Source organism: Cavia porcellus, unplaced genomic scaffold, assembly GCF_034190915.1.
Source record: "Cavia porcellus strain 051 isolate PalLab524CR breed Dunkin Hartley unplaced genomic scaffold, mCavPor4.1 scaffold_7, whole genome shotgun sequence".
NCBI classification, from domain to species: domain Eukaryota; kingdom Metazoa; phylum Chordata; class Mammalia; order Rodentia; family Caviidae; genus Cavia; species Cavia porcellus.
In genome coordinates, this window is record NW_026947490.1 from 64,903,936 (window position 1) to 65,192,293 (window position 288,358).

Sequence of the window (288,358 nt, forward strand, 5' to 3'; positions counted from 1 at the left end):
TTACTTGGTTCTTGCCTTTCAAGTGTGCTCTATGAGCTTTCAATCATTTTTTTGTCTTTCTCAGAAAATCTAAATGGAAACAGAAAGGGTATTCCTACTGAAAAGAAAGGAGAAAATGGCAGCTCGCCTAAACAGAAGAGTAAAGGAGGCCGTCAGGCAAAGACAGGGGTGGGGACTCCTTACCAGGGGCAGGCCAGCCTGGGGCGTGGATACTGACATGATTGTGACTGACACGGCACAGAACGATAGTGTCTTGTCAACTCTTGATAGCAAACTCCTGCAGAGGTTGCTCCTTTGCAGGGAACGGTGGGGCGTGTTAGGGAAGGAGCTGATGCAGTAAGTGGGTAGTGTGATAGCAGGCGCCCCCTCTCGCTTTTGTCTCTGGTCCTGCCCACGCTCCATCCTAGATGTACCACTGACCTGGCAACATGATAGACTTGCGGGTTCCCAGTGCCTGTCACTGGGTTCCATGGCAGCTGCTGGGCTCTCCTCCAGGTGATGGGTGGCTTCTGGTTTAGGTTCCAGGTCGTTCTAGACCCTGTGTGGGACAGTCCTCCAGATGTCTACGTGTTCAGGGCTGAGGGATGTAGTGAGTGTAGAATGCTTCTTTGTGTGAGCTCCATCTGGCTTTGATCCCCAGGACAGCCAGGATGTACCACACGAGTATTTGATGTGATCCTCTTTCTGCAGTTATCTGAGGAAACGATTGTGTTTCGTGATGAATGGGCAGCTATAATCTGTTTGCTGTACTGTTGCTAAGTTGCACAGGTAGGCCAGACTCTGGTTCTCCTGCCTCGGCCTCCCACAGTGTTGGGTGGGCAGCTGCACTCAGCTTCCCATCTTTGGTCCCTGGCGCTGGGCAGGTAAAGCTGAGCAGTGCCTCTGTATGGAGTAGTTCCTTTAGAAATGGCTTGCCAGTCACACTCCAGGGGCTCCTTGCTTTGAATGAAGAACTTAAAACGAGACAAACCAGAACTGTGCCGAAAGCTTATTTGAAGAGAAGGAGGGAGACACAAGCTCTGCTGAGCAAATGGACTGAATGAGGAAAAGAGAAGAGCAAAAAGCTAAAAGCACGCCTGGGCCTGGAGACACGTAAAGCGTAAAGGAGAGCAGCGGGCCCTTCCTGGCGTTGTGTCCGTGTACGCGGTCCACATCTCAGAGCCCGGAGAAGCAGACGGGTCCCGAGGCAGTGCAATGCAGACCTGGAGCCTGCTTCTTCCCCCAGTAATGCCTGTCATCCTCACGGCACCCCAGGGCCACGTCCTGCATGCCTGGTGTCTGGTCTGGCTGCCACCATGGACAGTCCAGCAAAGTTCCTCCCTGCTGTCCGCTGGATGCAGCCATACCCCCAGGAAGTCTGAACGCCAGGCTGGGAAAGGAGCACCCTTTCCATGCACGTTCCTCCTGGGGATTTGGCCTTGGCCTTGAGCACCCTGTAAGACCCCAGCTTCCCTTTGTGGGCAGTCCCCTTGGATGGGGGCTGATACCAAGTTTATATTCAGGACACCTTAAACCCTGTCCCTTTCTCCCTGTTTGACTGCAGTCGGGCAGCCAGGCTGCTGTAACAGGAAAGGAGAAGATTGTCCCATGAAAGGTAGCAGCTGACAGCAGGGTCTCCAAGGGAGCGGCACAGGGTCAGAAATGCCACCATCCGCACACCCTGTGCCAGCTGCTTCCTCTTGGCTTCTTCGGACAGCCAGGAATCACCAGGCCTGCAGGGACATGGAAGTGTGGGCTGACCAGGAGAACGGATTTCTCCATTAAACTGAAACGAGGAACACTCAGGAAGTAAAACAGGCATTAAATAAGAATAGAAATAACTCAGGGTTTGAGTTTGAGGAAATCACCCACAAAGCAGTACAAACAAGTATAAAATAGGAAACACCAGAACAAAAGTCCTAAGATCTGAGTGATAAATATCCCATAAGATATAGAAAATTATTAATAAAATAATTCAAGTAAAAATTTAAGGACATCTCTTTCTCTAGGTGAGGCTGAATTACACAGTGTGACACATGAAATGTACATCACTGATTTTTGGTACCAGGGATTGAACTCTCGGCCTCATGCTTGCCAGGCAGGGACTTGTGCCACTGAGCTAAATCCTTGACCATATCACTGAATTTCAGTACAAAGACCCTGAAGTAAAAATAACAAATACAGACTCCATACAGAGGACTGCATTCTGATTGTACCAGCATCACAAATTAGATGAAAAAGAGATCAATGCACTAAAAATTCTGAGAGAAATTATCTGCAACCTCCATTAGTCCAAGTAGGCAGAATAAAAAGTTGCTAGACACCCCAGTTCTTACTTTATTTCTTAGATATGCTTTACTGGGAAGCTATGGCTATGAGATTAAGATAAAGATAAGGCTCACCCAGAAAGGCCTGACAGAAAACGGGAATCCAGGGGGTAACTGCGTATAAAGCTGCCAATTCAAACCGGAGGAGGCTGCCTGGGCTTTGTTTCCAACGCCCAAGACAGAGCAGTTCATGTATGAACACAGCCAGAGGTTTCTGTAACTGGAGCGGTTCCAGGAATTCAGGGTGCACAAAATGGCACAGAGAACACAAAGCTGGAGCCATCGGGGCTCAGCTGTGCGGGCATCCCACTGGATTTCTATGTTCACAGCACAACTTGGTCATTTGTGTTGTGGTCTCGGGGCTGCAGGGGTCAAGAGAGCAGTCGCAGAGTCATGAAATAGTTACAGAGCTCGGCAGCTTCAAAGAGAACAGAAGTTGCCCGCTGAGTAAAGGGTTTCAAGATGAAGGGAAAAAGCGATTGCTTGGAGGACTGGGCAGGTGAAATGCGCCGGGGAGCAATCGTTTTGGAAACCTGTTTTCTAGGCCGTGCTGGGCTTTTAGCCTCACATCGAGTCTGTCATCAAACAGCCGTCCTTTGAACTCGATGTCGGGTCCTGGTCCAAGGCTCTTGGCATAACCGAGAATTGGACTTGCTCATTGGTGCTCACATGAACACCTCAGGATTTCTCCATGCTCTGAATTTATGACTCCATGAGAATCTTGTATAGGGTTAAAAATACAGCATCTGAAGGATTGGGTTTACGTGAAGACAAATCCAGGATCTCTCCAATAGCTACTAAAGTACTTTCTTTGTCAAATGAATGCTTTTTTTTTTTTAAATCGGTACAGGTATCGAACTCACGACCGCCTGCTTGCAAGGAAGGCAGGTACTTATGCCACTGAGCTAAATCCCCAGGCCCCTAAATGAATGCTTTCAAGTTTTGAAGATTTAAAGTATAAGTGGCTTTTTAAAACAGTGGGCATAACTTTCATATGAGATTTACCATCAAGGCTGGGGATTTAGCTCAGTGGCATAAGCACCTGCCTTGCAAGCCGGCGGTCATGACTTCAATCCCCGGTACTGATTTAAAAAGATAAAAAATAAAAAAAGAGATTTACCATCTAGAACTACTGATAGTGCATGGGTTCAGTAGTGATAGATGAGAGTGAGGTTTTAGAAAGAGAAGGCATGTAGAGATCACTTAGGCCTGACAGGGCTAAAGTCTTCTGTCTCATAATCCACACTGAAGTGCTTCTACCCTGGGTGCATATCAGCTTGCCAGGATAATATTAGCATTCCATTAAACTTTCAAATGTTTTCTCTAAGTAAAATTAGAACATATGACCACTATTTAAAATACTCAAGAAGAAATGAACGTATCTTTCTCCCACTTTGTTAGAAGCCATTTGAAATGAAAACAAGTCTAAGAGTCTAAGCAGTCCCAACACGGGTGCACTGTTTCTCCGGGAAGAGCAGGCGCGCACCAAGCCCACGCCAGAACGCCCGCACCAACATCTCGGACACATTATTTGGTCTTTGCACCAAAAGGCAAATAGCTGTTCTGCACAGTAACTGGAATTGTGCGCAAGCCTCCGCCCTACACTGCTCTGGAAATGAACAAAAGTCCTCGCACAGATGTAAGTGCATTAGAAGGAACAAAGGCCTGCATTTTCAGGCTGAGAACATTCAACCGACAGGGACAGAGGGATTTTTCTTTTGGTAGGCGGGTCCGCATAACTGTTTCATGGCTAGCAGATGAAGGCAGATCTGGAATCTTTAGGTCAGGTTCTGTTTTGAATGTAGTTGACCATGGCAAGTATTTTCATCTTGGTTTCTGTTTTGTGGTACTGAGGATCGAACCCAGGGCCTTTGTGCATCTTCAGCCCTTTTTAAATTTTCTTATTTATTTATTTGTTTGTTTGTTTATTTTGAGATAGGGTCTCGCAAAATCACCAAGTAGTTTTTTTTGATCCTTCTGCCTCAGCCTCCCAGAATGCTGGGATTACGGACATGTGCCACCGTGAGCCCTGCAGACCAGTACTTTTTGAATATTTCATCAGCATTCCTGGGATGCTCAGAAGTCAGAGCCTTGGTCTGGTCTCCTGTGGATGCGGATCTGTGAAGAAGACCTATTCTTCCAGGCTCTGGGCTGTTGTAGACCAGGCCAGGCACTGAGGACCAGGCTGCTGCGATCTGTGGGTTGGGCAGGAGCTGCACATCCAGGACGGAGCCCATCTCAGGGAGGCCTGGAAGATGCTGCTCAGGGAGCACGGCGAGGTTCCGGCCCCTGAGTCTAGCAGGCAGCACCAGAGGCCCTGCCTGACCCACCCCCCACACACTCCCCTAAGGCTACATCTGTGCTGCTGCTGGACAGCAGCTCCCCAAGGCTGGTCATCCAGATCCAGAACATTGATGTCCCCACTGCTCTTCCTGAAACGCATGCTTTCTGACGATAGCATATTTATCATAAATTTCTAATTCACAAATCCAACTACATGCAGTCACATCCACGCTGCAACTCAACATGTCTAAAAGTGATTCCAAAAAGACAGAAGTTACACCTGGACATAAATACCTGTGTCACGAAAGCCTTGAGGACAAAAGTGTTCTGGAATTTTGAACATCTCAGCATTTTGAGAAGGTGATACCCTGTATAAATACCTCCAGTGGGAGCTGGGCTAGTATATTATAATCAAACACACTTTTGTCTGCAAAATATACAGCTATTAACATGCAGTTGAATATAAAAAGGCTCAAAATAGAGGACAGGAGCACAGCTACAGTCCCAGCCCGCAGGAGACTGGCAGGAGGGTCTATAAGTCCAGGAGTTTGAGGTCATATGGTGAGACCTTGTCTCAAAAATAAATAAAAAATATATGCTGTAATCCCAGGACTTGGGAGGCTGAACCTGGAGGGTCACCATGAGTCTAGGCCAGAGTGGCTGCATAGGGAGACCCTGTCTATCAGTCAGTTAATCAAATAGCTTCATGTGTCAGTGCAGTCATGTTTCCCATTATAGTGAGTCTTTTTTTTTTTCTTTTATTTTCTTTCCTGAATTTACAGAAAAACTAACTTTCCAGAGAGTTTAGCCAATGGAATTGTGGATAAGTGATTACCACATGTGTGATAAAAGACTAAAATCCCTACACACATGTGATGCTAAGAATTAATAAGAAAGACAGGCTGGGGATTTAGCTCAGCTGCATAAGCACCTGCCTTGCAAGTAGGCGGTCATGAGTTCGATCCCTGGTACCAATAAAAAAAAAAAAAAAAGAAAGACAAAAACTGTGGGCAGAAAAATGGACCAAGGACAGAGGTAGACCATTGAAATACATTTTTTTAATGTTTAATCTCACTCCTACTCAAAGCAATGCAACCTGAAATCATAAGGCATCTCCTGCTTTGCAGAGCCGGGCTGAAGGAGTTAGCCAGCACAGCTGTGGCCACTGCTCTGAACTGTCCAGGGAGGGAAGTGAAGCACCCTCAGGGTGCGTGGGAGTGGGGTGCAGGGCACACCCAGACCGTACCTGACCCCTGGTCCAGGGGTCCTCTCCGAGGCTGAGCCCTGGCCCTGCTGCTGTTGCTTAGGAGACTCTGAGCCGAATAAATGTCCTGCCTTTCAATCCAGGCTGGAGTATTTATTTCCAGCTGGGGATTGCAAAGAAAAGAAAGAAAGGGAGGGGGAAGAGAAGGTGAAAAAAGAGAGGAAAGAAGAGGAAAGGGAAGGAGGGAGAAAGGGAAAGGGAAAAAAGGAAGGAAGGAAGGGAATGGGGCGTGGTGCCACATGTCTGTAACCCTGGGGTTCAAGCCCCAGTATCTGAAAGAAAAGGAAACATTACATGTGAGGTAACATATTTTCATGAAAAGTAGCAAAAGCATTTAGTGACAACACTAGTGTTGCTTTACATTTTTACAAATTATTGTGGTCTGTGTCTGGGTGTCCCCTGAAAGCCTCATGCAGTCATGGGGGCAGCTTCTAGAGTTTGTGACTGATTGATGGTCCAGTGCCAGGGTTGCAGGTGTGAGTGCTACCCCCCTCCTCAGGTGGATAGCCTGCATGTACGGGACAGAAAGAGTCTTCTCACGTCCCCCCCCCCCCCCGCTTTTTGCTCTTGTTGCTTTGGTGTCTTCTGCTGCCAGGAACAGGTTGCCCTTTAGCCAGTGCCACCCTGCCTTAGAGCCAGCTGATTATGGACTGAAACCTCCACAAACTGTAAGCTAAATAAACCTTTCCTTTCTTCATTTTGGGTGTTGGGATTTTGTCTGAGCAACAAGACAAAAGTAACTAAGGTAAAATCATGTCAATATTGGGCCTAATGCAGGCTGGCAAGACACTCCCAGACAGTCTGGCATTTAATCTGCTGCAGCCCTTTGCATCTAAAAAACAAAACTCAGCCTCCTTCAGAGGCACAGCTGAAAAGGGAGGAGCTCGCCCATACAAGGTCTCCCTGCATGGCTGTCCTCGCCTGTTTAGATTTTTCCCACTAACCACTTTGCAGGGGAGGGACCAGCTGAGCAGTGGCCCCAAGATCCTCACTACCCAGGTCGGCCAGGGATAGAGGGGGCTGCCTGGGCCCTTGCAGTTGCAGCCAGGGTGCTCGAGCTGCAGCCCTTGGACCTGGGCAGTGGTCCAGCTTCTGGCAGGCAGCACCACTGAAGCGCTAGAATAAGGCGAAGTATAAACACATAAAGTGGCACTTCCATCCCAGAGAATGAGGCCCCATGGTGGAAAGATGCCCAAGAGGCCCTTGTGCTGGACACAGGACTGGCACCATCTCAGCTTCCTCAGCTCTGCCTCTTGGTCCCTCGGGTTCAAGCTGCACTTCAGCACATGGCTTCACCATTTGGATCCCACCAACCCCTGCCCTTGGAAAGGAAGTCCACTGCCTACTGTTGCCCCTGCAGAGCCAGGCCAACCCCAGCTGGGCACTATAATCTTAGCGCTCAGGAGGCTGAGGCAGGAGGGTCTCTGTGAGTTCAAGTCTGGCTTGGACTATATAGTGAGACCCTGGCTCACAAAGACAGAACAACAAAAACAGTAATAATAACATTACATGCAAATGTCAATTGCATGCTTTATGTAAAATTGAGTGTACTTCCTAAACCCAAATTAGGAAGGGTATTGTTTTGTACTTTTGCATATCTCTTTAGTATTTGGTTTAACAGAAAGCTCAATTCTCCTCTGCTTCTGGATTAACCCATTGTGCTACCTTGTTTGGACTGAAGTGTAATGAAGATAATCTGGCCTCACAAAAATGTACAGCTGGAAAGGGAGTCCACTCTTTCTGATAACTGGGTATTCCTTGATACACACCCACACAGGATGAGTGATCATTTCTGAAGGGTTGCCTGCAAACCCTAATCTGCAGCCTCGGAATGAGTTCCACGTAGCTCGGATGTTAAAGTCCCTTCTTTGTACTCTGAGCGGATCTTTTGCCTGTCCATAACACTGGTCTTGCACCCGCTGGAGAGGCTGTAGGCCCCCAGGATCCATGAGCCGCGCTTGGAGGATTGCCGCTTTATCACGGTGCTGCTTGCTCGAGGCCGGCATCTCCCTGCAGACCGTGAGCTTCAAGGGAGCGGCAACCGTGTCCCTCTCGCCTCCCTGCAGTGGAGCAGCGTCCAGGAGAGGGTTCAGTGGTGTTGCACCGCATCCACAGAAGTGGTCAATGGATCTGTGTGACCTGGATCCTCTGTCAGTTTGTTGAGTAGGATTGAGAAGATCAATGTCACAAGAATAATTAATGCAAAACTAGCTCACTTTACAAGCCAGATTGAAAGCACACCTGTAATTCCAGCACTTGGAAGACTGAACCAAGAGGATCATGAGTTCAAGGTCAGCCTGGGCTACATGTCAGACCCTGTCTCAAATAAAACAAAACAAGTCGTTTTATGAAGCGTTTCCTCAAGTGTATAATGGAGAAAGAAGAATAAATGAGATCAGGCTAAAGAATATTATAAAAAAACAAAAGGTGAAACAAATTTAAAATTATGTGGCATCGAGAATATCCATAGTTTTCATATACACAGGTATAAATATTCTCATTTCAAAGTAATCTAAAGTAGCTGGGCATGGTGGTGCATGCTTGTAATCCCAGCACTCAGGAGGCTGAGGCAAGAGGATCGCTGTGAGTTTGAGACCAGCCTGGGCTACACAGTGAGATCGTGTCTCAAAAACAAGGAACAGCAACAGTAAAACTTTAGAAAGAAACAATCTAAAATATCTTCTTTTAAAGTGCTGGGTATCGAACCCAGGACCTCGTGTATGCTAGGCAGATGCTCTACATACTCAGCCCCTGTATTACATATCTTTTCTGAGGTTTTATTTTGTTTGAGACAGGATCTCACTATAAAATCCAGGCAGACTTTGAATTCCTGTCCTTCCTGTTTTACCTTTCTGAGTGCTCTACGGGTTCAGCCAACCCCAGCCCAAGGTATATTTCCAATAACCTCTTGCTGTTTTGAGACAGGTTCTGACCGTGTGGTTCAGTGTGGCCTGGAACCCACCACATAGTCCAGGCTGGCCTTGAACTCATTGTAATCCTCCTCAGCCTCCTGAGTGCTGGAGTTACAGGCGTGTGCCACTATACAAGAAAATTTGCATCCAACGAAATTAGACTCCATTTATCACCCTAGACCCTTGCTGTCTTGCCTGAGTGACTCTGTAACAGCTGGAAGCAGGAATGCAGATCTGCAGGCTTCCCTGCAGACCTCCTGCCTCGGACAGTGTTTCCCAAACACAGCCTCCACTGCATGTTCCACCCTTGTGCTCCACGTACCAAACAAGCCAGTGTTCCTCCATCGAGTGACAGTCTCAGTGCCCCTCACCCTTAAACCCTGAGACCGATGTGACCGCCTCCGGAAGAGAGAATTGTAGGAATGATGTTGGGTGACTGGTGAGGCCCACGTGGAAAACACTTTGCTTCCATCTTGGGTCATTGCTGGCACCCAGCCGCCATGCTGGAAGAGAGCCCAACCATCCATAGGGGAGCAGATGACTGACTTTATAAGAGCAGGGTGTCAGTCAACAGCCAGCAGGAACAACCGACCTATCCCCCCTGTGCCCGCCAGAATTACAGGTTTGTGAGCAAAATAAATGATTAATCATTTAATGGACCTAGTAAGCCACTATGTTTGGGGATCCCATATATCCCCAAAGAGATGAAAAACGCCAGCCCCAATCACCTTGCTTTACTACCATTAAGAGTCATCATGAAGGGCCAGGCATCATGGCAGACGCCTGTACTCTCAGCACTTGGGAGCAGCGCAGGGTGGTCACTGTGTGTCTGAGGCCAGCCTGAGCTCCATAATGAGACTCATCTCAAAAACAAACACCAGACGAAGGCTGGCCATGAGCTCACGGGGATCCTCCTGAGTACGAGGGCTTCACTGTCTTCATTTTAATAATATTCCCACGTGATTGGATGGGTGTTGAAATGTGTGAAGCATTGATTGGAAGCAAAATTGTGTAACATTTAATTTTCCTACTGCCCTTAACAACACTGCCCATCAATTATGAGAAGCTGCAGGCAGAGGGAAAATCACAGGGAAGTGTAATTATGTGCAGAAAGGGAGATGCTGATGCCTGTTTAAGGTGCTGTGTCCTTTAAGTGTTAGGACTTGTTTCAGCTGTGGGTCAAGCTCACATTCCATGGGCTTCTCCTCCAGGACTCTTGGAGAAAACCGAGCTGGGTGGGGCCTTAAGGCAAGCCTGGAGATTTTAGTAGCTGACACTCAAGAGATGTCATGGGAAAAAAAAGAAAAAGGAAAAACTCAGGGCTGGGGGTTTAGCTCAGCAGCATAAGTGCCTGCCTTGCAAGTGTGCAGTCGTGAGTTCGATCCCTGGTACTGATAAAAACGAAAAAGACAAAAAACAAAAAAAAAAAAGAAGAAGAAGAAAGAGAGATGTCATGAAGATAAGAACCGAGATACCTAGTGTTTCCTTGTATGCAAGGCAGAATCATTTAGGTAGCAGATGGCACAGAGAAAAGTTTTAAAACCAAGTGATGCCATTAAATGATGCCATGCTGCCAAAGTTAGGTGTGCACAAGTGTGTGGAGCCCATTGTTGTTAAAGAATATCACTTTTTATTTTATTTTAAAGAGAATATCACTTTTTGTTTTATTTTAAAGAGAATATCACTTTTTATTTTAAAGAGAATAAAACTCAACAAAACAAAATGGAGCAAAGCCAATCAAAATAAGGCAGTGAAGATGGCACAGACAAGATAAGAGGAAATCAACAGTGGCTACCATAGTGTCTCTTGTTAATTTCAAAATAGATGCCCATAGCATCAGACATGGTAAAATCAAACAAAACGAAACAGAATAAAATCAATCAAAACAGAACATTGAAAAAAAAAACAATAAATCAGAACAAAACAAAACAGTGAGGTCAATATTGGATTTCAAAAACAAGACACAGGCAATCCCCCATATTTGCTATATTGCTTACCGTCATCCTCCTAATAGAGGCTCAGATTCAGGGCTGCAAAGTCAATCAAACAACACAAGCATTTGTTGTTTCTGTACCTCAGTTGCTGTCAACTCAGCCCATCCCCAGACCACCGGCTGCTTACTGGGCTTTGTGGTGGGGGCTCTTGATTCCCAGCCCGTGTGCAGGTGGACCCACAGGGAGGGCAGTCTGATTTCTCTCTTCCACACCCTCCATGGTTTGTGTGGCTTATCCAAGCGTGAGCTGGCTTGGTGTGGTCCTCCCAGGTCCGCTTGCCACCTGCTGATCACAGGAAGGAGGATCTGGCCTCTCTCTTCCTGTAGTAGAATTTTTACAACAAATGGTTCTTATTCTTCTTTGTCTTCGTCTCCATCTTGAGTCAGGGTCTCACCCTGTAATCTTAGCACTGAGGAGGCTGAGGCAGGAGCATTGCAAGTTCAAGCCCAGCCTGGGCAACTTTGTGACTCCTGTCTCAAAATTAAAAAGTGAGATAAAATTTAAAAAGGAAGTGTTAAGCCCTTGGGCCCAGTCCTAAGCACTACACACACAATTTTAAAAAATAAAAAGTCCTGCCTGACGCATCCAGAGAGTCTGTGCCAGTGTACACTGACCCCAAAGCTCTTCAGAGCCCCTCCTTCCTGTGGCCCTGCCACACCTCTGGGAATTCCCTTCCTCTGAGAATCTCGGCCAAGGTAGGTGGTAGGAAAGGTGTGCACAGTAGCTTGGGTTTTGTTTTGAAGCAATAATTTTTAAATATTATGTTTATTTTTATAGAAAATTGATAATATGTATGTAAGTTGTATCTTTGCCAAATACTTCTAGAAAGAAACATCCTTACTATGTAGCTATGACACACACATGGATTGTTCATGGACACGCATATACATACAGATATGGCATGAAGGCCAGCTTTTATCCAGAAGGCTCATAAAAACATAGCAGTGTAAGACCAGACATAAGACTTCATTCACCATTTTCTTTCTTTGTAAATCATGTAAAATTTTTGCTTAGTTATATTGCATATACGAGTTTGTGTTCTTTCCATTTAATACTAGAGTATGAATTTGGGACACAAACCAGTAGTTTGGGTTTTAACCTGTGTTACCGGGCTTTCAGACTGCTCACAGCATGTCAGGAGAACATCAGCCGCTAGAGGGCGGCGTTGTCTGTTTTGTTCGCTGCCGTATTCCCAGCCCCTCGCCCAGTGCCTGGCACACAATAGTCTCTCAATCTGCGCTGGGTAGTAGAGTTCATAGGGAAGGTGCTAGGCCCCGAGGGCAACACTATATACAGGCGATTGCACCTTTTGTTCCCAACCTCTGATGCTTTAGCTGGGAAGAAGACACATCTACCCCTCTATGCGGCTGTTAGGAGTGGGACTGTGTGCCTCAGTTTCCCCAAGGTCTCCCCACACGAATTCTTTGTACAACAGTAACCTGTATCTTAAATCACCTCATTCCAAAAAGCTCTCCAAATGTTAAACATGTGCTCGGTTATTTTCCTGTCACATAGTCACAGAGTGAAACTGTCTTTGGGGTTTTGGTTCTGCAAGCCGGCTTCCTCCAGTTCCCGCTCCTCTAACAGAACACCCCTGACTGAGTCGTTTATCAGTGCTGAGTTTTATTGGTGGGCCAGGAGCTGGGGGTCCAGGAGGCAGGGCCCCCACCAGCTGAGGGCACTCTTGGGGTGTCGTGGACAGGGCAGAGGGTGAACAGAAGAGGAGCCCAGACTCGCTTTTGTAACAAACTGCCCCCTGATAACAGTGTTGACTCACGTGGGGCCGCAGCCCTGGAGACTCAGTGCTTCCCCTGCCCTAGCCCCGATGCCACGGCCCTGAGATCAAGTTTCCAGCACAGGAACTTCTAGGGGCGCATTCAAACCACAGCACAGGCCTCAAGACAGAGCTCAAACGTGTAATCCTCCTGCCTCAGCCTCCCAGAGTGCTGGGATTACAGGTGGCATTCCCCCACCACTTTAAGCTCTGTTCTGAAATTTAGCTCTGTAACTGTGTGCTTGTGACGTCAACACTTTCACAGAGATGTCCGGCTCCTGGATGAGGAAAGCATTCTGGATCTGGGCACAGACAGACACACACTGCCCGGCTGGCGTGATTTCAGTTCTGGCTGTGCTCAGCTTGGGGACACCCACCTCCCACCTGTCTGCGGCACCGATCTCCCTGGTATCAACAGGATTGCTGGGGTGCGGGCAGCCTGGCCTCTCGGGCCACCGTGTCACAGGGCGTCTGACCGCAGTGTGTTGGACGCTAGATCCTCCAAATGCTTTCACCCACCACCCTCGGTAAGGGAAGAAGAAACACAGACTCTGCTCTGTTCCCACTGCCTGGAAAGAACTCTGTGTAGAAACACTGGCCTGAACCTTTTGTTACATATTTTGCAAATGTCTTTCATTCTTTTCATTTGCGTTTTAGTTTTATTTGTGGTATTTTTAAAACTTACAGATGTTTCACCTTTTTTGGTAGCAAAATCGTTCGGTCTTCTCCGGCCGACTTTCCTTTTAGTTGTTATGCCTAGAAGTCTGTCTGCTGTGTGTGTTAGTGACACACATATTCACGGTTCTCAGTAACAGCACAGGCTGATTATCCTTGGGCATCAGCCCTGGATGGGCTGTGTGAGGGTCCAAACTCTACCCTCACTTGGCTCATCATGGGTGTGACCCTGAGGGAAGAGTCCTGCACCAGCCAGGCTTCCTTCTCCAGCTCGCCCACCGTCACAAACACCCTTCCTGCCCTTCCGGGCCAAGGACGCCAGCTTCCCAGCACCACGCAGGTATCTATGTCCACGAACACAGATTTCCTTCTTCAGTGGCTGACGACACAACCCAGGTAGTTTCATGCCAGTCCTCGAGAGTAGCAGAGACTGCCAGAAGGAAGGAAAAGAAAATGTAAAGCACAGCCGCGTGCAATGCACTGCAGCAGGGACTGTTCTGTGTGGTGAAAATCGCATGAGGTGAAGGAATCCGTGATGCACAACGAGCTGCCCGGCAGCACATGCTATGAATTCCCAGCTGCACAGAATGAATGCTGACCAGCGCGGAGTGAAGGGCCCTGCTCCCGACCTCGCGGGAACCCTGCAGCCTGGGAGGGTGGGAGGCGCACTGAAGGCTTCTATTTGGCTCCACGGAGCCGCTAATTTGATGTAGTTATACCCTGCAGCAGCTGAGCGCATCTTGCAGAGCCTCTGTGCCCTGTCATTACCGCAGGCGCCTGAGAGCCCGGCGGGGCAGCCTCTTGGCAGCACGGCAAGGTGTAGTCCCAGGGTGACTGAGAGAGGTGTGCTATGGGGTGGGATGCCGATCAGCTCCTAGTGCAAATGTGTGGAGATAGGAAGGCGGCCATCACTGGGACATCCCACAGCATGAAATAGTGAGTTTAAAACACTCCAGGGCATCTGCTGAGTTTTGAAACCAGCAGCAAGGTGTGAGACTTCGGTTAAGGCTAACCAAGTTTCTACTACCTACCCGCTTTTCAGAAGTTGGAACTTGATATTTTTAGGGAGTTCTGTCAGTTTGGTGATGTGACTTACAAATTTAAAAATAACTCTTACTAAATTGGACGTGGTGGCTCACACCTGTAATCCCAACACTCAGGAGGCTGAGGCAGGAGGATCTTGCGAGTTCAAGACCAGCCTGGGCTACAAACTGAGCCCAAAGCCAGCTTGAACTGCACAGAGAAACCTTGTCTCAAAAAAACAAAAACCCAACCTCTTACTTTACTGTGAAGTTGCTGTTGAAACAAATACAGGTTTTTAAAAAAACTGGCTTTGTTTGTTTGGATTTTGTTTTGAGACAGACTCTCCCCACGTGATTCAGGCTGACCTGGAGCCCACTGTGAAGCCCAGACTGGCCTCCGCCTCCTGCAGGCTGTAATTAACAGTATGTGCCTCCATGTCCAGCAGAAAATTGGCTTCAAGGAACATTCTTTTCAGTTAGACACAGCCTTCTTTCTTTTTTCCTTTGAAGGTAGTTTTAAACTTTTCAGCAAGGAAACATATGTAACCTACAACTGCGGGGACCTGAACAGACCTCAAAGACAAACTTACATTTTCCTTAGGTGGGCTTTGCTTCACGGTGATGCTGTTTAGATCTTTAAATGATTAGCCAAAGAAACTTGGTAAAATTATTCTTGCAAAAATTGAAAACCTCATTTAAACAAAACAGAAAAATTTTTTTAAATCCAGAGCACAACCTTGATGGTCCTCAGGTTCTGTGGTTCTGGGGTGCCTGCTCCCCCATCTTGGTCCTGGACTGGGCCGCTGTCCTGTCCCTGGCTGGCAGGTAATAGCGTGTGCACTTCCTGTTCCCAGAGGAGCCGCTGGGACCCTGTTTGTTTTGTTCATCTTCAAGGTGCAGGGCCAGGTCCCTGCCCTGCTCAGCAGGCGCTCTGCTGTCAGAAGCCTCCCTCAGGAACTGAAGACGGGGCTGAGCACGCAGGGCTCTCCTTACATCACAGGGTTGCAGAACCCAGACAACTCAGGCTCCTTCCGCTTCCCATCTTGGTCCTCAGGCCACCTTTGCTCCCTGTGAAGAAGCAGCCTCAGGATGAAACCAACACAGAACACAATGGAGCCGAAAGCCAGGAAGAAGGGACCCCTTCTCCTGATCCTGGGACCCCTTTGTCCTGAGCTAGACTCACCCCGCCACACACCAAGTAGTTAGTTTTGATTTTCATCACTTGCATCCAGAGTGGTTCTAACGATAACCAGGTGTCAGGAACGGATCCTCAAGCAGCAAAGCTTTCTCTAACACAGCGCGACTCCCAGGCAGAGTTCTCAATATGTTGAGCATATTTACATTTTCTGATCTTATTGGTTTAACACCTAAAACTAAATTCCTTGTATTTCCTATCACATGAACTACATCCTGAAATTTACTTTTCTCAAGAGTCAGAGAATGTTTTCTTGTTCCATCTCTGTTCCCAGATAGCAGAGAGAAGCGCAGTTTAACGGCGCCCTCCCCAACACGCAGCAAGACAGCACACGGCGATACTGAGGGCCGTGGCGACTGCTGAACCAAAGAACACGGAGGCTTTAAATGCCATTTAGATGAGTTTCCCTGAAGTTCAGCAACTTGTTTTGCTAGTATGAAGACCAAGTCAAGTATTTCCTTCCTGTTCACAAAGCCTGGTGCAAACTCCAGGTTAGTCCTTTACACCTGGGCTTTTCATAATTGGAAAATCTTATGGTCATTTCTCCTGCCCTCCTCCAAATAATTCGTGAAAACTGTGCTCAGGGAGTCACGCGGGGACGCCTACCTCCAAGAAGCCCCTGGCCCTAGAGCTACTGCGTCTTTAGACAACGTCAGTGCTTGACACCAGCCCCCGTGGCTGCGATGACTCAATTTTGGAACAATCTTTTGTGTGGAACTAACTCTGTGAAGGGCTTTTTGAAAATCTAAATCAGCTCCATTCACGAGCCTGCTCCATATGCACATGGTCCTCCTCCCAGGCCTCGGGAGGTCAGAGAGGCCCGGTTTCTTCTTCCCGAGACCACTGCCTTCCTTGGTTCACTCAGCCCCAGCCCAGGTGCCTTCCTGGGAGAAGAACGCAGCCCTGTCCTGCTCACCGGCTGCCACCGGGTCCTTGGTCCCTTTCAGCAATAGCAGACTAGTGCAGGGTTAAGATCGCTAAAATGACTGTCCTAAAAGAGACTAATAACTATGGTGAGGCTCGCATTCGGAGGTCAGGGAAATAGGGACTCAGGAGTGGGCAGGAAAAAAGACACAGAAGTAGCCAGGGCTGCTAACCCAGGATGGGGAGGGTTTCGGGTCCTCCAAGGATTTGCTCATCCTTACCGATTTTGCTTTAAATTCTCTCTTCCTTTGATTTCTTCCGCTTCGTTCTTTTGTCCTGTCTTGCTGGACATTCCTTCTCAAATTCTTTCTCTGATCCTTCTCTTTCTTCTTTTTATGTGTTTTTAATCCGGGGTCCATCTTTGGATTCTCTGTGTCCTCCACTGCCAGTTCCCTGCACCCCTATGGGTTTGGGTGGGGCCCACAGCTGGAGAGAACCGAAGTGTCCACTTGGGGTGTGGCCTGTTCTCAGAGCTTTGGAGATTTCTGCTCACCTGCCCGCTGGACATCCCACACTGATGTCCTCCTGAAGCGCTAAACCTAAAGCATCATCTTTGAAGATGTTACACCCTTTTCTATTCGTTTCATGTAATCTAAGAAGCCACAGCACCAGGGGACAGGCAGGCTTAGAAACAAGTGGCACTGTGACTGGAAACCTCACCGGTGTTGTACGTCTACAAATCATACGTCCACTTTTCTCGGCTGTGTCCGGTTCTTCTCCCTGCTGTTATAGACGGGTAACTTGTGTTTCTCAATCTCTGTGACAGAAGACGTAGACTCTCATGTTACTGCTTCAGTCACCCATGGCGAGACTAGCTGGAGTTCCTCTGGTCCTAAGTTCAAAGCCCAGGAAAGAAACTCACCGGCCAAACTAGGTTTGCACCCACAAACCAATCAGCTTTGCTTCAGGGTTACACTGTGTTTGGGTGTTTTGTCTGTCTTGTTTTGTTTTCTAGGACGGGGGACTGAGCCCAGAGTCCCACACTTGCTAGAGGAGCATGTCCCCAGAGGTCCATATGTGTTAAAGGTGTGGCCCCCAGAATGGCAGAACTGGGGGGTCTGGTCCTTTAAGAAGCAGGGCTTGGTGGGAGGCCCCAGGTCACTGGGAGCTGTCCTTGTAGCAAATGTCCAAACTGGTCTCAGGTCCTGTCCAGGCACCACGTGAGGAACCAGCCCACTAGTCCCCCCTTTCCCCCCACCCCAGGGCACTACTTGTAGGTCCCAGCCCAGCTGGTTTATTCCCCTAACCCAGAGCTACCCAGGATGAAAGGCACAACTGGGTTAGCATGTGCAGCCAGGGGCTTCTGCCTCTGGTGGGCAGAGGCGCCCTGAGGGTCTGGATGGCCTGCTTTTACTCCCTTGGACACAGGTTTAAGCTGTTAGAGGGCTTATTCACCTGCCTCCCATTATCTGTTAGCACACGATGCTGTCAGGCATTCACTTTCCCTGGGGCCTTCGGGGGGCCACCGTCCCAGCCTGTGGTCGAAGGAGCACAGCCTGCTCCAAGTGGACCTCGGTTCTCCTTCTCCGGGGTCCCCTTGGGCCCAGAGCGCTCTGCCGCCTGTCTCCTGGGCAGAGCGGAGCAATGGACCTACTAGCCGCTGCCTCCCGGCATCTTCACTGAGGTCCTTGGCGGTGGGGCTGCTTGGCTGGTGCCGTGCTGGACTCCCTGACTCTGCAAGCAACCTCAGACTGTTCCTCCCCGCCGCCCCGGCCTCAGGGAAGCACCGCGTGGTGGCTGGGACAGCTCTCTGGTACACAGCGCGTGCGCCTTGAAGCTGTCCCTCACTGACAGCTCTCCACTGTGCTTCTGACTTTCTGTATCCATTGTGGAGGGTTTTCTTCTTGTGTAGACTGTGACTTATTCAGTCTTCCTCTTTACACTCTGCATGCAGACTGCCTTCAGCTCTCCGCAGCACCTCCTACAGAAGGAACAGTTGGGTGGGACCGTTCAGCACTGGATCCGGCTCACTCTTGTTCTTCTTTTATGAAAAGATAAGCATGTTTTCATAACCAAATAAGAGAACAACAAGTTATTACTCTCTGTACTGTTTCTTCAAAAAGTTAGTGCAAAACATTAAAACAAATTAGCATATATATTGAAATATTTCAAAAATAATGAATATGTGATTTAAGGAAGTATTTGAACTTCTCCCTACTTGTTTCTCTTTTGTTTTGGGTAGTTTTTATTGCCACATATTCCATTTTATGGTTATTTCTTTTCTTTTTTGTTACACAAGGTCTCACTACGAAGTTCAGGCTGGCCTGAGACTCACAGTGACCCTCCTGCCTCAGCCTCCCGAGTGCTGGGACTTCGGCCATGTGTTGCCATGCCTGGCTATGATTCGTTGCTTCTGCCATGTCCAATCTTCTCACCACGCCACCTAGTAAAGTTTCCACCGAGGGTACTGTGCGTGTCATGTGTGGATGCGCAGTTTTCTTTATATTTTCCATTTCTTTTCTTCACATTTGCAGTCCTCCCTGTAGATTCTGAAACACATCAATTACAGTTAAAATAACTGTATTGATGTCTTTTCTACTAATTCCACTTTGTCTAATTTAATGTGTCCTTTCTGGGTTGTTTCCATTGATTGAATTTTCTCATTCTTGACTGTATTTTCCTGTCTGCTCACATGCCTACCAGTTCTTCTTTTTTTAAATTAAAAAAAGTATTTTTTATGTTAAAGAAAATAAAACCTAACAGAATAAAGCCAGTCCAAACAAGGCAGTGAAAGTGGCACAGAACTTCAAAACAGGATAATAGGAAATGAACAGTGGCTACCATAATGTATCTTGTTATCTTCACAATAGTTGTCCATTTCCCCATAGTAAAATCAAGAATACAACCAATCAAAACAGAACACTGAGTAAAACAGAACAATACATCAGAACAATAAAAAACAGTGAGACTAATACTGACAGAGACAAGACAGAAGGAAATCCCCCATATCTGCCACATTGCATACTGTCATCCTCCTAGTGGATGCTCAGACCACCAGCCCTAGGCCTGCAAAGTCAACCAAACAACACAAGCATTTAGTTGCTATCAACTTAGCCTGTCCTCTGAATCAGCCAGTTGCTTTTGAGGAGGGAGGGGAAGTGCAGGGGAACAGCCTCTTGATTCTCAGCCCACATGCTGGTCACTTATGGGAAGGGTGAACTGGCTTCTTTTTTCCTGGGCTTCGCATAAAACCAACTTTTCTATGGGGTGACAGACTTTGTGAATTTCACCTTGATATTTTTCTGTTCCTACAAATATTCCCTTTAGCTTTATTCTGGGAAGCAGAATAAAGCAGTTACTCAGAAACACTTGAGTCTCTCCAAGCTTTGTTAAAGCCTTGTTAGGCTTCCTGAGCTAACTTCTCAGGAGGCAAGGTCCTTTTGAAAACTTCCCTGAGGCCCCATGAATCACACTGATCATCAATCAAGAATCACTGTCTCTGCTCTGACTTGGTGGTTATCTCCCCAGCTCTGAGTAATTTCCCCACATGTGTGCACTGAACAGTAACTGAAGATGGGGCGGGGGCTTCTGATCTCCGGACCCTCTCTAGGTGCAGCTCTCTCCTCCAGTGGGATCTGCCCTCAGCCCACCAGGCATGCCAGCTTCCCAGGGCAGCCTGGACACCCCGGCCAGCAAGCCACACACTCAGGAAGCACTTCTGATCTTGGTACACAATGTCTGAGAACCACAGAGGTAGGATAGGGTAGAGGCAGAGGCAGAGGTAGAAGGCTCTTAGATGATAGAGATAGAAATGAGTTTTTTCATTTGTAAGGATTGGGGTTTTTTGTTTTTGTTTTTGTTTTTGGTACTGGGGATCTAACTCTTGACCTCGCACTTGCCAGGCTGAGCTAAATCCCTGGCCCCTTCCTTTTCATTTGTTTCAGATGGGAGAATAAATTCAGCCCTGTCATTCCATTCTGTCTAGGGGGAAGTCCCGTTCCATCACTGGGAAACATTTGCATGGATTTGAACTCTGGAGTCGTACAGTCTGTGCGCTTATATGACAGTTGGAGATGTCCTTCCCTTCCTCTGTGTCTGTCTGCGAGCCTTGTCTCCCCCAGACCTTCCCAGCCATGTTCCCCGCCAGTGCCTGGCTGGGCTCCCAACCCACACAAGGCAGAGCTCCGTCCCCCTCCTGAACTCCAGGTCCGGGCAGCACAGCCCCTGGCTCAGCGGGCTCTGTAGCTCCAGCCCCACGGAGCAGCTGAACTGTTACAGAAAAGCTCCTTGCTTTTCATTTTAAAGTGAAACACTGACCCCGTCCAGCAGTGCATGTCTGTAGTTCTAACTATTCCGAGGCTGAGGCAGGAGGACTGTCATAAATTTGAGGCCAACCTGAGCTACATAGTGAGCGTCTGTTTTAGACAAACTGATGGACAAACAAAACAACCAAAAACCTGGGTATCAAAGTGAGACCTGTCTCAAAAAAAAAAATTATCAGGTGAAACATTCTATAGAATAACACTCAAATCCTCAGCCAGTTCTGCCAGGAGCTGGGGTAGCGGCCGTTCCCCCCCGGCAGGGTCCAGGCCGTTCGGATGAGGTTTATGCAGTTTGCTTCAGCTTCCCAGGACAAGAAGGAAGTCTTTGTGGTTCTTTTCAGTGTGTTCTGGACTTTGAAACACGGCTGTGAGCCTGCAGTCACGCTGAGCGGATTTGAGCTGTCAAGTCCAGCATGACCCCATCCTTCTCTCTCCGTGCAATTTTAATCGCTGGTTCTGGGGAAATAGAAGCAAACTCACAGAGCCTGTGGGAGGCGGCTGGCGGGGTCCCTCTGCTCCACGGTGCACACTCAGCTCCGCAGTCTCCTGCGCTGCACCGGCCCGACCCCCACCTCCACCTCTGCAGCATTTGGGCTCTTGGCTCCAGAGCTTCAGCCCGAGTGAAACCGAGCAGCTTCCTTATGGCCTGAATTAAGGCTGCTACACGTGGTGGCTTGGGGTGTAGCTCAGCAGTAAAGTGTGTGCTTAGCAAACACTAGGCCCTGGGCTCGAGCCCCAGGATCAAAAAAAGAGTTAGAAATGTTACAGAGTATTCGCTGCAGGAGAAACATGCACGTGTGTGCGTGTGTGTGAACGAGTGAGTGATAAACCGCACCTGCATGACACCCTCGAGTGCCCCGAAACCTTTCAGCGTGCAGCTGCCTGGACAGCTCCTGCTATTTTATAAATCACAGCCTGCCTCTCCTGTCTCTGTCTTTCTGCTTTGTCATCCCCAAAGCAGTCAAATGTAAACTAAAAGCTTCCGGAAACTTTGTTTTCACTCCACTCCCTCCTGTACCCCTCGGGAATGCTGCACTGTAAGAGCGAGCTCTTGAAGACTCACGGCCTCGCCCAGGGGCCCCAGGTCAAGGCTGGGGTTTGAAGCACACAAAGAAAATGTCTTGGGGGCCTCTGAGCTCTGGTGCACGGTGAGAAGGTCAGGCTGCCAGATGCTGGGTGACACATGTCACGGGGCAAGGAGAGGCAGGCCTGGAAGGGACCACTGAGAAGTGTCCCAGTGCAGTGTCCCACGCATCAGATAACAGCTCCTGTGCTAACAGTAGAGACACCTGGGAACCTCCCTCCTAATGAAGGCCGGGGAGAACCTCAGGGCTTGACACCTTGGACATTTTCCAACAACTCGCTCAAGCTAATATTTAGGTCTTAAATCAATCAGCAATCAATCCCCCTCTTTTCAGTGAAAACACCGTACTCTGAAATAGCCTAGTTTGGGGTAGAAATTCATATTTCCGTCTCTTCAGGGCAGTATGGTAAGCTTCAGGTTACGGTAAGATGACACCGCCCTCCAGGGTCTACTCCCTTGCCTGGCAAAGGAGAGCGGTGAGGACCTGATCAGCAGCCACATGTCTGTGAGAAAAAGAGTCGGTGCTGGAGCCAGGCCTGGAGGTGCATGCCTGTGATCTCAGCTACGCAGGAAGCTGAGACAGGAGAACCACAGGCTCAAGGCGGCCTGGGCAATGTAGAAAGAATGTGTGCCAGAGATAAAAGGGGCTGAGGATATAGTTCGGTGGTAGAGTGCTTGCCTGTGTGTGGGAGGCCCTGGGCTCAAGCCCCAGTAACACACACACACACACACACACACACACACACACACACACCATGGCACTGTTAGGGCTGGTCCTGGGCACTGCTCGGTGTTTGGAAACTCCACTTCTCCTAACCTACCAGATGTGAGTAGTACCTCCAGCCCTCCCCAGCTGTGTCAGTAAAAATCATCTCCAAGCCAGGCACAGTGCTGCATGCTTTAATCCTAACTGCACGGGGAGCCAGGTAGGAGGATCATAACTTCAAGACCAGGCTAGGAAACCTAGTGAGACCGTGTTTTAAAAATAAATAGACTGCGCATGGAGGTGTAATTCTAGCACTTGGGATGCTGAGGTAGGAGGATCACTGCAAGTTTGAGGCCAGCCTGGGCTACATAGTTGAAAGGTTTTGGCCCAGGCAGGACACTGTAGCCAGGAAAGCCACAACCGGAAGCAGGAAGCCCCATCTTGCCCTGCCCCTAGGAAGTTACTTGTGACGCCATCTTCCCGCCCCTGGGAATTTACATATGGCGCCAAACCTAGGACCAATGGGCTACCTGTGCATCCCTAATGCCCGCCTTAGGTTCCACCCCAAACCGAGGCTATTTACAGGCCCCCATGCCTTGTGTCCGCTGGAGAGATTGCCGGACGCCAGCGGTGGGGTTGCCGGTCATCTCTCTCCGTGTTCTCAGAATAAAGGCCGCTTTTTATTTTATATTTCTCATCTTTTGTTAATATTTTTCATCTTTTGGAAATAACTCTATCATTTGGTGCCGTGACTCTATCGGCAGGCAACTGACTGTTGGGCCACATACCCAAAGTCTTCTAGCCGATAGCCAGATAACATCCTGGATTAATCCCGAGCTTTTTCCTCTCCCGAGACGTTCCTGTCGCCAGCCGCCTGCACTCCGCATCGGCCAGACTGATTTCAGGTGAGCACTCCCCGGGGAACTTTTCGCACTGGGCAGCCCCAGTGGAATGTTCTCCCCGTCTGCGTGGGTCTGTGCATTTTCACGTCCTTAGGACTGCCCAGGGCAGGGTTCTTTCTGGGCAAACCTGCGCCCACAAAATCTCTCACGTTCTTTGGGTTCGGATAGCCCAAAGCAGAGATTTTTGGGACCGCCCACACTGAAAGACCCTCACTTCCCTTAAAGCCTTGCGCTTTCACGGGCAAAACTGTTACTGATCCCACGTAGACTCCATTCGTAAATCTCTCAGTGACGACTGGAGTTTACGGTTTGGAACCTTAGCCGCCGCGTGGTACCACAAATAAGTGACGACTTTTTTCTGGACCTCCGGTTTTTTTTCTTGCCTGAATCAGTCATGGGGAACGTATTTTCTAACTCCCAAAAGACGCCTTTAAAATGCCTAATTTCCAATTTACGTACTCTAAAAATTAAAGGTACCATAAAAACTAAACAACTAACTTTTTACTGCCAGGAGGTCTGGCCAACCTACCCGCTTATCGGCAAGCCTTGGCCTCGGCAAGGAACATTTGACCCCTGCATTCTCAGGAACTTGTATGATTTTTGTCAAGCTGGCAACAAGTTATTAGAACTCCCTTATGTCCAAGCCTTTCTTATTCTGAGAACACGCCCATCTCTCATTAAGTCTTGTGCTCCCGCTGAGATACTTTTAGCTAACTCTACCGCGCCGCAAACTTTTCCGTCCTGCCCTCCAGTGTTTTTCCGGCCGCCGCCTGCCTACCACCAAACTCGTTCCCTGCTGTTACCTCCCGCCGGACCGCTCTCTCCTCCCCCTATGCCTGATTCTCTCAGCAGCTCTAATCCCTCTCCGTTGTTGCAGATACCTCCCGCGGTGCGATCGTCTCCCTCTCCACCTTCCAGGACCCATAACTCTCCCAGCAGCTCTAATCCCTCTGTGTCACAGTTATCTCCCTGTGTTCGATCCTCTCCCCCTCTGTCTCCGGGGACCCATATCTCTCCCAGTGGCTCTGATCCTTCTGTTAGCGCTTCCCCGCAGTCTCTGACTTCTTCTCCTGAGAATTCTGTATCCCCTACAGCATTCTCACCGCCCGCCCATACTAGGTCTCGGTCACTATGTCCTTCCAGCAGGTCGCGTGATTGTTCCAGCTTGCGCGGGGAACAGTCGCCATGTTGCAACCCTCTGCCACATGGCATGGCGCCGCCATGTTCCAGAGGGCCACATGGCGACAGGGCGCCGCCATGTTTCGGGCCACGTGACAGGGCGCCGCCATGTTTACAGGGCCCTCACTGTCAACAGGCGTCTCCTTGTGGCTCCTCTTGTGAACTACAACAGCCGCCCTGTTGCAGTGCACATGATGCTTCATTGTGCTGCCGACAGCAGTCCTCTAGCTGCAAGGCACACAGTGAGACGCCATCTGCTCGTGTTTCCCAGGGTGACCGGCAGCAGCTCTGTAGCCGCTCTACAGATGATTGCTCACATGCGCCTACCGGAAGGATGGCTGCTCAGTGGCCCTCTGCTCCAGAAACTCCTCAGGCTCTGCTACCGCTTCGGGAGCAAGCTGGCCCCGAGGGACTTGTTAACATCCATGTGCCTTTTTCCCTTTCTGATCTATCTCAGATTACCCATAAATTAGGTAGCTTTTCTGTTGACCCACAGAATTATATCAGGCGATTTAAATTCATTACTAATTGTTATGATTTACATTTTAAGGACGTTTATAATGACTCTGGGCCTATAGCTGTGCCAGAGCAGGTCAAACATACTAACTATAACAAACTTTTAAAACAGGTCCAGGAGGCTAATCAAAACCCAGCTGTGTTCCTAAATTGGCTTTCTAATCCTTGCGCCCTGCAAGCAGTTCCAGCTTCGCGCGCTATGTTGGGCCGCCTCCCAGCCCCTCCCTCCCCTGTGCGCCGTCGTCGCCGCCGCTGCCATCTTACACGTTTCCGGGGGCAGTCTGAGCCCGCTCCTGCGCGCTACATCCCAGTGCTTGCCCCACCCATTGGGTGTGCTCTGCCGGAGCTCCGCGAAACAGCAGCTCAGCGGCTCTGCTCAGGCATGCTTTTTTTACAATTTGGCTCCACTCAAAAGATGCTTTTTTATTACAATTCTCAAACCATTTAATCAAGGTTTTTGGCCACCTGATAATTTTACCAGCCTTGTTTATCAATCAAAGCCTTCACCAATCTCCTGTTTAACAACTAAGGTAATAAATTCCTTTTTGCTGGGAACCACTAGCTGTATTTCAAGACAAGGGTTTTCTTCAAAGTTTTATTTTATTTGTCTTGGTTCATACTACTGCAAATAACAACTTTAAAAGTAAATGTGTTCAGAATTTGACAGTATTAGATCAGTTTTGATAGATTTATTCATAAGATTGCTAAACCTTTACTGCAAAACGTTTCCATTAAAGCCTTGTTTGGCAGACTAAAGCTTTGTTAATTCTACGTGTCACCCTATAAAAAAAAGCGGTGTGCCATCCAGATAAAGCCTGCTCTCTAATCCAAAATGCCAATATTAAATTCCTGCATACTTACTTAATTCTACTATAGTCCAAATCCCAAACAAAAAGGCAAAACTTGACCTTCAAACCTTAGAGAGATCTTAATATGGTTTTTTATATTTTTAACACTTGTGACACTTGGAGTTCTGAGACAGGTAAACCTACACAAGGTGGAGCTGCCTGCCCCCTCCATGGACCACGCTCAAATGCAGCAGAAGATACTGGGCAAGAAAATGCCCCATCCTGGCATTCTTTGAGACCTTACTCCAGGGCTACTGGACTGTCCTAGCCACCAGAGAGTGGGTAAGCCATCCTAAGTTCTAGCCCTCATAGGAAATGTCGACACTGCCAGATTCGTCACCGACAGAAAATCCGCTGCTGAAGACTGAGGAAGTTCAGGGCAACAACAGCCCCCTTTAAGGTGTCCGTCTCAGATTCCAAGTCGCACAAAACTCTCAGGTAAGACATTCTCTATATTTGTGGACATAGAGGCCATATATACAGAGTTCTTCCTGAGTATTCAGGCTGCTATATTAAGTCCTCAATCTCTATGATGGGGTATTGATGGTCAACCTATGCCATTTACAAACAGGGCCTATTTTGTGCAGGTCCCAGTCCTAAATCTTAAAATGCCTTTTATACAGGCTGACTTAGACACACTGAGGCCTCAACAGCTACTACCTGTTGTTGCTGGTGGACCCTTCCTCAGTGATATAGACCACCTCCTTCCTTTCTTATTCACCAATTTCTCAGGTAACCCTAGTCAAGACACAGATGCATTTTTGTCTTCTCACTTGGTTTATACTTTTTCAGGATACATAAAAGCCTTTCTCATACTTGCTAAAGTTCTGTTACAGCAAATCATTCCAAGGACTACAACCAGGTTACAGTGACCCATGCCTAAATCAAAGTTGCTGGACTGCCACCCTGGTTTCACATCACTCAGGCTAAGAGGTGCCCTCCCAGCCCTAAATCTGATCATTCTGAGTGCTCATCTCATCTTCTGTCGCCTACCCGTCTCTATCTCACAAAGGCCTCGCAGCCACATTTAACAGGCTAAGTCATGTTTTGTTATCCACTTTGGCTCCTAATTTCTTACATTCTATTAATGATCATTTTTACAGCAGGACTCCACTCCTCCTAACCCCACGTTTAATTTTCAGAATTCTGCCTTACCATGGAAATGTTTCTACCTCAACATGGTCCTGATAAAATGATATGTCTAAATCAAAGGCACCTTTCCCTCTACCTCACCTGGGTCCTTAAATATGACAGTGCCATGTCTCCTCATAACATTTTGTCTCTTTGTTTTTCCAGTCTGACATACGTGCATTCACCAGTGAAGTTGTCCTGGCTAAAACACCTGGCAGCAGCATCTACCTGGGCATCAACCTTCATCCCGTCGACTCCCCTAGGCTCCAGTACAGCGCCCTTTGCCAGCAGGAAGTAGTTAAAGAGAGAAATCTTCGCCCCTTTTCATAATAATAACCATAAGACGGGATATGAAAGGTTTTGGCCCAGGCAGGACACTGTAGCCAGGAAAGCCACAACCGGAAGCAGGAAGCCCCATCTTGCCCTGCCCCTAGGAAGTTACTTGTGACGCCATCTTCCCGCCCCTGGGAATTTACATATGGCGCCAAACCTAGGACCAATGGGCTACCTGTGCATCCCTAATGCCCGCCTTAGGTTCCACCCCAAACCGAGGCTATTTACAGGCCCCCATGCCGCGTGTCCGCTGGAGAGATTGCCGGACGCCAGCGGTGGGGTTGCCGGTCATCTCTCTCCGTGTTCTCAGAATAAAGGCCGCTTTTTATTTTATATTTCTCATCTTTTGTTAATATTTTTCATCTTTTGGAAATAACTCTATCAATAGTGAGATGCTGTCTTCAAAAAAAAAAAAATGCACCACAAAGGTTGGCATCACCTAGGACACCGAAGTACCGCGCTCAGGCGCCAGAGGGAGCAAGAGATTTCATACTCGCAATAGGCAGATGGGAAATGACGCAAACACCACCCCAAGAAAAAGGTGCAGAGGTACAGAGACTCCAGGGCGTGTTAGTGAGCTCGAGCCCTCTGTGAAGTCAGCCTAAGGATATAAACAGTTGTTCTTCCAAGTGCCCAAGTCTCACCAAAGAGCACAGGCATAGAGAGAACTAGGGGAACGTGAGCAGGTGTGGTGGCACACACGGGTAGTCCCAGGACTGAGGGAGGCTGATGCAGTAGGGTGGCAGGTTTGCATTCCACTAGGGCAACTTGGTGAGGTCTTCAGAGAGGGAGAGAGAGAGAAAGACAGAGACAGAAAGAGGAGACAGAGACAAACAGCCAGAATATCAAAGAAAAATCTCCAAAAGGCAATCCTGAGAAAATGGGATCTATGAATTATCCAACAAAGAATTAAAAATGATCATCTTAAAGATACTCAATGAGCTAGAGGAAAACACAGACAATTAAGTGAAGCCTAGAGAATGATTCATGAACAAAATTGTAATATCAACAGAAAGAAATATTAAAACAACAACAACAACAAAACCAAAAAGAAATTCTGGACCCGAAGACTACACAAGTGAATGGAAAATCTCATTCTAGAGAGGAAACAGCAGATTTATCAAGCAGAAGAAGAGGGCGGTGAACTTGCAGGCGGGTTGTCTGAATTCATGAATCAGATGAGCAAAAGCAACGGATTGGAGTGGAGCCCACCTTCGGGCGATTGTCAGGCTGACCCGTGGGTGCATGATGGAGATCCCAGCAAGAAGAGGAAGAGACAGGCAGAGAGTTTGTATGGGGGGATTATGACCAACACCTCCTGGGTTTTGAAAATAGAAATGAACGTGTAAGTTCAGGAAGTTCAATGAATCCAAGAAGACTCAAGAGAGTGAAACTGTTGAAAAAGGAAGCTGAGGCAGCAGGGCTGCATAAATTTGAGCCTCTCCTGGGTTATATAGTGAGGTCAAGGCCAGCCTGAATTACAGAGCGAGAGAGAGAGAGAGAGAGAGAGAGAGAGAGAGAGAGAGAGAGAGAGAGGAAAAGCCATAGAGAAAATATTTGTAAAACACAATCTGATATATGACTGTCATTAAAAATATACAAAAATGCTTAAAACTCAAACAATAAGGAAATGAACAACTTGATTTTTAAATGGGCCAAAAACTTTAACAAACATTTTAGTAAAAAGGTATGCAAGCTGGGTGTGGTGGCGCACACCTGGAATCCTAGCACTCAGGAGGCAGAAGCAGGAGGACTGCTGTGAGTCCCGGGCCAGCCTGAACCACCACACCCCAAAGACACACATGCAGCATAAGAAGCAGCATATGAAAAGACGGGGCCATCGTGTGTCATCGGGAAACTGCAAACAACACCGCAAGAGTCAACAGCACACCTGGTGAGTTGCAAAATCCAGGTCACGGGCGGCACCAAGGCTGGTGATAACACAGGGTAAGGAATTCTCCCCTCCCCGCCGCGCTGGAGGACACATGAGAGGCCTGGCAGTTTCTCACAAGGGGCAACGTCCCTCCCCACTGTACGCGGCCCATGTGGACCCCTGTGGCAGAGTTCTGCCCATGAGGCAGCTCACAACAACAGGGTGCATGTCCTGAAGTTCTGGAGGCTGGAGTGTCCAGGTCTCATAGATAGCTGTCCTCTTCTTACCCCCTCCATTTCTTTTTCGAGACAGCATCTTGTTACGAATGTCAAGCTGGCCTCGAACTTGCAGGGATCCTCTGCCTCAGCCTCTGGGGTGCTGGGATCACAGGGGTGTGGCACCATGCCCCATCACAAGTTTTTGTGTTTGGTACAACAGCAAGAGTGACTCCTGAGGTAATCTGTGCTCTGTGGGTGGGAACTGGGTGTCAGTGTTGTATTGGTTTTGAGACAGTCACCGTCCTCTCAGGATGCCGATGGTAAGAGAGACCATGTGTGCATCCGCAAGGCATGCGAAAATCTCTCTCTTTCTATTAAACTGGAGCCTAAACTGTCCTCAAAATAATATTTACTTAAAAAACAAGAAATCTAAAGCAAAGAAACAGGGGCTGGGGATTTAGCTCAGCGGCATAAGCACCTGCCTTGCAAGCAGGCAGTCGTGAGTTCGATCCCCGGTAAAGAAAAAAAGAAAAAAAAATAAAGCAAAGAAACAGATCCTTCAAAAATAACAACAAAAAACAACATGTATGAACAGAGACAGTGAGAAGGGAATCAAAGTATGCCACTATAAAAAAATCAATGAACACTGTCAAATTTTATTTTTAAAAATTTTTATTTCTGTCTGAAAAACCAAAAATAAATAAATAAATTTTACTGATACACATTTACAGTGCACAACAATTACATTTCTGGTGGGAAGTTTTTACATGTTCATAACAGATCGTAATTCCTTTTCTGTCTCCTCTCCTCCCTCCCCCTCCTCCAATTTCTTGGTTCCCTTCCCTTTTCTGCCTCCCTGCTTCCTATTATTTTTTATTTTGCTCTTTATTTATAATTTGGACTTTTCATGTAAGAGAAACCATGTGACATGTAAGCTCGTGTGCCTAATTTATCTCACTTAATATTATGGTCTCAAGGTGCATTCATTTTCCTACAGATGACTCTGGTTTACCTTTCTTCATGGCAGAGTAGTGCTCCACTGCATGTAATTTTCATTACTCATCTGCTAATCGGCATACAGGCTGCTTCCAAGATTTGGCTACTGTGAATTGTGCTTCTATAAACATGGATTTGCATGTTTCACTGTAATATGTCTTCGGACCCTTTGCAGGAAGAAATCTAGTAGGGGAAGAGCTGGGTTGAATGAAATTTCAATTTCTGCTTTTTGAATACCGAATACTGATTTCCATAGTAGTTGCACCGGTTTACACTCCCTCCTGCAATGCAGAAGGGTGGGTCCCTTTCCCCCTATGGCCTCTTGAGCATTTGTTACCATTTGATTCTTGATCATAGCCATTCTTTCTGGAGTAAGGTGGAATCTCGGTGTTTTAATTTGCATTTTTCTAATGGTCAGAGATATTGAACTTTTTTGTGTAATATTTGGCTATTTTTATTTCCTCTAAGAAATATCTATTCATTTCTGTTGCCCATTTTTTATTTGGTCTTCGTTTGGGGTTAATTTTTTAAAAACTCTTTATATACTCTAGATATTAGTGCTCTGCCCCAGGACTGGATGGCAAAACGTTTTCTTGATGCTCCTGTGAAAGGTATCGGTTTGCTGATCTCTCTCTCAGTGAGTTCATTACTGGTGTACAGGACTGCCACTGATTTTCGTGTTGACTTTGTATCCTACTATGTTACTGAATTTGGTTATTAATTCTAAAAGCCTTTTAATGGGTCTTGTATGCACATAGAGAATCATGCCATGGTAATTTGATTTCTTCCTTCCCTATACATATACAAATCCCTTTTGTTTAATTCTTTTGCCTGACTGCTCTGGTAAATGTTTTGGCTGCTACGTTGAACATGAGTAGACGAGTGGCCTTGTCTTTTTCCTGACTTTAGAGGGGAAGCTTTCAGCTCCTCCCCATTTAATCTGATGCTGACCATTAATCTGTCACAAATAGCTTTCATCGTGTTGAGAGAAGGTCCTTATACCTATTTTCTCAGGATTGTTATCATGAGTAGATGCTGGATTTTATCAAAGGTTTTTCTGTGTCTATGGAGATATATTTTTTCCTTGATTCTGTTTGTGTGGTGTGGTATATTATTGACTTGTGTATATTGAATCAACCCTGCACCCCTGGGATGCTCTTTTGATGACTTACTTCATTCATTCTATTTGCCAGTATCTTGTTGAGGATTTATTTGTCTATATTCATTAATTTTGATTGGATCCTTGTCTGATTTTGGAATCAAGGTAATTCTAACTTCCAGAAAGGTCTCTTTTCTTTTAAATTTCACCAAAGAGTTTAATATTTGCATTAGGTCTTCCTTATGCAAATTACTGTAGAAATCAGGAGTGAATCCTTATTATTTTTGTTTTTAATTTAATTTATTGACTTATTTTGTTTGTTTGTTTCTGAGATAGAGTCTCACTATGCAGTCTAGGCTGGACTTGAACTCGCTGTGTAGCCCCATCCGGACTCAAAGGCATGGTGATCCTCCTGTCTCAGTCTCCCGAGCACCAGGATTACAGGTGTGCACCACCACGCCCATCCGGGCTTCCCATAATTGGTGGGGTTTTTTTTCAATATTGCTTCAATTTCAGTGCCTGTTGTTAGACTATTCGGAGTTTTCACATCTTCTTGGTTCACTTTTGGCAATTTATATGTATATAGGCGTCTATCTGCTTCTTCTAGTCTGTCTAATTTATTGTAGTACAGGCTCTCACAGTAGTTACTAATAATTTTCTCGATTTTGACAGAGTCTGCTGTGATATTGCCTCTTTATTTTCTAACTGTGTTGATTTGGGTCTTTCTTTTTGGTTTATCTATTTTACTTATTCTTTCAAAGAATCAGTTCCTCAATGATTGGTTGTTTTGTCTCAATTTCATTCATTTCTGCTCTGGTCTTTATAATTTTCTTTCTTGCACTAACTTTGGATTCACGTTGTTCTTGTTTTTTGGACCTTGAGGTGCATCTCGACATATCTGGACTTGTTCTGTTCTTCTGATGCAGACATTCACAGCTACAAACTTCTCTCTCAGGAGTGTTTTCATTGTGTGCCATAAATTTCATTATGTGCCGCTGTACTGGAATATTGTTGAATTCTAGGAGCTATCTACTTTCTTCTGCGACCCACTGATTATTCAGGAGACTTTTGTTTACTTTCTATGCATTTGCATAATTTCTGTGGTGTCTTTCGTCTTTAACTTCCAGTTTCATTGCACTATGAGCTGATAACATACATGGCACAGCTTTGATTCTTTGGTACTTACTTAAAGGATGCTGTATAGGGTAGTATGTAGTCATTTTTAGAGATAGTTGCATGAGCTGTTGTTAGGTGAATCATAGTCGTGTTGATTTTTCATCCATTAGATCTATTTGGGACAGTGGGGTACTACATGGCCTCACTGATGTTTACCTGATCTTTTATGTCCTGTGGTGTTTGCTTTATGCAGTTGGGCATATTTGGGGCCTATAGGTTTAGAATTGTGATCTGTTCCTATTTAGTGGTTCATTTAACCAATGTGTAGTGGCCCTCTTTGCCTCTTCTGATCAGAGACACAACAGAAAAGGGACATGTATAGGAAACAGTGAAGTCAACTTATAAGTGGTTCATGTTTTTCTCTAACACTTTTTAAGGTTCTTTGTTCTGGACTCCAAAGAATTTTGACTATGATGTGTCTTGGGAAAGCTCTTTTCTGATATTGGCTATTTGGGATTCCACAAATTGCATTTATATGTATATTAAATTATTTCCTTATAGCTGGAAAGTTCTCTGCTATTACACCTGTAAACAGATTTTTTATGCCCCTCTGCTGTCTTCTGATTTTTCACAAATTCCCGTAAGTCTTCATCTTTACATTACCTTTCAGCTATTGGGTCCATTTTACATCCTTTTGTTGCTTTCAAAATATCTCTGAAATGGGTCACTGATCTCAGCCCTATCTTCTATTCTGACTCCCTGAACTCACATCAGTCACTTTTAAAATTGAATTAATTAATTAATTTGCTTGAGACTCTGAATTCCCATTGGTCTCATTTAAATTTTATTTATTGGCCATTCTCAGACTGCAGGGAAAGAGAACTAGAGGTCCCCAAGAAGGGAACCCTTTCTGCAAATGAGCACCGTGGCAGGCTGCGGGAGAGAGAGCCAGATGCCAGCCTCTTCTGGATGTGGGCTGGGAAACAAGAAGAGACTCCTCCGTCCCACTGTGCTGAGTGACCGGCTGATCCGCAGAAACACAGGCTATGATGATGCCCTTTGAGGTAAAATACAACTTAGTGGTTGTAGTGTTTAGTGTTTCACTAACTTTGTGGGTCTAAAGCTGGTGGTCTGATTATCTATTCAGAGCATAACAATATGCAGCGTAGCATCTATGGGGCAACTCCTTCTGAAAATGGTGGCCACTGTGTATTCCCTATTATCTTGTTTTGAAGTCTTGTATCATTTTTATTGTTCTGCTGGGTTGGGTTTTATTCTGTTTTGTTTTGTTTGATCATATATAATATGATGCATTGGCATGGATTTTTGATTCCTATTGTTAAGGACTCAAAGTCCTGTGTCACTTACACTGGTTTGTTTAATCAGCTTTATTCTGTTTTATTTTGCTTGGTTTTATTCTCTTTAAAATACAAAATACATTTTATTTATTTATCTATTTTTTACGTATTTATTTATGTGAGACAGGGTCTTGCTATGTAGCGTAGGATGGCCTTGACCTTACTATGTAGCCCAGGCTGGCCTTGAACTCGTGGGAATGAATCCTCCTGCCTCAGCTTCCCCAGTGCTTTGCCATGTGCACCACCACATCTAGCACACTCGTCACTTCTATGCTCATACGTTCAATAGTTCTTAATTTCTTTGATTTAGGATTCCATGGAATCAAAATCTTTGCTAAATTAGTCATTCATGTTTTGTATTATTTTGCTTTAGCTCATCTAGCTTTTGGTGCCCTATAAACTTGTTGACTGGCTTTTGTTTTCTTTTGTTTGCGACACGGTCTCACTATGTACTTCAGCCTGGCCTTGAACTCAGTAGCTACCTCAGGCTGGCCTCAGACTTGTGGCAATCCTCCTGCCGCAGCCTCCCAAGCTGCTGGGATCACAGCCAGGTGCCACCGTGCCAGCTGTTTTACTCATGAAGTCCACTATCTGTTTAGTTATGTCTCCTTTGAGCTTGCCAAGCAAATTATTGACCTATTTTTTAATCTCATCTTTTATCACTTTGACTAATTCAGCTGTGTGGCTTTTTATTTCCTCCTTCTCAATGCCCTAAAAATCAGGTTTGGGAGTCAGGAGTTTTTCAGGCATTCTGGTGCCTCCTTTTTTCCTGTTCCTTTTGTTACTGATGTGCTCATGTGTGCAGGTGCTTTCAATGGGAAGACTCTGTACTCAGTAGAAGGATTTTTTACTTAGTGCGTGCTTTTCAGCGATACACTTTGGGTCTGGCTAACGACAAGCCTTTGCCTCTGTCCCAAAACTCAGTCACTTCCATTAAATTGGGGAGGGAACGCTGCAGTGTAATCATCCCAGAGCCCAGTTCTCTGGGAATGGATCACAGTATTGCTAATGATGTGCAGACAATCTGGATATTTTAAAAACCTATTATAGCAACAACTGTGCCTCCCTGGTAATAACAAATCACCAACAAGACAGCATCGGACTGGATATTGAGATAGCACAAAAATCAATAACGCATCACCTTTAATGATAGACAAGAGATCTGTAATTACAGTTTAGACACTAAGATAAACTGGAATCGACACTCAAAGCAATAAATTGACTTCCGCTAGTGATATAAAATAGCTCAACCGTAATAGACTGGATAACTGAGATTAGATTTACAAAGCTTCACAGTTATAATAGTAAAGATGGGGTGCAGAAAGGGAGGATGAAGGAGGAAAAACGTGAAAAATTAGGCAATGGAAGATGAAAACGAAGAGATAAAAGTGAGATAAAGGATTCTATTAAGGAATAAAAGGGACTTAGAATTAGATAAAGGTCACAGAAAAAGAGCAAATAAGAAAAAGAAGAAAAACAGGCATAAAAATGAAAGAGAGCTGGAAATGTAACTGAGTGGCGGAGCATTTGCCTAGCATACGTGAGGTCCTGGCTTCAATTCCTAACTGCCCCCAAAATAAATAATAAATGCAAAAAAGGATAAAAATTTGAACGCCATGAAACCAATGAAGAAGAAAGAGGAAAAATGATAGAAACAAAGGAATGAGTCAATACTTTTCTCTGAGCTGGGGATTTAGCTCAGCAGCATAAATGCCTGCCTTGCAAGCATGTGGTTGTGAGTTTGATCCCCGCTACAAAAAAAAGATGAAAAACATACTTTTCTCTGTATTTTTGAATGAGTGGTTTGTTTTCAGGATCTGCAGTTTTGGAGTCCAGCAAGCTGTGATTTTCTCTGCCTAGAGTTACGGCCTGTGATCTGTGGGGTGACACACCCTGTCCAAAGGCCCCTCTGTCCATTCGCCACAGCCTCTGGCAACTGTCACAGCAGAAGCATGTCTGTCTTCAGGTCGGTAGATGGGAAAAGCAATCAGACTCCTGACCTGTGAATGGTGCCCGACCTACACTCTCTGGCAGTATCACAGGTGAGGTGCTGGTTTTTTCCACCTCTGCCTGCCATGTAGAAAGAGTCAATCTTGGAGTAAAACTCCGCATGCTTTTGTAGCTTACAATAGCCGTGCGCGAAAATTTCTTGGGGCTGCTGTTATTGGGCTGCTCTGCTGTTTCTCCAGGAGCTCCCAACCTCGGGGCCTTACCCTGCATCTACAGAGACCAGTTCCCCTCCCTAGGAGCCAGAGTGAGCTTCCAGACTGGTTTTTTTCTTTTCTTTGCCTGTGCTTCAATTCTCCAGCTTCTCTGTAGTTCCTAATTTTCCTGTGAGTTCCCTTCCAACTTTCAGTTGCCTACTTTTTTTCTCTACATCAAGTTGTTATTTTCCAGATGTCCAAATTTCAGGTCCTGGAAAAGCTGTATTTTGCTGTTGATCACTACTCTGCCATTTTGGCCTCCCCTTATTTTGGTACACAGAAATTAAATACAAAAATATTTATAACATGCACATTTATGGTTATATAATATGTAAAAAATATAATTCAGAACATAGATAACGTGAGTAGATATTTAGCAGTAAAGGGGTAGAGTTTTGTTTTGTTTTGTACTGTTTTGGAGATAGGGTCTCACTGTATAGTCCAGGCTGGACTTGAATTCTTGATCTTCCTGTCTCAGTCCTCCACTTGGTATGAGTTTTTATATGGAGTCCAAAGTGTTATTGATTACAAATTTAATGTTATAGCCAGGCATGGTGGCACATGCCTATAATTCTAGCACTCAGGAGGCTGAGGCAGGAGAACTGTTATGAGTTTGAGGCCACCCTGGGCTAAATAGTGAGTTCAATGCCATTCTCAACTACATAGTGATTCCCTGGTTCAAAAAACCAAAAATAAAATAAAATAAAATTTAATATTGTAACCTCAAGACATTTTCTGTTTCTATTGGAAACCAAAAGAAAAACTATATAGAATGTACCAAAAAGAAATAAGAAGGGAATCGAGGTATTTTACTATAAATAAAGAACAAAACCCAAAGTAAGGCAGTAAGAGGAAAGGATGAACTAAAAAAGCTACAAGACATATAGAAAGCAGTGAACTGGCAATGCCAAGCCTTTTTCTAATCAGTAATTAATTAAGTACAAATGAATTAAACTTCAAAATCAAAAGACATACATTGGCTGAGGAGACCACAGCAGAAGGGTCTTGTCAGGGGCAGTGGCAGAGCCAGCTGCACCTCAGGCTGGGTCCCAAGCACGGAGAGAACCAGCAAAGGCCACAGCAGTGGGTCCCATCTTTAGGGGAGGAGGAAAGGAAGATCCAGTCGAAGCACAATTCCTAAAATAAGAGATACAGTACATTATTTAGAGATGTTACCATCACCTACAAAACAGAGAAGATGGAACAAACCATGGGCTCCACATGAGCTCCTAAAGCTCTCTATTGCTCGCCTGTGGCTAAAAGTATGATGACCCTGCTGATCACCTCTCCGGGACCAGGAAGACCAGCACAAGAGCAGGATTCCAGACAAATAAAGACTGCAACCCAAGGAGGGTAGGCCTGCAGCACCTCCGAAGAAACTGTCACCAAGACGAGAGCAGACACAAGGGAAACACAGCAGTGGTCAAAATCCAGCTCTCTAGCAAGAAATAAAGGCAAGGTTAGCTGACGGAAAGGACTACAAAAAACTGCTGAAATTGTAAGTTTGTCCCGAGTCAGCATAAGCCTGCTCAGCAGAGCTCACTGAAGCATCCAGGCCCTGAGATGTTTACACTGAAAACATTCGCACACCAAGGGCGGTACAGAGGCGGGTGTGTGATGTTGTCCAGAACAACAGTAACTAACATGGTTGCTGATCATAGTAAGCAAACTTTGTCTTTCTCCACCAGCCTGATGTTATGGAAATAAATGTTAACCCAGGTGACCATCACCCATAGACACAGCTGGACAACCAATCTGCAAACTTGAAGTTCACTTCACCTGCCTTCAGGAGGACTGAGACAGGAGGATCAAGAATTCAAGTCCAGCCTGGACTATGCAGTGAGACCCTATCTCCAAAATATTGGGTCTTTGGCTTGGTATAAAAACAGGTGACTATAGAAACCAGGTGTGGTGATGCACACCTGTAATCCCAGCATAGGGAGGCTGAGGCAGGAGGATTGTTGCCAAATTTGAGACCAACCTGGACTATTAAGTGAGCTCAAGGTCAGCCTGAACAGCCTGAACTGCATAGTGAGATGCTGTGTCAAAACAAACAAACAAACAAACAAACAAACAGGTGGCTGTAGTGGGTGTGGTGGCTCACACCTGTAACATCAGCACTCAGGAGGCTGAGGCAGGAGGACTGCTGTGAAGTGGATTCAAGGCCAGGCTGAAGTACGTAGTGAGACCCTGTCTCAAAAACCAAACCAAACCAAACCAAATGAAACACAGCAAAATAAAGCAAAACAAAAAACCAGGTGAACATAACTAAGCTCTTCTTGGGTCTGGGGTGACTGCATGTACCACTGGGAGGCACTTGGGTCCTCCTAAAAAAAAGGTTGTGCACATGTTCCTGAAAATAGTCACACTGTGACCATCATCCCTTCCAAACCCAGATTCCTGCTGTGTTTGGACATAGGATTAGTTCTGCTCCCAACTGGTTTCAACGTCTTCCTGCTACCTGGAAAAGCATTCTATTCAGTTTGCTTGCCTGGTAACAGGGCTCCTCACAGCTGGCTCTTTGTACTACTGGTGCAGAGCTTGACTGCATTTTACATTTTGGGACTGCGGGACAGGGTGGATAAAACTGGAAGGTGTCGTGGCAGGTAGCACATGCTTCTGAAGTGCTCACTGTACGTCCCACAACTCTTCCCAAGTCAAGGGGACACTGTAGGTAGGCAGGGACCACAGTGTCCCGACAAGTATTTGCTAATGGACACTGGGACTGGACAAACTCAGGTGTCTACCGAAGCTGCCTCCCTGCCCACACGCTACCTCAGCTTCTCCTCGGAATGCTGACCACGTAACACTGCAAAGCAGGTAATGACGTGGCCGGTGTGCAGTGTGATCTGTAAACCCCGCCCTGTGTGCTGGGTATAGAGGAGTCTTGCAGCCCTGCTGGCTTCCGCTGGACACTGGGAACACCTGGCCAGTCAGGTCCAACCAGGGTGCAGACTCCTGAGTGGTGCTGTCACTGGACACAACCCCTGCGGCTGCTGCTCCGCAGAGCTGGTGTTGAGTCCACACCCCATGTGGAGAGCTGTGGACACCTCTGTGCTGCTTCTGGACCCTTCCTCATTCATAAGCATGGTTCACCTGGCTTTCTATTACGACCTTAATAAGCCTTTTCTCAATCAAAAGAACCAGAGAGCTTAAAATAAAGAGTATAAAACATGATCCATGAAAATTGTAACCAAAGAAAATGGCAATTGATAATATCAGGCAAAGGCAGATTTTAAGCCAAACAATGTACAAGAAACAGGGCAGTCTATTAAGTCAGATGAGAGTCTGGTCATAGGAAAATGTAGCTTCCAATAGGCCAAAGATAAATCATTAAAAAAAAAATATTTTGAGTAGATGAAAATGTAACATGCCAAAATTCATGGGAAGCAGCATGAAGGGTACAAAGAGAGAAGTTTACAGTTGTAAGTGCTACTTTTTAAAAAAGAAGAGAGCCCTAGCAACAGAAGGAGGAAGAGGAAGAAAAAGAAGGAGGAGGAGGAAAAAGGCATCTCGCATCAGCAAAACCAAATTTACATCTAATGGAAAGAGAAAAAGAACTAAACCCAAAATCATAGGAAGAAAGAAATAATAAAGTTTCTACTGTAGCACAGATAATGAATACCGTCACTAGGAAAACAATAGAAAAAAGTCAACAAAACTGAGTTTTCCCCCAAGATCAAAAGATTGACTATCACTTAGCTAGATAAACTAAGGAAAAAGAAAAAGGGGACTCCTATAACTAAAATCAGAAAAGGGAGAATTTCACAATTGATACCATAGAAATAAAAATGATCTAAACAACTGGTATAAACAATTATCACCAACAAATAGGATAAATAATATTGAAGGGGGGTAAGGATATAGTTCAGCAGCACAGCGTCTGCCTGGCCAGCACGAGGTCCTGAATTCAAATCCTGGTGAGAGAGAGAGAGAGAGAGAGAGAGAGAGAGAGAGAGAGAGAGAGAGAGAGAGACAGACAGACAGAGAGAGAGAGACAGAGAGAGAGAGAGAGAGAAATAGGTACATTCCTGGAGCCATACAGCTCTTCACATGCTACAGTTCATGAGATGCCGAATTTTGTGACTTTTATATCCTTCTGTGCTGAACTTTAAAAAAAATTCCTACAACATTTTGAGCTTTGTCCTACCTCACGGTTAAGTAACTCTGAAATCATTTCATCTTTTCAAGATTTCCTTTTAAACTTTGTCAGTTGAGGCCAAAGCAGTTGGTAGCCAGTGCTAATTTGGTCCCTATAAATGGCAATGTTCTTCTAAGAACTTACTACGATTTACACCTGGCTGTACCCCAAAGCCTTATTGCTCATAGCGGGGCTTTGAGGAAGTGATGGGTCATGATACTCAGTGAGTTTACAGCTCACTGTGATTTGGGAAGCGAAGCCTGGTTGGCGGAGGAGGGCCACTGGGGGCATGATTTAAAGAATTTATCTCCTTCCCTGCCTCTCTTGATCCCTTTCTTGCCCTGCCTGCCATGCCATGGCTGCTTCTCTTCTGCCATACTGCCCTGTCTTGCAGCCAGACCACAATAGGCTGAAACTTCTCAAAACCATGAGCATAACAAAGTTTTCCTCCTTAAGAGCTGTGGGCTGGGTATGGTGTCCCAGTAACCCGAGAGCAACTGAGACTCCACGTCTCATAGTGTAGCATCCTGTTCTCTGGGAGTGGGAACACGAATTATCCCTGACCAAGTGTGACCTCCGTGGGTTACTCCACTTGGTCCCTCCTGGTGCTACTTTCTCTGGCCTCAGTGGACTTCCTCACCAGGATATCTGAGCAGCACACATCAGGAGCCCTGAGGCGACCCCTCCGCAGTCTGTGAAGCTGCCTTTGGGGCAGGTCTTTCCTCTCTGGGGTTGAAAGTTCTAGCCACCTTCACCTTAATTCTGTCATTTCCAGCCCAGGGGCCCAGCACCCTTGGGCACAAACTGAGGCTGGGGCAGGGCTCATCTCCTGTGCTCGCCCACTCTCAGGGAGCTCGTCCTAAACTTCCTGTTGTCCAGCGTGTAGAAACCCGTGTTGCATATGTGTTGTTCGGTTTTTGGTTAATGTGGGAGGGCAAATCCAGTTCCTGCTGCTCTGTGATGGCCGGAAGCAGAAACCACTTAATGCTTTTGATCCTCCTCAGTGTGACCTTACTCAGAGGCTGGCAGGTCTATAATTAGAGCGTGAACTGGGGCAATTACCCATCACACATCGGTGACTTTGTTTTGTTTTGTTTTTGGTGTGCAGGACTGAACCCAGGACTGTACATGGTGAGCATGCGCTCTCCCATTGCATTACCAGCCAGCACAAACCCAAATCTTTTTTAAAATAATATTACATTGCTGGTGTGGTGGTACACGCCTACAATCCCAGCACTCAGGAGACTGAGGCAGGAGGTTTGCCATGAGTTTGAGGGCAGCGTGAGCTACACAGTGAGTTCATGGGCAGCCTCAACTACCTACATATTGATCCTGTCTCAAAAATACAAACAAAAAAAGAAGGATGAAGAGAAAGAAAGGAAGCCAGGGATGATTTGTGTTCCCACCAATCAGATTAACAGAATGCCACAACTGAGGAGAAGGAGAAAGATGAAACAAGTGAGGGAGAGGAGGAGGAAAAAGAGGAGGAGGAGAGGAGGAATCCTCACGGCACTAAATCTGCTGGCAGACTGATCTTGGGACTTCTGGGTCTCCCAACTGTGAGAATTAATTTCTGTTGTTTATAAGATACTCAGGTACTTGTGCCTCCATGCTGAGGATTGAACCCAGGGCCTTTGCAGTGAGCAACATATCCAGACCTTTTACAAATATTCTTATTTTGAGACAGAGTCTTGAGAAGTTGCCCAGGCAGGGTTTGAACTTGTGGTACGCCTGCCTTGGCCTAACAGAGTGCTGGGATTACAAACGTGGCCTACAGCACCTATGATTTTTTTTTATTTTTTAAATAGCAGCCTGAACAGGCCCAGGAAAACAAAACCAAAAACCCTGTGTGTCTGTGTGTGTGTGTGTGTGTGTGTGTGTGTGTGCGCGCGCGTGCGCGCGGCGTTACTGGGGATCGAAGCCAGGCCTCCACACATACTAGGCAAACACACTGAGCTAAGCTACTTGTGTGTTTCTTTGGTAGTAGGCAGCAGATTTAGGGCCTGCACAGGGGGTTACACCCCCAACTCTTTTTATTTTGAGATAGGGCCTCACTACATTACTGAATTAGCCTCAGCCTTCCAAGTAGCTGGAATTGCTGGTTTGCACCTCCAAATTTGTCCCCCATAATACAGATAGCCTTTACAAAGCCGAGGCCTGTTATATTGTTTATTTTCAAACTTAATCGTGATCGGACTATTAAGTTTCGCGACAGTTTAGGAAAGAGAAACACCTCATTATTTTGGACTCACACTCATCCTGTCACTTGGAAGGCGATGCAATGTTCTAAATATGAACCGGCCTTGTTCTACGAACCAGCACCTTAAATTGCCAGGGACTCAAAGGCTCGGCTCCAGACCGCACAAGTCGGAAACACCTGCTGCTGCGTTTTTCCCCCTGTAAAGAGCAGCTCTGTCTTGCGCTGCCCCTCTGGTTTCAGGATCAGGGTACTCAGGAACCGGGCCAGTCGCTGCTGGGTCGCACGCTCAGCGGTGCCGTGTGCCCGCTCCCGCGTGGGGTGGGTGGGAACCGCTCGGCCGAGAACCCCACGCCTGTGTGAGCTCAACGAATACATTTTCCCCGGGAGGAAACCGCCCTCGTTTACCTCCGGAAGCTTCTGATCCACCGTCTGGTCGTCAACTGTGTCTTTCCACCAGATGGCAACAACCGGGAAGGTGCGGGGTGGCGGGGCGGGGCGTGGGGATGGGTCCGAGCTGGGGCGGGGGCACGCGTGCCACCGGGCCCTGCGCGAGGCCGGCGCGTGTCTTGCGTTCATCGGTGCCCACGCGAGGGGCAGAAAGGGTTGCACTGGGCGCTACTTTCTGGCTTTTGTTTTCGGAAGCACATGTTACAGAACAGCTGAGGAGAGGGGGCAGCTCATTGAGATTCATGTAGAATTAATCAGATTCAGTTCCCAAAAGGTATTTTATGTTCCGAACAGACGCTGGCAATTCGGAGTATTTTAGGGCAAACGAAGAGGGAAAAAGCCTGAGGAGCTGCTGGTGGAACACGTGGGCCTTCACTTCCCCTCCACCTGTACATCCACTCTGACTTTAGGTATGTAATGCAGATTCGGCCTGTGCCGTCTTGCACAAATAATTTTCAGTGTGCTGTGGGTCATCTTTACTGCATAGATAGATCTCTTACATGATAGGTTTTATGTACAAAGACTTTCTTCCATAAAATAGCCATCATTCTCTCTTGCTCTGGGTTCTATTTTCTAGGAACTATAAATTCCTCTGGGAGTGGCACAGGCCCGTAATCCTAGCACTTAGGGAGGCTGAGGCAGGAGGATCGCAAATTGAAGACCAGCCTGGGCAATTTAGCCGTGCAAGACTCTGTCTCAAAAGAAAAAATAGGGACGTAGATTAGTGGGAAAGTCCTGGATCCAATCCTCTGAACCAGAAAAAAAATTATCTGATAAAGGCCAAGATATTCCTATTGAAAACTAAACAGTATCAAATTTTATCACATTTCTTTTTTTGAAAAAATCATTTTTTAAATTGTTTTTTGTGCCAGAGTCTTTCGAGGCAACCCAAATCATAGCCATCCTCCTGCCTCAGCCTACCAAGCGCTGGGATTACAGGTGTGCACCCACATGCTCAGTTTAATGACTTTCTCTTTGAAGAATAGCAATAGGGCCACAATTAAAATTTTAAAAAGAAGTTCTAATTTGTCAGATAAAGTCTTGAATTTTAAATAGAGTTCTGAGTAAATTAAAGTATCTAAACAAGTTTGTTTATGAGAGCACATTGCTATAAAAGTCCTGAGAAAACTGTCAGAGCATCTCCTTATGCTTTGATGAGACTGATTACTTCACACAGGTAAAGATATACATAAAACAAAAAGATGAGAACAGTGACAAGAGGTAAAACAGACTTTGTTCTCTCCTTTAGAGAACAAATATGTTACATTTCCTCGCCTCTTCCTCTGTCTGAATAATTTTGTCTTCATTGTAAAATGATCAATATAAAAATACCGAAAGTTATGGAAAAGTAAAAGAGTTCCGATGTGAAGATGACTATTAATATTTCAGTGCAATCTCTTCCATGCTCTTTGATATAAAACTGGTTTTTTTCTCCACCTTTTATAGAACCTGTTCATTTTCATGATTGTTTCATGGTTTTTCATTAGCTGGTTTCTCACACTGCATGATAACATATGCATTCTCCTATGTGATTAGAAACACTTCACAAAATAGTTTTAGAGCTGGGAATGGTGGCGCCCACCTGTAATCCTAGCACTTGGGAGGCTGAGGCCAGAGGATTGCCATGAGTTCAGGGCCAGTCTGAATTGCATAGTGAAACCCTGTCCTAAACAAACAAGCAAACAAACAAGCAGAAAAGGTAATTTCTATACAATGTGTTGGTAGGCTGAGCCATGTTACACATATAAATACATTATTTTAATGTGTTTCTAGACATTCATTTAGTTCCTCCTTTTGCTGTTACAAACAGCACTGTGATGAACTTTTTAGACAAAATACCTTTCTTATTTAAACTTAGAATGGAACCCCAGGTATGAAATTATTAGCTCAAAAAGTACAAAGTATTTGTTTTAAATCTGCTTTGTGTCATTTTCAACTTCCTTTTTAGCAGGGCACAATCTACTTCTAAGACTCCCTGCTACGTGCAGGAAAGCAAGCCTTCTCTGGAAGCAGAAGCTGCAGTTGGGTCCCGGCTCTCATTAGTGTGTTAATTTGCATAGCTTTGATTACTAGCGCGATGGAACCTTTCCCACTATTTGTTAAACAACTAAGTTTCCTCCTTCGTGAATTTCCCCTTTGTCCTTTGTCTGTTCATCTCTCTGGGGTTTTTGTCATCCCTATTTACATAGAAGAAGGCACCAGCTTTGCCCAGAGAAAGGCCTTCTGTGTGCAGCTCGGTGGAGCGCGTCCCCTGCTGAGTTATGACAGACTCAGAATTCAGAGAGAATAGGCTAGGAAGGGGAAACCAGAAAAACAAGAAGGATAAAGGCCATATGTTTCTCTGCTGTGGGTGAAACAGAAGGTCATATTATTGCAGTAAAGTGGCTCTGTACCATAACCTAACTCGAACTTACTTCTTAACGCCGGTACTGTAGATGTTGGCCATTCTTCCAGTACTCCATGCATGTTGTGTAATACCAGGACGCTTCTTCCGGTAAGTCACCATGTGGAAGCCTGGATAGTTCCGCAGAAGGTTGCCATGCCAGGCTCAGCTTTTGAAATGATTTAATTAGATGTAGGCTGTCAGCCCTTATTACCTAGCTGCTTCCTGAAAGGTGAGCACATCTGTATGTAATCTTTCTCCTGGATACAATGACAGCGCGTACAGGGAGACACATAAACGCAGACTCCCTGGCTTTGGAGTGGGGTGGGTCGGCTGAAGGGTTCCCAGCTCACACCTACCTCCCCCTGCTCAGGCCAAGTGCAGGACCAGCAGATAGGACCCAAAGGCTGGGAAGGACTCTGCAACTACCTTTGTCCCTTTTCACCAGGTAAGTAATTTTCCCGTTTATCCATCAAAAAACAATACAAAAAGAGAAAAACAATTCTTCCTACCTAAGAGATAGTTTAAAGCTTATGTAATAGTGTTGGGGTCTACAGCTCAGTAGCAGACAGAGTACATGCTTAACATGGGTGAGGCCTTAGGTTCAATGTATAGCATCTTAAAAAAATTATAGCAGAAAGAAAAGACTTAAATAGTACTGCATACAGTAGATGATAATGATGATGATGATTATTGGATTTTTTTTTTTGAGGCAAGGTCTTGCTGTGTAGTTTGCAAGTACTTACTGTGTAGCCCAGCCTGGCCTGGAACTCAAAGCAATCCTCCTGCCTCAGCCTCTTGAGTGCTGGGCTTACAGACATGTGTTACTACAACCAGCTATTATTGGAGCTTTGAGACAAGGTCTTGCTATGTAGTTTGCGCTGGGTTTGAGCTCACTGTGTAATCTGGGCAGGCTTTGAACACCTGATGATCCTCCTGCTTCAGCCTCCAAAGTGCTTGGATTACAGTTGTGCACCACCACTCCCAGTTTACAGTAGATATCATTTAAAATAGAAGTCAAGAACTGAAACATGGCTTCCCTTGCCATGAGACCATAGAGAAAAATCAGTGACTACTAGGGTTGAATGGGACCTTAGAATTATCCCAGCCAGTAACCCTGTCTTTTGACCAAGGAGGACGCTAGGCCACGAGAGCTTATGCCCTGGATGACTTGCCCCCAGTTGGAACTGCCAGGTAATGACAGAGCTGTGAAGGTCATATGCAGGCCACAACCTCTCCAGGCTATGGGACAGCTCAGCAGCACAGAACCTGCCTGGTTTGTCTGGGGTTCTGGGTTTAATCCATTGCACTGCAAAAACTGTTTTCTTCCTGCTGCCTTCTTTCTCATATACAGTAGATAAAAAAGTTATCCAGCACTGTTAAATAAAAAATTCCATATTTCATTATCACCTTAATAGACGCTGTTTTCAGCAACTCTCACTCCTTTATCCCCTGGTCATAGTCAAACAACTACTACTTTAGGCTACAAAATATGTACAGAAAGTTTTGTGGTAACACAAGGTGAATTTATGGAAGCTTTAAAAACTACATGTCTGCAAGTTTGAGAAATAAGAGTCAAAGAGCAGACTGGCATGTAGCCAGAGGCTCTTTGGGGAGCCATTCTTGTGAAGCAGGAGTATCAGTCTCCATCAGCAGAGCACACTGCAAACACAGGACGAAGGTCGCTGAAATGAAGTGGAACCAGTTTGACAGAGTGTGCAATCTTGTTTCAACAGATTGATTAATATGAGAAAAAATAAAATTGTTAGCCATAAGGGAGACAAGGCTCTGGAATCTGGGTGATTTAAGAGAACCACATCGCCTGGGCAAATCTGCCCTTCTTTTCAGTTAACTATTTAAGTGCAGTGCGTGGGGCTCTGCAGAAATAGCTGGGCTACAAACCCCGGCTTCACCAGCAGCACATCAGAAGGTCTTGCTCAGAGGAGCTGGGGAAAGCAGGCAGTGAGCTGGCTTATTCATGTGCAGCTATGGGAAACTGTTGGTGGATACTTTCACACGGTCAAGAGTTCAAAAATATGGGCCTGGGGATTTAGCTCAGCGGATAAGCACCTGCCTCACAAGCAGGCAGTCGTGAGTTTGATCCCCGGTACTGATAAAAAGATTTTAAAAAAATGAAAAAAAAAAAGAGTTCAAAAATACAATTTTTATTATTTGTGATCCTGGGGATTGAATTCAGGGCCTTGACACTGAACCACATCGCCAGACCCTTTTTTATTTTGAGATAGGGTCTCACTAAGTAGGAAAATTGCCCAGGCTGGCTTGAACTTGGGATCTTCTTGCCTCAGCCTCCTAGAGTATTGGAGTTACAGGTATGATTCCTGACTCAAAAATGTAATTATTGAAAGGATTTTGCCTTAAATGGGATGCTGCAGTGGTGGGAGGCTGGGAGGTGGAACCAAGGGGCTCTATCTTGAGGTCACCTTCGTGCCCCTAGGCAATTTACCTGTGGCGTGAAATGAATTTCAATGGGCTACTTGTGCATCAGTAATGGCCCTTAGGCACCACCCCAAACCTAAGCTATATGTGTGCACCCGGTAGAGAGAAAAGCCAGACCTCAGTGGTGGTGGTGGGGGTTCTCTCTCCACATTCTTAAAATAAAGTCCACTTTTCATATTTCTATCTTTTTAGCCTTGCCAAAAATTCTATCAATTATAAATTGTGTTAGTGACAGAGCTGGAGACATGCAATCCCATCCTAGCATTCAGGAGGCTGAGGTAGGAGGATTGCCTCAAGTTCGAGGCCAGATTGGGCTACCTGGTGAGACTTGGTCTCAAAAGCTGAAAGTGAATGGGTGAATGAATGAGGTCTCAGTGGAGCTACATGCCCTGGCGGGAGGTGACACACAAGTGTGAAAATCAAGGGTGATGGTTTTTCTTTTTCTTCCCAGTTTCTCTATTACACAACTTCTGTTTTCTTGCATGTTATTTTCCCTGAACTTAAACAGGATTTAATATATACTTAGATATGCAAACAAATTTCTCTTTTCCTGCACAGGCACATTGAATAATATTTTTAAAAAGTGTTAAACTGAAAAATGGAGTGAAAGTTCTATGTAGCAAAAATTCTCTGGTGTTTTCTTAGAGAAGTGATATTATTTGTCTGTTTTAGTCTTTTCATTGAAATACATCTTCTGAACTTAGCACACTGGATACTCAGTAGGTGATTGAGTGGAAAGATGGTTCAGTTTGCTTTCTCAGATCTTACAGTGTTTGCAAAGCACAGGAACTTCACTGCAGCTCTAGATTTGAACATGTGAAAATCCTGACCATCCTGGTTTCTGTGATGGCCACCAGGGAATGGACCCTAGGATATCTAATGTTAGTCATTAATTGTGCTCTCCCACGGACCTTCAGACAAAAGCAGAAGACAAAACAAAGAACCATTCAAAGCCTCACTTTTCCCCTGTCTTTCCTGTCTCGAAGATAAAAGTGAAGAAAATGTTGTGATTTTATTTACAAGACAAACAGCCGGGTGTGGCGGTGCACACTTATAGCTCCAGCATTCTGGGTGGCTGAAGCAGGAGGAGCATGAGTTCAAGCCCAGCCGGGTTGATTTAGGGGCTCTGCAAGCCTTGCCTCAAAAAAAGGAAAAAGGCTGCAGATGCAGCTCAGAGCAAAGGCCCTGGACCCCACTCACACTGTGCACCCATGAAAAACGATAACAGTGAAACAAACAGTAGACACAAAGGAAAACTTTTCTCAAAATTGATGAATCTTATAGGATTACTTACCAGAGCCAGCCCTTAGCTCTTGTGGAAACTGTCAGGGTCACGCAGTGGCTGTGTTTCATGTGTCATCCGACGGTGCCAGTAGCCAGGCCGAGCGAGGTGTGTGCCCTGAGTCACAGGGCCAGGGCGCCCGCCTGCCCGCTGAGTCACCCTCCTCGCCTGCTGGGGTGCCTAGTGTTCCAAGGCACTAATGGAGGATTAAATTAAGGTTGCCATGGCAGTCACCTAATGCCGTCAGGATAATATCAACAAATGTCACACAATGCAGCCTGCAAGTTGATTTTTTTCCAATAATTTTAAAATTTCTTCAATAACTAAGCAAATTGATTTAAAGAATGGCAAAGTCCCTTTGTTTTTTTCTGTCCTCTTCTTTTTTGTTTTTTCCCCAGCCCTGGGAAATGAAAGCAGGGCCTCTGCGCTCAGCTAATCCCCAGGCCTTTTTTATTTTTATTTTTATTTTCAGACAGAATCTCGAGCTAAGTCATAAAATTCCCCAGGCTGGGCTCAGTTTAAGACCCTCCTGTCTTAGCCTCCCACATTCCCAGGATTACAGGTGTGTGCCACCACATCTGGCCTTTTTCCCCCCTCCTTAACTAGATGGGTTACTCTATTACAATACGACTTACCTGCTTACATAAAATTGATTCTTTCTAGTGAATAGTGATTGAGCTAGGACGTTGCTTATTATATTGCCAGAAATTGAATAATATCAAAGTTGGAAAAAAATGAAAAGTTTTAACAAGTTTTTTACTTTTAATATTAGAAGTGTAAGTTTGAGGAAACAGATCTGAGTACCTTAAGTTTCAGCCAGCGTCTTGTGGTAAAGATTGACTTTGTGGGTGCAGTGTTTGTGCCACCTACTTCCTGTACTTGCAGCTGATGCTGAGGCCTCTCCCCGTCCTCCCTGTGTCCTGGTGGCTACAGCCATCAGGGAGGGCAGAGGCAGTGTGACAGGCACCTAGCAAACCTCCTGTCATTTAAAAAGTCTCACTTTGGGGAGGTTGGCAGTATTTTTAGAAGGATTACCCTAAAGCCTCAATTAGATGAGTCATCAGAATGAACTTAAAAATCCAGTGACCTTAGGTCATTAAAGTGCCTTTGCCTAACAGGGTGTGGTGGCATACAGCTGCAAATTCCTGCAGAAAGGAAACCAGGCTAGGCAGCGCCTCTGGCTCTCCACCTGGTTCTGTGACGGAAGGGTAGGATCAGGACGCTGTAACTGCTAAGTCTCTGGACCTGGAGAACTTGAGTTGCCCATTCCTTTGATTTCCCTACTGGGGGAACTGGGAAGCCGTGCGCCACTGATTCAAGAAAGAATAGTCAACCACGATTACTTTGGTAGATGTGAACAAACTTTTCAACAGAACTCTTGGAATTGAATGAGGAGACCTCTAATGCTGTCTTTATGGGGAGACTTCTGAGGCTCTCAGTATCCTACTGAATCACGATTGCCACTGGGCAGAGAAACATTCCTCAGGAGCAGCCTCCCTGCTGACCAATGATCCTAGAAAGAGATAACAGCCATTTGAGCCTCAAATTGCAAATGGACTTTCCGTTTAAAAATGGGGTGTGGGGGACACCTCAACTGTGCCTACATGTCACCGTCAAAAGGCCTGCTTTTCACTAAGCATTCAGGCCATTTCAAAAAAACTAATCTACAAATGCTGTTTACAATTAAATTCTGACAAGGGTACTACACCATTTCCCTCCAAACAAAACTATGGGTGCTTTCAGGGGATACTCCCCCTACTTAAAATCAATCAATGAGGGGAATTAGGTATTAACATTAGGAATGCACTAATCAGAGCTTTGGCTGATGGGGAGCTACTCTGTCTGCCCTGAGTCACAGGGGTCCTTAAATCTCTCACAATTTCAGTGTACACTCTCTGGAGCTCTGAACTGATCCAAACTGTGATAGTTCCCAGATCTCTACTCACCTCTTTCCAATTAGGCCCTTTCGTGGAAAGTGTCGGTTTCTTCCTCTGTCAGTCTCCATACATCCTTTGTTGAATTTTCTGGAAGCATATCAGGCCTATATCATTTTTCTCCCCAAAAGGTGAGAATGATGCTAGAGTTAATTCTACTGGAAGACTGACTTACAGGATTAGCCCCTACCCAGGGACACCTCCACCCTGCCAACCTCAGTAACCCATGAATCCTGTCCTCCAGGAAACGCCTGAGAACCCCTACGCGTAGCCCAACACTGATGTTGGCCTTTTTCATTCAGCATCTCTGGTTAAAATTCATAAATCATAATAGTTCTTTCTCCAGGAACAAGCAAGCCTCCCTCCCTCAAATTCTGAGGACTCAGCTGGCTTAAAACTTACAATGGACAACTTTATACTTAAGAACTTTGTCTTAACTCTGCATCAACCTTGCACTACTCCTATCCTGTCTGTCCACAAACTACCGGAAGAGTGCAGAGACTGGATCATACCTTGCTGTGCAGTGTTCTCCCCAAGAGCTAGTGCTCTTCAGCTGTTGATTTCTGTAGCACTTTTTTCAGTAAACCAGCACACCCCGACCAACAACCTCTCTGCTTTTACCTGGAATGGTAAACAATACACCTAGAAAGTTCTTTCCCAAGTGTGCACTTGTTACGGTTTGCATCAAGATGGTCCCTCACAAAGTCTCATGCACCTGTATGTGGAGCTTTGGGAGGTGACTGGCTCATGAGTGTGAGTTAGGAGGCCAGTAAGGTTATGGCTGAGTGTGATGTTGGAGGGGAAACCTGGTGGGAAGAGATGGGTCACCGTGGGTGTGGCCTGGAAGATACATCTCCCTTCTCCTCCCTTGGTCTGTGTTTCTGCTTCTCACCACCCTGCCATAAGCAAATCACCTCTGCCATGTCCCCTTGCTTTGGAGCCAGCCAGCTGTATACTGAAACCTCTACAAACTGTGAGCCAAATAGACCTTTCCTCCTCTAAATGGTGGGTGTCAGGTATTGCATCTCACCAATGAGGAAACTAAGGCAAAACTGAAAGCCCTACCCTTTAGTCTCACATTCTTTGGATTTTAGCTGACAGCTCCTTCCAATATGGTTCACCTTCTTTGATATGTAGATGACTTGTTTTTATGTCCCCCAGCCCCAGACTTGGCAGGATCTACTTGCTCTACGGTCTGTCCTCTACTGAGCATAATAAAGTGTCAAAAGAAACACTTCTGTCAGACTTACATCAAATTCCTGAGTCATCTCTGAATACCAGAGGTTTGATTTGGACCCTTCCTCACTTCAAAGCATTTGAGATTTTCCTCTTCCTCACAATAAAAGACAGCTCTAAGTGTTTTTATGACTTGGAGGTTACTGCTGGAGCTGTCTACCAAATTTTTCTTTTATGTCCCAGCCCTTTGACAAATTACTAAAAAATTCCTCTCCTTGAGCCAGGGGTTTAGCTCAGTGGCACAAGTGCCTGCCTGGCAAGCGCGAGGTCAAAAGTTTGATCCTCAGTACCATAAAACAAAACACAAACAAACAAACAAACATTCCCTCCTGATGCTATTCCACAGAAAACAATTCTTTGAGGATAAAACAACCAAATGACCTCAGCCTCCACTTTGGGACACCCCAATTACAAGCTCCCTTTCTATTTATTCGCGAATGGGAAGGAACTGATTCAGGTGTCCTACTGTAACCCCATGGAGGACAGAATGGGCCAGCAGGGGACCAGAACCAGCAATCAGCCCCAGTGTTCCAAGGATCACCTCCGTCTTCTTCTGAAGACAGTTACTACCTCCTCTGTTCTCGCTAAAGCTACTGAAAAGATTGCTGTGAGTTCCTTTTCCCACCATCTGCGTCCCTAACTCCACAATGCCCAATACTCTCTGCTAGTTGCCTGATGATGAGATCCCCTTCTCTCCTTATTTTAACTCACGGGCACCTGTTGTATTCTGCTCAACTCTGCTACTCTGCTTCCTTTCTCAGATGATGACTTCCCATGTGACTGTAGAACCTTGACTGGTCTATTTCTCACCTCCTAATGTGGTCTATAAGAAACCCCATTGTCTAACACAGACTAAAATTGTTTTGCAGATTGTGTTAGTCAGATTTTCATTGCTGTGACAAAAATACCTCAGATAAGCAATTTAAAAGAAAGGAAGGTTTATTTTGACTCACAGTTTCAGTAGTTTTAGCCCATAATCATTTGGTCCTGTTGCTCTGGGCTTGTGGTAGCACAGGACATTGTGATGGGAGTGCATGGTGGGGAAGGGCTGTTCATTTCATGGCAGCCAGAAAGCAAAGAGAAGAAGAAGAGGTCAGGTTCTCAGAATTCCCTTCAAAGGCAGGCTTCCAGTGACCTAACTTCTTCCCACTGCATCTGACTGCCTAAAGGTTCCCCTATTCCCAGTAATAACACAAGCCAGGGACCAAGCCTTCGGCAGACATTGAATATCTAAACCATAATATTGTTCAACTCAGCCACTCTGCTTCCTCTTCCAGATGATGATCTTCCTTACAGCTGAACTGCTTTCCCTCATCAATTCTTCACCCCCTTGGCTAGACCTACTAGAACGCTCCTTGTCTGCCAGGCTACAACTGCTTCACACGAGAATCTTGTCTTAGACAATCTGGCAGTCAGGAGCAAGCTGGAGGTGCTGCAGTCTCTCTCCATGACATGATGGGGTCTGGGTCCCCTCCTGATGCCAGCTGTGTACTTCATGCCTTCATGAGAGTCAGCCTTCATGCAGCCTGTGTGTCTTTGGGGGAATTTGGTGTGCTCCGAAAGCAGAGAACATTTTTAACTTCCTTGGAACAATAATTAAAAATGAAAAAAACTATGTCCTTTTCTTTGGATATTCTTCAGCTCCACAGGCTGTAGTTCTCTCTCTCTCTCTCTCTCTGTCTGATATCAGAAGTCCAAATCAAACTCAGGACCTTGTGCTTGCTAGGCAGGTGCCGTGCCACTGAGCTATATCCCCAGCCCTGTAGTTATCTTTAAAATGCTAATAAAGCCCCAAACTACTTCCATGGCTCAAAGGAGACTTCGGAGAAACAAGACCATTCGTTTTATAAAAGAATGTATTTGGGTGGGCCCAAATTGGTATTGGTCCTCTCAACAAGTCTGCAAAAGGAAAGATTATCCTTTGGGGGGAGGAAGAGGGCATTTTTGGCTTTTATTAGACTAACTCACTGGAAGACTGACAAGATAGCCCAACAGGGAGAGCAATATTATTGGAGACACTTACTCACCGCTGTTCATCCAGTGTACTGACTCTCAAAAATATGCACCCAGTGTGACTCTAGGAATTGCCCTGATGCCTCGCAAGGATATTAATACATTTTGGTCAACATTGGGTTGGAGTTCTCCTCTTGCTGCAGGCAAGGTCATAACAGAAAAAATGATAGCAAGCCGAGGAGTTTCCCCAAGAACTTCATAGTGATAGAGGGACTTATTTTGTAGGGCAAATTGTTCAAAGCATTTGTTAAACCTGGCCAACGTGTATTGGTATTTCCACTGTCTGTCATCCCAGTTCTCTAAGCTATTAGAACAAACCCCGGATTCCATGAAAATTCAGCTGGCAAAAATGTGCACACCATTTAGTTCTCATAGGCCCACGCCCTTCCCTTAGTTGCTCTCAATCTTTGTTTCACTTCCGCGGGAAAATGTAAGTCACACTCTTTTGAGATCCTTACTGACCTGATGTGCCAGGAGAGAGGACTTCCCCAGTGTGTGCTCGTGAAGGAAGCCTGCTTTAATTTGGACTGGTAATGCCCTGCAAAGACCTGTGTGCTACAGGTGTGCTGCGGCACTATTGAGAGATGACAGAATCATCAGGCGATGGGACCTGACAGAAGGAAGTTAGGTCCCTGTGGCCTGCCCTTGGGAGGACACTGGACCTGGCCCTTGGCCTTTTTCTTCTCGGTTTCTGCCTCCCATGAGGTGAGCGCCATTGTTCTACCATGTGCTCTTAGCATGATGCTTTGCCTTGTCCAGATCCAAAAGCAATGAAGTCAACCGAACACAGACTGAAACCTCTGAAACTGTGAGCCCAAATAAACCTTTCCTCTTTTTAAATTGATTAATATCAGGCATTTGTTACAGCAATGGAAAGCTGACTAATACAGACAGTACAAGCAGCTCATCAACATCCTATAACATAACACTAGCTTTGCGAAAGGCCCCTTCAGCAGCAGGGAGATAAAGGTCATCCCCATAAAGCTCTGAGGTTGTTGGACAAGATACTAGCTCAAAGACTTTTAGTGGACTGCAGGGACCTCAGTGGGCATCCTTAACTATCCCATGTTAAGTTAAACCAAAGGGCACAGACTTGTAGATTCATATTTCTCTTTATAAAAAAAAAAAGAAGCAGCAGCTCTTGACTTACCTGCTCAAGTGGACTTCTTACTCTGTCTCTGATTCTTGATCAAGTTCATCAGAATCAGACAACCAGGACCAGAAAGAGATGACTACAGAGATGCACAGTACACCCAAGTACCTGGACCAGGCCAATGAAATGACCCCCACTTCTTGTGCTCCCCTTTTTAGACTTCTCTGATCCTAACCACACAAGCCTCAATTCATGGAGGATCAACATTGTCATTCTATTAGCAGCCCTGCCAATTGCTGGCTCTGCCATGCCTTGTTTTAAATTCTTTCTCCAGGGATGGTGATGCAATCCTTATACCAACCACTAATTTCTCCTCACTGTCTTCCTTTTATATACCTCAGATTTTATCTACTGACTTTGTCTATATCCTCCTCACACCAAATGTGCCCTGTTTTTCTTTTCTTTTCTTTTTTTCTTCTGTCTTTTTTTCGGTGCTGGGGATCAAACTCATGACTGCCTGCTTGCAAGGCAGGTGCTTATGCCACTGAGCTAAATCCCCAGCCCCCTCCTGTTTTTATTTTCTTACCCCATCTAAAGAATCACCCTGTAGTCCAGGGCTTTAGCACAGTAGTGTAAGTGCTTCCCTGGCAAGTGCGAGGTAGTGAGTTTGATCCTCAGCACAGACTCAAAAAAATCATGCTGTAATGCTTTTATCCCTAAATGCAACAACCCCATGGCCACAATGTAAAAAAAAAAAAAAATCATAAGACTGAGTAACAGTCAAAGCACTAACATTTGCCTGCTCAACATTATACACCTACTATCTGGGTGTGGTGGTACATGCATGTAATCCCAGCCTTCAGGAGGCTGAAGCAGAAGGATCACCACAAGGTTGAGGCCAGCCTGAGCTAATAATGAGTTCAAGACCAACCTGGACTATACAGTGACACTTTGTCTCAAAAAAGCAAGCAAACAAACAAACAAATAAAACACTACCTATGCCTTAGTCCAGATTCACTGAACCCTTATAAAAGACTTGGTCTAATAAGAAAGATCCATTATGCCAAATCCTCTTGGGTACAACTAGGTGAGATTCTTCTACTCTTTAACGCTGATATTCCTTTAACTTAGCCTGTCTAATTTTACCCTACCCCTTTGTGTTATCCTAATAGGATTCTTTGGTTTCACAATCTCACCAAGCTTCTGTCCAAAAGGAAGGCTGTACCAAGCAGTGCCCTCCTGTGAGCCAGTGGCAGTCGTGAGCTGGGAGGAGAACCAAGAAGCCAACTCATGCCTTCCTGTGAGCCAGCCGGTGCACAGCTGGGAGACAAGAAGCAACCAGCTGATTCAGGGGAACTCAGCCCAAGATGATAGCAACTGAAGTAAAAAACACTTAATGTGTATATTGTTTGTTTGACTTTGCAGGTCTTAAGTATCTACTTAGAGGACAATAATATGCATCTAGAAACTATGGGGGATTTCCTTCTGTTTTGTTTCGGAATCCAATATTGTTCTCACTGTTCTGTTTTATTTTTACTGGTTTGTTTTATTCCCTTTAAAATAAAAAAGTGGCAAAAAAAAGCAAGGCTGTAAACTTCCAGAATATGTCCCTATTAGTATGTCCTCCTCTGCTTCGGTGTTTGTCTGTGGCTACAAGTGAGGGTGAGGGCTGTTAGGCACCTGACTGCCTAACTTCCTGGAAAGTGGGTGGACACTGCTGACTGAGGCTTTGACTTATCTCCTGTCATTCTGCAGTTAATAACCCAAATGTACCCCATTACAATCCTCACCCTTGTCAAGGGAGGGTTTCATGCATAAATTATTGCCCTCAGGACAGTTCCTCAGATTCTGAGAATGATAGCCATATACATCCCCAAGGATGTGTTTTAGCTAGAGGGGTCAGTTCTGGTGGAACAGCTAACTTTGGTGATGTTTCATTTTGTTGAGACTGAGGTCTTGCTATGCACTCCAGGCTGGTCTTAGACTCACTATGTAGCTCAGGCTGGCTTCAAAATTGTGGTGATCTCCCTGCCTCAGCCTCTTGAGTGCTGAGATTACAGGTGTGGCCCAACACACCAGACTCAGGATGGGCTAGATTTGGAAAAGTGTTGGAATCCTGGATGGGAAGTGGCATAGTCTAGAGTGAGCTCATGACTGGAAACCTTTCCTGCACTGTTCAGAGACTCATTCATTCCACCACTCAGGCCCCTGGAGCCCCAGTGGGTCTGGGGTCCCATAACTGTGTGGGCCTGGCTAACTGCAGCACATCTGAACAGGGTGATGGCTGTGCTGTCGCAGCACCTTGTGTACCTGGATAAACACTACTATGATCCCAGTTGAATTGGAAACTCCAGAATCTTAAAGTTTACTAAGTCTCCATGGAAAGCACTTTCAAAAGGTCCTCTCAGCTTGGTCCAGTCCCCAATTCTCAGATACTTCCAGTTGGCTGTCCTTGGCATTAGTTTTGTCCTGTGTTCTGTGTTATGCCCTAAAGTTCCTCACAATCCTTCTCATCCTAGGATGAAACATTTGGGCCCTCTGGATCATTCTAGTCTATTTTAGCAAGAGACTTCTACCTGAATCACATTAATACCTCGAAAGACTCTGGACTCCCTTGAGACAGAAACTGGAACCAACTTAACTCAGAAGAAGATTAGATTCAGCTCTAACAGGTATGTGGGTGCCTCTCATTAGTCCCCAGGTGCAGCAGGTCCTGCCCTGCAGCAGACACCAGCTGCTCTGGTTCTGTGATGGGCATCCCTGCCTTTGAGGGTCACCCCTGCTGTCCGCTAGGGTTGTAGATTGTATCTAGATGTCCCCTCAAAGCCTCATTCAGTTATAGGCTGGGCTTTTTCAGAGTGGCTGGGGTGAGGCATGGGGAGGCACCAGTAGAGTTGGGAGCCCTATATACCCCAGGCCTCCAGGGGGAAGAGGACCAGAGCCACAGAGTCCAGCGGGAGCAGGCATCATGTGGAGGGCATAGCGGGAGACTCTGACCGCAGAGGCAAGCAGAGCTCAGACAGGCGGGGAGAGAGGACTGAACAGTATTCCAATTGGCATCCACTTGTTGATCCTGTCTGTGCCCCAAATCAGAAGCCACAGAGCAAGGCAGCCCACTGGACCAAGTGCTAGGAATGAGCCTCAGGGCATAAGGAAGGGCCCAAGTGCACAGAGTAGAGCAGATCTTGGAAGGGCAGTGGGCAAACTAAGTGGCAGTTTTGGGCATCCACTGCATTCCAGCTGAATGCCAACAGCGCCCCTGCCCACAACCCCGCGCAATGCTTCTGAGGCTAAGCTATTTAGATCATCTGTACAGTGCCACATATCTGTCTGACTTGGAGTTGATCTCAGTTTTGGAGTTATTTGGACTGACACTAGGAAATGACAGGTTATGCTTTATATACCCATAAAGGCGGCAGCGTACATTTTAAAACTCTGACATTATGTTGTTTTGTTTGTTTGGAGACAGGGGCTGACCAAGGAGCCCAAGCTGGTCTCAGCCTTTCCACTGCTGGGACCACAGGCGTGGGTGACCAGCCCAGCTTCTCCAACCCATTTTATTCAGTTCTCAGGATGTACTGGCAACACCTACATGGAGTGCAACAGAAGGCTCATAAGTGGAAGTTAAATGTGGCCTAAGGCCCCTGCCACTGTGGAGCTGGAGGAATCATTCGACAGTTCTAGAAAAGTACAATTAAGGTGCTGGCTCTACGTTGCACGTATATGTAAAAATCCTGCAAAGTCAATGTGTATTTGGGCTTTGTGCTACCAAATTTTACTTGAAAACAGAAGAGAGGTTGTTACCAACCTGCTCCCAGGACATCCCTAGGGGTTTACATGCTGGTGGCCCGCGAGGGGATCGCACCCTCCTTCCTGCCCACTCCCACTGCCGCTGCTTTCTTTAGGTGCGTTTCTTGCATTCCAGTGCTTGTCTGGAGGAACTCAGAAAGAGTGGCTCCCCTCCCTGCATGAATCTGTAAAGGCCTACCTCCCCCTACTTTCTACCAAAATGTCCTTTTGCTAAAAACTGAAAAAAATCTCCAACTTTATCATTTTCTGACCACCTGCCATTTGCTAGGTTTGCTTCTGGCACTATTTTAGCTGCGGCTTCTCAGATTATCTCCCATCTATTCCCCCTTGTGATCTTTTTTTAAGCTAAATCAAGGACACACTAAAAAAAGGAAGCTATCCCTTGATGAGAACATGCTAGAATACGTCCTTTCATCCATTCTGAGAGCAGTAGCACTCATGGATTTTATTTTGTTTTTTTGAGGCAGGGCCTCCCTATGTAGTGCAGGCTGGCTTTGAACTCACTGTATGGCCCAGGCTGGCCTCAAACTCAGTGTTCTTTCTGCCTCAGCTTCTTAAATGTTGGGATTACAGATGTGTGCCATCACACCTGGGTAATATATTTAAATAATGAATTATCATTACTGCTTAGTCCCTATATCTGAGGTAAACATAAAATTAAAGGAAGTATATTTTCAATTTAAAGAATATAAGTAGAACAAATTATTAATTAAAATATGTATGAATTATTAATTGACTAATTTCATAGTTAAAAGTTGAAGGCCAATTACTAACTTTCTTTCATTAGGCAGCTCAGGTTATATAATTTTGGAAAAAACCTCCAGTTGGCAATTTACAAAGCTGATCATCTGAATTTATATTGTAGGAATCAAGCTTCATAAAAAAATAGAAATAATCTTTAAAGAGATGGTGTCCTGTAAACTTGATTACTATTGTAGTCATAATCATAATTTCCTTTGAGATTTATGGAAATCAAGTACACAATAAATATGATCAAATCTTGAAATTATTTGGCAAAATAACTTACATGGTGTCTGTGTAACCCATGGCTACAGGAAGCAGGTGACAGTACAAAGTGGCGAACAGAGACACATGCCTTTAGTGTTTTTCTTAAAATACATTTTTCTTGACCTTAGTTAGTAGACAGATGCACAGAAGTGTAATTTTGTTGCTTAAGACAGAGGGTCAGGGATGTGTGTATGGTGTGATCCCACCACTCAGGAGGCTGAGGCAGGAGAATCAATGTGATTTTGAGACTGGCTTGGGCTACAAGCAAGTTCAACACTAGCTTAACCTTGTCTCAAGACAAGACAAAACAAAACACAAAGACAAAAACTAAATTTTTAAAAAGTTTGCCTGATAGGTGAACTATATCAATGTTTCTTCTACTTTTATAAAACAGATGAAGTTTAAATGTTTTAAAATAACAGTAGCAGAAGTTTCAAATTAAACACCTTATTTCCCCCCTCCCCCCCCCCCGTGATGTTTTTGAGACACCATCTTGCTATGTAGTTTAGGCAGCCTTGAACTAAAGGTGATCTTCCTGCTTCAGCCTCCCCACGCTGAGATTACAGGTGTGCCCCACTATGCCTGGCAAATATCCTTTTTGAAATATATTCTTATGGTTCAAATATCCAGAAGTTTAAATATTCATAGTGAAAAGTCTGTCTGCCTTCTTTACTGAGTTTTCACACCGAGTATGTTCTCTTTTTAACACAGACGTAAATTAACGCCTTGTTCTGCACCATTTTGTATCTGGAAAATCTTTTAAAAAATTTTCCCTTTGGTGGAACTGGGAATTGAATCCAGTGCCTTCCCATTGAGCTACTTCCCCAGTCCTCCTCCATTTTTATTTTTCATTCTGTGACAGGGTCTCCTTAGGTTGATAAATTGCTCAGGCTATTCTTGAATTTTCCAGATCCCTATTTCAGCCTCCCAGAGGGGTAAGATTATAGGTGCACACCACCCTTCTCAGTCTAGGAAATCTTAATTTTTTTTGAGGAAGGGTCTCACTAAGTGTTCCAGACTGGCCTTAAAGTCACTTATGTAGACCAGGTTGGACTCGAACTCATAGTAATCCTCCTGCCTCAGCATCCTAAGTGCTGGGATGACAGACATGCACCACCATGCCTGATCAGAAATCTTAATATTGAATCATAAAAAATCTTTCTTTTTGGTTTAGCAGCTGTATAATGTTCAAATGCATAGACACATCATAATTAGTATCTTGATAGATATTTATATTATTCCCAGTCTTTTGCAAGTCTTTTTTTTTTCCTGTACTATTGATTAAACCCAGGGGCTTCCAAATGAGCTACAAAAGTTCTTCAGGCTCCAATTTGCAGTCATCCTGCCTCAGCTTCTTAGAGTGCTGGGATTAGAGGCCTGTGCCATCAAAACTGGTTATTCTTGACAACCTTGTATATGTTAGTATAACAAAATGCCTGAGATAATTAACATATAAAACATTTATTTTGACTCACAGTTTTTGCGGGGCAGGGGTGGGGTTGTGTTCCAGACCATGACCAGCTCAAGGCCAGCCTGACCTACATAGCAAGTCCAAGTCTCAGAAAAGTCAAGAACACAAACAAAATACTTTATCATTTCTTTTAATTAGAAACACATCTCTGGAATAAATCCCTAGAAGTAAAACTGGAGGTTTGGAGTATTATGCATTTGTAATTTTGATAGATATTGCCAAATTCGTGATCCCTTATAGCCTAACTAAAGCAGGGATGCCAGACAGAAATTAATGTGCTTTCATTTAGAAATATACAATGAAAAGTAGGTTACCTATTAAAGAATTAGGAGGAAAGTAGGACAATTTTATTCAGAAACTTACAAAGTTCATTTTCACTCAAAAATACATTCAGCAGAAATTTCTCCCGAATCTAATCTATGCCAAGAGCTTTTAGGAACTAGGACTACCACACAAACAAATCGACTCTCAACTCTGCCGCGGGTGGAGTTTACATCTGAGTTCACTTTTTGGAACTCTCTGCTACTTTATGAGAAGCCAGTTAAATGTCAAAATCCCGAAAACGATCTGTTGAGATCCTGAGCACAGGCTCCAGACATATGCTACCCATGCTATTTCAAAACCAAAGGAGGCAATGTTGCCGCTGACTTCTCCTTCTCCATGAGGTTCTTTTAAAACATACACTAGAGAGAGAGCTCTTTTTATCTGACTCCATCTGCTGTTGGTGATCATCAGCATACTGTGGGCATTGTGGTATCATCTGAGATTGGGTTGTGAAATAGGAAGTGGTGCTCCAAGCAGATTTGCAAGTGTATGCAAACTGTCCTCTGTCTCTGGCTGAAACTCAGAGTGCCCGGCAGGTTTAGGGAAGATGAAAGATAAGGCTATCAGCACATCGGGGCATGGTTTCCTTTTTGCAGTCTGTTCTCCTTTTGGAACAAAACATCACAAGGGAAGTCTACGGCATATAGTTTCAGACACATACAGCAGTAATACTTCGTGTACCGAACAAAGGGACAGGAAACGGAGCAAGTTAGAAGCCAGACAGAGAAGACAGAGAAGGTAAATGCCATTGGGAAGGGAGAAGCAAGTGGAAAGATAGTTTCACAGTTGTGCAAAATTCCTTTTAAAGGGACACTCCTTGATTTTGAGGCGACCCTCCTGCCTCAGCCTCCCTCAGCAATCCAAGTGCTGGGATCACAGGCATGCACCACTGCGCCTATTTTGACACAAAAGCAACCCTAAATTGCCCAGGCTGGCTTACAATTTGTGATACTTCTGCATAGGGCTCTGGTTAGTCGATTATAGGTGTGTACCACCATGCCTAACATTTAAGCGTTTTTCTAAGACAGTATTTTAAAATGTTACCCTCATTACATTTAATTTAAGAAAATTGTAAGCTACGGTTGTTAAAGTCTCGACAACAGCCCAGTGGAGTTTTGCATTCTTTAAAGCACAACTGGGAGTTCAGAGTGTGATACGGAAATCTGACACTGATGTGTCTTCACGTATGAAGACAGCACACAGTGAACTCCAGTGTGGCTGGAGAACGATGCGCCGCTTTCCTTATTTTCTTTCTGATCTGTATCATTAAATTCATCCTGGTACCATCCGAGGCAGACTCTACAAGTGGTTAATGAATGAGATGCTGCTCGGCTACTTTCCTCAGACACTGCAGAAAGAAGTCTCCCTCAATAGGCTCTCTGGCAGCGGAGGCACGCGGGTGAAGCAGCAGCTCGGGTGTCCTCCGTCCGCATGCGTGCAGTTCTGGCCACGCGCTCCTACCCTACCCTCGACGTCCGCCCGGCTCTCTGGCCTGCACTGCCACCGGGGCCCGACGCTGTGGCCCCGGCGGCTGAAGCCCGAGCTGGCCTTGAGGAGCACAGGCCCAGGGGGCCCCGCCCTCCGGCCAGAGACCCCGGCGAGGGTGGCTCCGCGCGCCCCGGCGGTGGGCCTGAGGTCGCCGGGGTCCCTGCTGCCCTCCGAGTCTCCCGCGGCACTTCCGGCCCGCTGGGAAGGCCGGGCGGGGGCTCCTGCGCTCTTCCCGCCATCCGCACTTCGCGCGCTTCCCGCTCAGACTCGCCTCGCCAGCATTTTCCCCACACTTCCCACTCTGTGTTTACAAAGTGTGGACGCCCACTCGGCAGCCGCTTCCCCGCCGCCCCGCCCCCCGAACGCTCCCCCGCCCCCGCCCCCGCTCCGGTCCCCGCCCCCCTCCCCTTCCAGAGCCCGTCCTAGGAGCTGCGGCCGACCCGCTCCACTCCGCCCGCTCGCCCGACCACGTGACCCGCCCCACCCGTCACGTGACCCCACCCGCCGCCCCGCCCCCGCGCCGGCGCGCTCCGACGTGCCCTGGAACTTGCCCTCCCTCAGAGACCAGCCTGCGGGGACGCGCGCCCGCGGCGGCCGCCCGGGGAGCGCAGTGCTCGCGCGCCGGGGTCTTCGGCCGCCGCGCTCGCCGAGGCAAGAGCTGCCCGCCGCGAAGCTTCGGTAAGGTGGCCGGGTACGGGTCCCCGCGGACGGAGGGCAGGTCTGCGAGGCGCCGCACAAAGGCGCGCGGGGCGCGGGCTATGCCCGCCGAGGACGGCGGAGTCGGGGGCGGGCCGGGGTCCCAGCCGCGGGCTGAGGTGGCCGACAGGGTTCGAGCGGTATGGAGCTGTACTCCCTCGTCCCCCGGGCGTCCCGACTTCCTGTGCCGAGGGCAGTGCCCGCCGCCCCGCCCCCGGCTGGGTGAGTGTGAGTGAGTGTGAGTGTGTGAGTGCGAGAGTGTGAAAGGCGGGGGGCCTCCCGTCGCGCGCAGAGCTGCTCCTTGACTGTCCCAGGGTGGGCGCCTGGCTGACCCCAGGAATCTACCAGGGGTCCCCTTGGGGACTCCTGACCTCCACCAGGGCACTTGCTCCCTGCAGTCGCCTGGGCTGCCCCGCCCCTGGCGGTGGATGTTTGCCCCCTCTGGCGGCCTCTTCCCTGTCCTGGGTGAAAAAGCCCTTCTCCAGGCAGCCGCCCCTCGCCCAGCCTCCGGTGGATACTCCCCTGCCTGGTGCCGCTGACCTTTACTTGTGGTGTCTTCAGTTGCCGCAGACCCGCTGGGAAGCAATGGCCACAAGGTCGTCATCGAGAGACTGGCACGGCCTTGGGTTTAGGGGCGTGCGATGTTTTGTTGGTGCCTGCGGCGGCAGCTTACAATGCATTGGCAGAGGCTCCAGCTCCATGGTTAAGGTACACCTTTATGGAAAGTTCTCAGGTCATTTCAAGTGAAGTAGCGTTACGGGTCAAGGCTTCCAAGACTGATGCACAGTCCCTTGTGACTTGCTTCGTTGATGGGTTTTTTTATTGACCATTCATGCTCACAGTCCTGAAAGGGAGGGAACATGGATGAGGAGTCATTTGGGTTTTGGTTCAGATTTTGTTACCCAGTTTCTAGAGGTAAGGCCTTGGGTGACTTCGGATATTATATTCAGAAAATTTCAGAAAGTATGTAGTCCCTGACAATGCCTCTTTCACAGTTGCCCAGAGATGGTTTTATTTGTCCGTAGCTGGTTTTCCTTATCTAATGTATAGGAAGTGTATCATAGAGCGGGCTATGTTTCCGATCCTCATTCCTCATCCGATCTGAATAGACTGTCTGGGTAGTCGTGCAGTATTTTTCTCTTTGTTTTAAAGTTGTTTTGGGAAAGACTCAGAGCAAGGTTTCTGGATCCCAGAGCAGTGCCTGAGAGCACGCAGTGTGACCAGGGGCCAAAGCCCTTGAGGAGCGGGGCAGGCTGGGCACGGATGTCCAGTTCTCTGGAGGTGTTTCCCTGTTGGGGACAAGTGAAGCGGGCTAAAATCGGTGCTCTTGTGTGTATGTATGTATATTTTTGCCCGAGTGTTTATTAATAGACATCTGTTTTTTTAGTTTATGAACCACAAAGCTGGAGAAGATTGCTTATTGATTCTTGTTATAGTGCCATCTGTATATGTTAGTTGTGCTTATGTAATCATTAGTACTTTATTAGTATTTGTAAGCTTTTTTTCCTTTACTTAAAACATTACTTGTGAGGCAGCACTGTATTGAAAACACCATATTATTTGTAGTTAATCATTTGGCTTTTCCTTAATTAGAACGTGTCTGCACAGTGGTTTTAAAAATACCCCAATGAAAAGTGAACTTTACAGATTTATGTTAAGTTATGCACGTGACATTACTGAGGATAATAAGGGTAATTTAAGATTGACTAAAATAAAACAGTGAATAGTGGTGATCTGTAAAGTCATTAGTAGCACTAATATGTAACTGAGAAAATGAGCATTACAATTTTATAATAAACCGTGGGAGAGAAAAGGGAAGTAAACCTTTATCTTACACTGTTTTTAACAATTTTGGTTATGGCATAAATATCCATTATATTGTAGAATGAATCAAATGTGAGTTGCCATGCTGTCACATAGCATTGTGGTACTTCACTTTATCCTCACTGGAGCCCTTTGGGCCACCATCCCAGTGACCTGACTTTTCTTTGGTTAATTTGTCTGGTTGTGCCAGAACCTCATTGGTGGCTGGCTTTACTGTAATTCAGCCATTTTCCTATTGTTTTCAGGCTTTATAGTTAAACTGAACTGCTAAATGCTGACATTTGTCAACCACTCATCCTGTTGATAATGCAGGGCTTTTCAAATTTTAAGGTATGTAAGAGTCGCCCGCAGGCCTCGAAGTCCAGTGGATGCTGTTCTGCCCAGACTGCAAATCCCCGCTGTGCCATAGAAATATAATGTACTGCCATTAAAATTTCTGGCTTTTACTGGACTTGCTGGGGAAAGTTTGTAATCCTAGCCCTCTGGAGGCTAAGGCAGTTCAAGGTCAGCTTTGGCTACATAGTGAGTTCATGGCTAGCCTGGAATGCATAGTGAGATTCTGTATCAAAAAACCCAATAAAACAACATCCCCCCTCAAAAAATCCAAAACAAACAAAAATAGCTTTTCTAAAGTAGATTTATTTTTTTAAAAAGATCTGCTAGCCAGATGTGGTTCCTATGCCTGTAATTCCAGCACTAGGAAGGCTGAGGCAGGGGGATCGAAATGAATTTGAGGCTGTCTGAGCTACATATGGTTCTGGTAGCATTAAAATAATAGTAGTATTTTGGGGGAGGGAGCTAAAACTTACAAAGCCTTATTAAGTGTTGGAGGTATCCTTACACATTCTCCTGATATGTGGCTGTATACTACTATTGAATTCCATTCTGCAGATGTGTAAAAGTGAGGCTCTCAGAGGTTTAAATGACTTCTTAGGTCACACAGGTAAAAGGCAGAGCCAGGAGGTTTGAGGAGGGACTACTTTTGAAAGTTAATCAGTGTATGTATTTGTTTTGTTTTTGTTTTTAAGACAGTGTGTCTTATCACTATGTAGTGCAGGCTGGCATTCACTTCATTTCTGTAGCCCAGACTCACCTTGAACTCAGCAATTCTGCTCAGCCTCCTGAGTGCTGAGATTACAGATGTGCACCACTATGCCTGGCTTATCAGTGTATTTATGAATATTTTTCTAGTCACATATTTTGCTTTGAGTACACAGTGAATAATATGACCACTCTGTCATGCCTGATAATTTACAAAATTCTTTTTGAGTATTTTTTTTTTTTTTTTTAAGACAGCATCTTGCTGTTTTCCAGGCTGCTCTGAATTCACTGGGTTGCCCAGGCTGACCTCTACTAATGGTGATTCCCCTACCTCAGCCTCCTGAGTATTGGGATTACAGGTGTGCACCACCACACTCTGCTCATAAGGATCTTTTGAGATTTACTTGTTTTGTTTTATTTATTTTTTGAGGTAGGGCCTCACTAGGTAGTCCAAGTTGGCCTTGAACTTGTGGAGGTACTCCTACCTTAGCCTTCGTAGTGCTGAGATTACAGGCATGCACCACCATGCCTGGCTTCCTTCAATTTATTAATAAGGTATATAAGTTGCTGAGAGCTTTTAAGCGGTCAAAACCTAGCTTTAAATTTCAGGCCTCAGTTCTTGAGTTCTGTGCTTCTTTCCTTGTACCACAACAGAATTCAGTGTATGAGTTTAGAGTTTTGTATTTAAAAAGTGGTTAAGCTGGATGTGTTGGTACACACTTGTGATCCCAGCTCTCAGGAGGTTGAGGCAGGAAGATCGCCACGAATTTGAGGCATCTTGCACTAAATGGTGAGATCCTGTCTCAGGGAAAAAAAAAAAAAACCCAGAAACCCCAAAACAGAGCAAGCCCCCCAGCTCAAAAACCCAAAAAAGTTGACTGAAAACTATTTATTTTGCTCTATATGATTGAGTTTACAATATTGTAGTTTACCGGGGTGTTGTATATGAAGTGTGATAAAAGGTTTTAGATCTGTTACAGTAAAAGACACGTTGCCGTTAATCTCCCTCAAAGTAACTTCTTGTTTCAAACACACTTATCCCATTGCTTTTGCCACTTTCTGAAGCAATTCTAGAAGTCAGGTTTTGTATTTCCAGTTGTGCTGTTGTGGTGGCCTCAGTGTCTTGATTTGATCCAAAATTCTACCTTTTATGATCATTTTCACATTGGAAGAGAAATCGCACGGAGCCAGATCCTTTGAACCAGGTGGCTGAGGACAATACAAGCCTGCCTTTGTGTGATGGCACTTGGTAGCAGCAGTCACTGTGTTTTGATCACAGCTTGTAAAGACACTCATGAAAGAGGACTTGTAGAACTGCTTCAGAAAATGGCAAGAACAAGGTACTAAGTCTGTTTTGAGGAGGTTAGTGCATGTGTACTTGTCGTTGTAATTTTTAGAAATTTTAGCATTCAGGTCACACATGCCTGTAACCCCAGCATTCTGGGAGGCTGAGGCAAGACAATTGCAAGTTCAAATGCAGCTTGCCCAGTTTAGTGGTTTAGTAAAATTCTGTCTCAAAATTAAGTAAGTAAGAAAATTTAAACATTCATTGTATTTTTCAGTCACTCTTTGTACATACTCTTAAGATATACCTGCACTAAACAATGAGAAGGGATGAATTGTAGTTGCATGCTACATAAATGACTCTAAAATGCTGATTTTAGGTGAAACAGGGCAGCTGTGTTACTTGTATCTTTGTCACTTTTGCTTCCTTGAGTAAGTGGTGATCCCTCCAGCTTTATAACTTGCTACTTTTTTCACATTTTCTCCTTGCAGTCTCTGAAGAATCTTGAAATTTGTATTGTTTCTCTTTTTATGGAAGGGTGCCCCACACTTTAAGGTATTCATTGGTTGATGGACCTTTGAATTGTTTTAACTTTCTGGCTATTGTGAATGTTCACAGAAGGACTTTTTATGGACTTAAATTTCCCTATGTTTTGGGTAAATACCTAGAAAAAGGATTGAAAGTCATAATGCCATATTAAACTGCCTATATTAAACTGTATTAGTAGCCGCTGAATTGTTTTTCAAGAATGGTGGAACCATTTGCCATTTGCATTCCCACCAGCAATTAATGAGAACTCCTGGGCTGACCTGACATTCTTACCAGGTTAGTTCTTAAGAGGGAGTTGTTACAAAACAGCAAGCCTGGCCTTTCTCTGTCATACTTGTAGCTACCTAGCTTTTTTTAAAAGTCAGGTCTTGCTTTGTAATTCAGGCTAGCTTTGAACTCGCTTTGTAGCCCAGGCTGACCTCAGACTTGTGATTCTCATGCCTCAGCCTGCCTAGTGCTGGAATTATAGATACACACCACCATGTCTGACCCAGCTTCCTCTATTTGTGATGCCATCTGATAGAAGGTCCTTACAGAGCCTAGCCAGTGCCTTTGAACTTCCAGAACTGAGAGCTAAATGAACTATTTTCTTTAAATGAACTCAGTCTGTGGTACTTTGTTACAGTGATGAAAAATAGACAGATAAGATACTATCACTATAATCAAGCTGCTTCCCCCAAATTTCCATGAGTTCCTTTGTAATTTGTTTCCCTCATTCCCTAGCATCTACTGCTTTGTTCCCCAGCATTATAAAGTAGTTTGCATTTTCTAGAATTTTATGAAGAGTGAGTGACTCATATAGCATAGACTCTTTACTGGATTTTTTTCTTTCACTAAACAAAGTTAGTTTGGAACTCAATTGGTGTGCATGTCAGTAGTCCATTTTTAATGCTGGTTAGTACTCCGCCGGGTGGATATAGCACTATTAATTTATTTATTCATTTGTTGATTGCATCTGGGTTATTTCCAGTCACTACAGATAAAGCTGTGTGGAGATATGCTTTTTTCCCCCCCTGGGGTAAATACTTAAGAGAATTCCTGGGTTCTATGGTAGATGCACTTTTAAATTTTTATCATCTGCTAATTAACTCTAAGTGATTGTATCACGTTGTATTGCTATTGGTGGTGCGTGCAAGTTCCCACTGTTCCACACGCTTAGCAACCTGGTAGTTAGTCTTAACCATCCAGGGGATGTGTTATGGTATTTCTTTGTTTTATTTTCCTCTCTTGGTGATTAAAGACACGCATCTTTTCATGAGCTTCTTTACCATCTGTAGAACTTCTTGAATAAGTCAGTGTAAATCTTTTGCCTGGTTTTTAATAAATCATTTGTCATCTCATTCTTGTTTGCTTGTTTTTGAGGCAGGGTTTTGCTATGTAGCACAGGCTGGCCTCACCTCACTTCAGTCTTCCTGCCTCAGCCTCTCAAGTACTGGGATTACAGGTGTGTGCTTCCACACCCAGCTCTCATTTTACAATTGTTTTGTAAATTCTTTATGTATTCTGCTTTGCTTTATTTTTTGTCTTTTTTGAGGTACCGGGGATTGAACTCATGACCTTGCGCTTGCCAGGCAGGCCCTTATGCTGCTGAGCTAAATCCCCAGCCCTAATTTTTTGTCTTTTTTTGAGATGAGGTTTCACTATACAGTTCAGGCTGGCTTGTACTCATTTTGTAGACCAGGCTGGCCTCGAACTCACAATGATCCCCTTGCCTCAGCCTTCCACATGCTGAGATTACAGGTGTGTTCCGTCAGTGCCTGGTCTCCTTGTATTGTAGACAAGAGTTCTTTGTTAAAATGTTTGCAGATGCTTTATCCAAGTCTACAGATTGTCTAGTAAGTTCCCTTTTTTCTGGGAGATAGGATCTTGCTCTATAGTCCAGACTGGCTTTGAATTCACTATGTAGTCTAGGCTGGCCTTCAGTTGTAATGCTGTTGACTCAGCATTTGGTTTGGTGGGATTCCAGGCATTTGTTACCTTGCATATTTATTTATTTATTGTTGATATTGGGATTCTATTCAGGGTCTTCATATCCCTGGTCCTTTTTTTTTTTTTTTGCACTTGAAAAATTATTAGTACCTTTTTGTTTTCTTTAAAATTAGATTTTATTGGTACATTTTAGATATACATGATGATAACCTTCATCATCGGGAATTTGGACCTGTACATGATATGTTGTCTTTTTTTTTTTCCCCAATTCTCCTTCCCTCCCTTCAATCCCTTATCCATTTCTTTTTATTTTTGAGACAAAGTTTTTTTTTTTCATTTTTTTTTTTATATCCACTTTTTTTTTTTTTTGTAGTTTTTTTATCGGTACCGGGGATTGAACTCACGACCGCCTGCTTGCAAGGCAGGTGCTTATGCTGCTGAGCTAAATCCCCAGCCCCGAGACAAAGTCTTTTGAAGGCCTTAACTTTCCCATGATAGGCATGATCTTATGATCCTCCTGACAGCCTCCCAAAGTGATTACAGGCATATCCCATAACCTCTGGTTTATTTAATTTCTTATTGATGTCTCCTAAAACAAAACTTAAATTTTACCAAAAAAAAGGGGAGGGGCTGGAGGTTTAGCTCAGCGGCATAAGTGCCTGCCTTGGAAGCAGGCAGTCGTGAGTTTGATCCCCGGTACCGATAAAAAGGAAAAAGACCAAAAAAAAACCAATTAAATTTTGGTGAAATCTATTAATCTTTTCATGTTGTTTGAGTTCTTAGTCTATTTTTCCCTATGTCTGCTTGTAGAAGTTACATAGTTTTAGGTCTTAGATTTATTTGTGATTCATTTGGAATATGGCACGATATAATAAAGTCACTTTCTCCCATGTGATTATATAGTTTACAATTTGTTGAAAAGATTATCCTTGCCCAGTTGAACTGCTTGTTAATGTTTATTGAAAATTAGATGAATACATATGCATGGGCCTATTTCTGGGGTTTTTTTTTATGTGTATGTTTGCCAGTTTCTGGAGTCTTACAACAATTTTTAGTGTCAAGTAGCTTTCCAACTTCCAACTGTTACTCTTAATTTAGAAAGTTGCTTTGGTAATGCCAGATTCCTTGCTTTTTTACAATATAAATGTTTTGAATCACCTTGTCAGTTTCTTTGGGATGTTGAATTGGATTACAGTGTTTCTATATAAATTGTGGGAGAACTGGAGCACACTTGAGTCTTTTACTCCATGATCACCATGAATATTCTCATTTAAAGATCTTTAACAATATTACCAGTGTTTTTAGGTTTTTCAGTACGGAGGTCTTGTGTGTCTTTTACCCTTTTTATCATATTTGATACAGGTGTTATGTTTGACTTTGATTGATTGTGTGTTTGTTTATACAAACTCAACAAAGGTAAAACTCCCATCATCGACAGGGTAGAAAACCTAACAGTGTGATGATGGCACTTATGAATGCAGGACTTTACCAGAACCGAGAGGACCACTCAACTCATTTCAAAGGAGGGAACAAAAGGAAAAGAAGGCCTTGTGGCCTCATTTATTCTACTTCTCAGTCATAGGGTAGAGTAGATTGGTGAATTACATGAGCTCATGCTGGAGTTTACTCTCCTGAGTGCACAGGCTGGAGGCTGACTTATAAAATTATGAGAAAAAGATAAAGTTTCTAGAGAGGAAAATTGGATGCAAAATGTTCTTCCACCACCATAATTTACATTTATCCATAGCATGGTCCTGACTTCTGATGCACACCGTGGGCTCTTGTTTAAATGTGGCTTTAAACAGAAAGCCGCCTGCTTGTCTTGTCTGGGCACATTGTGTCAGTGGAGTACCGGTTAAGTTCTCTCCCGCCTGGAGGAAACCAGGAAGGTTGGCAGTCTCAGAACAATAAAATGTGATATGCGTTTAAAGTTTATATAGATAACCTTTAAATACTTTGTACAAAAATAGTTCGGTATAATGTGCGATGTAACAAAAACCAGTATTTGGTATTTAAAGATTTTATTTATATTTTGGTATTTTAAAATTTCAGTTTCTAATATCTTATACTTACAATATATAAATACACTTGATTTTTATGTTTAACTGCATGAAACAACTTACTAGTTCTAGCAGCTCTTTTGTAGATTTCTTAAGACATTTATGTAAATGATACTGTTATCTACAAAAAAAAATGTTTACTTATACTTTATTCTGTGTATGCCCACACACTCCTCTTTTTTTACCATTTTGTACTGGCCAGCATGTCCAGTCCTGTGTGAAACGAGTGGGGATCACTGACCCCTTTGCTTCTTTCAGGTCTTGGGAAAGCATTCAGTTTTTCACTACCATGTGTGATGTCAGTTCTAGGTTTTTTGGTAGATGACCTTTTGTCAGGTTGAGAAAATTCCCATCTAATTCTTATTGTTTGATTATTTTTAATCACTTGATTTTATAAATCAAGTTGATGGTAGAGCTATCTAAAAACATCTGTTAATATGATGAATTATATGGCTTGGTTTTTGAAAAGACTTTGCTTTTCCTGAGCAGTTTTAAGTTCATAGCAGAAGTTTTATTAGCCATGTTGATTCTCAAAGAAAGAGAAAGTTAACCTGTTGACTCAAGAAGAAAATTGTTTTGGTTTTTTAGACTTTTTACTAAATGAATTTTTTTTACATCATGTCAGCTGTCTTAGCATGTGCAAATAGATCTGAAGGAATAAAAATTTAGTGCAAGTCCTTAAAATCTAGGTAGCTGACTCTTTAGAGATTTTGGCCTAGAAGGATTTGGTCAGGGCTTGTTGAATTCATGTTTGTTGTTTTTTTTGAGATAGGGTCTCATTATGTATTTTAGGCTACCCTTGATCTCATCATGTGGCCCAGGCTGCCTCTTTGTGGCTATCCTCTTGCCTCATCTTCCCAAATGCAGGGATTACAGGTGTATACTGCCATAATCAGTCTTATTTTTTATTGACATAAAAAGAATCAGTGGTTCACTATGAAACAAACCTTCACTTACGGTTTTATTTATTCATTTATCTTTTTGTGATAGGGTCTTGCTGTGCGGTTCAGGCTGGCCTTGAGCTCACCTTATAGCCCAGGCTAGTCTAGAACTCTCAATAATCCTGCCTCAGCCTCCCAAGTGTGGGGATTACAGGTATATGCAACCAGCTGTGCGCTCACTATAGGGTTTTAATATTTCTTCTTTTTAAAAAATTTTATTTAAGAAGGAAAAAAAAAACAGAAAAAGGGTACAAGTTATATAGAATTTCAGAAAAAATAAGCAATAGGAAATCACTAGTTAATAGATTACATATTGTCATCTTAGAAGTAGTTGTTCAAGTTACAAAATTAAAGCATATAAAGTGGACATTCAAACAGTGAGACTGCAAACAGTTGTGTTCAATGATCCAACAAAACTCAGTAATATGGTTATCTATCGTTACACTTAAATATACATGCAGGTACATCCTTTAGAGCACTTTCTTTTCCTCTCTTTTGTACAATGACAGTTACACATTTTGGGTTTTATTACTCCCACAATTCTTATTACTTTTTTTGAAGAGAATAAAGCCAAATGTGACGTAACAAAACAGAATCAGTCAAATCAAAAGGATGGACATAATACATACTGTAAAAACAAAATACAAGGTGATCAACAATGGTTACCATAATGCCTCTTGCTATCTTAAAAAGAATTGCCTATATCATCAGTTATAATAAAATTGAACAAAACAGTAAAGAGCAAAACCAGTAAAACCAAAACATTGGAGACATTACAGGATTTCAAAAGAAGATGATAGTCAAACCAAGATGGACGACATAATGAATCTTATTGTCTTCACAGTTGTTGCCTATACTCTCGAACTTGGTACTATCAAGCAAAACAGAATAGAGGAAAATCAGTCAAAACAAGATGGTGAGAGCAATACAGGGTTTCAATTCAAGTTAATAGGAAATCAAAGTGGGTTACTATAATATATCCTGCTATTTTTTATTTATTTTCCCTTAATTAAAAAGATAAAAATAAAAAAGTAAATAATAAAACAAGGAGATTTAGATAAAAGAGGACATAACAACAAAACAGCACAGGTCAAAACATATCCATTTAAGCAAAATAGTGTTTCACCACAAGATATCCCGACATAAAAGTAGTTACCATAGTGTCTCTTTCCTTGAAATCTTTGAGTATAACTTCGTATACTGTACCATCAAACATATCAAGATGTAAAATCATTCAAGAGAATGACAGTATTACAGGGTATTTAGAATCAACTAACAGAAAATGAACAATTGTTTCTGTGTAATCTCCTTGTCTATAAAAGTTGTTTATATTATCACATATAATAAAATCCAATAAGATACAACATGTTAAGACCAGTGGAGACAGAAGAACAAAAGCTTGATGGGACTTCAAAACAAGATGATGTTAAATCAGCACTAGCTATTATGATATCTTGTTTTCTCCAAAATAGCTGTTCTTACCATCCAACCTTCTCTGCCTCATTTCTGTTGAGCTCTTTTTCTGTCGTTTGTTGTCAGTTTGTCTTCTTCATTTTGCTTTCTGCTCCATTCATTGTGGCCTCTCTGCCACTATTTCTGGAATCTTGGTATTTTTCTTTTTTAGAATGTCCTGCAGTACTCTCTGTAGAGTTAAATTGGTGGTTGCAAATTCCCCTAGTTCCTCTTTATCCTGGAAGCACCTTGTTTTTCTATCAATTTCCAGTGAAAGTTGTGCAGGATATATCAGTCTTGGCTGGAGATTATTATCTTTCAAAGCTTGAATTATTTCCCCCGACGCTCTTTGTGATTTGATGGTTTGTGCCGAGAAGTCTGTAATTCTGATGGGTGTTCCCTTGTAAGTGATCTGTTTCTTGTCTCTGGTTTTAGTATTCTGTTCTTATATTAGATTTCTGGAATTTTGATTATTATATGCCTGGGTGTAGTTCTGTTGGGTTGTAGGTGGCTGGAGTCCTGTATGCCTCATCTGAGTATCTTTACCTTTTGCTAAATTAGGGAAATTCTCCTGGATTATTTCTGTGAATAGCCTTTGTAGTTCATTTGTTTGTGTCCCTACTTCTTTTACGTTCTTAATTCTTAAATTATAGATCCTCTTTTTTTTTTTTTTTTTTTGTCTTTCTCTTTTTTACTGGTAGCAGGGGTTGAACTCATGACCACACACTTGCAAGGCAGGTGTTTATGCTGCTGAGCTAAATCCCCAGCCCCTTATAGATCCTCTTATCATCTTCTAGCCTTTGTATTATTGCTGTTTGTTTCCTTGTTCTTTTTTAAGAAGTTTTTCATTTCATGCTCCCACATTACAAATCTGTCCTCCAGTTCAGATAATCTGTCCTTAGTTTCTTTCAAGCTGTTATGCCAGCTTTCAATAGAGTTTTTAGTTTCCTGGTAATCTCTTTGAACCTGCTTCACGTATTCTATGTTTTCTCTATTTTCTCCATCAAGCAATTCTCCCCTTTTTTTCTGTTCTTCCATTCCACCATCTGTTTTGTCTTGGGCAGTGCTTAGCATTTCTCTAACTATTCTACTTACGTCTTGCTTTACTTCGTTAAATACTTCACTTTTGAACTTGTCTATGAGGCTCCGGAGATAGTGCTTTATGTCTATTGGTGCTGTGTCTGATATTGCATGTTTTCTGTCCTCATTCTCCTTTGCATTTACCTTTCCTGGATCAGTGTTCTCAGGATTGGGGGCTGAGGACCCTTTCTTGTTTCTCCCTCTTCCCATACTTTTTGTTCTTTCCATATAGGCATATATAGGAGGCCCAGTTTCTTTCTTTGTCGGTTTTTGTTTGAATCGCACTGGCTAGATGTTCCCGCCCACTGCAGTGTACTAGGGAGACACAGACCTGGGCTGCCTCTGCTGGGCCCACCCCTCCAGGTCAACCTACTGAAGGCTTCACTGCTAGGGTGCACTGCCAGGCGCTGGGACCTGGTTTAGGCTAGCCTACTGGGTCTTAGTCTGCGGGTCACCCAGGCCAAGCGCTCCCCACCAATCCTGCTTGAGAGGGGAATATGCGACTAAATTCACTGCAGCATCCTGTTCTGGCTAGTCTGTCTGGTCCCAGAATGTCTCGGTTGGAGCCTCCTAGTCTATGGAAGGGTCCCCGTTCCTCTCACTTACTGCAGGTCGATGCAGGGCTCCCCGCCAGTTCTGCTCTCAACTCAGTTCTCCGATTCCCACTCTCAGAGCTTTCGCGTTTCTGTCTCTGCTGTGCCAATTCAGACGCAGCAGCGGTGGCAAGAAATTCAAATTACTGTTTCCAGAGGTGCGGGTTCCAGCTTCAGCGCTGAGATTTTATCTGTTCTGGTTATAGCACCAGGATTACATTTCTAGTTGGTTTCTCTCAGCTTAGTTTGTTCCTGGGTCAGCAGGGTATATCTCCCCTTGCTTAGGACTCCTCACACCCCACCATTCCTGGATTCTAAGCTGGCTATCTCAGAGAGCCTCCATAGCTGCTGTTATCTATCTGCCATGTTCTCCTGGAAGTCCGGCTTTTAATACTTCTGTAATGCTGCCCATCAAAATCATTTAGTATAGCTTTGTTTCATACTGGCTTTACTTTGACACAGGGTCTTGCTGAGTTTCCCAGGCTGACCTTAAACTTGGGAACCTTCTGCCTCAATCTCCTGAGTAGCTGGGGTTACAGATGTGTTCCTTTGCGCCTGAGTGGCTTTTACTTTTTCTAGATTGAAATAAATATCATATATATTTTTAGTGCACCATGTGGTTTCAGTATGTATATATTCATTGTGTCGTGATCAAAAAGGTAAGCATATCTGCTGAAATATTTATCATTTGTGATAAAAGCATTTGAAATTCTTTTTTCTGGGCTTTTGAAATACACAGTGCATTATTACCATCTTTGGTCACCCTACCATGCAGTGGAATACAGGAATTCACTTCTTAAGATGTGATGGTGGCTGGCTACCCACTGACCAACCTGTCCCCAATGCTCTTTTCTGCTCTACTTTACCCAGACTCTGGTATCTGTCATTTTACTCTTAACTTTTTTTTTTTTTAGCCTGCTTTAAATAGCTTCCTTTTCCTTCTTATGTTTTCTTTCTTTATTATTATTTTTTTTTCTGAGACAAAGTCTTGCCATGTAGTTCAGGTAGATCTTGAACTCACTTTGTCACCCAGGCTGGCCTTGAACTCCTAGTGATCCTTTGGCTTCAGCCTCCCAAGTACTGGGATTATAGGTACACCACCACACCATTTTTAAAAAAAAGTTTTAAATGCTATGTGTGATAGTATATTACTATAATTGTGGCGTTTTATTGTTACTGATCCTTCACTGAGCCCAGTTTATAAGTTAAACTTGATCACATGTGTATTTAGGAAAGCACAGTGTGTATCAGCTCTGCTGTTTATGGCTTCAGGGATCCCCTGGGGTCTTAGAATGTCTCCGGGACAGGGGACTGCTGTACCCTGCAGGAGTGTCCCTAGCCTGCCTCTGGCCACTGCCCCCAGCCAGTTTCTATCTCCAGATAACAGTTATGTGTGTGAAAGTCTTCTGAAAGCCTCCTTCCCTTGTGTTGTTTATGTGGGGAAGTACTCGGGCTAGAGCCCTGGGCTTTATGCCTATGAGCTAGGTGTTCTGCCTTGGAGCTGCTGGCCAGCGCTCTGTTACTTTCTGATATCCTATTTCTGCAGCTCTGTGAAGACCAAGCCTTCATTTCTCTGTGAACATTTACCCTAGTGAAAGGACCTGCTGTTGATAATGTCCTGGGTGAGTTTGTAAAAGGAGACCTACCAGGCCTGCAGGACCTTCCAGGGCTCCTGTGTGCCTGGCACTAGATCTATGCACTTGTCCTCCGAGGCTCACTCAGGCCTCACTCCTGGCACCCACTCTGACCCATTATTTGTGCATCCTTGCAGTCATCCCAGAACACCAGGAAACAAACCACCCAAGCTGCTCTGAGAGTGTCCACAGAGCATGGTGCTAGGGAAGTGTCAGTCACGGCCCTGCAAGGGCTCTGTATACCCCACAGAAGGGAGGTGGCCTGTGCCAGCTTGGTCAGAGGACTAGCAGACTGACCAAGCGGGGACTTCTGGTTGGTCGGGAGCCTCGGGTCATCTGTCTAGCTTCTGTCTAAGGCTGGAGGAGGGAGGCACAGACTAAACTGTGCCCCAGGTCCCAAACCTGTAACCTGTAAGGAGGGCCTGGTGTCAGTACAGGCCATGGAACCTGCTGGATTAGTAATTTCAAATGAGTACCTTAAACTATGTAAAGGGTTTAATGCCAAGAATCAGTGCTTAACCTGTGGTGTTTTAAAGTTGTGTTATATTCACACACTAGAGGCATGCTAATATTAACAGTATTAGGATTATTGAATGGGCTTTAAATACGTTGGTTTTGAATTGTGGACTTGTTAATTATGGATTCATCTGCTGTATTTATCTTAACATTTTGTTTACATGATTCCTTTTTTGGCTATTTCTAGTAAGGTATAGTTGATTAAGACATGTTTTGGGGGAGGCAGATAACATTTGCTGAGCTTATCAATTGTGATTTCTTAGTTTAGGTGGGGAAGACAGTTTTTAAAAATTGGCAGATGAAAATAAGAGGCTATTGGATTATAAAATAGCATAATAGAGTGTTCTAAATCCAATTTGGGGCAGAGAAGTTTTAAAAGTAAGCAGGTGTGGGGGAGGTGTGCGTATATGTTCTTGAGACACAAGAAGTGAATGGAATAGGGGGAACGATACCAGCAGAGGCATGGAAAGCCTCTGGATATTTTTGAAACTGCTAAGAAAAGCACGGTTGTCCTGGGCAGTAGAGAGTGAGAGCGTTGTGTATGTTGTTGATTGAGTGTTTTGTAGTTGTTAAGTGTGTGGGATGAATGTGGACAGAAGAGGACAGTGATAAGCACAGAATTGATTTCAATTATTGAGGTAAGCATGGTGGTGGGAGAGCATTGCAGCTGAATAAGCAAGAACCAGAGCAAAACGCTGTAAAAAGTAAGATACCAAGGTAAACAGTACTCACAGAGCTGAAGAGAAGAATGCACAAAGCTGGGTGTGGTGGTGCAGGTCTGTAATCCTGCACCTGGAGAGTGAGGCCGGAGGATAGGGAGTTCGAGCTCAGCATGGGCAGCTGAGCAATGTGGTGAGACTTGGACTCAAAATTAAAAATAGAGAAGGTCGGGGAATGTAGTTCAGTGTCAAGGCCCTGGATTCAAGCACCAGTGCTGCCAAAAAAAAGAGCAGTCCACGGATTGAGAGCACAATCCACAGGTTGAGGAAATTGTGGTAGAAATAATCAAATCAAAATTAATACAGCTTGTGCGTTAAAATAGAAAATAAAATAAATTATTCATATATTTGTGATTAATGTATAATGTTCACTTAGATCTAATTTTTAGTGCTACTCCATAATTATTCTAATTCTATTTGAGTCCATAATTTAAGCCTTTATAATTTAAGCCATAATATAAGCCTTTTTCATTTTTATCTAACTGCTCCTAGACCTGTGGTTGTTATATGCAATTCCTGCTCTGTGGCTTTCTAGATGTTTTAATAATTTTTCTTAGAGATTGTCCAGCCTCATGCCCCATGCCTAACCCTGCTTTCAACTAGTAGTCTTTCTAAGCTTCTGTTCTGTTATCCCAGTGTGTATGCCCTGGCTCATTCCCTCGGCCTGGGTACCTTCCTGCCTTTTCTATGCATGGTAGCAGTCTTTTGAGTCTTTGCCCTGTTTCTTGTTACCTTTAAGCAAAACTGTAGACTGGATATCTCTTGCTGACTTCCTTGTTTCTCCCTATTCTTATCTCTTTCCCTAACTCCTCCTCCATACTTATCTCAGTTGTCACTAGGGAAGCTATAATCATAAAGCCTGGTGGGAAATGAGATTGAACACAGACCAGCCTCTAACCCATGTTGTTTCCCAGCCTTGAAAATTTAGGTTAAAGGAATAAAGTACAGAGTGACTAATGTCCTGGTAACCCAGAAAGTAAAGGCTGAACATTTAGAAGATTAGAGTTTCTGTTTACTGTAATGGGGAAAACCTATTAGGGTAACAGATTTGGCAGGACTGAGCCAGGTTAGAGATAGGAAGTAGATTTTGAATTGGTACATTTTAGATACTTATAGGCCACCAGATACATTTGGCTGTTAATGTGTCAATAGTCTGCTTTCATCTGAGGAATCTCCTTTTCTTTATCATTTTTAATGGCATTAACTCTTTCAAAGACCTCAGGTCTGTTACCTAGAATATCTCACTTTAAAAATTCATCTGCTAATGACTGCTGAAGGTGAAATATGCTTTTGACAAAAGAACATGACATACATGACATTGTATACATTTTATTGCATGGCAGTAAGAAGAATATATTACTGGATGTTACACTGTTGTATTGCTAATTTAAAGAATTACTTATTTTTTGGAGATTAAACCCAGGATCTCACCTGTGCGGGGCAAGTTGTCTGCCATTGTGCTACATTCCCTTTTAGTTTTTTTGTTTTTACTTCTTTATGTAATTAAAATTTTTTTTATTAGTACACGTTTGCAGTAATTGACTACATGAATTTTAAGGATGTACTGGTAAATTTAATCGTTTGATTGAGTTTAGAACTCTGCACTGTAAAAGCATATTTTGTGATTTGTAACTACTAGATAAAGTAGGGAACTACTACTTTATCCATAATTATTTGTAACTACTAGATAAAGTAGGCACAGGGTTGGGGTGTGGGAGGCTCCAAATGACTTTGAATATGGTTTAAGTTCTCTTTGTCCATACATTTCTGTAAACTTAAAACCAGTTCTATCATTTTAATCATTTTACGAAGTTGTTTTTCATATAATCAGAAATTTCAAAAGGTAACCCTACAGAATTGGAATCGGAGTAGGTGGGGCTCCTTGGCTCTTAGGGATTGTTTGTCCATGTTCAAAGGATGCCAGACGCAACCCAAGACAGAAGACAGTCCTGTGGGCCTTAGCTTAGTCTAGAAATTTTACGCTTCTAAAATGTAAAGAACTTTATATTCTTAGCCTTCTTCAAGGAATCTTATTTACTATTAATTAGCTTTTTTTTTTTTTTTGGTCTTTTTTCTTTTTATTGATACCAGGGATTGAACTCACGACTGCCTGCTTGCAAGGCAGGCGCTTTATGCCGCTGAGCTAAATCCCCAGCCCCAGCTTTTTTTATTTTATAGATTTAAATGTAACACTGGATATTGATATCTTTCTAAGGTAAGTTTTTAATTTCTATTTTGCAAACAACATTATTGTATTAAATATTATTCAAGTAGTTTGCCTAGAAAGTAGATTTTACGGAATTGCATCAGTAATCAATCCTGGGCTCAAGACTTGGGTGCTGGGGCATACTGGTAGGTTGTCATGGACTCTTGGGTTTATATATTTTTTGGGAAGTCTCAGTTTGCTTTAAAATTGGCATCCTTGAGCACTTGGTTTAGTGTATTAGTTTCTGAGGGATGATGTAACGAAGTACAGGTTGAGCATCCCTTTTCTGAAATGCTTGGGACCAGATTGATTTTTTTTTTTCAGATTTTAGAATATTTGCATATATGTGAGATATCTTCGGAAAAGGACCCAAATCTGAGTGTTAGATTCATTTGTCCTTCATGTACACTTGTACACATAATCTAAAGGTAATTTTATATGGTATTTTTAGTGTGCCTGTGTTTTGACTGACCCATCATATAAGGTCATAGGTGGAATTTTCCTCTAGCATCAAATCAGTGCTCAAAAAGTTTCAGATTGTGGAGCAATTTGGAATTTTTTTCTCTTCTTTTTCTTTTTCCTTTTCCTTTTCCTTTTCTTTTTCTTTCTTTTCTTGTACCAGAAATCAAACTCACAGCCTTGCACTTGGCAGGCAGATGCTGTGTGATTGAGCCATATCTCTGGCCCACAATTTGGATTTTTGCTAAATAGGATGGCTTCAAACTGCAGAAATTCCTTCTCTCAAAGTTCTGTAGCCTGGGGGTCCAAAAAGTGTGGCAAAGTGTACTGCTGAGGACTTTAGGAGATACCCCTTCCTTGATTGTTCCTAGCTTCTGGATTTTGCTGATAGTAGTTGGCGTTTATTCTCAGTTTCTACCTCTGTCTTCATATGATCTTTCTCCTTGTACCATTTGTCTCCAGATCTCTTTCTCTAATAGACACCAGTCATTGGGTTTGGGGGGCCTAGTCAAATATGATCTGAAAACCCCTATTTCAGATAAGAGCACATTCACAGGTCTTGGGCTTAGTACTTGAGCATATCTTGGGGATGAATTTGAGATATGTATATATTTATATGGTTTTTTTCTGTTGTTCTTTTTTGGTGTTGTTTTTTGAGACAGGGTCTTGCTATGTAGTTCAGGCTGGCTTTGAACTCACTGTCTCACTTTATATAATACAGGCTGGTCTCAAACTCAGGGCAATCCTTATGCCTCAGCTTCCAGAGTGCTGTGATTGCAGGCATGCAAACTATGCCTAGCCTAGTTATTTTTAAAATGTTTATAATACAGAAGACTAGTTATACGTTGGCATTTGTGAGATTCATTCCAAAAAAGAAGTAGAGGTAACAGAAAAACTTAGTAAGCTTATTTTTTCTTTTAATCCTGTGTATGTTTTGCCTTGTAATAATAATGCTGGCTTTAAAAAATTTTACATTAATAAATTAGTTTAATTGGGTAATTTAGGGTTTTATGCTTACTGATGTTTTCACTCTTTTGGAAAATAGAATAAAATATTAACATAAGAGCTTTGAAGTTCAGCTCCAACTTCAGAAGTTGTCTTAGGTGATACACCTTGTAAAACTAGCTGAATGCCTGGCTTTTGGTTAGTAGCTGGTATTAATAATGATTATTATTGAGCCTTTATGAGATTTTGAAGATGACTGTAAAAATTAGAGAATTTGTCTCAATTCTTATCTTTATTCTTTTATTAATATGTGTTTATTAGTGTGATACTTAAGATATTCATCTTGGGGAGCTGGTATATGCACATATGGCATTTTGATCCTTTTTACTTGCCCTTCTTCCTATCTCTCTCTTTGATTAGTATATTGGTTAATTACTGAGTTTACTACCCCAGACATAAGGTTTGGTTAGATCATAAATACAGAAAAATATAGATAAGATGGGAATGTTTTTAATTTTGGGTAATACACATGATATTAGTTAGAGTTTAACTTTTTAGGCTTGAGATTTGAAGTTATTTTTCTGTAAATGGGCTGTGTTATATAATGTTTGTCTGTGAATAAATATCAGATCTAGATTGCATTAACTTTTCCTTTATTCTTTTTCTCCATTTAAATAATCTAGCTGTGTTAATGCGACAAGCCATAAAGCCATAATGTGGCATACCATTCTTTCTGAGAGGTGAATATTACGGAATAAAGATGGCGGACAAAAGTGGGAAGATTGTTCCAGGACAAGTATATATTGAAGTGGAATATGATTATGAATATGAAGCAAAGGACAGAAAGGTCGTGATAAAACAAGGGGAGCGGTATATCTTGGTGAAAAAAACCAACGATGACTGGTGGCAAGTCAAACTGGATGAGAATTCCAAAGCATTTTATGTACCAGCCCAGTATGTTAAGGAAGTCACCCGCAAAGCTCTAATGCCACCTGTTAAGCAGGCAGTTGGACTACCAAATAATTCTATGAAAATGATCCAGAGTCTGCATCTTCAGAGATCAACAGAAAATGTGAACAAATTGCCTGAACTTTCAAGTTTTGGAAAGCCCTCCTTGTCTGTTCAAGGAACAAGTCTTATTCGTGATGCCAATCAGAATTTTGGATCCAACTGTCATCCAGGTCAAACTCTCAATCTAAGCCTGGACCTGACCCATAATAATGGAAAGTTTAACAGTGACTCACATTCTCCTAAAGTTTCCAGCCAGAATAGGACACGCTTATTTGGTCACTTTCCCGGTCAGGAGTTCTTGGACATAGAGAAAACTAGCTTCTCCCAGGAGCAGTCTTGTGATTCAGGAGAAAGCTTGGAGAGAGTACATCAAGATTCCGAATCTGGAGATGAGCTCAGCAGCAGCTCCACAGAACAGATAAGGGTAAGAAGAAAAATTAGACTGAAGAAGCATTTCTACTACCTTAATAGCAATTTATTACATGCTTTCTTTTAATTAAAGTCCTTGTAAGAGTTAAAATTGGTTTTGCTTTATATTTTCAGAATACATGGACTCTGACCTGCCTTAAAGAGCTAGACAATATGTGAAATAATTTGAGAATTTTATAAAGGGTTACTTTGGTTTTTGTAATCGTTGTTCATTTATAGGAGTAGAACTACTTTAAATGTGGAAGTTAGTTTTTATCTCAGTTGGTTATGTATAAAACAGTTTAATTTGCCCAATGATATTTGTTCTAACAAAAACTTTACTGTTCTCTAGCGTTTTTACTTTTTTATTCTTTCCATTAATAATGGATATCTGAGGAAAGATGTCACTGGAATTTTAACTTCTGCTCAGTGCAACTTTTTTGTTAACCTTGAATACCAAAATGAGAGAGCATATCTATTAACATGTTTTTGTGTCTTAAGTAAGTATCTGTTCTTCAGTGATTGCCATGACTTTTAGCATAGAAAAACTTATGTGGTTTGTTCCCCCACTTCATTTTCTTCTGCAATTGTCTGTGCCAGTTTATTTCTCAGGGGAAGTAAAGTCATCCTAAAAGTGCATGCATAGGGGCTTTTTTCTGCAGTGCTGGAGGTTGAATACATTGTCTCACAATTACCAGGAAAGTGCTGTAGCACTGAGCTGTGTCTAAGCCTGGGAAAATTACTTAACCTCCTTGTGTTGTAGCTAGGTTCACGCCAAAATAGGGATCCCAGAGTTGTTGAGGTACATACTTAAGTGGATTAAGTATCCATATCTGTTTTTTCCTGAATTTCTGGAGATTGAACCCAAGACTTTCAGACTGAGCTACATTCTCAGTGCTTTTTAATTTCGACAGAGTCTTCTTAAATTTCCCAGGCTGGATTCAGACTTGCAGTCTTTCTGCCTCGGCCTCCCAGAGTGCTGGAATTGCAAACATGCACCAGTGTGTCTGGCACTACTCTCAATTTAGTGTCTTGAAACAGTAAACAGTTACCTCTCAGGTTCCCTGGGTCAGTAAATCAGCACCTTAGCTGGTTGTTCTGAGGGCTTGGGGTCTGTTGAGGTTGCACTCTGTTTCTAAAGATGGTTCCCTTGCATGATGCTGGCTGGACCTCTTTATGAGTGCTGGAGAGCTGTGACTAGTTAGTAGTTTCCCCAGAGGAAACAGTCAAGGAGCTAACACAGTAGAAGCGCGGTCTTTTATTGCATAGTCTTGGAAGTCTCACAGTCATTCCCTATTGATTGTACATCTCAGTCCTCTTCTCACAGTAAGTGTTCTGTAAAATATAGCTGTCATTATTGCTGTTGTTATTATTCTGTTCCACCATCAAATCTGTAAGTACACCTGTATCCACAGTCGCCTCTCCTTAGGTACAGTGTAAGAATTGCCTGTTCTATCAAAGGACTGTCTCTTCATATTTGCTCTTCGCATCTTTTCATGAACTTTGTGCTGGATATTACAGTATTTTGTTCATTTGGTTTTAGACTCATCATTGGCTACGTTTTTTCCATCGCCATTTAAATTTGCTCATATTTTTCACATCTTAGTAAAGTTCTTCAAATCTGCGTGTGTCAGAGTGTCACTTTATTGTCTTGGCCCTTTGTTGGTGTCTTTTGAAAAGAGTTGTCCATATTTGTTTTTCTGTACATTCTCATATCCTACTTACTCTGTAATTGTTTAGTATGGTTTCTGACTCCACATGCCCACCCAAACTTTACAGTCATAGTTTTACTGTTGATGCACCAGTAATTAAAAAAATAAGTTAAGATTAATAATCTTTTTAAAAATAAACTTCACTAGATTAGCATATTGTCTGAAGTTACCATCTTTGTCAAAAGTCAATGCAAAGCTTCCAGTGTAGTCGATAATCAAAGTCAGCACCTTATGGCATCTAAGATGGCCTTTCACTAGCCATGCAGCCTTCCTGAAATGGTCCTAGTGGCTGATTCATCTTTTATCCCAGTGATTATTATTTTAGATGTTTACATTCCTTGTATGTATGTATGTATAATGTTTACATTCCTTGTATGAAGTTGTTGCATATACAGACCACATCCTGATTCTTTGTTTTTTTCATTTCTACCGTTTCTCTCATTCTTCCTCCCTCCATCTGTTGATCTCTTTTCCTTTTGAGAATGATGTCTCTCTACTTCCTGTTAAGTGTTTTTTATTTTACTCTGTATTTTTACTCTGGGTTTCTCAGATTAGAGAAAGTATGATATTTAAGCTTGTGTATCTGACTTATTTCACTTAACGTTATCCATTTTCCTATAAATGATTCAGGCTCATCTTTATGGCAGAGTAGTACTCCATGGCCGGAAGCACCACATTTTCTTTAGCTGTTCATATGTGGATGGACACACAGTGTGAACCACTTACAAGATTTAGGTATTATACCACAATATATGTTGCTTTTTTATATCTGCACTTTGTTCCACCTTATCTTTTCTTAACTCTGGCCACTACTAATTTATTTGTCATTTCTATTTTTGTCACATTTCAAAAAATGAGATTGTGTTAGCGGGCAAAGAACCTGACACCCACAGCTTAAAGAAGGAGAGGTTTATTTGGCTCAAGTTTCAGAGAATTCAGTCCACGGTTGGATGGCTCCAAGGTAGAACATCAAAAGGGCATGGTGAGCAAAGCTTATAGTTCATAGGGGCCAGGAAACAGATCAGTGCCAGAGAGAAAGGGTCAGGGACTGTTATGTTAGAGTCCCCAAGGCCACACCTCCACAAGCACCCATACACACCCAGACGTGTGCATCATTCATTCCCTGAGCCGCTCACCGGTTGAGTTGGCAGTCTGCCTTAACGGGCACAGGAATCACTTCGCCTTTGATGTGTGCTTGCTTCTTCATTCACCATAATTCTTTAAAGGTTAACCCTGGGTGCTTTGTACATCACCAGTTTGTTCTTTTTGTTGTTGATAGTATTTAATGTATGGATATACCATTGTTTTAACTGTTTACTTACTAAACATCTAAGTTGTTTCCAGTTGTTGGCAGTTTTAATCAAAGCTGTTATAAACATTTCTGTACAGATTTTTCCCCCATTTTGATTTTGTTTTTTTGTGACAGCTCTTCATTTCTGTGGGGTACGCGGCCATGAATATAATTGCTGGTTGTAAAGTAGATGCCTATTTAGTTGTGTAGGAACCTGCTGAACTGTTTTGTAGCATGCCTCTGCCGTTTTACATTCTACCAGCAGTGTCTGAGAGTGATCCAGTGTTGCTAGCATGCCCACCAGCATTTCGTGGTGTAAGTTTTAAAAAAAATTTTTAGTCATTCTGGTAGGTCTGTAATGATACCTCCTTGTGATTTTAGTTGCATTTTCCTGTTGATGTTTAATTTTGGGGGATGTACTTGGGATTGGACCCGGTCTTGCATGTGCTAAGCATGTAAGCTACTGTGGAGCTGTACCACTGACCCCGAACTTCTTTTCATGTGCTCATGTGCCATCAGAGTATCCTTTTTGCGGAAGTATGTCTTCATGTCTTTTTCATATTTTCTAATTGAATTTTTATTCAGTTTTAGGAGTTTTAGGCTTTTGTTCTATAGTCTGGATAATAGTTACTTTGCAGATTTACGGTTTGCAAATTTTTTATACCAGTGTATAGCTTGTATTTTCATCCTTAGTCTTTTTTTTTTTTTGTAGCAGGGATTGAACACATGACCTTGCACTTGTCAGGCAGGCATTTATATATGTGTGTATGTGTGTGTGTGTGTGTGTGTGTATTTTTTTTTTTTGCCTTTTTCCTTTTTATCGGTACCGGGGATCGAGCTCACGACTGCCTGCTTACAAGGCAGGCGCTTAAGCCGCTGAGCTAAATCTCCAGCCCCTCCGGGAGGCATTTTTGCCGCTGAGCTAAATTCCCAGCCCTCATCCTTAGTCTTTTGCAGAGTAGCTTTCTAGTTTGATGAATTGCCTACTTAATCAGTTTTTTTCTTTTATGAATTATGCTTTTATTTCAAGTCTAAGAAAACATTACATAGCTGTTTTAGACTTCTTTAGAAAAATAGAACCAGGGAGAGAGTGCATATACATGGGAAGAAAATTACTCTTAAGTATTTACTTCATAGACATATAGAGGCTTACCAGATCAGGGTCAGTAGAGGAAGGCTAGAGGCCCAGAGAAGACTGTTTGCTGGCAGGGTTGCCCCTCACTTGAGGGAAGTCAGGTCTTTCATTCATGCCTACCCATATTTTGGAGAGCAATCTGCTTTATTCAGAAACTCCTTTTTTATTGAAACAGGGTCTTACTATATAGTCCAAGCTGGCCTGGTGATCTTCCTGCCTCAGCTTCCTCAGTGCTGGGATTCACTTTTTCCAAATGTTAATCTCATACAGAAACATTTAGAATAGTGTTGGACCAAGTATCTGTGGCTACTTCAGATTGACTCTAGATTTTGAATGTTTCTATTTTTTCCCCCTTTGGAAGTGTTGTGTAGCTTCATAACTTACATTTGAATTTGTGGTCCATTTTATTTTAATTTTTGGATGAGGCTTGAGACTTAGGGTTTTTTTTTTTTCCTTTCTGGTCTTGGTATGCAGTTGTGTCATTTGTTGAAAAGGCTTTCTTCAATAAATTATTCTTGTATTTTTGTTAAAAATCAAGTGGACGTGTTCATGTGGGTCTATTTCTGGTCCTTTGTTTTATTCACTTATGTCCCTTCTTTAGGACCATACAGCCTTAAATGACTAATAGCTGTGGAATACATCTTGGATTGGGTAACCTGTGCTTTAGTACTTGTATGATGATTATATCCCCAGTTTTACTTTTCTTATTGCTGAGACAAAGTACTTGGGCGCCCAGAGTTAAAGGAGGAAAGGTCTATTTGGCTCACAGTTTGTTGTGGCTCAGTTGACAGCCTGGCAGAGGGCATCAAGAAGGAGAAAGAGCAGGAGAAAGTAGTAAGCAGGCAGGCAAGAGCATGGCAGCCCTTCTTCGGGCCCGTACATTTTTAAGCAGGCTACCCTAGGGTGGATGTAGCCCTCAAACATTTAATCCTAGCCAGTTGATGGGCTGATTTAGTAATCACACATCCTGAGCCCAGCACCATACACTCTAGGTCCAGGCATCTCTGAAAAGCCCCCAGGAGGCTTTGGGGGACATCTAGACGCAAAGCATAACATCCACCCAAGATGATGGTCCTGATTCTTGGAATCTGTACCTATTACCTCACTTCAAAAAGAGATCTTTGCAGGTCTGATTGAGGATCACAGGTGTCCCATATGAAAGAGGCAGAAAGTGTACATAGAAGGTGACACAAAGCCAGAGAGACCTTTGAAGCTGCTGACCTTGAACAAGCATGATGGCAAGTGAAGAAATGCTATCAGCCACAGAAAGCTGGAAGAAACGAAGGAGAGGATGCTTTTCTTGAGCTTCTGGTATGCATATATATAAGACTGTCAGAATTGTGCCACTACAGGGAGCGACTTCATCCAGTGGATTCAATTCTTGCACGCTGTTATGTTTTTAATTTTCAGGGCTGCGCTGATTTTGTCAGCTATTAGTCAGAGTGCCATAAACGAACATGTGTGGGCTTTCGTGTGCTTGTAGTTTAAAATCATTGGTATATACCTGGAAGCACAATTCCTGCATAGTATAAGACTTGCCTTTCAGAGAGCTGCCAAACTGTCTCTCAAAGTGGCTTGACTGTTTTGCATTCCCATCAGCATTGAATGAGAGTATCTGTTGCTGCATATCTTTGCCAGTATTTGATATTGCCAGATATTTTTGGATTTTAGCCATTCAGGTAGGTATATAGTATATTATAGTTTTAATTGTTTCCTAATGACCAATGATGTTAAGTATCTTTTCTTCTGCTTATTTGCCATCTTTTTTTCTTCTTTGATTGTCTTTTCAGAGCTTTTGCTCAATTTTTTTTCTCAGTACCAGGGATTGAATTTACAACCCTGCATTTGCAAAGTAGGCCCTTACACTGCTGAGCTAAACCTGGTCTTTTTTTTTTTTTTTTTTTTTTTTTTTGGTACTGGGGATCAAACTCATGACCTCACGTTTACCAGGTAATCACTTATGCTACTGAGCTGAATCCCCAGCCCTTTCACTCAATTTTAATGAGATTGCTTTCATATTGTGTTTTAAGAGTTCCTTGCATATTTGGATACAGATCAGATATGTGTTTTGTAAATATTTTCTCTCAATTTATGTGTTACCTTTTCCTTAACAGTGTCTTTTGTAGCAAAGTTTCTAATTTTAATAGAAGTTTGAAGCTTAACAATTATTTCTGTCATGGATCATATTTTTATTGTTATGGTTAAAAACTCATTGTCAAAATACAAGGTCATCTAGATTTTTGTTTCAATTCTGGAATCTTTAGTTTTGCATTGAGACCTATCATACTGTGTTTTGTTTTGTGACAGAATCTCACTGTGTAGCTCAGGCTGGCCTGGAACTTAACAGTGATCCTTCTGTCTCAGTTCTCCTGAATGCTGGGATGATAGGGGCGCACCAACACATCCAGCTGGGCATTTCTAGTTTTTTTTTTTCTCTCCCATATACCATACATGTTCAGTTGTTCCACTGCTATTTGTTGAAAATATTTTTTCTCCCTGAAATTGCCTTTATTACTTTGTTGATGTGTTTGGGTCTATTCCTTAATTTTTTTTCTATTCTACTGTAATATGTGTCCTTTGTTTGCTATATCCATACTCTGGATTAAGGTAATTTTAATGTTATTTTCATGCTGTCTGAATTATGGTCGTTTTGTTGTAAATTCCATCCTGTCTGGGTTAAGGTAGCTTTATAAAAAGTGATGAGATCAGATAAGCTGCATGTATCAACTGTATTCTACTCCAGGATAACATTGACTGTTCTGGGTCTTTTGCCTTTCCTTACTAAGTTTAGATTTCCTTGCTGAGTTGATCCTTTTTTGTTTGTTTGTTTTTTTGAGATAAGTTCTCACTGAATAGGCTGGTCTCAAACTCATGATGATCCTCCTACCTTACCCTCAATGAATACTGGGGACCCAACTTTTTTTTTGTTGTTGTAGTTTTGAGATGGCTAGCCTTGAACTCACTTATATAGCCCAGACTGGCCTCGAATTTGTGGTGCTTCTCCTACCTCAGCCTTCCAAGTACTGGCAATATAGGCATACATCACCATGCTTGGCTAATGTGTCCATTTATACAAAATAATTTATTGGATTTGGGTTGAATCTGCAGGTCATTTGGAGCAATTGACATCTTAACTTTATTGACTCTTACCATCCATAGACAGTGTGTTGTTTAGTGTTCCCTCAGTCTGCATCAAATAACTGACACCCAGAAATTAAAGGAAGAGAGTCTTAATTTTGTTCCCCGGTTGTAGAGGTTTCAGTCCGTGATTTGTTGGCTCCAAGGCAGACACATCATAGGTGGATGGCAAGCGGGAGAGAGCCGCTTACCTCATGGCAGCCGAGATGGAGAAGAGGGAGGATAAACCCTCCAGAGGTGTACCTCCAGTGACGCCCCTCCTCCAGCTGCACCCTGCTTCCTAGCAGCACATTCAGCTATGAACTCATCATTGGGTCAATCCCCGGAGGAGCAGTCGTCTTTGAGAAGCCCCACTTCTGAACATATGAGCCTTTGGGTATCATTTTTGATCTAAAATTTGACAAAAACTAGGTCCTCATTAATTTAGATTTGTTTTGATTATTTTCCTGAGAACTTTGTACTTTCCTGTTTTAACTGTTATACCATTATCTATTTACCGTCCCCAGTTCTGAGCAATCATTAATCTGCTTCCTGTCTGGACAGATTTTGCTATGCTGGAATGTTTGTTTCTGTAGAATTATGATATGTATTCTTTTGTGACTTATTTTGCTAGCTCAATAACATTCAGGATCATTCATGTTATAATATCAGCACTATTAACAGCTAACAGCTGCTCAGCTTCATACTGCCTTTTGGTAGAAAGGAAAAGGGTTTTATTCAAGGCTAGCTCCAGAGGAGATACAAGGATCTTCTGTTGTTTCAAGTCTCTCTTTCACCTTGTGCAGGCCAGGGCTTTTATTGCAAGGAAGAAAGGGGAGGAAAACAGTGAGATTGTAGACAAGGAAATTTCTAGCTCTTTTCATCTTTCAGCCATTCTTAGCCCTTTCCTTGCTCTGTGGAAACTAGTGGGGAGGTGACCTCCTGGGGTCAGTGTCTGCGTATTCCTTTTAGTAGTAGACAAGTTAGTTTTCAGGTCATCTGAACTGAGGAGAAGGGGCATTTGCAATTTGTACTATCAGCATGAGGGAGTTGGAGAGGCAGTCTCTCTCTAAAAGAAAAGAAAAATCCTGATTTTAAAAATTCTATTTTTACCATAGTGGTTATAGTACTTCTTTCCCGTTTATAGTGGAATATTCTTTTTATCCATGCAGCATCACTTGTTGAACATTTTAGTGGTTTCTACCTTTTAGTTAATGTGAGTAATACTATCATAAACATTTATATACTTGCGGACATGTGTTTTTATTTCTCTTAGGAATTACCATGTCATGGAGTAAAGTTACCTTTAACTTTGAGGAACTATTAGGACTGCTTTGCATTGTGGCTGTACCATTTTATGTTCCTCTGTTTACTTGGTATGGGAGGTTGTAGTGTATTTGGCCCAGTTTCTACTTCTCCTAAAATGGGCCACAGTATTGTTAATGATGCTGAGGTTATCCAGATATATTGGCACACAGAGAAAACTAATAATAGCAACAAGTATGTCACCTTGGCTTAGTAATAAAAGTCATTATCAGTTATATCATCACATATAAACTGAATATGGACTAACTCTAAGGACCAATAACGTACCACTTCTAACCATAAAACAGAGACCTACGGTGAGTATTTAGTAAGTGGAACAACTTGACCTCTATTAAGGAAAGAACAGTTTCAGCAGCAATAGTGTAACATTCAATAGCTGTCTAAAGATTCGTAAAGTCTAATAATTATACTAATAAAGGTAGAGGGGGAAACTGGAGAATGAAGAAGTCGTATTTGAACAGTTATTCAATGGGCTATGAGAATGAAGAGAGAAGGGAGATGAGGGGCTTCTGTTTGAGTCAGAGAAAACACTTGGCTGGGGATCCAGCTCAGCTGTACAAGTACCTGCCTAGCAAGTACAAGGTCCTGAGTTCAATACCTGCCCCCCCCCCCCAAAAAAAAAAAGAGATCTTGCTGTGTTTTTGAATGACTGGTTTCTTTTCAAGATTGGCAGTCTTGGGACCCAGGCAGTCACAATGTTCCCTACCTGTTTTAGGGCACATGGGTGCCCTTCTACTCTGGGGCCCGCTGTCTGTTCACCTAGACTGTGGTCACTGGGCCAACCAAGGTGTGTGCTTGCACGCCATGATTGATGGAAAATAGCATCTTCCCTCTGGGCTCTGCTGGATGTGGGCCCCGGGGTGGGGTTCAAGGGAACTGCAAGACTCAGTGTCCAAGTGGCGAGGTCTGTTTCCTCCCTTCTCTTCCTGGGTACTGTCCTCATGCAGGATCAGCCTGGTTGCTTAGTCCTTGCCTCTGCTGCCCTGTGCCACGTGCAAGCACCTGTAGAGCTGGCTTGGGGTTGATAGATAGTGGTGCCCTTGTGTCAGAGGTGAAGGTGTATGTGCAATCGGGAACAGTCCAGCTGGCTTGCGTCCAAGGGCACTGCATGGTCTAGTGGCGGCTTGCTCCCTCAGTGGGGTTGCCCTACTTGGCCCTGCACAGCCTGCTTACTTGTGTCAGGGTGAGGGCGCCACATGGTCAGGTGCAGTCCTGTTTGTTGACTTTGTGGGGGTAGGAGCATGGGGCCATGTGGTCCGAATTCAGTGTTTTGAGATCTTTTTTGAGCCTAGGTCTCACTGTGTAGCTCAGGCTGGCCTTGATCTCACTACGTAGCCCAGGTGGGCCTTGAACTCATCATGGTCCTCCTGCCTCAGCCTCCCGAATGCTGGAATTCTAGGCAAATGTGATCATGCCAGGCTCTTATTTTTTTATAATGGTATTTAGAAACTCATACTCAAGTTAGGGCAAGATAGTTACGGAGTAAAGAGACAAAAACTTTAAGAAAATTTGGGCATAAATGACTAGGTAAGGTAGAAGAAAATTTGAGATAGAAGGTGAGCCAGCTTGAAATACATTCGTACCAAACTTGACAGTAAACTGATTGAGACCCTCTAGAATGAGTTATCTTACTTCCTTGGGCTTGTCTCCTACTCCACAAGAAAAGAACACATAATTACAGTGACTGAGGGTCTTTTTTTAGTAACTGCTGATATTAGAAAGTACGTAGTTTATTTTAAGTAGTGTTCTGCTGAAACAGTGAGCCCTAGTGTAGACCTGTTCATCAGGCTTGTTTCTTAGTGGTTACTTGGCTGTGACCCTTGAGGATCTATTGCAAGCATAAACTGTCATTTTAAGAGAGTGCTTTATGTGTGTACACGCAAATAACTACCCTGGCTCACAGTCCACATGGAAGCCCTCTTATTATTCACCCACCTTTTACCTCTTCACCAAATGAGATCAAAAGTCCTTCCTTACAGGGTCCAGTGGCGTGCTCCTAGAGTCCCAGCACACAGGAGGTTGAAGCAAGATTGGGAGTTTAAGGCAGGCCTGGGCTGTGTTCAGCGTTCAAGGCTAGCCTTTACCTACCTCGTAAGATTGTCTCAAAAAACACATAAATCCCCACTTTGACTCTTTCCTCACCCTTTTTAAAACAAGTTGCTACCTCTCCCTCTGTCTCTGTGTCTGTGTGTCTGTCTGTCTAAACCCTACCTGGTCTTTTATGTTCTGGTTTCTAGATGCGTTTGGTTTAATCCTTATGCATTAGTCAGAACTCTTTGGTGTAAGTGTTAGAAACCACGTGGTGAGTAGCTTAGACTAAAGAATTTCCTGGCTTCTGAAACCAAACTACAGGATGAGTTCATTCATTTGGGCTTCAGGACTGATTAGAAGAAGGGCCTGCTCACTGTCAGGATTCTTTTTAATCTCTTTGCACTCTCTTCTCTGAATTGTTCTGTGTCCTTGGTTACGTTATTCTTCCAAATGACTATAGACAAATAGCTGGCAACTAACAGGGTTATACCCTTAGTTTTTGTGTGGCAATAACTGTTTCTCTTCTCTTAGTTCTAATTGAAAAACTCTTGGAGAAGGAATTTGCCTCCATTTCAGTTGGTACACATGCTGTCATTGGACCTCATTCAGATTGCATGGTTGGATTTTGAAGGGAAAAAGTTCCCTAGAAGCGTTAGATCCGCTGTTTCTAGAAGAAGGGAGAGGTGCCAGGCAGACAATATAGTAGTTGTCTGGCATGTTCTGTTTTTCTGAGTTCAAGGCCATATGTGTCTTTCCACATTATACCTATTTTCTACCAGGTTAGTTACTGACATCAGCTGCTGTAAAGGCCAAGGAGAGGCAATGAATAAAATTCCCAGGCTTATTTTGGTTCATCATAGTAAGTTTGAAGATTTAGGAGTTCAGATATGAAGAGTAAAATAATATTCTCTGAATGTGTTTCTGCAGGTCTTTTTCTCTTTAGATTATAAATCCTTAATCCCAAAGATTCTGTTTCGCCTGCACCAACATTTTGACAATATATAATGTAGTAAATCACCCATTACATAATGAAAGCAATATTCATTTTTTAATAAAAACCTTAATTAGATATGCTTGCTGTTGACAAGGCATGAGGTTTCTATGATTAATTTTTTGTGTCAACTTGGCTGGGCAACAGTGGGTAGGTATTGTGATCCAGCATTATTTTATGTGTTTCTTGGATAACATTAACTTAATCCTTGGACTTAACTTAATCCTTGTGATGTGGATTGACTGTACTCTAACATCTTTCCATACTGTAAGAGGTCAGTTTCATACATATTTTCACATTCTGATAGACTTGAATATTTGTGGATTTAAATCTGATTTAAGAAAACCATAGATTTACGATAATAATGTATTTAAAGACCAAAAGTCACAGTGGCAGTGAATTTGGAGTAACAAAAATTTCTCACACACACAAACACGTGCATGTATAACTGTAGTATAATTGTATTCGAGTGGCAATAGAAAATATGCTTGAAAGGATGGTGTAATCTTAAATAGAGTCATTAAAAATGTGTACATTAAAAATGTTCTATGTTTTCCTTCTAGGGAAGAATTTGCCAATCTAGGTGACATATCAACAAAAACAACAGATGTGGAAACATTTTTGTGTTTTTGTTGAGAAACATCTCATCTGTATGCATAGAGTATTTTTAGCAATTGCTTCAGTAAGTGCTAGACAGATGGTTTAAATTCAGAATGACTATTCAAATAATTTTTATTACAGCAGTTATTTTGAAGCCTACTACACATAACATTTAGGATTCAATTTTTTGGGAAATAATTTGTTAAACAGTAAAGTAACGTTTCTGAATCAGAGAAATTGGTGTCATATACAAAGGTATGTGACTTTTGAAGCCCTCTTTTTGTAAAATGTGGCTGTTGTCTGTCTTACAACAGGAGAATTAAGTTATTTATTTGTCTTTTTGAGACAGGGTCTTGCTATGCAGTTCAGCCGGTCTTGAACTCAGTAGCCCAGGCTGGTATCGAACTCAACAGTGATCCTCCTCCCCCAGCCTCTTGAGTGCTGGGATTACTGGTGTGCACCACCATGCCCAGCCTAGAAATCAGTATTTGAAAGTGGTTAGGAAGTAGGTGAAACAAGAGGGTCAACTTGGTTTATGATGCACCAGCAGTAGATGGGGTTGACTGAAGTCCCTGAAGATGGTAAAGAAGGAGGGGAGAGGCTCTCCATACCAGTCTGTGGAGGGCTTTTTTTGTCAGGATTAGGATGGGTGGACACTGCTGGGGCCATGGCACACTGCTCTGAAAGGTGGGCAGGGATCCTGTGAATGTGTGTTTCAGACTGAAGGAAGTTTAGTGTTGGCAGGTTAAGAACTTGGGAAGGCTGGGGATATAGCTCAGTGGCTGTCTAGAGAGGCGGCGGGGCGGGGCGGGGTGGCGGTGGGGCTTTTTTACTTTTTAAAAATATACTTAAAAGTAATTGTATTATAATTTTGAGGGTCTTGTTTAATTATAAATGGGGCTAGTCATTTTTTTCTTAGAATACCAGTTTTGAAAGAATGACCAAAGACCTGATTATTCTGTTTATTTGATTTCTAAATTAATTTTAAAATTCATTGGTTTCTGATTCTGAGTATCAATAGATTTTTCATGCTAGGGTATTAAATATTTTCTCAAAAATGTATTTTAAAGAGCATAAAACCAAACAAAATGAAACAGAATAATCTAATCAAAATAAAACAATGAAAGTGTTACAGGACTTCAAAACAAGATAATAGGAAATCAACAGTGGCTACCAAAGTATATCTTGTTGTCTTCAAAATAGCTGCCCATGCTATCAGACATAATAGGATCAAACAAAACAAAGCAGAATAAAACCAATCAAAACAATGAAAATGATACAGGACTTCAAAACAGCATGATTGGAAATTAACAGTGGCTACCACCTTTCCCTTTTTAGATGGTTCTTCTCCTTTCACATGAAAAAGTAAGTTTAAAAAATTTTTTTAACTTTATTAGTATATACTTGTCATATATGTTGATCACATTCATCATAAGGAATTTGTGTCTGTAGATAATACTTTTTTTTTTTTTTTTTTTTGAGACAGGGTCTTGCTTTGTAGTGCATGCTGGCCTCAAATTCACTATGTAGATTAAGTTGGCCTCAAACTCTTGGCAATCCTCCTGCCTCAGCCTCCCAAGTGCTGAGATTACAGATGTGTGCTACTGTACCTGGCTTGTACCTAATGTATCTTGAGTTGTCTTTTCCTCCCCATTCCTTTCTCCTCTTCAGTCTTTTTCCCTTCCCACTTATGAAAGCTTTGTTTTTGTTTTTTCCAGTCTACTCTCTTTTGTCTTTTCCTTTTCCCTTCCTGCCTTCCTCTCTTCTTCCCTTCCTCCTTTCCTCCCTCCCTCCCTACCTTGTTTCTCTTTCAACCTGACAGTGTGTTTTCGACTTCCCAATGTCTGTCCTTCTCTATGCTTCTTGAGTTTTTCACGCTAGGGCAGCAATGTGGTATTTATACTTGTGTGTCTGATTTACTGTGTTTCACTTAAAATTATTGTCTTGAGGTGCGTCCATTTCCTACAAATAACTCAAGTTCATACTTCTTTATGATACAGCAGTACTGCATTGTATACAAATACCACATTTTCTCTATCCATCTTTCTGTTGATGTGCATGTGGACTGTTTCCAAGAGTTAGCTGTTACAGATTGTGCTGCTGTAAACCATGGGTGTGCATATATCACTGTGGGATGATGCTTTTAACTCTCAGGGTGATACCTAGAAGAGGGGAGCTAGGACAAATGGAACTTCTAGTTTTAGTTTTTAAGGTAATCTTCATACTGAGTTCCATACTGGTTGTACCAATTTACATTCCCACCAACAGTGGAGAAGGGTTTTGTTTTATTTCGTTTTAACCACAGCCTTGCCAATAGTTATTATTGGTTGATTTCTTTTTGGAGTGAGATGGAATCTTAGTGTTGTTTTAATTTGCACTTCTCAAATGACCAGTGATGTTGAGCATTTTAAAATACATTTATTTGCTGTTTTTACTTCTTCATCTGAAAAGTGTTTTTTTTTTCATTTCAGATGCTCAGTTTTGGAGTGAGTCTTTAAATTGCGGGGGAGAGAGGGGTGTCTGGTAGTTTTGAATTTTATATATTTTAGATGTTAGTCCTTTGATGAGTAAGTGGTAAAAATATTTTCTCATTTTATGGGTTGTCTCTTCACTCTGTTGGTGGTTTCTTTGGCTGTGCAAAAGCTTTTTAATTTGATATGATCCCAGTGGTTAATTCTTTGTAATATTTCTTGTGTAATCAGGGTTTGTGTTCATAAAGTCTTTGCTTATACCTATAATCTTCAAGGGTTTTATCTTGTCTTTCTGTCATTCTTTCTTTCTCTCTTTCCTCCTTTCTTTCTTTCTCTCTCTCTCTCTTTTTCTTTCTTTCTTTCTTTTTCTGAGACAGGGTCTCATTCTGTAGTTCAGGTTGATCTTGAACTCACCATGTAGCCCAGCCTAGTCTCAAGCTCACACTGATCCTACCACCTCAGCCTCTGGAGTGCTGGGATTACAGGCAGGAGTTTTACCTCTGCTGTCTTCCTGCAGATTTAGTGTTTCTGTTGTAATATTTAGATCTTCGATTGATTTTGATTTTAGTTTAGTACATGGTGAAAGATAGGGGTCTAGGCTCAATTTTTGGCATGCGCTGAGCCAGTTTTCCTAGCATCACTCACTAAAGAGGCTATCTTTTCTCCAGTGAAGCTGTTTGACCTCTTTGTCAAAGATAAGGTGGCTGGTTGAATGTGCTTGGAGTTACTTCTGCATTTTTTCTTCTGTTCCATTGATCATTGATTGGGTCTGTGTTTTTTGTTTATTTGTTTGTTTTTGCTTTTTCCTTGCCAGGACCATGCTGTTTTTATCATGATAACTTTGTAGCATAACTTCAAATCAAAGTGTGATGCTCATTGCCTTGCCTGTGTTACCCACTGCTGCTTTTGCTATTCTAAGTCTTTTCTAGTTCCATATGAACTTTAGGATTGTTTCCTCTAGGATTGTTTACTATGAGGTATGCTTTGGTATTTTGATCAGGAGTGTATTTAGTCTGTATAACGGTTTTGGAAGTATGGACAGTTTCACTATATTGGTTATGCCTTTCCAGTTTGTGATATCCTCTTTGATCTCCTTTTGCACAGTGCTGTAGTTCTCAGTGTATAGTTCTTTTACTTCCTTTGTTAGATTGATTCTTAGGTATTTCATTCTTCTTGATGCCATTGTGAAAGGTGTGGTTTCCCTAATTTTTCTCTCCGTGAGTTTGTTATTGGTATAAGGAACACTATTGATGTCTGAGTGTGTTAGCTTTGTATCCTGCTATGCTACTCACTTTGGTTATTAATTTTTGGAGTCTTTTGGTGGAATTTTTGGGGTCTTTTTCCAAAGTAAGTTCTTCACTTAAAGGAAACAAGTTTTGTTACAAGTGATGCGGTTGAAGGATCTGCATGAAACAGAATTTTGAAAACTTATATTTATTGCTGTGAGCTTACAACTTTTTTTTTCCCCACTTAGTTGAAACAAGGTCTTACTGTGTAATTCAGGCTGGCCTTGAATTCATTGAGTCGCCTAGATGGCCACAAAGTCACAATGCTCCTTCTGCCTCGGACTGGTAAATGTTGGGATCATAGGTGTGAACCACACCACATAGCCAGCATGGTTTGCAACTGTTTTGATGAAAGCAGTGGTGATACAAATTTTTTGTTGTTGTTTTGTTTTTATTCTTATATAATGAAACATTTCAACAAGAAAGACTTACTGAATTTTTAAAAAAACAGCCAGTACTTAGTTTTTAGTGTGACACAGAATAAATATTGTGATTTTTAGGTCCCACATTACAACTAAGTTTTAATAAACTATGACTTGAATTTTGGTGAAGCATCAAAGATTGTTTATAGTTATATGAACTTTTTATTGTTTCTTTATGTGTTTTTTATGGTTTCTTTATGTGTTTCAACCCCCAAAACATATTGCAACAGAGTGAATATAGAAGCAGATGTGAGAATCCAGGCAGTAAGAGATTCGTGAAAATCTTAACAATGCTTTTTTCCACTATTTTTAGGAATATATTACTATTTTTAAAATAAAAGTATTTTTATTTTAATGTACAATGGGTTTACAAATTAATTTTAACATTCGTAATTTCTCATTCTGAATATCAGCAGAAATAACTTGCAAAGATTAAAGCTCTTTGGGGTCTGAAATAATGCTCAAGAGTGAGAGGAAGTGGGGCTGGGAATGGAGCTCCAGTATTGCCAGAAACAAAACAGAACAAAAGGAGAGGAGCTCTAGTGCCAAAAAGAATCCTGCTGTGTGGAACAGTACATTTAGATGAAAGTAGCATCTGCTTAGGACCTGTAGTAGGTTTGGAGTAAATATTAGTGCTTCAATGGTTGATGATAATAAAATTTTTGATGAAGTATTTTAAAATTTGACCATATAACTTTTTTTTAAAATGGTAGCAGAGTTTTATTAGAGGTAGAAAAAGAAACTGGCTCTGCAGAGTGAGTCCAAGCCAAATACAAGTAGAGAAAGTACCTTGCAGGCTGAGAGTGGGCACCATGTGAGAGACAGCAGAGTGCCCCCTGTGACAGCTGGTATAGATTCATTCTTTCCCTCAGTACTGGGGTTTGAACCCAGGGCTCAGGCGTGGTAGGCTAAGGCTCTACCAGTGAGGTGAATTCTTTTTAAAAATCCATGTCAGTTAATGCAGAAAGTGGTGTGGGTTTTTGGCCATAAATAGAATTTAATTTTCTTGGTGTACGTATATATGTAATATTATGAACTGTGGTACATTGAGGTATTGGAGTTTTTTTGCTTAGGAATAACTTGTAGTTGTGGAAAAATTATGATATAGAAAGTCACATTCCCATAGAGAAAGTTCAGTGTGAAAACACTGTCGCAAGATGTGAAAACCCTGAATATATAAAAATAGAATGACAAGAAGTGAGAGACTTACATCTCTAGTAAGGATGGAAAGAGGAAGAAACAATTTCCTCTAGTTTTTGGTCAGACTAGTATTTTTTGTGCAGAAGTTGGAAAACAGAAAACTTAAGCAAAAAATCTGCCAACTGTATTGGTTCTTCCTTCAGCATAAGGCCTTAATTTGCTTCATGAGAAATACTTAATTGGTGCTAGAACTGTCTTTCAATACCTTGACATAAGATGAACTGATGCTACCAGATGTGGTGGTGCTTGCCTGTAGTTCCAGCACTGGGGAGGCTGAGGCAGGACGATGGAGGATTGCCATGAATTCGAGGCCTGCACTGGACTGGGCTGCATTGTGAGTCCAAGGCTAACCTGAACTATGTGATGAGACTTTGTGTCAGAATACCAGAAAAAGTTACTTTGTTTTGTTTTTGCATTTGCATTTTTAAATATTCTTTTAGAAATGTATTCTAAATATTCTCATCAGATGCAGTTTGTAAATACTTTCATTCTGTAGATCTGCTCATTTCCTTTGCTGTGCAAAGCAATTTTTAGTTTGATCTAATGTCATTTACTATTTCTTGCTTTAGTTTCCTTTGCTTTTGGAATCTCATCCAAAAAAGAATCTTTGCTCATTCCACTGTGCATAAGTAGTTTCCCCATGCTTTATTCTACTAATGTCACAGTTTCGGGTCTTACACTTAGTCCTTTAATCCATTTTGAGTTGATACTTTGTAACTGATAAGCAAAGGTCTTATGTTACTCTTCTGTATATGGATATCCAGTTTTCCCAGTGCCTTTTAATGAAGAGACTGTCTTTTTCTACTTTTGTCAAAGCTCTGTGTGTTGTTCCACTGGTCTGTGTGTCTTTTTATGTTACTATATGGTACTTTAGTGACTTTTATAGTATATTTTGAATTCAGATAATATAGAGCCTCCTGCTTTATTTTTACTTTTCTTTTGCTTAAAAGTGTTTTGGCTATTTAGGGTGTTTTGTGCTTCCATATGAATTTTAGTATTTTTGTGCCCTAGTTCTTTGAAAATGTCTTTGGTATTTTTGTACGGATCACATTGAATCTGTAGATTGCTTTCAGTAGTGTGGACATTTTATCAGTATCGATAGTCTCAACCCATGAAGGCTGAGATGTCTTTCTGGTTTCTGTGTGCTCCTCAGTTTTTCATCAGTGTGTTACAGTTTCTATTGTAGAAGGAAGTAAATATTTCTTTCCTCTCTTCCCTTATTCCTCAGGGTCTCACTGTGTAGTTCAGGCTGGCCTGGAACTTGCTGTCTAGGTTGGGCTGGCTTTGAGCTTCTTGCCTTAGCATCCAGAGTGCTGCGATACACTGCCATGCCTGGCTGAAGGGAATACTTTGTAGTGCAGTGAAACCTCAAATCAGTTTTCTTGGGGGACAGACTATTTTGCCTGATGTATTTCTACTAACAAGACAGGAATATCCAATATCTGTAGGCTTATTAATCTGTTTCCTAGTGGAACACACTTTTGCAGTGTAAATCATCCTGCTTTTGTTTTCCATAGCAAAATTGGTAATATTTTTGTGCTTGGATTTTTGGTAGTGTGATGTAATGTGCAAATTGCTGTCAAGTTTCTGCCCATGAGTTCATAGATTCATGTGCTTAAATCCACTCTCCAGTATTAGCAAAAGTGTAGCATATTTGAAAGATTGAGCCATTCTTTGAATAATTGGACTTTTTTGTCTTTTGATTTTGTTTTGTTTTACTTCAAGTATCAAACTCAAGGCCTTTGCCCTGAGCTACATTCATACCCCTTCTTTTACTTACTTTGAGATGATTTCACAAAGTTGCTAAATTGCCCAGGCTGGGCTTGAACTTACAATCTTCCCGCTTCAGCCTCTAAAAGTGCTGGGATTACACATGTGTGCCAATAATAGTCTATTATTTTTACCATTAGTTCTCACTATAGAATATCATATTTTTTTTTTTTTTTTTGTCTTTTTCCTTTTTATCGGTACCAGGGATCGAACTCACGACTGCCTACTTGCAAGGTAGGCACTTATGCCGCTGAGCTAAATCCCCAGCCCCTATATTTGTTAGTTTGTAGTTCGAAGGCTTTCTTGATATTACTTTTGAAGAAAAAATACTGAAAGGTGTCATTTTGCCTCACTCTTCAAATGGAAATGATGCAAAAACATCTAGTTAGCAATTTTGGTTAGATACTTGACTACTGTGCTAGTTCACCTAATATGAAAAAAATTCACCTAAACAAAAATCTTGTTTCCATTACTCTGTGAACTCAAAGGGTTTATTATTTCTGATGGTTAAAAGTGCCTTCAGATGCAGAACTTGGCCACGCTAACCTCTGAATTTGACCTCTTATTCTTGGCTTTCTAGTCTGAGCCCAGAACACACTTCCAGCCTTTATCTTTCTAGCTAGTAGCTTCTTCACGGAAAACAGTGCTCATTAAACTTGGAAGCACCTGATCCTGTCACCTAGCAGGGTGCTTTGTGTGCTGCACAACTCACTCTCCCTCCCCTTTCTGTGGGAAACAGTAATTGAGGTGATATTGATGGGACTGGGATCCTGTCCGTAACTTTAGTGGAGCGGAGAGAGAGACCTAGAGAGAGTCAGAAAAGATAGATCTAGTGCTACAATCAGAAATGTGTTTCAAGCTTATTTTAAAAAAGAAATTGGCAGGTGTGTCTTGGCAATTAGTTTTATAATCTTGCAGTGATTTTTTTTTCCCCCATGCTCTGAAGTACCAAAGTACATGTACATGTACAAAGTACACGCGTATGTATGTGTGTATGTATATACGTGTGCATGTACGGACGTGCATGTATGTATGCACACGTGTGTATGTATGTGCATGTATGTACATATATGTATATGCATGTACGTGTGTATGTATATACGTATGTGTATTTATGTATGTACGTACGTATGTGTATGTATGTATGTATGTATGTACGTACGTACGTGTGTATGTGTGTGTGTGTGTATGTATGTATGTGTTGATGCAGTTTTGAGAAAGGTGCTCACTGAGTCAGTCTGTTGCCCTGGCTGATCTTGAACGTGTGATTGTCTTGCCTTAGTCTCCGGAAGTGCTGAAATGACAGGCATGTGCCATCACCCCTAAGTCATCTGTTCTTAGTAGATACACTTTTGTAGTCTTAATCAGATTGTTTTTGTTTTACATAGCAAAATAAATTGGAAAATTAGGAACTATCAGTTGCTTGGATTTTTGGTATTATTAGGGATGTGAACCCTCTAGGACAGCAGAGAAAATGTTTGAAATTTAAACTGGCTGTGTAACGGTTGCTGTGGTCACAAGAAGTGGAGACCATAGTTCAATTGTTTGAAATACGTATTGATTACCTGCACTGTGTCAAGCATATTTTATAAAGAAAGATTAGACCTCTTCTCCAGTCTTACTGAAAGGGAAGCAACTAAAATTAAGTGAAATGATGTAGCACCTTAATGTTTTTTGTACATGGAAACATTTTACCCTGTGGTAGTAAAGATGTTTTGTTTTGTTTTTGAGACAGCCTCTTAGTGTGTGGTTCAGGCTGGCCTTGAACTCACTATGTAGCCCAGGCTGGCCTCAAACTTGTGACAGTCCTCCTGCGTGAGCCTCCCAAGTGCTCACATTACAAGCTTGTGCCCCTGTGCCTGACCCACAAAAGTGTTTTTAACTACAGCTCAAAGATATGACTACTAATACTTATGTGTGATAGGGACAATAAAGATGGTAATGGCTTGGACTTTGGAGTTACACAGCTCTGGTTATGAATCTTTGCTCAGCAGCTTCCTCATGAAGAAACATAATTAAAGAGGCTACGTAAATTTTTCTGAAATTCTTTTTCCTATCTTTAAATGGGAAAAATGGTCAAACAGCTTCGGTGAGGATTAAATAAATAGAAGTTCCTCAACTAATGCTTGGTTCATATACTCTATAAATACTCATATACTGGGGGGCTGGGGATTTAGCTCAATGGCATAAGTGCCTGCCTTGCAAGCAGGCAGTCGTGAGTTCGATCCCTGGTACCAATAAAAAAAAAATACTCGTATACTGTATACTCATATACTATATAAATTTTTTCTGTACTATATAGATACTTGTTACTTTGATTTCAGACATTCAGATAGTTATTTTTTGACATCTTCACTAAAAATAGAAGAAAGGAAAAATAGTGAAAACTTTTTTTTTAACATTTACTTATAAGAAGTATATTTAGTAGCTAATTACATGAGTGTAAAAGTTACAGAAATACAATTATATAAAGTGGTAAAGATGGAACTTAATTACTGAAGATTTGGTATTTTGTGTGAGATGATGTGAGATTATATTGTCTATGTAATTAATTTTGAGGCCCTAACAAATAGGGTGTTTGAAAATAGAATTTATAGTGTTTTCCTTATATTTCGCAAAAATTCAAACCCATCAGATGAAACAAAATTTTGAAATCCTGATGTGAACTTAAGAATTTAAGAGGACTATAACTTTTTCATACATATTTGTTAAATATTTTCATCACTTTTATTTGGAAAGAAAAACATTAACATGAAAAAAACAATAAAAACTCTTAAAGTTCAGATTTGAGTAATTTATTCTTGCATACATGTATTATATATTAAAATGGATAGGATGATACAAGCTGGGTACCTTGTATTGTCTTGAGTCCAGGGACATGATAGGGAGCAAAGAGCCTGACTTTCGTTTAATTTTTGTTGTTGTTTTTGAGACAGGGCTTCACTGTGTAGTTCAGGCTGCCTTTGAATTCACTGTGTAGCCCAGGCTGGTTTTGAGTTCATGGCGGTCGCTCTGCCTCAGCCTCCTAAGTGCTGGGATTATAGGCCTGTACTACTGTGTCCAGTGAAAGATCCTAACTTCTAACAGAAACATGCTTAGGAATCGATACTGAATACTTGGGTGGAATAGTATATTATTTCTATTGCTTTCCCTTATCTCTATAAAAAAGTTTTTATCTAAATGAACGATCCCAGTATCTGGGATTATTAGAGGGATAATAAGAATGACCAGAAACCTTGTAGCGGGGGAGTGTATCACTAAGGCTGTGTCACTATAGCAGTCAAAGAGCAGTACATTCTGTGTATTCTAGTAGGGTTAGAGTAGTGTAGGCTGTGACCTTACAGACTTACCTGGTTTAAAAACTGGTTGGCTGGTCCCAGTCTGGTCTCTAGTCTGTATTGACTTTTGTATTGTTTTAAAACTAGAGCCAAGTGTGAACATATTGTGTGTTTGATGGGACATAGGTAATTACTGGAGACAATGAATAGGACAAGATTTGAAGCTAGGAAAATCAGGGAAGGAATCAGTTGAATTGTTGAATAGTTTAATTAAAAATTATTTTGGTAATACTGAGACCTGGACTCAGGATCTTCACACTGAGCTACATCTTCAGCTTGGTCTGTCTTTCTTTCTTTCTTTCTTTCTTTTTTTTTTTTGGTATTTGGGGATCAGACTCGACCTTGCGCTTGCCAGGTAGGCACTTACGCCTCTGAGCTAAATCTCTGGCCCTCTCAGCTTCCTTTTATTTTGAGACAGGGTTTCACCAAGTTTTACTAGTCTGGGCTCAAACTTGAAGTCTTCCTGCTTTAGCCTCTGAATTGACAGGTGAAACAATTATTAAGGTTACACATTTTGTATTCAGTTTTTCTGTGTCTTTGACTTGGGTAAGGAACAAGCATATATAGTGATGTTTTAGAAATAAAATTCTCCATTTTTAAGAGAATCACTGAGGTTCTTTGTAGTAATTAAACAACTCAAATATTTTGCCCTTTAAGATTTTAAGACCTGCACATACATTTTAAAAAATTCATTGTAACTCCTTGGGAATGTAAAAGTGAAATTTAAGCTAAGTTCTGATTTTTCCCATCTCAAGATTACATTTTCTATTCATCCTTTCTGAGGTATAGATTATACAAGGAGAATTTTATTTTATTTTGAGACTGAATTTTGCTGTGTAGCATAGGCTGGTCTTTAACTTGCAGCAGTCCTCCTGCCTCAGTCTTCTGAGTGCTGGGATTAAAGGCATGTGCCACCACCTGGCTTTATAAGAATTTTAATGTTGAAATAAATTTAGTCAACTCTGCTGTTGTGTATAAAAGCAGTTAGTGTGGAAATAAATGAGCATGACTACATTTACTTATTAAAGTAGGCAGCAGGCTGATTTATACCATATTTTATCTATATACAGTAAAGAAATGCTATTAACACCCCCCCCATTTGGCCTTATTTTAGTTTTTTTGAGACAGGGTGTCACTATGTAGTTCACGCTGACCTTGAACTCAAGGCAATACTATTGCCTCAGCCTCTCACTACAGACATGTGCCACTACACCCAGCTGACATCATTTTAATAAATGTAAAAAACAATAAAATATTCAAGTACAAAATTGCAGGAGCATTGCTCTTCCGATAAGTAATGTCTGAGGTTTCTGAAACAGAAGTGTTGCCGCTGAGTGATAGTTCAGTTGATCACCTGATAAGAGCCTTCAGAGTTTACCTAAGGAAGGAACTTCCAGAGTTTCTGTGAAATTCTAGGCTGTAAAATATTTGAAAATCACATTTTCTATGTAAGAAGTCATAGTCTGTCCCTATTACAGTTACAACTTCATGTAAGATATTAAAAAGATGTACACTTGAATGGTGGATTTTTGAAATTCTTTTCTTTCTTTTTAATCCTATTCTCTATTTTAAATCATTTTTTTAAAAAAATGTTACTTTTGTATGTAAAGTATTATTTAAAGTAGAGTTTTTATGACATTTCTTGCAGCTTGATGTCTCAGTTTCTCTATTCAGGAAAGCACAATTTTAAAAATGTATTAATTGCTGTGTATCTTCCTTAGTCGTATCAGATTTTCCTTATTTTTAATTTAGTTTGAGATAATGTCTTGTTACAGATTATTTTGTTTTGAATAGGGTCTCACTGTGTAGCTCACATTGGCCTAGAACTCGTGGTGATTCTCTTGCTTCAGCTTCCCAAGAGCTGTGATTACAGGCATGCACCACCATGTCTGGCATGCTGTGTAGCTGTTAGGCTGGTTTTGAGCCCACTAAATATCCCAGGCTGGCTTTGTACTCAGCTGATATTCTCCTGCCTCATCCTCCTGAGTTTTAGGACTGTAGGCTTGTGGCTCCTTCGTTTTTTAAAATGCTTACTTTGAGAAACACTGTTAAGCACCTGTCTCACGTGGGCGATATTGCCGACCACTTGAGTAGTGTAACACATGCATATGGATTAGAATTTGTTTTATAGAGAACATTTTTAATGTTTCTTCCTTAACAGTTTTGTTAGTGTAAATTAAATGAGAATAATCTGTTTATTCAAGAACTTACTAGAAGCAGTCTGTCCTTTACATAGGAGTGTGATTTTTTGTTGTTGTTGTTACTGTTAAACTTTTTAGCTGCGTTTAAAGTCTTAAATGAGAACCGATAAATGTCAGTCAGTATTCTGGTAGTGATTATGTATAATTAGAAAAATGGTATGGTCGGGATGCTCTCAGTGACTTGATCCTACTGTATGATTATTGCTGTGTATGTAATTTTCATGTTAGCAGCATACTCAGTAAAATGGAGTATGTGGACTGAAAGTAGTGGTAGCTGCAGTTCCTTCCTGGGTGTAGCACTTTTTCTTCTGAAGGAACCGGTGTCTTTATGTCATTTTCAGTATGTTTGCTTCTCAAGAGCAGTGGTGCCTCAAAGAAAGTGCTGGGCAAGTAGTCGGTAACTTGGAATGGAGTTGAAGTCTTTGCCGCAGCTTCCCATTTATCTGCCTGGTTTCTGCTGTGAAAGTGTAGATGCTCAGCGAGAAGGAGGGAAGTAACAGGCTTGGAACCAGAGGGAGCTGACACGGGTGTCTGAGCCTTGGGCCGGGTCATGAGGTGTGTTGCGAGTGAAGCTCGTTGGTTATGCGGAGTGTTAAGTTTCGTGCTTTAGAATCTTTCCCAAACATGCGAACTGAGAACTCGTTTTGATGACAAAGAGGTTGGAGCAGTCCATGTGGAAACTAAAGACAAAGTGCAGTTATGACTGCCTGGCTGGCACTGACTGTTTATGGAGCCGGCATGTGTTTACTGATGTGTCCTTGCTTCCTGCACGTTGGGGATATGCGCAGTGTTTTATATTTCTATCGCTGGTTTGGAAAGACATGAAGAGGTGGACCAAATTGCTTTTAAACCAGCAGCTCATCTGTCTGCCCCATTTTCTCTTTTGGATTAAGAGTTTAAAGTGCGAGTGTAACTTGTTGGGAAGTAGAAAACATGTGAAGTATTAGTGTTATTTTTTTGTGTGTTCTCTTTAGAATTAAAGGGAAGTTTTATTTGAGAATTATCATAAGAGAAGGACCAGAGTCTATATCCAGAAGAATTGGAAGTAGGGACCTAGTTGGGTATGTGTACACCTGTGTTTATAGTGGTATCATTTGCGTGGCCAGAAAGGGAGGAGCAGTCTAAGTGTCGATGTACCCATGAGTGGATAAACAAATGGGATGTGTATGTAGTGGAATACCATCTAACGTGATGTAGCGTGGATCAGTCTCACAGACATCCTGCTAAGTGAAGCAAGCATGATGGGGACCCTCATGTGACTTTGTGTAAAGCAGCAACAGTAATCAGATTGGTAGGACAAAGTAGGGTGTTCAGGCGCTGGGAGGACAGATACGCGAGTCTTAGTACTGTTCTGGAGATGGATGGTGGAAAAGAGTGCAAACAGCTGACTGTACGCTTCAAAATGGTAGAAAGGTGGCTTTTATATACATTTAAACACAACTTAAGAGAATGGCATGATCCCCAGGCGGCCTCAGTTTTTGTGACTTCAGGGTGAGCTACTCAGTCAGGTAGGGCCAGGCATCTGCTCCCTGCCGTTGTGGGACGGTGCTGCGTTTTTCTACCTGTGTCCCTGACAGCGGTTTGGAGAATTTACTGGTGGGAACCAAAGCTTGTTATGTGGCTTATGGTTCTAAACTCACAGACTACGTTTCTGAATTAGAATGAAACTGAAATATCTGTGCCCTCAAACATTTCCTCCTTTTCTGTTCTAGGTTTTCCAGGTAAGCTTCGAAGTCTAATATGTATTCTGTGCCTTTGTAATTTAGCCATGGAACTTCCTAAAGATTCTTCCAAAATTATTAAATGGATAAAAAATTAATGACCCTTTTTCACAGATGTTTCATTTTTATTTTTAATCTCATGTCAAAATAAATGTGTCTCATATAGACTAAACAAAAACACAGATACAACCAAAGCAAACAAACAAACAAACAAAAAACCAGCCATGATTCTGTCACTCAGAAATAAGCTTGCAAGCCAAACACAGTGGTGCACTCCTGTAACCCCAGGACTCGAAAGGCTGAGGCTGAAGGGTTGTCATAAGTTTGAGGCCAGCCTGGGCTAAAAGTGAGTTAAAGGCCAGCCTGAGCAGGGTACTGAGACCCTAGCTAAAACAAACAAACAAACAAACAAACAAACAAACAAACAAACAAATAAATGTTACACATGAAAGATGGTCCAGCTTGGCAGGCGCAAGAGCATGAGTTCAACCCCAGTGCAAAAAAAAAAAAAGGAAAGGAAAAGATACAGAGTCTGTTCCTCCTCTCCATATGTAGTATGTGTGTGAATACATACGTTTATAGGTTTATGTTATATGTACCCATCTATTTTGGATTTTTTTTTTTATTGGTACCAGCAATCAAACTCAACAACCATGTGCTTACAAAGCAGTTGCTTATGCCGCTGAGCTAAATCCCCAAACCCCTATTTTGGATATTTTTAAAAAGATATTTAGGATTTAAGTATTTTTTACTTTGGTCTAAAATTTCCATTAAAACGGTAGAAAAATCATCTTTGTGGTAGATAGGGTTTTCAAGATCGTTAAAAAGAAGTCATCCTTGAAGCTTAAAACTACATATTTAATGTGGAGTTAACATAATACATCACCCAGGTCACTGTGTTAGGTTCTGATGTAAACTTACTAATGAATTGGTACATGAGGTAGTTTAGAAAGCCACATCATTTAGAAGTTGTATTTGTTTATAAATTCTTTTTTTTAGGTAGTGTTTTTGAAAAATTTCTTGTTTCCCAATCTTCTAAAAAACAAAGTGAAAGAATTCTCAGTTGTGAGAAAATAGTAGATAAAGGCCATTTCAGTGCATACTATAAAAGGCACACTCTGTAATTCCTTTTGTATCATTCAGGAATTGGTGCGTTTCTGATGGTGCCAGAAACCTCAACTTTTTTTTAGCAGCATGTAGTGTATGGCTTCAACAGGAAGTCACAGACACATTTTTTCATTTGTAATTCTCCTGTTAACTTCATAATCTCTGGAAATTTCAGGACAGCATTCTTTGGACACTCCCTGAACGCTGATGACAGCATTACCATTCAGGGTCCTAGGCGGCATTGTGCCAGGTCACCGCCCGCCAGGTCACTGCCTGGGCTTCGTCAGCAGGGGCTGTGTTGGGTTTGCTGTCTCAGCACAATGTCCCTTTGAAGAAGCGCGTTGGCCTTACTGGCCCACCGTGGCAGGCCTATCCGGCCGATTATTTGTGAGCTCATTAATAGCAAGGCTTCTTCTGTAAATACTGGTTTCCAGCAGCTGTCTCCTTTGCCTTTGCATTTCTTGAAATACTCTGTGGGTTGGGAAGGCAGTCTCTGAGAAGGTAGAACGTAGGACTCACTGGACTATGAAATAGGCGTTGGAAGGTGAGCTCCAGGGTAAACTGATCAGGTCAGTGATTAAAATTTGGTCTATGCTTAACTCCCAGAGGGCATGATTTATGGGAGAAACAAAAAGCTCATTTTGTAGAGTGATGGGGATGGAGCTGGGTGTGCTGCAAATCCTACAGGTTGGTGGTGTCTCATCCAGAGCTGCCTGCCATGTGGTTATGGAGCACCTGAATGTGGCAAAATAAGACCAAAGAACTGAAGTTTCAAATTGGAAAACTGGTATATTTGGTTCATTTATTAGAAAACTGGTAAGAATATTGAATAATTTTGGTATGTGAATCTACATATTCTACTGTAAGTTTGATGAAACCCAAATGTTAATCAGATACTTATAATATAGCTGGTGCACACCTACAACTGGAGCTGCATTAGAGGCTGAGGCAGGAGGATTGCAAGTTTCAGGCCAGCCTAGACAAAGCTAGGGAGACCATTTGTCAATTTCTTTGTTTTAAAACTTTTATTTATTTATTGTTCTTTGGTACATGGACTCAACTTCAGGACCTCGACCTTGCCAGGCAGGCACTGCATGGCTGAGCTAAATTCCTGGCCCTCATGTGTTAATTTCACTTATGTATGTATGTGTGTATGTATGTATAGTACTGGGAATTGAACTCACGACTATGTGCTTGCAAGGCAGGCTATACCACTGAGCTAAATCCCCAGCCCCATCATGTGTTAATTTCTAAAAAAGGCTGGGGGTACTGTTTATTGGTGAGGAGTTCCATAGCATGTATGAGGCCCTGCATTCAACTGCCTGTATTGTTTTTAAAAAAAAGTGTGTGTGAGTGTGTGTGTGTGTGTGTGTGTGTGTGTGTGTGTGTGTAATGAAAATTTAGCATCTGAGTTGAGGTGTACACTGGATTTTGAAGACTTAGTTCTAAAAGGTCCTCAGTTTTTACGTTGTTTATATGATGAAATGGTATTTTGATCCCCAGTACCGATAAAAAGGAAAAAGACAAAAAAAAAAAAAAAAAAAAAAAAAAAAAAAGAAATGGTATTTTGGTTACATTGGTCAGATAAATACACTACTGGGATCCATTTTACCTCTTTTTACATTTTTAAGTGGCTACTGGAAAATGTAAAACCATGTGTTTCTGTGCAAGCGCTTATCTACTGAGGCTATCAGAATACTGAATTCACGCACTTCACTTCCGCAGTGAAGGGTGTTTCTTTCTGTGTTATGTCAGGCAGGAGCTGTGGGTGAGGTGTCTGCACGCCCACTTTCCTTTAAAGAACCGGTTGTGCTGCTCTGGCTAAACCATTTATCGCATGCCTGGTCTCACCTCTTCTTACCCATGTGTTCAGCTTTGGTTTTGGTTGTGCTTCTGGAGAAAACTGTGCAGTCATCTCTGGACCCCTGAGCCACACCATTGGAATATTTTTGTGAGTTTTTACAATTTTGTCTCTTCTGCTTTGCTGGGCTACTGGCTTCCTAAGGACAGGGACTGTCCTATTTTTGTCTCTTGTTGAGCTCACAGTACTTAAAGATTAGTTAAATAAGTAAAGTAGAAGTATTTTATATTCTGCAGGACTTGAAGACTATGAGGATGTATTAAAAAACAAACATTAGAATTTGTAAGTTTTTATATTTCAAAATTATTAAGTAATGAGTAGTGTTTTCCCCCTAAGTTTGGCTTAAGTGAAAAACTGTCCTCTGGAAAAGTACACTTGGTACTTTTCTCAATTTTTAGTTTTGAAATTAAAACAAATTTTAGTTCTATTTTAACTGAATCTTGCCTTGTTGATAGATTATTTTTTTGTCCATTATTAAGCTGTTAATTTACCCAGTGTAAAATAGTAAATATGATGAAGCTGATCTTAAGCAACTAAATTATATGGACACAGATTTTTTTCCTGAATAAAATATAATTTTAAATATAAAATTATATTGGGGATGAGTGTATAGCTCAGTGGTAGAATCTTTGCTTAGTGTGCTCTAGACTCTGGGTTCAGTCCTCACAGAGGGAGAGACACACCCAGACAGACAGAGGGAAGGGAGAGAGACACACATATATAGAGACATAGACTGATGGAGAGACAGAGGAAATAAATAGGTTACTGTTAAGGAGATATTTTTTCTCATAAATCTGAATCAAAGACATGATTACTGACTGTAGGAATTTATGCTCCTGTATGCTGTTGAGTAAAGTAATCCTGCCTTATAAAGGTAGATACCCTGGAGTAATCTCGAAGAGCACATGTGTTTAATAGGTGCCTCTGCTCCTGCTCTCTCTAAAGTGTGTTACAGGCAGCTTTAAGATTGTGCCACAGGTTTTACTTTTTAAATATTGACAAATCTTAATCTTTTCAGTGTTAAGAAAGAAGGAGAGAATTCAGTTACAACTTAAGTTTAAGTTACCTTCTTGTCTGTATGGTTTCCCAGTTTTCCCTTTCTGTGAGTAATGGGTGAGTTACTATAGTCTATCTATAGATAAAGTGGAACAGGCCAGTTCTTTTTTTAAATATAAAATGGGGTTATGTGCAGAGGTACCAGTCCCAATTTAATTGTTAATTAATGACAGATATAGTTCAAAAATTAACTTTGGTTTTTTATTCTCCTTTTAATAGTTTTTTGAAAAATTGATTTGTTTTAGTTGATGATAGTTCATGCACAGCATTATTCTTATAAATGCTCACAATAAATTTTTACTTGAGTCCTATATTACAAGTACTTCTTGTTGCCTAGTGTTTTAGCATTTCTTTTTGCTCGCAGAGTAAGAAGCTACTTGTGCTCAGTACTTGAAGTCTTTATGTTTCTTATGATAAAATTTATTGGACCAGGAGAGCAGTTTGCCTTAGGATTTTTTTCATTGTTTTTTCAACAATGGTGATCGAAATAGTGTTAAGTACATAGGGTCTTTAAAAATACAGATTTTGAGATATGACCTAAGAACTTATTTTGGTGAACGTGGGCTGCATTGTGATAATTGTCATGTGTGTGTGTAACAGACTTTGACTTGCCCACTCCTCTTGTTCTCTGTCTCCCCTCTTGTCTGAGGTCTCCCTTCTGTCTTGAGTCCCTCCCCCTCGCCCAGTCCCCAATTCCCCATGAGGAGCAGGCTGTCGTCCTAAGTCTGACTTGCTTTAATGTCATGATCTTCACTTCGTTTTTCTGCAATGATGTGATTTTGTTTTTTGTGACCAAAAACTCCACTGTGTATAGAGACCATACTTTCTTATCTGTCCATCTGTTGGCAGATACTTAGGATGATTCCATAGTTTGCTTGTTGTGATTTTATGTATGTATGTATGTATATTGTGCCACAGTAAACATGAGTATGGCTATGCAGATATTTCTATAGTATGTTTTTTCCTTTTTTTTGAGAGAGAGAGAGAGTGTCTTGCTGTGTGGTTCAGGGTGGCCTTGAACTCACAGGCATCCTCCTGCTTCAGCCTCCCAAGTGCATGAACCACCACACTGGGCAGTAAGCTGACTTTTAGTTCTGTAGTATTGGTGTAGCTGGATCATATGGTAGTTCCAGTTTTAGTCTTTGGAAGTCTTAGTACTGACTTGCATAGTGGTTGTATCAATTTACATTTTCACTAGCAGTGCAGAAGGGTTCTTTATCCCTGTGTATCCTCGCTAACATTTATTATTATTGTGTTCTTGATGATAAACCCCCCCTCCTTTTTTTTTGTCTTTTTGAGACAGGGTCTCACTATACAGTTCAGATTGGCCTTGAGCTCACTTTGTAGCCCAGGCTGGTCTCGAACTTGCAAGGATCCTCCTGCCTCAGCCTCCCGAGTGCTGGGATTACAGCCACCACGTCCGGCGATAAACCCTTTTGACCAAAGTGAGATAGAGCTCATTGTAGTTTTGATTTACATTTTTTTGATGGCTAAAGATGTTAAACATTTTTTCACATATTATTGGTTGTTTGTACTTCTTTTTTTTTTTCCAGACAGGGTCTCACTATGTAGTTCAGGTTGGTCTTGAATTTGCCATAATCCTCCTGCCTCAGCCTCCTGACTGCCCCAGTTACAGCAAGAGCCAGCACACCTGACTGTACTTTTGAGGTGTCTGTTCAGTTCATTTGCCTATTTATTGATTCGGTTTTTTTTTTTTGTTTTTTTTTTTTTTTGGTATTATTTTTTAGTCTTTACTTACTTTGGATTTTAATCCTTTGTTCGAAAAGTATTCACCAAGGATTCTCTCCCATGCTATGGGCTTTTATCGCTTGTTTTCATTACTGTGCAGAAGCTTTTTACCTTGATGTAGGACCATGTGTGGATTCTTGTTATTTCCTGTGCTGAATGTTGTCCTACTCAGGAAGTGGCTGTGCCTATAATCCCCGCCTCCTCCTTCATAGCAGTTTCAAAGTTTCAGTCTTAACGTTGAGGTCTTTGATCCACTTTGAGTTTATTTTTATACTGGATAAGAGATCTAGTTTCAGTCTTCTGTGAATGGATATTTATTTTTCCAACACTGTTAAAACAGACTGTCTTCTCCTTAATGTGTGTCTTTGGCAGCTTTGTTAAAATCAGATGGTTCTAGTTGTGTGGGTTTGTTTCTATGTCCACTGCTCTACACATTGGTTTTTGTGTCTGTTTCTATGCCAGTAGCAGGCTATTTTTGTAATTGTGTGGCTCAAGAATTTTAATAAGCACAGATGATTCTGATACGTGATTCATTGATTGCCTCAAAGAAACATTATGTTGTATTAAAACCATTGTTGTCTCTCCTGGTTTTCTTTTTGGATTTTCAGTATAGGATCTCAGTTCTCATTATATAGTTCAAGTTGTCTTCAACTTACTATGCAGCCCAGGCTGGCCTCAAACTTGTGGTGATCCTCCTGCCTAGCCTCCTGAGTGCTGGGATTACAGGTGGGCAGCACCAGACCTGGCTATCATAGTTTGAAGATAGTATTCTTAGCCTTTTCAAAATTGACCTAGCATTAATAGACTATGAATTATTCCTGTGTTGTTAGATTTTAATTGATGATAATAACTATCTTGGTTACTTTTTTTGTTAAGGAAGGAAAGCTTTATTTAGCTCACAGTTTGTGGAGATTTCTGTCCATAATCAGCTGGTTCCAAGGCAGGGTGCTGTGGCAGAGAGGGGCAGCTATTTGTGGCTGCCAGTGGCAGATACCAAAAGCCACCAGAGCAAAAAGGGGAGGAACGTGGGAGAAGACTTTCTGTCCCTTGGATTGTAGGTAGGCTACACTCCCTTGTGTGTAGCACTCACACCCATGGTCCCAACCTGGACCATGAATCAGTCACAGACTCTGGAAGCCTGCCCCTGGAGAACATCCAGACACAGACCATAAGAGTAGATAACACTAGAGCAAACAGCTTTGTTAGGAAGGCATTTTTCTATAACTAGAATTTTTTTCCCCTTTGCCAAGGATTCTGAAAATACTTTTAGAAGTTTTTTAACCATATTCCAAACTGTTTTCTCCAGAGAGTCTAGTAAAGTTACCAGTAGCAAGCCAGTTGTTGTATATTACCTTCCACCAGCAGTTAGTGTGTTCATTTAAAAAAAAAAAATGTATTTCTGGTGTGCAAAACAAAACAGTGCATTTTTCCTTAAACATTCCTTGTCATTACTACTTGTTTTGTACACATGTAAAAAGTTTGCTGTTGTATACTGAAATTTTTTTTATTAAGAATTTATATTTTTAGGAATTCTGCAGGAAAGTTGTTGATTTGTGAGTGGTATTTCTCTGGAATTTCTGAATCATTTGAGTAGTTGGTAATAAACATACATGCTTTTAGAGATTAAAATGCATACTACCCAAAATAATGGGTCTTGTCCACACTTTGAAAATGAAAATTTAAGATGATTTTAATTATGAGATTAGTTCATAACATAGGGTTCTTATTTCTATTAGAAATATTTCTAACAACAGATGAGTAGTATTTCAAATGAACACCTGTGAAAAAATTCATTAGCACCAGTGTGAGGAAGTTTTACTTATTGTCAGTAAATCTTTTCTATTTGCACTTCTACTTAGGCTTGCTGTTGAATGTCTAGATTTTTTCACAGATGTATTTCTTGGTTTATCAGTTTAGAAAATTCATTGATTTACATAATTATTTTCATTTCTTGCATTATTCCCAGTGGTTTTGTTTGTTTTTTGAGACTGGGTCTCCCAAAGTTCTACCTTGCTTTTTGCCTCAGCTTATGGAGAGTTAGGATTACAGGCCCATACCAATGCAAGCAGCCCCCAAATGTTATTTTAAATAATAAAGTACTCTGTCCTGGCCACTCAGCATCAGGAGGGGTGGCCTCTAGATTTTGGTCTCACTAGTCTGATTTCTGAAAACCGTCTACAGGCAAAGCTGTGGGAGTGAGGGTTCACTCTCAGGAATCTGAGTCCTCGGATGTGTTACACAGTGCCTGAAAATATTGTATTTTATTTGCTTTTGTAGTTGTTTCTGGCAGGGAAGTAATTTCATCTCCTCATGTATGTCAGTTTAATCACTTAATTGCTGAATTGGTCATTTTGGAGCTCCTATGCTGAAATCTTTGGATTTGATACTGTTGCCTTCTCTTTTTTAGGAGCTTTCCCTCTCCCTGACTTACAGGCTGGCCTTTCCCTGGTAGGCCTATTTCTGATTCTCTTTTCTGCTGCCCTCACTAGATCCTTTTTCTTTGGTCCCTTAAGCGTATGGACTGCAGTGATAATTATAACAATAAAAGTTACTGTGCTGCTTAGCAGTGTAGTAAAACCCTCCCTCAAAATTAAAATAGCAGAAGGTAGGATGAAGGCCCGGTCAGTCTCCAGCACCCCTCCCAAAGTTACTGTGTTAGACCATGCGCTGAGTTTAGTCCTGCCCCTCCCAGAATCCAGGGTCTTGCCCATGCTAAGCCAGCATTCCACCACTGAGCCATAACCCCAGAACCTTACTTTCATTCATAGAACAATTATTCATATTTTCTTCCTCCTCTCATTCGGCATGCTCTTTTTAAATTATGGGCCCCATCTATATCCTGATAACTTTTACATTTATATTTTTAGCCTTAATTTCTATACTGAGCCACAATCTGTATATCCAACAATCTGAGCATTTCTACTTGGATTTTTTAAAAAAGGGTTTATATCTTAGTAGAACTCTTCTGTCCCTGTTTCCATACTGTTTTTTATCTTGACTTAATTCATATTAAACACACACACACAGACACAGGAAAACAAGCCATATTTCACATAAACAAATAATACAATCTGCATGTTAATTTAACCCTCTGAATTATTTCTTGGCTCTTGCTTATCCATTCCTACCAGTTTGCTCTGTTGATCGTCTGTATATACTGTTTACCAATCCAAATGCCTAGCTGATCGTGTCCCTCCAGATTCTGAATTTCTTCAAGTCCACATGGGAATGTACTTCCTGACTTAAAGTCTGAGTAGTTTCCTAAGAGCTGCTGGATAACATCTGTGCGCTGTATCATGGTATACAGGCTCTCTTTGTTGTGGCTTGTGTTTCCTTAGATCTTTCTTTTCTGACTGTACCATGCTGCTTCCCAATTTTACCTGGCTAACTCCTATTTATTTGTTTCAGAGGTCTCTTGTTTCCAGGCCTCTTCCTTTTGGCACTCATAATGTTCTAGCAAATGACAGATTTTTTATCTTCTAGATATTTATGGGCTTAACGCCTTATTCATAAGTCCCAGTGTATTGTTTGGGACTTCATGTATAGTACAAAATAGAGTTTATAGTACAAAATAAGCAGTGATGCTTGCATCTTTAGTATCATTCTTGACTTAAAGTGCTTATCTGCCTTAAATGTGATGCTTAAGTGTTTATAACTTTTAAAAGTCAAATTAAAGAAGTGTCACCTATCCTAACTCGATAGATCTTCTATCCAGAATCTGCGTTGAATTTTATCAAATGTTTGCTTTGATGTCTGTGGAGTAGATTTCCTAAAGACAGTCTTTCTTAACAGCTCTGTTCTTCAGTATTTATTTAATGTGTTGTTGGATTTGATTGGTTATATTTTATTTAGGATACTTTTCATCTGTATTTACGAATGAAACAGCTGCAGTATTCATTCTTTTAGTTCTTTGCTGCTTTTGTTTCAGAATCGTTCTGACCTTCAGGCCGGTGAAGTGCTTCAGTTTTCATTTGGAATAACTGCGTAAATTTGAGCTGTTTAGCTGTTAGGAAGCAGTTGTTTCTTAAAGATGGAGTAGTATTTGTCTACAATTTAAAAAATGGCTATATCTTGGCATTTTGTTTTCTTGGAGTTTCAGTTTTTCTTGGGAGTTTCAGTCAACATTCATGAATAAAGTTAGGAATCCTTTGATACTTGTTGAGTAAACAGTCTCTAGATAAAGCTTTGAAAAAGGACATATTATACAGAATTGTTTACCTTAACAGAATTCGTTTTTGTCAGAAACCATTGTTATGGCTACTTTACCGGGATGTGAAAGTAGTCCATTAGAGAAATAAATGGCTATTTGTCTCTATGAATACATCTTCATGAAAATATGTGTTTGGTGTAATAGTCTAAATTTGAAACTTTTTTTTTTTTTTTAGAAAAACAGTAATTCACATTATTTAATTCAGTGCTTGCATAACCATTAAGTGTAAAAAGATAAATGCTAAACATTTTACAGCCATGTATGTGCTTTGGATTTTTACTGTTTTCTCTTTTAAAGTTTGTTCTGTGATTCACACTCTTTAAAATGTCCTTAGTGACACGTAGCTATAACCTTCGCACTCCAGAGACTGAGGCTGGAGATTGCTATGAGTTTAAGGCCAGCCTGTGCTACATAGTGAGTTCAGGGTAACCTGAATGGCACAATAAGACCTTGGTTCTAAAAAAAAAAAAAAAGTATTTTATACACCAATGCTTTTTGTGTGTGTGTGAGGGTCTTTTTGAGAGAGGGTCTCCTTGTGCAGTTCAGGCTGGCCATGGGCTGGCTCCCTTTGTGGCCCAGGCTGGTGTCGAACGCACAGCAGTCCTCCAGCCTCAGCCTTCTGAGTGCTGGGATAACAGGTGTGTGCCACCACATCTGGTTTAACCAGTTACTAATTTCAATTACTATATTTCCATGCATGTTTCCCTTGTAAAATTGAATCTTCCTTCCCTTTTCTTACCTCCATCTGTCTCTGTCTCTGACTGTCTCTCTCTTTTTTTTCTGTCTGTCTGTCTCTCTCTTTCTCTCTGTCTCTCTCTCCTCTCTTTCTCATCTTTTTGAGATAGGGTTTCATTGTGTAGTTCAAGCTGGCCTTGAATTCACTTTTGCAACCTAAGCTGGCCTTAAACTCACAGCGATCCTCTTCTCTCAGCCTCCCTACTGCTGGGATTACAGGCATGTACCACTACGCCAGGCATATTTTTCTTCTTAAATAATTTATAAACACATGTTAGTGGAGTATATTGTGATACTCAGATACTTAGATTGTGCCCTGATCTACCTGTGGCTCATATCTACCTAACTTCCTCGCCCTTTGACTCCACATCCTTTCTAGTCCCTGGTAACCACTTTTTACTTTCAGCTTGATAGTGTTTTCAGTTTCTACCTATGAGAAAATGACATGTTTGGCTTTCTATGTCTTTCTGTGTTATTTTTCTTAACGTATTGTAAATCAAATTCCAACAGCACAATAAAAGGATTTTTTTTTTTTTACCGTGATCAGTAGGTTTCATTCCAGGGATACAAGGATGGGTCAACATATGCCAGTCAGTAAGTATAGTAACATAAACTGTGAAAGTTAAAATACAGTGTTTTAAGCACTTAGGAAACTCTGGATGACAAAAGTAGTTGAACATCAGAATGTAGCCCTAGGATTTACGTCAAAAAGTAGTGGCTCTCATCTAGGGCCCTTTTGTTCCCTAGAAATTACTTGGCAATGTCTGGAGGCTTTTCAGAACCGATGTGCATATGCGTGTGTGTGTGGTGTGTGTGCATGCACGCCCTGCTGTCAAGGAGGCAGGGGCTGGAGCGTGCAGGTGAACACCCCACAGCACACAGGACAGCCCTCACAACAAAGAAGGATCTGTGTCAGATCCGTGGTGCTGAGTCTGAGAAGCTCTGTTGTTAAAGAGAGATATGTACAGAAATAGAAATAATGAGCAGTTCTCAAATGTAAAGTTTTTTCCTTTAGCAACTGTAATTTTGAAAACAATTCAATTTTCAGTGTCCTTATGCAGTGCCTGAAGAGTATTTTGCTCATTACTGACATCTAGTGAGACATTTGAAAATAAAAACTAGGTTAAGATTAAACGTAGATAAATCACCTAGTTACTACTAATTATTTTACCACTGCTAAAATTTCATAAAAAAAGTAGTAGATACTAATTTGTTTGAGGGTATGGAGAAAGCATAGAATCTAGTAAATTTTTAGTTTATTCTTTTTATGTTTCACTTGATTTAATGTTACATCTGAGAATATAAAAATTTTCGTTTTGAAAAAACTATTTTGATAGTTTTTTGAATAAAAACTGAGCCATCCATGTGTAAGACTTTTTATATTTTAAAAAATTACCTGAAATAATAGAATTTTAGAGCCAAAGACCACCTTGGTGGTTTAGTTCAATTCCTCCATTTATAGAGTTAGAAATTCATTTTTAGAGAGGTGACACAATCAACCAGTGTCATGCAAACTTACACTTTCAAGTCTTGAACTAGAACCCTCAGCTCCTGGGTGAGTATTATTTTAGGGTGGAAGGTAGTGTTTAATACACTTGGTTCATTTTCATTCCAACTATGAATATTAAAGTTTAAATAACTTTTTAAGTATGTGTTTCTTTAGAATATCATATGTATGTAAACATTACATAGCATCTGTTTTCCTTGGAATATATATGGTTTTTGTTTGTTTTTTTTAGAATGCTTTGACATGTGTTTCTTTTTAAAATTCTTTGTCCTTCCTCCTCTTTGTTTTGCTCAGTGCTAGGGCTCAAATCCAGGACCTGGTGTGTGCCAAGCAAATGCTGTACCCAGTGAGCCATACCCCATCCTTGTTAGTTTTCTGTTTTTAAGTGGATTAATTGATATGTTTGTACATTTCTGATTTCATTTTAATTTGCAAATGTGCCATTTTAAGTATGAAATTTAAAATTTTTATTTCACAGGCAACTACACCACCAAATCAAGGAAGGCCAGATTCTCCTGTGTATGCCAACCTACAAGAACTGAAAATATCCCAGTCCGCTCTCCCCCCACTTCCTGGGAGTCCCGCAATTCAGATTAATGGAGAATGGGAAACTCATAAAGATAGTTTGGGGCGTTGTTACTACTATAACCGAGGAACACAGGAAAGAACTTGGAAACCACCCCGATGGACCCGGGATGCAAGTATAAGCAAAGATTTCCACAGTCAAGGAGATCAAGAGGTATGAGTTACTAAGGAATCAACCAGTGAGTTTTCCAGTTTTTATTAGTTTCATTATTCAGAAACAGAAATACTGAGTATCTTTTCTTGGTATCAACACAATAAAGCACTTGACTCTGAGATACCATATTAACAATTCTTTCCATGCTTTATTATGCTAATGCTAATCTCTCGTGGACAGTAGCTAACCTTGCAGTATGCCTACTAGTTCCTGAACTGGATCAAAGCCTACTGCCTGTGCTTTCCTTTGTGTATTAAAAGACACTAACTTTATGCATAAACCAATGTTATTTACAAAAAATACATGTTTTGTGACCCATAGAAATAATAGAAACAATGTCCTTCGTTGATTTGGTAAAGCTGTCTAGCACCTCAGTTTTGTCTTTTTGTCAGTGGTAAAGGGTCACATTATATTTCTTTGTAAGGGAAGTAATGTGCATACTGTTTTCTCCCTTTTAGTTTTACCTTTTCTCACACCTCTTGCATGGTGGTGTAGAGAAAGGACAAATGATACCTTGAAAACTACTCACTTTGTAGTCTGATGAGTAGCCTTGGAACTGCTGAGATACGTGGGGGGGGGGTGGGAAGGGAGTGACAAGATTAGTAGAATGGAGTGAAATCTTGCTGTTTCATAACCTGGAGTCTTTGTACCTGCCAGAGACATCATGAGCCAGTTAGCATGAGCTGGCGAAATCAGGTAACACATCCTGCTTCTAGCAGAGTCTAAAATCTTTTTATAGTTAATAATTTCCCTTCTTGTCCTGTTTTCCACTTGGCTATTTATAGCTTTGGTTTGGTGTTAACTTATGCTTTTACTTTACTTTAAGAAAGAGAGAAAATGCTCATGCGTAATTCAAGTAAGAAAGGTTCGAAGGAAGATTTGAAAACAAACTGTCCAGGTAAAATCTTATAATTTGGGAGAATGAAAGAAAAAGCAGAACAACAGACTAATAAAAAATTTAAAAGTGTACACAGAAACCTTTAACGTACATGTTTCTTAGCTTTCTTTTTTTTCAGTAAATAGATGAGAGTGTTTTGTCTATCAAGGTCTCCGCTTTTATTTCTAGTCTCTGTAAGTTGTATAAAAATTATTTTCAGTGGCTGGAGTGCATCTTCATGGCATGTGGGAGGTAACATTGAGAATGTGTGTATGCGTGTGAAATTGTTGCTGTTGTACCTTCATATTTAATATATTGAAGGCCTGGATATACAATTCTAAGTTGGAGGTGATATTCTAGGTTACAAAGCATTTTGGACTTCATTTGATAGGGAATCTAGGTTAGGTGCTTGCTTAGGAGTCTCCCAAGATCAGAACCTTTCAATCTTCTCATGTGAACTGATCACAGTGTCCATAGAGGTCTTTAACTCTTCTCCTGGGAGGTTAAAGGGTGCCAGGATCTTGCTTCATTTTGCAGATGGTCTCCTAGTCTCCCCTCTCTGTGGTGCTTGCGTCCTAATTATGTTGTGTCTTAACTGAGGATGTTACTGTTTTGACCCTTTGGAGGGAATAAACTCCCATACTTCTGCTGGGATATAGGTTACATGCCAAGTGGCCAGGCATAAAATGATTCTGCACTTCGAGTCTTCTTTGTTGTAGTACCCTGCTTTCTCCTCCCAGTTAGACACCTAATGCTGTCAGTTCCTGAGCCATTTGCGGATCCTGTTCTGTCAGCTTGCTGGGTTTTATCCGCCCTTGGTCCCCTTCCTCTGCCAGTTTAGATTTCTCTTTCCTGTGCATGTACAGTTGAGATTTTTGTTCATGTGCCAAACTGTTACCTGTCTTTCTTTATGAGCTTACAAATTTTAGGCAAGTTTCATTCATTATTACTATTTTAGTGGTGCCCGAGGGGACTGGGCCTTAACTTTCAAGAACATTTGATAACATTTGGAGACTGTGATCATCACAAGGAGGAGTATACTGCTGGCAGCTAGTGGCTGGAGAAGCTCTGAATGGCAGCAAATGTGTTGGCTGTCCACAGTGAGATTGTGTGGCCCTCAGTTTCAGTGGTGCTGTGTCATTGAGACGTGTCAACATGCCTGTTTGTCAGAGCCTGTTAGTTCCCTCTTGCTCCTTAAAACTGTGCGAAAACTGTATGTGTTGTGCTTCTGCTGTTACATATTTCTATTTTATCTCCCTTACTGTCATTGTGCTTCATTTCTTCATACTTTCTTCTGTCTTGAGCATGTGCTTTTAAATTATCCTATGAGTGTCTGTTGATGATAGAATCTTTTGTCTGGAAATTTGTTTTGTTTCTATTTTTGAAGAATATTTAATAGAGCTGTAGTTTCAAGTTTTTTAATTCTAATTCATTAAAGATTTTACGTATACATTTCCTGGCTTTCACTATTGATGCTGAAAGTCTTGCTATCAGGCTGATTATATTTTCATTAAGAGTAGTTTGCCTTTTATTGGTAATAGCTTTTAAAATCTTGTGTCTGGTTTCACTGTGAGACCTCATCTCTTTTTTGGGGGGGAGGGCGATAACCAAGGGTTGAATTTAAGACCTCGCACTTGCCAGGCAGGTGCTGCCTTCTAATTTCATTCTGATGTAACTGCCGACAATATCTGTTTCATTCCTGCCAGGTGGGTATTGTTTAGTAAGTTGGAATTTGAGGAGTCTTTTTATCAGTTCTGCCACATTTTTAGGCATTTTCTGTGTGTGCCCCCATTTTTCTTCTTATTCTGGAACTTTGGTTAGATGAATGTTAAATGTGCTCACTCTGTCTGTCTGTGCCTCATTCTCCATATTTCCAGAACTCTCGTCTGTTATTTTTTCCCCCTCTTTATTTACCTTTCTTTCTTTACTTAAATTTTTTTTAAAATTTAAAATTTAGTTTTGGGCTGAGGATTTAGTTCAGCAGCACAACCACCTGCCTGGCAAGCACAAGATCATGAGTTTGATACTCAGTACCATTAAAAAATAAAGTAAATGAAAATTTATTTTTTGTCAGTACGTTTGCAGTAAACAATAATTACATGTATTAAGCCAATACTTAAATATTTTAAAAACTATCCTTAAACATTTACAGTGTTATTTTTACTTCACCTTTATTTTTTGCAGGCCACCTGGATAGTAATAATTTTTACTTTGTGAATACAGTCTTACTGTGTAAGAGTCCCCTTTTTTGTCCCAATTGGAGAAGCTTTCTGTGTTTTCTAGTATAGAATAAAGGGTCTTACACATGCTCTCTGGACATAATTCTTGCAGGTAGACCCCAGCCCCAAATTGTGGGTTATCCTTTTAGATTTCGAGCTGTGGTAGTCCTGAGTCTCACTCCCCAAAACTTCTTCATGGCCTTGACAACTGGTGTTGTGGTTTGGGGTTGAGCAAGGAGAAATCTGATCTTTTGATTCTGCTTAACTCTCTGAAACCTTGCTTCTATTTACTTTTTGACCCTTGAGCATTTCTTCAGGGAATGCCTATTCACTGAGGATATTTTTTAAAACAATGAGTGCAGTATTTTCAGTGGCTTTACCGGGGTGTTGATGGGTGGCACTGAGCGTGTGTGCTAGCTCCCTCATGCTTCCCCAAGGGTGTGTCTGCTGCAGAGTAGTCACAGCTACTATGCCGCCCCTTGTGGAGTGGGGCTGCTTAGTGGAGAGCGGCTGACATTTGGAGAGTGTTTCCCCGGATACTTCCAGTTCGTGTGTGACTGTTAAACTACGCTTTGCCAGCAGCAGGTACCACGATCTTATTGTCAGTTCTTGTTCTGTAAGACATACCAAGATATTGGAGGTTACTCTGTGCCATGAAAAAAGAATATTTCATGGCACAAAATTGGGAAGTTATGATGACTACTTTGTCAACTAGAAAGTTGTATTCAAGAAATAACCGATTTAGTGATTTTTATTCCTTAAGTTTGCTGTTAGATTAAAGTATTTTTTCAGTTTCTAAACGATTTTATTATATTCCCCTGTCACCTTATGGTGGTAGAAAATAGTCTGCTTGAGTAAGGGTTTTTTTTTTTTTTTTGGTACCAGGAATAAACTCAGGATCTTGTGCTTGCCAGACAGTGCTGTGTGAGTAAGGTTTAACTGCAGAAACCGTTTAAAGGTGACGGAAAGGATCATTGCAGCAGAGTGTTTAATAAATAGCTGTCAGATGAATTAAGTTTAAGCGTGGTAAGAAGATTGCTACTTGGTTACATTATGATGCCTTTTGGTTATTAATATGCATCAAAAATTGTTAAGTTTTCACAATCTTTAATTTGCTTTTCTTCTGTGTTTTGAGTTTCTTTCCTTTTCTTTAAAGACCCTGCCACTGTCCCCCTTCCCAAGTTTTTAAGAGACAGGGTCTTGCTGTGTATTCAGGGTGGCCTTGAACTGAGGCAGTCTCCCTGCCTCATCCTCTAAAGTGCTGGTGTTAGAGGCATGCATCACTGTGCCCATTTTGTGTTTTTAGCTTCACGCAAATCTGTATCGTTTCTGTATTAAATTGCTGATCATTCTGTATATTCCTGTTATTTTGAAGTTTAGTTTTTAATAGCCTTTTATAAACATTTGTTTGAGTGAATTAGGGTAATGTTTACCAGTTAGAACACAAAGTACAGCATAATAAATCTAGTGTCTTTTTTTTTTCCATTTCCCTTGTTCATATACTTTAAAAAATTAGTTGAGGATATTTTATTTGCCAGGCATTTGGTTCACTACTTACGATATACAATGAGTGTTTTTTTTTTTTTTTTTCTTCTTCTTCTTTTAAAGACAGGGACTCACTGTGTAGTTTAGGCTTCTGACCGTGAACTCACTGTGTATGCAGGCTGGCCTTGAACTTGTAGCAACCCTCCTGCCTTAGACTCCTGGGTTCTGGAGTTAGCGGTGAGCAGTGCCGTACCCACTACAAGAGAGAGTTTCCAAAAAGCTCCGTTAGTGGAGTCCTGCAGGCCCTGCTTTGTTGCACACATAGCCTCCGTGTCATGTTTTAACTTGAGGTTTCAGTTCCAAAGCAGCATTAGAGGGGACAGGGATGTAGCTCAGTGGCACATGCCTGCTGGCAAGTACCAGGTCATGAGTTTGATACCTGGTACCAAAAAACCACAACAAAGCCCCCTCCCCCCAGCCCCTCAAAATAAAGCACCGTTATATGGGTTATATTTTATCACTCCTTGTCTGGAAATACTATTTTCAAATTTATTGTAAGTTGTATTAATAATCATAACTAACCGTTATTTACCTCTCCACTTAGCATATTCTATACAATTTTAAGACTTAATAATTTGTTTTGAGAATAAATATTCAAGTATTCTTAGCACTTAAAGCCAAGTAAATTCAATCTCTTAGATTTTCAGTTGCTTATTCAGTTGCTCAGATTTTGTTTTATTTAAAACAAGAAAAATCATTATGTTTCTATTTATAGCTTCTTTCATCAGAAGAAAACTGCCACAGCATTTGTCCCAGCCAATCAGATAGTCAGTGTGGTTCTCCTCCAAGGGGTTGGTCAGAAGAGTTGGATGAACGTGGGCATACCTTATATACCAGTGACTATACTAATGAAAAGGTACTTCCTTTTTTTCTCATCTAGTATTTCTTGGTAAAATTTTCTCATCAAATAATTGTATATTGAAGCTTTAGTAGTATTTTTAAAAGCTTATTAAGATATTCACCTTTGTATTTCTATAATAAGGCCAGTTAACAATGAACACTTAGTATATAACTACTGATTCATGGTTTTAAACTCCTATTATGTTAGTGATTTTTGTGGTTTTGATAGTCCACTTTAGATTGATCTTATAAGGGTAGATGTAATAAATGTCATTTGTTTAGGTTTATTCATTAGGCACATTTCATATTTTTCTTTGAGAAATTCCTTTTCCAGTCCCTCATTATTATATGCTGTCTCATTGCCTAGACTCTTTTTTCTGCTGTGACTAAATTTGTGTAAAACAAAACCATGAATCTAGTATTTTATGAAAAATTGATTTGGGAATATTGAAATCTTACATGTTTATTAATCTGGCATTGCTTTAAGAAAGTAACTGGATGCATGGGTTAGTTTAGAGAACTGACTCTAGGATACAGTAGAATAGGCTTGTACTCCTCTTTCCTGACTCATTATTTGCCATAAGAACCTATGGAAGTGGTAGTTTTCATTTGCATTGTAACCAAGATAGGTTCATACTAGTCTTCCTTAGTCCTCCTTCTCAGACCCTGCAATCTTTGTGTATCTGTGTTCAGTGCACATGTGTTTCTGTGTGTCTTTATGTCGTGTTTCTTGTTTCATTGTTAAACAATACTAGCTTCTCTAGCCTGATATTGGAGAAAGGAAAAATATACATTAAATGTTGAATACTGTACTTATTCTTACCATGTTTAAAATGCAAATCTGTACATTGGTTGATTTTTTTTTTTTCAATTTTCTTAGCAAGTAGAATAAAATTCACAGAAAGACTATCTAATGTCTGGCAGTAGCAGCTTGAATTTACTTAAAATTTATAAATCCTGCTTTGTCTTTATAGTGGCTCAAGCATGTTGACGATCAAGGTAGACAGTATTACTACAGTGCAGATGGGTCTCGGTCAGAATGGGAACTGCCAAAGGTAAGAAGCCTTAATAGTGAACTTTGGTTTAAAGTTGTTGGAGTAATAGCTGAGGATGATTTCAGCAGATTTGTTTTATGTTGTTACTCAGCTTTTAGAAATTAGGAAGACTGTTTTGGTTTTGTTGTGGATTTTTTTTCCGTATTTTAAGAATATATTGAGAATTCTGTGACTGGCTGATTTTTTTCTAAGATGTACAGTTATCTTTGTTCTTTCTTTCTTTTTTTTTTTTTTTTATCGGTACTGGGGATCGAACTCACGACCACCTGCTTGCAAGGCAAATGCTTATGCCGCTGAGCTAAATCTCCAGCCCCCACTTATCTTTGTTATCTAGTACTGATTATTCCTATTCAGAAATTCTTTTGATTTTGCTTAGCTTGAGTTTGGTCTTTTATTATTTCTGGAAATAAAGATTTTTTTCTAGTGGCATAATGCCAAATTATGTTTAATTACCATGAGTTTGCTACTGAAATTGCTCTTTAGTGTTTTTAAGGGAAAGAAAAGTGATTTACTAGTCAAGATTATCCTCTTACGCAAGTGTAATTCAGTCATTGGCTGAGAGATAATATGTGGTTATGAGTTCTGCTAGGGAAAACCTCTCTGAGAGAGGAAGAAACTGAATTGTATCAGATCCTGAAAGGGTGAAACTCTATAACATGGGCATAGGTGCTGATCATCGTGTGACCAGTGGAGAGTCTTGTTTTGTGGTGTTCATCTTCTGCCATCATTTGCCACATCTATCAAGTGTTAGAATATTTTAGAAATGTCTTGAACTCCCAGTTAAATTGCATATTGCAAGGAAGCTTGAGTTGGGTTATGTGACAGTAGGAGAGTTAAAGGAAAATGTTTTAGAACCTCTTTTTAATGGATTATCACTATATGGTGATAGTTTCAGGTTAAATTCTGTAGCCTAAATAATTTAGCATTCATACTAAGTCTAAGGTAAGTTCTGTCAGGCATATAACCCACAATGCAAATACAGTACTAGAGATGTACTATGTTCTGAATATATCTTGGGGTTTAGTACCATAGTCTTTATTCTTTGAGAAGCTTACAAATGAATTTGGAATGAAGAACTCTGTTAATATGGCAGCAAAATATAACTGAATATGTACACACACACACACACACACACACACTCACGCATACACACCCTTGCCCCAGTTCTGGACTGGATGTAGGGGCAAGGAGTTATGAAACTATGTATTGGATGGGAGGCAGGATTGGGAGTAGGAGGTAAAGGCAAATGAATGAAGAGTAAGAGAACACTACAAAACATTTCTTTAAAGTTGCAAATGCAGTGAAATCTAATGTTACTAGAGACACAGAAAATAAGCAAAACATTGTACTCAAGGTGAAATTTAATTTTCTTACTAAAGACTTGAAGCTTGCTATGGATGATCAAATTAAATGAAGGTTTTCATTTTAAAAGATCATGAAATTGCCAGGTATGGTGGTTCATGCCTGTCTTCCAGCACTAGGGAGGCTGAGACAGGAAGATCATCATGAATTCAAGGCCAATTTGGGCAACATAGTTTAAGACCAGCCTAAAAACATAGCAAGATCCTGTCTCAGAACAACAGCAATAACATCAAAACAAAAAACAAAACTAAATTATGAGGAATAAAACATTTATAAACAGATAAGTATAATGAGGAATAAATTAGAAATGTTCAAGAAGAAAAGGATGGTTACTGAAATAAAAGAAGATTGTGTAAACTCTAGAAAGAGGGACAAGAAAATAACCGATATGAAGACAGCTATGAGAAATGACGAATGGATAGAAAGTTCCCTGTCTTTTACTAAAAATTGCAAGAGAAGAAAGTGGAGGAAGCAGTAGAGAAACTATTAAAATATATCATTTCTGGGAACTTTGTAAAACCAAAGGAAAGCATAAATTTTGTTTTGTTTTCTTTTGTTTTTTGGTACTGGTGGTTGAACCCAATTCCTTCACACAGAAGTACAGTCCCACCTCTTTGAGACAGAGTCTCGCTAAGTTGCCGAGGGTGGGTTTGAATTTGGGATCCTTCTGACTCAGCCTCTCAGTGCTGAAGTGACAGGTATGCACACTATGCTGGGTTAGGCCTGAGTTTTTAACTGAAAAGTATGCTATGAATATTGACCAGCATAAAAAATAGGTCCGTACGTTGACAAATTTTGCTGGAGGTGTGTAACTTCAGAGAAGGAATATAAAATTTTTGTGGTAGCACTCATATACAAGATAATTTTTAAGACAAGTATATAATAAAAGGGGAAGATAAAGGAATATAATTGTGGGTACAGTTTCTTTATTCCACTCGAAGTACAGAATGTTGATACTGGTAGTCTTTGATAGTGTATATTATAATTGCTAGAGCAGTAAGTAACTGTAATAAAAGAAACTTAAACTGTAGTTCTGTTAAGACATAGAAGTGAAAATTGCTTGAGTTGCCCATAAGAAGATGGAGGGGGCATTGGAATGATAAACAGAAAAGAAAGCAAATAATTAGATGGCAGATGTGAATCCTAACATAGAAAAAGGTACATTAAATGTAAATGGCTAAACACACCTGTCAGAATGGTTGAAATGCCATGACACAAACGTAGAAGAAACTCACTCCAAATATGAGACATTTTGCTTAAGGTTATCTGTCACAGGATCCACATAAAGTCTCATGCTTTATGGTGCGATTTACAGAAGCTTCCTCACCTGAGTTATGAACTAGACTAGAAATTGTCTATCATTGCTTCTATTCAACAATTAAGAAAAGATACAGTTGAAAAAGAAGTTGTAAGTATATTTTTGACTGTTAGGAAATCCAAGAAAACCTACAAACTTAAAGCATGAAAGTTCAGAGGTTCCTGGTTATAAAATCAACATAAAAACCATGCATTTGTCTGGTAAAAAGCTTAGAAATATGATAGGAATAAAGATGTCATTTACTTTAATAGTAGCAGCAGTAAGAACCATAACTAAGAATATGCCTGTTAAAGGAGTGTAAGATATTAATGTTCCTGGGTTGAGAAGTTTCCCTTTCTAACAGTATCCAATTAATGCATTTTCATACTTTTGAGATTCATATTTGTAGATAGATGTCCATGAAAAGTTAACCTATTTTTGGACAGGGAAAATTGGGAGAGGGACAGGAGAGGTTTGGCTTCTCCTGGGGTAATTAGACAGTAAATATACACATGTAAGGACATGGTAAGTTAGTAGGAAAGGGCCCAGAGTTCAGGTGTGGCCTTACACATCTGTAGAGTAAGCATGGACTTAACAGTACGTGATGTTAAGATGATTGATTATTCACAGTAAAATAATAAAAGACCTTGATCTTTTTTCATGCTTAATGATTTCAGTTAGATTAAAGATGTAAATTTAATGAGCAAAATGTTGGAAATTGTACAAGGATCTGTCGAAGAATGTTTCTGTTGTAGAGAAATCTTATATATACCAATAAGAGACAGTTAAAAACACATAGGTAAAGTACCTGACTAAATGGTCAGTATCTGGAAAGTTTTTTAGCTTTCTAAGCATTCACAATAATGTAAATCAATACAGTGAATATTTAAATCTCCAGGTAAAGATATGTAAATGTATATACACATATAAAACATGTGTAAATGTATATATACAGCAGAAATATGCAAGATGATTAAAATATATGGTGAATTTTAAATTTTTAGAATTATAGTAAAAGGCACATATTCATTAATTCCCCTCAGAAAACTTCCTCTTACTTCAGACACATTTATCCCATCATTTCACTTTGTGAAACAATTCTACAAGTCCTCTTTTATAAATGTCATTACTAGAGGTGTTTAGAAATACAGTGTGTGCTACCAAGTGCCACCCAGTGGCAGGGCAGGCCTGCAAAAATACTACATTGTGTCCTACCTACTTTATTCACTGGATCTGGGGGCAGGTGACATTTGGCTTAACTTCCCGAAGTTAAAACAACCACAAAAGGTAAAATGTTTTGAATTGATTCAGGACGTTGAAACAGCAGTGACACTGCAACTAAAGATGCTTGAAGAGAATTTCCTGAAAGCCTTCAGAAAGTGGCCAGAATGGTAGGATAGGTTTGTTCAAAGTGAGGGGCAGGATTTGGAGGGTGCATTAACAGCAGTGTGTCTTTCCCTGTAAACATTTTTTAAAAAACGTAAACATTTACTGTGTTTTTTAGTTACACTTTGTGTGTCATATACATAAAGTTTATATTCAACGGCATTGAGTGTTGAGGAACTGGAGCAGTGCCGTGCATTGTATTCTGCTGCAGGAGTGAAAACTAGTGTCAACATCTTGCACGTGTCCACTTGTATCAAAATTGTGTTTTTGTGTGCACATCAAGGTCAGAGCATGAGATTTATTTCTAAAAGGAATTTTTGCAGTGAAAAAGTTGAAAAAGGTACAATGGTATGATTTTGTTTTTAAACCTGTCAAATAATACTAGTGATGCATAAGTGTATTCCGTTGTGAAGTGTGTGTGAATGAGGAGAGCTGGGAAAGCAGAGAGAAGTGGAATTGGGAAGCCGCATTCAGTGGGCATCTGATCTAGATGTAGTGTTTCCTCAGGAGAAAATACTGAAGCAAATAGCTTATGTTAATGTGCTGAAGCTTGATAGGAGAGTTTTTTTAAAAAAATAGTCGGCTCTTGTGTAAATGATTAAAATAATTCAGTTAAAGTTTTTGAAACAAAATTTTTAAAAGGTGATTCAGAACATTAATTTTGCTCATCTTTTAAAATTTGACTATGTGTGTATGTGTTTTAACTGTTAAGGTTTTTCTTTCTTTTTAATTATTTGTGTCAGCCAGGTATTTAGCTTCGTGGCACAAGCCACTGCCTGGCAAGTATAGGCAGTGAGTTCAGTCCCTGGTACCAAAAAAACCTGTGTATTGTCTTGTGTGTTAGATTCTGTATCTAACATTTTTTATGATTATACTGTTACTTTTGAGTACATTTAAGTTTGTGATTATTACCCAGTTTAATTTTGTAGTATTCTTGGTACACATCGAAATCATTTCTAAGTTGGAGTATTACAAGCTCAAAAACTAGGCAGGCCTCCATTGAGGGTCTTACACAAGCTTACACACAACTGCACGTTTTAATTATTGCCAGTGATGACTTAGTTGCAGGGAAAAGACAGCCCTGTTTGCTAATTGGTTCTCTATATTTAGAGAATGTCTGGCAGAGGAAATTTTGGTGGCCTTTAAGTGTCATTACTGTTTAGTCTAGAAATGGTCATTTTGTGAACTTCGGTCTTAAGACTACTGTTTATCAAAAAACAGTGAGTCACAAGCATATACCCAAATGTGATTGCCTGGCTTTGGAAAATTATAATGCAAAGACCACAGTAACAACTTCGGGAGACAGCTGGGGAGGCCGAGATGATTTCATCCTGGAGAGTAAAGAATTCCATTGTGGAAAGAAAGCTCCTGGGAAGATATTTTAAGTAGTACAACATCCTTAAAATATAATGGTATTAAAACTATAATCAGTTTTAAAAGTTAAGATTTGCTAAACTCTTAATTATGAGTGAGGCTAGTTGATATTAAATGTTCTTTGATTTTAGAAGAATGTATCTGTTAAAAATAGAATTTTTTTTGGTCATTTTATAATTTATGGAGATGACCTAAGGCAGTATTATTCTACCAGCTTTAAATTTCTCAGATGTTTTTCTTTTGATGACCTTCTTGAGATTTTATACAATTACAGGATTTAATACCTTCCTAGTGATGTGTTCTTAATTTTATATGTAGTTTTCTTTTGACAGTGATTATTTTTTATATGCAGCTGATATATTCAGAATTGGCCTTGAGAACCTGAGGGAGAAAAATAATAATATGTTTGGCCTTTAAGTGAAATTAAAGAGACAACCTAAAACCTAAGACCCTTAAATATTAAGAGTATTGCTTACATATAAGCATTAGTTTTAAAATGTAAACCAAAAATTAAAATCATATGGATTTGATAATCAACATGATTATAAATTAAAAGATAAAATTATCTAGTAATCTCCTTTTATAAATTATAACATGTTTTGAGAATCTACTAACAGGAGAGTATTTGGTACCTTTTATGCTTTGTTTACTCTTATAAGCAACCTCGTAAATAAGATATTATTTTGTTATATATGTATATTTTTTTTTTCAGTTGGAAAAGCTTAGACTTACAGAGGTTAAATATTTTACAAAACATCAACTGGGCCTTTTTCCTACTGGAACCTGTAGTCTTCTCAGGTGTGTTAGTGTGTAGGTTAGAGATAACAGAGGTAGAAAGTTCATAGTGGTGTCATGGGGTGAAGTGAGCCTAATACCCTTGTGTTGTTTGGAGCCAGCATATTTAGATTCCACTTGTGTTTCTGTTACTTACGAAGTGTGTTTTGTTTTCTTTAGTATAATGCTTCGTCTCAGCAGCAAAGAGAAATAATTAAAAGTAGGAGTCTGGATAGGCGGCTGCAGGAACCAATAGTATTAACAAAGTGGAGACATAGTACCATCGTATTGGACACCAATGACAAGGTAGGACTTTAGGGAAAACCTGTTGAGAATTTTGGCAAGTTCTTTTTATATTACATTGTGTAATAAATTGTAAACATTTGTTCTAACACCTCATTTTATGTAATACTGTGTGGTTCAAGATGCTCCTTTGCTAAAACATTTGATTTCTTTTGAGCTGACTTAACCTTTGATTTGCATATACTGAAATGTACTCATATTTATTTATTTTTTTCTGAATTAAATTATATACTTTAGTGGCTAGTGTTTTATCTGTTTTTGTAGAATAGGTTTTGACTTGAGGTTTTTTTCAGTTTTTGCAGTGGACTGACTTCATGTAGCTTAGGGATGTATGTGCTTGATGTACTAGATAGGTGACATTTTATTAAGGGGAGGAGGTATTAGGTACTAACAGATTTCCTTCCTTCCTTCCTTTATTTATGCAGGTATTGGGCATCAAACTCATGACCTTGCATTTGCCAGACAGGCACTTAACACCGCTGAGCTAAACCCCTGGTCCATATAAGTGGCATTTTAAAGTCACTTCTGTCATCCTTTGCATGTCTTCAATCTTTTGTAGGTTTCAGAGTGGAGACAGTTCTTGCCTCAGAAAAGATTAGAATTTAGATACTGAAACATTTTAAAATGTTCTTTAGGAATCACATCTTTCCATTGTGGCTTCATTTGGGGGATGAGGTACCTCGTACTTGTTTGAAGAACATCAGACATACCAATATTAAAATGCAGAGGTGGTGGTAACGTCCCTAAGTTAAATATACTTACTTAGTTTAGCTTTTTTGAGGCTGATTCTCATTGTGCATCCCAGGCTGGCCTTGAATCATGGTGATTCTTCAGCTTCAGCTTTCTGAGTGCTGGGATTACAGGCACGTGCACCATGCCTGTTATTTTTTAAAAAGGCAACTATCAGTAAGGACTCACTCTTTTTCTTTCTTTGTTTTTTTTTTTTTTTTTTTTCCTGACCATAAGGTTTCTCTTTTAGCAAAATTAAATTTTCAAAGTTTTTTTTTGCTGTATTTTTTAAGTTTGTTAGTGAAAATAAACTTTTAAGACATACAGTATTGTCTGTATTTGGATACTTTCAGTCCTAATTTTTATATAAACAATTGATTTCAATTGATCAGTCAAAGTAAGTAATATTTTGATATACATGACTATAAAATTGACCTTCATATGTTAATAGTGGACCTCCATGGAGCTATAAAAATAGTTGTCACACATTTGTAAGATGGATATAAAGAATGACAATGAAAGTAGACCAGTGATAGCTTTTATTTTATAAGAATGTTATACAGCTGAATGTAGAGGGCATACTAAAGGAGTAACATTCTGGAGTCTGCTGCTGAAGGTACACTTGGAAATGGCATTGACATTAGCCTAGGCAGGTGAAATTGCTAGAGATTTTGTTAATAGAAGAATTCATCAAGGCTCTTACATACCATGTATAATACTCCAGGACAAAAGGCACTGTTAAATTTCCTCCATTCCCTACTTGTATCAGAACAAATAAAAGATGATAATTTGATGGTACATACTTAAAATTTCTTGAGATCTATCTTCAATGTTTACTTCAAATAACTTAGATGAAGTCTTTTTATATTTCCTCTTTGATTTAATTGGCTCAAATTTGCAAGAATATGACTGAGATCTGCAATTAGTTATTTTTAATAGAAATGACCCCCTTTCCCTTTGTAAATTGCTTCATGAAGTAAACTTTTCTGTTTGTCGTTATCTATATGAGATGTGATTAAAAAAAGTGAATGTTTAAACTTTAAAATCAGTAGTAGAAGACACATTGCCATTAATCCCTCTTAAAATACTCCTCACTTTGATTGAACACGCTTGTCACGTCATTTTTGCCACTTGTAGAAGTTCTCATTCATGTCTTTGGTTGCACTGTCATGGCTGCCTTGATGTTCTTAATTGATTAAAAATATGTACCTTTTGTGATTGTTTTGACTTTCGGAAAAGTCAGAAATCTCATGATGCCAGGTGTGGTGAAGAAGGTGGATACAAGCCTGCCGTCCTCTTGGGTAGCATTTGGCAGGAGCCTTCACTGTACTTTTGATTGTACCTCAGTAAGACACTCTTGCAAGAGGATTTCTAGTACTAGTTATTTAGAAAGTGGAGCAGTGGGATAGTTGTGTTAGAAGCAAGGGAGATTTATTTTCAGGGATTAATGGCAGGGTGTCTTTACTGTAAAATTAGAAAACTTAAAAAAATTCACCATATATTTTGATCACATCTTTATATACCTTTTTTTAAAAGGGCAGTCTTTTGAGGAAATGAAAAAAAAACTTAACACAATACATTAGGGTTGGGGTTTAAGCTCAGTGGCGCAAACGGCTGCCTGGCAAACATGAGGTTGTGAGTTCGATCCCCAGTACCAAAGAAACAAAAACCCAGAACAATACATTATAAAAGACATGAAGTATATGTAAGTTGAAAGGTAACCAAAGAAACCCAGCGCTATGTAGCAAGTGTAGTTAGGGCAGCACAGGTACTGAGGATAACTTTGGAGGATGTAGATGTTAGACTGTAAGCGACACCATTCTAGTTTATGTATGGTTTTTACTAAAACTCCCATTTGTAGATGCATGTTCTTTACATATGCATCTACTTTCATAAATGTTAGATTGTTCTCGTTTATACTAATGGTAATTGTTGCACACACATCATTATTCCACATTTGTCTTTTGTCTCTATAGGATTAGCAGTACTATGAAAAATAAATCATAATTACTCCTTTAAATTCAAGTAACTTATTCTCTAGTTTGTGGATCAACAAATCTTTCCTCTTTGTCAGACTGTTTCAATAATACACCCATGAATAGAAGGCAAAACTGACCTGAAGTTGTCAGAAAGCTCAAGAGTATACTGAAATTTGTAAAATAAGTTTAATTTTTATGAAGAGATTTCTGATGTGATTTTAGTATTTTCCCCATTAATGATATTTCCATTGGGTGTTTGACTTGTAAGAGTACCCTCTTAAATATTTCCCTATAAACTTCTAGGTGACTCATTTCTTTGTTTACAAAACCTGATCTTGATCCAGGTGAACAAATAGTAATGATTTTTACAGTCTTAACTTCAAACATGTTCCCTGACTTATTTTTAGTATTTTTTCCAATTTTCATAAGAAAACTAGAAATGATATAAATCTGGAAATGATTGTCCAAAGGTATTATTCAGTGATAGGAAAATTAATAATAGATATTGGCATATAATTTTTACAAATTCTCTTTTCCTAGATGTATTCAAAGTATCTTGAAGTGGAGAAAATTTGAATGAAGCAAGGCTGTTGATACCAAAAAGTGTTTTGCAGCCTTAACCCCATGAGTAGTCCTATATTTTTAAATTTTGACAAAGCACATTGATTATAAAACTCTATGCTAGTTAGCTCTTAGGATTTCTTAAACCTAGATGTTAAAACATTTTTTTCCTTATGAGTTATTAATCTTTAAATCTTAGTTTTCTTCCTTTTATAGTTTTAATTCTGCGTTTTTCTCATCACTGGAAAGTTAGCTATAAATTATTTTAAGTATTATGAGGCTATAGCTATTGACTAAAACAGCTGTGTAGCATATTGCTGTTGATCAAAATAACATTTTCTTTAGGAAATTATCCAGTAATTCCTGTGAGAGTATTCTTTGCCTAATCCTATGTATCTATACCTGTCGTATCAACAGCACGTTGGTGTGATGAGTGATACATATTTTTCTAGGACAGTTTAGACTTCCTTTAAATATAGTTAATTCAGACTAGTACAACATCATAACTTTAAGCCAACATGATCATTTGTTTTAAGTAATTTTATATGCATTATTAAAGTTTAATCACTACAAAAGCTGCTATATATCGTAAACTTTTTATAACCCCAGTAGTTTTCAAACCAGTAACATACTAATTTTAGAACTGAATATAGAAAGGAAAATAGTTTTCTTAGATGACCTAATTAAGCTCTCCCACTGTGAGTACAGGGAGAAATAGAATTATATAAAATAGAGTAACTTTTTTCATTACTTATTTTTTTGTAGGACTCTCCAACTGCCTCAAAACCCTGCCTTCCTGAAAATGAGTCTTCTCCCTCTTCACCAAAGCACCAAGACCCAGTTAGTATGGTAGAAACAATATAACAGTCCAGTTGTCATAGTCAATTTCAGTAAATTATAAAGTGCAATGCTTCACTATTTTCTGGGCTTCTACTACACAACATTTTTTTTAAAGGAAGAAATAAAATTAAAACATTTAAAATTAAAAATCAGATTTTATTGATTTAAAATACCCCCTTTGTCCAAAATACTGTGTCTAACATTCTTAATTTATAAACCACATTTTTAGATGACTGCTTTATATTTGATTTTTAAAAATAAATACTGAAATTCCCAGAGAAGGCTATGCAGTTCTGCTTTACCCTTTTTTACTCAGGGCATCAGTGCAAAGGTAAGAAGCCTGCCTCTCCTTCCTAACAAGCCTAGACACCCTTGTGCATGGGAGGCCCTGCGTCTCAGCTCTGTTTTCCGAAAATTAGGAAACCTCTAAGCCCATACTTCTCTTCCAACAGCGTCATGGCTGCCATGAAGCTTACCAGGCTCTGTGTGAACACTTGTCTGGGTCTTCCCATCTTGCTGACCGTGGGATTGCCCTTCAGTGCCTTCCCTGTCCTTTTAGAATGAAGTCTACAGTTTGTGGTGCGGATGGGAACCGTTCCACTTTATCTCCCCTTCCTTGGGTCCTCTTCCTCTCTTCTCGCTTGTTGTCTCCTTGTGCCTTCTCTCCCTTCCTGTCCCCTAACACTTGCCATGAACTCAGAGTCCTTGCATGCGTCACTTCCCTGCCGGCAAGACTTCTTTCTCCTGTGTGTGTGCCTGCTTCATTTGCAGGGCTCAGTTCAATTAACTTTCTCAGGGAATTGCATTGTACACTCTAAATAGTATTTAACTATATTTTGCTTGATTTCATAAAGTAGAGTAACTTTTCATTACTTCTATCCTGCAAAAATCTCCAATTCTATTTATGCCTATCTTCCCATTACACAAAGGAAAGCCTGAAAGCAGGAAGAGTAACCACTGCAGGGCCACGTGATAGCTATTCAGTAAATATTTGCTGAGTGAATGTTAAATAAAACTTTCAAGGTTTTTAAAAGACAAGCTTGTATCGTTAGTTGCCTATTCTGTGAAGCTGTGATACAGTAGACTTATTTTTTAGTCAGAGTTCAGATTTCTCCTCATCAGAGGCAGAGACTTCCATACTCTTTGAGTTTTCTAACTTTCTCCATTCCCTATCTTTTATATTTCCTTCTTTTAGTTTTTTTTCTACTAGACCTAGTAATTGCACATACTTACTGTCTACAGTGTGATGTTGGAGAATACCTTGTGTAGTGATGAGACTGAGGTGACAGAGTGTGTCTCTGTGCTCAGATGCTTAGGTTTCTCTGTACCTTTCCCGACGCTGACTCGGGCAGTCTATCTGTGTGGAACAGGCTTGGCTTCATTCACATATGGCTCGAGTCTTGTGCTCTGCCCCGGTACTACAGGTGGACCCTACGGGATGTGCGCTGAGCTACAGCCCCGATCCTTTGCATTTTCCATCTGGAGACACCGTCTCATTAGGTCATTAAGCTGCCAGAGCTGGGTTGGCCTCTGTGTCCTGCCTCAGCTGCACCAGGCGGTGGAGTCAGAGGTGTGTGTGTTCATGCTGGGCTCTGTCTCCTGGCCTCAGGTAACAACTCTCTCCTACTTCTGAGCCTGCAGACCACCTGGTACATTCAGTAAACGCAAGTTATTTCATGTATCCTAAGTATCCTCGCTAGGTTTAAAACCCACAGGGGGTTTATATGTAGGGACTACATGTTTCTACTTTTTGTCTTTTAAATTTCTAACTTAGTACTGGGTTCATAAACATTAGGTGAAGATAAAAATGAACATGATTTTAGTGGTTTTGGCAGGAATTACTGTATGAATTGAGGGCACTGTTAGCACAGTATTCCTGTTAGCCCATTTAGGGAAAAAAAGCAAAAACCCCTTATTTTAAATATAAGTAGTGTACAATTCCTAGAAGGCTCCTGTATAGATTGTGTGCACTTTGAGAAAATGAATTTCTTATTGACCCTAGAAAAAGATATTTGTAAATCTTTTATGTACACTTTCCAAGGACCATTGACATTATTTCCCCAGCCATTTATCTACTTTGTGAAAAGTTTGACAGCAGCTAGACCCAAACGTAACTCACAGCACCTGCCAATGGCCAGCACGAGGAACTGGCACACCAGGTGGGGTGTTTCTTTCCCTTCCTTTCTTCTTCCCCCCCTCCCTTCCCCGCTTTTTCTTTCTTTTCTTTTTTCTTTCCCAGATCTCACTATGTAGTTCAGACCAGCCAGAATCCACCATGTAGCCCAAGCTGGCCTCAGATCTCCTGTGGTGATTCTCTTGTCTCAGCCTCCTGAATGCTGGGATTATAGGCATGCACTACCATGGCTGGCCCCTCTTCAGTCTCTCTAGTCAGACAAGATTTAACATTCTACCCCTTAACATAAATTTTAAGTGTTGATTTTTTTTTTTTATGCTTCATTTTCAGTTTTCAGATGCATTGTTATTTTCATTGTCCCTTCAAATCTTTTTTTTTTTTTTACTAGGCCATATATACTCCTTGAAAAATTAGTATTTTTCTGCAAGGCAACTGGAATGTGAATTATGCAGGTTTTTGTGGACTGATCTAGAGGCTATTCCTTATCTGGCCCAGAGTGCCTGTGAGTGTATGTACTTTAAACTTCTCAGTTACTGAATGCAGAAACATTTTAAAACATATAATTTGGAAACTTCAACTTTTGACCTTGAATACTGAACCGCAGTGTTAATGTGTGCCAAACATTTTGGAGAAAAGGACATTTCAATACTTTTTAAAACAAGAGTATTAGTTTTGCTAATACTTTGCAATTTAAAAATTTGCTATTTTTAAATTGAGTAGTACTTATTCTAAATGTGATTTGCATATCTAATTTTCAAATGATACCTTTCAGGTTTTTTTTTATTGAGGTAAAGATCATATTACATAAAATTAACCACCAACCACTTTAAAGTGTATGATTTGGTGGCACTTACTACAGTTGAGTACAACTGTCACTTCTGTCTGGTTTACAGGACATTTCCATCTCCCTAGAAGGAAACCCAAACCCACTAAACATTTGCCCCTGCCGCCCAAGTTGTGGGATCACAGGCATGCGGCACCATGCCTGGTGGCCTAAGGTGTGTTTATGAAGTTACCTCAGTGAGCAGCACAAATGCATTCACTAATTGTGAGTCACACTATATTTTGAAAATAAACCACACAGTGTGAAATAAAAGTTCGTCTTATTTGGGGAAATATTTCTTCAAGTCTCTTACCTTGCATATCCAAGCCTGTATCACCATCTGTCGACTTGGCACCTTTACATCAAATTCACTATCTTTGGTGTTTAGAAGGGAAGGCTTTGTTTTTTCTGTTGCTGACTTTATATTTTTCCCTGTTAATCTGTACTGACCGCTGTGTGCTAAATGCAGTCCCCAGATGTAGATTGGTCAGACATGGCACGGCTTAATCAAGAAACCATAAATGAAATACACATGCAGTAGTACTTTTAGTTAGGTGTCTGTTCTGTTGGGCTGCGGTAACAAAAATCTATAAGATTATAAACAGCAGAGGCGCATTTCTCACAGCTCTGGAGGCTACAGTCTCTGGGCATCAGCAGATTGGCCGTATGCCGAGGCCCACTCCTGGGCATGTCCTCACACTTGGTAGGAAAGAGAAGGGCAACAGTCCCAGCCGTGAGGGACTCACTTTGTGTTACCAGTCACCCCAAGTACCATCACATTGGGGATTTGGTTTAACGTAGGAATTTGGAGGGCAGAAGCTTTCAGTGTATGGTAAAGTGTGATGAGGGAATCACACTGGGCAGGGTGGGGTGCTAACAGGTTATTTACTACCTCTGAGAGGCGAGAGAGTGCCTGGGAGGATGATCAGGGCAGGTTCTCTGAGAACTCTGTCTAGCCACAGCTCTCCCCTCTCCCTCACTCCAGGCTCTGTCATTGGGCTCTGGGACCCAGGCCTCCCTTGCTGCCGCCTGCATTCCTCACCCAAATAGTATCCCAGTGGGTTCCCAGCTGTGCTGCTCTCTTGGTTCTGTTTTCTCCTGTCTATTTCTTGCGACTTCTGTCCCTTACCACTTGGAGGGAAATTGAAGGCCCTCCAGAGATGCTGGCTTTCTGGCCTCTGTCCCTAGTGTGTTATATTCAAACCCCTCCTCCCCAGTTCCACCTTGCTGACTCTCACTCCTTTGCTTCAGAAAGCGGTCTGTGATTGTCTTTTCTTCCTCAGGTTGAGCTTGGTTCCCCCATCCACTCACCGAGTTAGGTATGCATTTCTTATAGTGTTTACCACATTGTGTGGCAACTTATTTTCATTAGATTTGATGTGGGATATTTTGTTTTTGTAAGATTCGAGTTAGAGTGCTTAATGCTTACAGCATTCAGGCTTGGATCCCTGTTGAGAATTTGGTGAGGGTTTTGGATCCTTTGAACAATGCTTAGCACGCACAGTATCACACCAGATTCAGTTCATCCATTGATTCAGGTAAGTATTCCTTATTTAGACAGTCTCTCTTATCTTATAGGCTTAGGCTGTCACTACCGTGATTCTGTCCATTTTTCTTTCTGCTTGGATGCTTACATTTTTATCCTGCCTCTGTTGCTTTCACATCATCTCACCTGTGGCATTTTTAAATGGCTTTAATTCCCATCTCTGCCCTTACAATTCCAATTCCCATAACCAGTGTCCATCTGTTCTGACTAATGCAGTTTCTTAGTTTTTGTAATTGAAAGCCTTCTCTTTGCTTCAGAGATTGAGAATGCTCTTAGAAAAAAATCTTGTCCATAAGCAATTATGCAATGATGTTTTTGTTATGAGGCAATAGTTTTTATGAAAAGTGTCAAACTTGGGTAAAGCTATTCATTCTGCAAAATAATACAGTAAAAGCACATGTGTCCAAATACTATAGCAAAAATATGAATTAACTAATAATTTTTCAGCTTGGTCTGTAGGTAGAGTTTTCATCAAACCACTCAAACTTTTGAACATTAAAACTCAGTAAAACTCAAGTATTTATCTTCCATATAAAATGAATATTTTCTGGTTAAGGTATCTTGAGGAAATACAGCTGAAGAATCAGCTAAATATTCAAAAATAAATTCTGAAATGAAAATAGTTTTGTTGTATGTATGTGTTTGCGTTTCATGCATTTCAGTTGAATTAAAATCAACTGTCATATCCATATAATGCTTACTAGTAATCTAAGTATTAAAGTTCATTTGACTCTAGGAAGCGAAAACCGTGAGAAAATGCTTTTTATTACCTAGAAAGAGTTAAAATAGCACCAATAGTATAACTAGCATAATGGCTTTTGTTGTCCTAAGGCCTGATGGTAAGTTTTTTTGGCATCACATTTTCGTTTTTTGCGTTAATGGGCTAATCTAGTGTTTTTCAGAGCCTAACTCTCCTCTTAATGTGATCAGATGAAGCACATATTGAAAGTTTTGTATCACATTAAAGCCAATTCTATGCAAAGTACAGTTACTTCTGAGTAAGTTTTTAAATAGTCTTTGTATTTTGCCTATTTTTACATTCTGGCAGAGTAGATTCCTATTTTGAGTACTTTTCAGATTTATTTTCTTGCAATTTTTATCATTATAGCGTTGTATCCCTTTCCTTGAACAGGAAGACATAAATCATTTTTCTGGTGCAAATTTGTTTCTTTGAAAATCTAATTTGATAACAAAGTGTATGATTTAGGAGAAGAAAGTGTTTAATTATAAAATTATCGAATGTAACTTTACCAAAAGTATTAGAATTTTTTTTTTTTTTTTTTTTTTTAGTACTGGGGATCGAACTCTTACGACCTTGCACTTACCAGGCAAAAATTGTACTCTTAATGTCATTAGAAACAAGTATGTTACATACTTACTAATCTTTTCTTTTCAGTTAATTTTTATGCAGCCAGAACATTTTGGTTCATTTGCATTTTAGAACATCATTGTTTATGTGAATGATGCGTAAGTAGTATTACTCTATTCCATAGGGTCAAGAGAAATATGGATTGTTAAATGTAACAAAAATTACTGAAAATGGGAAGAAAGTTCGGTAAGTACACAAATCTTTAATGTCTTACACAATTCATTTGATTGAAGTGAATAAAAAATTTTATAAATTACATTCTGGAACCAAAGAATTTCTAATACATTTTTTTAGTGCTGCAGTGTATAAGATTGTCATGAAATGGTTGAAACGTTTCCTTTGTCTTGAAATATTTCTCAAATAATACTAAATTCAGAGATATTAAAGTAGAGGATTCTGAGGAAGCATTCACTTTGTTTTAATACCTATTTTTCAATAAGCAATTATACATGGTAAATCCACATGGTAAAGATTATTATTGTGTGAAAAGTCAGTCACCTGGCATTCAGTTCCTTAAGTCCTTTCTTCCAGAGCAGGATATTTATGTAGATGTTTGTATGTACATAGGTATTCGTCATCATCATTTATTAGTGTTGAAATTTTTGCCTAAAATTGGGGTTAAATCCAGGGCCTTCACACTGAGCTGCATCCCCTGCCATTTTCATTGTTTTGAGACAAGATTTTGCAAAGTTGTCCACGCTGGGCTTGAACTTGCAATTCTTCTGCCGTGGCTTCCCAGATGAGTTTTGAACACACCCTTTTTCCAGTTTATCTTGGAGTTGATTCCATTTCAGAGCCATATACTGTTTTTAACTGCAGTGTATTTAGTTATCTCTGTATTGTAGTTAACCATTTTTAATTTGTAAGTATGCGACTTTCCTTAGTGGTAGACATTTAGGCTGCTTGCAGTTTCTGCTTTTACAAACAGTATTACACTTAGCATTTTTCATAGTTCATTTTGTAAGTATGTAAATATACCTGTAGGATAAACTTAACACAATTGGGATTACTACCATATGCAAGGTTATTATATTTTATTTTAATTTAATTTTTGTCTTTTTGAGACAGAGTTTCGCTATGCAGTTCAGGCTGGTCTTGAACTCATTTTATAGCTCAGGCTGGTATATAACACAGCTATCCCCCTTCCTTAGCCTCCCAAGTGCTGGGATTACAGTTGTGCTCCTCCATGCCCGGCATGCAGGGTCATTTTAGTAGTGTTCAGATTTTGATAGTGTGTTCTGAGTTACTGAATCATTTTATGCCTCCAGTAACAGTAAATTTGTCTACACCTTTTGCCTAGTTAATATATTGTCAGGTTCTTTGATGCCAATAATAAAGATTAAAGAGAAAATGGTACTTTATATTCTTTTTTAGTGGAGAGTTATAAGCTATCTGTGCTTTTTGTTGAATTGTCTTTTCATGCCCTTTTTTCCTGTTAGGCTGTAGACTTTTTGATCCTAATCCAAATAATCCTGTTAAAATTACTTCTGTAAGATAAATTCTATTTCCCCAGTTTTAAAAACTGCTAAATGTTCTACAACCTGTGATGAGGTTGTAGAGAAGATTAATCATTCTACTAAGAAAGTTTCAAATTTATAATTAATTTCCATGCTGGGAATTGAACCAGGATCTTTGCTCTTAGCTATATCTCTAGCCCTTTTCAAAATTCTTTATGTTGAGGCAGAGTCTCTTTGATTTGTCCCTACTGGGCTTGAATTTGCAGTCCTGTATCAACCTCCTAGTGTGGTGGCTGGTATTACAGGTGTGAACAACTACACCTGGCTTGCAAGTATTTAAACATTTTTAGGTTTTGAGAATGTAGTTGCCTTTGTCAAATTGATTTTTGCAAGTTTTTTAAAATGCTCTGAAATTGCTTTATGAATGTTGCAATTATGTGTTCTTGATAGAATTTATTTCTGAATTGTTTCTTTTTTCTCTGTTTTGATATATGTATTACAGATAGCTCTTTGACAGTTTTTGTTTTTGTTTTCATTATTGTTTTTCCTGTGGTAATTAGTCTTTTGAGTTTTTTCTTTGAATCACTTCAGAATTTTTTCCTTAGCTTCTATTTCATTGTCTTCAAATTTACTTACGTGGAATGGTGCAGAACAGCCTGTTAGTCGCCTGTGTATTATTGGTTCTCAAACCTTTTGGTGTGAAGACCCTGCTAAAATTTTTTAAATTGTTAATTATTAAAAAATACTAGTTATTTGTAAGAGCTTTTGTCTATACATTATGTCCATAGCTACTTAGGGTGAGAGGAACCTTAAGATTCTTTTTAAAATATCCTATTACAAATTAACATTTTGTGAAGAAGGAACCCTTTATTTTCTAAGACAAGAACATTCATGAGAAGAAAAGCAGTGTTTTTGTAAACCTTATAGTATTTGGCTTAGTGCAAGACAGTGGGATTCTTGTATCTGCTTGCAGTCAGTCTGTTGTGACATTATTTTGGTTAGGATATATGAAAATAGTCCTCTCTTACGCAGCTAACATTGGAAAAAGGAAAATTTTAACAGCCTTTTCAGATAATTGTGCGTTTTTTTCTTTTTTTGCCATGCCAAAACTACAAATGGTAACTTTTTAAAGGTTAGCTGCAGTGAAAACTGAAAATCTACCAACTTTTCCTACTCAGTTAAAAGCCATTGCAGCCTTTGCTGTGCTTGAACAAATCTTCAGTCATGTGTAATTTAAGAATGTACTGTAGGTCGTTTGAAAGGACTGAGTCATTAGATGTTTTACATATTTTTCCAGTGCTTCACATATTTTGTTGTATTCTATCAAAGAATCACAAATTAGTGATATTAGAAAAGTCATTGGGTATTAGGAAGTTATCAAATTCAAGGAGGTGACATTCTCTAAAATTCTTTCTATTTGAAAGGTTTAGTTTTTGTGTATGTGATAAGTGCAGTTGTATAGGTTTTCTTGTTTTGAAAATTAGAAAGTTTTTAAAAAATTAAAATGCGCTAATTTAAAGATTTTTCACTGTAGGGAATCACTAAAAGGTAGCTAAGAAGTAGAAGCCTAAGAGTATAAAATGTATTTACAGGGATAGGGATATAGTTCAGCGGTATAAGCACCTGCCTGGCAAGTGTTAGGTCATGAGTTCATTCCTCAGTACTGAAAAGAAAAAAATAATAAAAACAAGTCATGTAGAAATATTTCGATGCACACACACATAAAAACAACAAAATGGCAGTAGAACAAACACCAGATCTATCAGTATCAACACAAAAGGTCTGTACTCATCTATTGAAACAAAGCCATCCAGATTGAAACATAGAGCCAAATCCAGTTAAGTACTGTATTTAAAAGAAATAACTAAAACTGATTCAAGATTTTTTTTAAATACATGAAAAGTCAGTTTTAAGATCTAAAAAATAAAACAAGGATAGGGATCTTGATAGTAGACAGTTTAGGCAAAAAAGCATTGGGATAAATTGCAAAATCATATGAAATAAAAAATCTCCTTTGGCTTGTCTATGTAGGTTTCACAGGGCTAGCCATGTTTGTGAATTTAAACAAATTTAATAAATTTCTATAGTAGATGCATTTTATTCTCCCAGCAACTGGGTTCCATTTTAAGAGAATTTTGTTTTCTTACTTGCAAGCACTGATCCATACCTGCTATTTGTAAAGTACTTTGCTGGCCTTGAGGTAGATAAAAAAATAAATGAAAGAATTTTTGCCTTCACATAATTCATAATTTCAACAAGAGAGAACCATTGAAACAAACATTTCTAAATGGAATTAAAGACAACAAAGGGAAAAGTTGAGTGAAATCTGGACAGTGTGTGATGTTAATCACTTAAAGTCTCAGCACACTGATGGTAGCATTTCTGGAGATGAGACAATAGACAAGTGGACAGTTCTCCTTTAAAAACTCCGCGTACACCAAACTTAACATCTGTTACCTCTGCAGTACGGTTGGAGAGGGAGAGGAAGAGGGGCGCTTTTTCCTTTACATATTTCTGTAGTCAATATGTGTAGTTTTATATATACATACTGCTTTTTGTGTTTTTTGTTTGTTACGGTTTTTTGGAGATAGGGTCTTGCTACGGTAGTTCAGGCTGGCTTTGAATTCATGGTAGACCTCCTACTTCAGCCTCCCGAGTACTGGAATGACAGGTGTTCATCACCACGTCTGAGTCTATTGTTTTTGTAATTTAGGAATTTTATTAAAAAAAAACCTTATCTCAATAATAGTAACTCCAGTAATCAATCAATTATTGTATATTTACAATGTGTCTAGTATTTATTGCCTTAAAGGGCATTCATTTTAGGGGAAGGAGATAATCAAGAAATGTAAAATATCTATGAAGAAATGAATGAGGTAAACAGGTCTAAATTTTAATTATAAATAAGATTTCATGCAAAGAATGATGTTCCATTTGTATGACTTAAAAGTGGTTTCTTGATCACACAGTGTGCTAGATTAGTTCCATGTAAAGATAGTGAGGTGTTCTGGTCCTGTTTATTCTGACAGTTTGTATTTCTGTTAAGCTGCATTTGTTTTGGAACATTTATGATCAGGTTAGGACTATAAAATAACTGAATTCTACTAGCATCGTATCTTCAGTAAAGTAGGCAGAATGTCAGCAATGACTGTAAATTGTAGATAACATTGGTGACAGTTAATTAGGTTTTGATATCTAAAATTTAGTTGGAAGACCTGAATACTAGAGCTTTAATTGGTCATCTTTATAATTGCAGAAAGAACTGGTTGTCTTCCTGGGCGGTGTTGCAAGGTTCATCTTTACTTTTTACCAAGACTCAAGGAAGTAGCACAAGTTGGGTAAGTATTTCTTATTTTTGGAGGCTTTATACACTTAAATTATGTGGATAGTTTTACACTCCCATTTCAGGAAGTTGTTTTGAGAGTCCTAGTTACAGTATGTGTGCATGTAAAAATAAGCCAGGTTTTCTTCAAAGAGAAAGAGGACCATTTAGAAAAGCCTAATAGTTGTATTGTTAAAATCAGCTGACTGTTTTATCTTTTGGAACTGAATGATGGGCTCGCTTCTCAGGCATCATAAAACAAAGACATTGCTTGGTTCATTTTTCAGAATGGTTTCTGTGATGTGACTTACTTGAGATGTTTAGTCAGAGGAGCCGTGGTGTGGCAGACTCCACCCTGTGTTGTGATGTGACTCAGGTATCAGTGTCTGTGGATGATGCCAGCCAGCTTTTAGAATAAAAAAATGTAACATCACTTGTGGGATTTTGATGATTTTTGCATATTTGACTGTTTGCTATTGTTACTCTTTGGTTACTTGTAATGTAAATACTACAGGTATAATTTGTGGCATACCGTTGCTAGCATTTTTGCGTGCTGAATAATCTTCAGCTATTAGTAAGTGACAGGTTAGTGACAGGTTATCTTCCTAACACTGAGAGTGGTCTGTTTTTCTTTTCTTCTACCTCTTACCATAGATGAGAAAATGAGATATTAAACAGTTTAAGGCCTTACTTTTACTAAGTGGCAGATCAGGGTTTAAAACCTTACCATTTTGGCTCCAGAGTTCATTCTCATATTTCTTTTATTTATTTATTTATTTTTTTCTCATATTTCTAAAAATTTTCAGTAATTTAGTTTGAAATGTCAGTGTTCAAATAAAATTTAAAATGAAATACTCTAAATGTGTTTGGTTTGCTTCATATGCTACCTAATCCAACATTTCCTTACAGTTATTGAGTTGCTATAAAATTAACATATGACTGATGGTTCATAAATTTGATGAAAGAGAAATCCATTTATAAAATGTAAGCAAATTTTTAGTCATGTATATTTATAACACAATCTTGAATGCCATACAGCCTGTTAGCTCCCTACTGTGTTAAGGCACCCTAAAAGTACCCATGAACATTCTAGAATATTTCTTACCTTATTTCTCTAATCCTTTGGTTTACTCCCTGCAGCTAGTACAGTGGAAATGACCCATGATACACTTCTGTGTTATAAGATGGGAATTTTAAATTTTATTTAAAGTACTTTGGTTATTATGTCTTTCTCCTTTTCCTTCTGAGGTAAAGTGTATGGTGCTTTTTGGTGTGTATGTGTTAATGTATTTTTGAAGCACTTGTAATTCTTTATTTCTTCCTACTTGTGGCTCAAATTGTATTTGAAATTGAGCAAAGAAAATGGATGAAAGAAAAGTAATGGAGAAACAATTATAGAGATTAATAAGTAATATCAAAGTACCTGCAGCAAGCTGCATTGTGCTCATTTATTTGATAATCACCCATCCTTAGAGATTAGAGGTTAATGGTGTGTAAGATAAAGAAGTAAAACAACATGGTAAGTGAAACATCACGTAGATAGGTGGGTTTGTACATGATTTAAACAGAATGAAAACTTCCTTTTAAATTTAAAGATACCAGCTGAAACTCCAGCCCCAAGCATTGGTACGGGATGGTTGTCTTTATTTCAGGTTTTTAGAATATCTTACATAATTCAGAGCATAGAAAGTGTGTTAATGCCAGCAAAGGTGCAGGATTTATCCTTCACCTAAAGTTATGTTACTGTGTAGGAATGGCAAAACACAATTCACAATATGAACCTATAGAATTCTTTTTTTGTTCCTTTTTTTTTTTTTTTTTTTTTTTTTTTTTTTTGAGTCACTCACACTTTGTAGTTCAGGCCGATACTGAACTCACAGCATTTCTCCTGATTGAACTTTTGAGTATTGGGATTATAGGTTTACACCACTACACCCAGTTGTTAATTCTTAATTTTTATTTATGCTGACTGGCTGGTTGGCTGATTTATTTGTTTGTTTATGTATGTATGTATGTAATAACTCACTATGTAACCCACGCTGGTCTCAAATTTGTGGCAGTCCTCCTCCCTCAGCCGCCTGAGGGCTGGGGACTAGGATTACAGGTGTGCATCACCATGCCCAGCTATGACTAATTTTTAAACCTGAGACTCAATCCCACATATTAAGGGATTAAAAGTAAATTTAAATGGCCAAAGTAAAAGCAAGTAACACTAAGTAAAACGTACGTTTGTATATTTTGTTGAATACTGTTTTAGAACTATCAAAAATAGGCGAAGTATGCAAGATCTCCCTGGCATATGTGTATAATCTCAGGACTCTGGAAAACAGGAAGGCAGGCGATGGCAAACTGAAGCCCAAGCTGGGCAATTTAGCAAGACCCTGTCTGAAAATTGAAAAAGGCCTGCCATCACTTCCCAGTACTGTGCTTCCTTCTCGCAAAGGTCAGCAGATTGGAAAGAATTGTAGCTTTGTTTTTGTGCTAAGCTGGATCTGCTGCAGTAATGGATATCCTGTTTTTCTGATGAAACCACATCTTTCTTTAGGATGATGGTACAAGGTTAGTGTAAATGCCTGAAAGACAAAAATCATAGGTGATATTCTGAAGCTGATCTTTCTCAGTGGCAGAAAAGTTGATCTTTTCTGTGGTGTCCTTAAGTGAGTTGTTGAGGGATGACATTCTAAGAGAAGTATAGTTCTTAAAAATCAGATTCATAGTTAGTGCAAAAAGCTGAGAGATTCACTTGAACAAACAGGTTAAATCTCTTATCCCTCAGGGGCACATGCTCAGTGATGGGAGGCTGAGCAAAGTTGCCCACACCATTTGCATTCACTGATTTAAATCCCTTATGTTATTTATTTATTCAGAGACTGAGTACTTAGAATCCAGTAAATGAAATACCTATGTGCTGCCTTCAGTTCTACTTTACAGATTATACCAACCAAAACTTCAGTGAACTTTTCCTTTTCCTTCAGGATAGTCTTCTGCAAAGTCCTAATAATATTTTGGATTAACAAGCTCATTTCTTCTGTTCTCTCTTTTTTCTTCTCTTCTCTTCTCTTCTCTTCTCTTCTCTTCTCTTCTCTTCTCTCTGTCACTTCATTTCGCTTCAGAAATGTAAACATTTGTTCAGTAGTCATAAAGCCTACAGTGCTGTGGGCATTTTTGTAAGCTTGGGGATTTAGAAGTAAATTATGTGGGTTCTGTCTTCAGTGCTTCGGTCTAGTAGGGAGGACTGGCAAAGGAATAGTTACAATGTGGTAATATTTTGGCTTTACCATTAAGAGTATTAAAAAATTCTCTCTAAATACCAGTAGTTATACAAATATTCTTATATGCTTTAGCTATACAAAAACACCATTTTGAGCAGACAGCCTTTGTGGTAGGTGAATGAAGAGGCTGACCTGTGTGCTACAGGTGTTGAGCAGGTGACCAGCACCTGCACCCCTGCTGAGAGAACTAGATGTTGCTGGACGTCTCATGGAGGGTGGACTCGCCTCTGTCCCAGAGCAAGAGGCAGGCAAGCTAGAGGGGAGGCCACTCCCAAAAGTCCCTAAGGAAGGGGACTAGCAGGAGGAAGCCCAGGAGTTCCTGAGCAGCAGACTGAGCAAGGTAGCAGAGTCCTTTCTGTTACCCCTCCAATATGCTTTTGTGAATATAGAGGGAGATAAGTCCATTTTAAGATAAGTTCTGTAAAGCATTCATCTCAAAAATGAAGCACAAATTCATGTAGTAAAAATTCAGAAAATACTCTGAGATAAATTCTAGAGGGTTAAAAGAGTATTTTGGAAGTTTAGCTCTGCTTGTGTTGTGTCTGCCTATAGAATTATATTCTTGTCCTATCTGGTTCCATTGTGCTTTTTTCTCTTTTGTGTCACTTTGTTATTGTGCATTGTTATGACATTATTTTCTTCCCTTTTCCCATCAAGTCCTTCTGCCAACAGGGCTCAGTCTCTGAGTTCTTGCTTTCGCTGTTTTCTTCTTGGAAAAATTCTGTCAGTCATCGGCCTGCTGTCACAATTGTAAAGTCTGATCCAGTTTCACCCGTTACTGTATGTGTTCTTGTTGCATACCCCTTGGCACAATTTATTTTTTTTGTCATGATTACATTGGCAGGGAAGTGATTATAGTAAAGTGGACTAGGTTCTGGAAAACCGTTAAAAGCAGAAAAAAATTTGTTGCCCAACCTTATTGATTACATTTTCTAGCATTCTGTTTCATGGTATCATATTTATATTTAACTGATTGATTGGATGGTTGTATCTTATATAACCATCTATACAGTATATAACGTCAAGGAATGAGTCAGTTTTTGTTACATTTTTAAAATGTATATTCCAACTTTATTACTTTTGAGATACATCATTTCTGCTTGGGAAGTTACTTCTGTCCATTATAAATTTATTTGAATATTTTTGGATGACAAAAGTACTTAACATGGCAAAACTTTGTAGGTATGTGAGGAGGCTAAAATTTTAAAGTGGTTAAAATTTTATTGTTATTTTTATTATAATTTTCCTATTAAAGTCCATATGACTCCTGTTTTGTTTTAAAAAGTGCTTTAATCCCACACTACTAGCTAAATAGATGAAAAGGAAACAGTTGAAATCTGTTTCTTACTTGTGAAGCTGCTAAGTAGAATTATTGAGATTAGAAGTAATGAATATTATCACAGTTTGACATGCAGTATCATCACTGTTTTAGCAAATGAAATTTATCAACTAAGAAATATTTACAACATTGTGACTTTTAGATTACAGTTAAACAGCCTTTAAAAGTTTTAAAACATCTATTTTAGTACCATAGGGATGCTGTTTTGTATTCATAGCAGACTAACAGAAAAGTAATACCCAAATACAGAACAAGTACATTTCTAAAGTACATTTCTGTTTGCTAATCTCCTTATCTTTATCTGCCTTACACAATATAATAAGTAAGTGCTTTTTTCCCTTAACCACCCATGTCAGAACCACCTCTCCCTTCTACAGTTAGCATTTGGCTTTAGGGTCAGTTTTTAATGAAGACTGAAAAAAGATGGGCTTGGGCTTTCTATCTTTCTAGTTTAGTAACTGATAAGGAAATAACTCTTGAAAGCACAACATTGGGATTAGAGAGTGTTTATTAGTAGAAAGTATAGTTAGTATCTGGCTGATACTATCTATACAAGTTTAAGAATGTTGCCTTGCCTTTCTGAACATGTTTTGCTTACATAGCCAAATACAGTCAGGGTAAATTCGAAGAAACAGAGGTGCTAAGTCAACGTATCCTTGTGTCCACAGACTGTAGCCCGTAGTGTTGTGAATTTTCCCTACCTTGGGTGATCACAGTCTCATACCCGCTGGTGTATGAGGCCTGCCAGTTTCTAGCCTCACCAGTGTAATTTTTCTCGCTCTTACAGGTGAAAAAAGCAGATTTCAGTGTGGTCGTGTATAGAAATTGGGCCACTTCTATTTTTTGTAAACTATATATTCATACTTGTAGGATTTTTCAGTTTTAAAGTAGCAGTTGTTACTTATACTATAGAAAGAGGACAATTCAAGCTAATCTTCTGTTTGATTTATTATTAACAATATAAATACTAATTCTTTCTAAAAACGTATGTGCAAATATCACATAAAGACTTTTCTTCTTTTCTAAAATGAAGTTTGGGAGTAATCAGTCCAAACCAGAGTTCACAGTGGACCTTAGGGGGGCAACGATTGAGATGGCCTCGAGGGATAAATCCAGCAAGAAGAACGTATTTGAGGTAATACTTTATTTTCTAAATACAGCTCACATTCTTAACTATAGTAATTGTGTACTCTCTTTGGGGGAATAGTCTTTCATTTGTCTTATAGTTGAGGCAAAATTGATTGTCAGTTTATGCCATAGTGTAGGGGAACGGTGGTATAAAAATCAGCTTCATTTACATAAGGAACTGGAACTGTATATTACACGCCTTTGTCTCATAAATCCTGCCTTTCCCCTGCCACAGTAAAATGATATAGTTCCCTTTCCTTGCCAGCTCTACTGTTTAAAAACAAATGAAGGGAATACTGATACTGGGAGGCTGTGTACATACAGAGGTAGGGGTGCATACAGTAGCTTGTATACTCTCTCAGTTTTGCTGTGGACCTAAAACCAGTTTTATAAGACAGAATCTTTAAAAAGAACCAAGACCTTTCTACTGTTTTATTCAAAACTCTCCACAATAATGTATAATCTGCGATCATTTATTAAATATGGTATAGTAGACCAGTTCAAAACCTAGCAGCTTAGTGAAAGTGCCATTTGTTTCTCCTTCGGGCTGAGTTGTGTGCTGTCTTCTGTTCTCACTGGGCACCAGACATGAGATGTGATGACCTAAGCCATGGTGACCTTATTCATGTTGCTGATACTTGGTCTGGCTGCTGGTTTGGGTTTCTTTTCTCTGTAACCTCTCCATTCTCAAGGAAGTGACTACAGGCTGCTTCATGTGACAGTGGCAGGGTCCCAGGAGCATGAGAGATGAAGACTCTAAACTCTTTTGTGGTCACGTTTAGTCACCACGCTTTGGGTGTATTCTGTGAGCTGCAACAGTTTGGAAGGCCAGGCAGTAACTTGTGGTCATGAGGAAATAAAAGTCCAGAGGAACAGCAGACCCACTGCAGGAGATGTACATAGAGAGATGAGAGGGATCTTGAGGGGCTGTTGTGGTGTGTCCCAGACATCTGCTTCCCTTTCTAAACCCCTTTCTTGTCATCCAGGCAGATTGGTTTAATTGCTGTTCCTCAAGTACAACAGTGTGGTTATTACTTTGTTCATTCACCACGTTAGTCTCTGCTCATCTACTTTCCAGGACTCCTGATGGACGTCACAACAGTGATGTTCTTTTTTTAACTTTAAAAATAATATTTATTTTAATGTATTTTGAGTTTTCATTAGATTTTTTTTTTTTTTTTTTTGTCTTTTTTCTTTTTCCTTTTTATCGGTTCCGGGGATCAAACTCACGACTGCCTGCTTCCAAGGCAGGCGCTTATGCTGCTGAGCTAAACCTCCAGCCCCTTCATTAGATTTTTGTCTTGTTTACTTTTCTCGTTGCTGGGACAAAATACCTGACACCCAGAATTAAGGAAAGAAAGGTTTATTTAGCTCACAGTTTGTGGAGGTTTCAGTCCTGGAGTCAGCTGCCTCCAAGACAAAGTGGCGTGGTTATGGGGCAACCATTCATGGTGGCAGCAGGGTTCCAAAGGTGACAAGAGCAAAAAGGGCAAAAGGAGGAAGCAGGCCTCCTTCTCTCCCTTGTATTGTACACCAGCTACCCAGCCCTGGGTGGATAAGGTGCTCACACTGCCAGTAATCGCTAGACAATGAACTGGACTCACAAACACTGGACTCCTTTGAAAGCCCCCTCCTCATGACCAAGAGGCTTTGGAGGGACATTCAAACACAACCTCTAACAATTATTAAATTTACTTTTTTTAAACTTTTGCCCTCAAACAGAGACACTTCTTCTGTAGAACCTCTAACAAACATCACACTGAGCGTCCAGTATTGGTTGGCTGGCTTGCCCAACTCTATAGAACGGTGCATGAGAGGAAGTGACCGTGTCCACATTTAGCTGGGCAGCTCAGGAGGTGCCTACAATATGAAAAGATTCCATGGTCAAATACCTTTAGAAGTAGTACATATTCTATGAATCTTAGTCACAGTGTACCCTAACATATCAGAGGCCTGAGAAAATTTGAAGGAAAACTTCTTGCTCAACTTCCTTCATTCCAGTATTTTCCAAATTATTACATGATTTTTCAGATCTATTTCTTTTTTTAAATTTAATTTAATTTAATTAATTAATTTATTTTTTTACCTGTACCAGGGATTGAACTCACAACCACGCATTTGCAAGGCCGGCACTTATGCCGCTAAGCTAAATCCTCAGCCCCTCAGATCTATTTCTTGAAGTCTTTTTTCATTTTAAAAAGTTAAAAAAATTTTGTGTATGTTTATCTTAGTCCTTTTTATGTCCCTTTTCCGACTCTTCCTTTCCTTCACACTTCATCCTTAGATTCCCTTTTCATCTGCAGAAGTTGTGTCTCCTTTGTTCCTATTGTCTCTGTCTTTTAGTTTGCTCTTTAAGTCATTTATACTTTAGGTTTCTCATATAAGAGAAACCATGTAATATTTAACTTTTTGTATATGATCTGTTTTACTTACCATTATGGTCTTAAGGTGAATCTGCTTTCCCACACATCACTCAAATTTATCCTTCTTTATGGCTGAATAGCACTCCACTGTATATATCGCACTTTATCTATTCATCTGTTGATGGACATACAGGCCATTTCCAAGATTCATCTATTGTGAGTTGTGCTGCTATAAACGGGAGTATGCTTGTAGCACAGTAATGTGATGTCTTTTACTGTTTAGAAAAGATAAACAGAAGGGGTATAGCTGAGTCAAATGGCATTTCTATTTTTATTTTTAGTTTGGTTTTATTTTTGAGACAGGGTTTCATTGTACAGTTCAGGTTGTCCTTGAACTTACTTTATGCCCTAGGCTGCCTTGAACTTGCCAGCAATCCTCCTTCCTCAGCCTCTTGAGTGCTGGGATTACAGGTGTGCTCCACCATGCCCAGCCTCTATTTTTAGTTTTTTGAGGAATCTCTGTACTGATTTCTATAGTATTTGAACTAGTTTATTTTCCTACCAAGCAATGTAGAAAGGCTCATTTTCCCCACAGTCTCACTGGCATTTGTGTTTTGAGTGTGTGATGACAACCATTCCTTCAGGAAGTAATACTTTTTAAGCACTATTTGTGGTCGAGGAATATGCTTGAAATGTTGTTTGGGAAACATTACCATATGTTCTTTGGGGAAAACAAATTCAGTCATGAACTAGAAAATGAATACTTTCCATAATTGCCTCAAAATTCTTCCTCAATGTAGTGTAAGACATGTTGAACCAAAGAAGTTATACATGAATTATTTGTTGTCTTCAATTCATGATTTGACAGTTTAGTAATAATTCTGCGCAAAAGAGATGTGATACTTACTTGTTTGTTCCTGTCTTTGTACTCAAGCGATATGATTGGCTATGTAGTAGGAAATAATAAAAATCTATGCCAAGTCTTTTTTTAAATCAGATTTTATGGTACATTTTTAGATATACATAATGATCATCTTTATCGTAGAGAATTTGTACCTGTACATAACTTGATTCTTTTTTTCCTACTCTCCTGCCCTCCCTTCAACTCTTCCTCTCCTCCTCATTTACAAAAGCTTTGTTTTCATGTTTTCTTCCTTTTCCCCTTTCCTTCCCTTTTACCCCTCCCCACTTGTACATTTTTGTCCTATTTCACAATACCTATTACCTATTTTGGTCCTTATTTACACTTTTGGTTTCTCACACCACAGAAAGAATGTGGTATTTACATGTGTGTCTATTTCATATAAAAGTATGATTTCAAGGTGTATCCATTTACCTAGGAATATCTCTATAACTTGTCCTTCTTTATGGCAGAGTAGCACTCCATTGTATAAAAACCTCACATCTTCTTTATCCATTCACCAGTTGATGGGCATTTGGGCTGTTTCCACCATTTGGCTATTACAAATTGTGCTGCTGTAAACATGGGTGCATGTATTGCTGTGGTATGATGCTTTTAATTCTTTTGGGAATATACCTCAGAATGGGTATAGCTGGATAGAGTGAGACCTCCAATCCTAGTTTTTTGAGGAATCTCTACACTGATTTCCACAGTGGTTGCACCAGTCTACACTTCCATGAACAGTGGAGATGCCCTGCCAGCATTTGTTATTGGTTGATTTCTTAATGACAGCTATTCTCTCTGGAGTGAGATGGAATCTCAGCATTATTTTACTTATTTTTATTTTTTCCCAGTTGTCACCTGCTTGTGCTCCATGGGATTGTCCAGAACCTCACACGCACTGGTCCTTAGCAAGTGACCTCTTGTCTTTGCTGCTGCCTGTCTGTGGCGCAGGAGCACAGGCTCTGCCTTGTGCACCTCCCCAGCCTGGAGCAGGAGTTGCCTGAGTTCTGTGTGTATCTGCTGGAACTGCCAGCTTGTGAGCACTTTCCATTTTACTCCTAATGCATTTTGAGCTCCCAGCTGTTTACCCATTCGACTCTTATTTCAGTGTTCTTTTACTTTGCATCTCTCAAATGATCAGTGATGTTGGGCATTTTAAAATATATTTATTTGCTGTTTGTACTTCATCTGAGAAGTGTGTTCATCTCAGATGCCCAGTGTTGGATAGGGTCTTTAAACTACGTGGTGCTGTGGTGTCTTGATTTTTTTTTTGTCAGTTCTTTTTTTAGTTTTTTATGTGTTCTTGATAGTAATCCTCTGTTTGAGGAACAGCTGGCAAAATTTTTTTCCTCACACAGTGGTTCATCTCTTCACTTTGTTCATGGTTTTTCTTGTGCAAAAGCTTTTTAATAAGATGAGACCCCAGTTTTTGATTCTTTGTGATAGTTCCTGTACAATTGTTTTTGTTCATTAAGTTTTGCCTACACCAGTTTGAAGAGTTCTGTGTATTCTATCTCCCAGCAGATTTAATGTCTCTGTTTTAATATTTAGATCTTTGATCCATTTTGATTTTAGTTTAATGCATGGTGAAAGTGATGGGCCCAGTTTTAATCTTTGGCATGTGGAAAACCAATTTTTCCATTTATTGAAGAGGCTGTCTTTTCTTCCAGAGAATGTGTTTAGCACCTTTGTTAAAGACAAGGTGGCTTAGTGTGTTTGGAGTTATTTCTGCTTTTTTTTTAGTATGTCCCATTGATCCTCAGGTCTGGTTTTTTTTTTTTTTTTTTTTTTTTTTTTCTTTTTCTTTTCCAGTACCACACTGTTTTTTTTTTTTTTTTTTAATCACAGTAGCTTTGTAATATAAAGTCAGGGATTGTGATGCCCCCTATCCTACCTTTGATGCCCAGAATTTTCTTTGCTATTCTAGGTCTCTTCTGGTTCCAAATGAATTTTAGCATTGTTTTCTCTATTTCTGTGAGATATGCTGTTGGAATTTTGATCAGAATTGCATTAAATCTGTATAATAATTTTGAAAGTATGGCTATTTTCACTATCTTGGTTTTTCCTACCCAAGAGTAAAGAAGAGCTAACCATTTTCTAATATCCTCTTCAACCTCCTTTTTCAGAGTACTATAGTTTTCAGTATAGAGATCTTTTACTTCCTTTATTAGATTGATTCCTAGGTATTTCCTTTCTTTTCTTTCTTTTCTTTCTTTCTTTCTTCCTTTCTTTCTTTCTTTCTTTCTTTCTTTTTTGGTTTGGCTGCTATTATGAAAGGTGTGATTTTCCTAATTTTTCTCTCAGTAAGTTTGTTATTTGTATATAGGAAGGCTGTTGATTTTTTTGAGTGTAGATTTGTATCGAGCTATACTACTGAATTTGGTCATTAAATGTAAGTCTTTTGGTGGTAGAGTTTTTACCTCTAGTCTTTTTTTATGTTTATTTTTATAACCAAATAAGTAAGATTTTCAGACTGTGAAAACTACTTCTTTATATTTCAGTTATAATTTTAAGCTCTTTGGTACTCAATACAGCCTTCCTTACTTTTAAATAAATTATGTTAGCTTCAGCCAGTTTATGGAATTTGTGAGTTGAGATTGGCATCCTGAATTACTAGATGCTCATTAAGATTTTATTACGAGGGCTGTGGGATTTAGCTCAGTGGCTTAAGTGCCTGCCTGGCAAGTGCAAGGTTGTGACGTGAGTTCGATCCCCAGTACCAAAAAAAAAAAAAAGATTTTATTACGAAAAATAGCCTCATGCTTTATAAAATAGCTAACCTGGTATTATTTTATACTATAAGATACTCTATAGCTGTATAGTACTGTTAATCCATGGCACCTCACTTGCTGCAGGAGGTTTTGTAAACTTTGAATTAAATGTGTTTGCTTATTTTGATTAAAGTGCTGTGCTAACTACTCTCCTTCCTTCACTTGCTCTCCTTTTCTCTACAGCTGAAAACTCGTCAAGGATCAGAATTGCTAATTCAGTCTGATAATGATGCTGTGATTAATGATTGGTTTAAAGTTCTTAGCAGTACTATCAGTAACCAGGTAAGTGTTTGCTAAGGTAGGGTTTTTATTGCAGAACTGCATTTCTTTTCTATTGCTTATTATATATTTAGATTTTAATTTGCATAGTAAAAGATACTTTATGTTTTGAAAAAGGTGGGAAAGATAGTAGCCACTTTAGTGTAGTTCACAAGGAATGGTGATGGGAAGATGTAATATTCTCTCTGCTTGTTTGATGCCATTGAGTTTGAAATAATGTTTATTACATTAGGAGTAGGTCAAAAAAAGAAATGATTCCAAAAGAAGGAACAGACATCTCTTGGTACTTAATATTTGTTCAGTGACTGAATGAATTGGAAATAGCACTCTGGTGGAAATTTCTAGACAAACTTGTGGAATGGTGCATCTGTGGTCCATTCACTGATACCTCTTGTATTCTAAGGACCTCTCTCCAGTTTCTCTGTCCCCTGCCTTCTCTCTTGGTTACTTTTCTCTCATTGCTGGGACAAAACACCTGACACGCAAAATTAGGGAAGGAAAAGTTTATTTAGCTTCCAGTTTGTGGAAGTTTCAGTCCATAATAACTGGCTACAAGGCCAGGTGGCCTGGCACTGGAGCAACACTTCAAGGCAGCAGCCCAGAGCAAAAGGGGAACGAGCCTCAACTCCTCCTTTATATTGTACACATGTTCCCCCATCCCATGCTCCAGAGTGAGTGTAGCACTCACAAAATCTCTGTGCCTTCCTCTTGCCCAGGATGAGGATGTTTACAAAGCAAGGACCCTGGCTCCCTGCTGAATCTCTCAGTTAAACTTCTAAGCTTCTCAGGTTAACACTGTATCAACCACAATACCTTTGGAAGGTATTCAGCACCCTTCTGTTCCTGGTAACTTTCTTACTCACATAACAACAGAAAGAACCTCACTTTTCATATTCTGAATCCAGGTAAGCACCTGGGGCTGGACATCTTCAGACTGGCTGGGCTCACCTTTCACCATGCAGGCACCTTGCTCCTCACTGAGAGTCCCGTATCAGTGACAGATGATACTGATGGGATGCAAAAGGGGACGTTTACCTTTTCTAGCAGTTGTCTGTGCAGCTGTGTAAAAATAAATACAGCCTTTCCAGTATGTGATATTGTGTGATTTTTCTGACTATTGTTCCTTTCCTTTTATTCCTAAAACCATACACTCTATCATCATGCCACAGTGAGAGTAACTTCCAGTATTTTAAATCTCTTCCCTCATCAGTCCATTCTTTATGCCTTTGTTATGTGAAACTTTGTAATGTCACGATTCTGTTTAGAAACTTTGTGACTCCCATTATACTCTAGCAATTTAAGTCTAATCTAATTACAGTAATACCTCAATTCATCAATTCTTTTCATGATTTGGTTGCAAACTGAATTGGTTGTGAACCAAATCAAATTTCCACATAAGGTCAACATTCAATGTTTGACTCAGTTCGCCACCAGAATCATGGAAAGAATTAAGTTTGTGAACCAAGGTACCACTGTGTCCATGTTTACCTTCTACTATCCCCACTGTGGACTTCCAGTAATCTGTTCACTGTCCTTGAATGAATGTGCATGCTTTCATTTACCAAAATGTAAGTGCTTCTTCCCTGGACAGGTAGCAGGCACTCAGACGCCATAGCTTCCCCTGTGGAGATTGCAGTCAGAGATGAGTACAGACAGATAACTGAACAATTAAGGTGCTAAGTGTACTGTTAGGATGTGAAGTCATACAACATAATCTAGAAACACTGCCTGGTCAGGGACTGACCTAGTGTAGTAGTCAGGGAGACCTTGCAGGGAAAGTGCTATTGTATTTTTCATTTGAGGCCTGCAGGATTAAGAAACAGGCCAAGTAAAGGGAAGAGTACGTTATTGACTGTGGAACGGTACCATGCATACTCTTTCCAAAATGTCAAAAGATACCAAGGATTGTATGTAGCAAGAGATACAGAAGACTTCTCAAGGAAAATTATTAAACTTTCTTGAGAGACATTAATGAAAAACCTCATTAAATGAGAAGTATGCAGTATTCATGTACTAGAAGATTCACTTATAGAGATAAAATTTTCTTTCAAAGATTTGTAAACTTTTAAAAATCCTAACTTTTCTGCTGCAATATGACAAGCTTATTCAAAAATCCATATGGAGATGCAACGGGCTAAGCTAAGAAATACCAAGAAGACTCTTGAAGGAAGTAAAAGGACTTGGATTATATGTCACCTCTTAAAAGCTGGGGTTAGTCGTGCACTGTGATACCCAGGCAGGGATAGAGACGCACACTTGTGGAGCTGGATAGAGAACTAAGTCGGGTAAAGCACTGCAGCAGAGCAAGGAGACGTGAACTTTTCAGTAAATGCTGCTGGTACAACTGGATACCCAAGAAGAAGGGGACTCTCCTTGTACCATACCCACCTCCCCAAGTTTCCAGTAAGGACCTCCATATAAAAGACATAAGCAAGGTTTTAGTTTTCAGATTTCAGTCCAGTTTTAATCTCTAAAAGTTACCTAGATTAGGATAAATTCTAGGATTTATTTCACATCTTAATGTCCCTGTACATCCGTGAGACTTAATCTTTCACTCTCGTCACAGTATAATACTAATGTTCTTATATTGTTGTAGAAAATATAGTTGTTACATCTGTAAGCCTTACACATTGTCACAAAATGTAGCTGTATTATATTTTATCACCATGAATTTAGCCTGACCTTTTAAATGCTAGTAGTACCACTCGTGCAGTAGATCACAAATCTCACCATCAGTTTAAACTGTTAATCTGTGAATTACCAACAGTATCTTCTTTTTGCAGATCAAAATTAATGATCTCGAGGGGCAAGATATTTTAAAAGATTTATCAAATGTCTAAATCATATATACTGCATACTGATTGGTTTCCTAAAGTCATAGATAACAGTTACTGGTTGTTCTGAAAATTATGCTATTACAACTAAAGTAATATAGGAAGTAATGTGTGTATGGGAAACCTCTAACCAATAGGCTGTAGAAACTGATGAAGCAGTAGAAGAGGAGATACCAGATTCACCAGGAATAGAAAAGCAAGATAAAGAAAAGGACCAGAAGGATCTTAAAAAGCTTCGTTGTAAGTTGTTCTTTCCTTCTTTTGTTAATGAACTGTTCTCTTAGACATCTTGGAGGTTTTAAATACCTTTATACTAAAAGTAGAGTACAACCTCCAGGGTGAGGAAAAGTTACAAGATTAGGTACAGTCCAGTGTTTTGTATTCTTGGTAACTCGTTTTACTTTTCTCCCTTATACTGTGAATCCCTACCTATAGTATATTAATTTTGATGTTAATACCACAACAGAAAATTTTCTTTCTCATAGAAATTCAGCTTTATTGACTTAAAAATTTAGTTAATTGTTTAAAATTCCACATAGAGTCTTAGACTTTTAAGTGTAGAACTGGGGCTGTATACCTAATTCCTGGTTGAACACTCGGCAGCTCTTTGGACTAGCAGGTAGCTGGGCTGTGCACAGGTGAGTGGTTCGTATTTCCCGATGGTGTACACAGAAAGGAGCAGAGTGAAGCCAGCAACTTTGAGAAAAGCCCTTTCTGAGGCCCACCCTTGGGAAGGAGGTTATTGAAATCAGCCATTGACTGTGACTCTGTTTCATTCAGTTCTGTGCATTTTAACTGTTGTAGTCAGGGGTTGTACACAGAGACAATTCAAATCAGGACATGGAGTTTATAATATTTTTATAATGGTCACCGGAAGTTAACACAGGAGAATGCAGAAAATCTATCCGCAACACCAACGACATAGATTATTTAGTCAAGAGTCTAAACCCCATGGCAATGTCCCACATGAGTCCAGATAAAAACCCAGAGCTCAGAACAATGCCTCCACGAGTCCAGCTGGAAGTCCAGGGCCCACAAGGACTCACGCCAGTCTCTTTTACGGATTCGTGCCGGGAAGACCCAAGGGTCAGCGGTGGAAGCCAGAAAGTCCATGCCAGCAGGATGAAGGAGCTGTGCTAGTGGGATGAGGGTTCTACACTGGAGCTGAGAAGTCACACTCACAACAAAGAGCGGGGCTGTCCTGAAAGGAACCACAGCTGTCCTCAGCGACAAGGAGGCCTCGAGCTCCTCCGATGACAAGCACAGTCGGGAACGTGCCAAGAAGCAGCGTGAGGAGTTCACCCTGGAGACCAGGCAGCACATGTCTTCCCCTCTGGAGCCAGGAAGCAATGCTCGATGTGAGGACCAAAGCTTCTCCAGGAGAACCAACAGCTCAGGCAGCAACTTGTAGGAGAACTAACAATGCCTCCATAACGCCTCAATCCCTCTCCACACCTCTCTTCTTCTCCACCTATTTATCCTGGCAACCCTTCTCAGGTGGAGCATCTTCTCTCAATGCATGCTGATGTAATCCAGCTGGCGTTAAGTTGACCACTAGTTATCAAACCATAACATTAACTAATTCACATTTTTGAGAACTGTTTGGTCTTCAGATTCACTGAATGAATAGAAAATCAGTTCTTTTTGCTTTCATTCTAATGAAGATTAGACCTATTATGGCATTATCACTGTAGAGCAATGTCAATATGAAAGTTTGGTTGTTTTTTATTCTTTATTACTATATTTTTGTGCTCTCAACTTTCCCCAGAAACACTTACTTTCAAAAAATACAATTTTTAAATTTCATTATTATAATTGTTTAATCAGGTCATTTTCCAGGTAGTTATGTTCTTATAGTGCAAATACTTATGATGCATCTTAGCTCATACCACAAATACATATATTATCAAGACTCCTCATTTAATCAGATTATCAATTTGACAGATTTTATATGGGTAGTTATTTTACATTCTAAAGCTGATGGAGAATCAAAGATGATAGTTGAATATTCATGAAGTAATGAATATAAATTAGAATAATTTAGGGGTCACTTGACACATACACCAAAGAAGGTACACATATGGTCAGTTTTTAGTGATGAAATGCAATGCTTTATTTAAAATTGGGTCTGTGTTTGATTCTTTGCATGGTATTCTTAAACTACATCATAATTGGACTATGAATTTATACTGTGATTTTGACATACCAGAATATGTTTGAGTGCTTTGTGGAAACAACTTTTTATCAGAAACGATTTTACAAAATGTTTAATATCTGTTTACCTTAAGCCATGAAAGTGTCTAGCATAGATTCTTCAGAACAGAAGAAAACCAAGAAAAACTTAAAGAAGTTTCTTACACGACGCCCCACTTTACAAGCTGTCCGTGAAAAAGGTTATATTAAAGGTAGGTGGGATAAGTAATGTTTTTAATAATTAATGTTGGTCAAAATCGAGAAATAAGACACTTCATATTAAAAACTAATAAAATATTTCCAGTCTGTATTCATAAACTTCAGATACAATGGTTAAAAGACATTTTGAGTAATCAAAATTGATTTTTAAAATATACTTGTACAGTTTTAAGTTTACTTTGTCTTTGACAGAAATACCAAACTAAATTTTTAGAAACCTGCACCAGAGAAGTAATACACAGACATTTTTTTAGAGCGTGGTTGAAGAGCCTTAATTTTTCACTGGGAAGATCAGAAGTTAGAAATTTTGAGTAAATTAACAGTAGAATAATAAATAATTTTATTCTTGACAGTTTGTCCTTAGCTCTTTTAAAATTAGTGAGAGTTCTCTTCTTAATTTATTTTATACATTCCTTATGTCACTTAACTTTTTGTTTTTGTTTTTTTGGTATTGGGGAACACAAACCAGGAATTTCACACTAAGTTCTCTATCCCCAGCCCTTTAAAATTTTTTTTTATTTTGAGACAGAGTCTGCTGAATTTCTCAGACTGGGTTGGAACTTGTGATCCTCCTGCCTCACTCAACCAGAGTGCTAGAAATTACTGAGGTACACTGCTATGCCCAGCTGAGATTTTTTTCAATAGGGAAGTGTTCTTTAAAATCACTTATCCTAGTATATGCTTTTAATTCTTAGATGTGTGTTTAATTCCAAAAGTAAAAATAATTTTTAAAGTCATGACTCAAAACAGTGACATCTATTTGCAAATTAAGGTAATGTAACATGTAATACATACAGCTATGTCTAAGATTTCTAACAAATGCTAACTCCAGAACATCTGTTTGCAGAGCATTTAAATTAAAATACAAAAATTGGTTTCACTCGAGTTCAGATTAGCACCCTAAAGAGTTAAATAGTCCTGAATGAAGCATGCAAATTGGCAGGTTATATTTCGAGCTTTTAAAAAGCAAATAAAGCCCGATAACTAACTTAAGAAAAACAGTTACTAATTTTTCATGAGGCATTTTCATTGAAAAATAAAAAGCAGTATCATTTTATTCATCACTTCAAATATGTTGTTTTCCCAAATATTTTGTGTAATGTTGAGTTTCTGTATTAATAAGATAGAAGATTAATAGAATAGCTTCTGAAATAAATTCTGTGGGATCAAATATTGGCACATGTTGGGCATACCTATGTTTTGATCATTATAAAAAATATTTGAGTTTTTTTCTTTTATTTAGAGAAAAGCAAAAAATACTGTAAAAAATGTAAAAGTAATAATAATAAAAAACTGAAAGAGTAATAAGATCCAGAATGTATAATAGAAATTGTAATAATGAAAGGGAAAGTGCATGAAAAGAAAGAACAACTTGTAGGTTTACACATAAGTGTGTGTTTGAGTATATGAGATAGATCATCTTACTAAGCTCTGTTAGTTATCAAGCAGAACAGTTGGTGCTGTCATTGTTTGTCCATTTTTTATGCCTTGGCTTTGTAACTTGAACAGTACTCAAGTTTTTAATAAATCTATGCACAAGCCTGGGTGCAATGAATATTGCATACTGGTGTCAGAACTGCCAGCTCCCTGCGCTCTCGGAACTTGTACTTAGGTGGCAGTAGACAAGGTAGTTTGAAATGGTGGCAGATATACATTGACTCTGACATAATAGTAAAATAGAGCTATGAATTGGGATAGCATGGAGAAGGATGGTTAGATTTTTCTAAGGAGGTAACTATTTAGGTGCGATCAGGAGTAAAGAGAAAGAGACAGATTTGGTGGGGAGCCTCACTTGTTTTCTGCCAAATGAGTAGAAAGTAGAAAGGCTGTCAGGCAAAAATGAGCTTTGGTGTTCAGGAATTGTCTGAAGTGAAGTCAAAGAAGTTGGCAGGCTGCCATCAGATATGGTGCAGGTCACAGTGAATGGTGTTGGGGTACCGGGGCATTTTGTAATGCATCCCGAGTGATTCAGCCATTCCCTAAGTTCTAGCAAGGTGATTCATCTTTAAAAATAAATCTCTTTTAGATCAAGTATTTGGAGCCAATCTTGCTAATCTGTGTCAGAGAGAGAATGGCACGGTGCCCAAATTTGTGAGGTTATGCATTGAGCATGTCGAAGAACATGGTAAGAGAATGAGTGATTTTATTTCCACATTAAGCTACTCGGCTCATTGTTTCACCATCGAAATACTTTTATTGAGGCAACTAAAAGTTCCTTATGGTTCTAGATGTTAAGAAAAGCATTTTGTTTGCAAAAACTTGCGTGTTTATGACCTCCTAGACATCTATTGAATGTTTGATATGTCATGATTAATTAAGCATCTGATAATCTTGGAATCCATTTGGAGTTACTATTTGCTTAAAATGAAGAAGGTGCTGATTCTAAGACTGAGTTTATTAAGAAATGATGGAAGTGTGGGAGATCTGAGATTATATTTACCTGTAAGAAGAAAGTTCCTTTTACTGTATTAGAAATGAGATGGCATTTTAAAACTATAAGTAGCTATAAGATAACTAAATAGATGAAGAATCTTTTAATGTCATATTCTAAAAATAGACATTCCTATTTCCATTTAATTGTAAAAATATTTATACTACATTTATATGAGTTGACTATATTAACTATAATCATGAATTTACATCTGTATATCATTAAAAATGTTTATATAATTAAAAAAACGTGTAATTTGATTTGCAGTTTGGGGCAGTTATAGGTCTCTTATCTCATTGACTTTTCTTGTCAGTATAATATTAGAGAGACACTAGTGGCCTTTATTTGAAGATAAATGAATAGCCCATTAGATAATGTGCTTCATTAAACATGTACAGCATTATCAAATACTTTGAAGAGTTTTTCAATGGGCGCATTTTACCTTTCAAAATCTTGTGCAAAAAAAAAAAAATGAATAGGTTGATATTATCTACTGGTTTCTTCTCCTAACTGTCCCCAGGTGTTTGCAAAAGTTTATCTTAAATTGTTTGTATTTTAAGTTTAATGAATGAAATGTTTTGCTTGAGCTAAGCCACAGTCTACATGATAAACAAAGTGGAATTATTGCTGTTTATTAGACAGAATTCAGAGTGAATCGCCACTCTTTTCCTCCTGCCAGATGTGTATAAAAAGCCATTTAGAGAAAGAATTTGTCCCTTTGGTCTTAAGCTAATACTAATGAATAAAAACTCTGAAACAGACATCTTCAGAAGAGGCAAATAGTTTAAACATAAACTGTTACTGTCTGTTAGGTTTGGATATTGATGGGATCTACAGAGTAAGTGGCAACCTTGCTGTGATTCAGAAACTGAGATTTGCAGTCAATCATGGTAAGAGTTTACTTTCACTGTTATATCCAGAAACATCGCTCCCAGCTTTAGAATATGCTAAAAAGTAATTCTTATAAATGGCCTGATTCTACTGTTTTTCAGATGAGAAATTGGACTTAAATGACAGCAAATGGGAAGACATTCATGTCATCACTGGAGCACTCAAAATGTTTTTTCGAGAGTTACCAGAGCCTCTGTTTACATTTAACCATTTTAATGATTTTGTTAATGCAATTAGTAAGTATGTAATTCCACTCAGTGTTCTTCTAGATACTAAAAATTCTGCTTCATGTTTCTTCCTACTTCACCAGAGACTTCAATGGATTATTTTATTAGAGAAATTTTAAATGTGACCACCAGGTGTCACTGTATATTACCAAATACCAGTTTTGAAACTATGTCATTGCTTTCAGTTTCGAAAGAATTGCTGCGAAATACCTAGTTTCTTTTCCCTCCCCAGAACAAGAACCAAGACAGCGTGTTGCTGCTGTTAAGGATCTAATCAGACAGTTGCCAAAACCAAATCAAGATACAATGCAGATTCTTTTTAGACACCTCAAAAGGTAAGAGAACGGCACAGCCTGGAGGTATGGTACAGTGCAGGTGGGAGCCCCTAGTGCGAGGGCTACTCCGGCCCAGGCTTTGATGCCAGCGATGCCACTTGCTCCCTCTGTCACCCAGAAAAAAATGCTTACTTCTGCCTACGTGAAGACGTTCAGTGTGAAGATTAACAGAGTACATATGTGTGAAACATTTATGTAACACTTAGCGCATGCTAAGTGTGCAAACACTGTTGCTGCAGTTAATAGGAAGATGAGATTGGTGATTGGGATACATTAAATTACCCTACATAAAACTATCCCAGGTTTATTACTGCATAGCCACTTTAATAGCTGATTGTGTTCCTATTTAAAACAACATTAGAATACTAAAGTAAATGATCTCAGTTTTTTAAAAATATGTGCAGTTGAAAGTTGTATTTACTGTTGATACCCTAGTGGAGTATCATCATCTGTTTGTGGCACACACATACACATGAATCATGTTTACCTGAATTGTAACACACATTTAAGTCTGCATCTTATTTTAAAAAGCTGAAAGGTCACACACTGAAAAAGTGTGTTGCAGTATGTATAATTATACTTTTCAGCTGTGTTTACTCAAAAGCAAGCTTCATGAGGTATTCAGATTGAATTTTGCTTTTTAAAATAGGTTTATGTGGGGCCAGGAATTTAGCTCAGTGGCTCACGTGTTTACCTGGTAAGCATGAGGTTGTGAGTTTTTTCCCCGGTACCAGAAATATAAAAAATAGCCGGGTGTGGTGGCTCATGCCTGTAATCCCAGCACTTGGGAGGCTGAGGCAGGAGGATCATTGCAAGTTTGAGACCAGCCTGGGCTACAAAGTGAGCTCAAGGCTAGCCTGAACTGCATAGAGAGACCCTGTCTCAAAAAGAACCCCCCAAATAAATAATTACATATATATATATATACATATATATATAATAAAATAGTTTAAATGCAGCTTATTAGACATGATACAATTTGAAAATTTCATCTCTTTTAAGTTTTCTCTTTTAACAATTTTTTTTTCCTTTTCTTTAGAGTTATAGAAAATGGAGAAAAAAACCGAATGACCTATCAGAGTGTAGCAATTGTTTTTGGTCCCACTTTATTAAAGCCAGAAAAAGAGACTGGTAACATAGCAGTTCATACTGTTTACCAGAATCAGATTGTAGAATTAATTCTTCTGGAATTAAGTTCCATCTTCGGACGATGATTCTTATGGAAGATAACCTGTGGGACAGAAGCTGGATTCCATCATGTTTCAGATCTTTATATGCAGTGTGTTTTGTTTTGGGACCAAGCAGTGGCTTTTTTGATTTTGCACTTGTTGAGGGGTCAGAAGGGAAGGGGAGTGTGGAAATGCCTGTTAGGCCTTCATGTTTGCTGCTTTCTTGTGAGGTGATAAAACTGTAATTCTTGGATTCATTTCCTGAATGTTTGCATTAATACTCTGAATTTCAGTATAAATCAAAAGTCAGAATTCTAACCAGTCATATACACTGGATAATTTGGTAAGAAAAACTACATTTCCCCCCTGTAACTGGATAATGTAGAATTTCTTCTCATGATCTTCACTTGGTGGAACAATACCTACAATCAGTTATTTTGAAAACACTCTGGGCATTTAAAACAAATGAAGTATATGCTTTTTGAACCTGTGTATCTCTTTTTCAGGGTTTTGCATGCAGTGGCAACCTAAGTGCTAGACTCTGTGGTAACCTAACTGTAACTCTTGGTGAGGCTTGCTGTTGTCTACTGTGATACACAGCATCCTCACTGGATATTGTAGTTGCTTGTTTGGGCAGCACACTAATCCTACTTAAAACACTGTGATGTACTGGATTTCTATTTAGCATAACTCAGTTCAGAGTATTTTTGAGCTGTCTTGCTATGGTGAATTGTAGCTAACAGTCCTAATTATATCTCGTGCCATACGAGTTCTTGGTATGACCCTGTGGAAACAAACATTATTTGATGTAAATATGGTCTGAGGACTAATTTTCTTTAGCTTGTGTACATAATTGTGTTGTATAGTCTCAGAGTACATTCTAACCCTTTGTTTCTAATCATGATATTGGTAATCTTCTCCATGAACATTAGGTTTCCTCCAAAGTAGGCCATTCCTTAAGAAACTAACTGTACGCACTTTTAGATTTTAATTACATTTACAGGCAGATTACTGTAATGCAAATGGTACTGGAAAAATACTGAATAAACTTGCTAAATGGTAAATGCACTACAAGAGGAACCTTTTAGACTTATTTAATTTGTACAGAATACATTAGAAAAAATTTATTAGAGAATTCTAACTCTCCAGTCTGATAGTAGAAACGATGTGTAAATTAGATGGATTAGATGGATGTTGGACGAAAAATTACTTTGCTAAATTTGAGAGTTTCTTTTTACATTACTAATGTATATTGATTTGTATAATAAAACAGGGTTTAGAAGGTTTTGTTACAGGGAGCATGGTCTGTTGAAAAAATTTTTAAGTGTATTTTTCTAGATTAACTGCTGTATATGAAATGTCTAATCTAATAAAGAAAATATAAGAGGTTTAGAGATTTTTCCACTGGAAATGTGCATTTTGGGTTTTTTTTTTTTCATTTACTGTCATATACTTATACCTCATGTAAAAAATCAACTGAATCCAATCTTTCCTGTTATATATAATGGTTTCCTCATTTTACACCTTTTGTATCCCTTCCCATCCTAGCACCTCTCTGTACCAGACGCACATTTTATTTCATTCATACTTGAAAGTGAATGATTTGACCAATATTCTTTTTGCTTAGATCACATTTATGATTTACAGATTGTCTTCCTTGGATACTTTTATTTTTTGGAGTTTGGGGTTGGGGGGTGAATAACCTGTCTGAAAATTTCTCCCCTTAGTCATGTGGTGAAAAAATACTGTGTTCCTTGTTGTGATCTTGTTAAATGGATAACAAACCAAACTACTTGGTAGCCAAAGCAGATTGTTTTAGATGGAGAGAGAACGTCCCAAATCAGAATGTTTGTATTTGCCTAAAGATGTCATTATTAACACAGTGTGCTTTAAGGCTGGTTTATATCCTGATTTTTGTACCAGGAACGACAGTTAGACTCAAACCTGTGATCTGTGATGTTCTCTTAGAGGCCATAAACCTATCAAAGATAAAAAATTGTCCTGTGTTTCTTGTTTCAAAGTGCAAATGTGTGTATGTGAAGTCTTAAATGTTTTATTAGTGCACAGCTAATCTTATTTATGTGTGTAATGAGATTAGTGTTTTGTTTTTATTCTTCGTGAATTAAAAATTTGCATTTGTTTTTGTAATAACAAACCAGTAATATTTTCCTGTCTTGACAGCCTGATTTTTTAGTAGAAAATATATTAAAAGACAAACATAAATTAAAGTGGAATTTATTTACTAATAGACCTTTACAATATCATAAAAAAGTTGAAAATTGAAAAAGTGTATTCAAATCCACTAAAGATGCTTATTTAGATTTTATAGCATTAAATTTTGCCTTTATTTTACAAAATAAATTACAAAATATCTGCAAAAATTAGCTGTCTTAGATGGAGGCAAATCTAAATATTTTTTGTATGTGTATGAAAAACAAAGGGAATAATTCAGCCAACTTTGAGATTAGGAATAGATGGATTATATGTGTGTTTGTAATATATATACACTCACACATAGAGAGATGTACATACGAATATGAATATGCCAGTTGCTTACATATAAGTGAAAAACTCAAAGTAATAATGATGATAATGGCAGGTGCTTGGAGCCCTTTGTACTGCTTCCATTTCAGCCATGCTTCATGGCAAATACTGGATATTAAGGCAGTAATGAAGAAGAGAGAGTGCTCCATAATTGTGCAGAGTTTTTGCAGCTCATGAGAGAAGCTTCTCATTAAATATTTTAAGTAAACATGTAGCTCCCATGACAGTGATTCCTTGGGCATCTTTAGGCATTTTTAAAGAGTGCATGGAAGGATCCATAGCATGTCATTTGGGTAAAGAAGAAAATAACAATCATCAAATGATGTCAGACATTGACTGGTCTAATGAAAGTTGAGTATTCCAATCTTGCATCTGCACAGAGAACTGAAGAAGGTGAGGAAATAAGATTTTGTGAGTTTACTTTGCTGTGTGAACTCTGTCCATCGCTGCTGCCGATCGTGTTTATAGGAAGAGCCTCTTCAGTCTGCCTAGGGAAGGTATTTATGAGGACCAGGCTGTGTGTGAGGATGTCAGAGGTGGAGCATAGTTTTGTTATTTTTAAGCAGTACTCCCATACAACCAATGTAGTCCTCTTCAGACAACTTTAGTCTGAGGTAGAAGAGAACACAAGCAAACAGAGGTGCAAAGCAAAACCAACAGCCTTATCACACTGGTGTGTGTGAAGCTGTAGGAACCCCATGGGCTGTGAACTCTGGCCAAGCAGAGTGGGATTTAGTATTCCAGAGAGGGGGACACAGTGCCTAATGAGGCGTCGTCCAGCTGCTAGGGGAGGGAGCGCCCTGAGGAATCTCAATTAGTCTGCTCAACTGGAGTTTTGTTGGTCGCTGGTGGCTGTAAGTAGAGTCAGCTGGCCCGAGCTTTTATAAATTAGCCTGATGCGAATATACACTTAAATGAACACTTTCATTTTCTTCACTGCTTCACTTCTCTCATAGGGGAAGAAAAAGAAAAGAAAGAAAAAAAGCACTTTCAGAGTATCTGAAAAAGAGCTCTTGTAGAATAAGGTAACTGTTTAGCTGCTATAATATGTATTTAGAAAAGTTTGGTTTCTTATTTTTTCTCATTGACCCCCTGCCCGCCCCTTTCCCTTTTACTTTCTGTCTTTTAATGCTTTTAGAAAAGCTGCATTTGGTAAAGATGTTTAATTATTAATGCTGGTAAACATCTTTCAGACCATTCTTACCGTTGTGGTTCATACAGCAAATAACACTGAAAATGGTAATGTCATGAACCTTTTATTGATGAAATCCATGGAAACATCAGAATGACAGACTGTACTATTATTAGCAGTATTGGAAGTGGGGTATAGTTTTCATTTTTATTTTTTAAGCATTCTTCCAGTACAATCAAGGTGGTCCTCTTCAGTGCTACCTTAGTTTAAGATAAAAGAAAAAATAGCAAATGGAGGGATACAAATCAGAACCATTGTAAAGTGCTAGTGTAGTGACCAGCTCAATTCTGCACAGAATTCAAGGCCCCTTTTCCTCCTGGGCATATTGAGAGTTTATATTTAGGCAAGAAAATAGGGATCTTAGATGCTCAAGTTCAGTGCAATCTGTTTGATAAGGCAGGAAAAGACCAGTGAAGCCCTTTCCATTCACGGATTGTAATGGGACAGTTAAAGCACAAATTGTCAGTGAGTGCCTGGGCCGTATGCTGACGTTAGTGGCACGGTGAGCCCAGGCTGGAAGACGTAGTATTTTTGTTACTTTATTTAAGGTTTGTGATCAATTTAAATATAATAGTGCCCCGTTTTTTCACAGGGATATATTCCATATCCTCTGATAGTGGTCTGAATTTGAATAACACAGGAGTTCTACATTTATGAATATTTTCAACCCATAACTAGTTGAAAAAAAAGGAAATTTGCACCTGATTGCACTTGTACAGACTTGTTATCCTGTAAGCAATTCAATATAACAACTGTGTAGGTAGTATTTACATTTTCTTAGGTATTATAAGTAATGTAGAAATAAAGTATATGGAATGATGTGCATTACATATGCATAGGTTATAAGCGGATACTGTGCCATTTATAGAAGGAACTTTAATGGCTACAAATTTTATTGTCTACCAAGTGGCGAGAGCCAGGTAGTTTTATCTTGGAACCAATCCCCTAGGGATGCTAAGGAACTTTTTAAAAAATGTGCCTGCAGCATTGTCACGTAGTTCTAGAGTCCATCAGTTTCAGTTTCCCTAATGACACCTGTGCATCACTACACTTTGGGTCCATTGTTAAATAAGAGTTACAAGTACTGTGACACAGGGGAGAGAACTCCGATTGCCACTAAGTGACTTGACTGGTGGAGAGTATATATAATGTGGGAACACGGCACAAAAAATAATTGTCTCGTGTAGTACCAAAGGAGATGGCACAAGGTTTCAAAATGTGCTTAGCATAGTGCTGAATTTGAAACTTACAAATTATTTACTTCTGGAATTTTCCACTTAATACTTTTGGGCTGTGTGTTAGTTTTCCATCACCTTGACAAAATACCTGACTAGATAAACTATGAGGAAATGTTTATGTTGGCTCAGTTTTGAGCCCTCAGTCCATAGCTGCTTGGTCCTGTTGCTTTGGTGCTGGCGTGAGAAAGAGCATCATGGTGAGGAGCACATGAAGAAACAGACCTGCTCACTTCAGGGCAGCCAGAAGGCCAAAAGTGAGAAGGCCCACTCTCAGTAACCTTTCTTCCTGTGTCTCCTGTTACCTGCATCCCTGTGGAATGCCACAGGCTGGAGACCAAGCCATCAACCGATAGACCTTTGAAGCACGCTTGAGATCTGTTCTATAACAGATGTGTGTGTGTGTAGCATATGCTGGCATGTTCAGGACGGTTTCTATTATCTATTTTAAGGCTAAGTTTTTATTTGTGTTTTTGTTTATAAAATGTGCACATTATGTACATTGTACAAACACAGGTGATGGGTAGTTACTGCTCATTAATCTACTTTTAGTTGTGTAGAACATGAGCCAGCATCCTTCTCCTCCTCTGGCAAGTAATCAGGCTTGAGTTCTGGACCTGTTTCTACCCGCTGTCGTTCCTGGACAGGCCATGGTGTATATGAATCCCTGTTTGTTTGTGGCTGTTATAACCTAGGTTCTAGCACAGTCCTGTTCAGATGCCATAGTCAACAGCTATTTGTGGTGGTTAACGTTTTTTGTGTGTGATTAAATACACATGAATTAAAGTTTCCCATCTTAGCCATTTGTAATGTTGTGAAACCACTACCAACATCCATCTCCTTAGCTTTTCGTCTTGTTAGGTAAATCACTGAACAGTAACTCCTCATTCCCTCACATTCCCTGGCAGCTACCGTTTTTGTTTTTGTTTTTTTTCTATGATTTTGACTACTTCATATAAGTGGAAACACAGTAGTTGCTTTTTGTGTGTGATTTTATCTCCACTTAATATGTCCTCAAAAGCCATCTGTTTTGTAGTGTGTCACACAATTTCTTTGAAGGCTGAATAATACCCTTTTTGTACGTATGAATCACGTCTGTGATCCGTTCACGTTTCAGTGGGCATAGAATTGCTACCATATTCTGGCAGTGCTACTGTGTGGTTCGTGTCACTGTGAGGAAGTATAGACAAATCTCTCTTTGAGATTTGAGAGGCAAACAGCAAACTTGGACTTAATAAAAAATTTTAAAACTTTGTTCCTCAAAAGACATTATCTGGCCGGGAATATAATTCAGTGGCACAACTGCCTGCCTGGCAAGTGCAAGGTCCTAAGTTGGATTCCTCGTACCAAATGCCAAAACAATATGAAACAAAACAGTAAAACATGAGCAGAGTTAAAAAAAGGGCAACGCTTGAAATGGGAGGACATATTTGAAAATCATACCTGCTAAGGAACTGATGTCTAGAATTAGAGGAGAAATAATCTGATGAAAAAGTAAGCAAAGGGCTCAAGGAGACATTTCTTCAGAGAAGACGTGCAAATGGCCAATAAATACATGGAAAGATGCTCTCTATGCTACCACTTCATGTCCTTTAGGTTGACTGCTATTTAAAGAATGTGGATGAGAATACAGGAAAATTAGGAACCCTGTGCCAATTTGTGTCCCTCATTAGTGAGAACGTAAGATGGTAAGAACACTAGACAACAAATTAAAAGATTAGTGTCTAATGCAGCAGTTTCCACTCAACAAAATTTAATTAAAATTGACATAAAAATCTAGTCACAGCAAGTAAAGCTCAAAGCTTGATGGTGACACAGAATGTAGTGGCCACCATAGTGGACAGCACAGATGGAGGACATGTCCATCTCAGAGCATTGGGCTCAGCTGTGCTGCCCTAGAAGACCCAAAGCATGTACTGATCCCTACTTCTTCATTCCTGTCTCGTAGGTACATGTGGAAGGAGAGAAACACTTCACAGGTCACGCAGTATGCTTATTTGGGAGTAAACGTTGTTTAATGTCCAGGAAATTCCAGCAGAATGATTGTAGTTAAGTGAAAACCAGGCTGAAACTACCTTCAAGGAATCCTCAGTTGACATTTTTCTCTGAGAAATTTTGAAACGCTATACTGTGAGGTTGTGTTTCAGAGATTGTGTTGTAATAGTGTCACAATTAAATTTTAGAAATTTTTACTTGGAAAAACTATCTTTAGATACTGTCTCTCTAAACAATGAAAGAAATTATTCTAATTGCAAGTTATTTGTATTTACTTCTGCCTTTAATAGAGGCCTAGGTGAACTAGTAAAGATGAAACCTACTTAACAGACCGTTAAGTGGGAAGCGGACTCTTGGCCATGAATAAAGGAGAATTACTGGTACTCTCAACACTGGTTTGTCTGCACATGACTTCACCAGCTGTTTGCTAGAGTACGGGATGTGACAAGTAGAGACTGTAAAGCAGGTGCTAGCTAGCATTTTTGTTTCTGTTTTTAAACAGACTAGCATTTGATTTATGATAAAGATCCCAGGCCAGATTATCTTAGAGCTAGTACTTAAGCATAATTGACCCATACACAGCTTTTAGTTGAAGACGCTGCTACTGAGGTGTTTTCTGCTACTGAGGTATTTTGAAGGTATCCCGTTAACAGGCAGCTTACGTTCTCTCTGTAGGGAGTATGGTGTATTAGTTACTGCCCAGTGCACTGACAGCTGGGCTCCAGTTTAGTTTAAATGGGTGAAGAAGCTTTGTCCTCCAGTAAAATTGACTCCGAACTCCCCCCGTTTTCTCAGTAAGTTCCTTGAAACACGAATGCTTCTGTTTCTTCCTGTGCACTTCCCCAACCTGTCCCTGTCTTGGCATAGTTTTCTGGCAGTTGGTGGTGACTCAAAGAGACTTGTAGGGTTTGCTGAGGCGCTTGTGTTCTGCGTGTCCAGTTTTCTTGGAGAGGATGGAATGAAGAATCAGTGACCTGTGGGGAAACCAACACAGCAGTGTTGAGAAGGAAACGATCTTTCCATCACACTGGGAAGTCCTGATGTCCTTAAACTATGAGGAACTCCCCATGAGGTTCCCTAAATTGAGGCCTTGCATTAAGGCGGATCCAATACCTGCTTACATCTTACATTCTCCTTTTTTTTTTTTTTTTATTTAAGAGGAAAAAGAGAAAAACACAAAACAAAACAAAGCAGTGTAAGGTTACACATAATACAGAACTACAAAAAAAAAAAAACAACAGTAAGAAATCACCTGTTAATAGATTACATATTATCATCTTGGAAATAGTTGCTCAAATCACAGTATCAAAGAATACAAAGTAGACATTCAAACAGAGAGACTGCAAACAGCTGTGTTCGATGATCCAAAAACATTAATATAGTCAGCTATTTAACACCCCTAAACACACTTGCTGTTATATCCGTTAGAGCTCTTTTTTTTTTCCTCCCTCTCTTTTTTACAACAAAATTTACACATTTTGGATTTTATTACTCCTTAGTTCTTATTACTTTTTTTGGGGGGGGGGAGAATAAAGTCAAATATGGCAAAACAAAGCTGTAAGTCAAAACCAAGGCTAGACATAGCACATGATGTAGAACAGAGTACAAGGTTATTAACAATGGTTATCAACGTTGTCTCTTGTTTCCTTAAAAGGAATTGTCTATCTCATTAGATATTATAAAGTTGGACAAAACAGTAGAGAACAAGACCAATACAACCTAGGCATTGTGAACATTACAGGACTTCCAAAGGAGACAATAGTCAAACCAGAATGGGCATCTTTGTGAATCTTATTGCCTTCAAATTAGTTGCCTATACCCTCAGACTTGCTACTATCGCACAGAATGGAACAGAGTCTAATCAGTCAAAACAAGATCGTGGGAGTATTACAGGACTTCAAAACAAGTTAATAGAAGATCGAAAAGAGTTACTATTATATATCCTAATTTTTTAAATTTTTCCCTTAATTAAAATAAACATAAGAAATAGCTAAATAATTTTTTTAAAGAATAGTAGTTACCATAGCGTCTGTCTTTTTCCTTAAAATATTTGGATAAAACTTCATATACTATAGCTTCAAATATTTCCATATCAAGAAGCCCAGAATAAAGCCTTTCTAATTAATAAGTAAAAATTTTATAAGGCTTCAAGGCCACATAATGGGGAATCATGATTATCACATTTTTATATATTTGAATCATTACTTACATTAGGGAAACTATTCGGTATTCATACATGCGAGATTGATTTATTTCACTTATGAGTATGGTCTCAAGCTGCGCCCATTTATTGATAAATATCTCAATGCGATCCTTCTTTATAGCTGAATAATACTCCATTGTATAGAAATACCACAACTTTTTTATCCATTCCTCAGTTGATGGACACTTGGGTTGTTTCCAAGATCTGGCGATTACAAATTGTGCTGCTATAAACATAGGTGCACATATATCCCTGTGGTATGATGCTTTCAGTTCTTCTGGGAATATGCCTAGAAGTGGAATAGCTGGAATAAATGGGATTTCCAATCCCAACTTTTTGAGAAACCTCCAGACAGACCTCCACAAAGGCTGTACCAGTCTACACTCCCACCAACAGTGCAGGAGAGTTCCTTTTTCCCCACAGCCTCTCCAGCATTTGTTGTTGTTGGTTTTCTTGATCCTGGCCATTCTTTCAGGAGTGAGATGGTATCTCAGTGTGGTTTTAATTTGCATTTCTCTAATGACCAATGATGATGAGCATTTTTTCATGTATTTATTTGCCATTTGCATTTCTTCATCTGAGAATTGCGTATTCATCTCAGATGCCCATTTTTGGATTGGATCGTTGAATTTTGGAGGTCTGAGTTTTTTTAATTCTTTATATGTTTTAGACAAGAGTCCCTTGTCTGAGAGAGAGTTCACTAAAATCTTTTCCCAGTTTGTGGGTTTTCTTTTCACTATGCTGGAGATTTCTTTTGACATGCAGAAACTTTTTAATAAGAAGTGGTCCCAGTTATTGATTCTGGGAAGTATTTCCCGTGCAGTTTGAGTCCTGTTCATGAATTCTCTACCTACTCCTATGTCTCCAAGGTTTCTACCTAATTTGTCTTCCAATAGATTTAGCGTTTCTGTTTTAATATTCAGATCTTTGACCCATTTAGATTTTAATTTAGTACATGGTGATAGACATGGGTCTAGCTTTAGTTTTCGGCAAATGGAGAGCCAGTTTTTCCAGCACCATTTATTAAAGAGACTGTCGTTCTTCCAGTGAACCTGCTTGGCTCCTTTATCAAAGATAAGGTGGTTGAGTGTGTTTGTAGTTGTGGTTGTATCTTCTAATCTATTCCATTGATCTTCGGCTCTGTTTTGATTCCAATACCATGTTGATTTTACTACTGTTGCTTTGTAGTATAATTTCAAGTCAGGGATTGTGATGCCTCCTGCTTTGTCTTTGCTGCTTAGAATTGCTTTTGCGATTCTAGGTCTCTTCTGGTTCCAGATGAAATTTAGGAGTGATTTCTCTAGATCTATACGGTATGTTGATGGTATTTCTATTGGGATTGCATTGAATCTGTATAAGAGTTTTGGGAGAATGGCCATCTTCACAATGTTTGTTCTTCCTATCCATGAGCAAGGGATGTCTTTCCATTTTCTGAGATCATCTTCAATTTCCTTTTTCAGTGTATTATAGTTTTCACTGTATAAGTCTTTCACTTCTTTCGTAAGAGTAATTCCTAAATATTTCATTTTTTTGCTTGCTAATGTGAATAGTCCAGTTTCCCTTATTTCCCTCTCTGTAATTTTGTTGTTTGTGTATAGGAATGCTATTGATTTCTGAGTATTGATTTTGTATCCAGCCACATTACTGAATTTATTTAATGTATCTAAGAGTCTTTCAATGGAGCTTAGGGGGTCTTCTATGTAGAGTATCATGTCATCTGCAAACAATGACAACTTAACTTCTTCTTTTCCTATCTTTACCCCTTTTATTTCTCTTTCTTGCCTAATTGCTATGGCTAGTACTTCCAGTACTATATTAAATAGGAGTGGTGATAAAGGACATCCTTGTCTTGTGCCTGATTTTAAAGTAAAGGCTTTCAATTTTTGGCCATTTAGTATGATGCTGGCTGTTGGTTTGTCATAAATGGCCTTTATTATATTGAGGTAAAGACCATCTATTCCAATTTTCTGTAGAGTTTTTATCATGAATAAATGTTGGACCTTATCGAAGGCTTTTTCTGCATCTATAGAAATGATCATGTGATTCTTATTTTTGGCTTTATTGATATGGTGGATTACATTTATTGATTTGCGTATGTTGAACCATCCTTGCATTCCTGGGATGAATCCCACTTGGTCATGGTGTATAATCTTCTTGATGATTTGCTGGATCCTATTTGCCAATATTTTATTGAGGATTTTTGCATCTGTGTTCATTAGGGAGATCGGTCTATAGTTCTCTTTTTTAGTTGGGTCTTTCTCAGGTTTTGGTACTAGAGTAATATTTGCTTCCAGGAATGACTTAGGAAGGATTGCTTCCCTTTCAATTTCATTGAATAGTTTGAGGAGTGTCGGCATTAGGTCTTCTTTGTATTTCTTGTAGAATTCTGCAGTGAATCCATCTGGGCCTGGGCTCTTCTTGGTGGGTAAGGACTTAATTACATTTTCAATTTCAGTAACCGAGATTGGGTTATTCAACAATTTTACATCCTCTTGATCTAGCTTTGGCACTTCATATGCTTCTAAGAATCTGTCTATTTCTTCTGTATTATCAAACTTTTGAGAGTAGAGGTTTTCGAAATAGGTGTTGATGATCTTCTGTATTTCTATTGGGTCTGTAGTGACTTCTCCTTTTTCATTTCTTATTGCATGAATTTGAGCTTTTTCTTCCCTTTTTTAAATAAGGTTGGCTAGGGGCTTATTGATTTTATTTATTCTTTCAAAGAACCAACTCTTTGATTTGTTGATCCTTTGGATTGTTTTCTTAGTCTCTATTGCATTGATTTCTGCTCTGATTTTTATAATTTCCTCTCTTCTTTTGGCTTTGGGCTTGACTTGCTCTTCTTTTTCTAGCTGTTTGAGGTGTAGCATCAAGTTATTTATTTGTATTCGTTCTGTTTTCCTGATGTGGGAACTCAGTGCAATAAATTTTCCTCTCAGGACGGCTTTCATTGCATCCCACAGATTCCGGTAAGTTGTATCTGCATTTTCATTTTCTTTTAGGTATTGTTTGATTTCTTCTTTAATTTCTTCTGTGACCCACTGATTACTCAAGAGTGTGTTATTCAGTTTCCATGTGTTTGTGGGATTTTTGCAGTATCTTTTATCATTAATTTCTAATTTTAGAGCGCTATGATCCGATAACATGCAAGGGATGATTTCAGCTCTTTTGCACTTGTTTAAATATGTTCTGTGAGCTAATATATGGTCTATTTTAGAAAATGATCCATGTACTGCTGAGAAGAATGTGTATTCTGATGTTGTTGGGTGGAACATTCTGTATATGTCTATCAAACCCATTTGTTCACAGGTATGATTCAGTTCTGTTACTTCTTTACTCATTTTCTGTCTGGTCGATCTGTCCCTTGGTGTCAATGGCGTATTAAGGTCTCCTGTTACAATTGTGTTACTGATAATTTGAGTTTTCGTTTCTGTTAATAATTGTTTTATATAACTGGGCGCTCTGGAGTTTGGTGCGTATATATTTAAGATAGTTATCTCTTCCTCTTGGAGTTTTCCCCTTACGAGTATGTAGTGACCTTCTTTATCCTTTATGGTTATTGTTGGTTTAAAGTTCACGTTGTCTGCAAACAGAATGGCTACTCCTGCCTTTTTTTGGATTCCTGCTGCATGAAGAATTGTTTTCCATCCTTTGACTTTCAGTCTGTGAGTATCCTTCTGGGTTAGATGGGTTTCCTGTAAACAGCATATGGTTGGATTTTGTTTCTTGATCCATTCTGCTAGTCTGTTTCTTTTGGTTGGTGCATTGAGACCATTTACATTAATGGTTATTACTGTGAAATGTTGGTTAATTGTAGGAATCTTAGCTCTCTGCTGTTGCATCTTTATCTTTCTGTTCTGTTTAACTATTTGCTTTGCTTAGTGGTTTTTTCCTTTGTGTATCTAAACTGCCTTTCAATATTTTTTGCAGGGTTGTTTTGGCGTTCATGAAGTTCTTCAGCTGTTCTTTGTCATGGAAGTATCGTATTTCACCATCTATTTTAAATGATAGTTTTGCAGGATATATCAGTCTAGGTTGGAAATCATTTTGCTTTAGGATCTGGAATACTTCACTCCATGCTCTTCTTGACTTTATTGTTTGTGATGAGAAGTCTGCTGTGATTCTGATAGGTTTTCCTTTATAAGTGATCTGTCTTTTCTCTCTGACAGCTTTTAATAATCTATTCTTGTGTTGGATTTCTGGGATGGTGATTATTATATGTCTGGGTGTAGTTTTATTTTGGTTATGACTATTTGGAGTTCTATATGCTTCACTGATCCTGATGTCAGTTTCTGATCTCATGCTTGGGAAGTTTTCAGCTATTGCTTCTCTAAATATCCTCTTGATATCCTTTATGTTGTCTCCTTCTTTTTCATTAATCCTTATCATTCTTATGTTATTCTTCTTTGCATCATCTTGCAGTTGTTGAATTGTTGTTTCCTGATTCCTTGTTATTTTTAAAAGATCTTTCCTTTCCTGTTCACTAGCTGCAATCCTGTCTTCAAGGTCTGAAATTCTATCTTCACTTTCATTAAGGCGGTTTTTACAACTTTCAGTGGAGTTTTTTATTTCCTGTATATCTCTGTGCATCTGCATTATGTATTCTGTTTGTTTCTTATATTGCTCATCTAGGGATCCTATCTTTTTGTTTAGTTCCTCCAGTTTTTTATCTGTGTTTTCTTTAGATATATTTAGAATCTCTTTCATTTCTTTTATCATTTCTTCTTTTATCTGGGATATTATTTCGAGTTTGAATTTCTTTAAAGCTTCCTGGAGTTGCTTGTCAACTTCAGTAGCTATTGTGTCTGATATATGAGGAGGATGGGATATATTTTCTTCTAAATACATTCCTCCTAGGGTTTCCTGAGATGGGCTGGAGGTTTGAGGTTGTAATTTGGTCTTTCGTTTTGTCATTTTCCTATATTTCTGTGTTTCAAGTGTTATTTGAAAGCCTCCTCAGGATCTGTTGAAAATCCCCTTCTATGTTTGCAGCTACTGAGACTCTGGCACCACTCTACCCCAGGCCATTGGGCCTGCAGAACCGATGGCCCTCCTCTGCTTGTTCAGAACTCCGGGTTTCCAGACAAGCTGGGCCTCAGGGACACTGTGCGCCCACCTGCCCCTTTGTAGATCCACAGCTCTTGAATCGTAGCCAGGTTAGGGTACTGACCACAGGCCTCAGTGCCTCAGGAGCCTGTGATCCCTCCCTGCTTGCAGAGATATCCACAGTCCTCCAGACAAAGGAAGGGCCTTCTGTGGGCACTCCGGATCCGCCCAGCTCCTCCTCTGCACCCAGGTGGCTAGGCGCGGCTGGGCTGGGGGGGGGGATAGTGTAGGCCCGCCCACCCGGTGAGCTCCGCAGACCTCCAGGTGTAGCCTGGATGGGGAGGCGGCTGTAGTGGCCTCTAACCCACTGCTCCACTTCACTGCACCCAGAAGCCTGGGGGGTCCGGAACAGTCTGTGATTTGGGCAGACTGTGCTGGCCACTCACCACAGGCCGAGGTGCCTCAGGAACCTGGGATCCCTCCCTGCTTGCAGAAATATTCACTCCTCCAGACAAAGGAAGGGACTTCTGCAGGCACTCCGGATCCGCCCAGCTCCTCCTCTGCACGCCGATGGCTAGGCGCGGCTGGGCACAGGCCGAGGTGCCTCAGAAACCTGGGATCCCTCCCTGCTTGCAGAAATATTCACTCCTCCAGACAAAGGAAGGGCTTCTGCAGGCACTCCGGATCCACCCAGCTCCTCCTCTGCACGCCGATGGCTCACATTCTCCTTTCTAGGCACGCTCCTGTCTTCTTTAATATCAGCCAGACTGACTCCCGAGTACTGCCAAGTCATAGTGGCCGGACCCGGGGCAGTGCCTGCAGCACATTCAGTTGGCATGGACTTCCTCCGCAAGACCACCAGCATACAACACGACACTGCTGTCTTAAATAACGGGGGACATTTCCTGCGGGAGAAGTTGGAAGAGTTTAATATAAAAAATGACCAGGAAGTGCTTCTTTATTCACTGAATAGTTGCTGAGTTTGTTGTAGGTGTTTAAATGTCAAGCTTTGCTTTACTCTCTGGGCATACAGTTGTGAGTAAAACAAATGGAGTCTGCTGTTACTGGTCTGAGACTGGTTCTGAGAGACTGCCATGTCACCAACTCCAGTATCCACTCGAAGTGAGCCATCACAGGTTGCATTAACATTTCTCCCAAGTCAGACATGGGTCCTGTGGTCTTGCCAGACTACTGAGATTGGGCCAAGCTGTGTTGTAACCCAGTGGAGAGTATGTGTTGGAGATGACATAATTCTCAAGAACTTACTGAGATGAAGTATGGCAAGTGTGTTAGAAGAGATGTTGATGGCTTTGATGAAGCATAGCTTGAATAGGTGAGGCCTGGTTCTAACCAGCAGGTAGATGAACCTGGCGCAAGACAAAATGCCCGTGGCATGCGTGCTGAACCTGCCTGTCAGGAAAAGCACGCCTTTAATAATAGTAGTGGCCATGTAGCCCACATTATACCTCCATATTAAAACTAAAATGTGGAAAGTATTCTAGGGAGAGGGGGATGACAGCATAATTTTTGAATTCCCACATTCAACAAAATAATGACTTTAAAAACAAAACAAGGTGCCAAACCCCCAAAATGTGAGTAGAGCATGGACCCCTCCAAGCTCTGTGTGGCATTCGTTTCTGCAGAGGAAGCCCAAAGACGGGTCCGCCTGCTATCACCATCAGCTCAGCCTAAGGCCAGGTTGGCTCTGCTAATTCCAGGATGCAAGCAGTGGGTGAAGGAGTTGAAGATCACAACAGCAAAGGGAAGTCAAGCCAGGAAATGCCAGGATGCATGCTCCGTACTAAGCACAGTGCAAAAACCGCACAGGAACAAACTTGCTAACCAGGATGCTGACTCCAAAGCTTTAGGAAAGTGAATTTTGCATAAAAGAAGCCACAGCATTGAAGTCAAATAAAGTATATATAATAGAACAAAGTGGAATACCACGTCTAGAGAACAGGAGGAGGTCAGAAACACCCACACGACTGCAATGTACTGTTACAGCATGACAGGACCCAAGAACTACTTAAGTCAGAAGTAAGATGAATGACTTAGGAATTATTACAACTAAAAATATTTCAGAATTGTAGACTAGAAACAGTAGATAAACATAATACTTTAAAAGAAATAGGTGTGAAAAGGGAATATTGTTAAAAATGAAGAATATAAAGATTTTTAAAGCAAAGTGACGGTGAAGACAGGTAAAGTCAATGTAAGACCAACGTGAGCAGAAGAAATTTAAAAATATTTGAGAATATTTTTCCAGAATCTAAAAAGTTATATATTAAAAGAGTAATTAATACTAAATTAAAACAACCAACACCTGGATATTTTAGTAAAATTTCTTGGCTGTCAAGAAATGGGAACAATTTTTAGCTGTATGGAAAGGGTATTTGCTTTGTAAGGGAAAAGTGTGTTATCAATAGATTTTTCAACAGCAATATTTCAGGAAAATCCAGACTGGGAGAAGCTCTGTGGTTGCAAAAGTCTGGCTTCTTCAACAGATAATAGTGTCAGGAAGAATTCTATTTTTTTTCCAGTTCAGAGTTGAATATCATTAAAAAGCAATAGTCAAAACCGTGTTCTTGGTTACCTCGCTGCATTTTGCTAGAACCCTCCTGTTGCAGTTACATTGGCTTGTGATGGAAATGTTATGCACTGATGCACATCACAGACCTTTCCCCAGTTTTACCAGGATAGTTTGAAACTACTCAGAAGTGCAGTATTTAGGCCAAATTAGGGATTGATTATTTTGATTTGTCTAGACTTTAAAAAATAGTAGAAAAAGTGTTAATGTAGATAAAAATGTTTATAATCCTTACACCGTGAATAACACTAAAAAATGAGGAAGTATTCCAGCATTCAGAAGCTACAATCTGATTTAGGAAGGAAGTCAGTTACATTGTTGGCAAAGAAGTGAAGATCGGACATGTGTTGACCGTTCTGTTTTGTCTTACTGAATGAAAATATCAACATTCATCCCAGACTACATTCATTAATTGCAATCATAAGATAGATGCAGATACCAGCATTTAAGGGAAAATAAAAACTGTAAATACTTATCTGGAATTTTCTTTTTTAAATTTTTAAAAATTATTTTGAAGGTAGTAAAATACAGCAGAACAAGACAGAACAAAGCCAATTGAGACAGTGTAGTGAAATTGGTACAGAACTTCACAGCAGGTTACCGGGATAACAGTAACAGGTACCACAGTGTATCTCGTTATCTTCACAATAGCTGTCCTTTCAATCAGGAATAGCAAAATAAAATGAAATACAGAACATTATAGAACTTATCAAAGCAGAATATTGAATAGAGCAGTACCATTAGTCAGAATAAAGCAAAACAGTAGTAAAAATATTTACCTTCAAAAAGATGATAGAAGGAAATCCCTCTTGTTTGTTATATTGCATATGGTCAACCTCCCAAGAGATGCTCAGATCTCTGGTTCTTTTTTGCTAACGGGGCAAGGAAAGTGGAATGCTTTTGACTCTCAGCCCATGCACCAGTAGGCTCACTATTGCTTAGCAGGAAAGGCAGGCTGGTTGCTTGGTTTCCCAGTGCCCTACACTCCAACATGGCATGGATCTCAGGAGACACTGGTGGTTCTCCCCTGGAGGGGCCAGATCACAGCCCGCAGGCTGCCACATCACAGCCACTTACCAGGGAGGCAAGCTGGTTGCTTGGTTTCCCAGCGTCCTAAGTTCCAACATGGTGTGGATCTCAGTTATCTGGAATTTTCAATAGAGTATTACATCTTTATAGTAGTAAAATTTACTTTTATGTGTGTATGTGTTTCGTATCATTGTTAAATATCACATTCCAGGACACACAGTGTTGTAGTTAGGGGTTGTGAGGAGAATAATTAGAATCAGGACATGGAGTTCACAGTATTGTTTTTATGATGGTCACCCATAGTTAAAGAAATGCAGGAAATCTATCCATGACACAAAAGACATAGAGTATTTAGCCAAGGACCTGAATCCCACAGCGATGTCACACATGAGTCCAGATGAAGACCCAGAGCCCATGAAAATGCCTCCCACGAGTCCAACTGGAGATCTAGAGCGCATAAGGAGGACTCACATCAGTCTCTTTCACGGATTGGTGCTGGGAAGGCCAAAGGTCAGTGGTGGAAGCTAGAAAGTCTATATCAGTAGGGTGAAGGAGCTGTGCTGGTGGGATGAAGGTTCTACGCTGGAGCCAAGAAGTCACGCTCACAACAAAGATCAGGACTGCCCTGAAAAGCACCACAGCTATCCTCAGTGACACGGAGTCCCTGAGCTCCTCTGATGACAAGCACGGTTGGGTACATGCCAGGAAGCCAGTGTCACGAGTTCATCCTGGGGATACATGCCAGGAAGCCAGTGTCACAAGTTCCTCCTGGTGACCAAATGGCACATATCTTCTCCTCTGGAGCCAGGAAGCAATGCTCAATGTGAGGACCAGAGCTTCTCCAGGAGAACTTAACGGCTCAAACAGCAACATATAGGAGAACCTACAATCATCTCTCTGCTCCACGTCTCTATGCTGGCAACTTTCCTCAGGTGAAACATCTACGCTCAGCACCATGCTGATGTAATCCAGCTGGCATTAAGTTGACCACCAGTTTTTAATCCATAACACACAGTAAGTGTGTAGCAAATGTTGCTTGCTTTATTGTCAGTATGGCAGCAACAGGACAAGTGATTCCTGGGGGAGAATGATGTTCATGAAGGCTGGAAATAATAGCAGGAAACTAAACTGATCAAGTGGACTTAAATTTTAAAGTGACTTGACATAAATTACACGTGACAAGGAATTCCAATAAATAATCACTGACCTGGAGGGTCACAAGGGAAGAACTTGTATAATAGGCAAAATTGCGATGGTAGCAGCAATATACAAAAGTAGTCTTACAGTAAAGACTGCTTTGCTGTCAGCTGTCTGTGATACTCAGTATCTAAAGCTAAAACAAACCTTATGTTCATAAGCTAAGCATTCTACGGAGGTTGCAAAAATGGAAAAAAATTTGTAGAGCTCAATGGCAGAATGTTTTCCTACCATGCTGAGGCACTGGGTTCAATCCCACCACTGCTGAAACAACAACAAAACAACTTACAGATTTCATAATCATAATGACAAGCCCTTCGGGTCCAAATGAGGTGAGATAGGAAAGACAAGTCATGATATACATGCATTTGCCTTTTATAGAGAAATGTGTGAATCTGAGAGTTGGCAGATCATGAGCAAATGAAGCTTAAAGAAAATACATGTCACTTGAAATAAAGACAGGATGCCACTTGGCTGTGTGGAAGACTGGGGTGACGGCTGTTTAATGTTGGGTGTGCAACATACACAGAAATGATTTGTACAATTCAGGGCCTTAACTCCTGATGTCTGTCAAAAGTAGGATCCTGGAATCAAGTCTCACCTTCCTGATGCTTTCAGAAGGAAGCCGCTATGGAGACAGTGTTAGCAAATAGGAAAGAGCTGGTGTCCGTCTGGGAATGACAGGCTGTGTGGGAACAAGTATCCCCCCTCACCCTGAGGTCCATAATGACAAAGCGGCACGTACGAGGTCCACTTAGCCATATGTGAAATCAGAGACAGCTGTCTTATGACTCGAGCTTTTAAAATGGATAGTCACACAGATTCTTGGGAAGGTATTTGAGAAGTGAGATTTCAATTGTAGACTTAAACAAGAGACCAAATGGGAAGAAAGCAATGAATACACTTGAATGCTTACGTGAGAAGCCCTCTCACAAACACAGCTTCCAAAGGAAAAATTTACATGGAGTGAATTATCAAAACAGTCATAGAACAGCACACATTTAAAATATTTAAAAATACTGGGAAGGTAAAAGATTATCATGAACTTTTTAAAAATGTGAGTCAGTTTCTGCATGTCAAAAGAAATCTCCAGCATAGTGAAAAGAAAACCCACAAACTGGGAAAAGATTTTAGTGAACTCTCTCTCAGACAAGGGACTCTTGTCTAAAACATATAAAGAATTAAAAAAACTCAGACCTCCAAAATTCAACGATCCAATCCAAAAATGGGCATCTGAGATGAATACGCAATTCTCAGATGAAGAAATGCAAATGGCAAATAAATACATGAAAAAATGCTCATCATCATTGGTCATTAGAGAAATGCAAATTAAAACCACACTGAGATACCGTCTCACTCCTGAAAGAATGGCCAGGATCAAGAAAACCAACAACAAATGCTGGAGAGGCTGTGGGGAAAAAGGAACTCTCCTGCACTGCTGGTGGGAGTGTAGACTGGTACAGCCTTTGTGGAGATCTGTCTGGAGATTTCTCAAAAAGTTGGGATTGGAAATCCCATTTATTCCAGCTATTCCACTTCTAGGCATATTCCCAGAAGAACTGAAAGCATCATACCACAGTGATATATGTGCACCTATGTTCATAGCAGCACAATTTGTAATCGCCAGATCTTGGAAACAACCCAAGTGTCCATCAACTGAGGAATGGATAAAAAAGTTGTGGTATTTCTATACAATGGAGTATTATTCAGCTATAAAGAAGGATCGCATTGAGATATTTATCAATAAATGGGCGCAGCTTGAGACCATACTCATAAGTGAAATAAATCAATCTCACATGTGTGAATACCGAATAGTTTCCCTAATGTAAGTAATGATTCAAATATATAAAAATATGTGGTAATCATGATTCCCCATTAGGTGGCCTTGAAGCCTTATAAAGTTTTCACTCATTAATTAGAAAGGCTTTATTCTGGGCTTCTTGATATGGAAATATTTGAAGCTAGAGTATATGAAGTTTTATCCAAATATTTCAAGGAAAAAGACAGACACTATGGTAACTACTATTAAGTCAGGTTATATGGTGGTGAAGTACTAGGTTGCTGAAACAGTCATGCTTTGACCTCTATTGTTATATTGTTATGTCCTGTTTTATCTCAATCTCCCCCTTATTCTTTTAAAAAAATTATTTAGTCATTTCTTATGTTTGTCTTAATTAAGGGAAAAAATTTAAAAAATTAGGATATATAAATAGTAACTCTTTTTGATTTCCTATTAACTTGTTTTGAAGTCCTGTAATACTCCCACGATCTTGTTTTGACTGATTAGACTCTGTTCCATTCTGTATGATAGTATCAAGTTTGAGGATATAGGCACCTACTTTGAAGGCAATAAGATTCACTAAGATGCCCATTCTGGTTTGACTATTGTCTTCTTTGGAAGTCCTGTAATGTTTACAATGCCTCAGTTTTATTGGTCTTGTTCTCTACTGTTTTGTCCAACTTTATAATATCTAATGAGATAGACAATTCTTTTTAAGGAAACAAGAGACAACGTTGATAACCATTGTTGATAACCTTGTACTCTGTTCTACATCATGTGCTATGTCTATCCTTGGTTTTGACTGACAGCTTTGTTTTGCCATATTTGACTGTATTCTCCCCCCCCCCAAAAGTAATAAGCACTAAGGAGTAATAAAATCCAAAATGTGTAAATTTTGTTGTAAAAAAGAGAGGGGGAAAAAAAAAAGAAAAAGAGCTCTAACGGATATAACAGCAAGTGTGTTTAGGGGTGTTAAATAGCTGACTATATCAATGTTTTTGGATCATTGAACACAGCTGTTTGCAGTCTCCCTGTTTGAATGTCCACCTTGTATTCTTTGATACTGTGATTTGAGCAACTATTTTCAAGATGATAATATGTAATCTATTAACAAGTGATTTCTTACTGCTATGTTTTTTTTTTGTAGTTCTGTATTACGTGTACCCTTACACCGCTTTGTTTTGTTTTGTGTTTTTCTCTTTTTCCTCTTAAATAAAATAAAAAAAAATGTGAGTCAACAAAAAGTACTTTTAAGCTATATTCAGATCAAGAATTACAATGCCTACATCCCCAGCAAGCAGAATTCTCTTCACTCAGAACAGAATGAAATAGTGTAGATATGGGGTTATAGGGCCAAGAAAAGTCATGGAAAAAGTCCAGAATTTAAAAATGAATCTATTTCCAGGACCAGAGTTTGCAGCTGGAATCCCAGAACATTTCAGTGCTTTGTTTGGTAAGTGGTAGAGAAAATATTCAAAAGTCTCAGTGGACGGTTTTTTACAACCTAAGAGGAAACAAAGATGTTGGCCAATGAAGGAAATGCTGTATATACAATTTGAAAATCAGCAAAGGCTTTGGTGAAATTTCATTGTTTAAAGGTAGCACCTGGGGGGAGTGCAGCCTGTAATCACAGCACTTGGGAGGCTGAAGCAGGAGGATGGTTGCAAATTTGAGACGAGCCTGAGCTACAAAGCGAGACCTTTCCTTAAAAAGACAAAGAAAGAAAGAAAGTTACTGCTGTAATTTCCAGACAAATAAAAATTGTCCAGTAACTACCAGGAGTGCTGAAAAGTAGCAAAGTTAGATTAGTGATGATAGTAAATCTGGTTTTTTTTGATGTTGCATAGTGGGATACATCAACTTTTGGAAAATGAGCACAACTCAGTGGACCAATATTATCAAATGGAGACCAATGCGTGACCTTCTAACTGAATGTAAACTTGTCACCAACCTGAAATCACATCAAAGAAACCCAACTTCTTGAGATGGTCCCATGCTTTCTTACTTGCCTGGTGTTCTGACCACCAGGTGCTTGCTGTGTGGGCAGAGACATTTTGTCCTGAATACATATGTGTATGATATATTCCTCAACTTAAATACATTTAATATACACCTAATCTACTAAACATCGCAGCTTAGCCTAGCCTGCCTTAATTGTTCTCAGAACAATTACATTATTGCACAGTTGAGCAAAATCTTCTAATGCACAAAGCTTATTTGCTAGTAAAGTGCAGGATATCTCATGTAATTGAAGACTATATTGAAAGTGAAACACCACTGTTGTATGGACATGTAGAAGACTTGTTGAGGTATACTTTGTAAATTGGGGACCAGTGATATTTTTGGTAGGATTTGGACAGTTTAGTTTTATCCAGATTGTTCCTCTGCCTCTGGGTAGGTTATGAAGTTTATTGTAGCTGGATGCTGTTAAAGTAATTCAACGCCTTGTTTTCTGTAAGCCTTAGCCCTCATAACTGCTTTATGATGGACCTACTGATCTCATTATATCACTGGTTCTTCTCTGGGTGCAGGGAGCCAGGATGCACATTCTGATTGATATTAACCTTATGAATATTATTATTTAGCAAATATCCAAGAGAATCAGATTGTGAAGAGAAGAGATCTATTCTGACTCACATGTTTGGAGATTTCAGCCCATGGTCTGTTGGCCCCATTGCTTCTGGGCTTCACCTCTTGGTGGCCAGGAGGCGAACAAAAGCAGAAGTAACCAGGATCCCCAAATTTCTTTCAAGCCACACCCTCGAGACATAAGTACTCCTACCAGGCCTCACCTCTTAAAGTTTTTACCACCTTCCCGTAAAAAGCACCATCTCATCCCTCCTGACATCCGCATTGTTTCCATGACTGTGTTTTTATGTCTAAGAAAATACAATTTTAAAACTAAAACTCATTTGGTTGGTAGCTGTTTAAAAGGGATACAATAGTAAAGTTAGGAATATTTAAATCACATTTGAAGTGTAAGGAATCAAAGTTTTCAAAGATATATTTCTTTATTCTTTCTGAACAGATCATTGGGAAGAAAAATTTCTCCATATGAAAAAAAATATTTGTTCTGAAGCTTATCTCAAACGACCTGCCTGTGTTCAAAAATTCAATTTCCAGAAAGTCTGATAGGCAGGGGCATCTGTTAAAACTCTTGCTTCACTCATCTTCGAGTAAATTTATTTCTGAGTTTTGATGATCTGAGTTACATGTGACATTCATTAGCACATCCCATACAGATGTAAAACTCCCCGTGGCTTTTTGTCCTATGATGTTTTGCGTTGAGATAACTGAAGCGAAGCCATCAACTCATTTCAAAATGACTACATTTTCTCTAACACTCAAAAGGTAAGGCAAGAAGCATCTTTCATTGAATGAATGATGTTGTTTGCAAAGAGAATGTCTTGCTTCCCTTCATCTCCCCCAAACACAGTGATCCACATGCATGGATTTCTAGTGCCACACCTGTCATCACACCTGCCTCCTCTAAGTTGCCAGGTCTGCTGCAAAGTTTAGCAGTGCCATTTTATCAGCTGAATTGTTTAAAGTTTTTCTCCTGGAGAATGGTTATATTTTATTGAGAATAATTGTGCTGCCAGGTAATGGAAAATAAACATTAAACACTGACACTATCATTCCCTAATTTTCCTGGTTCATAATACACTGTGGTAGCCTGATGAAATCAAGCCATAATGGTAAATTACCTGTCAGGCTGATTTGTCTGCTCTATTCCTTATCTGTGGTGCAAATACTCTGTGTGTGTGTGTGTGAAGTGATTAGAACTTAGGATTTGAAAATGCCTCTTTGCAAAAGTAAACTTTATATGTACATATGCAAGATAAAATAGCTACTCATGCATAGTCAGATATTAAAAATAATTTTTTAATGTTTTGATGTTTTCTTACTGATGAGTTAATCTTAGTAACCAAGAAAATAATAATGAAAGCGTCTACTCATCACTGTTGTTTTTGATTGTCCAAAGAAATTCTAAGACATAGCTGCCTGTATCTCTAGAGTAGGAACCAAACAGGTTTCTCCTGTTCCTTTTGAAATTGAAAATCACTTTGTCAAAAATAAATAAAGGACTTCCGAAGAACAAGACAGAAACGTGGTAAGCCGTAGTAAATGATGTAAAATTATACATAAAAAACTTAGGAGACAGTAGTTTTTGATGTGGAGAAAAAGACAAAAATTTTAAAGTTGGTTTTTGTTTTAAGGTGGGGTATCAGCTGTAACGAAATATCTGAGACCATCAGCCTGCAAACAAGAAAAGTTATTTTGGCTTACAGTTTTGTAAGTTTTAGTCCATGAACAGGTAGATTGTTGCTTTGGGCCTGTGATAAGGCAACACATGGTAGTGGGGACTTTGGGGGGAGCAATTAGTTTATCTCTGGTCAGATTCAGAGAAAGAGCAGAAGAAGAGGCGGGGTCTGACAATCCCTTTCAGGAACACAACTTGAGAGACCTAACTTTCACAAGGCCCCCTCTTCAGTGTCCTACCACCTCCTAATGCTGCCTTCTCAGGGACCCACACTGACACAAAGGGCCTTCAGAAGAGGGCACTCCAGAGCCAACTGGAACCAAGGCAGTGTTCTTCGTAGAAATGGCTTTCTGTACCCACTCTAGGTTCTTCCAAACTGCCTCTGTACCAGGAAAAGCTGTGGTCTCCTGAGCTCCGAATTCATGCTAGCAAGCTTCACAGGCACGGGTAGGAACGGGCCTGTAATGTTCCTGCCTGATTGTTGGCCAGTCAACCAGTCACCGTCATGCAAAGCCAGCTCCTCTGAGAAGCCAGCTGACGTGGGACTTCGGGCAAGAGAATGCATAGGCAGTTCAGAATGTGTGGCTGTTGGGGTCACAGCGCCATGTGCACATTCCACATTTACAGTTGGAACTGAGGCAGGTTTCTGAATCTTTGAGGATTTCAGTTTTTTTATATATAGAATGCAGAACACCCTTCATGATTTTTATCTTTTTGAGACAGGGTCTCTCTATGCACTTCAGGCTGGCCTTGAGCTCTCTTTATAGCCCAGGCTGGTCTCAACCTTGCAATGATCTTCCTGTCTCAGCCTCCCAAGTGCTGGGATTACAGGAGTGTGCCACCCCACCTGGCTCCTTCGTGGCATTTAAAATAAGGATTAAATGAGATAATGTAAGTGGTGCACTTTGCAGAGAGTCTGCTTTATAATAAGTACCCAAGAAGGGTCAGGTACCTAGCATAATTTGGTATTAGTCTAGCTTCAGTCTCATAAAAAAATTTCTTACGTTTTTCTATCTTGAATTTCATTTGCTCCTTAGAATCCTGGACAGTGGTGGGGTAGGTCTCATTTTATCTGGGTATGATAGAAAGCTCAGTGCCAAGCAAAAGTGACCAGAAAGGTAGCAAGCTGGGATGCACCAAGCTTCTGCATTTGTTTGTTGAAACCTAATATTGAGTAGTCTGTGTTAAATATCAGAATTTCTGATGACCTTTACCAGATATATTTCCGGCCATAAGGGGCTTATAATCTAGGGAAGACTAGAGATCTCCTTAGATAACCCTTCTTATAAATTCATAGTTCAAAACTGATTCACATTCTCTGAAAGCAAGAAACCTCACACAAGGTATAGTTTATAAAGGGTCGTGCTTCACACCTGAGGTCAGAGTGCAGGGCTGAGGGCCGTACCAGCCAGTTCTGAGCTTGAGTTTCCACGTGACTAAAGGCTGTACACCCATGTCAGGGCCCGTGGCCAGGTGGGTGTTGGTCCCTTCTCTCCTTCCCTTCCTTGACAGCTGCCTAGTCTGCCATGTGGCCTGGGAGGGGGTGCCCAATGGAGGAACCAACCCTGCACTCCGACTCATCCTGGCCCTGAGATGCTGTCTTTGAGTGGGGAGGCTCTGCTGTTCGGGTCCCTAATTGTGGCTGGGCTGCCCGTCATGGTCTGTGTTTCCTCGCTGTGTGCTCTTTGTCCAACAACCCATTAAGTGGACCCTCAAACCATGAGCCAACATAGCCTTTTCCTCTTTGTAAGTTAATTACTTTAGGTATTTGTTATGGGAAAAGGCAAGTGGACTCACACATTCCTCACGCCCAGTCCTTTCTGCCATGGTGTTTTCTGTATGTTCCTGTGACAGTGTGGACATGCTTCGTGCATCTTCCAGGATGCCGTAGCACATGGTCAGCGTCTCTTCCCAGCACAGTGCACTCTTCCAACATCCGCTCTGCGAGCCCCTCCGTGGTATTATTTCACTCTGCCCATGGGCACGATGGCCACGGTGCATGGCCTCTGGAAATCGGTTCCTTCCCCCACAGTCTTACTGAAGCAGCCTGGATTGTGGCCTTGGAGCTCAGCTGGTTCTGTGGGGCATTTACAGGGGTCTGCCCTGGAGCCAAAGGTGAGGGCAGAGGAGGGAGTGAGGTGCTCCAGCCAGGTGAGCCCCGGAAGGCTGTGACCCCTGACCTGGCAGGCCTGGCTGATTCTAGGCTGGGTGTTACATCTACACTGCGAGCATACGAGAGGACTTGGCTAATCTTTCCTGAAGCAACTCTGGAAATACCAGTGTTTTTCATTTTCCCTTTAATCCTCCTTTTAAAAAGTGTGAACATATACATACTAAAACATTGACCATTTGAACCACTTTTCAGCATGCAATTCAGTGACTCTTAGACTAACATGCTTGTGCAGCCTACCCCCATTTAGAAGAGAGCTTTATTTACTTCCAGACAGTTTGCTTTCTCAACACCAAGAGGGCTTTTATTTTAAGGAAGCAGACTGCTGACAGCATGTGAGATTTTAGGAACTTTCAGCGTTCCAAACACAGCAGATGAAGCCCTTAAGGGCCGATGCTGGGCTGTAGACAGGCCACGTGAGCTGTGGACTTGGAGGCTTCTGCCCTGTGTGATCTCCCCCTCGCACCGACACTGTCGCTCAGTCCTCCTTCATTTCTGTAGTCCTACAATGCAGGACCATGGGTGGCTGCTCATTTCCCCACTGAAGCAGAACACCCAGGCGTGGAGCTGCTCAGGAATAATAGTGATTAATTCCTGCTTTTGTCTGCTGTAGGTGATGGGCGGGAAGGTGGGGACCAGAGCAAAACCAGAAAGTTGCAGCTGAAGGCTTTGTTTCTTCACTGCATATCATTGTTTTAAACTATGAACCACGCAGTTCTATTTTAGAGAGCAAGTGACGTTCCAGAAACTCTGTGACTGCAAAGCAGAAACCTGGTCTGCTCACTGGCCGCACTAAGCTCCGGGCTGAACACTAAGAGACTTGAAATCCTGCTCTCCCCATTGCCACGGCTTTTGAGAAGTTGGTGGCTTCTGTGGAGCTCAGACTCTGTCCTCATTTGCAAAATGAAGGAAGGGACTTGTGCTGGACCCTGCTCCCTTCTGGCTGCATGGTCTTCCTCGTGTCTGCCAGCCAGGCAGGGTCTCAGCCTCGCCCTGCACGGCTGTGGGATCTAAGAACTGGATGAGCGGGGAGAGTGGGACGCGCTTCTCCTGCACCCCTGTTTTACGATGACTCCACAGTGGCTCTCAGGGAGCAGTGCCTGTTTCCTGAGGCTGCAGAGACAGGAGAGCCTGATTCTGTACCGTGGCTGCCAAGTCCTTTGTGAGATATGTTCTCCAGGCAACTCAGCCATCTGGGGTCTGGAGGGAGTCCTGCCCCACACCTGAGGCTCATGTTTTCTTTCTTTCTTCTTTTCCAGTTCTCTTTACCCAGGCCGAGAGTATGTCTGCATCTCAGGTTTGCAGGAGCCTTCCCAGCGCTGTGCGCCTGTTGTTGATTTACAGGGCATGGTCTCTGAGGGGGTCGGGCTGCATAACTTAACGGGATCTGTCACCTTCAATAGGCCTCGGTGCAGCTGCTTGCAGGAGCAGCTGCTTGCTCTGCCTTTGTTTGGTCTCAGCTCTCATCTCACCAGCAGCCGCAGAGGCCCTGTCTCCTCCCAGCACCTTGATTAGTGCAGACTGTCCCCTTCCACCAAGTGCTGTTGGGTGGCCCAGGAATACACAGTGTCTCACACACAGTTTATGATAGCCATGGAGAGCAAAGGCTGTTCGTAAACAGTAACTCGTGGGTGGCGGCATCAGCTCTTAAAAATCATAATCAACTCTCCAGGTGGCCTCTTAAATTTGCGTAGGGCTTTCCTGCTCATCCATAAAATAGGCTACTTTAGCCAGAGGCCCGAGCACTGGCAGGAGTACAGAGCACATGTTTGGCCTTTGGGGCTTCCAACTGGAGCATAATCCTCAACTCGGGGCCCGTGAAAATCTGTTTCCCCAACATGCACATGCATGAGCATACACGCACATTTCCCGGCACATGCACACTTCACACACGCACTAGCACATGTGTGCCCATGCACAGGCATGCTCAAGCATGATCTCCTGTATTGGAAGCCCCAGGCCACAGGGGTTGAACTCTGGGGACAGAGGGAGCTGGAGCTTTGGCCACATCAGGTGCCTCAAACACCTGGGGCTCAGAAATATCCTGACCCTTTTTTTCCCTTTCCCTCCTTAGAAGCACTGCCTATGTCAAATCTCAGAGATTTCTACCCCATCCCCTATCAAATCTTGGAGAAGGTCTGTGTTATGGATTAAGAACTGGTTGTCAATTTAATGCCAGCTGGATTACATCAGCATGGCATTGAGCGAAGATGCTCCACCTGAGGAAAGTTGCCAGGCTAAATAGGTGGAGAAGAAGGGAGGTGTTGAGGGTTGAGGCGTTAAGGCGTTGTAGCATTGTGGGTTCTCCTACATGTTGCTGTTTAAGCTGTTGGTTCTCCTGGAGAAGCTTTGGTCCTCACATCAAGCATTGCTTCCTGGCTCCAGACGGGAAACCATGTGCCGCTTGGTCTCCAGGATGAACTCGTCACGCTGCTTCCTGGCATGTACCCAACTGTGCTTGTCATTGGAGGAGCTCAGGTCCTCTGTGTCGCTGAGGACAGCTGTGGTGCCTTTCAGGATAGACCTGGTCTTTATTGTGAGTGTGACTTCTCGGCTCCAGCGTAGAATCCTCATCCCACTAGCATAGCTCCTTCCTCCTGCTGATATGGACTTTCTGGCTTCCACCGCTGACCTTTGGGTCTTCCCAATACAGATCTGTAAAAGAGACTGGCATGAGTCCTTCTTGTGGGCTCTGGACCTCCAGTTGGACTCGTGGAAGGCATTGTCCTGAGCTCTGGGTTTTTATCTGGACTTATGTGGGACATTGCTGTGGGTTTAGGCTCTTGACTAAATAATCTATGTCTTTGGTGTTGCAGATAGATTTCCTGCATTTTCCTGTGTTAACTTCCAGTGACCATTACAAAAATAATATTATAAACTCCATGTCTTGATCCTAATTGTTCTCTGTGTGCAACCCCTGACTACAACATCTATTATCCTTTGCTCAGACCTGTGCTGCTGAGCCAAGGTCCACCAGCAGGTGGTAGGTGCCCAGGAAGCCCTGCTCACCTATATTCTTGTTGCCATCGGCTTTGGGTCCCTGCCAGCTGTCTGTGGTTAGGATCCCTGCCCTTTTAAGTGTAGATGCTAGAGGGCATCTTGGGACACAGACTCATGACCAGCCCTAAAATCACCTGCCACCTGCCACAGTTCCAGCAGGGCTTCCCTGAGGAAGGAACACAGGTGTCATCACCAGACACACGTGGGTTCAACAGGCCCCTGCTTTCCCACTTTCTGGCCATGAGATCTCAGGCAAATTTATTATTTATCCTCAGTCATGTTTCCCCACCTATAAAAATATAAAAGAACCTGCCTCGGAGAGGCTGTTAATAGGATTATAAGAGAGCGTGTAAAGGGCTGTAGTCTTATTTGGGGGCTCAATGCATGGCAGCTAAAATAAATAATATTAGGATTTTATTATCTTTTTGGTCCAAGGCTTTGATCTAATAAAAGGGTTTAATGGTCGCACATGCCAAAAGAACCCAGCACTGCACTCGCCCCAGGGCCAGCAGAAACCTTACTCTTCTGGTATAGCACAGGAAGAGCAATGCTCTCTTCCTGGTGTGAGAATTCAACCCACGCCCTCTGGTACGTGAGGAAGACAGAACCGAGGGCCTGTGAGACTCCCCTGGGAGGGCCACACTAGAATACAGGACGTTGCTTTTAAAACCAGGCTGGAAGAAGGTCTTCCCTAGGGCAGGGGCAGGAGTTTGGAGCTTTATCGGTTAGGTTTTTCTGTCCCCTTTCTGCCTGTACTTTCCAGACATCATGGATCAGCTGGGGTGTTCTCAAGCTGAGCCCTGACCCTGGATGTCTCCCTTGAGTACACACCAGCTTGTGAGCTCCTCTCTGCAAATGTGTGAATGCTGATGGCTGTGTGCATTCTCTCCTTCTCTAGGATGCTGTGTGGTGCAACCATTAAACCCTTTTATTAGATCAAAGCCTTGGACCAAAAAGATAATAAAATCCTAATATTATTTATTTTAGCTGCCATGCATTGAGCCCCCAAATAAGACTACAGCCCTTTACACGCTCTCCTAGAGCGTGTCTAGGTTAGCTTTCTGGTGCTGTGACAAAATACTTGGGAAACCCAGCTGATTAGGAGATAAGATTTATTTTGGCTCATAACTTCAGAGATCTCAGTCCATGGCCACTTGGCCCCATAGCACAGGGTCTGTAAGAGCAGAACACTCCACCGTGGAGAGTGTATCAGAAGGAACTGCTCACCTCGTGGTGTCTGGGGAGTGAAAAAAATAGGAAGGGGCCCCAATATCTCCCTCAGAACATACCCCCAGCACCCTAACTTCCTCCCACCTCGGGGCCCCAGGCAGCTGGTGAGGGCTCAAAGCTGAGCGCAACAAGTGAGCAGGGCTCCCTGGGCACCAGTCACTAGTCTCAACTAGCGACCAGTCCTCTGACCCAGGGCCTTTGGGAGATAGGCCATGTATGTGCTGTGGCTCTGATGTGCTTTGAGGGTCCCCCAAGGTCTCATGTGCTGTAAATTGGGTCGCTAGTGTGGTGATGGTGCAAAATCTTTAACAGATGGGACCTTTAACAGTGAGATCCAGGGGGAGATGGTTAGGTGTTTGGGGGTTGTTACCCTTAGAAGGGGTTAGTGCTCATATTGCCAAGTCCTGGTTAACTCTTGCTGTAGCAGTTTGGCCCCTGAACCCACTGGCTCCCCATCTTACTGTGTGCCCTTTTCTGTACATTATCTTGCTGTCATGATGACAATTACTGTGAGGCCTCACCAGAGGCTGAATCAGTTGGAGTCGCTCGATCTTAAGACTTTCGGTTTCCAGGGTGAGTAAATGTTATAGAGAAACTTGCTGCTCAGCTGGGGCCCTGTCAGGAGAGGCGGGGCCCTGGCAGCATAGTGTAGAAGGGTTTATCTCCCCTTTCTCTCTCTGCTTCCTGGTGCCATGATGTGAGCAGCTTTCTTCATGCCAGGCCCTTCTGCCATGCTGCTGACCGTGCAAGGCCTGAGATTTCTAAAATGTGAGCCAAGAACACCTCTCCACCTTTGGGGGAGTATTAGGTATTTTGTCCCAGCAATGACAAAGCGACTAAGGTGATGACAGAGAAAGAATATTTTAAAACATTTTCATTTGTCTCCTGTAATTTACACGAATAAATATTATATGCATATGTATATGTATATAAACTTTTTTGATAAACAGAATTTTTTACATAAAATTTCTTTTTAAAATTTCTTATCCTGACTTTTTTCATTCACTATATGATGTTTCCCATGTCCGTAAGCATAAAGTCATAAAGTCTTCTTTAGCATATATATATGTAAAATTTATAGTGCTAGGAATTAAACCTGGGGCCTTGCTTATGCTAGGCATGCACACTATCTGAGCTGTGTCCAGTCCTGAGTAACACAATTTTTAATGACCACAAAGTATCCCATTATGGTCCCCAAAGTATAAGAGACCCAAGAAATAGGGGAAGAAAATATTACAATGTTATTTCACATTTATTTTTATGCAAAATAGATAAATTAACCTTTACTTATATTCTAATTCCTGGAATCACCCTGGCAGTGTGACCAGTCTTCATATATCCAGGATCTGGGGGATTCTGGGGAGACAGAAGGCTTGACAATCTCATCTGCATCATTTTGTTTGCTTTTAGCAAGTTGCAATTCACTGCAGTTTCTGTGTTTAAGTAAAAGGAATTTTACCTTATTTTTTATATTGAATACTTTTAAAAAACTATCTTAATTATTATTACATACATATACATACACACATACATATATGTTGTTTCAGCTTCTCACACTGGTGAAAGGATAAGATGTTTACACATGTGTGCCTTGTTTATTTCACTAATGAGTGTGTTCTCAAGTTGCATTTACCTATAATCAAAGTTTATTCTTCTTTACAGCTGAGTAGTACTCCTTTGTATAAAAAAATCACAGTTTTTTAATCCATTTCTCAGTTGATAGGTATTTAGGTAGTTTCCAGGATCTGGCTTTTATAAATTCCTCTGCTACAAATATGGGTGCACATGTATGTCTGTTGTTTGATGTTTTTAATTCTTCTAGAAGACACCCAAAAGGGGAACAACTGGGTTGAATAGGACCTCTAGCCTTAGTTTTTTGAGAAATATACACACTGGTTTCCACAGTGGTTGCACCAGTCTGCATGCCCACCAACAGTGGAGAAGGGTTCCTTTCTCTTCACAGCCAATCAGCATTTGTTACTGCTTGGTTTATTGATAATAGCCATTCTTTCTGGAGTGAGGTAGAATTTCAAAATTGTTTTAATTTGCATCTCTCAAACGACCCATGAGGTTGACAATTTTTTCACATATTTATTTGCTGGTTGTATTTCAACTGAAAAGTGTGTATTCATATCAGATAATCATTTTTGGATTGGATATTTAAATCTAGGAGGACTGATCTTTTGAAATGATTTATATGTTCTAGATAAGAGTCCTTTGTTTGAAGTACAGCTGCCAAACATTTTCTCCCATGTTATCGGTTGCCTTTTTTACTCAGTTGGTGGTTTCTCTTGCCGTACAAAAGCTTTTCAATAGGATGAGATCCCTGTTTGTTGATTTTTTGTGACAGTTCCTGTGCAATCAGGGTTTTGTTCATAAAGTCTTTGCCTACACCAATGTCTTCAAGAGTTTTATCACTCTATTTTCCAGCAGATTTAATGTTTCTATTTTAATATTAAGATCTTTGATCCTTTCTGATCTTAGCTTGGTACATGGTGAAAGATACGAGTTCAGTTGTAATCTTTGGCATGAGTACAGCCAGTTTCTCCAATACCTTTTATTAAAAGGCTGTCTTTCTTCCAGTGAATGTGTTTGACATCTTTGTCAACGATAAAGTGGCTTAGTGTGTCTGGAGTTATTTCTGCATCTTCTGATCTGTTTCATTGATCTTTTGGTCTTTTTTTCCAGTATCACGCTGTTTTATCAGAGTAGCTTTATAGTATAATTTCAAGTCATGGATTTGATGCCCCTATTTTGTCTTTGTGCTCAGGATTGCCCTTGCTATTCTAGGTCTCTTCTGGTTCCAGACAAATTTTAGGACTGTTTTCGCTAATTCTGTGATGTGTGCTATTGGAATTCTGATTGGGATAGCATTGAATCTGTATACGAGTTTTGGAAGTATGGCCATTTTCACTATACTGATTATTCCTGCCCAAAAGCACAGAATTTTCTAATATCTTCTTCAATCTTCCTTTCCTATCTTTATTCCTTTTGTTTCTTTCTCTTGTCTAATTACTCAAGCTGAAATTTCTAGGACTATGTTGAATAAGAGTGGAGACAGTGGACATCCTTGTCTAGTTCCTGATTTTAGAGAGAAACCTTTCAGTTTTGTCCATTTAGTATGATGTTGGCTGCTTGTCTGTCATAGATGGCTTTTATCAGATTGAGATAAAGACCATCTATTCCAATTTTTGGTAGGGTTTTTATCATGGATGGGTGCTGAAACTTGTCAAAAGCTTTTCTGCATCTATTGAGATGATCATATCATTTTTATCCTGGGCTTTGTTAATTGGTATATTACATTTATGAATTTACATATGTTGAACCATCTCTGCATCCCTGGGATGAATCCTACTTGATCATGGTGTACAATCCTCCTGACAATTTGCTGCAGTCTGTTTGCCAGTATCTTACTGAGGAGTTTTACATCAATATTAGGGAGACTGGCCTATAATTATCTTTCTTAACTGGATTCTTCTCTGGTTTGGGTATCTACTTACTTCCAGGAGTGAATTTGGAAGTATTATTTCTCTTTCCATTTCATTAAAGAGTTTGAGAATAGTGGTGTTAAGTCTTTTCTAAATTTCTTGTAGAATTCAGTAGTGAATCCGTCAGGGCCTGGACTTTTTTATTGATAGGTTTTTAATTATATCTTTAATTTTATTTATTGATGTTGGGTTATTCAGGGTTTTTATATCTTCTTGATTCAGCTTTGGTAATTCATATGTATCTAAGAATTTGTCTATTTCTTCTGTATTTTCCATCTTATTAGAATATAAGTTTTCAAAGCAGGTATAGATGATTTGCTGGATTTCTACAGGATTGTGATTTCATCCTTTTTATTCCTAATTGCATAGATTTGAGTCTTTTCTTTCTTTCTTTTATTAATAAGGTAGGCCAAGGGTTTGTCAATTTATTTAATCTTTCAAAGAACCAAATCTTTGATTCATTGATTCCTTATATTATTTTTTTGGTCTCCACTGTGTTAATTTCTGTTCTGATCCTTATAATTTCCTCCTTTGTATGAGCTTTTGGTTTAGCCTGCTCTTCTTTTTTAAGAAGTTTGAGGTTCAACATTAAGTTGTTGATATGTGCTTGCTGTTTTCCTGATATGGGTATTTACTGCTATAAATTTCCCTCTTAAGACTACTTTCATTGTGTCCCACAAGTTTCAGTATGTTGTATTGTCATTATCATTCAACTGTAAAAACTGTCTAATTTGTTCTTTAGATTTATCTGTGACCCATTTGTTGTTCAAGAGGGTGGTGTTATTTAATTTCCGTGTGTTTAAAAGTTCTTGTGGTTTTCTTTGGCGTGGATTTCCAGTTTCATTGCACTGTGATCTGATAGTATGCATGGGATAATTTCAATTTCTTTGCATTTACTTAAGAATGTTCTATGAGTCAGTATATGGTCTATTTTGGAAAGCATCCCATATACAGCTGAGGAGAAAGCATATTCTAATGTCAAGGGGTGGAACACTCTACAGACATCTACCAAGTCCATTTGTTCAGAAGTTTGATTTAGTTCTAATATTTCATAATTGATTCTTTGCCTAGTTGATCTGTCTTTTTGTGACAGTGGGATATTGAGGGTTTCTAATACAATTGTATTAGGGCATATGTCATTTTTCAGGTCCATTAGTAATTGTTTTATATAGTCGGGTGTGCTGGTATTTGTTGCATAAATATTTGATTGTTATCTCTTCCTCTTAGATTGTTCCCTTTAGGAGGCTGTAGTGACTTTATTTCTTTTAATCAGTCTTGGCTTGAAATTCACTTTGTCTGCAAATAGAATAGCTACCCCTACTTTTCTCTGGGTTTCTGTCACATGAAGTATTGTTTTCCATACTTTGATTTTTATTCTATGAATTTCTTTTTGAATTAAATGTGTTTCTTGGGGTTTTTTTGGGGGGGTACCAGGGGTTGAACTCATGATCTTGCGCTTGTCAGGCAGTTCTTTATGCCACTCAGCTAAATCCCCAGCCCTAAATGTGTTTCTTGTATGCAGCATATAGTTGGATCTTTCTTCTTGATCCATTCGGCCAGTCTGTGTCTTTTGATTGGTAAATTAGGACCATTAACATTGATGGTTATAACTAAAATGTACTGACTAATCCTTGTCATGTTACTTTCCTGTTGTTGGCTCTCCCATTTTTCCCCCTTCTTCTAGTGGTTTGCCTTCCCTAGTGGATTCCTTCTATTGGGTTTCATGGAGCTGTAGTCCTTATTATCTCTCTCTAGAATGTCCTTCAGGACACATTTTAAAGTGCTAGTTTGGTGGTCATAAATTTTCTCAGGTATTCTTTGTCATGGAAGTATCTTATTTCTCCATCAATTTCAAAAGATAGTTTTGTAGGATACATCAATCTGCATTGAAACTAGTTTTCCTTTAGAAGTTGGAGTACTTCACTCCAAGCTCTCTTTGACTTGAGAGATTGTGCTGAAAAGTCTGCTGTTATTCTGATGGGCTTTGCTTTATAGGTGATTTGTTTCTTTTCTCTAATAGCTTGTAGGATTCTATTCTTGTGTTGAATTTCTGGAATCTTGACTACACTATGGCTAGCTGTAGATTTTTTTTGATCATTTCTAACTGAAGTTCTATATGCCTTATTTATCTGTATGTCAAAGTTTTTTGTCTACCGGGAAAGTTTTCTGTCATGATGTCTGTGAACTTTTTAAAAATGTCATTTGTGGTATCTCCTGTTTGCTCATTGACTCTAATTAATCTTAAGTTATTCTTCTTTGTCTTATCTAGCTGCTGCTCAATTGATTTCTCATGTTCCCTTGCTAGTTTTGAGAAATCTTTCTTTTCCTGGTCATTAAGTGTAAGCCTGTGTTCAATATCTGAGATCCTGTCCTCACATTGTCTAATCTATTTTCAAATACTTTCAGTGGAGTTTTTATTCTCATGAATATCTGCTTGAATCTCCTTTATGGATTTCATTTCTCTCCTACACTGAGCTTCCATAATTTGCTTAAACTCATCTGTTTTTGTCTGTGCCTGCTTTAATGTCACCAAGCATAGAGTATATTTTAGTAGTCTCTGTAGTTATCTGAGAGATTATTTCTGATTTCATTTTTTCCAGAGCCTCATACAATTGCTTTGTTGTTTCCACTTCAGAGAGCCCTGGTGGAGGGCTTTCAGATTGTTTCTCTCATAGCCCCCTGGATTTGCCTTTGGTGAACTGGATGTCTGGGGCTGCACTTTGTTTAAGTGTCTTCTCATTTCTTTTCTTTGTTAGTTTAATTTTCAGGGTGATGCTTGCAAGTTGTGTTAGAGTATTCTGGTGCAGTACAGAAGCAAACATACAAAATGAACAGGTTTATTGAGTTGAGGACGTGGAAAGGAGCACACAACCCATGGTGGCTGGGTTGTCTCCTTCGACCAGATACAGAGAGGCAGAGGGTTATATAACCTCTGCTTGAAGTGGTGCATGGGGTGGATATTGATGAAGTGTGAGGAACCGAATGGAATTTTCTGTGTGTGCAAACAGAAAGGGGAGTTGCAATTAGGGCTGAAGAAGAAGCAGGAAGTGGTAGGCTTTGGCCTTCTGCCATGTTAGACCACCGCCATAACTGTACAGAAATTTATACTAGGGCAAGAACCTTTCAAGTCGCCTATGGTGGGTTGCTTTATTTGTAATGTTTAAGACCTTCAGGTGAAGACTACTTCTGTGAAGTATCTTCCAGTTTTTGGATTTGGAGTCTGTTGTAAGATCTTATCTCTTCAGTTTTTTAGAGACCTTTGTTCTTTGGCACTGTGCCACAGTATTTTCTGTAACCCTTAGTTAATCTCAGTGATGGATTATCAGGACCAACAACTGTTTAGAACAATTATGTCAATTTTGGTTATAGTGATACTAATAGCATCAAACACAGCCTAGAAACAACAGACTGAGCTAATCCTTAATTTGCAACTTTTAATCATATGAAATGTATTTGTAATTATATAATGAAATGCAAAACAAACCAGATAATTACATGTTACATATAAGTCCATAATGTGTCCATATTTGTCTTTGAGGGTTCAAATTTAAACTGGATTAAAGAGAAAATAGAGAGGTGAAAAAGAGAAAGAGATTAGAAATAAGATTGGAGGACAAAGGGGGATCACACCAAATTGAGAGAACTGGTGCAAAAGACTAAAGGAGAAGAGCAACGGAAGAGAAAGAAGGAAGAGCAGAATGATGCCCCCAAAGAGGTTAGGAACCACTGTCACACTCATATAAAAACAGTGAAGTCATGGTGGTGCCTGCCTGTAATCCCAGCACTCAGGAGGCTGAGGCAGGAAGATCATTGTGAGTTCAAGAGCAGCCTAGGCTATAAAGTGGGTTCAAGGACAGCTGAACTTCATATTGAGACCCTGTATCAAACAACAAAACAAAACTAAAATCCCAAAATTCACAAACAAACAAACAAAAAAAAAAGAAAGGAAAAAAGAAAAAATACTGGAAAAGAAAAAGAAAAACAAATAGTTCACATCCAGGATTCTCTCTGGGTTCACTAGTAGACAACATCTGGAGGCAGAGTCCCAGATCCTGCCGATCTGTCCCAGCCAGCCAGCCAGCCAGCAGTTGCTTTCTGGTGGAGTAGTGGTCAACCTCAGCAGGCTGCCCTGAGAGCAGGCTCACAGGGCTTGCTGAAGTCCAGGCAATTTCCATGGGTCTGCGCCCAGCCAGGAGCTGCTGGAGGGAGTCGGCAGCAGTTCTGGGCTCTGGGCTTGGCCAGCCCGACTCCAAACTGGCTCCTGGCTGATTGCTCTCTCCCTGCAGGAGGACTGAGTCCTCCGCACTCACCACCAGCCAGTGCTGTCCTTCACATCTACCTCCACTGCTGTGTCTCTGCAGAGGCTCCCGGAGTTGCCAGCGGTCACCACCGCCATGATCGTGCATCCCTAGGTCTGAGCAGTGAGTCCTGTCTTCTCAGGGAGAGGCACCACTGGCTACCACTTTTGGTCTTCCTTGAAGTTTTCTTTTTACTCTCTCTGTGGGCTTCAACTTGCACTTCAGATTCTTCCCGGGTCCAGGGGACCCACTTCCTTCCTTCTTTCCTTTTTGTCTTCCTCATGATTCTCTAGAGATTCCAGCTTCTGGATGGTGACTCTCATTCGAGAGGCTGTTTTCTCTGCTGCTTACTGCTCTTGCATCTTTGTGGAACGAGATTATATTCTTTTAACTAATAACTCTCACAGCCAGCTAGCTTAAAAACCTTCCTACAGAGAAATTGCACAGCATGAGAGAAAAACTCAAAAAATGGTGGAGTGGATTCTTCTTTAGCTCCCATTATGAACTTGTAATTTTTGTTAGAAATAAAAACAGTACAACCAGATCTGAAAAAAAATCAGCCCAAAATATATGAACATCTTGAGATGATTACATAACTCATAAATATATAGCCATGTCATTAATAATGACCGTACAGTATGTGTATATCATATCTTAAGATATAAGAGAGTGAGAATTTCACCATAGGCAAGATGATAAAATATAACATAGAATGGATGGACAAAGTGCAGTATTTCCCCACCAACGTTTGAATTCATCCAACATTTCAGCGCTTTGCCATTTTTACTAAACTAATAGTAATAAATACTTAGATGCTCAGAAACTGTATATAATGCCCACAATAACACATGGAAAAAAAATGTGAGAATGAATTTAAATGCAATATTTTTTAGAATAAAACACCATTAAAATGCATGGGAAGCAGTTGCTGAATTTCTGGAGACAAACATGAGAGGAAGTGTGCAGTGTGGGAATTTTACCATACAGTTGGATGAGACTGCACATTTTTCCAACAGTGTTCAGTTGTTGCAGTTGCTAAATTCTCCTTTAAAAATGAAACACATGAGGTAAGTTTTTGTAAGCCACCACAAAAGGACAATGAAAGTGTCTTAGTCACTTTCTTCATCCCTGAGACACAATAACAGGCATGTAATTTAAAGAAGGAGACATTTACTTTGGTTCATATTTTCAGTCTGTAGTCCACTGGCGCCCAGCAGGAAGGACACAGCGGGGTCTGATGCAGGAGAGCTGCTTACATCATGGCAGCCAGGAAGCAGCGTGAAGGCAAGAGCCTGGGAAAGAGACATATCCTTCTAGCTAACGCCCTAGAGATCTGCCACCTTCAACCACACCGGCTCCTAACTGTGTATCAGCTATGAACCCATTAGTGGACTAACCCACCAATGAGTATAGCACCCCATGGTCTAATCACCTTCCCTGCACATGAGACTTTGGGGGAAACAATCCAGGTCTACACCATAGGAAAGGGGGAGGTACATTCTCAGTAATGAATGATGTCTTCCATAATGGTGATTTCTCACATTTTCCATCACTCTGAGGAAATGATCAACTTATAAAGACAGGTTTATTTTGGCTTATGGTTTTGGAAGTGCCAGTCCATGATTGGTTGGCTCCATTGCTTTGGGCTTGTGGGGAGCTGGCATACTGTGGCAGGAGTGCTTGGAGGATCTCACATATGGCCAGGAAACAAGACAGTTGGAATGCCACAGAGCCATTCAAGGGTGCAGTATGCCCTGTCTCTTAAAGTTTCTGCCACCTCCAAGTAATGCCACCCTGGGGACCAAGTCTGTAATGCATGGTCTTTGGGGATACATTTCAGAGCCATACTATAATAAATGACTTTAAAAAATGCAAACATAAGTGCAGCCAGAGCATAGGTTTCTACTGCAATAACAAGATTCTTGTGCACCCTAATAAAGTGGCCAGTGTCACATCATGGGTAATAGCAGACCCAGAGTGTCATGGTTCAAATTACAGTGCTGCTGGTTGCTAGCTGTGTGAGTGTGGATGAGTTACTTAAATTTGTAAGTTCAATTTCTGTTACTACAACAAAATACCTGAGGTTGATTGCTTTATAAAGTAAAAAGGCTTAGCTTAGCTCACAGTTCTGGAGGTGCAAAGTCAAGGTGTAAAGTCACATCTGGTGAAGGCCTTGCTGGCAGAGTCCTAAGGGGCACAGGGTGTCACATGGCAAGAAACAGGAAGCTGGCATATAACATATGTCATCTGGCCTCTCTCTTGTTATAATGCTAACAGGGCCCAATCACAGTGACCTTGTCTGTCTCAATCACCTGCCACAGCCCCCACCTCAGACTCCACACTCAGATCACATTTCCAGAATGGGGATTAGATTTCAACATACGAAGCCCTGGAATCTAGGTCACAGCACGTGACTTCCCATAACTCAGTTTCCTTGCTTATGAAGTGGGGATAGCAACTGGGGCCTCTTGAGGGACAGGTTTGAAAATTAAACAAACTAATTTGCTTGAGGTATTTCAGCTGCACCAAGTGTTCAACAAATACGGTCTAATAACCTCTGTCACACTAGAAATATGTTCCTTAGCAAACTACCACAGCAAAGAATTAGAGCTGGAAGGGCCAAGGTCTCCACTGAGAAATAGTGATGTGGTTCAATTTCTAAAATAGAGCTCTTAACAGAGCATGAAACATTTATATTATTCTTAAGGACATAAAAATGTGTTAAAAAATTGTTATCTACACAAAGATCAGATGTGTATAAAAACATGGGGCAGACGTGGTAGTATACGCCTGTAAGCCTGTAATCCGGGCACTGCGAGCCTAATGCAGGAGAACTGTCATGAGATCCCGGTCAGCCTGGACCACACAGTGAGTTCAAGGCAGCAGGGTTACACAGCGGGAGACCCTGTCTCAAAAACAAAAACAAACACAAACACAAGAAGCAATACTTGGAATCTGTCCCTCAAGCTATGATGATGATATTAAATAACAAGTAGCAAAATTAATGCCTTTTGAAGAATATTGAGAGCATTTTGATTTCCAATGTGATGACTTGATTGCTAGACTAGGTACAGTTATAAAAACTGTCATATTTGCTCAACTCAAAATGGGGAAGCAGCATTTTCTTACTTGTTAAAAGATCTGCCAATGAAAATGTTAGTGTTTGGATACCTTTGTATTTTTTTTTGAAGAGAATAAAATACAAAAGAAATAAAATAGAATAGAGACAATCAAAACAAAATGATGAAAGTAATGAAAGACTTTAAAACAAGATAAAAGGAAACCAACAATGGCTACCAAGATGCCTCTTGCTATCTTCAAAATAACTTCCTATCGCATCAGGCACAATAAAATCAAACAAAACAGAACAGAATAAAACCAATCAAAACAACACAATAAAACCAATACAGGACTTCAAAACAAGCCAGTAGGAATACAACAGTGGCTACCATAATGCATCTTGTTGTCTTCAAAGTAGCTGTTTACACCATCAGACATAATAAAATCAAACAAAACGAAACAGAATAAAATCAATCAAAAGAAAACAGAGCAAAACAGGGCTTTGAAACAAGATAACTGGAACTCAAAAATGGCTACTTTAATACATTTTGTTATTTTTGAAATAGCTGTCCATGCCATTAAATATGATAAAATCCAACAAGACAAAACAGAATAAAACCAAGCTAAACAAAATAATGAAAACAACAGAAGGTTTCAAAACAGGATATAGATTAACAATGGCCACTGCCTTCCCCTCTAGACCTCTCCTTCCCTTTCACCTTCATAACATCTGTTGTGCATTTTGGGTCCCACTCACTCCTTTAGTTTTTACACTAGGGAGACAATGTGATGCTCACCCATGTGACTCTGAACCATTTCACCCACGAGCATGGTCGCAAGCTGTATCCATTTACCCTCCAGAGCCTCAAGTCTAACTTTCTTTATAATTGAGTAGCTCTCCACTGTATAGTGTATATTTATAATAAATTGTATGCCACATCTTTCTTACCTATTCTGCAGTTGATGGGTGAGCTACCCCTGCTTTTTTCTGATTCCCTGTCACATAGAGCTTGCTTTCTGTCCTTTGACTTTTAGTCTATGAATTTCTTTTTGAGTTAAATGGGTTTCTTCAATAAGCATATTGATGGATCTTGTCTTCTGATCCACTCTGCTTGTGTCTCTTTTTGTTGGTGAATTGAGGCCACCTACATTAATGGTTATGACCAACATGCACTGGTTTGTCTTTGCCGTGCTATTTTCCTGTCATTGGCTGCCTACTTTTCCCTTCATTCCATTGTCTGCTTTGCTCTGTGATCCCCTTCTGCCGCTGTTCCTGAACTGTGGTCTTTTTTATTTCTCTCTAGAGTGTCCTTCAGTATTCTTTGTAGGGTTTAGTGGTCATGAATTCCTTCAGTTGTTCTTTGTCATGGGAGTATCTTGTTTCTCCCTTAATTCTGAAAGATAATTTTTCAGGGTACATCAATCTGAGTTAGAAGTTGTTTTCTTTCAGAACTTGAAATGCTTCACTCCAAGCTCTTCTTGACTTGATGGTTTGTGCTGAGAAGTCTGTCGTGGTTCTGATGGGTTTTCCTTTATAGGTGATTTGTTTATTTTCTCTAATAGCTTTTACTATTCTGTTCTTGTGTTGAATTTCTGGAATCTTGATTATTATATGTCTGGGTGTAGATTTATTTTGGTTATGGCTAGATGGAGTTCTATATGCCTCACTTACCTTATATCTTGTCCTGTTCCCATGTTTGGGAAGTTTTCTGCTAATAATCTGTAAATAGAATTTTAATGTCATTTGTGTTGACCCCTGCTTCTTCACTGACACCTGTTATTCTGAAGTTATTTTGCTTTGTGTCGTCTTGCAGTTGTTGAACTGTTAATTCCTGGTTTCTTGTTATTTTTATGATATCTTTCTTTTCATGATTGTGAGCTGCCCACCCGTCTTCAAGGTCTGAAAGTCTATCTTCAGTTTCTTTCAAGTGTTTTTTTCAACTTTCAGTGGAGTTTTTAATTGCCTGGATACCTCTTTGAATCTGTGTCATGCAGCCTAAATCTCTCATATTGTTTATGCAGAGTTTCCCTCATTTTCCTCTGCTCCTCTGTTCTATCTGTGTCTTCTTTAGAGGTACTTAGCGATTCTTTTATTATGTTTCTCATTTCTTCTTTTACCTGAGATAGTATTTCTGATCTAATTTCTTTTATAGCCTCCTGAGGTTGTTTCTTCACTTCAGTTGCCGTCACTTCAGACACTTCCGGTGTGCGACTCCTGATCTCTTCCGTATTTTCATCTCCTGGACTTGCTCTGCTTGGGTTGGAGACCAGGGACTGCCTTGTGCTTCTTCTTCTTCTTCTTCTTCTTCACTTTTCTTGGGTTCTTCCAACCAAGCAGGCAGTGGGGTCCCAGACACTTCCCACGTTGGCTACGATTTCTCTGGAGCATGACTGTCTGGTTCTCCTGGCTTCTCCTGCCCAGTCAGTGCTGGCTATGGGTATCCAGTGGTGGCCACTGGGTGTGCTGGTGCAGGGCTGGCTGCCGTTTTTTCCAGCCCATGCTGGCTACCTGGGGCGGAAGCATCCTGAGGGCTGCTGGAGTAGACGCTGGGGAAGGGCCAGCTGCTGCCTCCCACCCCGAGCTGGTTACTGGTGGGCAGTGTCTTCTGATTGGATGCCTTTGTATGAAATATAAAAGACCTGTCATTAATACCTTAGAAATAGAATTTCACTTAGGCTATGAAAATGAAAATTAATTTCTTGATGTAGTAAATCATATATGCTCAATTCTACTTTTATATTATTTTATCTGTGTCATTATAAAAGATTGTTTTCAATTATGGCAACTATTATAACCATGTATAAAACTATATTAAATTTTCAATTGTATAACAAAGTATTGACCTAAGAGTTTAATGTATAACCAAACATATCCAAAATCACATTGCTCTATGCCAAAGTAGTTTTGTAGTATAAATAAATAAAATAAATAATATGCTTACAGTGACCATAATGTGTGTTTAATCATGCACATAATATTTTGGCTCAGTTATACCCATATGTACTTTATAATAAATTAAATATTTATTAGGGTACATACTCCAACATTAGTTTTGATAGGGCTATGTCACAGCTGTCAAAGTACAAGAGACCACTTCATCCCTATCATTAATTACTTAGGTTATATTCCCCCCCCCCCCCGCCCTTTTAGAAAAACTTTTTAAAACGATGCAGGAACCATTGTGTGTGTAGGTCTCTTTCACTATTTCCTAGGGGCAGATTCATGGGAACTGAGTGTCTAGTCTGTGTGCTTATTTTGCATTTACTCACCCTGTAAGTTTCCTGCAGAGACTCTGTGTAACTCACGCGTCCAGCAGCAGCCACGAGGTGCTCCCCACGCTCTTGGGTTTGCTTTGATCTGATTCCATCTGGTAGTTGGCTAGTCTAGGAGGGCTGATGAAACCCAGGGACCATGGGGAAGGCTGCTTTTAGGTGAAGCCTGCCTGGCCACAGGCAGGGGCCGCGGGGACAGCCTTTGTCTCCGGCCCTTCTTTCCAGTAAGGATGAGTGGCTGGGGTTCTCCAGGAGATGTTCCTGAGTGGCTGGGGTTCTCCAGGAGATGTTCCTGTCCGCTGGTTTCGGCGTGTGTACCACCGTGAACTGAGCATGCTCAGGAAGAGGCTGTCTCCAAATGTGCTGGGCAGCACTTCCTCATGCAGACGCCTGAGTTTCCCCAGCGAAAGCCTCTTGTTTGCTTTGTCCGGCAGTGTCCCGCACGTCTTGCTTGCTGTGAGACCGACCCTTCTTCACTCTTTTTTCTCTGGTTGCCCCTGTTGCCTCTGCACTACCAAGGGATAAACGCGTGCTCATTACATCCCAGAACAAAGGGGCACATTGGGAGTACGGGGTGATAAGTGGGTCCCAGGAACCTTTTGCCCTTACTATTCTAGAAACAGGTACCCTACGTTTGTGCAGGGTGGGGCTCGGGGTTGGAAGTAAGAGTTACAGTATTATGCTTCCACTTCTGTCTCTAGCCCCGCAGGGAATCCTGACCTGCTGTCTAGGCAGCTTTACTCCTATCTTCTTTCTTGTGGGGTCCTCCTAAGCCCATCCAATTCAGGAGAAAATTTTCTCATTGTACTTCGAACCAATTTCCAATTCTTGCAGTGCATTACAAGGCTCTGGGAGACCTGGCTATGTGGTGCTCTCTGACTTCATCTCCTCCTACCTCTCACACTTTGCTTCCACCATGCATTCTCCCTGAGGCTCCTGCAGGAAGGTCCTGTGCTGACCTGTGCTGGGAATCTCTGCCTGCTGCTCTCACTACTGCCTGGAGTCTGCAGGCTCTGTGGAGGCTGGCTCTGGTCTTATGTGTTTAATCTAGCACCACACCCCTAATGCCAGCACAGAGTGGGTGCTTAATTGGTGCCAGTTAAGGATGGCACAGGATCTGCTTTGAGCAAGATAGAGAAAGATTTTGGGCTTTGTCCTGTAGGGTGAAAAGAAATGCATCACACGCATCTTAGCCTTTTGTTTTGTTGTTTTCTTCAAGTCCTTATCAGGACAGAAATAACAGCCAAGTACTCCAGAGGCATGGAGAGAAGAGCTAGCCCTGGGGCAGTGATGGTGAACTTTTTAGAGATGAGTGCCCAAACTGCAATCCCCAACTCACCTATGGGTCATAAAGTGCTGACACTGCTATTAAACCTAAATACTGAAGTTTTAGTTTAGAGAAAAAAAAAAGCCATCTCATACAGTAACATCTTTTGTCTTAAAAGAAAACTGAACAACATGGGTACCATAGATTCTCCACCACTGCCCTAGGGAAAGAACCCAATCTGTTAGGTTCTCTCACGTGACACTGCACAGAACCTGTTATTCCTCCTGCATTTGGGCTACATTTCAGAGTTCAGCCTTATATAAAGTCAGGGATCCTAACAGTGTGGGACAGAGCCATCAGTGGCAATGGGGAAGTGATGGTTTTAATGGCCTTTCAGGCCCTGGAAAAGAAACACAGGCGGAGGCACTGAAGGTCCTAATGTTTTAGAGGTGAGGACTCTTGAGTAATCAAAACCTGAACATTAAAACTCATGTGACCTCCTTTATATGTACTGACTAGGGAGTGGCGGGAACCTTTCAGGTAGACTTATCTAGGTTGCTTCAGCACAGGGCTCTGTCTGACCAATCATGTCACAAGCTGTCCAAGGGTAATGATTCTTTGTGAAACTGGCAAATTCTTGCACCCTCTGAGGCTACCAAGAGTCCAATGAATGGTGGATGCTCCCAAGATACACATTTGGTGAAATGAGGAAGTCTATTCTTGGTGGCTGCAAGTCTTACAGATACCAAGTTTAGTGGATTCAGTGTTCAAGAGAATCTGGCCAATTGGTTATGCCATTGCTAACCAAATGTTTTGCCGCTGTGCTCTGTAGGCTTTGAATCTGTGAAATCAGCTGTAACTCCTTGAGAGTCACAGCCTGCAGGTGGCAGAAACGCCCACGTTTGACAGCACTTCAGATAGTGGCCAAGTTGAAGTCAGCTTGCTAGGATCAGAAAATTCAGGGTGGCCTTTGCCTCTTAGGTTCTGAGGGCTGGATTTGCACACTGCCAATTATTATTGGAAATTGTGAGAAGAGGAGGAAGAGGAAGGGAAAAGGCAGTAAACTGGGGTCCCCAAGGAAAGCAAGTGGCCACGGCTGTCCTGCATGGCATAGCCCAAAGAGCACTAATTTCCACCCAGGCTCTCCACAGCCGGTGGCCTGGTGCAACTGTCTTCACCAGAACAGCCAAGGGGTTGGACTGGATTATTTATGGCCCCTGTGGGTCTGACAGCTGACAGTTCTATCAATCCTGAGTCGCAGGCCTCCCTGATCTCGAGGGGTTAGATAGGAAATTCATCTCCCTTGCAGATGAAGCACTATTGATTTTTACTACCCCTGCGGCAAAGGGGAATGAGACAGCTAATTCTTCTCTGCAGACAGAGGCAAAGAAAAAAATGTCAAGCCAGCCTCCCATACGGTGCTTTGAATTTCAGACCTGAATGCCCGAACGACGTTGGCTTCCGGGGCATGATTCAGAAGTTTGGAACTGAAGGATCCAGACGGACTATTCAGTACTTTTTAAATTGAAGAGTCCCCCTCGCATGGGAAGTGACATGCTTCAGGAAGTGATGGAGCCTGCAGTCTCCACAACCAGGATGAGCCCAATCTGACGGCTCTTCGTCACGGGGATCGGCCACAGTTGGTTTTTAGGGCCGCCTGGGCTCGCAGTGCTCCTTTAAGAGCATAGGACTAGGTAATGCAGTTCGCGTTCTGTCTCTCCTATGAGGGTTAACGTTCACCTCAATTAAACCACAGGCAGGATCCTCCTGCAGAGCGTGGTTTCCGCCAGGAGCAGTCTCTCCACCCTTTGTAGGGAGACGTAGATGATGATTGGTGGCTTCGAGCGCTTCAGGGAAGATGGCCAATGGGGAGCTCGGGGAGGCGGGGCTCTCGCGGCGGGGCGGGGTCAGGCCCGCGCGGTCGTCGTGGTTACCGCGCCGGGCGCGAGCAGATCAATACACACTAGGGATGCCCCGCCTCAGATGGCTGGGCCAGGCGGAGGCCGAGGCGGCCTGGTTCCCACCCGGGCTCTGCCGTGATTTGTCCCCGGACAGCTTCCACTCCCATTAGCATTGCGGGCGAGATCTCCGGGTTGGCAACAGGACTTTGATGAATAGTGCCCCTGAGGAAGCCGCTCTCTGCTCCCCACCGAGGCCTCGGAACGGCCTGCACCGGGCCTGTCGCAGAGCACAAGGCTGGGCCTCGGTGAGGTGGCTGTATTGTGCAAGAACCTGTCTTCCGCAGCTGCACTGCCAAGGGACGCCCCCTCCTGCCCCAGAAACCTGCCCCCACCTCTGCGCGCTCCCGGAGCACGGGGCGCCTAACCCTTGCCTTACCAAATCCAGCCCTCTCCCCGCCCCTTCCCCTACGTCCCAGGGGAGAGGGCAGCACAGCTGGCCAATCAGGACGCAGGTAGCTCTAAAGGTCAAGGTAACAAACCTCTCCCAGGACCATTCACAGACCTCGTCTTACCCTCCCCACAAAACCTGGCAGCCAGCGCTTAATGTGATTTCCCTGCTGTCTTCCGACGACTGGAGCATACAAAGCTGGTAACAAACCTTACCCTTTTCATGATAGCCTAGAGGTTAGACTCTGCTTAACTGAGCAAAATCCTCCTCGGCTTGGACCAGCCTCCGGAGTAGGAGCGAGGGCTGCTATTACCAAGCCAGCCTGCAACTTTGCATGGCGGCTTTCTTTTTCCCCTCTTAGTTTTTGCGTTTTATTTCCCCTTTAGCTGTCAACGTGCAGACCAGCTATGCACTGCATCGAGCAGAAAACGGACCCGCTGGCAATACGACTTTACAATCTTACATTTCATTGACGGCTAGAGAAGGGGCCTAGGCAGTAGGAAGGGCTAAGAAGTACACCTGAGGAGCCTCTTTCAGATATGCTTATGAGCCTCCTTAAGTGCAGCCTCCTTCTGTTCCCACTCTTGGGGAAAATGTGTGACAGCTGAAATGGTTCCTGCTTTCACCCTAAAGTACTCAATGTACAAACCCTGAACCTTTAGCCCCAGACCTGGGCAGCAATAACAAAACCCATCTGTCAGATGGCTGTGTTGCTGGACTGTCCATGCTGGTCCCGCCCACCCACCTCCTTGCAGCTGTCCAAACCCCTGTTCCACTTTGCAGTTTCCCCTCTCCTCGGCCCACACCCCAGCCCTTAAATGCTTTTGCCTTTCAGAGGGAGGGCTGGAGGCAGGTCTGCAGGTCCCACAGGATCTCCCTGCCCAGGAAAACCAGCCGTTCTGGCTCCGGCCTTCTTGTGCTACTTGGTTTGTGGAGCAGCTGGGAAGAAGACTGAGGAAAGTGAAATTTATTTGTAGTCAGTGTGTTAGGTTTCAGCTGCTGTCACAAAACAGCTGAGAGAATCGATTTAGGGCAGGTTTAGTTGGGCCCCTGATTTCTGAGTTCTGTGTACCCGCCGACTTTCCTGTGTTTGGAAGTGCCGGCCTTGCTTGGCATCTGTTGGAGGAGCTCAGTCACTGAATGAATGTGCTGTCAGGAGACGGCCTGCTTGGAAGTGGTCACCAGGGGCCTGACCTGGACAGGTGTGTTCTTGACCCTGGCTGTCTGTCCCTTCTCTGCCTCCGGGCTGCCACGGGGTGAGCACTTCTCTGCTAGGCTTTTCTGCCATGCTGTTTTTGTTTTGGAATCCACTGGCCATAGGCTGAAACTTTAGGGCAAAATAAGCTTTTTCTCCTGTAAATTGAGGGTGTTGGGTGCTGTGTCTCAGTGGCAGGAAAGTAGGTGCTTGTCGGGCTCCGTTGTTTGAGGGGGCAGCGATCAGAGCAGGGAACATGGAGGGGACAAGGCTGTTAGCAGCCTGGAAACAGCGAGAAGCAGAGGAAGGGGACGGGGTCCCAGTCCTCCCTTCTGGGGCTCACCTAACTTCTGGGCTTCACTTCCTTCTGCTGGGCCCCTTTCTAAAGTTCCACCACCCCATTGTGCCTACGGTGGCAGCAGGCCTTCAACACAGGAGCTGGAAGAGTCAGATCTTACCAGTCTGCAACAGGAAGGACAGGGAAGCTGGGAGGCAGGCAGGGCTGGTCAGGCCTGCGTTCACAGCGGCTGAAGCCTGTCTGGGATCTATCCCAACCTCCACAATAACCCAGATAAGACACCTAAATAATTTGGAGAGCTGTGTTTTTCCTTGTCAATTTAGGGCTGGCCACGTGTGGCCAAGAAAACAGAGGCCCAGGAAGCAGGCCAGGGAGGACTCTGCCAGCTCAGTGCAGCACACGGGCACCTGAAACCCAGGCTGAAATTGCAATTAGTGTGGAAATGAAGATCTTTCGGGAAAGAAAGCGGCCCCGGAGCTTGTGCACAGTTGTCTCGCCCATCCCTTGGCACCGCCCCAGACAGCCTCTTGGCTGGCATACTGTGACTCCGCTGCCAGGGCCAGGCAGCCTCCCTCACCTGCTCCTGGAAGGTGCAGGCTGCTGTGGGGGCAGGAGGAGACACACTTGCTCTGTCAGAAAGCACACACAGCAGAATTTCCTGCAAACCCCCAAAGCCAAATCTTGGGGAGGACAAGATGGCATTCCTAGCTGCTGGCCACTGACCACCTAAAAAGCTGGTCTCCTGCAAAGGCTGGAGACCCGAGCTAAAGCCAGGGGATTCAAGCTTGTCTACCTTTTGTGGTCTTATAGAAGGTAAGGTATCTTTTTGATACCTTCTTTCTTTTTTTTTCTTTTCAAGACAGGGTCTCACTACATAGTTCAGGCTGGCCTTGGGTTCACTTTGTAGCCCAGGCTGGTCTTGAACTTGCAACGATCCTCCTGCCTCAGCCACTCCAGTGCTGGGATTATAGGAGTGTGCCACCATGCCTGGCTCTCCTCTTTTTTAAACTTTTTCCTTTTTTTTTATATATCTAGAATTGAACTCAGGACCTTTTGCTTGCCAGGTGGGTGTTTATGCTGCCGAGCTGTATCCCCGGCCCTTTTGTTAGTATATGTTTGCTATAGGCAATAAATATGTTTACCCTGGGAAATTCACATCTCTCTCCTTTGTACTTCTCCCCCAACCCTCTGGGTGAGATCTCAAGAGCTGTGATGCAGTCATTTGCATGATGCAGCATCTTTTGGAGATGCATCAGTACACATTTGGACACTTACCAGACGGTAGATGTAGAGGAGGTTCTCTGCCCTGTCAGTGTTAAAGTCACACTTGTTCATGGACAAGCACTGGTGGCTCAGAGAGGCTAAGCACCTGCCCGAGTACTACACGGCCCCCTTGTGTGGTGGGGTATTGGAGCAGATGATTCTGCCCCTCCAGCCCACACGCACAGGCTAGAAGAGACCCCGGCTTCTGGTGACCTTCTCAGAGGTCTCTGCAGAGTGGCATTGGGAAACCCTGTGTACCTTCATTGGGGGAGAGGGTTGGAATTCCATCAGCAACATGTCCGATGGGGCCTCAGAACGCAGCTCGAGGCTGCTGCCCGGTGTTCCCAGGGCCTCTGTGGAGTGGCCTGCACTGAAGTCACCGCCATGCAGCATGGTCAGGAGTGAGCCCGGCAGCACCAGCGTGAGCCCCAAGTTCTAGTCCTCTTCATCTTGACAGGGGGCCTAGTAACTCACTCCAGGTGTGCTGCTGCTAAGACCTGAGGTGGATTCTGCTTCCTGGGCAGGACAAGCTGAGGAACGAGTATTATAGACAGCTAAGTTAGGTAGCAATATTACAGGCCGTCAGACAGCACTGGGCCCTCGAGGGGATCAATGCAGAAGACAGGTGTGACTGGAGGGGCATCCATTGAAGGTCGGGCTTCAAGAAAAAGAACTGCTTACCCACATACTTCCCCTAGGGAAGAGGGGCAGTGGTTGATATTCTAAGTAGGCACAAATGGCCTGGGTAGGGGTCAAACCTTCCTAACCACCCCTTCCAAGAAAGCCCTTGTCCACCCCGGTGCACTTGCTATGGGACTTGCTTTGATCCCCATTTAATCAACATCGTCCAAGTGACTATCCTTGCTGTGACCTTACTGGTTCGCTATAGTCTTGTCCCACCTCATATCTACCTTGTGATTTCCTACTGGATCAATATTACCTAAGTGATTATACATGTAATCTCATGGATTAATTACAGTCCTGTCCCACTTTAAGTCCTTGCCTTGTGGTTTTGCTCAATAAAACACCCTTGAGAAATGGGGTTGACGGGCAATCCACTTTCCAGGGCCCCTTCTGTGCCTGTTGGACACAGGCTTGCTTTATCTCAATAAATTCTTCCTACTGCTAACCTCCATTGTTCCTGGAATTCACTTGATTTTAGAGAACATCTAGCAAGTGGGGAGTTTCTTTCCTCTATCACCAGGAAGGAGTCAGAAAGTCAGGGAAGGCATGGGACAGACTGGGACCTTCTTTCCAGCCAACAGCAGGGAGTGATGCTAGGTACTCCTCTCAGATCTCTTTGTCATGGAAACCAGCAAACCTCCCTGGGATCAGGCTTGGTGCTCAGAGTTTCTACTCCCACCCCCCTTCAGTCTGTGTTCAACCCCGCAGCCAGACTCCTCGGTGCAGAGCCAGATTTGGGCGCCTCTCTGCCAACCTCCCAGGAGTTCTGCACGAGCCACCTTCTGTTCCGGCTACCACACTTCCCTGCCCTGTCTCCTAACAGCCCGCTTGGTTCACTTTGCTTTTTCCTTGGGGCCTTTGCACCTGTGCTCTCTTCCTCCATTGCCCTGTGGTTGTTTTCCCACTTCCTCATCTTTGCTCAAAAGTAACTTCAGCAGGGCTTTTCCTGGCTTCCTTACGAGAAATTTCCACCACTCCTGGCACTTTGTGTCTGCCTTCTGTGGTTTCATTTTCTTGTTGGCACTTCCCTAACTTACTTTACATGTAGTTATTTATTTGCTTTCTGTCTCCCCAGCTAGAATGCAGGTTATACAAAGGCAGGGATTTTTGTTGGTGTGGATTGGTTGGCTTCTTTCATTTCCTGCTGTATTCTCAGTGTCTGCCACACAGCAAGAATTTAACAAGCTCTTCTGTATACATAGACAAATGAAGGAAGCCCTGCCATTTACCTTATGTTGTGGGAGGGACCAGAAACTTCTGGTAGGACTGGTAGGGGTGGGAGCAGGAGGTGTTATGGTTTGTGTCTAGGTGGCCCCCTGAGCCTCATACAATCATGGACGCAGCTGAATCTAGTGTTTGTGATTGGTTTGTTGTCTGGCGCTGGGATTGTTGATGTGAGTGTTGCACCTGCCCACGAGTGGAGCCGACATACAGTGTAAGGACGGGAAGAAGGCTGTCTTTCCTTTTCTGCCCTTTAGTTCTTGTTGTTTGGGGCCACCATGAATAGCTCCCCTCAGCATGCCATCCTGCCTTAGAGCCAGCTGAGTATGGACTGAAACCTCCAAGAACTGCAAGAAATAAATCTTTCCTTCCTTCATGTTGGGCATCAGGTATTTTGTCTCAACAATGAGTGAAAAGTAACCAAGATGGGAGTTGTTGGAGATCTAAGCAGGTTCCCTCTTCCTATCTCCTGTTGCTGCAAGGGTGAGCGGAAACACTGAAACGACATGCAGGATTTGGAGTCAGATTTATTTATGTCGACAGGCACTAATTGAGGTCATTCTCAGACTATCAGGTCCTGATCTCTGGTGATCTAGGGATTATATGAAATAAGCACCAAGTGCAGAGGCAGAATGGCTTATCAACTGGGGATTGGTTTATACAATGTGCATCATAGTGACCAGCTGTTTCTAAGAGACAGGAGCAACCGGAACTGGAACAGGAACTATTACCTGGGTAACTAACAAACAGGTACATTGACTGGGGGTGCATTTTCTGTTACACTACCATTGGCAGCTACCAGCAGGACGCCCTCTGTAGGTGCATGAACAAACTGCAAAGTGTTAGAGCCCTCAGCCTGGGAAGCAGTACTCCCACTATTGTGGCTGGTAGGGAATGGTGTTGTCTCTAGTAACCAGAGGCCAAGAGAAAGCACAGGTGTCAGGATGGGAAGTGTCTCCTGCTGGGCCAGTGTAGCTTGGTTCCTGGCCTTCCAGCTGGTGTCATCTGAGAGCTTCCAGGAGAAATCTCAGGGCCCCTGGCTGAGCTGACCATCTTGCTGGCCAAGCTCAGAGGACTTGTGAAGCTAGATGAGCAGGAACGAGTCGGGAAGGAGCCCTGACCAGGCCAGCTATGGCTACATGTAGAATGGAGTAGATTCCTAGGATTCCAACCTGGAACCAGAGACCCTGAGACTTCCCCAGCAGTTTATAAAGTCAGGAATTTTCATCCCTAGATAGTGGATGTCTTGGAGTTGAAGCAAAGCAGACCTGAATGAGTCCCGACTCCAACTTCATTGTCTGTGTAACTTGGGCACACAGAAAATACGGGCAATGAGGGTTGCTGTGAAGATCAAATGTGATCATGTGTCTGAAGAGCTCGGCTCGCAGGTGCTTGGGGAGCTCCAGTCAAACTGGTTTTCACATTCAGAAGCTGGAATGGTGTTTAGCAAAGCCATTGAAGAAGCAAGAAGAGAAGAAGGGATGGGAGAACCCCAGGCCCACCTCCTTCTGGCTATGTGTGGGTAAGTCACCCCTCCCCACTGCTGTCTCTGTCAAGTAGAAGGGGCATGGACTTGATGTCCCCTAACAATGCTCCTCCAGTGTCTTGTGATTTGTGATCCTGAGCAGAGGTCATTCTTCACTGTTAAAGGAAGGAAACACAGGCAAGGGCTTACCAGGTGTCACAAAAGGGGTCCTCAGAGGTTCTAACTGTAGTCTTGGTGAATGTCCCTGTGCCCTCTGTCTTAGTCACTTTCTCATTGCTGAGACGCAATACTTGATACCTGCAAATTAAATGGAGAAAGGTTTATTCTGCCCCAGAGTGGGTAGAGATTTCAGTCTATAGTCAACTGGCTCCAAGGCAGAGGGGCTGGGTGGAAGAGAAACAGTACATGGCATGGCAGCAGGAAACAGAGAGAGAGAGAGAGAGAGAGAGAGAGAGAGAGAGATATCAAGGGAGCTGAAGGGAGATAAACTTCCCGCCATGCCTCTGAGGACACATTTCCTCCAACTAGGCTTCATCTTCCAGCATCACATTAGCTATCCAATCAGTGGGCTAACTCATTATTCAGTTACCTCCTAAAACCCTCATCTATGAGCACATGAGGATTTGGGGGGTATCTAAATATAAACATAACATCCTCTAAGAGTCTCTGCTAATACTCTGTCATTGTCACCCACACATAAGACCTATGAGATGCAGGGACAGCTCATACCACGACAAGCTGGTCAGTGATTCCTGAACCTGGTTGTTATGATTTGGATCGTAAATGTCCCCTGAAGTTGTCTGTATTAAAGTTTGGTCTCAGCTGAAGGAGCTATTGAGAGGTGGTGGAAACCATAGAAAGTGGGGTCTAGTGGAAGGAAGTTAGGTCATTGGGGCGTGGCCTTAAAAGGGGGTGTTGGGATCTTACCCCTTTCCCTCTCTTTCTGCTTTCCAGATACATGAGATGAGCAGCTTTGCCCTATCAGATGCCACTCACATGAGGCTCTGCCTTGCCCCAGCCCTAAAAACAACAAGGCAAGTGGCCATGGACTGAAACCTCTGAAACTACAAGCCACATTAAACCTATCTTCCTTTTAAATTGATTGTCTCAGAGATTTTGTCACACTGATGCAAAGCTGACTGACACAGGCTGTGCATAGGTCTCTAAGTACTGGAAGCACACACTCTCAGACACACTGCTTGTTGTTGATTTAGAATCTCTAAGGTGAGTTCAGGAGGCAGGGTTTTTATCAGTCATTCAAGGACACATATTTTGGACAGACAGGAGCAGGTCATTTCCTATTGTGTAGGCTGGTGGTGACAGGAAGTGTGTGCTCCTGAATGTCACGGTGGCATGTTGGAAATCAACCCTGAAGGGGCCACCTGGGCAGGAAGTGTCCCCAGCTCACATCTGTCTGTTAAGCGCATTGGGTCAGGCTTAGAGAATTTGTTTCCAGAAACTTCGTTGGGCCCAGCTAGAGGGGCATCGATGTGGACAGCTGACACCCACTAGGCTGAGGGGAAGAGCAGACAAGAGTGAGGAGGGGCTGCATTATCTGCATGGGCACCAGAGGGAGAGGCTTAGTCAGCAGGCTTTCATTCCTCCCAGTCCTGGAGGCGGGAAGTCCAGGCTCAGCAGGGTTGTTTTTCTGAGGCCTCTCCTTGTGTGGATGGCCGTGCTCTCTGTGTGTGTTTGTGTCTTATTCTGAAAACATACCAGTCATGTTGGATTAGGGTGAGAGTTCATTTCAACTTAATCACTCCTTCAGAGGTCCTATGTCCCAAAATAGGCACATCCTGCGATATTAGAAATTAACACACAACATATGGGTTGTGGGGGACAGGAGCTGCATGGAAAAAGTCAGGGGCACTGAGCCTGGAGAGTGGGGAGGGCAATGTTCCACGCCTTCCTCTGTCACTAGACTTTCCCCGTGCGCCAGCCTCTGAGGCTCCGGCCACTAGGCTTGGAAGGGGTCCATAGTTTCCCACAGTGCCCTCCTGGCTCTTAGCCCATTTATTCTTTGCAACCGTCCTCCGAGGTGGGCAGGGGCAAGTATTTCTTATCATCTTGCAGAGGGAATGAGGTTCACCGGAGCTGAGCTGCACTCCTGAGGGTGCTACCTTTGGCACCCAGATCTCCTGGCAGCCAGAACTGTTCTTCCCATATCCTGACAGGGAACCCGCCGGGCACTGTTTACCCTTCTCCTTGGCTTCTAGGTCTCGGGGTGCAATTCCCCAGGGGACTGAGAGGTCCAAGTGATGCCAAAGTGATCCCACTGCTTGCTTACTGTTTAATCACCTCTCACGCCCCACTCCACAGTGGCACTCCTGGAAGAATGAAGACCTTTCAGTGTGTTTAGCTAAGTATTTATCTCTTTATCTCCTTATTAAACAAAAGCATGTTCATCTTCCTTCCATGCAGATGGTGAGAGGTTTGAAGAGCCCAGGAAACCAAGCCAGCTCACATCAGCCTGTGCCATGGGCACCTTGGGGGTCAATGGCTGAGCTGGGATTTAGCAGGAGATCTGGAGGGCTCTCACGTCACTCTACAAACACTTGAGCGCTTACTGCCTTGGGCCATAGACAAGACGAAGCCTCTGCTGCCACATCATGGACTTGGAAGGTGGGGACATGGATGATAATGTGACAGTGCAGTAAGCAGAGAAGGGGGGGTGGTGTGCTGCTGCCCTCAATAAGGGCACAGGAGACGAGAGAGAGTTCCTGATCCCTACGGAAGGAGTTTAGCAGAGAAATAACAGCGCTCCCGGCTGTGTGTGTCTGTCTCTTCATGTAGACATGCACCAGCTCTGCGATACATGTGTATCTTCACCTAGATGTGACAGTCTCTGTGTGGCTTCACTGTCCTTGGAGCCTGAGCCCTGGCAGTGGCAGTTCTGGCAGTCGGGCCTGAAGATCTGAGGGGCTAACAACCTCGAGTGACTGATGACTCATGGGGGATGTGTTGGGGACAGGGTCTCCCTACCTGGGGGAGGCAGCGCTGTGCCCACCAAAAGATAAGCTCAAGGGTTTGGCAGCTCTCTGATCTATCTGTGAATCACCAGGCTCCTGGGAAGAAAGGAAGGTTCCCACTGACTCTGCATAAACCAGAGCCCAGAAGTGAGGAGGTGTGGCCACGGACCTCTAAGGGACAGTGCCACGCTACTGGAAGGGACCGGGTCTGAACCAGAGGATCGTGGCAGGCGACGGTCATCTTGTTGCTCCGCTGCTGGACATCTGAAAGGGAGCATCCATGGACCACTGAGGCCAGCAAGACAGGGCTTTATCAGAGACATGGGGCCCATTGGTTATCAGGGATCACACCACCATGGTGACCTTCATCACTTGAACCCTGGGGACAGCCCCAGGGTCACTGCTTTCCTATCCGCACGGTTAGCAGCTGCCACAGGAAAGCAAGTCCCAGGGAGCTCGACAGCAACATAAATGTTTGGTCCCCTCCCTCAGTTTATAAACTGCTCTTTCCTGGCCAGGCAAGACCAGAAACACCTGCTTGTTTATTTTTAAATGTTTATGCTGATTGAGGAATGATGACAGTTCCTTTCTCCTTCCTTCTGCTCCACCCCTCTCCTATGCCCCCACCCCCCTAGCTCTGGGAGTTGAACTCAGGATCTTTGTGCTAAGCTAAATCCCTACCCTTCCTGTAAAATTTTTTTTAATTTTGAGAGAAGGTCTAAAGTGTTAAACTGTTCATGCTTTCAGGATCTTTCTGCTCTAGGCTTCTGGAGTACTGGGATTACATGTATGTGCCACCATGCCCAGCTTCTTTTTTACTTCGAACCTGGCTCATAGAGAGGACTTTAGTTCCTTGATGTCACTGTCACCGCAAAGCCAGTTCTCCAGTTCACAGGAATTGAAACTCTGGTATCCAGAGCACCTGCCAAAAGGAGAAGGAAGCTGAGAGATTGGAGGTCAGGGGCCGCCTGGTGGCTTCACACTGTGTTTATGGAGAAGGCTGGTCTGGGTCCCAGGCTCATCCATCTCTTCCTGTCCCCAGGTGGCCACTTGGCCTGCACTGCTTCAGCTCATCAGTCCCTGACAGCACACAGGTGTCCAGCCAGGCCAGAGAAGCGAGGCAGTGGCTGGGTCCCAACGCTGCCTATGCCCGTGTTCCAGCAGGGCTCGAGGTTGCACCCTGCAGGCTTGGCACCGGCTGGGAAGGCTTTGTTTTTCAGGGCACTTTGCTAGGGTGAGGCTTCTCTTTCCTGACATGCCAGCCGAAGGGGGGGAGGGGAAGAGACAGGCACTGAAAGGGACAGGCTGTGGCCTCCCCGAGGTGCTGCCACCCCCGCTGGCCTCCTGCATCCGCCCTTCAGATCTTGCGGCCAGGGAAGCAGATGTCCTGCTGGCCTCACACTGAGGCTGCTCCAGCCGGCTGCCCTCCTCCTGGAGGGAACCATGAGCAGATCTGCCAGCTGCTGGGCTCCCTGGGCTCTGGGCCTGGCAGACTTTGTGTATGTCAGGTGCCAGGTGCCAGGTGCCAGGTGCCAGGTAGGGGCGCTGGCCCTCTGCCTGCAGCCCAGCAGAACATGGTGGGGTGGGGGCAGATGCCCCTTCCAGGTCTGGGTCTAGGGGTCCAGAAGTTCTCCCACCTGCAACAGCTGCAAAATCAACCTACTAGCAGATAGCCCAGGAGGGATACTCTTGAACTAAACCTACGATTCCACATAATTTGTTTTTCCTTTAGAGAAGGCCTCTAGTGGTTTTTCTCAGGCTTGTGAGATGTTCTCAGAGTGGTGAGTTGGGAGAGAAGTGCATGAGTGCGGGAGGCTGAGCCTGCTCCTCTGGGCCCGGCTTGTGCAGACAGCCCCTGGACAGGCCGCTGGGAAGCTAGCCGCTGGGCCTCCGCAGGCTGCTGGCCTCAGCTGGGGCTGCCACAGGCTGGCTCTGAGCACCATCAGACGCACCTTCCCCATGGAGGGCCGGACTGCAGCTGCTGCGAAGTCACCATGGTGACCGTGACAGGCACTCAGCCTGCATCCCTGCCGCGGCAGCCCATCCACAGGAGCAGGGGCTGGGGTCAGAGCTCCCCGGGAGCCCTTGTGAGCTCCCTCGGCAGCCCAGCCCGATTCAAAGCTGGGCTTGGGCAGAGGCGAAAGGGTAGAAAAGTGCCCAGGAGGGAGAAGAAATCTGGGCTTTACGGAGTGAGCCATTGTTCTCACAAATAAAATCGGACCCGTTATTCGGGAGATAAGAATTATGATGTGAGGAAGAACATAACCTGGTCAAAGTAGCCTCATTCTCCTGAGCACCCCGGCCCAGGGACTGCTGGTTTTCCCAGTCTGAGTGTCTGGTTGAAATTTCTTACGTGATCATTTACAGCTATTTTGGCCGAGGTGAAGAATGACTAATAAATTCCCTTCTCAAAACTCTTCTGCTATTTTTAAGGCCAATCAAGTCTTCTTGCAACTCGACAACCCTAATTATTTTAAAAAGTGGCTTTTCGTGCTGGAATATCTTTTTTTTCCTTTAGAATTGACACAGACATATCTGTTCGATAAATTATCACCAACTGATTTATTGGGCTGCTCACAAGTCTTCTCTCCAGAAAGCTGAGGAACAGGAAGCAAAGAATTAAAGGGAAAAATAGGGGAGTGTCTTACTATGTATCAGAAAGAGGGTTAACACCAAGTATTCTTTTTTTAAAGTGTTACTTTTAACATTCTTTGAGCCCTGATTTCCCACGTCTCCCTCACCTCTGCTGCTCATCCCTGCATCCATTCTTGTTTTCAGCATCCTCTGTAAAGGCTGTGAATCAAAACTTTGAGCCTTTCTCCTGCTCAGGACTCCAGCTACACACTGCATACACATCATAGAAGAGCTAAGGCTGGGCGCTCAGGTCAGCTTTGCCCTGGCTGGTCATCAGCCCGCTTGCTTTATTTAATAACATTAACTCATGACTGCATTCCCAGCTCATGGCTGGGCAGAACCCTGGATTTTTGTTTTTGCTTTCTGTTTTCTATAACTATGTCAGACTTCCAAGTCTTTTGGGGTTACTGTGCTCTCTGCCATTTCTCGTTTATAACTTTCTCCCTAGGGCATAATAAAGTCACAGAGGTGTACACGGTAAGGTTTTATAAACAGAAAATACTGTTCCAAAGCAACAGTCAGGTTAAGCAATATCATATCAACAATCCAGGAACCTCTTTTGTGTTCCTTTACCATCCTGGTCCCATCTCACCTGGGTCAGCTACTATTTTACTATGAATTAATTTTGCCTGTTTATTTATAAAACTGTAACAAATTGTTATTATTTTATTATTATTATATGGGGATTAAACTCAGGGCTGTTTGCACTGTTACATTCTGAGCCCTTTTTAAAATATTTTGAGACAGGGTCTCACTAAGTGCTAAATTATCCAAGCTGGGCATGAAATTGCAATCCTCCTAACATGCTGGGATTACAGTGATGCTTAACAGTTATTTTGTGTCTGGTTCATTCATGTTGTCATTCACCCCTATTCTCCTTTAGTAAACTTTCCACTTCTTAGGGTCTAAAAGGATCTAGAGGACTAGAAACCCTAACCCTAATTGTTTTGACTATGGCTAAGTGACATAGTTCACCCATGATGGCATGCCAGCTTCCTGAGTTAGAATGTTACTTGAATCACTTACTGGTTATTTTGTCTCTCTTACTTTTCGGAACCAGCCAACTCTCCAATCAGGGTAATCTCTAAACACAATGTGTGTGTGCATGTGTTTTATTGCTGTACCCCTTTGGGAAATTCTTCGAGCCAGTATGAGAGAAATAATTATGTGACTGTGTTAGGGAAGTCTAATTCAGTTCACTATTTAGTCTGTACCTGTGGCTTGTGCTACCAGGCCACAGATGTGGCAGGTGTCACAGGTAAGGGGCAGAAGTGTACTGGTGCCTCAGAGTGGCCACTTTCTCCTTGATGTGGGACCATAGGAAAATGACCCTGTTTATAATATGGCAAACAGGAATAAATGGAGGAAATGTTTTTATAGCGGTATCTGAAAACTTGTAAGACAATGTTTTATAAAAACCATGCAAACGTTTATATTTCTGTATCTATATACAAATTGCTACTGTATGCAGCATATGTAATGCATGTAATGTGCTTAAATATATTTAGTAAACATGTTTGTTATATATTTATGTTTTAAAAACTTAATAGCTCTCTTTCCTTTTTGCAATGCAATGGTGATTTTTGTGTGTGTGGGATGATGTGAATGGAATTTCAAACCCTGATTTTTTTTCTCATCAATTATTTTAGAACACAGAAGTCTTAAGTTTCAGAATCAGCACGCATTTTTACAGCATGCTCTATCAGCTGTCTTGGACACCTCCAAAGGATGCATCATCCAAAATCATGACAGAAATGTCTAACGCATATAAAGACGGAAAGCTCCATGCCTGCTGAGAGTGCCTGCTACCCACAGTGGCCTCTGGGCTGCAGGCCATGCTTCTGGGGCACAGGGAACACAGAGTCCTCCCTTTGCTTGTGGGCTCCCTGTCTGGACAGCAGCTGCAGACTGTGTGGGGCTGCTCAAGTGCACTGCCAGGGGCTGGGGCCAGAGCAACAGGTGTGGCTGCTGCTCTCAGTGGGAGCTGTCGCAGGCCCCTGGCTGTGCCTTAGACCCGCTGCCTCTGGCTGCTCCCAGGCACCTCAGGAGAGGCCGTGTGGCAGCTCCAGGCCTGCTAAGCCATTGTCCCCATTTGCGGCTCTCCAGGCTGCTCAGCATTTGGGACATTTCCTGTGATGCTCTAGTGACTCAGACCAAACGCAGTAGACCCTCAGGTTTGAGCCTGCTGAGGTAAGGAGGGCCTTACTGAGCAATTTTAGGGTCTCTGTTCAAAACCTGGTGTCTGAATGTGCGGGGGCTGAAGACCTTTACACAGGGCACAGGCAGGTGAACAGCAGATTCAAGGGCTGTCAATCAGGCCCCTGAGAACAGGTGGAGATGAGCACCCACCTGCGAAGAAAGAGCCCTTCCCAGAGATGCTTATGATAGGCAGTTCACATACAGCAACGGACAAGAGTTTCACAAAGGGAGCGTTTACAATAGCAGAGTTAAGGGAAATCTACAGTTACGGAAACGGTTCTGGTGTAGGGAGCCATCGCCCCCAGGAATGATGGGAAGGAGCAAAGGGAGCAAGTGGGTACAGAACACAGGGATACCCTCTGTTGGAAGTGAACCCTGTGATTTAGGGAGGTGGCCACAGAGCACCAAAGCCTTGTGGCGGAGGTGGTGGAGGAGAATGCCCCAATCTCCTTGTCCTCTGTCTCCTGCTCCTGCCTGTGCCACTCAATGGTCAGACCCTTGCGACAGCTAAAGACAGAGGAGCCCCGTGTGTCATGGAGAGGCCAGCTTCTGAGGTGCAGATCCAGAACGGAAAAAAGAGAGAACTCAGCAAATACTGCAGCTTCCACTCTGCACCATCCAGCTGGCCAGATGAAGCCTTAGGGTCCCCAGGACAAGGACACACAGAGTCTCATCAGTTTCTGAGTGACAGCAGGTGTCTGGCATCACACTCCCACCTGAAAGCTACATGTGGACTATAGCATTCTTCAAAGTTCCAGGATACAATTGAGGAAACAAAATCAAACAAGTAACACACGAGCCGCTCTCCTCTCCACGCTCCGCGCCTGCTCTGAGGCTCAGGCTAACAGCGCTTCCTTCTGTGGCCACCTATGTGCGGTTCCTTCCCCCTCTTCCTTTGCACTCAGCATTCGGTCTACATTTGTCTTGCCTCCATCTTCCACTGAGCAGCAAACTAGGTAGAGAACCCTGGAGGCTTCTGAATTGATGGAGTCTGCACACGGCCCTCCTGTCCTTAATGCCTGGCGGCAACCTAACTTCTGACTGGCTGATCAGACCTTGCCTGCAGTCAGCCCAGCCGGCCGAGGGGTCAGAGGCAATCTGAGCTTTTGTTTTGATGGGAACACTGAAGTCATGTTCCCAAGACCTCCAAATCATGGAGCCCAAAGTTGCAGGTATCAGAAGCAAACACCCCTTAGGATGACGAAATACAGAGAAGCCGCACCCACTCCTCATCTCCATTCCCAGCTGGGGCATCTAGTACGATGAGATGGACTCTGTACTAGCTGGGTTAGGGTATGTGCCGGGTCCCACGGATGGCAGCCTCACTTTGCAGAGTGTTGTGTTCCACCTGGTGCCGTATAGCCTCCTATGGTGCAGATCCACTTGCTTGTGGAAGAAAGGACCTGACAAGGACCGCAGGAATTTAAGCTGATTAGAGTGAACTCTGCCGCACTGTCTTAGCCTTAAAATACACTTCCAGTCTCCAGTGCGATCTACAGTGACAGATGAGGCGTTCCCTAAGCAAGGATGGTGCAGGCAGAGGGCTAGAAGGCAAGAGTGTGTGGAAGTCATATCTATTCACACAGGGACACGTCACCACTCCCCCAAGGTGGAAGGGACACAGTGCCGCCCACTGCCACCAGGTGGCTGGCCCTTCTACTCAGGGAATGGTGCCACGCTGGGAGCTCCGCACTGCCCTCTGCTGTCTGGCTGAGTGCTGTTGAGACTGTAATAGCCTCCACCAGGGGGCAGAGTTGGGACAGAGCCCTTGGTAGGCACGCGGTAGGCTGCAGACACTTCAGGATTGGTGCCCATTTGGTAGCGTCTCTGCACCCCTCTAATGTGCCTGGCCATCTTCTTCTGGCCTTGTTTTCTTTTAGGTCCCTGGCTAGTTGGCTATGCCATTATTCCTTGCTTATGAACAAGTGTAGATCCCGCTTCGAGACCCTTCCTCCTTCCATTGCAGAGGTACCATGCTTGGTGCTGCCCCCTGGAGAAGTCCTTCACCAGCCATCTGCCACAGCCTCAGACTGGGGAGTGATGACACTGACCACACTCCTGGCTGTGCTTTTCTCTCTCCTCCTTTGTGAGTCATCAGGGAATGTTCCTGTGTGTCACCGAGAGGCAATGAAGCAGCAAGAACAGCTTCCAAGAGCCTGAGCTACGTATTTGTGTTTTCAGAGTTCTCCAGAGACTCTAAGCCAGGATACAGGCTTGGGTGATTGTGGAGGTGTGCTAAGTCCAAAATCTGATGGGAAGGTTGGCAGGCTGAGACTCAGGAAAAATTATAGATTGAATCCAAAGGCAGATGGCTGGTGGATTCCCCGTTGCTCAAGGAAGGTCAACTTTTCATACTATCTTTGTCTTAAGATGGTCCACTGAGGCCTAACCACATCATGAAGGGTAATCCTTACTCAACACCTACCAGCGTGCGTGTGTTTCTCATCTAAAAAACACCCTCACAGAAACATCAACAGGAATATTTGACCAACTGTCTAGGTACTCTGGCCCAATCAAGGGGACGTGTAAAATTAACCAATTTCCAATTTTTGTAATTTGCTTGAGTCTTAGCTCTGATGAGCTACATCTATATGCAATGCTTTTGCTCACATAGATACATGGTGTCTCATCATCAGGGGACCAGGGTCTGCCAGAGCCTGTTAGCAAGCAAGGGACTGGTTTCCAAACAGAGGGCAATTGTTAGCAAAAAAGCTTTGCTTGCATACTTAGGGTCTTCACAGAATCCCGTTAGAGTCATTTATACTTAGATAAGCTCCAGGCAGCATTTTATATCCAGTACGCCAACGACGCCCCTGACATCAGGTTTCCTTAGTCATAGGGCACAGCGGCTCTCACCACAGGTAATTTCTTGACCTGGTGCATCTGAAATCTGGCAGCATAAATGCATCAGAGCAGTACACCCAAGTGTAGTGTGTGTCATCCCTAAAACCAACAGGTCCATCAAAAATTGCTTCTCTTTCTTTGCAGTAGGAAGTGCAAGATGTATCAGTTTGTCACTCATTCCTGGCATCTTTTGATCATAGGTTCCAAGAACGTCACATAGGGAATGACCTAGGTGTTCATGGGGTTTATCTTTCACCTCTAAAACTACAAGTGTCTTAGTAAGGCGTGTAACATATCTTCCATTTCTTGCTTGCCAGTCAGGAAGTACAATGTTACTGGTGAAATACAGTGATTCTCTGTAAGACAGCACATGGTCAAGTTCTTGTGGCCTATGTTATGACAGAGAGCAAGAAAATTGATATAGTTCTGATGGAAGACCTCTGGTGAACATACACGGTTGTCTTTACCATTTGAAGGCAACTAACTATATTACTTAGAACTGGAAAAAAGTTTTTTCTAGGATGATAGCTACATGCTAGGTGTCAGAGGATTAAAGAAATTTTTCCTAATAAAGATACCAAGATATGTAATGAAGATATCTGAACTGCAATTGCATTTGACATTACTATGTGACTGAATTCTGTATAGTCTAGAGCAGAAGGCACTAAGCTCTGGACCATGGACAGACTAGTCTGACACTTGTTGGGAACCTAGCAGCAGCCAAAGGTGACTAGTGGGCAAGGAGAGAAGCCTCCTCTGTGTTCACAGCTGCTCCCCACGGCTCGCATCCTCACTGCCTGAGCTCCATCTCCTGTTAGATTTAGTGGCAGCATTAGATTCTCACAGGGGCACAAACCCTACTGTGAACTTCTCATACAAGGGATCTAAGCTGTGAACTTCTATGTATCCTTCTGTGGAAAATTTGTCTTCCATGCAACCAGCTCTTGGTGGTAAAAATTTGGGGACTGCTGGTCTAGAATCATTCTCTGTGATCCAGCTGACTTCTGCACCTACCAAACGTAGGAATTACTCATTAATATGATAGAAATCGCCACTTCAATGGCTATACTAATCTCTGTAATTCTGCATGGTTGTGATGGTTCCCTGGACTGCCTATCTTGGCTACAGAGGGGCTGTTTTAGCCCCTCTCACCTGGTGTCCGGCCACTCCACGTGAGATCCTGCTTGTTAGTATTATCTGCTAGTTAGTAATGCATCACTCGGGACTGGAATGTATCCACAGTACACATCCTCTGTTCTGATCAGGCCCCACTTGGGGCCAGTATTCTACTTATCACCTGGGCTCCATGAGCTCACTCTGACCTGTGGCCCATGGCAGCAATTTGAGACCTCTGTGGTTAGCAGGCATTTGGTATCTTACAGTCCCGGGAAAGTCTGAGTATTTTTCTTTCCCTATTATGCTAAATGACCTCAGGTCCCTCTGGAGAATGAGTCACAGTGCATACCTGTGACCTCATCTTGGAGTGCTTGTTCCGAGACTCTGTCCTCCCCCGTCAGGCAGGGAATTTGGGGTTTTGGGGGTTGGAAGTTTGAAAACTGAGGCAGTTCTGATTTCCCACTGATTATGCTCCCCAAACTCAGAATGTTTCTGCTTACGGATCTCAAGAAGCATCTTACGGCCTGCATATCTACTGAAGCTCTAGGGACCTCTTCAGGGCACAGAGCTCCAGGCCCCGCCCAGTCCCACAGCTCCAAACGGGAATGGGAATGGCGTCCACTGTGCCTTTGAGACGGCCTCAGCAGCTCTGGGATCTCATTTTCCCCTTGAAATCCATCAGGGAGCCTCGTTCCATTGCAGCCTCACCCACTCCATTTCCTGCTCACAGAAAACAGCCAAGAGGAGATTTTCCATGAGGCCTGTGACCATCTCACTAAGGAAATTCTTATGGCCTTTGAAGGAAGCACCCTGTAGCCCTCCTGAGAAGCCTGATTAAACTGTGACCAAGCCTTTGTTTGCAATAGATCCCCTCAACTTTCCCAGTTTCTTAAGCCTTCAGCTTCTTTATGGGAGGCTGGCAAAGTCCTCACCCACTACTGGGCCCTGCAGAGTGCAGGGTTCCGTCGCCAGGTACCTCATATCTGCTACTGCCAGAAGCTCCCATTAAGTCTGGAATCTCAAGCAAGCCCACCTGTGTCATTAAAGTGTCTTCCATCAGGTTTTATATTTCATCCTTCTCCATCCAATGTGCTTAGAACTCCCTGACATATATGTTTATAGAGTCCTGCTGATTTTTCTGTGAGGGTTCATATTTGTTTTGTTTTTGTAGTACTCAGTGATCAAACCCAGGGCCTGGTGTACCCTAGCAAGTCCCTGCCACCTACAAGTCTTCTATCTAGAGTTCTTTCCTCCTATATCACAATCTGTTCTTGTCGGTCTGGGCTCTCCTAATACACAAATTCATCGTGGGCCTGGAGACAGCATGGGTGTGGACGTGGTCCTGAAGTGACTTGGTAGCTTCCTCTGTGTCTGCTTACCCGCCTTAACCTCTTGGGCAGTGTCTCGTCTTTTGCAGCTAGGGGAAAGCATAAGACATAGGGTGGAATTAAAAAGGTTAATGAGTTCTGTACGTCTGTCACCTTTTAAATCAGTTTCCGAGTTTGATTCTTACAGGAGATAAAGAACTACCTAAAAGCTTCCATTGAAGATTTCTGGTTTTATATCCATGTTCCAGTTTGAATATTAATTTGAGTTGGGCATTCCCAACTGAGTTGGGTGGCTTCAGTTTTTCCCTTCTCTGTGTGTGTCATGAAAGTGAATCCATATCACGAACCTGGCATCTCCATGATCAACAGAGCCAGCCAGCTTGGTCTTTTAACATCTTGACTGCCATCTGCATTTTTCTAATGTCATTACTGTGATAATGTGAGTAGCTGTGTACACGTGGCATCCCTTTGGGATGGAGATTTACCTTGGCTGTGTTTTAAGTATGTGAGCAATCCAATCCTAGGATACCATTTTGAGTTACTTTCCCCTTGGGCCATTCCTGGTACCAATTACTCTATTAGTTAGTGTCCCAGTAGGTGAGAGATTTCCCAGTAGAGCAATTGAAGAGGGATATGTACAAAATTGTGAACAGACTTAAGAGAAATAAGGACACAGGACAGCAGCCTTGGGCAAGGAATTCAGAGTGTAATGCAACTCCCTTGGGCTGGGAAAATCTTATGTAGATCTGAGTGGTTACTAGAAACTGGAGACAGAACTGTGGTAGGAGGAAGACCACAGAGAAGGGTCCGTGGCCCCAGGAATGGAAACGCTGTCACTGCTGATTGTCAGTTCAGTAAGGTGAACAGGTATCCTTGGCTTCACACCTCTTCTCCTCTTGGTTGACCCAACAGAGGCAGAAGGCCAAGGGAAGCTGTAGATATGGGCTGAACAAGCCATTCTCTTTGTGTCAGCTAGAGATTGGAGCAGAGTCTGAGGGGCAGATGGAGAGCCCTCAGCACAATACCCAACCCTTTAAATTTTTGTAGTCATTAAAGTTGCCAACTTTGCAGGAGGAGAAAGAGAAGGAGGAAGAGAAGGAGATGGTGGCTGTATTGCACCTCCATGTGAGAAGCACTGCTCGTAGACAGTTATTGTGGTGGCTCTGGCCAAGGTCCCAAGGGCTAGTAAAAGTGAAGCAATATCCCCACAATTACAAGTCTTTTCTGTAACCCTACGGCCTTAGGGGAGTTGGGTCTACTTAGTCTCCCTTGGTTTATCTGAAAACTGCTGCTGGGGCAGAGGAACTAATTTCTAGGACATGCAAGACACTTTGTATTGATTATCATGGCAGACAGAGGAATTCAGATGAGGTAGGGCATGCTTAGAGATGGACCACTGGGAGGAAAACTATGCCAAGGACCTGGAATATGGTCTAAAACGAACCAGAATAGTTTTCATTTTGAGACATCGGCTCAGTCTTTTACCAGAACACAGAAGGGGGTGCAGCAAAAGAGGGATGACTGGGCTCAGTGGTAGAGGGTGGTGAGTGACCCAGTGCCCAAGTGCCATGACTCTGCAATATCTCCCATTCCCCAGGTTTGAGGACGGAGGCTCTGTGGTGGTAAGCACAAAGCTCACAGCTCTCTTCAGAGGTTGAGTGTTAGTTTCTCTTTGTATTTAGCTTGGTCCTACTCAGCAATCTCAGGTCAAGAGAACACATTCAGCCCAGCATCATGTTACATGTGGCCCCATGGTTATCAGAGTAGACTTTCCTGAGGGAGAACTGGGAGTTGGTTAGGTTGTAAGTCCTGCCTCCAAGGTTTCTCTGTACCTGGTGAAGCACGGGATACTTTGGAACCGCCCATTTTTGAAAAAAAAACAAAACAAAACCAAAAACAGTCCAGTACTGCAGGTTGCAGGGGGGAACAGAGACTAAGCATCCCAGCCATTTACAGTCTGTGTTCAGAAGTCTACCAGGAAATGGAGGCCAAACCTGGACATGAATTGTGTAGAATAAATGCCTTATAGTTTGATGTAGTGGCTCATGCCTATAATCCGAGAACTCTGGGAAGCTGAGACAGGAGGATCGCAAGTTTGAGCCCAGCCTCAGAAAGCTGATAACTTAGTGAGATGCTATCTCAAAACAAACAAAGAAAGAAAAACAGAGTATTACCAATTATGTGAGCAGTGGTTGAATAGCTTTTTGGGTCCCTCCAATATGACAGTGCTTAAAAAACCAGACAAAATACAGGTGTGTATATATTATCTGCTCCAAATAAATGTGCAAATACAGATCTGGTTGTTTGGTGACATGCACTAGGGACTCTGTGGTTCTCAGTGCTGGCCATGAAGAATGAGCAGTACCATGTCATATGACACAAAGAAGAAACCTCCACGTACACACTGTGAAAAGCCTTCCCAAATTCTCTCAGAGCCCTTTGTCTCCTTTTATGGGAAATGGAGACAACTAAAGTTTTGATTTGATTTTCTGACACTTATTTCCTCCTTGGGTCCAACAGCAATTTCCTTCCATCCTAGAGAGCCTGGGAAGGTGGTCTGACCTTGGCAGTAACAAGGTGGTTCTTTCTGCCTATGCTTGGGGAGTGCTGGGGTAGTTTCCTTGGGGGAAGAATTACCTGAACAGTAGGTGGGAAGTAAAGGGGGTTCCCTTGTCTTTGCCAAGAAAGGAGGGATGGGGAAGGAAAGGGGAGGTGAGGGACATGGTCAGATAGGTAAGAGTAACCAAGGTAAGGTCTGGATTGCCTAGTGAGGGCCAAGGGCAGTGGGTGGAAGCACCATGAATACGTGTGTGGGAATACTGGGCAGACGTGTTCACATTTGCAGTTTAGGGACTGGATTTGCAGTGCAGGGATTGGACTGAAAGGAAGACTAACTGTAACCTGATGGATTGATCCAGGTTCTTTGGGATCTAGGACTTGGGTTTGAATGGGGATGGAGGCCTTGGGAGTATGGGAAGCAGGATGGAATACTTCGAGGTTACCTGGATGAGATAGGATAAAAGGAAAGGGCCATGAGGATGGCTCTAAAGCCTGTGGTGTAGGTATTTGGTATGTGGTGCAACTGCCTGAAACAGGATATTTGAGGAGGATCTGGTTGGAGAGGCCAATTTAAGTTGGATCTGTTGACTTTTGGTGTTCATAAGCTTTAAGTGGAGATGTCCACTGAGTAGATGAGTGTGCATACTTGGAGACAGAAAAGAGAGAGAGACAGAGACAGAGAAAGAGACAGAGTCAGAGAGAGAGAGAGAGAGAGAGAGAGAGAGAGACCCAGTCATACCCAGGGACCTGACACTCCCCATGATGTCCTGCCTCCACATCTCCAAGTAATCCTGATGCCTGTAATACATTTCCTTTTTTCTCTGTCAAATCCTGATCTCTTACAGCTCAATTCCATGGCTGTGTCCTTGAGGACGACTTTTTGGAGTGTCTCCACACTTGTCTGAGTTCCACAGCACAGAGACCCAACTACCCCTTTGTGAGGGCAGGTCACCCTCACCTGCCTGCCACGCTGTGTGCCCCGGAGCAGGAACACAGGATCATTCATGCTGCCCCTTAGCATCTTGTTCCAAGCTCCTCACACTTCACACGCCCTTATTCCCCAGATACAGTTGACGTAAAGTCATGGTATCTGTAATGTACTTCAAAATGGTCCAGTCCAAAAGAACTGCCGCAGGAGTACTTTGGTTCAGGAATGCTTCTACCTGAAAACAATTCAGCTCACAAACTAAGGTGTTCGGCAAAACTTTACTTCCATTAGCCAACTCTGCAATGGGTGACAAACAGGACCGCGGCCATCTCCCTCACACAAACACAAACGCAGCCGTCTTTACCAGAATCATAAAACGACTCAAGTTCGTAAATCAAGGCACCACTGTGTATAGGGATGATGCAGCAAATGGGTGAAACGCTAGCAGTCCTTTGAAATAAGTGGTAGGTATTTGAATGGTCATGGATATAATCGCCTTCTGTGAGTTCGGGAAATTTCAAAATAAAAAGATAAACACGTGGGAGTGTAGCTATGGCTTCCTGTTTCCTCCAAGACTTGGGAGCAGGTGGCAGCTGTTGGGCAGGGCAGCATTTCTCAAAGCAGGGTCACCTTAGCGGCCTACACGAAGCAACTTGGAGCTGGACGTGAGCAGGCTCCTGGGCTTAATCATGGCCCACATTAGACTTTCCTGTGGGCAGGGCACACAGTCCACATACTTAGCAGATTTCTTAGCTGTAAATCAAAAGTCTAGCCAATGATCTATCCAACTAAAGGCTGAGAGTGAGCCATGTTGACTCTGGCAGTCCCTAGAAGGTTGTGTGACCTTGGGAAATCTGCTTAGCTTCCCTGAGCCTCATGGTGTCATGTAAGGTGGTGGCATTACATAAATGTACCCATCCAACCTCACTGACTGTTGTTTCACTGTGTTTCTTCTCTATGATTTATTTTTTGATGCTTTTTAAAAAAATCAATACCAAGGATGGATTGAACTCACAACCACATGCTGGCAAGGCAGGTGCTTAATGCCACTGAGCTAAATCCCCAGCCCCAAATTTGCTGTGTTTCTTAAACGCTTTATTATAAAGCACTGTACAAGTGGAAGGCAGTATGCTAAGCAGGAAGAAAACTAGCTGGGGCTTACTGAGGACTCATCGTACCTATTAGTGAGCGTGGCAAGGGTACAGTTGGGTTTGGTGTTCACAACAACACCCTTTCTCTACAGACGAGAGTACACACCTGTCTGTGGTATATTCATTCTGACTGTGGCTGTAACAAATTATCACAGACTTAGGCTTCAAATACTGCAGATTTATTACCTCAATGTTCTGGAGGCTAGAAGTCCTGAAGCCAGGGCATCAACAGGGCTGCGTTCCTTCTGGAGGCTTGGAGGACACCCCATTTCCGGCCCCTTTCCAGCTTCTCTAGATTTCCCTGGTCCTCAGCAAGGGCTCCTCCCTCCATCTTGAAAGCCAGCAGCGCAGTGTTTCCTGTCTCTTGCTCTCTCTCTGGCCTTTGTTTCTCTTGCCTCATCTTTTTCCCAGCTGAGTTTCCCGCCTCCCTATTAGAAGTTCGAGTAGATGACACGGAGCCCTCTTGAAGCATCCGGGCAGTCATCCCAGCTGACCACCCTCATCTTCATCGTTCTGGGGAGCAGGATGCGAATGTCTTGGGGTTGGGGTTGCCATTATTTCCACCCCCAATCCAGTTATAAAACTAGCGAGTGTCATCTGATTTCAACTCCCCTTCCCTGGAAGTGGTAGAGGAGGAGCCTGAGGGAAGACACCCCTCCACAAAGGCACGCCCCCTCTCCCCGCACATTCCACTAGGGCTAGGAACTCATCAGCCCGGTGAGGAAGTTAGAGCCCCATGATCCAATCACTTCCAGAGCCCCACCTCTGGACACATGCGGGAACACTTTTTTGGGGTCTTTTTGTGAGAGTCTCACTACACAGTTCAGGCAGGCCTTGAGCTCACTTTGTAGTCCAGGCTGGTCTTGAACTTGAACAATCTTCCTGCCTCCGCCTCCTGAGTGCTGGGATTACAGGTGTGTGTGGGACCTTTTTTAAAAAATCCATACCTTAAAAAGTGATTTTCATTTACTCTGAAATTCTACAGAAACTCTAGCACCTCCTTTGTAGGGCAAAGTGTTTAATCACACTTGAACATGATTTTAGTGACAGTGGTTTTGTGGGGCTGTGCAAAGTATCTGGGAGCCTTTAGACTGCAACAGTCCTCTGAGGAAGCTGTTATCATCCTCAACCTAAGGCCGAAGCAGCTGGGGTTTTGTGAGATGAGGAACCTGCTTCTGGCCCCACAAAGAAAAAAAAGCCAGAGCCACAGTTGGAAGTCAAGCCTCTCTGTCAGCCGGTTCCTGGGTAACACGTCACCCTCCCAGAGAAGGGGCTGGGTGGAGGGCTATTTCCCTGCCTGCTGGCTTAGGAAAGCTGAAATGCATTTATCTCAGTTGTACTCAATTATTTGTTTTTCCTGGCCAAATGTTGGCTTTCTATACTTAACCACTGGGTTTTCTGGCTTCTTCAGCCTGGCCCAGTGTCAGGAACATAATGAGTCTGTACAAATGCTTGTTACAGATTAGGCAGGTTCAAGGAGATGCTCGTGTTGGCTACTAAGGAATTGGGAGAAAGTACAGAAATCAAGAGAAGAGACAACTTATTGTGTAACAAAGGTGCGGGGTTGGGATAGCAGGGAGAGAGATATGTTGCTTTTGCGGGAGCAGAAGACAAATTAGTAGGAGTAGTGAAAAGCAAGGCCTGGAAAGAAAAATTGAGAACAGAGTGGGAGAGGCCTCTTTATCAGGGTCCAGTCCGTCCAGGAATCAAAGCTTGGGGGCTACTGCCTCAGCCTGGAGATGAGACGTCTAGGGGAGTCTCTGCAGGGTCTCCAAGGATCAGGATGTGAATCTCAGAGCGAATCAACAAACGACAACTACAGCACCCCGGAATTCATAGAAGTTATTAGCTCTTGGAGATTCTGGAGGAGGATCTAGCCTGAATGTTATTTTTAGACACACACCACACACACACACACACACACACACACACACACACACACACACACATCTGTTCAGGGCCAACAGTAGAATTCTTCTTAGGAACAGATTGATTGATTTTTCTCTTTTGGTTTGGGAAAGTATCTGGGATATAAAATAGGACTATGAAAGGCATGCTGTTGGTGGGGAACCAAAGCATTTAAAAAGAGCCCTATAAACCTCACTGATGAGAAGAGTAAGAAAAATTTCTCCTAGTTGAGAAGGAGACAGGATTATGAGCCAACTGTCAAGCATTTGTTACTGAACTCAAGACTGCTTACTTGCCACTCGCTAAGGGCTGGAGGGGTCGTCGGTGGGAAAGGAACAAAATCCCCTCCGCAGGGCTGGGGAGACAGCACGGAGGCTTAGCGCTGCCTGGTCAGTGTGAGGTCGTGGGTTCCATTCCTGGTTCAAAAAATTAATAATCATCATATTAAAGGATTCCCTCAGCATACCAGCAAGAAGGAGAAGATGGAGCACGTCAGCCTCCTTCTACCCGCAGGAGGAAACAGCTGAGGAACCTGGCAGCTAGTGATCTGCTGAATTGCTGCAGTCTTGAAGAGGAAGGAGAGAGATTAGGGGAGTTTCAGGTAAATCGCCCTTATGCTACAGCGCAAGTTTAAATGATGAACAAGCGCTCTATATGTGCAGGCAGGCCTGAGCTTTTTCTAGCAAAGCAGAGCTACACTTTGGATTACAAGACACAGACTCTCTCTCTCTCTCTCTCTCTCTCTCTCTCTTTCTCTCAATGGTCTGTACAGCTGTGAAAAATAAGTCTTTTTGAGCTGCATCCAAAGGCAGGCCAGAAAAGGGAGGGGATGGAGGCTTTTCTTTGTTGCCTTTTTATTTTTACCAAGAAGGAAATGGTTTTCAGACGCTTCTAGAAGACTTCAGTTCCCTGGCTAGATCTGGTCTCTCTGATTCATGCGCTGTGATCTTCTCTCGCCCCTGGGGAGGATGATGGGACTGTCACAGCCACGCAGTCTCCTCATGGTTTGCTCGATGGTGTGGGAGGGAGGGCTCATCCTCGGGGAGAAAGGACCCCTGCTTGAATAAAGATGAGGTGCCACTGGCAAGGAAGACTTGGAGGACAGCTGTTAGGGAGACATTCATGGTGTCAGAGGAACGAGCACAGAGTGAACGAGAGGAGTCCCTGATGGAGGCGGAGTCAAAGCCATCTTTCAGAGTAAAAGTGTCTAGTGATGTATTATGTGTATGGAACACAAAGGGTCTCTTGTCCTTCCACTTTGTAACCCAGACTTTCCTCGTCAGCACTGTGTACCCTCGTGGAGTGGTTTGTGGAGCTGAGGCTCACTCTCTTAGCACCCAGTACCCATCCTGATTTCAGTGCCTGGGCCATTGTGTGTTTCTAATATACCCCTCATATCTCAGTAGCATGATATGAAACAAAGATACCAGGAGCAGAGGCAAAGACAAACCATGATAACGTAAGTTTTTAAGGAATAAAGCAAAACTTGCAGGGAAGGTTTGGATGTCCACAGGGCGAAGAAGAGAACCAGCCTAATCTGGTTTAAAAGGGCCAGAAGACTCGGTGGGCATGGAGGTAGTAACTATTGCACTGCCCACCCACGTACTAGTGAGTAGGAAACACAAGATCAGGCAGTTTTTGGAGAAGACTCAGGAGGATCTTCCAAGGAACTCGTTCAGTTGGCTCAGCTCCTCCTCATGTGTCTTCGTTTGCTCTGGAATCATCTTACTCCTGCTCCCAGAGACCAGAAGAGTTTTAGGGGGATCTTGGCAGCTATACTCTCATAGCTTCTCCCTCAGAGTATCTGGCCACAGTCTTGGGGAAAGGGGGAAGGCATTGTCCCCCTTTTCCAATTCTGGAAAGAATAACAGGTGGGTCTACCTAGAGAGATCCCCTGAGAGGGACAGTGGAGTTGGGGGCCCAAGACTGAAAGAATATATTTTCCAGGGGTGTCAGACACATGTTTCCTAGAACATATAAGAGAATCAATGTCCTTGTTTAAGTGAGTTTTAGGGCACATCTGGCTCACATTGACAATTCCCACATGTGCTCCTGAGGTTTAGTTTTGTGTGAATCTCTTGCATGTAGAGCCAAGGAAGTTATTTGTTGGCAATTGTGAGAGGCTCTGAATAAGATCTACAAAGACAGTTACTAAACCAGTCTAAAAGAACGGTAAGAAACAGTGTTAAACTACCTGAATTAACACCAGCCTAATTTTTTGGCACCTTTTTGTCTAGTTGAAAGTGGATAGGCATTCTAGGTTGACCGGCGCAGCCCCCCAATGAGACAGAGGACGCTCTTGTGGGTAACAGGTAACTGCCACTTTATTGTTGTGGGTTCTGGCTTATATATCTGACTGTGGCCAATCAGGCTGCCACGAGGGCTGCCACGAGGAGGCAGAGTTGGAATGGGACGAGGGCTCTGGCTAATATACCCAGCTGTGGTCAATCAGGGGTTGCCACAGAGTCAGCACGGGGCAAATACGAAGTGAGCACGGGGTGGCTAATTTGGAGAGGGATGTAGCGCATTGCGGAAGCTGGCGTGGTCCTTAGTCCCGGGTGGGGTATGGTATGTTGAGCGCCTGCGCCCAACATAGGTAATATAAAGGAGAATGACTTTTGGTTATGCAGATAGCAACAAATACTGCTGCCTTAGAGGGATCAGTGTCTCATCGCAGCCTATTTTAATCAATTTTTCTAATGCTGGGTCAATCCTGACCATGTGCCTCGAAGGAAGAGTTTACTTTGGTTTATGATTTCAGAGGTTTCAGTCCATGTTTGGCTGGCTCCAAGATAGAAACATCACAGTGGAAGAGAACAGTGGAGGAAAGCTACTCATCTCAAGGCACATGAGAAGCAGAGACTAGGGAAAGAGTCAGAGAAGAAGGGATTAGAGACTGTATATAGTCCTGAAGGTCACAGTCCTATTACTAGCCCACCCCTTTCATCTTGATACCCAAATGCATGTCATTAAACTACATTTAATCTTTAAGTAGAGATAATAACAAAGTAATAATTCTACCTAGCATAATCATCCTGTGTACAACTGAAATGTACTAATTCTCTCATCAAAATCTCATTAGTCTTAGCATTGGTCAAAATCCAAGTCCAAAGTCTTCTCTCAAACTCAGGGAAAGCTCTTAGCTGTAAGGCCCTGTAAATAATAATAATAACGTTACATGTTCCTGAGAGATATTGGAAGAGAATAAATATTTCCACTCCTAAAGGAAGGGATAGGAGAATAGAAAAGAGCGGGGCTCATACCCAGCAGGGCAGACATTAAATCCTGTACTTCCACGTCCAGCTTCTTGGGCAGGACTTAGGTAGTCTCACCCTGTAATCCTGTCTTGGGCTGGCTCTGCTTGCTACCTGCAGGTTCCTCTGCAGATTTTTTGTATTCCTGGCATTGCCAACTTCCTTGGATCTCCTCTGCACCTTCAGCTTCACTCATAGCTTCCCATATCACCCTCCCAGAGCTTCCCAGCAGAGATTCTGACCTATCATTCATTGTTGGGCTTTCCTGGCTTTCTTTTGAAATCTGGCTGGAAGCCCCCATAACCCCATAACTCTTGCATTCTGCCTGCCTGCAAAATAGAATTACATGGGAAATGCCAAAGTCTCCCACCAGTGTGAGAAATAACTAGCTTTGCCTTCAACCATGGCTTCAGTGCCTCTGCCTGGGTGCCGAACTTGGTGCTGAAACAGTTTCCTAACTGGCCCTGTGTAAGCAGGGTACCCTGTGGCTCTCTTCTCAAAGTCTCTCTGAAGAGTCTACAATTTTACACTCTTGAACTTCTAATGGGTGAGGTCTGGTCAATTCCTAAGAGTCCCTTTAGGCATCTTTCCTATTAGTAGCTTTTAGTACAAACTACCTGACTTCTTTTTAATGGTATTAGTCTCTTCATTAACCATACCTTCCTTGACCCCAACTTTATATGCACTTCTTTTCTGACCAAAGTGAAAGCTACTTTACAAATATTTTGGCTCTGATACTTGTTCTTGGTTGTCACTATAAATCTAGCTAAAGCAGGCAGTAGTATCTATGTCACAACCTGAACATTGGGCTGCCTTGAAATTTCTTTCATCAAATTCATTATTTATCACTCTAAAATTAGCTTTCTGCAAAGTCCAGACATTGACAAACTCTTTGCCCACAGAGCTCCCATTCCCATCTTTATTGTTTGCACTTCTATCAGCATCCTGGTCTTCTGAGTTTCCTCCAGAATTGTCTACCAAACTCTGCTTACTACACTCTGGGACTTCACTAGACTGCAACCATAAATCTTTCCAAACTCTTCCCACAAAACAGTTTCAAAGGCTTCTGAACCATAGATCAGGTATACCCAGCAATGGCCCCATAATCCCATGTCAATTTTTTGGGCATCAGGCAGCTTTCCTATTTCTGGAACAAAATGCATGATACCCACAACTGAGAGGAGAAGAGGCTTACTTGGCTCATGGTTTCAAAGGTTTCAGTCCATGACTGGCTGAATTCAAGGCAGAAACATCATGGTGAAAGTACATAGTGAGGGAAAACTGTTAACTCGTGAAATCTGGACACAGAGAGCAGAGGAAGAGGCAGAGAGGAAGGGGCCAGCACCAGACCCAGTCCCAAGGTCATACCCTCATGACCCACTCAGACACATCCAGAAGTGTCTTTACTAATCCATCAGTATCTCTCAGGTCAATCAGGTTGACAATCAAGACTAACCATCACATGGACTTTGCTTAGCAAAGAGGAACTTAAATACCCCTGTGTAGGAACCAACCTACTAGCTTGTCCCCAACTGGGGAGCAAATGAGGAGAAAAGAGAAAAGACACAGAATTAATTTAGAATGTGAGGGTCAGGGTGCTCTTTCCTTTGCTAGGCAAAGGGTTCTGAGCATTTGGCCCACCTCACTTTTTATTCATCTAGACAGCAATTGGAATGATACAAGATTCATCTGCCTCATATTATCTATAAATATGACCAGGTAAACAACCAGATCTCAGCTGAATTGATTTTTCCTGGAGCTTGCAATGTGTCAGCCTGCCTGTGTGCCACCAAAGAAGCACAACTTTCCACCTTTCTCCTTTGTGCTCATCAATTATGCCTCAGTCCTCATTATCTGATCCCCTACACCCCAGGATGCTAGAGTTTTCTAGCTGGTGGGGACCTTCAACTGAGCACGACAGCATGGAGCCCACACCCTCCAATCTCTTTTTCTGTTTGCTGACTTCAGATTCACACAGCTGTGGAGGAATTGTGCTTACTCAAGATCACCTCTTGGAGTTCCTTGTGTTTTGTTACTGTTCTGTGATGGGTTCCATTTCTCAAGTTTACTTCAGGATCTGAAGTGGCTGCTTCAGCCTCAACCACTGTGTATGTACTCTAACCAGGGGGAAGGATGAAGGGCAAAGGCAGAGCCACTAACTTCTTTAGTGGCATCGAGAGATTGCACATCATTTCTATTAACATCCAATTGTCCAAAACCTAGTCACAAGACTTCGTACCACTGTTAATCTGTTAAGAGATTAGTCTGCCAAAAGAGAGCAAAAATGATAATAAATGATGGCTGATTTGGAAGCAACAAAGCTGAATGAACACAGGGGGACCTAAAAGAGCAGCGGGAGCTCTGGGTTTAGCAGTGGGTTGTCTTTGACCCATCAGAGCTGGCCCTGGCCTGGGAAGGAGATGGTGAGGAGGGGAAGGTATTTCTTTACCCAGTAGTAAGTGTCGGCCATGTTGGCTACATCCCTTTTCATGGATTTTATGATTAGAGTTTTCCAAACCTCTGCATACAGTAAGGTCGAGAATATAAATAATTTTGTTCTGCTAATAGCTCACCATAAATGATAATCCCTCTTGACTAGCTGGTTACACACTTTGCGGTGGACCTCAAATACAGGTGCAAAGCAATACTACAAAGAACTGTTTCCAGGAATGTTTAAGGTTTCCTTCTGGTCCTCCCCTTCCACTCCTCACTGTCAGTGTAAGCCTGTCTATCATAAAGTGTGCATGGTAAGGAGATTTCATTCATTAAAGTGTCACACTTGTTTTGACGTTATCTCCATGTGATGGTCTGTATGTTTATTTTTGTAATCATTTCAAATGTTTAATTTTTAAATGTCATATTTGAAAAGTTGCAAAAGCATTCCTTATTTATTTTGTAAAACTACATTTGCTCAAAAATGGAAGTGACTCAAGTCTACTTGGGTCTGACCTGTTGTTTTTCCATTTGCTAGTTCTGCTCTTCCCGCCCAGCACCTTTAGAGCAGCGACCCGCCCACCACTGTCTCCCCAAGGTCTCCAGCCCTTGCTGTGTTTTCTGCTCTTCCTTCTCACGTTTACTTCCTGCCTTTCTAGAATTTGGTGTCAGGACTGTGAAATTTATAAAATAAATGAAATAACTTTTCTCCCATTGCTTGGTACTTTTCTGAAAAACTGTCACAACGTCACCCCTCTTTGACAGTTTACAGAAATCCCTCCTCAGCCATCAGCATGCTGAATTTTCTCAGGTTTCGCTGTTTCCAAGCTCCCATCTTGGGTCATCAGCCCTGGCTGTTTATATTTATGGAGGGAAGCATTTTTAAAATGAGGATTTCTAAATTTTTTTCCATAAAACTGTATACAGACTTAATCTTTGACTTCTGAGGTTAACCACTTCCTCATTTTTAATTTACATTTCATGTTAAATTGTTTTCTTTCTTATATTTATCAAATTGGTTTCAATTTTGTTTCACGTGCTAGAACCAATCTATTTTCCCATTAATTTGTTTTTTCTGCTGCGTGCTCTGAGTTTATGTCCTTTTTTCCTAAATAATAAAGATACTTGGATCGATGATGTTTCCTTTGAGTTTAATTTTTTTTTTTTAAGATTCAGTAGTGGTCTCATTGTCTTTTGTTTTTGTTTTGCTTTTTATAAAATAGCCTGCAATTACGTTCTTAGCTTTCTTTTTGAACCATTGCTGTTTGGAAGAGTATTTTTAAACATCCCAGGGAGAAGGATTTGAATAATCATTGTTTTTATCGAAGAACTGAGTTGGTTTTTATCATACTGTGACCAGAGAACACAGACTGAAACATTTCTGACAGGAATGTTAATGAGAGTTTAATTTTTGTTAATTAGAACTTGATCGATTATTATTATTTTTGACTTTGATGTGTATGGACACTTTTTCACTGGCCGGGGTATGGTATGTCTGGGTGAGAGCTTCACACACACTTACAGCAAAACTATGATCTGTGTTGGGAGTTGTGTTCTGTGGGTGTCAAGTAGGAAAGATGATTATATGGTTCCAACCTAGTATTTTTCTTATCGATAATTGATAGAAAGATATTACAAATCTTTCTCTACACTTGTGGATTTATGTATTTCTCCCATTACTACTTTTAACTTTTTGAATGTGTTCTGCAGACTTTTTGAGTTGTGTGTGTGTGTGTGTGTGTATAATATATGTATATATATCACCACCTGGTGAGTTAATCACTTTATTATGAAATGACCTACTTTAGTAATGCTCTCTGCCTTAAAATATACTTTCTTTGATATTGATACAGCCATATAAACTTTTTCATGCTTAATATTTACGTAGTATTTTCCCTCACCGTTTACTTTAAGCTGTCTTTATACTCAATAGCACAGGTTTCACCTTGCCTTTTTACGATTCAGCATCATTGTTACACGGTACACATATTCTCTTGCGCTGGTTTTTACTTGACTGGTTCTTCATTCCTTTGTTTCCTGCCTTTCCATGGGTTGGGAGAAGAGAGTGAACTGTGTGTTTTTTTGGATTCTATTATTTTCTCTATTGAGTTTAGCTATACTTTGTATTATTTCCTTTAGGGCTTGCTCATAGCCTACTTTCTAATAATATGATACTGCTTTGTGTGCTGTGCAAGAATTCCATTTGCTACTTCCCATGTGACCCATAACATTTAAGAAATAGTAATGTTTTAAAGTATTTTAAAAATGGTACTTTAGACTGTCAGTTTTCAGAAATTCACATGACAATACATGTATTATGACAAAAATAAATAACTATTTGCCCTTATGTTCACTCATTCTGTTGTCCTTAATTTCTTCCTATGGACCTAGTGTTCTACCCGTTCAACTTGGTGTGTTCTTTTCTTTTAGAAAATATAACTCTTTTTTTCCCTAGGAGATCAAACCCAGGACCTTAGAAATGTTAGGCAGGTGCTCTAACACTGAGCTATGCCCCTAAACAAACGGGTCTTCTTTCTTTCAGGACCTTAACAAACACAGCATTCTATTGTTCTTTACTCCGTTGTTTTTGATGAGGAGTAACAGCACTTTTTCTCGTTCTTAAAGTTTGCTTTTTGTATCTGATTTTCAGTAACTCGGCCAAGATGTGCCTTGGTGTGGGTTTCCTTTCATTCACCTGGCTTGCTGAACTTCTTAGATTAATTTGGAAGGTTTTTGGTCATTATCCCTTCAAAATTGCTCCTTTTTACTTCTTTCTGTGTTCTTCGGGGATTCCAAGTGTAAACACATTAAACTATTTGATATTTGACACTTTCTTAAAGAGCTCATGTTTTTGCTTCATTTCATTTCATTTGTTTTTTCTCTTTGTTCCAGTTCCATTGACCTATCTGTAGGTTTAATTCTCTTTTTTGTTGAGTCCTATCTGCCATTAAGCCCAACAGTTGAGTTTTTACTTCTGATGTTGTAGGTTTTTTCTTACACTTTGTTTTGATTTATTTCCATATCCTTGGAAGTTTCCTGTGTCTCCATGTATGTTTTTGTTTTTCTGATTAAATTTTTTCAGCACTTCTATCACTATTATTTAAAAATCTCTGTCTTTGTTCCAAAACTTGGATCAGAGATGATAAGACTTGTTTTATTGACTATTTCTGCTCTTGATTGCAATCAACATTTTTATGATTCTTCAAGTGCCTTGTAAATTTTGATCAATGCTAGTCATTTTGTATAAAAGAGCAATACAGAGTAAGTTAAATAATAATTACTTTTAATAAAGAATGTGTTTGCGGTTGGCTCTTGATTTTATTGTGACTTTATTTGGACTTGATTGACCAACAGCTACAAATGTTTTGATGGTGTAACCAGAATTTTGCTTGCTATGGGCCTTGGAAATCTAAGTGTTGGCAGAATTCTGGAGAATTCTTTGTTTTTTTACAACTGAACTGCCAGCTTACCAAGCTACAAGGGCTATGTCTGTCTCTGTCTCTGTCTCTCCAGTCTATTATCAGCATTTTGAGTTGTCGGGAATTTTTGTTTTCTAGTATTGTCCGAGCTGAGAGTACCTTCTGATGGTTTTTCTCAGGGTCCTTCCCCTGTTCCCCTCCATCATAGCTTGGCTGTCTTGAGCCCAATGGGCTCCAGCCCTCAGGAAGTAACACTGCAGCCTTCTGCCTCCTTTGCAGCTTTTGGCAGGCTGTCCATGAAAATTCAGTGCAGTCTGGGGGAAACCAGCAGTGGGTGGGAATGGCCTGTCTCAGAGCCGAGACAGACTGGGGCTCTAATTTGTCATGCCAGGCCCTACAGGGTTTTCAGAAGATTTTGATGGTTTCAGTTGGTTTCTCCATCCTCAACTATGAAAGCGTTTTCTTCTTTTTTGACATTTTACCAAAGACTAGGGGTAAGAAAAATTGCAGGTATCTTATTGCCTACAAATTTAGTTTAGTTTGAATTTTCATCTCTTTTATAAACTCAAGATAACTATAATTTTTTTCTTTTAAAAGCTTATCTAGGCTATTTTGGATATTAGGGTCAGAATGAGGATTTCTTTCAAACTTTTTACATCTTAACCAGAAGCAGAACTCACCATCATATAATTCATTATTATTGTCTAAATCTCTTTTTTTTAAAGAGCAGAATACATTTATTCAGAGAAAGAAAGCTTCTGAGAGAGAGAGAGACAGAAGGGATCCTGAGTGGGTTCCCAAAGACCCTGTCTTTTCTAGGGACTCTTATAGAGTAAAACCACAAGGTGAGACAGGTTCAAAATGGGGGAAACATCGGATTGCAAAGGCAGAGGGACGTCAGGTGGGACAGAACTATGGCCAGCCAATAAGATTGTTTAGGCAAAATTGAGCAAATCAGGAACAAATGGGGAAGTGAGTCACACAGCAAGTGGGCATGCTTAAGGAGCAGTGACTCTTTCTATAGGGGGTTGGGATAGTGACTCCTGGCTTCCTCAAGGTGATCCATACCTATTTAGAGTATCAATCCCTGATGTTTATACTTAGGCTGTGGTTACATTTGTTTTGCCTCTTGTTTTGAGATCTGGCCCACAGCAGAGGTGTTTGTCTTCTACAATGTTGCAAGGTATCTGGTCCTCTGCACTGGCTCCTTTGAGGGCCTTGCCCTGTCTGACTGCCTCCAACTCAGCTGTCTGTAACATTCCCTTCTCTGAAGAAGTAACCTGAGCTGCTGTGAGAAGCTAGTGGACAATGACTGATCTGGCTTCTTCAGGCTGAGGAGGGTCATGCTGTTTATCAGCAGTCAGGGATACTCTGCAGAGGTTCTATCTAAAGGCCCTAGGTAGAAACCAGGCATTTTCATCTTGGGTGAGCATACGCTTTAAGTCTGAAGAAGACAAAGCCAAAGAAACAATTAAGTATATGTGGGCCAAATAATAGAATCAACAGGCTAATTATGAGTACAGTTAAGGATTTCCGCCAACAGGAGCTAGTAATGCTTCCCATAAAGAGGATGAAGGATAAGGGTCAGGGATTTTTAGAATCTGCCATGTCATTGATTTATCATCTAATATCTTGAACAGTTACTGAGATATTAGTGGAAGATCAGGAATGTCCACACATTTAGTTTTTACAACGGCATAAGTACCTCCTGTGATGCTGTTAGAATGTCTAAGGCCATCCAATTTTGGAGGATTCCTTATCTCATTAATTTTACTTTACTTAAGAAAGACCAGCTGTAGTGTCATTTAAGACCTGTTGAGTATTATTAAGGCCTCAATATGTGCCATATAATTTTTACTATGGACAAGATCTGGTGGATCCCAGAAAAGGGAATCTGAAGGTAGCTAGCATATGTTGTTGGTTTTATCTGTATGATGTCTTGGGGTTTGGCACCTTTTAGTCAAGAACAAACTTCAATCAAAGCATTGTATAATCAAAGTTTGAATACAAAGGCATGTATAATCAAAGCTTGAGCATTAGAGCTGACAGGTAAGTTTAGAAACTATTTCTAATGGGTAGCAGCTGTAACCCACTGATGCTTAGGTCCCTTTACTGATGGAGTCTAACATTTTTGTCATAAACTTCTCTAGCTTTAGTTATAATTATCTCTAAATTTTTGATAATATATGAGAACCAGATTAACACACTATTTTGACAAATGAAAAACTCTCAAGGTTTTATATATGAGCAACAATGTGTCCTGCATTTGTAAAAAACAGTCTGAGCATCATTTTGATTAGTTGGCAACCTGGATATATATTACAGAATTTAGACAGGATAAAATCTCTCCAGAATTGAAGTTGGGTTTTGATGCACAACTAAAGCGAATGAGTAAAGAGAAAGTTATCCCAGTTACGATTTAAGCAACATATATTTTGGTGACCATTTATTGAGTGTAAGACCTGGAAGGAAGATCAGAGCTGAGAAGCACAAAGAGACACGAGCCCATGTCCAGCACTGGGCTGGTTTTCACCTCTTGTCATGATTACGCAGGGCTCCTCCATGGAGAAGGCAGGTAGAGATGGCAGTCTGGCCAGAGGGAGGGGGTAAGTGCCCGAGGCCCTTCAGTCTTGCTGGACTAACTCACAGGTTGGATCTGAACTCTGGGTCCTTTGCTTCAGAGGGCAGTCTGACCTCCAGGGGTCCCCCTTTACCAGCCTGGCATGGCTTGGGAGGCCTCTTAAGCCAGTTCTTCTTAAGGTGGTCTGGCTTTCCATAGTAATCGCCTTGAGTCTAGTCAGTGAGCTCTTCTTGCAGACCTGAGAACCAGACTTAGGGTCTGTTTCTTTTAAGACCACAGCAAAGGCGGCCACTTTTTGGTCTCTTTGTTTTCTCTCCTTGGCTTTCTCCCAGTCCCAATTACAGAACACGAAGGAGGCTGTTTTAACTAAAGCATCAAGTGAACTACCTGGAGCAAAGGTATCTTTTGTAACTTTTTCTAATGTCTGGGGTTGACTGGGTAATATATGAGTCTTTAAATAGAATCTGTCCTTCTATTGAATCAGAATCTAGGAAAGTATGTTTTACCAGTGCTTCTAGTAAACAATCTAAGAAGTCAGAGGCACTTTATGTCTCTCCAGAAAAGTAGCTGACAATTTAAAATAACCAGAAGTCTTGGTTTTTGTCCTTCTTAGACCTTTAAGAATACACACTTGAAAATGTCTCCTGTTTCACTCTCCTACCTGGTTGCTAGACCACTAGAGACTTGGAGGGGAACTGCTTGTGCCCCAGTGGGAACTCATGGTTCCCCTGGCTGTTGATCTTCTGACTTTCTGAAATTAACAATATGGTATTCACCTCCAAAGGTGAATTAGCTTGTAATGCTGCTTGTCTCTCACTAGAAGTTTAAGATTAACATTGCATCTTTCCAAACTAGTTTATAGGATCGAGTAAATCCTCTAAAGATGATGTACTTTTTAGGGTCATCTGAAAATTTTTCTAGTTCTAGCTTAACTTGCTTTAAGCCACTGAAAGAAAGAGACCTATGAATGGGGACAGTCTCAGAAGGATTATAATTATATCCTGATCATAAATAAGAATTTTTTTAATTACATATTGTTATACGGGAAGTAGCTGTTCAAGTTACAAAATCAAAGCATAAAAAGTAGACAATCAAACAATGACAGCACAAACCATTCTGTTTGATGAACTAATAAAAACTTAATAATATGGTCATCTATCTTCCACACTTATACAATACGTTATATCCCTTAGAGCACTTTCTTTCCCTTTCATTTTACAATATCTGTTATACATTTCAGATCTTATTACTCTTTCAGTTTATTATTATTATTTTTTATACTAGAGACACAATACGATATTTACAAATGTGAGTCTGGTTTATTTCACTTACGAGGATAGTCTCAAGTTGCTTCCATTTACCTATAAAAGCCTCAAAATCATCCCTTTTTATAGCTAAGTAGTACTCCACTGTATAAAAATACCATATCTTTTTCGTCCATTCTGCGATTGGTGGACATTTGGGTTGTTTACAAATTGCACTGTTATAAACATGGGTACACATATATCACTGTGACATGACCTTTTCAATTTTGGGGGGAAAATACCCAGGAGGGGAATAGCTGGATTGAATGGGACTCCCAATCCTAGTTGGAGGACTCTCCATACTGATTTCCATGGTAGCTGTACCAGTCTACACTCCCACCAAGAATTATTTCTTAATATTAAAAAATTTGAACATGACAATCCTGACCATTTTTTCCTCTTTTTTACAGTATGCCTCTAGTTGTCAAGTTGTCAATTTTTATTTCCATTGCCATTCCATTTTGGCTCTATGGGGTAGCTGGCCACCCACTTACAGAAAAGTATCCAATGGCTTTTTTCAACATGGAAGTGTTGAACATCTTCTAGTGCTTAAGAACGCATTCCAAAGGAGTACCGGGCTTTGGCACTCACCTGCCCATGTCTCTGTCCAATGATCTCGGTGGGAAACCTCCAAATAATATAGGAGAAAGAAACTCCCAACCTACTAGATGTCTGGTATGAGTCTCTAAAACCGAACAACAAATTTTAGGAACAAAAGAGGTTAAGAGCAGAATTTATTCATTCAGAGAAAGAGAACTTCTGTCTGAGAGAGAGATGGAAGGGGTCCTGAGTGGGTTGCTCTATCCAAATCTTTTATCATTTAATTTACTTTATGACTACTGGTATATTATAGATTTGTAAAAAAAATCCCATGTCAACAATTGTGTTTCTACCAATACTTTATTTCTACATTTTCTTATTTATATAATCTGTTACCATATATGAAAAGAAACATTTCAGATTATTTTGCTAAGAATGCAATGGGTAGGATAAATAAATCCCCAAATGTCTTTTTGGCATGCTCCTAAAAATTCCCCCCAAATTCACAAAAAATTCTGTGGCAAATTCAGTTGATTTTTTCTTTGATAATGTGAAATCATCACTTTGGTTTAATGATCAATTTTATAGCTTTCTTTTGCTATATTAATGTTGCTAAATCTTCTTCTCTTTATGTTTCATATTTTTTGACCACTAATTCTTGATTTACTCTTGTGCTATTTTGCTTTATACATAATTCTTATAATAGATTAGATTTTTACTTCTTAGTTCATTCTGAGATGGAGAAAATCTAGCCATTTGTATATATTAACATAACTTGCTGTTTAGCATGGCTTTTAATTTACATAGCTATCAAAAATTATTGAACACTTTTATGGGAATAAAAGTATGAACAAAGAAAAATCTTTGCTTTTTGAGGATCACTGTTTAGTAAGAAGTGGTCAATTAATAATTTTACCTGGGGAAAAGAAAGATAAGGAGTGAGATATTTCCAAAGAGCGCCTCATTTTAAGTTCCAGTCTATTCGGTTAAATTTGTACACTACATAGGTAGCTCTTTCTGGGCTGTGCCGATTCTCTCTCCCCTGGCCTGCAAGGCCCCACCATGGGTTTGAACAGACATGGTTCCTATGGCCACTTCCTCACTCTCTTGACCTTCCCTACCCTCTTCAACCCGGCTGGACTGTTAGGCTCCACATCACTGGGTGCTGTGTTAGAAATAAACCAAAGATTTGCCCAACACTGGAATCTGCACCAATTTAGAGCTCACAGGTCACAGAATACCTGGAACAGTCACATCTCCACTTGTCCTGGTGTAATTATTCGCTCTTACTTTCGCTTTTGACTGTCCAGCTTCAGACAATAATTTATAGTCATTCTAACTCTTCATCTGAGACAAGACCTGTGCTTTGCCTTATACTGCCTGTAGGCATGAGGCTCACCCGCCTGCAGCCCAGGATGCTTCTGAGTCCACTCAGAGTCCTAGGAAGGGGCAGTGACCGGGCAGTGTTTTCATCTGAAGATGCTACACACATGTGCCACTGCTGTAATGTCCAGGGCTACACTGACCCTTGGAGTCATAAGGCTGCCCCAAAGAGCATCCCAATCTTTCCTCTTGGTGACAGGAGTCACCTTCTGTGTTAGGTCAAAATAGGAATGCAGTGGCTCCAAGAGCCGTGGGAGGCTCCCTGGGTGGGGGACGCCATCCTCCCTGGGGCTCTGCCACTGTCTGAAGAGTGCAGCGATAGCCTGGTCAGGACAGCCTGAGTGTGAGGCTGCAGATGGCTGCAGAAGGTCCATTCCAAGGTTCATCTGTGGCTCTGCTGTGACAGGACACAGGCCACTGAGAGCGATGTGAACCATGTCAGGCCGGGGCCTCCTCCTCTGGTCACCCTGCATTCCCATCCAGGCCTAGCACCCGATCTGAACATCTGACACAACACAAAGGACTTTTAAAACATGAAATTCGGCTTCCAGCAGGCCTGATCTGTGTGCTTTGTTGTCATGAAGGTGAATGTAAGATCATTACCTTTGGGCTCTTGGGTCCAACACTGCTGGGTGGGGTGAACTAAGTGGGTTAGGGGCTTCCCCGCCTGCCTTTGCCTTGTTTTGGGGGACTTCGGGCCCTGCGGTCGCCACCACTAGGCCAACTGTTCTAGAGCCCAGAAAAGTAAAAACCACTGTTGCCAAGATAAGCAAGGAGGCTTGGGCCGCATTTGCAGGCCTTGGAGTGGAGCGGGCAGGAAGGGAAGCACAGGATGTTGTCTGGCTTCCTGGTATTCTTAAAAGTTTTTACTGAAGCTTTGTTTTTGTCTTATTATTTTTTTTCAAAGACAGCAGTGTAGTAAAGTCTTTAGTAAAATGAAAGCCCAAGGCATCACCAATTCCCTCTGAGAGGACCTGGACTGGATTCTCCCAGAGTCTGAGCAAAGCCATGCCCCATGCCCGGCATCTTGGGAATGCGGGGGTGAGTGGTCAGCCTTCTGCCGTCACTGGCTGAATGAACAGACCATAATGGGTCAATTCTCTGCTGTCTGCTATTTAAAACAACGGGTTCCTTCCTGTTTCCTATGAGCTGACTGAGCCTTCTTCTGTGTTAGGGAGAGAGAGAGAGAAAAAAGAAACTCGGGAATAAAGTGGCCCCTCTGAGACTGAATGAGCTACACATCTCGGCCCGCTGGGCCACAAAAGCTCCTAACTGTTTTATCTGTCCAGATGGTTTTCATTTGCTGTTGGTGGCATGACTCTCTGAGGTAATTTCCCAAATACTCGGTTTTTTAAACTGGAGTGGGCGGGAGGGAGAAAAAAATGGGAAAGAAAACCTTCCAAGCCATGCTGGAATCCTCTAAGAAATGGAATTGCTGCGAGGGTTATGTCAGATTTGTGCAGAAGCCTTTGGACTGTGAATGTTCCTTCTTCCAGCAGGGACAGTGGGAGGATGTAACTCCCCCAACTAGAAGTACGATGCTCTCTGCTTGATCCTTTATCCTCCCCATGGAAGGGAAGGCACCCCCTGGGAGTGAACCCCATCCCCAAGACTGGGAGAAGACACAGACTGGGAGTGGGGAGGTGGATCCCTAGGCCCCTTCTCAGGTGATTCTCCCCCTGACTTTTCCTCTCTCCATTTCTCACTCCAAGTGGGAGCGGTGGCCAGGTCTCTCTGATTATGTAACTGCTCACTTGTGAGTGTCAGTAGCAATTGTAGGACATCAAGCAACTCTTCCTTTCTTGGGGACGTTGCCCAGCTAGGGCTGGGGCCTGATGGGCACCCAGAGTGTCTCTGGCCAGGCACAGCTCTGAGGCTCTGGGGACTGGAGGTCCCAGCAGAGACTGGGAACACTGCTGGCGTGCTCACCTCTTTACCAGCTGCATGGCTCCTGCTCAGGCCATTGGTGCACATCAGTTATGAATGGCTTCCACCTCCAGGAGCTGTCGGTGGCTCAGGGTAGGAGCAGTGCACAATCCGGGTGAGATACTTTGCCTGGAAGCAAGGGCTTCACAGCAGAGGCGCTGTCGAGCCAGGTCTCAAAGAAAGGAGAGGACTCTGCTGGACTAAACAGGAGAAAGCTAGTCCCAACAGTGGGGAAATTAGAAGGAAAAGCACAGAGACATGTACATGACATGATTAGGAAATGGTATCAGTGCCTGTGTGATTTCAAAGTGAAAATCCAGGCATCCTGTAGATGATTGTGACAAAGCACACAGGTAGACGTGTGGTGAAGGACCTGAGGTTTTAAGTCTGGCTGAGCCAGGAATGGTGGCACATACCTGTAGTCCCAGCACTCCAGGAGGCTGAGGAAGGGAGAGTGTAAGTTCTATCCCGCTGGAACAACTGAGCATCTTAGAGACACTGTGCCTCAAAATTTAAAATAAAGTTAAAGAAGGACTGGAGATGTAGCTCAGTGGTTAAGGTCCTAGGTTCAGTTCCCAGTAACACACACACAGAGGGGGAGAGGGAGAGAGAGAAAGAGAGGGAGAGAGGGAGAGGGAGAGAGGCTGCTGAAACCAGATTGAGGAAAGTCTGTTTGCAAAGGGAAATCCAAAAATGACTGTTTGAAGCCTCCAGATATTGTAAAACTTGGCTAAAATGAAGCAATCAGATATGTTTTCAAGGGACAGTCCTGGGTATTGAACAGGAAAGGGCTGGAGGGGATCAGGTAGCAGGTGACTGTGGAGATGGGATGTGGGGCTAAGGGCAGGGCACACACCAAGGTGCTAACCAGGGGCAGCAGGTCTGGGGAGTGAATTCGAGGGTCCTGAGACACAGCAGGGCCACATCCGCCCTGCGTGGTTGCCAGGCATTATGGTTGCAGACGAGGGACAGGTAGGATCCTTATGACAGAAGTGTCCCAGCAGCAATGACAGAAAGGCCAGGAAGGAGCAGAAGTGGGGAGGCACACTGCTGGGGAGAAGGTAGCCCCCCAGGAATGAGGAGCACAGTAAGCAGAGCCAGGGGACCGTCTAGGACAGCAGCGCGTGGGCATGACATCAGCCAGAGGGCACAGGGCACCAGGGGGTAGGATGAGCCTCATGACTCTGCCGTGTGTCCCTTCTTTGTCTTGGCCTGTATTAGAAGGAGGATGACTCTGGATGCTCGTGGGGCTGGGTATGTGGAGGACAGGTCTAGGGGACCAGCTGGGGGTGGAGATGTGTATCTCCATGACATGCTCACCCAAACCCTGTGGTGGTTAACCGATGGTTGACTTGTAACACCCAGCTGAACTGAACCAGTGTGGTGCTGGGTGTGGAAGACCCATCTGAGGATTGTTGCCAACAGCACAAAGCAGAACTGGAAGGGATGGCGTGCTGTTGCTTCTCCTGGAGAAACTTCTTGCACTGATTTTCCTAATATGAACCCAGCTGTTATCATCAGAGGGGCTGGGTTGCTCACTGTCACTGAGGATGGCTGCGGTTCTCCTGAGGGCGCTCTGGTCCTTGCATCATTTCCTGGCTCCCTTGACCTGTTGGCGCAGATCCTACATCCTGCTGGGGAGGACTTTCTAGCTTCTACCACTGAGCTGTGGGCCTTCCCAGTGAAGATCCTTGAACACATCTGCATGAGACGTTGTGGGCTCTGGGCTTCCAGCTGGACTCGTGGAGGACATCATCGTGAGATCCAGGCCCTCAGCTGGATTCATTGGATCTCTAGTGCATGAGCAGATCTTTTCTGCACTTTTCTGCATTTGACTTTTTGGGTGACTCTTACAAAATAATCCTATAAATTGTGTCCTATATTAAATCTATTCCCTTGTAAAACCTGACTACAATATACCCACACACAGGACCAGCTCCATGGGCCTGGACTAACTTCAGGTCCTTATTTTGGGGGCCTACTGGATGCCCAAAGGAGGCGCCCTGTCTACCAGCTGCTGTAGACTAAGAGCAGCTCTGTCCAGATAGCACCTGGAGAAGGTGTGGGGAGCAGGGCCCTTCTCTGTTCAGGAAAGGCAAGGCCATTTTCTTGGTACCATTTATCTGAGAGTTTGAATGCTTCCTGCTATGAACCTCTAAGCCTGTCACAGCACTGCTGTGCTGGGCTCTCGATACACAAATCTTCAGGGAACACCTCAGATTTAAGCCACAAAACCCCACACCTTCCCTTTGGTCTCATTTTTCCTGCCTATGTCCTGACTATACCTCAGATTCCTCTTCCCTCCCCTCCCCTTCTCTCCTCCCTTCTCTTCCCCTCTTCCCTCCCCTTTCATTCTCCTCATCTTCTCCTCTCTTCTCTCCTGTTCTGTCCTCCCCCGCCTCCTTCTTCCTTTCTGCCTCCCTCACTTCCCTTCCCTTTCTGCTTCTGCTGGGTTGAATGGGGTTCCCGTAAAATTCCACTAGAAATGTGTAAATGCAACCTTATTTGGAACTAGGGTCTTCGCAGATGCAGTCAAATTTAGACAAGGTTATATTGGATTAGAGCAGACTCAAAACCCAATAGGACCAGAGTCCTTACAAGAAGGGGCACATTTAGACCCAGAGACACGGGGAGGGGGACACTGTGGTAGTGGTGGCAGGAATCTGGGTGATGCTGCTGCCAGCCAAGAATCACCGAGGACTGTGACATCCACCAGAAGCTGGGGAAATATCATGGAATGGATTCTTCTGAGAAGCTCCAGGAAGGAATTAAATCTGCCGCATCTTGATTTCAGATTTGTAGTCTCAAGAACTGTGGCCACTTTGGTCACGAGCCATCAGCTTGTGGCCCTTCACTGGGGCAGGAAACAGATGCATCCCCTTTTGTTCTCTGCAGGTCTAGTTTTGGAGCCTCCAACTGCTCCATGGGTACTTGGTTCCTCCCGCGTGAAGGTGGACACCTGCCCGCCTGTCCAGGCCTGCTGAGGAGGCCTGTGGTTTGTGGTGCATTCATGTCCTGCCTCTGGTTTTCCCTCTATCTTAGTTACTTCCCAGTTGGTGGGACAAAATACCTAACACTTACAAGATAAAGGAGGAAAGGTTTATGTGAGCACAGAGTTTGTGGAGGTTTCAGTCCATAGTTGGCTGTCTCCAAGACATGGCAGAGAGGCATGGCAGGGGAGAAACAGTCCATGGTAGGGCAGATAGGAAGCAACATAATTTCAGTCTTTTTGCCTTTTGACTCCATTCAGGCTACAAGCCTGATTGGTGCCAGCCATACCCAGGGTGGGTTTTCCCTTTTAAGTAAATCCATCACCCACAGCCAGAGCTAGGCTAAACCAGTGGATGGACTGATCTAGTGTCACATACCAAAACCCCACTTATGAGCACACAAGGCTTTGGGGGACATCTAGATATGTACCCTAACGCCTTTACATCATTAAGGAGCACAAACAGTTGCCACTAAATCACAGAAAATGTTTAGGGGATGCCAAGGAGAACCTCACTTGAGGAAAGGAAGGAAACATCATTGACTAGAGACTTGGGGAGTTTGGAGTGTGCTAAACAAATTTACTGTCAAAACATGCCATTGAGCTGGACGTGCTGGTTCACAGCTACAGCCCAACACTCTTGGGAGGCAGGATTGCACATTCAAGTCCAGTCTCGGCAATTTAGTGATTTAGTGAGGCTTTGTATCAAAACAAAAATAGAAAGCTCTGGGGACATATCTCACTGCCAAGGTGCTGGTTTCAATCCTCAGTACCCTAAAAAGAAAAAGGGGGAAAAAAAGGCTGCCACTGGTCAGCTACAGAGGACAGGGAGAAAAGGGCAGGAGGTAGGCGGGCAGCTCTGTTTGCAGAGAGCATGCATCTCCAGGCGCTGGAGCAGCTGTGCCGCACTGCAGGGATCTCCCCTGCTTTCAGAAGCCACAGTGCTCATGAGCAGCAGTCACCCCTGAAGGACCATACGTTGCTTGGCAGCACTGAGGGTGATGGCATGGGGAGTGGGACCATAGGGGCTCTGTTAGTGAGGTCACAGAGAAGCAGGTTCCCCCTGAGCTCATGAGGAAGGGGACAGAAACCTGTGTCAGCCCATCTGGTGTGAACCAGCATGCGGACACCCCACTTCCATCCGGGGTCTTAGCTTGTGCAATTGGGGCAGGGCAAGGTCACAGGCTTAGGCTGGCTCCACACTCCTGTGGAGCACAGTGAGCAGCATCCTCACAGTGGGAGGGAAGGGAGAAAGACAGCTACTTGGACAAAGCAGAACAGCCCAATCCATTGGAATCCCAGAACCAACAAGTGTGGTTGGGAAAAGCATCCATTTCCTAGCTCCTCAGGAGGACTGTGGGCCCCTTCAGGAAACGAGAACCTGACAGATGGGCCTTCCTGGGAATGGCCCAGGTGGTCACCCCTCTCTGCTCTCAGGTGGAAACTGTATCCAGATGAGGAAGTACCACAGTCACAGTCTATCTTGTGCTCCTATAACAATGCCAGAGGCTGGGAAACTTGTGAAGGAGGTCAAAGAACTCTGTGCCCATCAGCCTCAGTGGTGTGACGGATGAAGAGAGATGTCCAAGTGATTCAGGGACGCGTCCATGAACCAAGCAGAGAAGCTGACTTTAAAACCTGCCAAGGCGGGAAAACCAGTTTCCTTCCTTGAAGTCTCCAGAATGGAAACAGCCCTGTCGGTGTATCACCATGTACTTCTGTCTTTTAGAACCATAAGTTGGTAAATTTGCAATGTTTTGAGCCACTAAATTTATGCTAATGTATTATAGCAGCAACAGGAACCTCATACATGTATGCACTGCAATTGGGAAACCTTTGATTTGATCTGTACCAACGTGCAATAAAATGCATGAGTTACGTAGCTCAATGACTTACACTATCGTAGGGTAACCGTTACTCAGACCAAACACTCAGAAAGCTCCCTGGTGCTCCTTTCCAGTCAGTACCCCAGGGGTGCCTAGTCTGACCCCCAGATACGTGGATTAGTTTGTGTTTTGTCTTTTTTTGAAGTACATAGATGAATAACCTTATCTGAAGTACTCAGGTGTATCTGGCTTCTTTCGTGCTCACAGAAGTGAGACTACCCTGTTGCTATCATGAGTTGAAGTTACTCCTGTTACTAATTTGGTGGAAAATTTTAATTATCATACAAAAAAAAGACACCATCTTGACTACCAAAGATGGTGGACGGATAACAGCTGGCTACAGAGGCTCCCTGAGATGGTCAACTTAGAGTTCAACATAATACAGAGTGGGGAGCCCCAAACAGAGGGAGATGAATTCTATCGTCCCAAGAAAAAATTAAGGTGAGAAGAACCATCCAAACATACAGTACTGGTGCTATTATTGGAACAGCTACAGGTTCAGTGTTCTTGCCGCAGCGGGCAACTTGCTGAGCTGTCTGAGGTCCTGCCACTTTGGCTCACTGGAGGCACAGTCACACTGAGGTCAGGGGTCTGTGAGCTGAACAGAGAGCTGAGTTGGCAGGGTCCCAGCATCGACCTGTGGTGAGTGACAGGAGTGGAGCCATTCCACAGAAAGGGGGGCTCCAGTGGATGACATTCTGGGACCGGGCAGGACTGACAAGTACAAGGGGCAGCAGTGACTTCAGTCAGTTGTTCCTTTCCTGAACAGGATTGGTGGAGTGAGCTAGGCCTGGGTCACATGATCTGGCTGAGACCCAATAGGTTATCCGAAATCAGGTCCCTACAGTGGTGGTGCACACTAACCACACTAACCCAGTGAGGCCTCAGAAGTTTGACTGACCCGAAGGGAGTCAGCACAAAGTAATACAGTGCAGGCCACAGCAGTTTGACTGATCCAGAGGGGAGGGGCCAGCACATGCTGTCCCTGTCTGCAACTCACTAGCACATGGCAGTGGGAAGGGTCATCTAGCCAGCACACTTCAGAAGAATTGTAATCAACAAAGAAAAGAAACTGGGGCCTCCTGGAAGAGGCAAAAAAGATGGGAAGAGGAAGCAACAACAAAAAGTTCCCAGATCCCAACCCTGAGGACATTGACCCAGGACAGCTAAATACAAAGCAGAATGAGAACAGCAAACATGCAATATCAGACATGGCACCGTGGACATAAAGAGATATATTTGGGACCTCAAAGATAAATTGAAAAGTGAAATATTTAGCTAAATAAAGCAAGATATAAGAAGATTAATAAAATAGATACTAAGCACCCCTCAAGCAGACACAGATGGAAGAAGGGAGGAACTCAAACAAAGGAGAGAACCATTTGATGAAGAATATAACGAAAATATAGAATACATGAAGCAGATTCAAAGAGATTACCAGGAAATTAAAAACTCTGTAGAAAAATGGCAAATCAGCTCAAAAGAAATTAAGGATAGATTATTCAAACTGGAGGACAGTTTTGCAATGTGGGATAATGAAAGGGAAAACCTTTTAAAAATAACAAGGAAACAAGCAGTAACAATCCAAAGGCTAGAAGATGACAAGAGGATCTATAACTTAAGAATAAAGAATGTGAATGGGGGCCTGGGGATTTAGCTCAGCAGCATCAGTGCCTGCCTTGCAAGCAGGCAGTCATGAGTTCGATCCCTGCTACTGATATTAATAAAAAAAAAAGAATGTGAATGAAGAAACAAGGGTACAAACAAAGGAACTACAAAGGTTATTGACAGAAATAATTAAGGAAAACTTCCCAAACATAGGGAAAGGAAATGATATTCTGATATATGAGGCATACAGAACTCCAGCCACCTACAACCAAAACAGAGCTACACCCAGGCATAAATTAACCAAGATCCCAGAAATTCAATATAAGAACAGAATATTAAAAGCTGTTAGAGACAAGAAACAGATAACCTATAAAGGAAGGCCCCTCAGAATAACGGCAGACTTCTCGACACAAACCATCAAGCATGGAGCAAAATATTCCAAGCCCTGAAAGAAAATAACCTCTGATTGATATACCCTGATAAACTGTCTCTAGAAATTAATGGAGAAACAAAATGCTTCCAAGACAAAGAGGAACTTGGGAAATTCGCAACCACCAATCCAACTCTACAGAGAATATTGCAGGGCATTCTAGAGAGAAAGAAAAGTACTAGGATTCCAGGAACAGTGGCAGAGAGGCCTCAATGAATGGAGCAGAAAACAGAATGAAGAAGATAAGCACACAACTGATGGCAAAAAAAGAGCCTAACAGAAATGAGGCAGAGAAGATTTTATTCAAACTGATAATGATGGATAATATCAAGTCTGAGAGTATAGGCAACTACACTGAAGATGACAAGACTCTATGATACACATTCTGGTTTGATAACTGCCAGTTTTTGAAGTTCTATACTACATACAAAGTTGTGTTTTTATTCATACTGTTATGTACTGATATATTCAATTATACTATGTCTGATGATATATCCAATTCTATTGGAGATAACAAGAGACAACACAGGAACCATGGTAGAACTCTTTGTACAAAGGTCTTATATGTCTTTTTCATTTCATGTGTTTATAGGAATATGTTTTGTTTTGTCTTGCTTTGTTTTGTTTCTCCCTCTAATGTAGAAAGGATAGAAATACATGTTAAGACTCCTGCAAGTGTAGAATCTATAAACAGTTTATGAGAACTGATCTTATGACACATGATGAAATGAACAGATACTCTGAAGAAAAAGAAACACTAAAATACCCAGTGCTGATTGTGACGTGTCATAATGTGAAACCCAGCAATAGTATTATTCTTTGTTCAGAGTGATATTAGCCTGCTTGGGTTTGTTCAATCCTAACATAATTGAAGATATGGATAACTGCATGTATGTTTAAGTGTATAGGATTGATAACCATATTTCTAAGTTTTTGTTGGATAGTTGAACAGAACTGGTTGCAATCTCACTGTTTGAATCCCCACTTTATAAGCTCCACTTTGGTATCTTGAATAACTATTTGTAAGAAGACAATCTGTAATCATCAACTAGTGATTTCAATCTGTAATCATCAACTAGTTTATTTTTTTCTCTGAAATTATGTATTATTTCTACCCATTTTCTGTTTTTTTTAGTCTTTAAATTAAAAAAAAAAAAAAGGCACTACAGTACCCAGTGCTGATCATGGAGTGTCATGGTGTGAAATCCAGCAATACTATTATTCTTTGTTCAGAATGATTCTAACCTGCTTTAGTTTGTTTAATCTAAACATAAATGAAGACATGGATAACTGCATGTATATTTAAATGTTTATAGGATTGACAGCCATGTTACTAAGTTTTTGTTGGACAGTTGAACAGAACTGTTTGCAGTCTCGCTGTTTGAATTCCCACTTTACATGTTCCATTTTTGTATCTTGGACAACTATTTGTAAAATAACAATATGAAAACATCAACTAGTGATTTCTTATTGTTTATTTTTTTGTCAGAACGTATGTATTATTTCTACCTATTTTCTGTTTTGTTTAGTCTTTCTTTAAATAAAATTTTAAAAAATTAAAAAAAGACACTATCTTATATTTTCTCTAATTGCATAGCTTCCCTTTAACAGCCTGAAGCACTCCAAAAATTCTTCCTCATTCTCAGACGGGGAGAGTAGGCCCCTGTCAGCAGCGCTGGGGGGAAAGATGTGCAGGAGATGAACCCCCCTCCTGCAAGAAGCCCCACGCTCCAGCACCCACACCGCCGGCTGTTTCCCATTGCTGATAGAGGAGAGCCAGCATGCAGTTCAGAGAGGCTGGTTGAGGTGGAGTGGGGTTCTTTCTGCAGGGTCATGTGGGCCAGGCAGGACGAGAAGATGGTTCTAGACGGACGAGGTTTCTATTGTTGCCTTTGTTAGCTCTCCAGTCTATGTGGATGCCCAGCCTGTGGATCATTAGTCACTTTGATTTTTCAAGATTAAGGTAGCACATTTATTACCAATAAAACTGATTGGAGAACACAGGGTAAGAGCTGCATCACCCCTGGATTCAAACCTGCCCCTCTCATTCTGAAATCACACGGTACAGTTCTCACACAAGCACCTTATCTGCTGGGCAGCCCCAAGGAGAGAGAGGCAGGAGGAGCATTTATAAAGTTTATTTAGGGGGCCCGGACAGTGGAATAGAGGGCAGGAAGGAAGTGATTCTACCTGTGGAAATCCTTTCTCTACTGAGAAGAAAAAATAACCACACACAAAGACCACAAACAAAGCCCCCGGGAAGACTCCTCTGAAGAATTGTTTTGAAAGCTGCTCCCAGCTCCAGGTCAACAAGAAGGAAAGAAGGACCAGAAGGAGCCGGAGCCACGGGGTGACCCAGCTGCCCTGTGGGTGGCCATCACCCAGCCCTGCTGTCTTTCTGCTCCAGAGATTTCCTCAGCCTGAGCCTCACTTTTAAATAATAAATGTTTTTTATCCTTGCTCTCGTTAGCTAAATTTTATAAGGCAAATAAGCTAAACAAAGAGAAGAAGTTATATACCTGAAACCTCTCCATACCCAGCTGGAAGGGCAAGGAAGGAAGGGCCTAGGATTTATTTTTATAAACATCATAATAAATAACATGAATTTCAACTTCAGGCCATAAATAACACCTGACATTTGCACTCCAGACTGACGTAGGGCCGGCTGGAGTTGGATTCCGGGAGCCCTGGCCTCTCTTTGTGGGCTCACCTGTGCCTGGTGGTGTTCAGAAGTTGGGTTTCTCATCTTTCCCAGGACCTGTTTGTGTGCCGGATCCTCCCCCTGCTCAGGCTGTTCCTCTGGCCACCCGGCCACCTTCCCCTGGCCAGAGCCGGACCGGCTGCCTGGGAAGACACCTGAGGGCTCCCCGGCTTCCTTCCTCCCCGACTCCCAGGCCTGCGGCCCCACAGATGTTCTCCCTGGGTTTGTTTTGAAAGCCTGTTTTAAAAACTGTTCATATCCACCAACTGTTGAGATAATAATATTCCAAGTGGGGAGTAACCATGATTATTTTTGGTGTTGTTTACCCTGACGAGCAAGAGCTCGCTGGAAAATACGGGGTGTGGGGGGAGTCTTCTCTTTTCTTACCCTTCTCACAGGGGCTGTTTTTGCTGCAAGGAAGCCTCACTTGCAGCTTTCTCTCATGCTGCCTGGGGAGGAGAGGAGGGGAGCAGCATCAGGTGGAGGAGCGGCGGGTGGGCATCCCTGGAATCCACTGTCTTGCTGTGGTGTCAGGCTCTCTCGGCAAACTGCAGTTTTTGCATATGCATGTGCAGGGATGTGGGCAAGGCCTTGCTGATGGTGGAGCTGGGGTTTTGCACTAAGTCCCCAAAGGCTGAAGCACTCAGGGCCTAAATCATGCTTCCCATGTGGCCACCCACCGTCAGGAGCCCCACCATGCCTCCTGGAGTGCACAAAAGGGGTCCGTGACTGCCCCCGCACCTAACCTGGGCCTGCTAACTTCTCTGCTCTTCCTTTCCCTTGTTTTCCAAAGTGGATGGTGTCATCCACTGAGCACCTTTGTGGCCTTCCATGTCCCGTTCCATCAGACCTTTACACCCTTGCTGGATCTAGCTGCTGAAAGCTTTAGTTGGCTGTTAACTGCTCAAAAACTGTTAGCACTTAGTAGGGCATAGTGGTGCGTGGATCTGGGACAGGTGTAATCCCAACAGTCTTGGAGGCTGAGGCAGGGGGATCACAAGTTTGAACCCAGGCTTTGAATTAGAGAGACTGGGTCTCAAAGTAAAAAATTCAAAAGGGCTGGGAATATAGCTCAGTGCAAAGGCCAACAACAAACAAACACCTCTTAGCAGCTACCTACTATGTGCAGAATGCAGTACAGCACCTCTGCGTGGTACTTCAGGTCCTCCCAGCTCTGGGCCCAGTCCACCCTGTGCCTAATCTCTTTCTTCAGCACCACCTGGATTCCATTCAGGTCCAGGTTAGCTTACAATTCTTGAATGCACCAATGCTTTCTAGTAGGGCTGCTGCCTGGCCAGTGGCAAGGGATGTGTCTCACTTCACAGTCTCTGTGACTGTCCCTGAAGTGACCTCATAGCCACTGGACCTTTGCATGTGCTGTTTTCTTATCCAGAAGCACACTCCTGCCCCAGAGCCAGCTATGAGGTCTGGATTCTTCAAATGTTACTTCATGAATCCCTGAGTTCCTTGTTAGAGAGTAGAGGCCTGAATTAGAAATCTCTGAAAAAAGTTAACCTCAAGCATTCATAAATGTCTTTTGTTTATGTGCCAGATTTTGCACATAATCTCCTGAAGAATAAGGAGTACAGATCGTGTTGCTGCATATCTGTTGTGTCTGTCACTGAGGCTGACACCTGATGTAGTAGGTGGCTTTTTGTTATTATAGCGAATATTTGGTATTACTAGCTTATAAAGAGGAAAGGTTCTCTTTGGCTTACAGGTTTAGAGGGTTCAGTCTATGATTTGTTGGTCCATTGCTTTGAGCAAGCTCATCATGGCAGGAACCTGTGAAGGAGCAAAATTGCTTCTTTTGTGGACAGGGAATAAAAGAGAAAGGAGGTCTGCGGTCTCATTCTCCCCACAAGGAACACGACCCTGACGGCTGGGAGATGTTCCATCAGCCCCATTTTACGGTTTTCACCATCTCCGATACTCTAACAAGGTTTCTTGGGACACCTTTAAGATCCAAACATCAGAAGTGCTCAGTTCATTTTTGCTGAATGAATGAAAGAACTGAAATTTTCAGTTAGGCTTACACTGTACATTTTGCCAATGACCTTCTCTTCTGGTCACTTCTCATCCAACCGAGCTGGGTGCAGGATTGGGTAGGGGCCTAGAGAAGCTTCCTCTCTCGCCAGATTCACATAATGGTGAATCAAGGGATTCTCAGATAAGTGCAAGTTAGCAGTGTACAAACTGCTCCAGTGTCTTGAGAATCACTGCCTACAGCCTGAGTCCTGGGGTAGGGTCTATGGGGCAGGGGTAGAGGGAAGAATGGCTGAAGGGGCCTTGGTTTCTGCCCCTACTTCAATAGAACTATCAGAAACCTGTCTCAATCTATTTGGAGGGATCTTAAAGAAAGCACATCTAACAACTTCTAATGCACAGCCATCTCCAGGACCCACATCACCAGGTCCAGAGAGTCAGTCTGCAGACTTGTTTTAGCCCCAGCTCTGCCACAAACAATGCATCTCAATATTAAGCACCAGGTGGTCCGGTGGGTAACCGCACCAAGGCACTGCTGAGAGAGGTGACATCCCGAGAGGGCAGGTGACGTGAGGTGACGCTGCCAGCATGGTGACAGGGTGCCTGCGCAGGGCAGGAGCCCTCAGCGCTGGTCTTTCTCTCAAAGCCTTGCCTTGTTGATCTTGGTCTCTGAAGCCACCCAGCTCACACATTTCCAGACTCTGTGACTCAGCTGGCAGTCTCGTGGCCCCGTTGCTGGGGAAATGCCGCATGCACATTTATTCTGGGTTTGGATATTTAAAGAGCCAGGCATGTTGCGCCACATTTCGGAAGCGCTTGGGGAGGGAAGGGTTTGTGGACCCAGCTCCTCTGGAAACAGTTATAGATATCCTGTCGCAATCTCCTGCTCCACAAAGACTAATTTTCTTCCCCCAAGAATCTGACGTAGGTCCAGCCCATTGTGTCCACCTCGCTGGCTCCTGGCTGCATAGCCCGGGAGGAAGCAGGTGGCCCATGGTGGGACACCTGCCCGGCTGCCAGCCAGGCCTGTGGTGGGTCTCTATCCAGGGCAGCCTTGCTGTCTGCAACATAAGCTTGGCGAGACCCTGGGCTGCTGGGGGAGGAAGCCATGCATTGTCTGGTTCTGCTCAGGCACTGGGTGTGTGTGTGGGGGGAACTGAGGGGGCAAAATCTGAGCTCCCTGGGCTCTCAGGGCTCTTGGCACAGTTGGCAGCCACAAGCCCCCCGGGGACGTGGGCAGTGCAGCTTCCTCTTCCGGGCTTGCTGTTTGCACGGGGTCAGGAAGCTCCAGCGGAAAGCTGGAACTTTGTTTCCAACTGCCTGCGTCATTTTTACTATTTGAATGGCCATGCAGGGCTGCTTTTAGGGAGGTGGCTCTTTGTCAGTTTGCTCACTCAGGATGTTGTTTGCAATCAGTTTCCTCACAGACTGCGGCGTCTGCTGTCTTTGTGTCCTTTCCCGTTGGGAGAATTCCTCCCGGGCTGGCCGGGCTGTTCTGAGTGGGCACTGCCTGATTTTTCTCTTCTGACATTTATTGTTCTCATGTCTGCTCCCAGAGGTCACTGTATCCAAATGCTCATGACAGCACATTGAAAAATACAGGAAATAAATGCAGGTGATACACAAGGAAACTTTGTTCTACCAGCCAGCGTTCTATTAGCATTCTGCTGATAATTATTCCATCTTGCTTTTAGTGGATTCCGCGTGTCACGCTCAGATCAGCTCTGTACGGTGGCAGGGTTTCATCCCCATGAATACTCTGTGAGCACAGGCTTTAGACTTCTGTACCTTTCCTTTGGCCTTTTCACCCACAAACCACTGGCCAAGATGTCAGCACTGTTAAGGGAGATAGATGAGACTGTGGGCAAGTTTTTAAAATTATCATTATTATTTTAGTTCCTGCACAGTGTTTTGCACTTTTCAGTAACAAGCACAGGACCAGAGGCAGAAGGATGTAGTATCAGAAGTGCAGTCTCAAGCAGCAGGTGGTCTGGAGGAGTTGCTTAGTGATGGTGTACCTCAGTTTCCCCATCTCTAAAAGATGGATAATAATGCTACCTATCTCATAGGTAAAATTTGAGGTTTTGTTGTAGGCAAAACTCAGGAAGCTGGGACCACTGCAGTTCCACATTACTGATATAATCACAACAACTCTAAAAGTTCCTGTGTGGCCTTGAATTGGGCACTCACTTCTCAGCACTTATGCACTGAAGTCAGCCATCAGGACCTAAGGATGTAACTGTTAGTTTTTCTGTCACTATAACAAAATAGCTGAGATAATTAACTTATAAAAAGAAAAGACTTATTTTGACTCATGATTTGGTCCAACAAGAAGTGGACCAAATTGTTCTGGGCTTCCAGCAAGTGAAGTGTTCAACTCATGAACAGGGAGCAAAAGAGAAAGAGCAAGAGCCCAGTACCCCACAGTCCTTTTAAGGCTATGTCTCCAATGAGCTAAGGACCTCCCCAAAGCCTCATTTTTTAAGATTTCGGCCACCTCCTGCGGCCACTTCGTGGACCAAGTTTTAATATGTGGAACTTTGGGGGTGCAATCAACACCCAAACTCTAGTAGAGACTGTATTTTCTGATGAGATCCTTTTTTCTTTTCTTTCTTTCTTTCTTTCTTTTTTTTTAGTACCAGGAATCGAACTCATGACCTTGTGCTTGCCAGGCAGGCCCTTATACCATTGAGCTATAACCCTGGCCCCAAACATCTACTTAATCACTGTAATACCACGTGTTTTCAGTGTGGTAAGGTATACAGAATTATTTCTCCAGAGATCATTATGAAGTTTGTGAAATTTCAACCTTTTTTTTCTTTTTTTCGGTACTGGGGATTGAACTCATGACCTCACTTACCAGGCAAGTGCTTGAGCCACTGAGCTAAATCCCGGCTCAGACAGGATCTTTATAAAGGCAATCAAGCTTAAATCAGTTGATAAGCTGTGGCCCTGATCCACTAGGAGGGTGTCCTTCTAAGAAGAGGAAGGGGCGTCAGAGATGTACACATAGGGAGGAAGGACGCACAGAGATGTGGCCAGCACGCAGCCACCAGAGGGTAAGGGAGAAGCCTTGGGAGAAACCAAACTTGCTGGCACCTCGCTCTTGGATGTGAGAGAGTCAGTTCTGTTGTCTGTGTTACTTTATCACGAAAGCCCTGGTGAAGTGACAAAGTTACTAAACAAGAATAAGGGCCTTACCAAGGCTCCTGGCCTGATCTCTGCCCTGAGCTCCTGCACGGGCACCTGATGCATGGGAGGCAAATGGCCTGTCTAGCCCTGAGCTCCCCCATCCCTTCCAGGGTGCCCAGTACCCCGTGTGATATCCTCAGCTGCTCCTTCGCTCCATGCTTAGGCCTCACCAAGCCTCTTTTCCCATAGGTAGCAATTCTACCTCAACTCCATACTGAAGAAATCTGCTTTCTTTTTTTGAGCCCCGCACGTCCACTTTCCCATACAAAATACCTATCTCTTGAAAGCGCATCTGAGCTCAGATGACGTGGTTTTCCTTCCTCTAAAGACGGTCCGAGTTTTGTGCACACTCCACCTAGAGCCCTAATATGATGGTCTTTTGGCTCCAAGGTGTGAATGTGTGGAGGAAATGTGTGCAATGATCCTGAGTTATGGGACACAGCGAGCCCTCTGTCCCTCTCTCCCTCTGGCTCTCTATTGAGAGCACAGGAAAAGCAGTTGTTGGGTAGAGATTATTTTTTGTCTCTGCAGAGCACAGGCCAGGTTTTTCTCCTGGGGTAGGCAGATAACCAACACACCTTGTCTGCTAGGTCAGCCCCTTCATTCCTATGTTCTCAGGAGACAGCCTTATAAATCTAGCTAATAACTCCCATTCCATTTTCCCAAACTCCATTAGAGGAAAATTATCATGAAGCTCAAATACTCGCCAGGTTATTCATGGGAAAGACCTTTGGCTTTTAAAAAATGTATTTGAGATGGCTGGGTTAATCTAGTGGCACATTACAATGCAGCCCTGCCGAAGTTTGCAGGAGATTCCTGGCACCCAGCATTGTGTACTGTACGAGGCTGCCAAGGAGCATGAATTATCTTTACAGGAAAAGGCAGGAATTAATGTGTCAGGTGGAGAGACTCACTGGCCGTGCCTGATGAAAACCCGGGACCCTTTGCTCCATGTCAAGGTTCCGCAAGGTTGGAGTAATAATCACACAACTCAGGGACTGAGCAGCCGCCTCTCAGCAAAGGGCACAAGGGCAGAGCAGCGGAGAATCCGTCCACTCCCCTGTCCAGCTGGCCCTGCACACCCATGGGGGTTGAGACAAGAGCAGCCTCAGAAGAAACCACGTACCTCATGGCCTGATTTATGACAGGCACGTTGAGGAAAAATGCTGATATCATTCTTTTTATTACCTCTCGAGCATGGCAAGTTAATTAAGATAATCTGATTGCTGCTTTGCATTCATTTAAGGGGTTGATTTGTAATGTAAATATATGCATTTTTATGGCACACACAATGTGAGTATTAATAATGATAACAGTTATTACTAATTGAGCTCTTGTTCCTAGGCAAGGAGTTATACACTCCCCCCGGGAAGGCCAATGCTATTAAATCCATTTTTAGGATGGGGAAATTGAGGCTCCAAGTAGTTAAGAAACTTACCTGAGGTTACTCATCTGACATGTGGCATGCTAAGTGACACGTGGCAGAGTGGCATGGAACATGTCTTTGCATACATTTGCTCAGTCCTGTCACCTGCCTCCCCTAATCCTCACCATGGTGCAGGGAGAAAACTGGCACCGTTCATTGTTATGTGGTGTGAGGAAGCTCTGGAGCATAGCCCAGCATGGGAGGGCACGGGAGCATGGTGAGGACAGCATGGATCCTTCATGCTGACGGGAAGGACACACCTTGCTCATAGACAGGACCAGCTGGTTTCTGGAAGGGCAGTGCTCTTTGTGGTGGTGCACAGTGTTTGATCTCACCTGCCCCAGAAGAAAATGAGCTACAGTTTAAGTAAAAGGCTACCTCCTCCTGCCTTTCCCATTCTAACCTCTGTTCAGCAGAGAGAATCACTTCCAAGTCCTTACCCATCAGACTCAATGCCAGAATGCCTACACATAATTAGGAATTATTCTCTTCAAGATCGTGAAATGAAAAATTCTGTAACACTTCTAAAACCTGCTCCTGGGGTATTTAGGTTGATGGATGTTTGAATTACTTCAGCTATTTGGTACATCACAAAAAGCTGTGATGAACATAATTTAAGTATGATCCAACTTACCCTTTTCTCTTCTGCACCATGTTTTCGTGTCATGCTCAAGAAATCTTTGGTTCATATAAAGTCAAAAAGATATTCTCTATATATTCAAGAAGATAGTTTCAGGTTTTCTATTTAGGTCTGCAGTATGTTTTGTGTTCATTTTCCACATATGATGCAAGGTACAGGTTAAAGGTTTTTTTAATAGAATTTTTTCAAGTATTCAATTTATTTCTACTCTCAAATTTTAGGAATCTTCGCCTTTGATTAACTAATCAATTCATCTTGGTAAAAACTTTGGAAATACAAGTTTTTACAAAAGAAGCAAGAAATCAAAGCAGAATGCAACATGAATAAAGATAGGATGAAGCTGTCACAGCGGGTGGGCTGGGGGACTTAGGTCAGTGTGGGAGAGGTTGAGGTGGACATAAGGTGGTTGGGTTCCCTACATTTCTACATTATGTGAATTGGAGGGCAGACAAGTTTAGGTGCTCTTTGCAGAAACTGGAATCAGGTCTTGAATTTACAAAGGTCTTGAACAGATCTTGCCTCGTGGCCCCACACAAAGGCAGCCACTGAGTGACTCGGCCATTATGAGGGTCATAGGGAGCCCTGAACTCTGTCACTGCTTGTGGCCCAGGAGCAGCTCCCTCCTTTGTACCTGAACTTTTTCCTTTTCACACCATAACCATGGTTCCAGTGACCACAGCTCTGAGGAGAACTAGCCCAGGATAAATTCTCGTGATGGGGATGAAGGACTGAGGGTATTGTCCCATCTCAGGGCCATGAGCTCAGGCATCTGCTTTGTGTTGCACACGGCTCATGCATGTCTGCTGTACTCCAGAAGCACAGCTATGACCTCTGCTCCTGGGAGCTTCCGACTTCTGCAGGTCTAGTCTCTGCAAGCTTCACGTCTGGGATTTGGATTTTCCTGTCTCTGCTAAGATGTCTGAAGGGTAGAAGCTACAGATCAAGCCAGCACCTCAGCCTGACATCCTGGCCAGAGATGGTGGATCATGATGTGTCTGTGGGAGTGCTTATCACTCTGCTGTGGGTGCCACTAGGGGCAACCAGATGGAAACACACACAGGGCAATGTATGGGATGGGGGATGGTGTGTGTCTCCCATGCCACACTGTGCAGGCCACCTCCTCAGCCCTGGTTTCTACCTAAAAACACGTGAGAGGGCTGGAGATTTAGCTCAGCACAGTGTTCTTCACAGGTCAAGTGGGTTGACACTGTGTCTTAGTCTTCTGTTCCCTTGTTGATTTTCAGTCCATTTGCTTTTATCAATTATTTATTTATATTTGTGGACTTGTGTATTTCTTTTATGCAGATCTATCAGATTTTACTTTATGTATTTGAACAATCTGTTAGTTGACCCATAACTTCAGGAATTTTTATTCTCTTGATTGATAGAGCCATTTATTATTATAAAGTAATATTTGTAATGCTTGAAACTGTTATTTGAAATAAGATACATCATGTACATGTACAAATTCCCTATGACGAGTGCTATCATTATGTATATCTAACACATACCAATAAACAAAAGTTCAAGAAAAGGATGGAGAAGGTGGAGAATTTTACCAGAGGACTGGAATCCATAAGAAGGAATAAAATGAGCACCTGGAGCTGAAAACCAGGGTGATAGCAATTAAGAACTCAGCGGGGGAGGTAAGCAGTGGTAATGGACAGCAGGAGGACTTTCTAGTGACTTGGAAGAGAGACACAGAAGCAGCCCAGAAGGAAAGAAAAGATGCTTTAAAAAAAAACTTAACAGGAACATGGGGAAACAATAAAAATATCTAAAATATGTGAAATCAGAATCCTAGATGGATGGACAAGTGAAAAAAGAAAAGAAGCGATATAAGAGGTAATAGACGCTGAGAACTTTTCAGAACTAACAGATTTAGAAGACTGTTATTCCACGTTGACAGATAACCTTAGAGTGCCTGCTTACAATGGCCAATGCTATGAATTCCAGTGGCAGCTTCGGGGGCAGCGTTAGGCCCAGCCAAGTTATTCCCTATTCACCCCATCCATTTGAGATAAGCGCATCACCACCAAGCAGGACACTGGGGCGGCAGGTGAATTCCTAGTCCCAGGCACCAGTCACTGTTCCTGCCGCAGAACCCAGATCTTGACCAAACAGACTTTGCCATTCATCTCTTTGTTGTACTCCATCAGCGGCTGCATATTTACCGTGTCTACTCCTGATGTGTCCTTAGATAACCCCCACAGTGAGAATTCTGGTGGTGATGGGAGGTTTGGGGGAGACAGCTCCAGTAAGTGTTCCGTAGGGAAACTCGCTGGTGCCCAGGGACAGGCGTGAGGCACAGGGAGTGTGACAGTGAGGAATGAGACCACAGCAGATGGGAGGAGGTTCCAGGAGGAGACACAGAGCTCACACACAATCCTTTCAATGTTTTTTGTTTTCCGACAGCTGGTTTTACGCTCAGGAAGAATCAAATCTTTTCTGCCTCCCATCCCCCACCCATCCGCATGACCTCCCATCCCCCAGCACTCCGAGCTCTGCTGCGGTCTGGTTCAGCCACATTGTGGTGAAATAGGTTTTCCTGACCTTGCGGGGCGGGACGCCTTCCATTTGCAACACAACTTCTGTGGGGCCATGTGTTCTCATCTGACAGCCCACTTACAATTGACCTCAGGACACAATTCATTCTCAAGTTAGGCTCTGCCGTACACAAGAAGTTAAATAATAGCACCAGATGGTGATTCAAGCCTTGTCACAAAGGTGGACGTGAGTGATCACCCAGGGACATGGGAAACCTAGGGGCATCAAGTTATAAAGAGACAGACACCGACTCTTGCAGGTGGCATGTGGGTTGGTGTGTTCTAGGGGCCCCTCAGTCCCCAGGGCAGCTCTGAGGTACAGGGGGCTTCTGACAGATCCAGGAAGGAGGGTCAGGAAGAGTGGCCATGGGGAACAAGGACACATAGGCAGGAAGGGCGTGACACTTACTTTCACGGTCTAGGGAACTGGGGGGTCATCTTCTTGGAGCCTTAGGGCATTGTCACCCTTGGACTCTGACTAATTATCAGGAAGGGGACTTTAGTGGCACCTGGAATTTCATGAGCAGCCTTTGCTCTGCTGCTGAGGGCCCTGTATAAGCTGTCAGTAGCCATCCTGGGCCTTTCCCCACTCTCGCCACAGGAAATTAGTTCCTTCACAGCACACCCCAGCCAGGCCTCCTGTTCAGGAGAGTATGGCTCCAGGAACATTTGCAGGGCCCACTTAGGTGCCAGGCTCTGTTGCACATGCTGAGGAGGCAGAGGAGAGGAAGAGGCAGCCCTCCCCTGAGCCTCAACGGAAGAGAACAGAGGTTCAGGAGAGCAGCGCCCTGCCAGGTGAGTGTCAGACCAGGGCACCCGGGTGAGGGGTCCCAGGAGAAAAGGGGGAAGCCTGAAGTTCAGGCCCGGGAGCCTGCACAGAGGCATTCCCTTGGCACAGACCCCGTCCCTCCTCCCTCTGGTTCATTACTGTGCAATGCAGTGGTTCCGAGCTGGGCAGAGGGAGCAGAGCTGGACCAATTCTAGTTTCTCAATCAAGAATTTGTGTTTGGGTTCCCACACCGACCAGCACGGGACTACCTCTTCTGTCTCAGTTTCCTCATCTGTAAGATACAGACAAAGACAGTTTTGCTACCATGTGGCACCTACTTTCCTAAATGGGTTAGAGGTGTAACACTGAAGAACTCAGTCAGTGGCACATAATATAAATCAGGAACCTAATAATAATCATGGCACCATGTCTTAGTCAGTCTGAGCTTCTATAACAAAAATGCCAGATTGACTGGCTTCAAAGTACACATCTATTTCTCTTAGTTCAGAAGGATCAGAAGCCTAAGTTCAAAGTGCTGGCCAGTTGAGTTCCTAGTGCACAGGTAGTCGCCTTTCTGTCATGTGCTCCCATGGCAGAGAGAAAAAGGAAGTGTTCTTGTATTTCTTCTCATGAGGGCCCTAATCCCACCACGAGGGCTCCACCCTCAGTGACAGTCAGATCCCGAGCTCATCTCCAAATGCCATCATACTGGGGATTAGGGCTTCAGTGCATGAATTGGGGGAAATGCATAGTTAGTGCAAAGCACTCTGTTTTACACCCCTGAATGTTTAAATACAGAGGCCCTACCAATAATTACGGTGCTTTACCTAGAACAAGACCTGAAGGTTGCTTGCAGAAATGGACATTGGGAGGGTTTTAGCTGATGAATTATTGAGAAGGGTAGAAGAAAGTTTATTCAAAAAGGCTGAGAAGTTGTAGCATCGGATGCTAATGGCTGTGGCTCCTGGTACAGGGTAGCCGAAATGCCTGGTGGGTGCACCTAGGTCTTGTGTTTTCCTATGCAGCCCAATTCTGATGGGTAATGTCTTTGGTATTTGCGTAGTTTTATGTGTCTGTGTGGACAAAACCTGCATGAATAAATAGAACATTCACACTATGCTCAGATTGCTCCCTAATATACCAACCGTGTTGAAACAAGTTCTCATTTTAAAAGTGATTATTATAACGGAATGGGGTATTCTAACTGCCTCACAGGATGTCATGAGAATTAAATGAGATAATTTATCTAACTGTTGAACCCAAGATCTCCTAAGTGGTACATGACTCTTACTAGTATAAGGAACATCAAATTATTATATTTCAAAGGCTGAATCAGTAAATGCAAGACTGCCAAATTACGGAGTAGGTAGTGATGGTGTAAGAAGTATGTGTGCGGGGATGATTTACCTTGCTGATTGTATCTTGTGAGGAGAAACTTTCTTAAGGAATAAATAATTCCAGAGCCCACCAACAGCTATGCTATGTCCTGTGACCAAGAGGGCAGCTGCATATCGGCCTTGCCGAGGACATAGATACAGCACAGAGACATGTCTGCCCACTTCTACACGGGTCTCGCCGATATAGACCAGAAGTTATCTCTTATCTTCTTGTGCCACCAACAGAGGTGACTTGGAGTCACACTGCACAGCCTTTGGCGGAGGTTACACTCCTCGGTGCTCCACTGTGCATGTGTGCGGGGTGTCGGGGTGTCTGCTGTGACGCAGCACCCTGCATGTGTGGTTCGTGTGGCATCTAATGTCAACTGTGGGTGGGTGCTGGGATTCAGCTGGGGATTTGGAGCATCCTTATGCAGTCTCTGGAGC

At 41.9% G+C, this 288,358-nt stretch overlaps 1 protein-coding gene and 7 long non-coding RNA genes across 21 annotated transcripts; 4 read left to right on the forward strand and 4 right to left on the reverse strand.

Moving 5' to 3' along the window:
- Nucleotides 1-8,673: 8,673 nt before the first annotated feature.
- Nucleotides 8,674-22,985, reverse strand: LOC134477002 (uncharacterized). Of its 2 annotated transcripts, XR_010048871.1 has the most exons (4): nucleotides 16,571-22,985; nucleotides 14,821-15,298; nucleotides 13,230-13,638; nucleotides 8,674-11,229 (listed from the first exon to the last, which is right to left on the reverse strand). It is a non-coding gene; the product is annotated as an uncharacterized LOC134477002 (long non-coding RNA). The 2 variants fall into 2 exon arrangements; XR_010048872.1 differs by having other exon boundaries at nucleotides 14,821-22,985.
- A 12,111-nt stretch (nucleotides 22,986-35,096) lies between these two features.
- Nucleotides 35,097-56,072, reverse strand: LOC111756433 (uncharacterized). 2 transcript variants are annotated; one of them, XR_010048870.1, is made up of 5 exons: nucleotides 51,531-56,072; nucleotides 51,031-51,108; nucleotides 49,097-50,597; nucleotides 45,377-45,570; nucleotides 35,097-37,311 (listed from the first exon to the last, which is right to left on the reverse strand). It is a non-coding gene; the product is annotated as an uncharacterized LOC111756433 (long non-coding RNA). The 2 variants fall into 2 exon arrangements; XR_010048869.1 differs by lacking the exon at nucleotides 35,097-37,311 and adding an exon at nucleotides 42,473-43,653.
- Nucleotides 44,997-61,578, forward strand: LOC134477000 (uncharacterized). Its single transcript, XR_010048868.1, has 5 exons — nucleotides 44,997-45,456; nucleotides 45,719-45,793; nucleotides 56,533-56,742; nucleotides 57,880-58,032; nucleotides 58,830-61,578. It is a non-coding gene; the product is annotated as an uncharacterized LOC134477000 (long non-coding RNA).
- Nucleotides 61,579-64,000: 2,422 nt separating this feature from the next.
- Nucleotides 64,001-175,943, forward strand: Arhgap12 (Rho GTPase activating protein 12). 12 transcript variants are annotated; one of them, XM_063253740.1, is made up of 20 exons: nucleotides 64,031-64,139; nucleotides 64,719-64,865; nucleotides 84,074-84,825; nucleotides 124,125-124,385; nucleotides 125,043-125,081; nucleotides 129,742-129,882; nucleotides 130,841-130,921; nucleotides 137,295-137,420; nucleotides 141,452-141,526; nucleotides 147,523-147,584; nucleotides 152,112-152,193; nucleotides 157,822-157,923; nucleotides 164,138-164,236; nucleotides 167,205-167,307; nucleotides 169,356-169,472; nucleotides 171,506-171,604; nucleotides 172,723-172,800; nucleotides 172,903-173,037; nucleotides 173,261-173,363; nucleotides 174,403-175,943. In XM_063253740.1, the coding sequence occupies exons 3-20, from the start codon at nucleotides 84,151-84,153 to the stop codon at nucleotides 174,575-174,577; spliced, it is 2,553 nt and encodes an 850-aa protein (XP_063109810.1). In that variant the 5' UTR covers nucleotides 64,031-64,139; nucleotides 64,719-64,865; nucleotides 84,074-84,150; the 3' UTR covers nucleotides 174,578-175,943. The 12 variants fall into 12 exon arrangements, with proteins under 12 accessions (XP_063109808.1, XP_063109813.1, XP_063109812.1 ...); XM_063253739.1 differs by lacking the exon at nucleotides 64,719-64,865 and adding an exon at nucleotides 81,872-81,995 and having other exon boundaries at nucleotides 64,032-64,139; XM_063253738.1 differs by lacking the exon at nucleotides 64,719-64,865 and having other exon boundaries at nucleotides 64,001-64,139.
- LOC134477003 (uncharacterized) lies at nucleotides 128,927-138,296 on the reverse strand. The gene is made up of 2 exons (XR_010048874.1): nucleotides 138,180-138,296; nucleotides 128,927-129,222 (listed from the first exon to the last, which is right to left on the reverse strand). It is a non-coding gene; the product is annotated as an uncharacterized LOC134477003 (long non-coding RNA).
- A 41,422-nt stretch (nucleotides 175,944-217,365) lies between the features above and the next one.
- Nucleotides 217,366-223,732, reverse strand: LOC134477004 (uncharacterized). The gene is made up of 2 exons (XR_010048875.1): nucleotides 220,121-223,732; nucleotides 217,366-219,468 (listed from the first exon to the last, which is right to left on the reverse strand). It is a non-coding gene; the product is annotated as an uncharacterized LOC134477004 (long non-coding RNA).
- Nucleotides 223,733-223,781: 49 nt separating this feature from the next.
- On the forward strand, nucleotides 223,782-230,984 carry LOC106027414 (uncharacterized). Its single transcript, XR_001201006.3, has 3 exons — nucleotides 223,782-223,940; nucleotides 229,635-229,922; nucleotides 230,841-230,984. It is a non-coding gene; the product is annotated as an uncharacterized LOC106027414 (long non-coding RNA).
- Nucleotides 230,985-265,218: 34,234 nt separating this feature from the next.
- Nucleotides 265,219-268,266, forward strand: LOC134477005 (uncharacterized). Its single transcript, XR_010048876.1, has 2 exons — nucleotides 265,219-265,763; nucleotides 267,728-268,266. It is a non-coding gene; the product is annotated as an uncharacterized LOC134477005 (long non-coding RNA).
- Nucleotides 268,267-288,358: the final 20,092 nt, after the last annotated feature.

Bases quoted from the DNA above. Each gene is read 5' to 3' on its own strand.
- Arhgap12 (XM_063253738.1), top strand. From the start codon at position 84,151: ATGGCGGACAAAAGTGGGAAGATTGTTCCAGGACAAGTATATATTGAA. The intron at 164,237-167,204 runs GTAAGTGTTTGC...TCTAACCAATAG, and splicing joins GCAGTACTATCAGTAACCAG to GCTGTAGAAACTGATGAAGC. The intron at 172,801-172,902 runs GTAAGAGTTTAC...ACTGTTTTTCAG, and splicing joins GAGATTTGCAGTCAATCATG to ATGAGAAATTGGACTTAAAT.